We start from the raw sequence: 288,358 nt of genomic DNA, 5'->3' as shown, positions 1-288,358 counted from the left end.
CCTTTGAGACAGAACAGCCCCAACTGCTGTCTCAGAGGCATCGACCTCGAGCAAGAAAGGCAGAGTCGTATCAGGATGGACTAGAATGGGAGCCGAGGCAAAAAGTTCCTTGAGAGTCTTGAAAGCACCCAGAGCTTCCTTAGACCGAACTTAGTATCAGCCACTTGTTTGGTCATATTGGTAATAGGCGCAATGATAGAGGAGTATCCTTTAATGAAGCGCCTATAGTAGTTGGAAAAACCAATAAACCTTTGGATAGCCTTGAGTCCTTTGGGCAAGGGCCAGTCTAAAATAGATTGAAGTTTTACAGGATCCATTTTAAAACCTTCCCCAGAAATCACGTATCCAAGAAAGTCTACCTGAGACTGATCAAAACTGCACTTCTCCATTTTGCAATATAGACCATGTTGCAACAGCTTGTGTAATACCTTTCTGACCTGTCTATGGTGAGTCTCAATCTCCTTAGAGTGTATTAGTATGTCGTCCAGGTAAACAATAACACAATCATGCTGAAACTCCCTAAGTACCTCATTAATCAAATCTTGAAATACTGCAGGAGCATTGCATAGTCCAAATGGCATAACAGTGTAATCGTAATGGCCATACCGGGTATTGAATGCCGTCATCCACTCGTGACCTTGCTGGATTCTCACCAAATTGTAAGCCCCTCTGAGATCTAACTTGGTGAAGATTTTGGAGCCCTTAAGACGATCAAATAACTCGGTAATCAGTGGGATAGGATAGGCATTTCTGACAGTTATTTTATTCAAGCCTCGGTAATCGATACAAGGTCTCAGCGTGCCATCCTTCTTCTTAATGAAAAAGAACCCAGCCCCGGCCGGAGAAGAAGACCTCCTGATGAATCCCTTTTCTAAATTCTCCCGAATATACTCCTCTAGAACCGAGTTTTCCTGAACAGACAAAGGATATACATGGCCCCTCGGAGGCATAGTGCCGGGTAGAAGCTTAATCTTACAGTCAAATGACCTGTGTGGAGGCAAAGAATCGGCATTCTTCTTGTCAAACACTGCCCTTAAGTCTAGGTAAAGGTCTGGTATTTGTCTTTCTGTGGACTGAGTAGGATTCTCCGGTATGTTAATATTAGCTAATGGAGAAACCTTGCACAAACACCGATCCTGGCAGCCCTGGCCCCACGAGAGTATCTCTCCTAACTCCCAATCGATAATAGGGTTATGTTTTTTCAACCATGGGTACCCCAGAACTATGGGAACGGAAGGAGACGAAATGAGCAGAAGAGATAAATTCTCCACGTGTAGGATACCAACATTTAAATTAATGGGTATGGTCTCACGAAAGATAACAGGGTCTAGTAGTGGTCTACCATCTATGGCCTCAACGGCCAAAGGTGTCTCCCTTAGCTGGGATGGGAAATTGTTCTTACTAGCAAAGGCTTGGTCGATAAAATTCTCAGCAGCACCGGAATCTATCAATGCCATAGCCCTTACTACTTCCTTCCCCCAAGTTAAGGAAACTGGTAGCAGAAGCCTGTGATCTTTATAATCAGGGGTAGAGGACAAAATAGAAACACCCAAGGCCTGTCCTCTAGAGAGACTTAGGTGCGAGCGTTTCCCGGGCGGTTAGAACAGTTCGAGAGTAAATGACCCTTGGCTCCACAATACATACACAAACCCTCTCTTCTCCTGTGCTGTCTTTCCTCCTCAGAGAGGCGGGTATACCCTATCTGCATAGGTTCAGTAAGCAAAGATATCGTGGAGTCAGGACTTGGAACAGCGGGAGCTAACCTAAAAGAAGGTCTCTGGTTCCTCTCTCGAGTGTTCTGTCTCTCTCTTAGACGTTCATCTATACGAGAGATGAACGAAATTAAATCCTCTAAATTCTCAGGGAGTTCTCTGGTAGCAACCTCATCAAGGACTACATCAGATAGGCCATTCAAAAATACATCCATATACGCCTGCTCATTCCACTTGATTTCTGCCGCCAGAGACCTGAACTCTAGTGCATAATCCACCAGTGTTTGGTTCTCCTGTCTCAGGCGCAACAGTAATCTGGCTGCATTAACCTTTCTACCTGGAGGGTCAAATGTTCTTCTAAAAGCAGCTACAAATGCGTTATAGTTATAAACTAATGGATTATCGTTCTCCCATAGTGGGTTGGCCCATCTCAGAGCTTTCTCAATGAGTAGGGTGATAATAAATCCTACTTTTGCCCTATCTGTAGGATAAGAGCGAGGTTGCAATTCAAAGTGGATACTAATTTGGTTTAAAAAAACACGACACTTCTCAGGAGCCCCACCATAGCGTACTGGGGGGGTAATGTGAGAAGAAGCACCCACTGTGGCTACCTCTAGACCTGAACCGACAGGAGAAACAGGGGTATTACGTATCTCCTCTGGTGGGTTATTGGCACAAGCTAATAGAGCCTGTAGCGCAAGCGCCATCTGATCCATTCTGTGATCCATGGCTTCAAACCTAGGATCAGGAGCAGCCAGCTGACTGTTTGTACTTGCAGGATCCATTGGCCCTGTCGTAATGTCAGGATCGGGACAGGGATCCAACACGCAGAGTACAAACAGTAGCCAGATACGTATACCGGACCTTAGAATGGCCGGACTAACGTAAGTAGTACAGTATAGAATGGTCAAAGACAAGCCGAGGTCGAGGGTAACAGAAGACAGGTAAGCGAGAGACAAGCCGAATCAAGGGTAACAGAGATAAGCAGAGTAAGGTAAACAAGCCGGGTCAAAACCAAAAGGGGTAATAGAATACACAAGCACTGAGTGACTAGAACAAGCTAGAACCACGACAGGGCAATGAGCTAATGAAAGAAGCTCTGTTAAATACCCTGTTCAGAGCAGTAACCACGCCTCCGAGGCGTCCTGATTGGTCCTGCAGCAATTGACTGACAGGTCGTTCCGGGGGAGTGTCCTGATGACTACTTCCTGCCTAGATGCTGTAAAAGGCAGTCACTCCCTCGCGGCCGGCCTAGCATGACCGGATAGACCGCGGGGAAGGGAGCCATCAGACCGTCTGGATGGAGGAACAGCTAAGTCTCTACCTCTTTCGGAGGTAGAGACCACAGGTACCCTGACAACGAGTGGCCCAGCAACCAAACTTCCAAACCTGAAAAGAGACAAAATTAGTGGCAGAAAAAGGCAACGTCCCCATCCCAGATTCTTGCACCCAAACAATTACACCAACTTATCCGGCCTTACGTACGAGCGGAATCGCACGGACTCCCACCTCCCTATTTGTTTGATCCTCTCGTCCCCCAAACCTAAACGCGCAGCCTCCGTCGCTGCCCCAATGCGAAAAGAGTGCGTCCCAAATTGACTCGGTTCCAGGCCCATCTTCTGCAATCCCATCCGAAAGACCCGCAGAAACTGAAATCGTGACAACGCCGAGCCATCGGCGTGCAAAAAGAAACAACCCTTCCCTTCCGGCCGAACCTCACAGTACCTTGTGCCGCAAGCCACCGGGCAAGCCCCTGATCCTGGCAACTCATATAGCACCACCGCACATCCCTTGCCGTAAACGTCCGTTTTAGACCGGCGCAGCCATATCTGCACCCGATCACTACCTATGACCACGTCCTCGAACATCAAACTGCCGTTCCCCAACTTGTTGGCACTCACCAGCTCACTAATGCGAAAAGCACCAAAAAACGCCCAGACAAACGCCCCAGACAATAGTGCTACTTCGAAAGGGGAATTACACAGATCGATCAACACCCCTAACAGGTTTTGCAAGACCGAAAACGACACTGGCCGCCTCGGGTCCGCGAGCTTCTTACCCCTCTTAAAGCCCTTCAAAGCCTGGCGTATTAGAAAATTCTTCGTAATGTCCTCCCACCCGTTGAACTTGAACAAAAACGCCATGGCAGACATGCACCTATCTATCACGGCCGGTGACGCCTGTTTAGCAAACAAGCGACACAGTACCCACAACAGCACGTCCACCCTCTGCCCCTGCGAACTGTCACCCCCTACCTGCTGTACCGCCTCGTCCCATTCTTTCCAAACCTTGACGTAGCCCGACCAAGTGCTCGGCGCCAGAGAATTATTTATACACTCCCCAAGCATGCGGTCCCGAGCTGCCACATCTCGCCCGGGCAAGCCTGCCCCTGCGCCATAGCTTCCGGCGCCGCTTCCCGAAATCGTTCCCACTGAAAACGAGAAAGCGCATCAGCTACCACATTCAACATACCAGGGATGTGCCTAGCCCTAAACACCAAATTGAAAGACATGCAGAGAAGGACAAAACGCCGCAGCAAACACAAAACAGGGGGAGACGACGCCGACAAACTATTGATCGCCTGTACTACCGCCATGTTATCTGAGTGAAATACAATATGCTTGTTGGACAACACCTGTCCCCACAAACTCACCGCTACCACCACCGGGAATAGCTCCAGAAATGCTAGGTTTTTAATCAGCGAGCTCTGCCTCCAGGCCTCAGGCCATGGCTCGGCGCACCAGTGACCCCCCAGGTAAGCCCCAAAGCCTATGCTACCAGAAGCGTCGGTGTACAGACCAACAACCTCCCCTGATGCCGCCGGCTCTCGAAAAATCACCGTCCCATTAAAAGCCTGCAAGAACCGGTCCCACACCATTAAATCCGCCTTCATATCCGCCGAAACCCTGACGTAATGCGACGGCAGTCGCACCTTGCTCGTAGCTTGCGCAAGGCGCCTACAGAAAACCCTCCCCATGGGTATGACCCGGCACGCGAAGTTAAGGCTCCCTACCAGCGATTGGAGCCCACACAGTGTCAACTTCTTGGCCCTCCCTACCGTGGCCACCAGCTCACGTAGCCGTGATAATTTGTCCCCCGGTAGCCTGCATTCCCATTTACCGGAGTCAATTTCTAAACCCAAAAAACTAAGGCATGTCGTAGGCCCTACCGTCTTGTCTTCCGCCAGGGGAACCCCTACTTTGTGTGCCACCCATTGAAACACGTCCAATATCTGTTTACAACGGTCCGAGTCCCGCGGGCCCACGCAAAGAAAATCGTCGAGGTAATGCACCACCGCGCCCCCTGCCGATTCCGTCCGCACAACCCACTCCAAGAAGGTACTAAACCTCTCGAAATAGGCGCACGAGATCGAACACCCCATAGGCAGGCACAGGTCAACGAAAAATTCCCCCTCAAAACAGCAACCGAGCAGATGATGGCAGTCCGGGTGTATCGGGAGCAGTCGAAATGCTGCTTCCACATCTACCTTTGCCATCAGCGCACCATGCCCCAGCCTCCGAACCAACTCGACTGCCTTGTCGAATGACGTATAAGAGACGGAGCTAAGGGCCGTGTCGATGTCATCATTCACCGAAGCCCCTTTCGGGTACGATAAATGATGAATCAACCTGAATTTGCCTGCTTCTTTCTTGGGGACCACGCCCAGCGGGGATATTCGCAAATCGGGCAATGGCGGTGACGAGAACGGTCCCGCCATCCTCCCCAGTTGCACTTCCTTACCTAGCTTTTCCCGCACTACCTCCGGGTGTTCCCGAACTGACTTGAGATTCCCACATAACGTACCAGGTCCCCTAACTACGTAGGGAATAAAGAACCCCTCCCGAAAACCCCGCCACAAGAAAATAGCATCTTCCCTGTTAACGTATCGCCTTAGCCAAGGCAACATCACGTCTATTTTCACCGGAGACACTCCCAACGGAAGCTGCGGGAGCCACCGCCCCTGCGGGCCCTCCTCCCCCGCCAGTCTTACCCTTTTTGAAACAACGGTTGACACCGTGGGTCCCCCCGCAGCCTGAACATTCGTGCCGGAACCTGCAAGTATTTCCCCATTTGCAATGTCCCTCGTTGAACATCCAACAGAAACCTTTCTTTTGCCCAGCCGACCCGGCCCCTGAGGCCGCGCCGGCTGCCCCGGGAAAGGGCGCCGCCTTCTGGGCCATCATAAGGCGCATCCATAACAGCAGGTCCATTTGGTCCCACCGCATGCTCGCTTTCGCTGCCAGCCGTTGACGAAATTGTTCGTCGTACCTCCACCAAGCCAAACCTCCGTAGGTTCGGTACGCATCTCCTATCCCATCCAAATAACAAAATAGTTCTGAGCAACGCCCTGGAGCCTTCTCCCCGATTACACTAGCTAGAATGCAGAAGGCCCTCAACCAATTCCCAAAGGTCTTAGGTATCTTGCGATACCTCCGCCTTTTTTCTTCCTCCTCCTTTTTGGCATCCTTCTTATCCTCCTCCTTCAAGTCTAAGAACTCCTCTAGGGGAAGGAGGGAAAATATCTCCACAAACTCACCTTTCCATATCTTCTCTTTCACTTCCACTTTTAAATGACATCCGAGGGGGCCCGCGAAGGACACGTGCACATTCTGCCGCGCCGCATCCGGGACATCACCCACCTCACGCTCCTCGCCCCCTCCTTCCAACCCAGACAACTCAGCCCCCGCTCCTGACTCACCTCCGCCGGGCGCGGACAACCGTGTCCCCCCGAGCCCTGCCGCTGTGTCCCGACTACTCTCTCGCGCCCACACCTTCCCGAATTGCGCAGGCGTCCCCTCCGTCCCAGACCAAGAATCTAAAAATGTTCTTAAATCATTTAACAACTGTCCCGGGTGTCGTGTGTGTGGGAACTCACCACTCGAACCTCTGGCCGCAGCTGGCTGCAGAGGCGCCGTCCTTCCGTCCACCTTTTCAGGCACTGGAGAATCCCGTTGTCGCCGACTCCCATCCGCCTGGACTCGCCTCGAGACCGTAGGGGTATTGCTCCGAGACCTGTAGGGAGAAGGAAATCTGGGTAGTCTGTCCTGAACCGTCCTCACCCGCCTTTCCTCCCTACGTTCCTCCCAATCCTCCTTAGGAACGCTTCGTCTCGCAGGGCGACTGCCCTCACGAGGTGGTCCCCTCCACCGATCACTGAGCCTCCCTCCCGGTGAACCTGATCTTCTCCGCTGACTCCTCCTTCCGCTATCCCTGGAATCACGCCTCCTGCAACAGGAGCCTGCTACGCTGCACCCGCTCCGCGCAGGTGATCTTTCCCTGCTCCCTGAACTCCTTGTTCTGCTCCTCGAGACGCTGCGCCTGACGCCAGAGAAGCGTCGTTCTGCTCTCCACCCGCTCCCTGCGGCCTCCATGTCATGAAGCTGACCCTGAGAGCGGCCAGATGGGCCCTCTCGCCTACCGCTGACATCCTGAACTAACTTAACAGGAGGAGCACCCTGCCCCCCAACTGTCAGTGCCGAGCCTGGCCTCTCCTCGGCCGTCTGCCCCAAGCCAGATTCAGCATCACTATCCTGGCAGACTGCCGTACGCCCAGACCCACTCGCTTCCTGTGAAGTCCCCTTGTCCCTGCATCTGTCTCCCTGACCTGCCTCAGCCTGAGACGTCCCTGCCATGACTCCGCTGTCCTGGCCTCCCCCCAAGGCCTGAGGGGCCGTCATATACCCGCCATCACCATCACTCCCCTGCCCTCCAGCACTCGCACTAGTGGCTGACTCACCGGGACGTGTCTGCTTCGTGCCGCCGCTCACATGACCCCCAGCCAGCCTGGCCTCCGTCCCGGCCGTCTTCTGAGATCCGCCCGGACCGTTCCTCCTGCCAGCCGCGGAACCGCGTGGCTTGGATCCTTCCGCCACCGTGCGCTGTACGGCCGTCCTCGCCAGGCCGCTGCCGCGCCCACCGGAGCGAGCCGTGCGCCTGCCTGGCTCTGTTGACCGGGCCTCACCCGGACCGTCGGTCACACTACATCCCGCCGAAGGGCTCCTCCTCCGCCGCGCTGCGGGCCCAGCGCCCGGGCTCAAACGCTGAGGTGGTCTCGTCCTCCTCGCCGGTCGACGGGCCGGTACCGCAGGAGCAGGCCCGGCAGTCCCCAACTGCTGATGAAGCCAATCCAGCCCTCTGTCCTTCACAGCTGCCCGAACACCATCCAGGATCTCATCTAGCGACGCCATAATCCTGCAGAAACGACAAAGAAAAAGAACCTCGCCGACCTGACACAATTTACAGGTAAGAGAGGCTCTGGTTAAAATGGCCCCTATTCTAAAATGGCTGCTCTTTATACTCCCTGTCTCCGCCCCCAAGCACCATTAAACTAATCCAACCCCCAAACACTAGCACCTGCCCACTCCCTGGCTCTGTCAAGGCCCACTTCTCCTACTGCGTTGTTCCATGGGCTTCAGGAGCCTCCAGTGTGGGATTCATGTTCAATTTGCAGAACAGGAGATAGAAACTGTTAAAGTAAGTAACATCTGATTGAAAATGAAACCATTTTGTTTTCATGCAAAGTGTGTGAGTCACAGCCAGGGGAGGTGTGACTTGGCCTGCATAAACAGAAACAATAGTGATTAAACTGTAAATGGCAGACAATTGAGGCATGATCTATACACAGAAACTGCTTAATTAAGCTGAAGTTGTTTTGGTGACGATAGTATCCCTTTAAGGGTACCAAATTACAGAACTGATTAGTAGCTTTTCTTTTTGGTATCCTTATGGCCATCCCACAAGGATTGGGTATCTACTAAAAAGTTGAAAGACCAAAATTTCAAAAAGTCCTTCCTTTTATAAGTTTGGTCATTTAGACAACTTTACTAATACAAAGTAAAAAATACTTAGTATTATAAATATTGAAGTATTATTTATAAATTATAAATAAAGGAGGCTAAATCGTCCCTCCTGCCCCTCCCCGCTGTGCTGCGAGTAGGAGCTTGTCTGCTAAACAGCAATCAGTTGCTCACAGTTTTAAAACAAGACAAGTCACTGGGCAGCTATTGCTTTTTCAATAAAAGCGGACCTGGCACAGGTCCCTCATGCACCCATGGTGGGGCACTTAGTAAAATAATTACCTCTGAGGGACATAGAGACCCCTACGCCCTCACTCATGCCCTGCGAGTGGTGGGCTGTAAAAGTAAATGGAGGACCTAGTGTCCCCATCAATCCCTTAAATCAATTGAATGGGGAGGCCTAGTATCCCACCAGGTGTGGTTAAAGGACCACTATAGTGCCAGGAAAACATACTCGTTTTCCTGGCACTATAGTGCCCTGAGGGTGCCCCCACCCTCAGGGACCCCCTCCCGCCGGGCTCTGGGGAGAGTAAAGGGTTAAAACTTACCTTTATTCCAGCGCCGGGCAGGGAGCTCTCCTCCTCCTCTCCGCCTCCGATCCTCCCTTTCGGCTGAATGCGCACGCGCGGCAAGAGCTGCGCGCGCATTCAGCCGGTCTGATAGGAAAGCTTTTACAATCCTTTCCTATGGACGCGTGCGTGCTCTCACTGTGATTTTCACAGTGAGAATCACGCAAGCGCCTCTAGCGGCTGTCAGTGAGACAGCCACTAGAGGATTTGGAGGCTGGATTAACCCATTTATAAACATAGCAGTTTCTCTGAAACTGCTATGTTTATTAAAAAAGGGGTTAATCCTAGAGGGACCTGGCACCCAGACCACTTCATTAAGCTGAAGTGGTCTGGGTGCCTAGAGTGGTCCTTTAATGGGGCCCCTAAATGATATTGGAGGAACTAATGCCCCCCCCCCCAATTGGCAGCAGGTGGAGGCCCTAAATGATAATGTGAGAGGGTAATCTATTGCCCCTCAACCCCCACCTGGCTGCAGTTTTTGATTAACTCCATCTCCACTCGCTTCTGATTAAGTCATTCTCGGTACATGCAAATAACCTCCTAAAATGCGTTCAATTGTTTTCCTCTTTAATTTCAATACTCTCAATAACTTCAAAATTAAGTTGCACTCTCCTTAGTTATTTTGTATCTTGTTTCACAACTTATAAAAAGTTAAAATTCAATACATAATGGGTCCATTTCTTAAAATCCCTGTTTGAACCATTGGGTTGAAACTTGCAAAAAAAGAGGGCCACGGATATTGCAAATACTTTTTTTTTTTTTTGTAATTCTTTATTTTGCAATGACACAAGACAAGACTCGTACAGTTTGGCTCATGCAAGAGCCCCACATTTCGTTGGGTTATGGTTACATAGTTTGCTGAGACATTAATACATGAGCCCAAAGAAGGGCAGCTCTTATTTGCGTACCTGCGTCCTGTACCAAGCATCATCGTTTTAGTAACATAAAAACAAAACAAAACAAAACACGTAATATTTTGCGATGACACAAAGCATGACATGTGTGGTTTGGCTCACGCAAGAGCCCCATTTTTCGTTGGGTGATGGTTACACTGTTAGCTGAAGCATTAATACTTGAGCCCAAAGTAGGGCAGCTCTCGTTTGCGTACGTGTGTTCTGTACCAAGTGTCTTCGTTTTAGTAGCGTAAGAGACAAAACACATGATAGTTCCAGGTGTCATCGTTTTGTTAACAGAGAAACAACACAAGACAGTAATACGTGATATTCTGCAATGACACAAAGTAAGGCTTGTATGATTTGGCTCATGCAAGAGCTCCATATACCGTTGGGTTATGGTTACACAGCTTGCTGGTGTATTAATACATGAGCCCAAAGTAGGGCAGCTCTCAATTGCGTGCCTGTGTCATGTACCAAGTATCATCGCTTTGGTAACATAAAAATAAAACTAAACAAAATTTGTAAAAACAGAACACAACTTTGTAAAAGACCTGGGCCGGGGTACCGGTATCCCGGACCCGTGGAGGTCGAGTGGGATGGGGGAAGAGGGGGGGGGGGGGGGGAGGGGTGCATCCTGGTCGCCAGTCCGATCATGGCATTAGATCAGTCTGGTTATGGAGCCTATCTATTTAGGTAGTCTTCCCATAGTCCCCATGTCTTGGCAAAAGCTTTTGTGGAGCCGCGTACTCTGGCCGTAAGGTCGTCCATGAGATGGCAGTCTTTGATTTTGGATATAACTGTGGATATTGGGGGAGGGTCTGGTTTTAACCATGTTTGGGCCAGGGCCCTTCTGGCTGCCAGGGTCATTTTGTTGAGCAGGCGTTGGGCCGACATGGGCCAGTCATCTACAGGCCTGGCTAGGAGAAAGGTCCAAGGGTTTAATACAATATGTCTGTCTATGACTTGTGAGATCAATGCTTGGATTGCTGTCCAGTAAGGTTTTAGCTTGGGGCAAGTCCACCACATGTGAACATAGGTCCCTTTTTCACCGCAATTGCGCCAGCATAGGTCATTGGGTGTCTTTTTCATGTGGTAGAGTTGCACCGGGGTGGTGTACCACCGGAGCATTGTTTTATAGGACTGTTCCTGCATTGTCACACATATTGAGGTTTTAGTATTCGCCTCCCATATATCCTGCCAGTCAGTGCCTTCTAAGGTCTCCCCTAAGTCAGATTCCCATTTATCAGTGTATTGCAAATACTTTTATATTGAGCGAACTCCAGTTTATATCGGATGTTACTAAAATTAAAAAAGAAAAAGGTGGATATCTAATGTATTAATCTAGCTAAAATATATGATGAACCCAAATACCTAGATACTGATCACAATATATAACCCTACCATATACATTAATAAATGTAAAAAATATAAAAATCAACTTTTCTAAAAAGAGAAAGGAATAAAAAAGATATAAAAACAATACAAATATTAAAAATAAAAAACATACATCCATAAAAATTAGATATATTGTGCAGATTTATACTACTAGGAGTGAAGCTCCATCACATCCACAAGCAGGGATTGTACCGCTGAAGCACATATACCAGAGCTGAATTATAACTCTGAAATTTGTAAGTGCATCTATTTGTTTTATATTATCTGGATTTCTGATTATACCACACCAATGGTTTTATTCTCTCTGTTTTTGCATATTGCTATTGGATCTCTGAAATGCACCTTCCATCTCCTTCTGCTTGATGTATTTTTGCATGCTAAAATCTATATTGTTTAAGTATTTTCTTAAGCACTTAAAAATATTTTGCAGATTGTGGCATCATAAGCCTGCCTCTTTAGTCACGCCCTCTCATTCCAGAAAAATACTTCCTTATCAAATGTGTGCACACAGCGCAGCCACTGACAGTACTAACTGATCAGAACTGCAAAGCAGTAAGGTTATCATTGTCTGTTTGTAGTTTATCTGACTGTCTGTTGGGGCTGAGACTGTCTGCCTACATTTGTTTGTGGAAAAAATATAAATATTTGAACGTGCAAATTATATGCAGCATTATGTACCCTTTACAGATACGAAGGGAGGAGTAAGGAGGAGAGACTGTATATGATTCTTTAGGCTAAATAAGACAAGCGCCAACAAGTGAATCTTACTTAGAATCCCAGGGGGGGCTTGATGCTCATGATTTTATTATGGGCAAAGCAAAAAACTTTAAATTGCAGTGGTGGACATTACAAGGCTTATAAAGCCCACTAGTCTGTGAATGCCATTGCTAGCCCCTGGCAGACCCCAGTTCGTAGTTAAACCATTTGCAATGGTTTGTCTACTTGTGTTTTGGGAAAACCAATGCACTCCTGGCACCATAGTAGTAGTTTTGGTGGTTGGAGTGATCATTTAAGGCTTCTGCTCCCATATGCTGAAATATACAATGTAGCGGACTGGACCCTGCACCAGAGTCTGCCCCAGTTTCCTGGAGGGGACTGCTTGCTCGCCTCCTGCCCAGTGATTATGGCCCCTGGGAGATATTGCTCTTTAAGGGACTGAGTTGGGGCTTATGGACTGCTATTATACTGTGCTGATCCTTTAAGAACTGTATTTGGGCATAATGGATTGTATAATACTGTTCCTAGCCCTTTAACCCCTTAAGGACACATGACATGTGTGACATGTCATGATTCCCTTTTATTCCAGAAGTTTGGTCCTTAAGGGGTTAAATCCTTTGGGGAAAGATTGGTACTTTTTATATGGCACTTCGGACACACTCGAAGCAGTCGAAGCAGTCGAAGCTGCCGAAGTTGCCGAAGTGGCCGCCATTTCGGGACTTCGACACGTGTTCGTGGCCATCTTGGTTCATTCCATGCGGTCAGCGATATGTGTAGCCGAATTCATGGAACTGAAATCGGCTACACAGTTCTGCAAACACCGCTGAGCCTTACCTTCTCCCACAATGATTTTGCAGCCGCAGAGACTAAGTCCCGTTCGAAGATTCGAACGCTCATTCGAATGGGACTTAGTAATTTTTTCAGCCTGAAATAGACCGACCGCAAAGCCCAAATCTATGGAACTGTTTTGGGCATGAAAATGTGCCTGCGGTCGGTCATAAAGGACTTATACCTATCTCCCGAACGGCTGAACGGATTCGAATGATTTTTGGGTATGTTTGTATTTGGATTGTGCTGATTAATATTTATTAATATTGGATGTATGGTTTTAGAGTTATGAATGTTGGTTAAAAAGTATGTTTTAAACTGTATGTATAATTGGATTACCTAAGGCTAAGGGGAGGGAATCTGTGGGATGTAACCATTGTGGGATTGGTGTATTGTAAATCCCTCCCTTGCATGGGAGAATCCTTTATAAGACAGTGTGTGAATAAATCTTGAGTTCCTGTTTTAACCCTCAAAGTGAAGTGTCGTCTCATTTTTGGGGGAGGCTTTATTTTATGCTGTTCCAGTTTGACTGCTAGGAGTGTAAACCTATTCGTATGGTTTCCTATTCAACTGTCTACAGCATTCATATGCTTGAGAGGATTTATATGCTTCTTCGTTCGGTGATTGTGGTGTCTGCCAGAGTGCTTGGAGTCCTCAGGAAACGCTAGGAACATCCTTTAACGGAGGTACCCAGTCGGGGTGCCAGGCAATCCATTACATACAATGAACAACTAGCGATTACTTCATTGTATACAATAAGGTAATATCCATTCCAGTTCAAAGCAGGCACTTTGGTTTGTCATTTTGATAAAAGTTTTTAAATTAATAGGAACTTGGAGCTCAGTTGAGGAAAAAAAAATCTCAAGTACAAGAACAAGATAATGCATTAATAGTTTAGAATTTGTATTGGAGCATACAATAGGATATTATGAGTCATGTTTTTCACTTAGAAATGGAAACACTCTGAGAGTACCGTCAAATGTAGTGACATTTTTGTTGGCTTGACAACAAGAAACTTAGGGCATCACAATTTGACAGTGCTGAAATAATCTATTAAATATTACCAAGCATTATTCCCCTGCTTTGTGCAAAGTATATACTCTAGTAAAGAAAGCAGTAAACTTAATGCCAGGTGCATTTGCTTGCATGACTGTCCGGATTTAAAGGGACATTCAAACCCCCCAATATTTCAAAAAGGACAAGACACTTTAATTTTAGCGTTGTGAGTGTGGCCGTGGACAAGGTCAGAACTGTTTATGAGAACTTTTAACTTACTAACAACAATATAGGAAACTAAAGGGTAATTTAGAACAAGAACAATGTATCTTATTTACACAGACTGAATTCTAAACACATTCAGGGACACCGAGAATACTGGGCTCTTAAAAAGGACAATAGGGAAAAGAGACAGTCAGAGGGATTTGGACACAAATAGGAACTGTCCCTTCTAAATAGTGACACTTGGGAGGTATGATAATTTAATCTATATATATTGTGCTAGCCAAACATCTAGATGTATAGACTTACATTTATGGTTAAATTGAGAATGAGATGTCGACAAAAGCATGATAATACCCTGATCATTGGAATTTTGGAATCTTTCCTAGCATCCTTTTTGAACAGCTCCCAAAGATTTATGCTAAGCAAGGCTTCAATCAGATATATCGGGCCCTTTTAAAAAGTCATACACCCCTCATCTAGATGAACACTCTTTGTCACACACACACAGAGATACACATACATAAACTGTCTTACTCACACACATTATTCCAGAATACACACACACACACACTGTTGGACACTCACACACAGTGTCCACAATGTCAGGCACATACACACTGTAGTAGAATGAATTTGTGGCATAAAACGTCTATTCTATTTTGTTCGGCTGTCCGCACACCCTCCATTCGTTTACCAAACCAAATCTGCGTGGTCCCCTTATTCACACTTCATGATCACGACCGCCCCTGGCTGTCAACCACAAATGAGCCATTAGTTCAAGTGCTTTCCCTTTGTGGATGCTGTTCGTATAACCGAACACATGTGCTCCAAGAATTGACCGCCATATTGTCTCCCTGACTGAATTAGCAGTACATGGTCGTCGAGTGTGTGGAACTATATGTTGGATACTCGACTCCGCAAATACCCAGGAAACTCGTACCGCTGTCCGTCCAACTTCATGAACAATTAGGACAATGGCATTCGGGAGACATGAACTACCAAACAGGGGGAGCATTTGCTCCCTAAGAGCCAGGGGGAGCCTTTGTCGATGTTCGTATTAGAACCCCCAAAAGATGACTGGTTGTTGCCTTGTTTTCTGTAGAACTATTTTGGGACATCACCTCGTGCCTGACTGGTCACACTTCATTCAAATGGCGATTCCAAACCATGGAAGGGATCTGAGCACTATTTCGACAAAGTGGGCAATCAGACTCAAGTTATTCAGTGATATGACTTTGTGGGGTTCCTGCATTATAATGATGTATTTTTGGGGTGATTTGTGGTATTTTGTGTTAATCAGCATCGAGGAAGGAATAGTGGCGATACGTACTCGTGGTATTGGAGCTCCGCTACACACATACACATACAGTGATGGAAAAAACAATTTTATCCCCTGCTGATTTTGAACATTTGTCCACTGACAAAGAAATGATCAGTCTATAATTTTAATGGTAGATGTTAAATAGATGTTTAATAGTGAGAGACAGCAAAAAGAAAAGAAAAATCCAGAAAAACGCATGTCAAAAAAGTTATGAATTGATTTGCATGTCAATGAGTGAAATAAGTATTTGATTCCCTATCAATCAATTAAGATTTCTGGCTCCCAGGTGTCTTTTATACAGGTAATGAGCTTAGATTAGGATCACTTTCTCAAAGGGAGTGCTCCTAATCTCAGCTCGTTACCTGTATAAAAGACATCTGTCCAAAGAAGCAATCAATCTATCAGATTCCAAATTCTCCACCATGACCAAGGCCAAAGAGCTGTCCAAGGATGTCAGGGACAAGATTCTAGACCTACAAGGCTGGAATGGGCTTCAAGACCATCGCCAAGGAGCTTGGTGAGAAGGTGACAACAGTTGGTGTGATTATTTTGCAAATGGAAGAAACACAAAATAACTGTCAGTCTCCCTCGGTCTGGTGCTCCATGCAAGATCTCACCTCGTGGAGTTTCAGTGATCATGAGAACGGTGAGGAATGAGCCCAGAACTACACGGCAGGATCTTGTTTATGATTTCAAGGCAGCTGGGACCATAGTTGCCAAAAAAACAATTGGTAACGCACTATGCCGTGAAGGACTGAAATCCTGCAGCGCCCGCAAGGTCCCCCTGCTCAAGAAAGCACATGTACAGGCCCGTCTGAAGTTTGCCAATGAACATTGGAATGATTCAGAGGAGAACTGGGTGAAAGTGAGACCAAAATCGAGCTCTTTGGCATCAACTCAACTCGTGGTGTTTGGAGGAGGAGGAATGCTGCCTCTGACCTCAAGAACACCATCCCCACTGTCAAACATGGAGGTGCAAACATTATGCTTTCGGGGTGTTTTTCTGCAAAGGGGACAGGAAAAGTGCACCACATTAAAGGGCCGATGGCATTGAAAATGGGTATTACAGCATGACAATGACCCAAAACACACAGCCAAGGCAACAAAGGAGTGGCTCAAGAAGAAGCACATTAATGTCCTGAAGTGACCTAACTAGTCCCCAGATCTTAATCCTATAGAAAATCTGTGGAGGGAGCTGAAGGTTAGAGTTGCCAAATGTTAGCCTCGAAACCTTAAAGGACTACTATAGGCACCCAGACCACTTCAGCTTAATGAAGTGGTCTGGGTGCCTGGTCCATCTAGGGTTAACGCTTTTTTCTATAAACATAGCAGTTTCAGGGAAACTGCTATGTTTATATTTGGGTTAATCCAGCCTCTAGTGGCTGTCTCATTGACAGCCGCTAGAGGGCTTCCGCGCTTCTCACTGTGAAAATCACAATGAGAAGACGCCAGCGTCCATAGGAAAGCATTGTAGATGCTTTCCTATGAGACTGGCTGAATGCGCGCTCTTGCCGCGCATGCGCATTCAGCCGAAGAGGAGGAGAGGAGGAGGAGAGCTCCCCGCCCAGCGCTGGCGAAAGAGGTAAGTTTAACCCCTTCCTCTCCATTCAGCCTGGTGGGAGGGGGACCCTGAGGGTGGGGGCACCCTCAGGGCACTATAATGCCAGGAAAACGAGTATGTTTTCCTGGCACTATAGTGGTCCTTTAATGACTTGGAGAGGATCTGCAAAGAAATGTGGGACAAAATTCCTCCTGAGATGTGTTCAAACCTGGTGGCCAAGTCCAACTACAAGAAACGTCTGACCTCTGTGATTGCCAACAAAGGTTTTGCCACCAAGTACTAAGTCGAAGAGGTCAAATACTTATTTCACTCATTGACATGCAAATCAATTTATAACTTTTTTGACATGTGTGGATTTTTTTTTTTATTCTGTCTCTCACTGTTAAAATTCACCTACCATTAAAATTATAGACTGATCATTTCTTTGTCAGTGGGCAAACATTCAAAATCAGCAGGGGATCAAATACTTTTTCCCCTCACTGAACACAATGTTAGACATACACACTTTATTAGACATATGTTCACAGATTCCAACTGTCAGATACACAAGTGCAGATGCATAAAGTCAGACACAATTTTAGAACATTCCCAGGCACACAAACACCATGTCATTTATAAATACAGACTGTCAGACACACATACACACAGTTATGTGTGTACACTGTCAGACACGTACACACATATTTAGAGACACACACACAGTCAGAGACACACATCGCCAGACACGCACACACATAGTCAGAGACACACACCGTCAGATACGCACACACATAGTCAGAGACACACACCGTCAGACACGCACAGACTGGGCATCTTAGTGTACTTCCTGTACCCCCTTGATGGAGGCCCTGATGCTAGGTGAGCTATAGGGTCATCTATGCAACTACTTTTTGTGGCTACACTTGGAGTCATGTCAGGTTAATACTTTACTTTCATGTTTATTAAATTAATTTTGTATTATGAATTGTTTATTAAGCCACTGTGGTAGTTGCGTTAGTTCACATATATGTGAGCTTTCTCCCGCTCTCATTCAAACTATTTTGGAGTGGCCTGACAATAAGGAAGGTTCTCCCTGATACCTGTAACTAACCAGCTCACCCACATTTCAGCTGTGAGTAATATATATATATATATATATATATATACATATATATATATATATATATATATATATCATAATTTACACTTCATCATTATAAAATGCCAGGAGTTTTGAAGTGTGAATGTATAATTATTCGGAACCTTTTCTCTTTTATGAGAATTTTATGAGAATACTGGGATACAGCAATGACATGTATTTTGCATTAACATGGAATCATACTCCTTAGTAAAGATGACACAAATAAAATGCCTTGCTAAAGACATAGAGCGTTTGAGGTAGAAAAATATAATTTTTTTTTTTGGGCGCTGTTCTTACTGATACGGTTTCCTCTAACCAACATCAAATGCACAGTTAAAAGGAAAATGATAAATATTTAATAAACGAGGAATAAATATATTGCCAAGGGCAAATTGATAGTATCACAAAGTAATAGAATAGTCAACGTAATGCTAAATATCCCTTTGAGGAAACATGTTTGCTATAATCCTGACTGCCATACAAAGTCAAGAAATTCAAGAGATTTTGATGCATATTAACCTTATAACTCTAGAAGTGGTCAGCAACTTATATATACATCCAGTCTTGCTTTTACGTAAATGCCATGGTTTAACAGGTTAATAGTCTACTTCAGTTGGTTTAATGTTCAGAAAAATAGCAGGGACTAAACCCCGAAACTTTTCTTAATGACTAAGATAGTTAATGCAAAATAATCTTTTTCTCTTAGCAGTGGGCAAGCTATGACCAGGGAGAACCCCCACCAACCAGGAGTTTCTCATTCTGTCTAAGGAGTTAGATTTTATCTCACATACCCCTGTCCAGTCCCTCTACAGATCATTTTTTAAATCAATGCACGATGTCTTGGCAATTCTATGGACCAATTCCCCCCAATGTTATGCTAACCCAGCACTTACACCAGGAAAAAAAAAAGATGTGTTGTAAGAGTTATGATCTCAAGCTTGACCATGAGGTACAGATCCTACTAAGCATTCAAAGTGTTTGGCTTGTGTGTGAAACCTTCCATGTCAAATAATCACAATGCCACAATGACCATTTAGAGCATATTATGTGATATATATATATATATATATATATATATATATATATCATTTTTTGTTGGGATATAATGTTGATATTATTATTATCATTATTATAATTTATTATCTTATTACAGTAGTGAGGGGGTAGATGTATACATATATATTGGAGTGGTTAGAGCGGTTTTGGAACCCTTAACCCATCAGGATGGTTCACTTTATGTGCCCAAGAGCCAGAGGCGTAACTAGAAACCACGGAGGCCCTGGTGTAAAAATTACACTCCCCACCCCCACATATATCAAAGTTCCCCGTCCCTCCATGTGTCAATGCCCCCACTACACATATATTTATTTTTTTCAATAATTTATTTTTTTATTATTTTTTTATTTTTAATTTTTAACGTATTTATATATTTATTTATTTTACATTATATAAATATACATATATATATATATATATAATTATCATTATTAGAACTATATATATATATATATATATATATCTTTAATTAATATCATTCTACGTGTATTTTGATATTAATATATATGTAATTATATATATATATATATATATTAATATTAAAATACACTTAGACAGTTTATGTGTATTTATGTAAAAGTGTATATATATATATATATATTTAGATCATAGATATAATATATATATATATGTATGTGTATATATATATATATATATATATATATATATATATATATATATATATATATATATATTATCTAAGTATATATTATTTTATTTTAAACTGTTTTGAAACTTTTATTTAACGTTTTACCTGTCATTCCAGGCACTCCTCCTGCTGGCACTGCTATGGACGGCTATTCCGTCCATGTGATTGTGAGGTCCTCGCAAGGACCTCGCAATCACATGGCCCAGGAGGGCCGGATCAGCAGCAGGGGGACTCCTTAGGATGCCAGGTAAGTCCCCCCATCACGATCGGTGGCGGAGGATCGCCAGCAAGCAGGTAAGTTCCCTGGATGGCGTGGACGTGCTATGCTGTCCGCCGGCGTTTAGAGCCGTGTCCCCAAGGACGGCATAGCACGCCTGCCGTCCTTAAGGGGTTAAAGACCGGAGTGCAGCCAACTTCATTGTTATTTATATTATTTGGAGCCCATGCATTGTGCACCCGGCACTACAGAGCAATGTGGAGCGTGAGTGCAAGGATTTACAAATATATATATATATATATATATATTTAATAAGATTTTTGGAGATACCTGATCACTTTGAGACTGCTGCTTTGTCTGTCTTATGACATGCTCAGGGCTCGAGTCCTGCAGGAACGCGTGGGAACGGCGTTCCTGCACTTTTTTCACAGCAGGAACGCCGTTCCCCCTGCAGGCACTCAGGGGGCGGCAAAAAATGCCGCCCCCAAATGCCCTCTGTTCCCCCTGTCATGGGGGACACACCTGATTGCTTGCCTGCCCCCCCCGCCCCCCCGCGGGTTGCTCTCTCCCTGTCACACGCGGCGAGGGAGCTGTGTCCTCTCTGCTCCCTCTCGCCGCGCGCCGTTTTCTGATGCTGGGAGCCGGAATATGACGTCATATTCCGGCTCCCTGCATCAGCAGACAACCCACGCGGCGAGAGGGAGCAGAGAGGACACAGCTCCCTCGCCGCGTGTGACAGGGAGAGAGCAGCCCGCCTCACTGCAGCCCCACTGGACCCCAGGGACCCATCCATGCCAGCTTTCAGAAAAGGTAGAGAGACTGGCTGGGTGGGAAATGTTAATTTGACTAATAATTTGTATATATGTATGTCTGTTAGTGTATGTGTGTGTGTATGTCTGTTAGTGTATGTGTATGTATGTGTGTGTGTATGTCTGTTAGTCTATGTATGTGTGTGTATGTGTGTGTGTGTATGTCTGCTAGTATGTGTATGTATGTGTGTATGTCTGTTAGTGTGTGTGTATGTCTGTTAGTGTATGTGTATGTATGTCTGTTAGTGTGTATGTATGTGTGTGTATGTCTGTTAGTGTATGTGTGTGTATGTCTGTTAGTGTATGTGTATGTATGTGTGTGTGTATGTTTGCTAGTGTGTGTATGTGTATGTATGTGTGTGTATGTCTGTTAGTGTATGTGTGTATGTCTGTTAGTGTGTGTGTGTGTGTATGTCTGTTAGTGTGTGTGTGTGTGTGTGTGTATGTCTGTTAGTGTGTGTGTGTATGTCTGTTAGTCTATGTATGTGTGTGTATGTTAGTTCATGTCTGTTGGTGTATGTGTGTGTTTGTGTCAGTGTGTGTATGAGTGTATTTACGTCTGCTAGCGTATGTACGTGTGTGTGTGTGTAGGAGTGTATGTGCTTCTGTTAGTGTATGCATGTTTGCGTTTATGTGCTTCTGTTAGTGTATGCACGTGTGTGTGCGTATAAGTGTATGTGCTTCTGTTAGTGTATGCACATGTTTGCGTGTATGTGCTTCTGTTAGTGTATGTTTGTAAGTGTCTGTCAAATCAGTGAGTCTGTTTGTCATTTAGTGTGTGTGTGTGACTATTAGTGTGTGTCTCTCTGTCAATGAATGAGTGTGTGTCAGTGAATGTGTGTGTGTGTCAAATCAGTGACGTCTGTGTGTTTGTCACTGAGTGTGTGTGTTACTGTCAATGTGTATCTGCCAGTGTGGGTGTCTGTCAGAGAGTGTGCTTAGAGGGACACTATAGGCACCCAGACAACTTCAGCTCATTGAAGTGGTCTAGGTGCAGTGTCCCAGTCCCCTTAAACCTGCAAGTGTAATTATTGCGGTTTCTCAGAAACTGCAATAATTACCTTGAGGGGTAACTCCACCTCTAGTGGCTGTCTATCAGACAGCCACTAGAGGGACTTTCGGGTGGTTAGGTGACCAAAAGTCGCCTAACTGATGCTGGACGTCCTCACCCTGTGCATGAGGACATCCAGCATCTGCTAAATACCCATAGGATTTTAACCCCATCAGTGTCGAGTGGGGGAGGGGAGGACATGAGGGAGGGGGGGCCCTACAGGGAATTATAGTGCCAGGAAAACAGCTTTGTTTTCCTGGCACTATAGTATTTCTTTAAAAGGAGCAGGAAAAGGTGGAGTCTAAAGAGGAAGGGGTGGGTTCTTAATCAGGAAGCGGTGCGCCCTTGACAGGAAGGGGTGGTAAATTTAGATTAGGGGGTTCTCAGGTATAGTCATGCCTAGGGCAGCACAAAATTAAAATACACCACTGTGTGCGTCTGTGAGTGCATGTGTGTGTCTGTGAGTGTATGTGTGTGCACGTGTTTATATATTGGGTTTTTTTTGGTGGGGGGGAGTTCCCACACTTTTTTCCCCAGGACTTGACCCCTGGACATGCTAGGCTCTCACAAACCTTATTATGTCTTTTTTATTGTTGTTTTTTTACTGGAAACAGCGATGTAGTCCACAACATCTGGAGTGCCCAAGGTTGCATATCCCTGAGCTAGGAAGTGTTACTGTTTACAACTATAATTGACAAGCTTATTTGGAAGCCAGCTTGCGAGCCGTGAAAGGAAATATCACATATCTTTAAAATAACTACCGTCAAAATTGAATTTAGCAGCAGTCTGGCTATTTATGCCACCTAGTAAATAAAAGGATTTAAAGAGCACTTATCAGTCCATGAAATACAATTTACCATCATTGCAAATCTATTTCTACATGAATAATATTATATCCCTCGGCAGTGCTTGAATATCATAATTGCATTGCCCTAGGTTCCTACCTTTGTGTACATAAATACTAAATGTTAATTCAGTTCTTATGATACTGATTGAAAAAATCCCATTTTCTGAAAGAAATTGTAAAATGTATTACTGCAACCTTAATTCCAGGTGAAAACTATTTATAGATAAAATAATCAATTTCAAGATATGAAATGTTTATTTGAAAATCCACATAATCCAAGAAATAACAGACATGCAGCTGCTTTTGAATTAAGTTTATAAAGTAAATCTTGCAGACAAAATACTTCTGATCTCATAATAATATCCTCGCCTTTACTGCAACCTAGTGGTTCAAAGAGAAATCGTTCCACTACTTTTTACTGCGATAATGGATTATATGACTAGAGGACACTCCACTGTTTCGTAAATAGTGTTAAGAGCCGGCATTATTTTCACCTAAAAGGACCTGTCTTCACTTAAAATAGCTTCTCCTGGACCTTTGGAAGGGACCTTTGGCAGGAGAGAGCTATTTTGCCAGATAGGGCATTTGGGCATGAGCTATCCAATGATACCACATGTGTGGAGGTTACTCCTGTTTTTAAGATGATTGTTGAGATGTGTTCATGTGATAATTGTATTAGCGCCTGTGTGCCTGGGAGCTTATTGAATTAGGCAGTAAGTATTGCACTTTTCTCCCAGATATAAAGGAGCCTGGGCGGGCTTACTTCTGTTTTTGATTTCTGGTTTTATAGACCGGTACTTTGTTCAATAAAGTGTTCACTATTTTCACCCTTCATCAAGTCGTGGCTGATGTTTGGGGGAGGGCTATAATCTCCAACTACTTTGCCGGATCAAGGGGCTCTTAGCGGAGGTACTCAGCTGAAGTACAGGAGCTCCACTACAGATATACTCCCTGACAGAGGCGTAACTAGAAACCACTGGGCCCCGGTGCGAAAATTGCCCTGGGGCCCCACCATATGTCCCGCCCCCTAACCTAACAAACACACACATGCAGACATACAGATACAGATGCAGACACACACATAGACACACACATGACACACACATACAGGCACACATACATGTAGACACACAAATACATACAGACAGGGCCGCCATCAGGGGGTGACAACTATGACGGTTGTCACGGGCCCGGCGGTCCTGGGGGGCCCAGACTGCTTTGGCAGTCCCGGGCCCCACATTCCCTCTCTGCACATATATATATATATAGCGATGATCGCTATATATATGTGCAGCCGCGGGCCCCCGGCTCCCTATACTTGCAGAGGGGGCCCAGCAGACTGCAGCAGTACTTTACAGCATTTCCCTATCTCTTACTCCCGCGAGACCCGCGGCCGTCGGAGCGTTTCCACGGGTTACCATGTCCGGGAGTTAGAGAAAGGGAAATGCTGTAAAGTACTGCTGCAGTCTGCTGGGCCCCCTCTGCAAGTATAGGGAGCCGGGAGCCCCACAATGCTACCGGACCACCAATGTTGGAATCTCCCCCCTCCCGGACCAGGTAAGAAGCGGGGAGGGGGGAATAGCTTTTATTACATGTAATGTGGGGTGGGGGGGAATGCTCCTTTTACAGAACATTCATACACTAGTAAACACACACACACTGTGCATTCATTACACTAACACACACACTGCATTCATTACACTAACACACACTCTGCATCCACTGCACTAACACACACTCTGCATTCACTACACTAACACACACTCTGCATTCACTACACTGACACACACTCTGCATTCATTACACTAACACACACTCTGCATTCACTACACTGACACACACTCTGCATTCACTACACTAACACACTCTGCATTCACTACACTAACACACTCTGCATTCACGACACTAACACACACTCTGCATTCACTACACTGACACACACTCTGCATTCATTACACTAACACACTGCATCCACTACACTGACACATACCCTGCATTCACTACACTGACACACTGCATCCACTACACTGACACACACTCTGCATTCACTACACTGACACACTGCATCCACTACACTGACACACACTCTGCATACACTACAATAACATACACTCTGCATTAACTATACACACAGCATCCACTACACAAACATCCTGTAATCACAGTACACAAACTACATCCACTACACAGTCAAACACTCTGCATTCACTATACAGAGACACTGCGTCTAATACACACATTACATCCACTACAGACACTGCATCCACTAAACACATTGCATCTAGTACACACAAACACTACATCCACTACACAAACACACACTACATCACTGTACACACACTAGATCCACTACTCAAACACACTCTCTGTTTACTATACACACTGCATCCACTACACAAACACACATTATGCATTCACTGCACAAACAGTATCTAATATACACAAACACTATATCCATTGCACACATTCTAATTCACTTCCACTATACACACCACATTCAGTCCTGCATAATTGTCAGCGGACCAGTTGGGAGTCCTGTGGGCAGACCGAGGGGGGGAATCATGGGGGGGGGAGGGGGGACAGACCTTGTGCTTTCTGGTGGTAGCCCTGCATGCAGACACACACATACACAGAGACCCATACATACAGACACACACGCGCGCACACACACAGACACACACATGCGGTGAGGGAGCTGTGTTGTCCCTGCTCTGCTCCCTCTCGCTTCGCGGGCTGTCTACTGATGCCGGGAGCCGGAATATGATGTCATATTCCAGTTCCCGGCATCAGCAAATGGCGTGCGGGGGAGCAGAGCAGGGAGAACACAACTCCCTTGCCGCCTCTGCCGGGAACACAGCCTCTTGGGCCCCCTATGACAGGAGGAACACGGGGGGCTGCATCATGGTCTGACTTAGCAAGCACTTCCTGACAGACCGCTCGGTTACACTACACACAGGCAGGTGGGGAGCAGCACAGCTCTTCCCTCCTGTCAGACACCCGGGAGGTATTCAGGAGGCCATAGATCATATAGTTACATAGTTACATAGTTACATAGCTGAAAAGAGACTTGCGTCCATCAAGTTCAGCCTTCCTCACATATGCTTTTGCTGTTGATCCAAAAGAAGGCAAAAAACCCAGTCTAAGGCGCTTCCAATTTTGCAACAAACTAGGAAAAAATTCCTGCTTGACCCCAAAATAGCAGTCAGATGTCTCCTTGGATCAAGCAGCTATTACCCTACTAATTAGAAATGATATCCCTGTATGTTGTGTTTTTGCAAGTATTTATCCAATTGCAGTTTAACCTCGTAAGGACACATGACATGTGTGACATGTCATGATTCCCTTTTATTCCAGAAGTTTGGTCATTAAGGGGTTAAACATCTGTATAGACTCTGACAAAACAACCTCTTCAGGCAAGGAATTCCATATCCTTATTGCTCTTACTGTAAAAAAACCTTTTCTTTGCCTTAGATGAAATCTCCTTTCTTCAAGCCTAAATGTGTGACCTCGTGTCCTATGTATAGCCCTGTTTATGAATAGATTTCCAGATAATGGTTTGTACTTCACTGCTTAATTGCTTAATCTCATGCACCTTCTTCTGAATTCTGCATATTACAGTTCTACCATTTATATTATCTGCTCATCAATAAATATATGTGATATGTGTCCCAAAAAACATGGTGGATCTGGTCACCCTACGGGTGGGCCACGACAGCCCTGGGTTGAGGCCGGGAGATCAAAGAACCAATTCCTATACGCACAGAGAATAAAAAAACCAAAACACCACACCAAAATCAGCTCACTCTACACACACACAATCCCACAACCAGCCTCTAAGCACATGCTCAATACACTTTCCTGGCCCTTTTGTCCTCTGGTATCCCACTTATATAGACTCCAGAGACAAGTCACAAGGAAACATAGCGTAAGTGTGTTATTACATTTCCTTGAGCTGGGGGCAGGGCTTGACTGCCAAGCTGGATGGTCGCAGCAGGACTGATCTCATGGACAACTCCGACTTTCATGTCTCTTAAGTGCTAAAATATCCTGCTTACCGACTGTACTCGATTGGCACCTGTGTCACATACCTTCTGGGAACGCTTGGTGTGATTTCCAGGAATTTTTGATGCTGCTGTGAAGCTGCAGGCCCAGTACATTGTGGCCTGGGGCATTCCCTCAATGGGGGGAAGAGTGCGATCTCATTGAGTTCCGTATCCCCTCCCCCCCCTCCACCAAGACGGTGGGAGTTATCCTGGCTCCCACCAAGCAAGCTCTTACTTTACCATCGCTCTTGGGCAGAAATTGGCTAAGGCAACTCCTATGCATAATACAGACAATATTACACTATATTGCTTTGTATATTTTACAGATATGTCCAGAAGTGTGATCCACCTACTATATTGTATGTATTATATGTTTGCATTTCTTTGAGTGGTGTAAGGGGTTTCCACTCAGGTGGTCTGTGGCATTTAGTGCTACCACAATTATTCCCACTTGCTACTGTATATACTTTTGTTTTGTTTACCTATGCATAATATGTCTGACAGCTGCGCTGCTGCAAAGCATATTACAAAGACCCCAGCGCAAAGCTGGGAAGAGGGGTTCCGTTGAGCCTTTGATGTCATCTGTGGAATATGCAGAGGAAGCAGTCCATGCTGTCAGCTACTGGAGTAAAGCCTGCTTGCAGAGCTCATGATTGGAGACCCCCTTCCAGACCGAAACCTACTCTGCCTCACCAGGCCACATGCGGCAACTGTGGGAGCTGGAAATCGTCAGCGAGTTCTGAAATTCATGGAGGTTTCCGATTGTCCTGTACATCTACCTGTTTGCCAAGGGCATTGGATGAGTGGGATGCATTTCTTGGGTTGCATGTCCCTACTCTGCATCTAAATTAATGCCTCAAGTCTTTCATTGTCCACTGTTTTTATAATGCTCTCCCCCTCTTCCTTCCTCCTACCCTGTCACCTACTCTACCTTCTGTCACCTTGAACCCAGCTGAAACATTTTCGGTAGTTTTACTCTCTTATACATAATTCGTCTGTAGATGGATCATTTAGCCTCAGAATTTCTTAACTCATTCTGCTATACACTGACTCATCCTCACTTACTTTGTGTTTTACTTATAAAATGTGCAGTGATTAAAAGGAGGTCTTGGTTAAGCCATATATTGAAAAGTTTTTAGATTGAAAATGCAAATATAAGACCAAACCTTTGCAAACACTTATGGGAGAAAATCCCTGCTGATGTTCGGTGTCTTGAGAAGAACCACTCCATCCAAATATTGTTTCCAGTATCATCCATCATCTTTACTCAGTTAGAGCCCAGATATTGTGTTCAAATAAGGCAGTTCATCATATATCAAAGATACCGCTTTATTTATTTTTTTACATACTTTATAATAATTGTGTACCAAGGAAAACAAAAGTAATCACATTTTTAACAAATAAACAGCTGATAGTGTTATGGTACTTTTTGCAGTAAACCAAAATGTTTAAATGTCTATCTGTTCCTGTCCAAATCAATAAAATAAATTGCGTATATACGCTGAAGTAATTAAGTCTGACACACAAGGTTCAGGTTAAAATAACTTCGAGAAAATTTATTGGCAAGTGATTAAAAAGTGGACGCGCAGGTCCTTTTAAGAGACATTTTACGTCATTATTGATTATTAGAATATCAGCAAATAAACATCATTAATTGGATTAATTGTTAAGTGTCGGAATTAGTGTCCTCCTATCAATATAATTAATTGGTTCAAATAACTAAGTGGTTAGTCCCGTGTCCACCCACCAAGAGGTGGGATTGTTCTGGACACGGGTGGGGGACAAGGGGTCTTGAGCGTCATTTTACACGGTCGGTGATCTCAGGCCTCGTGGCCAGGTGCAAGGTCTCTTATGAATAGAACATTTCATTACTACTGTGTTCGCATGGCCTTCAAATTATACTATGTTGCAAATCTAAGGGAAAGTCAGCAATTCCTGTGTTAATCATGTCTTTATAGAAAATACAGTCTTTGTTCTATTGTATTAGATGTGCTGGGAAATTCTGTCATGTAAGGTAGTTTTAAAATGAACAAGTTAGGTTATGAGGACAAAATGGAGGATTGTAGAAGTCAAGTTAGGAGGACAAAATGGAGGATTGTCACAGTATAAAGTTAAAATGGAGTTAGTGCAATAATTGAATACAAATACAATAAGGTTTTTTAAATAATCCCACATCAGTCCCCCCTATGAAATGTTAGATTCTAAGAGATAAAACTTTATTAAGTTAGTACCAGGAAGACGTGTTAACCCAAAGGCACAGAAACCCCGTGGCCGCTAGCTAGGTGTTAATGCAAAGTGCAAGGCTGTCCCTAGATCTGACCCTAATAGGCTAACTCATCCGTCAGTATGGCTCTCGAACACTTCACACCCAAGGGTATCCCATGGCAGCTAACCCACCACTTCTCCACATGGGGCCTTTACCATTCACTGACAGATGCTGTCCCTGAGCTAGTCCCTTCCTAGAATTCCTGCACTTTATCAACAAAAGGGATTGTTTGCAGCGGCAGACAGGGTGAGTTGATGTCTTGGAGCTCTTGGTCATCAACTTCGAGATGGGTGAAAGTGGGTGCCGCTTGGTCAACAGTCTTCAGGAGGGATTTTCTCAGACATGGGAGGATACAACAAAAGAGAAGAGCAAAGATAAAAAGAAAAATTAGTATAGCCATACCAATATGCATTAAAGCCTTTTGCCATCCTGTCATCCAACCAAACCATCTTTCCCAGGGATCTTGTATCCCAGAATTCCTTTTTAACTCTATAGACAGGTCATTTAATTTTTCTATGGCTAATGTAACTTTACCATTAGGGCCTGTGTTTTCTGGGATATAGGTACAACATGTCAAGGTGTCGGGCAAAATTTTACAAACCCCTCCTTTTTCGGCTAAGATCATATCTAGGGCCATTCTATTCTGGAAAGCCATTTGGGATGTGGCCTGCAATTGTTCGGCCAATCCCTGGAGGGCGTCTCTGGTATAATTAACAAAACGCTGTTGATTATAATAAATGTAGTTTATCCAATTTAAATTCTTGTTTGTGGTAACTATGGCAAAAAGTGATTCAAATCCTGCAGCAACTTCATCTCTCGCTTTAAATTCATTGGGCACCCCCCTAGGCACCCCAATGGCATCAATATAAACATGAGGATCAAAACTTCCTTTTACTGGGGCGTCACGCTTAACCTTAGTGTGCCTGGACTCATGGGTGACGAGGTGTGTGTCAGAGATGATATGTATAGGCATAATAGCTTTAGCCAAAGTACACTCCCCCCACCATTCCTTGTCCATTCTGGATCTTAGCTGTAAATCCCCACACAACCAGTAGATATCCCCTAATGACCTGGTGTGAAACTGCAACAAGTTCATAGAGACACTCCTGTAGGTAGCACAATACCCCTTAGAGAAGTTACCCAAGAATTTACCAATTCCATCATAATTAGCATAACAAGTGTAATTACCTTTATACACGGTAATACCATCTGGGGGTTTGACATCCTTGGTTAGGAGAGGATACTCCTTTGTCCATGCAATACATATGGACCTGTTAACATCATAGTGATAGGCAAAAAGGCTTAAAACACATTCCTCTATATCTACTGGCAGGATTAGAGGTACAGTACCCAGGTGAGGCCGGGCACCACCACACACATAGCATGCAGTCTTATTATGCTTATTAGCATTATATTTCATCCATTCTAACCATAAATTTACATCATTAAAACCTGTTTCAGCGGCCATGGTATCTTCAAAGGTGGGGTTAGCAATGGCCATCATGTCTTGAAAGGTCTGGATGTGAGGTTTTAATGGGTTAGGGACCATATGGGTGGCCCCTTGCCACTCAGAAGAGTTGCACATATCTTTTAAGAAGAAATGCCCTAATTTACGGTAGGAACCCTTTTTCCAATACATTCCCATCACATACTGGTCTGCATCCGTTGGGCTTGGATGCTCAATGTTAAGGATTAATTTCATTGGTGTACCCCCCCCAGGCTTTCTCAAAGTCATTCTCTGGAGAAGGGATCTACCTTGATCATCTACTTTAGATAAGGCACTTTTTGGCTTGTAACCCCAGGCAGGCCCGGCATTCCATCCCGCCGCCCCCCAATGATTACAATTGTGCCCCCATTGCTTGTCAACTACACAAACATATGGATCTTTTGAATGAGGGATATCTCTGTAAATACTCTGGATTTGTGATGTGGGGAACGGGCATTCTACAATATCACAATAGTCAAAGGTGTAAGTAGCCACATGGGTGCATGATGAATTGTACCAGAAGGTATACCCACTAATATCTTTGGTGATGGCTACTTGTTGGGCCTTTATGAGGCTGATTAAGAAGAAGGTGTACCAGAGGTACATGCTTGTGCGGTATCTGCTTCCTCAGGGGCTGGAGATTTCTTGCAGTGGGAAGCGTGGATCCAATTTGGCCTACCGGCCAGTTTGACGGAGGTTGCGGTAATCAGGAGAACTTGGAATGGACCGTCAAATCTTGGTTCCAGGGTATTTTTCCGCACAAACTTCTTGACCAGAACCCAATCTCCGGGAAGCAGGTTATGGGTACCTGTATCCAATTCGGGATCTGGAATTGAAGAGAAAACTTGGGCATGTATTTTGTTCAAGGCACTTGCAAGTTCAGTTACATAATCTACTAAAACATCTGATTGGAGTTGTAACTGCTGCGGATAATAACAACCTAGTCTGGGTGCTGTCCCAAATAGAATCTCATATGGGGACAGTGAATGCTTCCCTCTAGGTGTGTGCCTAACACTAAATAAAGCTATTGACAGGCTTTCTGGCCAGGGCATCTTTGTTTCTTGTGACATTTTTAACATTCTGGCCTTTAGAGTGCCATTCATGCGCTCTACTTTACCACTACTTTGTGGGTGGTAAGGGGTGTGGAAGGCTAAGGTCACCCCTAGAGCAGTCCAAATTTCTTTAGTCACTGTTGCTGTAAAGGCTGGGCCTTGATCACTTTCAATGACTTCTGGGAGTCCGAACCTACATACTATCTCTGTAAGTAGGCGTCTTGCGGTTGTTTTCGCAGTGATATTGGCCACTGGGTAGGCCTCTGGCCATCCTGAGAACATGTCCACTATGACTAGTGCATATTCATGGGGCCCACTCTTGGGCATCTGGATGTGGTCAATTTGAATTCGCTGGAAGGGGTACATGGGCTTTGCCAGGTGTTTTGCAGGCACCTTGATTGGTCTTCCTGGATTGCATTTTGCACAAATGACACAGGCCTTACAGAAGCTGCTGATCAATGTTGTGATTCCGGGTGCTTCATAATACTTCTGTATGAGGGCGGCCATTAATTCCTTTGACAAGTGTGCAGGCCCATGTGCCCATTGGACAACTGCTGGATATAAATTTTTGGGGAGACAGAATTTGAAGTTGTTGTAATATACTCCGTCCTTTTGGACAGCTCCTTTCTTTTTCCATTTCTGGATTTCTTCAGGAGTGACTGCAGCTTGCTGTTCTCGCAAAATTCGCAAATCAGTAGGAAGAGTTTGCAGAGCAAAAATAGGGACTTCTTCTTCTTCTTGTCCGGACACGTCTTCATCCACTTCCTGCAAATCCCTGGCTGCTAGCTTAGCAGCCTGATCAGCCAAATGGTTGCCCATTGCTTCATCTGTATCCAACTTCCCATGGGCCTTTACCTTCAAGACGGCCACTTCTTTAGGGAGTAGGAGGGCATCCATTAGCTCCTTGATTGCAGTACTATGCTTGACTGGCGTACCGGCGGTGGTAAGAAATCCTCTTGTCTTCCAGATTAGGCCGAAGTCATGTGCCACGCCTAGAGCATATCTTGAATCTGTATAGATATTGGCACGTTTTCCTTCGGAAATTTTGCATGCTGAAGTCAGAGCCTGTAATTCAGCTTCTTGCGCAGACATTGCTGGTGGTAAGGATGATGATTTGATAACTTCATCTGTTGTGGTTACGGCATATCCTGTATGGTATCTTCCTTCTTCATCAGCATATCTTGAACCGTCCACAAACAGGGTAAAATCCGGATCTGGTAATGGATTCTCGTGCACGGTTGGTAGGTGCACTGTCTCCATTTTCATCTGTTCAAAACAGTCATGAGGTGTTTCGGGGTCATAATCATTCACTATGACCAGATCTTGAAATTCTTTTTCTAGGAAGTGGCGTGGCCATGCTTCCAGAAGGTCAGTTGTTGGGTATTTGACAATACCATTTTCCTGTAGCTGTTCTTCATCCATGGTGGCCCATAACTTTGCCATGGGCCCAAGATCATTCCATGACTTTGTCTTCAATTTGGTAACAGGAATATGTGGGATAGCAGTATCCCAATGGCGGTAGAGGTAGTTAAGTTGTTGAGGTAGTTGGACCAAGACCATGCTATTGCCTTCAGAGTCACAATAGAAATCTTGAGCAGTGAGCTTAACATCAGTCCAATGGTAGAGCTCATCTTCATAGCAAGGCTCGGGAGTAATGTCTGGTTTGTACCACATGGTACAGAAGGCGTGATCTGGGCCTTCACAGAGAGGCTTTTCACCTTCATAAAATGTCAAATGTGGATGCATGACTTTCTTGATACATCCACAAAGCAGGTAAATGTAGGTTTCATCTGTGATAAATCCATAATAGATACCCCCCTCAGGGAGTGGAAGAAGAGTGGATGGGTTAAGAACTTGACATCTTTGGATGGAAATGTTGTCAGGTAGAAGAAGATGGCACTGGAGGCGTAGGTGTCTGGCTGGAGACACGTGCTTGAGCTGGACTTGGTTGATGATGGCAGAAATGTCATGAGGGGCCAAAACAACCAGGGGGTGGCCAAGGACCAGGTCTGAGGTTCTTTCTATGAGCTCTCTTGCAGCAAAAACAGCCCTGAGACAGGAAGGAGTCCCTCTGGCCACAATGTCCAGTTGACATGAGAAATATCCAATAGGCCTCTGGCGGCCTCTTAAGTCATTAGTTTGGGTGAGAACACCTGTTGCGTGGCCTTGTCTTTCAGAGACAAATAATTTGAAAGGTTTGGAGTAATCAGGTAGGCCCAAGGCAGGAGCAGAAGCAATGGCACGCTTGAGAGCATTGAAATTGTCCAGAGCTTCATTAGTTAAACAGAAAGGGTCAGACTTAAGTGCGTCATAGAGGGGTTGCATGAGCAGGGAGGCTTCTGGGATCCATGCTCTGCAGTAGGAAATGAGGCCTAGGAAGGCATGGAGAGATTTTGAAGTTCTTGGAGTTGGAATATCCAGTACGGCTCTTACCCGGTCCCGGGTAAGATGTCTGGTACCTTGAGATAGGCAATGTCCAAGGAAAATTACTGAGGGTTGGCAGAACTGTAGCTTGATGAGTGAAGCTTTGCATCCTTGTTCTGCCAAATAACAAAGCAGGCTAATTGAGCACTTTTCAGTAGTGGGTATATCATCTCCACAGAGCAGCAAATCATCCACATACTGAAGCAGAACAACTTCTGGGTGCTCGGCTTGCCATGGGTCAAGGATGGTGGCCATGGCCTTTGCAAATTGACTTGGTGAATTTTGTGCCCCTTGGGGCATGACAGTCCAGGTATACTGTTGCATCTCATGGGTGAAAGCAAACAGGTATTGGCAGGATGGGTCCAGTGGAACACTGAAAAAGGCATTTGCTAGGTCAATGACTGTGAAAAATTTTGCAGATGGTGGGACTCCAGAGAGCAGAGTATGGGGATTTGGTACAAGAGGGGTGTCCAGGACGGTAGCTTCATTAACAGCACGGAGATCCTGAACCATCCTGTACTTCTCTGGCTCACCTTTTGGAGTTTTCTTTTTCACAGGGAATAATGGGGTGTTGCATTCAGATTTGCATTTCACTAGGGCACCCTTCTCCAAGAGTGCCTTGATGTGGGTAGAAATGGCAGCAGCCTGTGCTGGTTTTAATGGATATTGTGGTTTTCTTGGTAATTTAGCCCCTGGAATAAGCTTTACCACCACAGGGGGAACATTTAGGTGACCTATGTCCTCTGGGCCTGAGGACCATAACTTGGCGGGCACCTGTGTTTTTAATGCCTCTGGGAAATTGGACCTTAATTCTGCTGCTTTCTCACGGGGCTTTTCTAAATGCAGCATTAGAGGCAAGGAGCACAAGGCTGAGGTGTCTGATTCAGATAGAGGTGTGGACATTTCTACCTGCCCATCCGGGGTGAAGGTAATGGATGCTTGCAGGCGTGAGAGAACATCAGCACCTAACAGGTTAATTGGGCATGTGGAGGATACCACAAAGCGAGCTAGCAGGCTGGAGCCAACTCGGAGTGGAGTTGTTAAAGGGCTATGTCTTGGCTGGCCATCCACTCCGACACAAGAGACATCAATATTTGACAGAAAGGATGGATCTGGCAGGTCTTGTTCACGGAGAACACTACGGGCTGCACCTGTGTCAACTAGAAAGGTGGTAGGGTGGCCTTCAATGGGCAAAGTCACTGTGGCAAGTGGCCCCCCTTTATCCCCTGTAGACACTGCCATTACAGGAGTTACAGACACAGGCTTGCCAATTTCCTAATCATCGGGTTCCTCAATTATCGGAACCTCTTTTTCGGCCTTAGGGGCCGGGGCAGGCCTGGATGGCTTTCTTGGCTCTCTCTTGGGTTCTGGACAGTCACTTTTAAAATGTCCCTTGGCTTTACAATTAAAGCAGAAACCATCCTCTGGTCTGGTGCCCCTGGGGACAGGGGTACTGCGTGATACCATAAGAGGGGCAGAGCTTGGCCTTCTGGGGGTCTGGGCAGATTCTAAGCCCCTAGCAACTAAAAGTAGGGTATCCAGGGGAACAACCTTATATTCAGGGCGTGCAGCAATGATTCCCTTGCGTATAGAGTCTTTAACACCTTGGACAAACGCACCTGACAGCATTTGTGAATGAATCTTGTCAGTAAGATCAAACCCCAAATCTGTAAACATTTGATACAGTCTTGCATGAAACCTTTCCACTGATTCTCCTTTATCTTGAATAACATCAGTAAGGCCAGCAGCCTGATCTGCAAGTTTGTCCTTAGCCCATTCCTTTAATTGGGTGCAAAAAGTTACTCCAGAGGGGTAATCAACATCACTGTTGAGCTGATCTGTACTGAGGTGTCGGGCCATACTTGGCCAATATGCATCCCCTGCTTTAATAGCACAAATGCTCAATAGATCACGCCATGCGGCTGAATAAGTCTTTTGAATTTGAACTATCCCTCGGTAGAAGGGCATGGGCTGCTTTTCTGGGTCCGGGAGTGATTTCATCAGAGCACTAGCTTGAGTGGGGTTAAAAGCTACATATTTAGGAGGGGCCTGTTCTCCCCGACCCTTGTGGCCGAAGGGATCATCGATAGAACGATGAGATGGGGCTCCCGCAGCAAGTGCCGATGAGACATGGGACACCCTGTCCATCTCGTCATCATCGAATTCTATGATATTGACTCTTCTACGCGGTGCAGGTCCCGCGTGAGGTGAAAGGGTCGGTGGCTGGGGATGAGCCCCAGATGCAGGGGTGGCTAGCGAGTCATAACCTGGAGACAGGTAGTCACCGGGGATTACCGGCATCAGGGCTGAACTGGGGGCCGCCATATTGGAGGCGGGGAAAGGAGTTGCATTAGGATTAAGGGAAGAAGTGGCGGCCATGTTTGATATGGGCACTTCCGGGACGGACTGAGCCGGACTGGGCATGACCGGAACCTGGGGAGTGGCTTGGGGAAAGGGAGGGTAACCGGGGTAGGGCAGGGCCATGGGATATGGGAAGGGGTAGGGCCAGGCAGGGGTGGGCAAAAGAGTAGGGTGGGCAGGTACGGTTAAGGAGGTAGGATATTGGACTGGGGCGGAGCTGGTTATGGGAGGAGACAGGACGGGATTAGTGGGGATGGATGCAGAAAGAGGAGTAGCAGCAAGGGAGGGAGGGGTAGTTAGTTGGGCGGGTGCTGATGGAAGGGGATTAACCATAGAGAGGGATTGCAGGGAGGAGGCGGCAGATGAGATGTTAGGATTAGGCATGGAAGGAAGCGTGGGGATGGCTGAGGATGATGGGACCGTTAGAGAAGGGGAAGGGGTAAAGAAAGATCCATCAGAATTCAGGACCGGGCAGACAGGGGAGGTGGTGAGATGGGATTCGGGAGGATTGGGAGTGGGGAACATAGTCAGCTGGCTATCACCTATGGCTGACTGAACCTTGGGGATAGACATCCCCTGGGCGCCATTTTGGGGCGCTGGCTGAGGGAAGACCCCAGCAACACAATTTTTATGATACACAAACAATTTCACACCCTTGTGATTTATCTCTTCCTCAACCCAACCTTCTAACTGAATAGCCTTCGCTACTCTGTACCATGCTTCAGCAGTCTTTAATAAATCATTATCTGTAAGCTTGCCTTTCATTTCTGCTAGTAACTTGCGCCAACTTTCTGGTTGCAATCTTCCACATGTCGGTACAGCAATTTTACATACTTTTGCAATCTTTTCAACACCTTTAACCATCTCTTCACCCTCTCTGTTCTCTACTAAATCACATGCTAACCAGCCCTTGCTGGGCTTATCTAAATCCTGTCCCATAGTCCCTTTACCCCTATACCAGCGTCCTAGATATAGAGAGAGAGAAGGAAAATTGAACAGGAACGTCTACAATGCTCGACTGCCACCTGAGAATCGTGGGACTTTCTCAGGTGCGTCTTCCCAAAACGTAGACTAGTCACTGAATCCGCCTACCCGGGGTGGTAGACACGGATTGGAGCGAGGTGAGAAGTGTGTGACCAATCACTTCTCTTTTAAGAGGAATGGGAGTGGATAGTATAATAATATAGAAAGTGTAGAAAAGATGAAAGGCAAGGAAAAATCCTTAGAGACAGACACAGGAGTACATGAGACTCCTCATTAAACAACCAAGACAACAATACAGTTGAAATACAGTGCATGCATCACAGTTCAAATAAAATCAACAGTAATTCCTTTCCTTTACTCGTGTGCTTACTCCAAAGTCACCTCCCTCAATCCCGTAGTATCTTACTACCAACGGCCAAGGATAACAGCTAACACCGGTCCGAAATCCATATGCCTCCCTCGTCACAGCAGCCCACTAATGGTGTCTGCGCTACCCTCACCCTTGTAGTGCCCCTATAAAAACCCACTTTATAAGTCCCACTACTCCGTGGTGATGAAGACAGCAATGCCTGCCCGAATTCACACACCACAAAATAAAAATTGGAATAGCTCCAGCTCAGCGCTCAAAGCTGGAGGGTACCACCACTCTGCAAGCAGAGTAACGTGCACAGAGAAGCTAGCAAGGCTATCAAAGTGACACAAGAAGGATCCCCAGGAAACTATGAGTCTACACAATCTCCACAGATCCAACACACCTCTTTTTCCCTACAGCCCCAGCCACGAGGCTCCTAAAAGAGTTAAACAGGAAAAGATGACCCCCAGGAACACATCCACAGGTCAACCCCCCTTTTTCCCTACAACCACAGCACCGTGGTTCCTAAAAGGGGTAAAACAGGCAACAGAAGACCCAGGCAAATCCCCTCAGGTCCACCCCCCTTTATCCCAAAAGAGGTAAAATACAAACAGATAAACAGACAAAACAGAAGACCCAGGCAAATCCCCTCAGGTCCACCCCCCTTTATCTCAAAATGGGGAAACAGGCAAACAATTCAAACACAATTCAAACACACCCAGGCAACAGATAGACTAAAATGCAGGTAAACAAATGAGTAACGAGACACCGGGCAAGATATTACCTGTCTTTGATGTCCTCCCGGGAAGCAGTCACAGACACGTGGACGGGTCAATCAAAGGGGCCGGAACGTACCGGTGGCTCTGCAGAAGTCTCTACCGTGTATCTGGAGGTGATCAGTCTCCCTTCCTTCCCCCTGGATTCCTCCGTCCACCCTTGTCTTCCTTAGGACGGCTCACCGGCCGGACATAGCCCGATGCCCCACGTTGGGCGCCAAGTTGTTATGGTACTTTTTGCAGTAAACCAAAATGTTTAAATGTCTATCTGTTCCTGTCCAAATCAATAAAATAAATTGCGTATATACGCTGAAGTAATTAAGTCTGACACACAAGGTTCAGGTTAAAATAACTTCGAGAAAATTTATTGGCAAGTGATTAAAAAGTGGACGCGCAGGTCCTTTTAAGAGACATTTTACGTCATTATTGATTATTAGAATATCAGCAAATAAACATCATTAATTGGATTAATTGTTAAGTGTCGGAATTAGTGTCCTCCTATCAATATAATTAATTGGTTCAAATAACTAAGTGGTTAGTCCCGTGTCCACCCACCAAGAGGTGGGATTGTTCTGGACACGGGTGGGGGACAAGGGGTCTTGAGCGTCATTTTACACGGTCGGTGATCTCAGGCCTCGTGGCCAGGTGCAAGGTCTCTTATGAATAGAACATTTCATTACTACTGTGTTCGCATGGCCTTCAAATTATACTATGTTGCAAATCTAAGGGAAAGTCAGCAATTCCTGTGTTAATCATGTCTTTATAGAAAATACAGTCTTTGTTCTATTGTATTAGATGTGCTGGGAAATTCTGTCATGTAAGGTAGTTTTAAAATGAACAAGTTAGGTTATGAGGACAAAATGGAGGATTGTAGAAGTCAAGTTAGGAGGACAAAATGGAGGATTGTCACAGTATAAAGTTAAAATGGAGTTAGTGCAATAATTGAATACAAATACAATAAGGTTTTTTAAATAATCCCACATCAGTAGTGTATAGGACATCTGTGGTCATTTTTTTTAAATGTCAATAGTCTGGTATTTTGAAATACTCTTCAGAAAAAATAGGTCCCAGGAGATGTCCCACATTTTGAAATCTCAAAATGCAGGAAGGGACTAGAATTTAGGACCATGCATAGAGTGCTATCTTGAGGGAGCACCCTGGCACCATTTTTAGGGGTTCACTTGCTCTTTAACAGGTAGACCTGCTCCTAACACAGTGCCTTCTGCAGCCTGCTCTCTTTCCTTCCCACCTCCCAGATTGGCAGGTTAGTAAAATGAATATACAAATAATATTTGAAATTGAACTGAGCATAGTAAACATTTTCACTCTCTGACAATTAATTATGCCCAAAGTTGGCCAAAACCGATATTGGTAATGCAAAATAGGAACCGCTGCTCTAGTGATAATAGGGAAGAGGGTCCATACTGTCTGTGCCAATGTGACCATGTAAGTGTCAAATTGTTCAAAAACGGTAGACACCTGTCATAATAACAGTACATATACAATGTGCTTTAGTAGTTCTGGTGTTTCAATTCCCTCCTTCAATTGAAGTTATACATTGGAAATTAGTCAACACATGCTCCCACAGGAATTTCATCAAATCAAAACATTATCTCTTGCATTTACAAAACAAATATTAAATGGTAATGTGTGGGATACCCCAGACCCCTAAAACACTTTAACTTGATAAAGTGCTTTATGCGTGAAAAGTGTGTCTTTTTTTTATTTTTTTATTTTACAAAAAGTGCAGATTTTAATAGAAATTGTCAGGTTTGTAAATTAACCTTTTTACATCCCCCTGGCTGTTAATTAGACAATCGATCCTGTGAATTCCTGGTTTGTTTAGTTCAGTGAAGTTAAACTCAAGAGGCAGCAATTGCCCAGATTACCTGCCTTGTAAAGGTTTTTCATAGCGCTGCATTGTGAAGTCTGCATTGGGATGTCTGCATTGCACAGCCACGGAAAGTCAGGAGAATTCTTTAGACAAGAGATGTCCAGCTTTTGCAAGCTGTTTTTTTATATACCCAAATAAAAAAATGCACAATTAAATGTATGCATGTTTTCATTGTGGGGATATCTAGTAAATAGTGATTTTGATTGTATTTGGATTTGGGCAGTGGAGTGTCCCTTTAAGTTTCGAAACCTTTAGACCATCATTCATCTTGAGAGAGAGATGGATAGACAGGCAGACAGATATATATATATATATATATATATATATTGTCAGTTATTGTTAGTTGCCATTAATTCAGGAGTTAATCCTTGGCCTGATATAGTAAAGGGACACTTTAGTCACCAAAACAGTCTTAGCTTAATGAAGCAGTTTTGGTGTGTACATCATGCTACTACAGTCTCACTGCTCAATTCTCTGCCATTTATGGGTTAAATCAATGTGTTTATGCAGCCCTAGGCACACCTCCTGGCAGGGCTGCCATCAGGGGGTGACAACCATGATGGTTGTCACGGGCCCGGCGGCCCTGGGGGGCCTGGACTGATCTAGCAGTCCCGGGCCCCACTTTCTTTCTCTGCACACATAGATAGCGAATATCGCAATCTATGTGTGCAGGCGCGGGCCCCCGGCTCCCTGTTACCGCAGAGGGGGCCCAGGCAGCACACTGCTTCTCCTCTTCTCTTCTAATAACTCTCGCGAGACCCGGTTACCATGGCAACGCTCCGCGGGTCTCACGAGAGTTATTAGAAGAGAGGAGAAGAGAAGAGGAGCAGCTGTGTGCTGCCTGGGCCCCCTCTGTGGTAACAGGGAACCGGACCACCAGGGATGGAATCTCCCCCCTCCCTGGACACATGTAAGAAACAGGGAGGGGGGAGAAACATTTGATTCAATAAAAAAATGTATGTGGAAATGCCCCCCCCCCCCCCATCCCCCAGATTGCACATTTACACACACACTGCATACACTAACACAACACACACACTGCACACACTAACACAACACATTGCACACACTAATACAACACACACACTGCATACACTAATACAACACACACACTGCATACACTAACACAGCACACACACTGCATACACTAACACAACACACACTGCATACACTAATACAACACACACACTGCATACACTGACACAACACACACTCTGCATACACTAACACAACACACACTGCATACACTAATATAATACACACACTGCATACACTAATACAACATACACTACACACTAACACACTCACTGCATCCACTATACTGACACACTCTGCATTCGCTACACAATAACACACTCTGCATTCGCTACACTAACACACACTCTGCATCCGCTACCCACTAACACACTCTCTGCATTCACTACACATTTACACTCTGCATTCACTACACTAACACACACTCTGCATCCGCTACACACTAACACACACTCTGCATTCACTACACATTAACACACTCTGCATTCACTACACTAACTCACACACACTCTGCATCCGCTACACACTAACACACTCTCTGCATTCACTACACATTAACACACACTCTGCATTCACTACAAATGTACACACACTCTGCATTCACTGCACTAACACACATACTACATTCATTACACTGACACACTCTGCATTCATTACACACTAACACACACTCTGCATTCACTAAACTATACACACACTCTCTCAGTGGCGTACACACAACCCATGGGGCCCCGGTGCGAAAACTGATCCGTGCCCCCCCCCCCCGTGCTTACTCTGCGCGGGCTGGGGCCGCAACACATGGCGGCGGGCACCTGGTCGCAGGTCTGCGACCCGTGCGACTGCGGTATGTACGCCAGTGCATGCATAAACACATACACTTAAAGGACCACTACAGACACCCAGATCAAATCAGCTCAATGAACTGGTCTGGGTGCCAGGTCTCTCTAGTTTTACGGCTATGTTTCACTGAGGGTTAATCCAGCCTCTAGTGGCTGTCTAATTGACAGCCGCTAGAGGATTTTCTGCGATTCTCACTGTGAAACTCACAGTGAGAAGACGCTGAACGTCCATAGGAAAGCATTGAGTAATGCTTTCCTATGGGCGGTTTGAATGCGCGCGTGGCTCTTGCCACGCATGTGCATTCGGAGCTGAGAGGCGGATCGGGACGGAGAGATCCCCAGCGCCAAGGGAGTCCGGCGCTGGAGAAAGGTAAGTGCTTAAGACAAACACACACACACTCTCATGAACAGATGCACACATTTACTGACAGACACACACTCAGTGACAGACACACACACTAACACACACAAACACACACACACTCTAACACTAACACATTCACTAACACACACTCTAACACACACTCTAACTAACACTAACACACACTAACACTAACACAACTAACACACACACTCACTAACACACTAACACACACTAACACTAACACACACACTAACACACTCACTAACACTAACACACTAACACACTCACTCACACGTTTTTTTTTGTTTTAAATTTAATCCCCCAGCCTCCTTACCTGTGGGAGAGCTGAGGGGATTCCCTGGGGTCCAGTGGTGTTGCTGGCCCTGCTGTCACCTGGCTGGCGCGCGCGCGAGGTAGCACTGTCCCCTGAGTGCTCCCTCTTCAGCTCCCGCGCGCCGCGTACTGATGCCGGAGCCGGAAGATGACGTCATCTTCCGGCTCCGGTTTCAGTGCAATGCGCGAGGGAGCTGAAGAGGGAGCACTCAGGGGACAGTGCTCCCTCGCGCGCCCGCCAGCCGGGTGACAGCAGGGCCAGCCTCGGGGGGCCCTGAGGTGGCCGGCTCCAGGGCCCCCCAGCAGAAGAGGATGGCCCTGTGGGTACATACCTGGGTCTCAGGGCGGCCGGGCCCCCTGGTGGGCCGGGCCCGGTCGCGGCCGCGACCCCTGCGACCCCGGTATGTACGCCACTACACTCTCTGTATTTTAGACTCCAGTTATGAAACTGAATTTCTTAACTACCGTTTTGTTTTGTTTTGTTTTACTCATGAACCATTCTCTCTAAATTCGAACAGTGATATTTACTAAAGTGAGAATTCAAGGTGGTTTCAAAGTGTATTTGAAATTTAAAGTCAAAATATCCAAACTGGAAAAATTATTTGTCAGAAATGCTTTCAGTTCAGCTAATCTGGTCTTAAATGTGAAATTTGCTTTGGATTCTTACCTTACTAAATAGCCCTGTAAACTAGCAGGCATGGGTCCATCTATCAAATGTATCTGTGTGTCAATCAAGCTCATTTTTAATACCCATTAAAATGTGAAGCACTGTGTAAATTGCTGCAATCACATTAATCAATATTTAATAGCTCAATGTACTGAAGAAAGGATAAGTGCTAAAATAAGCAAATGCTGAACACCGATTTTATTGGTAATTAATCATATCCCTTAATTATAATTACATAAACGTGGTTCTGTATTTTCTATAGTTTGTATTGTATTACATTTTTTTTTACCAATTGTTTGTTAGCAAGGTTTATTCTTTTTTTATAATGAACACATTATACGAAAGTGCTTTATTTGATCCCAAATCAGTTTAACTAAATCAAAAGAAATGCAATTGTTGGCAAATTTTATTTGGTTTTCAGTTGACAATTCAGATATGAAATATTGCATTTCAACAGCAGGGAGCAGTGTGTAACTAGAAGATTTCTATGGTATTGCTGAAGGTAATGAAGAATATAGCAAAAAAAAAAAATACAAAAAATAAAATAATACAAATCGTAACATGCGGATGCCAATTTCGAGCTGCAGAAACCCATTATTAATTATCATTCTGTTTAGCAAGCATAGCGATTACAATTGCCCACATGCAGACAAAATTATTATTGTGCTACGTCTTATTATTGACTTATTCATATTGTACTGCTAAATACACAATTCTAATTAGGTGACAAAACATACTTCGTAATGAATATACAGGTAATAAATATTGTGCTGCTTTAGAGTTATTTGAACAATTGAAAGGTGGATATGTGTACGTACAGTAAACAAGTTATCATAACTAAAAAATAAACGTGTCACTGCTAGCCTTTCTTCCATCTCTGACTGGATGTCCTCCCGCTTTCTGAAACTCAATCTCTCTAAAACTGAGCTCCTTGTCTTTCCTCCTCCTAATACTTATCCTCCTCTTTCGCTCTCCCTTTAAGTTAGTGGTACCCACATAATTCCATCCTTGCAAGCACGCTGTCTTGGCGTCATACTTGATTCTGGCTTCACCTTTGAGCCTCACATCCAGTATGTTGCCAAATACTGTAGATTCCATCTTAAAAACATAGCCCGCATCCGACCCTTTCTTACGCAAGATGCTACCAAGGAGCTTGTCCATGCTTTAGTAAATTCCCGCGTGGATTATTGTAACCCTCTCCTGATTGGTCTTCCCAAAAGCCTTACTGCACCGCTACAGTCCATAATGAACGCTGCCGCCAGACTGATTTTCCTCTCTAGTCGGTCCTCTCACACCTCACCCCTCTGTCAGGCCTTACATTGGCTTCCTGTATGCTATAGGAGTCAATTCAAGGTACTAACTCACACCTATAAAGCACTGAACAATTCTAGCCCCTCTTATATCTCCTCACAGATCCATAGGTATGTCCTTTCTCAGTCTCTCTGCTCTGCCCGTGACCACCTCCTGTCCGTTGTTCGCACCCGTACGGCCAACTCACGCTTGCAGGACTTCTCACGGGCGGCTCCCTTCCCATGGAATAGCCTGCCTACCGCCATCAGATTCTTCCCTAGTCTTGCATCTTTTAAGAAGTGCCTTAAAACCCATCTCTTTAGGAAAGCCTATGTCCTCCCAGACTAACCTCTACCTCACATACCTGTCTCTTGCTCTCTCCTAAAGTGCAGCACTCTACTCTCTCCTCCAGCTCTGCCTCACTCCCACCTTATTTGATTGCAAATTCCTGTCCTATTGTGTTTTATACCCCACCTCCTATAGACTGTAAGCTCGTTTGAGCAGGGTCCTCGTCAACCTATTGTTCCTGTAAGTTTTCTTGTAATTGTCCTATTTATAGTTACATCCCCCCTCTCATATTATTGTAAAGCGCTACAGAATCTGTTGGTGCTATATAAATGGCAATAATAATAATAATAATAATAATAGGGACATTATTTAAAGATCATTATAGATGTGTATCCACTATATAATGTGCTGTGGTAGGTTACTAGGTGACAATGCAAAAATTAAGACAAATATGGCACAAAATCTGCAAGTCATATGTTCAGGGAACATATACAATTTTAGAAAAAAAAAACGCTTATGTAAATAAAATAGTTATATAATTAGACACTATTGCGTAGACATACACCGATTCTTGGGTCTACAAGCTATTTGGGAGTATGTACTCACTAATATATAATATAAAGAAGCAAACCTCTAAATGGCACAAACTTTTAGTTGAAGAGACACTGCAAGTGGAAACATTTTAGGGACCCAAAATACATGACTCATTTTGAATGTATTATACATATAAATCATTAAAATAAGCAAACATATTAAGAAAAAAAACTAGAAAAATAAATAGCTTAAAGGGTCACTCCAAACATCATAAGTACTACAGCTCGCCAGTGCTCCCTGGTGGTTCGGTGACACGCTAACGACTTCTGCGGCTCTGAATGGCTGTCACCAGTCATTGGCTGAGAGTGTCAGCTGACTCTTCTCAGTCCGTGGCTAAAATTCAGAGCAACAAAAGCTAGTCAATGATCCCTCAATTGTTACATTTACAGCAGCAGAGTGTTAAACTCTATATGTGCAGCATTTCAAAGCAGAAAGCTGCACATAGAGACTCCAAGCACCATGGCCTCTACAAATCGGTGAAGTGGTAATAGTGCTTGAGTAATCCATTAAAGTCCCTAAAACAAGAGCTCTTACACAGGCAAGTGTTTGCCCCTGGCAGGACCATCTTAGACCAGCGATAGGCTCCACCAGTCAGTAACCTTTCAGTTTAGTCTATGGATCTTTTTTAGTCCATTAACCCGTGCCTAGCATACGTTTATGGGATACGTAGTACAGCTCTCATTTGTAGTTCCACCTATCAAATACAGTGAGTGAAACTGCTGAATGAGCCAACAGAAATCAGTGGCTGCTCAGTTTGAAGATCATGTGTGTCTATTTACTATAATAGAATAAAATAAAAATATAACTGTTTTTGTTTAAACTTTTTATTTTATTTAGCCTATTTTAACTTGTTGTTTTATCCATGCCAATCTTAAAGCACTTTTCAAGGCTTTCTATTGTCCCTTTTCACGTCCGTTTTACTTTTCAGCTACTCTAATTACTTGTATTTATTTTCCGCTGTATACATTCATTCTTTAACTACCTCACGTCTTTTACAGATCATCAATATAACCATTTAAATTTTCCACACTTCTGATGTGTCCTTGATATGTTTATAAATCCCAACACACAGAGTAAGACCTCAGTAAATAGACACGTTTCTGCAGAGGCAGCTCTCTAATTAGGCGATTTAGGTGGCCACCTAAGGCCACGCATAGTCTGGAGTCTCGCGGCCGCCTAAATCGCCATAGGGTAGGCTGACATGTCGGGTCTTCGGTCTATAACCGAGGGCCCGAACAGGAAGGGTGGGCAGGGTGCAAGGTCAGTCTGCCCGGGAGAGAACCAGTCTTCAGTCTGCAGCTCTGTCGGGTGTCTCGCGATCACAGCCAATCAGAGCATTGCCGTGGATTACCATGGCAATGCTCTGACTGGAGATCGCAATACTTACCACGTGGTGTGCAGCTCTGTACCTGGCGGAGCTGTAGACTGGATAGGGAGCCTACAGGACCACCAGGGATACAGCCTACCCACTGGACCACCAGGGAATCAATTTAATAAAAAGGTATTTATGACTCCCTACCCTGTCACAGTCTCAGCTCCCCCACCACTCCCTTTCCTGTCACACACCCCTACCACCCCCTGCCCTGTAACAGCTCCCCCCACCACCCCTACCCTGTCACAGTCCCCCTATCACCTCCTGCCCTGTCACAGCCCCCCTACCACCCCCTGCCCTGTCACCCCGCCACCCGCCTCAATCCTGACAGACTCACCTTCTCTTGCACTGTCACACTCACCCCCCAACCCTGTCACACTCATCCTCTATCAGTCTGTCCCACTCACCCCCTTCACCCTGCCACACTCACCCTACAACATAAACCCTTACAATCCTGTCCTCAAACCGTGCCACACACACACAGGTAGACAATATACACTCAGAAATACACACACCGGCACTTATGTATACATGAATGCAAGGCTATGTAACCATACCCCGCAGCCGTGTGTAAACAATTAGCATAATTGCTAATTAAATTTGTTTATTGTAAATTAATTTAGTTAGCAGATTTTGCCATGACTACAATCAGACACTGCAAGCCTTTGAACAATGAATACAGAGACAAGCTCTCTGTATCCAGTGCTGCAAGCTTGTCCTTCAATACAACTACAGCACCTTATACATACAATGCAACCCTTTTTTTTTTTTACTTTCGGTGTTAGTGGGGGCCTCATGTTTGACTTTTGCCTAAGGCCTCACAAAGTCTAGAGCCGCTACTGTGTTTCTGGTCCTTAGAGGTGGCCGGGCTTCACTTAGAACAGAATGACAAAATAGTCAAAAGAAGCCAGAATCAAAGAATGCAAGAAATTAGATAGACGGTTAGACAAAGCCAGGACAAAGATACCAGAATACAGAATAGTTAAATAGAGTGCCGGATCAGTGACAAAGATAAGCAAAACAATATAAATGCACAATTGACTCAAGAAGAAACCACAACAGTGATTGTGCACTTCTACAAAGCACCCCCAGCCTATAGAAGTGAAAACTTTTATACACTAGGGCATTTAGTGGGCACCGGTGCTATGATTAAAGCAGAGGGAAACATTTCTGCTGGACAGGGGCCCAGTCAGGTGCCAAGACCCTTTAAGACTGCAATCAGGCCCCTGTAGTGTCAGCAGGCTGGGAGGAAGTGACAGCGTGACACTTCCTCCCAGCTTTGTGCAGGGAGAAAGCGCGGGAGGGAGAGGAAGCAGCTGCAGAGGCATCATCAGGGGAGGGGAGAGGGGGCACGATGAGCAGCTCCAGACCTTCATTCCCACTAGCCAGCAGCAGGCCAATCAAGCCAACCTCCTGGTCACACAAAGTAAGCAAGCAGGAGGGTGGCTGGAGAAATAAAAAAATATCACTTGTATGTGTTTGTCAGACTGTGTGTATATGTCAGGATGCCTCTGTGTGTATCTGTGTCAGTGTGTGTATCTGTGTTATGGTGTGTGCACATGTCAGTGTTTGTACGTGTCAGGGTGTGTGTTTTTATGTTGGTGTATGCATGTGTTAAGGTGTGTGTATGTGTCAGTGTGTGTATGTGTTGATGTATTCATATGTGTCCATGTGTTAATGTATATGTATATCTGTGTAAGTATGTATTTATGTACATACATCCAAGCTGTCAAACACCATTACAACATACAAACACACTCCTGCAATCTTACAGAACTATTACATACAAACACTGCATTCAAACTCCAAAAGGAAATACAAACGCACCCCTTCACTCAAACACAAATACTTCACACAAAGGAACATCTGCATATAAAACTGAACATTACATTCGAACACACCCCTGCACTCAAACATTACATACAAACACACCACTGTATTAAAATACAAAAACTATATATAAGCACACCTTCAAACACAAACACTGTACATTACACTATGGTGCCAATATATGCCGCAGCACTGTACAGATATACAACCTAAAAATTTTGACTTGGGGTGCCTTGGAAAAATATTGAAATATTAAGGACGCCTTGAACCTTAAAAGTTTGGGAACCACTGGGTTAGGGGTATCATTGAGGTAACTATGTCCCCAAAACATGAATGGGTGGCAAAAATGATGCAAATAGAAGTCAATGACATCACGGGAGACCAGATGAACAAACATAGACCAGGGAAATGGTGGTCCGTTGTATCAGAGCGCCATGTGACCTGTGGACCGGCAAAGTAGGGGGAATGTTCTTACATGATGCTAAGCAGATGCCTACTAATAAAGATATATATTACAAGGACACTCCAGGCTGAAGTCTACCCCATATTATGCATTATATTGAGTAAAAAGAGGGGACTTATGAAGACCTAGTCACATTTGAATTAATTTACAAAACCAACATGCTTTAGACATTTTTCTAATTTTGCATTGGTTTATTTTGTCAAGAATTATGTATAAGATATATATATATCTTGCATATATAATATGCACATATTTTATTTCTTATTCGCAAAACTGTATAGTAAATAGTCCCTTGACAATTGACTACTTCCTGTTCTACAATGTCCTTTTTCTTCCCCGCTTATGTTCTTGTTCTTTACCTTTCCTTATCCTCTTATGCACTATGTCTACCCATCTATCCTTTTCAGACCCTTGCTGCACTTTGTCTTTCCATTTACCACTTACTCCCATCTTGTCCTTTCATCACTCCTTCTTATTCCTGAACCTTATTTCTTACTTGGCAATTGTCCTGCTAACTCCTGGGTTCATCACTATAGGGCTTGCCAGAATTGCTCTCATGTCACTGCAACTTGGCTAATATTTTGCATCCGATGTGCGAGCATCACCAACCCTTATACTGAAATTTCAGCTAAGAAATATAACTATGGAACTATAAGACTAATTACAAGCTACCGTTCCACACATTTTATAGCAGGACTGCCAGTATATTGCAGCTTGGGGTCTGCACATAAAATTATCCACATGTGTTTTACTTGTATTTGATTTTATTGTGAATGATTGGTTAGCCAAGTCCATATTTCTGATAAGCATTAACATGGCCATCCTCTCTCTAACACAGATTGTGCTTGTTTCTTGTATTTGTTTAATATAAGTTTTAAATAACGTAATCATAACCTATGTCATTGCTTTGTCATTTGTAAAAGTATAAGAAATATACAGGACATGTGTAAATGTATCCATTACCCCTTTCTACTAACACAGAAAGGTGAAAAATATCTTACAGAAAATAAGAAACCAAAAGTATATATAAAACTCTTATAGCTCTTGGTGTGTTGACGGGAGAGGATATATCCCTTTCATACAATAGCTCTTCAAAAAAAAAAAAACTGCAAAAATGGTGGTTTTAGAAAGTTGACAGTGCATATCTCGGTAGTTATGCTGGTTTTAAATCTGTATGTCTTGATAACACCCAGGGCAGAAAATATTTCCATGTTGTGTAAGGAACCGTTGACCAACAAGTGACGTGGTGCACTTTGCACAGATGAAGCAATCACTATGCCACTGGCGATCTTCAAATGAGATGTATTTGGCACCTCCTTGAGCTGAACAAAAGAGAAAATACAGTTGTAAACAGTGTTTTAATGATGAAGCAAAAACTGGAGTATTGGGTAATAATGAGTCTTTGTTGAAGGACTTTTATCCTTATAAAAAGCATGAATACTATACTACAGACAATATGTGTATTCTGAAAAACTTAGCCATTCATTTTTGTGCTGATTCATTATACATGTTTTTCACCAACATGTTCTCCTAACCCTGCCTCGTTGCCGTTGATCTCCAGAGAGATAAAAAAAAACACATGCTCCCTGTTGTGTATGAGCATAATGTTTATATTCCAAGGCACTTCTTAGTTGATGCCCATATCAACAGAGGAGGGCCAGAGACCTACTCCAGGTGTATGAGCATAATATTTATATTCTAAGGCATTTAGTAGTTGCTGCTCATATAAACAAAGGAGGGTCAGAGACCTATATTTCAAGGGGCATTAGGTGAGGACATCATTAGACAATGCTGAATTCCGCTCTTATTTTTTTTAAATGCAAAAGAGATGTTATAGAATATATATTTAGGGACGCAGGGGCGGTAGGGATTTTATTTGGTTCTGACAGAGCTAAATAACCAAAATGTTTTCATACTTATTCGCAGGATGGATAGGCATGGTATTTAAGGGTACTATTTGGAACTGGCAATCATTGCGGCATATTTATTGGTGAGCCTCATCATATTAATGGACCAAGGCATAGGGGACCACCTATACTTTAATAGGATTATAACAGCATAGGTTGTTCCTGATAAATTTACTTCCCACACTTTTGCATTATATCACTCCCATGCTACACATGGTGCGTGGGATGAGAAGGTAGTCTACTGGTGCAGTGGGGGCATTTCATACCTAATGCTTGTTTCTTTTATTCTTTTTATTATTTAGTAACTATTTTGCCAGTTTTGTTTTTTTAAATGGAAGATCAGATGCATCTGATCTGAAATCCTCAATAGATGCTCCCTGGTTTGGTGTATAGACTCTAGTATTATATTTCCCCGGCTGCATTTTATTATAAATTTATACTCTTTTCAACCCAGTGACCAAAGTAAAGAATAAATACATTTAAAATGGAAAAGATCCACCCTTCATAAACAGCTAATTTATCATCTCTCTTCAATAGCGTGTGTAAGTAGAGGACAGGAGAGTCTTTATGAAACATTTTCCTATTATTGCAAGGTGTTCATTATAAGTATGTGCACATCTTTATAAGATTGCATACAATAAAAATGTTAGAATGGGCCCACATTGTTATTGCTTTCTGGGGTGCCATAATAATATAATTTTTATATATATATATATATATATATATATATATATATATATATATTTGCGATTTTAAACACGTAAGACAAATTTATTCTTTATGTCTACCCATCTATCCTTTTCAGACCCTTGCTGCACTTTGTCTTTAAATGTGATTCACAGCAATAATATGTTAATACAGTACAAAAGAATGTGTTATTCTAAAGTTAACCTAAACATACATTTACATGACATGACATTTACACAACAATACCTAAAAAAACAGCATATACGTTAGACATATTGTATCCAAAAAGTACATCCGCCACACGTACACATAAATCAAGTAGAACGTGGAGACATCTAAAGAGAACAGAGAGTGCGCATACATCCAGCTAAGCTTCTGAAGGGAAAGTATAAGACCAAGGTACCAATTTAGGAGTGACATTCATTGTTATACAACAAAAAGGGGCGTCAATGCCAGGGTACTAGCTGACCCGGAAGAACCAACCTTATTGTTTGTAGTAATCAGACCGAATAGCCCATATCTTTTTGTAGATAGCAATATTGCTATCTCTAAAGTAAACAGCTTTTTCCATTATTCTTCAGTGATTGATTTGGGCTTTGATCTCCTTTAAACAGGGGGTACTTGCTTTTTTCTCCAATTCCTAGAGATACTCAATTTAACAGCCATTCAACATGGATTGTAAGATCCAAAGATGATTTAGACATTATTGGCAAGTCCAAATGAAATAAGAATATTTCAGGTGTTAAGGTAATATTTAGTTTTAGTTCTTCAAAATGTTTGGAGACGCCAGTTTAAGACTGTCTAAATTAAGGCAGTTCTACCAAATGTGCTTTAATGAGCCAGGTAGGTTTTTTGTTGCATCTCCAGCATAAACTGTAGGAATTTGTTTGGAATTGACAAAATTTGATGGGAACCAACGAATAAGCGTAAAGGAACACTATAGGGTCAGGAACACAAATATGTATTCTTGACCCTATAGTGTTAAAACCACCATCTAGCCCCCCTTGCCTCCCTAAATATAGTAAAATCTTACTAGTATTTAAGTCTGTAGCTGCTGGCAATGCGCCTGTCTGCCTCTAACTTGCCCACTGTCTGGTGACATCATCAGAAGTGGTGGTCTGAGCCAATCACAATACCTCCCCATAGGATTGGCTGAGACTGTCAAAGAGGCAGATCGGGGCAGAGCTAGCACAAGTCAAATGTATCCCTGGACAATCAGCATCTCCTCATAGAGATTTATTTAATCAATGCATCTCTATGAGGAAAGTTTAGTGTCTGGATGCAGAGGGTGGAGACACTGAATGGCAGTACTGCCACAGAAAGCACCTCTAGCAGCCATCTGATAAGTGGCCAGTGGAGTTATCCCTAGGCTGTAATGTAAACACTGCATTTTTTTTTATTTATTTTTTTAAAGACAGTGTTTACAGCAAAAACCCTGAAGGGAATGATTCTACTCACCAGAACAAATGCAATAAGCTGTAGTTGTTCTGATGACTATAGTGTGCCTTTAAGAAAAGTTGTATGTTTATGCATTGTATCGATTTTCTAATCAGTTCAAAGAAATTCAACCAAGCTTGACAAGAAAAGGACCTACCAACATAATTCTCCCACTTAATAACAGTACTTAATGTCACATATTGGTTGAGTGTATTGGTGACCTTTCTAACTTTTGAAGTCTTTTTATTTACTTCCAAAAGGGAGATTCCTTCGTTATAAGAGTCTTACGGAAGAATTCCACTATTCTTAAATAAGCAAAATGTTCTTTATTAGATCCTAACTATGAATAAAACATATTATGATGCACTTGACTCACCTGTGATAGGCTTGGCACAAGCTGTGCATTTCTTGGCATAGAGATTGCCAAAGCAGTCCATGCAGTATGGCATATCCTCCTGGGAGGTGAACTTCTCTCCTGCCAGTTTCCTTTTACAACCAGTGCACATAAAACAGTCACTGTGCCATGGCTGATCTTGGAAGGAAATTCCTCCTGACGTGATTGCCTAATTTTAACAAAAATATTACTTTAGGAGAGAAGGTTATTGCACATCAAATTCCACGCTAACACAGTTATACACTAAAGTGTGTATTCAAAGGGAATCTAAAATGTTAAATCAAAATAGCCAAACAGAACACATTGTCTAAGTTAGCCATGCTTTCAGTTAAACTATTCTGGCCTCATATATGTAAATATTGTGATCCGTGTCAGCAGGTAGCACGGTCCTCTTGGGCAAAAACATGCACAGTCTTTTAATGCAACTTAATTCCAGGCACTTTATTTGTAAGTTTACACATGAGGCAGCAGCAAATGAAAACATAAATGCAATAATGTAACACAAATCCCTATAAACAAAAAGCCTAGCTCGTCTGAGCACTAACTCACATCAGACTCCCTATCTCTCAGGGGTTAAACTATAACAGAAATTATTGGTTTCACCAACCTAGTGTCTCTGTCAGCTCTCAGCTCTCCCAGTGCTCCAAGCCAGCCTTGACTGCTTCCCTTTCTGCACTCCCAGTGCCTAGTCTCCTTGACTTTCTCTCTGGAGAGAACAGCCTCTCTCCTACCTGCTTCCAGGGAGGAAGCCAGCAATTCCCCCTTTACCTGCCTAGCAGCGAGGGGTTTATTCCCACTGCTACAGCTCATTAACTGCAGCTGAGCAGTGGGTTAGAGACAGTTCCAAAAAACTCTGGCCTGGACCTTATTTCCCCCAGTTGTGTATAAACTGTGGAGTGGAGCATTGGCCCACCCTTCTCTCCAAATGCTCCACCCCAGGGGCCCATAACTAAACGTTGGTTTGTGTTGCCTACAACACATACTACACATACTCCCCCTGGGGTTAAATGACCTATCTGCCTTCACTTTATCACAATATATATATATATATATATATATATATATATATATATATATATCTTAAATCTATGAGAATTTGAGATAGGCAGTTATCATTAGGTGTCTTGCCCAAGAACATGTAATGTGGTCAGACTGGGATTTAAACCTGGGTTTCTAAGGCAATGACATTAATATTGCTCTAACCAGCTTATACAAAATGTCTCATCTGGTCAAAGAGAAATCTACACACAGCTAGGTCTAGCTAGTCCCGTAGTAAGAAATCACTAGAATACGGCATTACACTGCATATTTTAAATGTGCCCTGTTGCTTTACCTTTTTACAGGACTTGCACTGGCTGGCATACTGCTTCTCGTAGCATGATACACAATAGATACTGGACTGTTTGGGAATAAAATGCTTGGGTCCTATAGGCTGTTGACAAGTTTGGCAAACAAAGCAGGTTTCATGCCAGTTACTGCCTTTATATTCCATTTTACGAGACCCTAGAAAAATGGAAGAATATTTGTATAAAACCAGTCACAAAGGAAAGATATATTTTATCCACTTAACATCGAACTGTTGTGAATTGAAAAATCTAATGTCACAATTTAGGCAAAGGACAGTTATAGGGAGGGTGTTGCTATTTTTGCTTTAATTTTGTAATTTGGCTTTCACTTCACTACCATTTGATGTCTTGTGAATAAACCCAAAGAATAATGTAGTTTTGCACCAAAACCACTACAGCTTAATTAGGTGTTTAAGGTGTGAAGATCATGCCTCTGCAGTCTCACTGCTCAGTTCTGTGAATTACTTTATTCCTGCACTCCACACCACCCATCCCTTGGCTGTCAATCACACAGCCTCCCTTCCATTTCCTGAAAAGATCTATTTAGAACACATCTTACAATCAGCACACATTTACTTTAGGTCTTGTCAAGAAAACTGAAGAAAAGTCTGCAGTTGTGGAACCCTGTATAACAGAACATTATTGTGAATATTATAATTTATTTATTTATTTATTTATTTATTTATTTTAGGCAATTAGGTAGAGCATTTTTATACCAACCCTTAAATCTCAATAAAGCCACCCGTGTTCATGAGAAGCATATATTTGTTCTCAGTCTTACTCTATGAGAAACATTTGATCGTCTATGGTCAGCACTAACAAGGAGATACATGCTAGGCAAAAAGGGGGTAGTTCTCCTTTAGCTTAAGAGACCAGTTCTACGACTAATGAAAGATGAGTTTTTAAGGCTTAGGACATGTTTTTGCATATTTCAGGAGATGCATTTTATTTTGCAACAAGTAATTACCGTATATGCATTATATAAATGTACAGTTTTGGAGAAAGTTTCCCTTTAAGGACTTCCCAGGACAACAATATAAGTGGAAACTCTAACTTAGTAAACTGTTCATTGGATTGGATAAATACATGACTATGCTCTGCCAAGCCAGGTTTTGAGGTGAAGTAGATGACAATTCTTCAGGAAACTTGTAGATGGTGATTAATTATTAAATAGAGAGTTGACTATAGAATTGGAAAATCTGGACTAAAATAAAAAAAATTGGGGGAACAAAAATTAAACGTGGCTATTTTAACCTACATAGCAAATGGATTCTTAATTCCTGAAATGTAATGTATCTGCAGACTCTGCATGCCTAGCTGGGTCAAGTGCCAAGGTTGAATCTGAACAGGCGTAACTGTATCTGGAGGAGGGAAGGTGAAATCGAGGATGAAGGTTACACTGTTTTGAAACATGGAATAGTAGGGGCATGTGGTTACCAGTAAGGGACTAGACTATGATGTTTTGAGGAAGGCTTGACTGAAACGGTGTTTTTAAAAAAAACATTGAGAGAGGTAGCTGATTGGATACGGAAAAGAAACTTATTCCAGTGATAGGATGTTAGGATTAATTGCAATAATAGCATTCCTGGAAAATCCTTTAGAACCCTTTTTACCGATTGCTTGTCTGCTTGCAGAGATCTCCCTTGTTGATTAGCGAAGTCTAAGAGTCAAGGGTTCAGAGCAATTTCTCCCCATTGTCCACTTTTTACATCTAAAACCCCAAATGCATAGCACTTTATTTCTTTCTATTCAATTACCTTGTATGTCTATCAACACACCTGTTTTGTTTGTGTATTTGTACCTATCACTGATGTTAATGGGTGCATTGGTAAAATAACACTATGGGCCACTGAGGTGACAAGTTGCCACCCCTCCCATGCTTTCTGCCAACAGTTGACGTAGTGATTTTCCCAATCTTCTCAGTCTTCAACTGCCATAGAAACATAGAAACATAGAATATGATGGCAGATAAGAACCATTCGGGCCATCTAGTCTGCCTAATTTTCTAAACACTTTAATTAGTCACTGGCCTTTTCTTATAGTTAGGATAGCCTCATGCCTATCCCACGCGTGCTTAAACTCCCTCACTGTGTTAACCTCTACCACTTCAGCTGGAAGGCTATTCCATGCATCCACTACCCTCTCAGTAAAGTAATACTTCCTGATAATATTTTTAAACCTTTGCCCCTCTGATTTAAGACTATGTCCTCTTGTTGTGGTAGTTTTTCTTCTTTTAAATATAATGGTAGTGTTTCCACTCCCTTCTGCCAAAAATTGCCACGGTGATATATTCACCTGCCTACTGTTTTTGATATGTCAGTATTCTTCTACCATAACACATAGCTCATCTTTCTGAGTAAATCTTTTCTATGTGTGTTTTTTTTTCTAATGGTTATCTTCTATGTCTTTATTTCCTAAAATATTTACAATTTCTAAGTTTCCAGTTTCCTTCCATCTATTCTCTGACCAGCAATTAATTATTTTCGCTATTACAGTCCACTCTGCCTGATGTGAATTAGAGACGGCAAAGTAGCCAGCAATGCATGAAAAATTAACTTTATTTCATTATCCCACAGTATTATGCACTTTACCATGCTACCTCTATATCATCTCACTGCTAAAAGCAATGTCAAGTCATTAATGAATATTAGAAATAAGAATAAAAGGGGAGGGTGCAAAACCCCCCCTAGTGAGGGCGCTAATCACTACTGACAAGTGTGCAGATATATTGTAAAATTCCAAAATGTATTATACATTAAAAATAAGAGGCAATATTTAAACAGTGCAATTATAAGACCAGGGAAAAAAACAGGGAATTAATGAATATTAGTTGCTCACAAAAGTTACACACACGATTGCTTCTCCATATATAAAATCATTTCAACTTCTGTGCAGGTTGAAGAAACTAATAATAAAGTGTTGTAATGAAATAGTACCTGGCATTATGGTCGCTTTGCAGCTGAAACACTTAGATGAATACTCGGTAGAATAGCAATCAATACAAAATAAGAGGTCATCCTTAGCAGCGAAGGGTTTCTCCACGAGAGAATGGGTGCATTTGTCACACTTGAAACAGGCTTCATGCCAATGGCTGTCTTTATAAGAAAAGTCCTAAAAGATAGAGCAAATGGAAATATATAAATGTTTTCACTGCTTTCACATTTTGTGCAACTGGCGTTCTGCAAAACACAGCGGGGGTACTCTGTTGAAAATTTAAATTAATAACCAGCTTCAGTTTATGAACTAAATTAATAATGTTCTGAGTTCCAGAAGATACATGAAAATGCTTTATTCCTGTACTTTGCAAATTGTCACACAAAAGACAAATGTTTATTAATGAAATATATATACGTATATTCAATTTGTGTTGGCTCATCTATAGGGGAACATAGGAGAGCACCCAACCATATAAATAAATCATAAGGTATAAAAATGCAAACTACTGAAATAAAAAAATAAAAAATAAAAATATATATATCGTGTTACTATATTTTGTGAATGCCATATTTGAAAGATGGACAAACGACATTAATGCCACTTATTGAGCTTCTGTGAGGTGAATCATGGGTTCACTTTGTTGATTCGTGTAAAATAATATATTTGTGGGATGTTAATATCCCTCAAGTGAGGAGAATTGATGCCACGGGAGTAAAATAGTGCTACAGTGAAAACGTGGCCTCTATGTGAGATCTCACGAATGTTTATTATTTATTTTATTTTATTTCCCTATCAACACTTTTTAGTAGGAGTAACCGTTTAATAAATACTATCATAAAACAATATTATAGAATATTATATCAATTATTGATTTACAACCGAGTTCCAAATTTTCATGTATATCCAAAATCTCTTCAAAACCTGGGAGAAGATGGGAAAAAATAAATAATTCAAACAGCCTACAATATCAAGGGAGCTGTGCGTATCTAGCTGCCATGTGATGTTAAAATTATTCAACATTAACATGGATGGACAGGCAGACCCCTGCTCTTATCCCTGCTCTTATCCCTGCTCTTTTTGGTCCCTGAAGGTGAGCAGGGAATGTTGACAGATATGTGTTTTCCATGTAAATCTTCATATTGCTGTTGATTTGTGGATTCAGTACTCACAGATGATGAGATCACTCAGTGTGATTAGATGATTACTCAGTGTAATTCAACTAATTAAGTATTGGTGTGGCTTTAACCAAACTTCGCAGTTTGTTGATATGATCCAGTTATCCATTTATCAATAACACACATTTTCCATTAATATTAAAGAGAGTTGGTCATCAACAAGTCAGTCGGTATCTTGAAAGAGACTGGGATGTCTTCATTTGTAGGCCGAAGTTCTAAAATGGAACTGTATACGTCCAACAGGAGGAAATATTACATTATGAGCTTCCTGTAGACTAACAACGTTTCCTTGCTCATTATACTGTCCTATTCAATAACCAGCATTGACATTTATACACAAGATCAATCTCAAACGGAAATATTTCTCACTAATACATTATTAAACGTGGTATTGTCACAAAAGAGGAAAAGGAATAAAAAATCATAGCCAGCGTAGCCCTTTTGATTTACCTTAGGCTATCTATTGTCTTAATTAAAAATGTAAATATTTGTGACTGAGGCAACCAACACCTACCTTAGAATCACATTCAATTGGCTTTTTACAGCCTTCACAGATATTAGCAAAAAGCTCATCAAAGCACTTGATACAGTAGGGACTGTCATCTTTTTCTGTGTATTTTCTTCCATAAAGGGACTCATTACAATACTGACAGTCAAACGCAGACCTCTCCATCCTAAAAATCAGCTGTAAAAAATAGAGAATTTTGTTAGAAACAAACAACAAAAAGCATGTCAACAAAATTATATAAACTATACAAAAACACACATGGAAACAAAATAGAATATACCTAGACCTATAAAAATAAAAGAAAGAATGCGCTCATAGGGGATTAACGTAAATTCACAGGTAACCCCTGAGGAAGTCTGAGAATTCAGACGAAACGCGTAAAAAACACTTGATTTGTATTTTTATTTGTTATTTTTTTATCTGTTTTTCCTGCCTGACATTTCCACAAGGACGTTTGACTCCATACCGATGGGAGGAACAGAATTGTATTGATGGGCCTTTTTACAACTTTTATATTGCAAGTGCAACCATTAAAAGCTGATTTTTTATTATACAACAGTGCTATACTATGCTATTTTCTATCTTTTACATGCAAAATTCACCACTCTAACTTTGAGGAATTCGTGAAAATCTACCTAACTGATGAGCCTGAAAATCACTTAAATTTTGTGAGTGTGACATATATATAAGGGGTTACCTGTGACTTTACGTTAATCCCCTATGAGCGCATTCTTTCTTTTATTTTTATAGGTCTAGGTATATTCTATTTTGTTTCCATGTATTTTGAGGATTGAGAGGAATCATTTTGCTTTACCTGACCAAAAAGGAAGTAATTATCCTTTCTTATTTTTCACACACTGCACCTGGGTGGTCTAAATTTGTATTTTTGTATCACAAAAACACACATACCTCGGTGCCCGCCGGCTATGTAATGCTGCCCTCGCCTGTGCGCTATAACCGCTGGGGCCGCATTGAAGGGGCCCATCTGGTGGCCAATGCTGTTAGGGCCACCCGATGGCTATTAATTTCCAAGGTGCCAGGTTAGCGCTGTGGCGCTTTAACAGCACGACCGGGCACCCTGTGATGATGTCAGATGCTGGGAGGAAGTGACAGCCCTAGTCACTCTTTCCAGCAACCACAGGGATCCACGCGGGAGGAGGAAAGAGAAGAGGGAGTCAGGGTGGGAACTCTGACTCCCATCAGGATCAGCCACTGGACCCCAGGGAAAGTTACCCTCCTGCACTTAAAGGTAGGAAACAGGAGGATGACTAAAACATTTTGTATGTGTGTCTGTTTGTATGTGTCTGTATATGTGTGTGTGTTTGTGTATGTGTGTCTGTATGAATATTTCTCTGTATGTGTGTGTATCTGTATGTGTGTGTGTGTGTGTGTGTGTATGTCTGTCTGTATGTATGTGTGTGTATCTGTCTGTGTGACTATATGTATGTGTTTGTCTATATATCTGTATGTATGTCTGTGTGTGTATGTGTGTGTGTATATGTGTGTATTTGTATCTATGTATGTGTGTCTGTATGAATGTGTGTCTGTATGAATGTTTTTCTGTATGAATGTTTTTCTGTATGTATGTATGTATGCGTATGTCTGTATGAATGTTTCTCTGTATGTATGTGTATGTCTGTCTGCCTGTATGTATATGTGTGCATATGTCGGTCTGTGTGTCTGTATGTATGTGTGTGTATGTGTGTGTATGTGTGTGTGTGTATGTCTGTCTGTGTGTTTGTATGTCTTTGTATGTCTGTCTGTTTCTCTGTATGCATGTGCCTGTGTGTTTGTATGTCTGTGCATGTCTGTCTGTGTCTCTGTATGTATGTGTCTCTGTGTGTGTTTGTATGTATGTGTATCTGTTTGTCTGCATGTGTGGGGGGAACGTATGGGAGTGGGAGGGTAGACATATGGGGGAGTTGCGGGGGGTAGACATATGGGGGAAGGAGGGGCCCAGGGCAATTTGTGCACCAGGGGCCCCATGGCTTCTAGTTACACCTCTGAATGCACCATCTAATCTAATGCGCATTCAAATTTAGAAACCTGGAAGCTGAAAAATGTTTTAAATGATACTACTGCTGCGAGGTCTGAGGCACAGCTTTACTGTACACAGAAAGCAAGTATCACATCAAGTGGCATAAGTACCACCGTTGCAGGGGTCATGACCCCTGCGGCCATGGGGGGCCTGTATACCGTCAGGGCTGGTGCAGAGTCGGAAATGAAACACATGGAGGGGAGACTGGGGGGGTAAATTAGACACATGGAAGGGGGGGATGAGACTCTCGGAGGGGCTGGGGGAAAGGGAATGAGACCGTTGGAAGTGCTGGTGGGGGGGGGGGGAAATGAGACACATTGGGTGGCCCATGGTCATTTTCTTTTTAGGGATATTGTTAGGGGTAGGGTTAGTGTTAGGGGTAGGGGTAAGGAGCCCTACAGATTTGTAAGTGGTTGTGGTGGCAAGAGAGGGATGCTTACAATGTCTGAATTGCTGAAGTCCCGAATTTTGGAAGTGCCGGACCGAACCGAAGTGCCAAATTGCCGAAGTCCTGAATTTCTGAAGTGCCAAATATTTTGCCCACGCACATCCCTAGTAACTTCTATATTATAAATACTGTAGAAATATAAGGAATTATATATATATATATATATATTATATATAATATTCTGGGGATGGAATCAAAAGCTCTGAAGCTGGAGGCATTGAGTGCAACTGCATATTTGGCTTAAATGAAAAAAAAAAGATAATTTCAATTTCTTTAGATTGTCATCTGAGGATGGAAAAAAGCTTGCTACATAATTAGAGTCTGAATGATTCATCAAGGACAATTAAAATATGGGAACAGAAAGAGGAGCTGTGGGTTGTGTAATAGAATAATAAAAATATTAAAGTCCATCAAGTTTCATCGTCCATCCTTCTCTTTCACAGAGCTGTCATAATGCATGGAACACATTGTAATCACTAAGAGGCTTATTCACTAAAGTGAGAATTGTCAGGAAATTCAAATTTCAAGCCAAAATAGCCAAACTGGAAAATTTTCTGTTTGAACTTAAAATTCACTTTGAATTCAAGATATTCCTCACTTTACTTGATTAAATGATGCTGTGCATTGAGATCTATGAGGAAAAGATTTGTGAGTACACAAGCATGCGCCAAATGTTTGTTGGCAAGTCGCAGAGGCCGCTGCCATAAGTGTTTCCTACTTACATTTCTTTTTACAGTTAATGCTTTAGTAACATTCACTGGCATGCAATAAAAGGAACATTTTTTTACAGAATAGTGAGAGTTCCTCTTTCGATAACATTCATATTAGCCCCTTCACTGCTGAACACATTTTGATATCGTTGATGTGATCAAATAAATAAATAAAAATGGTAAAATACCTTGCATATAGATATTTGCAAGGACCCTGAGGGCACTACTAGTAGTACAGCTAACTAAAAACGGCAACAGAACGTAAAAAGAATGCCTGCTGCATTTGGGCATAATGACCATATATAGTAAAATTGCTAGAGTAGTCTTTATCCATCTCTGGACTGCTAATGTGATGCCTATAGCAAAATGGTTTAGTCCATTCACCGCCCCAACTGTAGAAATAATATACCCTATTGAAACTTTCAGTACTGTTTGAAAGCAAGGGATGAGCTTACATTTTCAGCAAATGAGCAAGCCTTATATCAGTGACTAGTGGCTTTCTAATAGGACTTTGTTCCTTTACAGGCTGGTAATCATAACTAGAGCATAACTTGAGGTCAGTGAGGTTTTTTGTGCTAGATTTTATACTGTAAAATACATGAAAATAAAATGTTTATACTTGGTTTAGTTATTGAAGATGGTGAAAATGGATTCTCAGTTCTAAACAATATTCCTAACAGACTTTTAACCAAGTAAATTTTAATTTAGTTTTTAATTACTGACCCTACTGTCACTTCATCAACTATTAGATACAAGTAAGCAAGATAAAGCATATGATATAATGTTAAATAACTATTAATATATTTTAATACTTTTCATGTTGGATGAAGGAGCTAATAATATAAATAAGCGATGTTCTACTAGTCAGTGTCATGTAATTTGTGTTATAATTCTTATTTGTGTATTTTCTCTTGCTAAACAGTGAGAAATATGTTTTGTATGTGTTTTTCCTGCAGATGTTCTTACTTTCTCACCTCAATGAAGTTATGGCATTTTAGTGAAATGCATGAAAACAAACTGTAAGTAACCCGTAATTATCTCCGTAGCGAAACATTTATAAAACCCGATTGTTAGGGTCAGCTCATTGACTTTTAATAAGTGACATTTATCATAGATCTCATTTCACCCAGTACAGGTCTGAAGTATGACTTTTTAATGTGTCCTTTATAAAATGTCAATGTGACTAGGTAAAAAATCCATATCTCCCAGGCTGGTAAAAAATCAGCATGTTAACAAAATGAAGGATGATTTCAGTGATTCATTTTTTTTTATATCTATAAAATATGACCTTCCAGAGGGGGCGGAGCCTGGAGTCTGAACAGAGAGGTCGCCATTTTCCAGAGCTCCGGAGAAGAAACGGCAAAAACGACTAAAATACTCGGAACCCGTCAAAAAACTCACCTCACACCGAGGGTACCGGCTTCAGCACAGCGTACTGAGCCCACAGATGCCCTTCTTTTCCACACCGGGCAGGAAAACCCGAAAACGAGGCGCCAAGGCCTACCCCGGGTGCGGACACGCGGCTGGACTTGCGTGGGGATTCAGCCCGCATTACACACCGGACTATCCCGACATAACTGAGGCAAGTGATATGGGGCGCAGGTCGCAAAAGCAGCCCCTACACGACACAAAAACACAGAGGGACATAAGCTTAATGCTGCAGACCCCACCATCCCCAGTGAACCTGGCACCGCCGGCCTGTCCGATGGAGGGAGACAACGCAGCCAACCTCCCCTCTAACACTCACCTGGTTAAGGCACTACCAAGACCAGGAGACCGCACAGACCCTCTCCCCTACACTGCTCACCCTCAGGAGGCAACGCCGAAGACAAGTGACCACACTCCTGCCTCCAGAAGCGACATCCGTGAAATGCTTACGAGCTTACAGGACAACCTTAAAAGCATGTGGGAGAAGGATCTGGCAGTACTCACCGCAGAAGTACAAACTGTAACAGCCCGCACACAGGCAACAGAAACAGGCCTGGCGGACTTGAAGCAAGACCTGCAATCCCTTGGGGAAACTGTACTCACTCTGCAAACATCACAGGCCCTGATGGCCAGACAACTTAATGTAATAGATGACAGAGGCAGGAGGAAAAACATAAAAATATGGGGCGTCCAAGAAAACCTGCAACTGGAAGAGCTGCCCCACTTCGTCAGGCGCCTGGTGGCAACGATCCTGCCATCCAAGCAAGCCAAGCAATTTCAGTTTGATGGAGTATATAGGATTGCAAAATCGCCCAAGGCCCCCACCTCAGCACCACGAGATGTTATCCTGCGCTGCTGCACTATGACCGACAAACTGGGACTAATGGCAGCATTTCGAGGACAATCCCCCTTCGAGTTTGAAAATAGCCAACTTTCCCTATTCCAGGACTTGAGCAGAGACACTCTCATATGGCGCAAGACCATGAGGCCACTCACTGCAACCCTCCAGGAAGCAGGCATTAACTACCGGTGGGCGACGCCACAGACCTTATGGGTAACCAAAGAGGGAAAACACTACAAAATCTCGGACCCTGCAGAAGGACCGGCACTGCTAAACACATTGGGTCTAAAGAACCAGCGCACTAATGTACCTTCAAGCCACCGGCGAGGGCCAGCGAAGAGCGGAGAAGCTCCTGACAACGGGGAACTACAAGAAGAGACCACCTAACTGAAAACCTACATCACTCAACCCCAGTTGAAAAACGGGACACTAAAAGTTCTACAGGACATTCTCTCACACTGCCCAAACCCCAACCAAAAGAAAGGTTCCACACAATCCGGAGCTCGAACACCCCTCCTACCTCCCCCCCCCCCCACCCCTGGGTTACAGGGAAATAGCAACCGATGGAGCCCAAATACCTCCCAAGCGGTCCCACACTCACTAATGCCTGACACTAGCAATGTCACAATCAGACGGAACAGGTAGGCTGCCACCACAGGCTTCGCAATAGACATGTAAGGACCCACTTTAGCTAAACCCTCCTTGGCTCGGACATAACATACACGACTAGACCACCCACGAATAGACCTCACCTAGCGAGTCACCACACGACAAAAGCCTACCCGACTCTCTCACAGGTACACACGCTAAGCCCTGCTCCGCCCACGGAGAAATACCCCAGTATTATCGCCTGGCAGCGGGCACCGACGGACACCAGTCTCAATAGACTCGGTGCTTGAGGCATACCAATACGACCAGGCCAAGTCAGTGGTGACAACGTCTACTGAATGTCTCACACACTACTATTAGGTAGCGACTACACACCGTTAAAACCCAATAGCCCTGCTATAACAAAAACATGTGCCAAAATGTACCTTCAATATGCATCACCTGTAACATGTTATACTGTTGATTTTTTGATATAGCCATTGCGGCAAAAAGTTGTAAAACCAATACATTTTGCACGGAAAATAAAGAATTTAAAAAAAAAAAAAAAAATATGACCTTCCAGGCGTAAAGCTGTGATGCCCCAACGCATTTTATTTCCATTATTGCATGGGAACCGAACATTACACTCACCTCTCACTAGACGTTTGTCTGGAAGTAATTGAACATTTTATCTTTGAGTTTTATTTTGAGTATATTTGAGTGGAGATAAAAATAAGATAAGATTTAAAAAAATATTTTTTACACATATGTATGTATTTATAAGTGAGTCGTGAAAGATTTGTCATATGAGATATCCTTCAACATTTTAGTTATATGGAGATTCATTTTCATATGGAGGCCATTTTTATGCTTCAGTTTAAGGTTAGTAAGGTCATCCTTGCACCATAACCACTTCTGTATTTTGAAGGGTCACAGTGCTTAGAGTCTATATGTGCACACAAGAACCTAGGTAAGAGGTAAACTATTGAAAAACGGTTTGCCCCCTTTACTGTAGAAACGTGGAAGGGTACTCCTAACATCATAACCACTGTAGCCAGGAGCACCTGTTTTATAAAGACTTCTCATAGAGCTGCATTGGGAAGTCTGTGATTGAACAGCCTGAAAGTCTTAGCTAGGTTAGTAGGGAATGGCTTTCAAAGGTGCAAACAAGATATCTTCAGCTTTTGCCAGCTGTTTTTAGATATACACTCAATGCAAAAAAATGCATAATTGTTCATAAATGCCCGCATGTTTGGGGATATACCTACTAAATAGCGATTTAACATTTTTTAAAAAAATGTATTGATTTAATTTATTTGGAAAGCCCTGTTTCTCCTGAACAAAATGATAAGTGTGGATGCACATACTATGAAAGAGGTGAATTACGCCTGAACAGACATATAGCGCAAATTCAAGGTTTTGTTTACGTTTTGTTTTGCTCACAACGTGTACAATTGGCTCAGTCTTTAAGGGGTTAATTTGCTTAAAGGAACACTATAGTGTCGGGAATACAAACATGTTGTGAAAACACTAATTTATGTATCCTGCGTTATTTCTAGCTTCAGGACGATCTCTCTGTCTCCTTGCCTAATGAGTGTCCTGCCCCCCCCCCCCCCCCCCCCCCCACCTGGGGACGCCCATGATAAGGGATGTTTTACTTATGTTGTGTTTGTCATAAGGTGTGATGTGCCTGTACTATGCTTGGAATATGGTGAAAAGCATTCCTCTGGCACATCACCATGATCACACAATTATAAATATGTGTGTGTAAATTTATATTTATGATTTGAGTCTGATATCACATATTATCATTGGCATTATTGGGAAAGCATTCACTTTCTGTATAGAGCCTTGCGATTCCATGTTTACTAGCAGATGGGGGAAGCTGGGGGGGGGGGGGGGGGGGCATGAGGGGGTGGATTGTATGAGTTCTCCTTGCACTGATTTCATATAGAGGGTAGGACTTTGGATGATTGGCAGGACTCTGTTCCTAAGAAAACTCAGGAACAGGTTTTATATTTATTTTGAATGTGATACAGCACGTTTACAAGTACCATGCTCATTAAAGAAATGCAGACAATAAAAAATGATTGAAATTGATCTAAAAAAAAACCTGAAATGTTTACTTTTACATGGAGCGGAGGGGGGCCGATACAGCTTCTCGCCAAGGGCGCTAGAGACCCTTGGAATGCCTCTGCCCCTACCCCTCCCAGGTTGTTACTTAAATGCTTCTAATGTGCATTAAAGCTTCCCCAAATGAAATCATTGAGTCTATATTTTCCTACGGGGAATGTGAAGATGCTTTGCATAAGGTTGTCCAATGTCACTTAACCGGGTAAAACTCCATTAGGGATCCTGAAGACAGCCACTAGTGGTTGAGTTAACCCTGCAATGTAATCATTGCAGTTCAGAACAGACAGGGGCACTGCACATGGACTACTTCAATGAGATGAAGTGGTCTTTGTGCCTATAGTGTCCTTTTTATGTGTTTTTAAACTGCAACAAATGTGTTAGGAAATCAGTCTGTGTAAATTAGATACATTAGCATGTTCTCAGTGTGCCCCAAATCCCCCTTTTTTCCTGTGTATATTTGGAATCCAGACCAAATTCCTGTTGGGCTGAGAACCCAACCTATCCTTTATGGGCGTCCATTTGGAGGTGACCACAGCAAAGCATAACTTGAGCAGTCTCTGGAAGCAGTTTAATCAGTAAGTATTGCAGTTAGCATATTATTATCCCATGTTAAAATTAGTTAAGAACCCACTGATATTGCGGTACTGTGACGTGGTAGTGGGCTTAACACATTATGGCCATCAATATCCCCATATTTGTTTGCTAAGATAGGTGATAGATTTTATGTAGCTTTGTAAAATTTTAAACTGTATTTTTATGTATTTATTTTTTTCACTTATTCAGGCAGACATTTGTTCCTGATATGCAGCCTGGGACTGAAAAAGAGGTGGATGTAGTGAGTGTGGAGGAAAAGAGGTATGCCACACTGCCATACAATGACAGCGGGATGTTGGGCTGTTAGAGATAAAAGCAGCAAGAGCATTGGCAAAAGTAAGCTTAAAGTTAATAATTTCGCAGACAGTCAAACCACAAACGTTGTCTTCTCTGCTTCTTTCTTAAGTCTACACTGACCATTCCCTCTGCACAATATTTTAAAAAAAGAGCATGAGTAGTGGTGATTTTTATTTTAGGAACAATGGGAACTCAATTTTCTGCTTTAACTATAAGCATAGCTGATTTGGAGAGTATTTATAGTTTTGCTATTTTGGCAATGCATTTGAAATTAATTGTGAATTTGCTTTGTACTACGAACAATTCTCACTTTAGTGAAGAACCCTGATAGACTTAAGGATAAAAATTTTAGTTTTTTATGTAGCGGACGCAAATACAGATAAGCGGAAGGGTTACTCCAACCTAAAAATAATGTTTTAATAAAACACTGTTTTGGTCAGAATAATCCTTCCTATCATGGTCTCTCCCTCACCACTGAAAAAAAGAGGAAAGCAAAAAGTTACCTCTGTTCCAATAACTATCTTCCTCCGGTAACATCACTCTCTCTCGCTTGTAATGGAGTTATGTCAGTGAGGATGGGCTAAGGAGTGGACATGAGCAGCACGGGGCCATATGCCACCATTGTTTGTCTGTTGCTAACATGCTTTGCGTACTGTTGATAGACTATGCAAAGAATTTACAATAGCCAGCATGGAACTCCTATTCTGGAGTAGTTAAGGATATGCTTGTGACCCTGTCAGAGATGAAGTTACACCTTCAGCATCAAAGAGGTTAAACTCTGCACATACAGACTCCTAGCACCATAATGACTTCACGTCAGTGAAGTGGTCTTGATGCTTAGAATTACCCTTCACTTACTTAGTAGGCCAGGGGTTCCCAATTCATTTTTCCCGTAGAACCCTTTGACATAGTGTATCAACATCGTGGAACCCCCCTCACCTCCAAGGTATGTGCCGGTGTGTGTCTCTATGTCAATGTGTATACTGACAAACAGATACACACACACACTGACACACAGATAAACACACCTTGACACACAGTGTGTATCTCTATGTGTATGTGTGTGTGTGTGTGTATCTGTGTGTCAAAGTGTGTGCATCTGTGTGTCAACGTGTGTGTATCTATGTTTGTACGTCACTGTGTGTCTGTGTATCAAGGTGTGTGTATCTGTATTTGTATGTGCCAGTGTGTGTATATGTGTGTCAGTGTGAATGAAACTAACACGCAGATACACACACACACACTGGCACATAGTAGCATACAGATACCCACTGTGTGTGTGTGTGCATGTGTGCATGTATCTGTGTGTCAAGGTGTGTGTATCTATGTGTCAAAGTGTGTGTATCTGTGTTTGTATGTGCCGGTGTGTGTCAAGGTGTGTGTATCTGTGTTTGTATATGCCGGTGTGTGTCTGTGTGTCAAGGAGTGTGTATCTGTGTTTGTATTTGTGAGTGTGTCTATCCAGGTGTCAACGTGTATTTGTGTGTGTTTGTGTGTGTATGTATCTGACACACAGATACACACACACTGGCACATAGTGGCACACAGATACACACACTGACATACAGATACACACTCCTTGACACACAGTGTGTTTTTGTGTGTCAGGGTGTGTGTCTGAATGTCAGTGTACTGACATTCAGACACACACACCCTGACACACAGAAACACACTGTGTGTCAAGGAGTGACACACAGTGTGACACATGTGTGTCAGATACACACACACACACACACACACACACACACACGTATACATGCTGACAAACAGATACACACACTGGCACACACAAACACAGATACAAACACCTTGAAACATAGATACACACACCTTGACACACAGATACATGCACACACACACACACATACACACTGTGTGTCATGTTGTGTGTATCTGTGTGTCAGTGACAAATACACACATCTTGACTCACAAATACACAGACACTCAGACACGCACAGTGACATATACACAAACTTGCACCGCCAGATACACACACTGACACATACACACACTCAGATACACACACTTACACATACAGACAGTGTCATATACATACACTGACAAACACTCAGATACACACATACAAACACATACAAACACATTGATATACACGGGCACACACACACACACACACACCAATACACACATACTGACACACACACACACAGTGACACATACACAAACCTTGACACACAGATACACACACTGACACATACTCTTTGACAGACACACATACAAACACATATACACTCTCACTGACAAGCACACATACATTCTCACTGACTAACACATACACACTCACACACTCACTGACAAGCACACATACATTCTCACTGACAAGCACATATATGCTCTCACTGACAATCACACACTCAGTGACAAACACGCATACACTCTGTGACAAAAACACATACACACACAGACACACACTCACTGACAAACACACATACAAAGTCCTTAACAGACACACACACAATGTATTTATTTATTTACATTTCACTCCACCCAGCCTCCCTACCTTTTGGAGTGCTGGCATGGAGTCTATATTTTCCTGGGGTCCAGTGGGGCTGCTGGGCTGAGCAGTTAGCGTGCGGGCGGCAAGGGAGCAGTGATCTGTATGCTCAGCTCCCCTTGCGCGCCTCTTAGTGATGCCAGAGCCGGAGTAATATCATATTCCGGCTCCGGCATCACTGCTGTGCGCGCCATGGTAATGGCTGCCATGATAATTGAGGTGGGTGGCGAAGGAGCACTCTCCCCTGCTCAGCGTTCTCGCTGTCCACCTCAATTATTGCGGCTGCCATTTTGTTTCCCAAAACTGTGGCAGACCAAATTTGTGTTCTCGCGGACCACCAATTGGGAAACGCTGTAGTAGGTAAGCAGAAATGTGGGGAATATTTGAAAATCGTTATAGTGTTATTATAACCTTTAATTTCTTTTTGTCAAATACTTTTCAGACTTTATTACTTGTTATAACTGATTGCAGATGCCCACAGATAGCTGGGGCAAAGTAAATTCTTAAAAAAATAAAAATCAAGGTATCCTAGGAGGCATCCTGTAATGCTATTCTATAAATCCTATGCTGGAAACATGATTAGTTAATATACATACATGAATTACAACACGAGGACATTACTTATTTATTTATGTCTACAATATTTTACCAGGAAGGATACGTTGAGATTTCTCTTGTTTTCAAGTATGTCCAGGGAATGTAACTTGATGAAACCAAACATATTTGAACACAAACTCAGCATTGAGTTTTCCTGTTTTATTGAAAATGAGTTTTCGGGGATGTCAGATTATTACACATCTAATAAGACATGCTAGCTTGTCTTCTTGTTCTCCTCTAAATCACCCCAATGAGTTGTGTCTGCACAATATAATTATTTTCTTGATGCTAGATGTTCCCACTGTAGAGGTCAAGACAAAGTCTCCAGAGAGGGAAAGTATTTTTGTTCTGCTGTCTCCTGTCATAATAAGAAACAGATGTCTACACAAGTCATCTCGACTCTCGGGATCTTCTTATGAACATACTGTAGTGTAATTCAATCATAAATGTCCATAAAATGGTAACAATTGTAGTAAACGTAATGTAAACAAATAGGTATATGTGGAAAGCAAATGTAATTAAACAAAAACCAAAGTGTTCAATGTGACCTATAATGTTAACCAATAATACTGACAGACAATAAAACATTTGTCAATGTCTACCGCTACACATATACGCTGCAATACTGAACCTAGCATCAGACTCAGACTAACTTTTGAAGAGGCCACTTCTTTCTGCCCTCTTTCTTTCCAGTCTGTTTCTTAATTCTTTATTTATACTGGATTTTACAAATGTAGGTTGTTGTTTTTTTAAATATGCTTGGGTTTTCTGTAACTCTCTTTCGGCTTTGTAACATTGTTTCAATTTACCCTCAATAAATGGAGAAAAAAGTTATTTGTATGGGAACAAGAAGTAAAAAAAAACCTATACATCTATGCAATTAAAAGAACACTCCAAGCTTTACAATCACTACAGTATGATGTGGTGGTTATGGTGTCAGGAGTGCCCTCGCACCCCAATATTGTAGGAAGTCAAAGCGTTATATAGTGTGACTTCTTACCTGTTGTCCACCAGGAACTGCACCCTGCTTCCACTACTAACAATGGATGCTGTGTAGGTCTGGCTCATTGACTGAGAGTGCCAGCTAGTCACTCTCAGCCAATGAGTGAAGCCCTGCTGTGAAGGGCTTAGCTCAGACAAGGACCTTCTGGCTCTCTTCGCAGAGAGCAGTAATAACTCAAATCATTCTAAAGTCACTTGACTATTTACATTGGTGTAATGGTTGTGGTATGGGGAGTGTCCCTTTTAATGCATTCATAGAGCTTTCTTTTAATTAAAGGTTGGTCCCATTTGTGTAGGGTGCTCCATTCCAGATTGCATTGTACCTAAGACATCGCAACTATGGCCCTCACCACATTTTAGAGTGAAGACATTTTCAAAGTCTACCCCTCATTAGAACTAACCTCATATTACATCATCTGTCAGAAATCCCTGTAACGGACACCTTCCGTTAATAGACGCTTCCTAGCTTGCGCCGAGGACCACAAGCACCGCACCGGACACCACAACCACCACAGACTCCGCAACCGCAGTAGCTTGACTGGAGTCTCGCCGTCTTCCTTCCACCCTGGATCAGCTTCTGTCCTCCAGGACCGTGTGGGAAAAACCTCTTCCTTCCACCCTGTATGAACCTCCAGCATCCAGGACTGTGTGGGGAAGACCTCTCCTCCAAGGAGAGCGCATCAGGAACAAGCTCTTAAAAGAGCTAAGTAATTCAAGCTCAGGGGAGTATGCAGAGAATAGCAATCCCCAGTGTGATTATAGCAGCTCCCTCCAATAACGAGACAAGGCTACGTTTTGAGGGATCAAGAAGAACTCTGATGTTTAATGGCAGGTACTCTGCTTTTATGCAGTACTCCCCTGCAAGGGAGACGCCCACAGGCAATTAGGCATTAACCAATCAGATATCGGTTACATCCCACAAATTCCCTCCCCTCTGCTTGGGAGATAATTGAGTTTCTTACTGTATCTACTCAATTATCTCCAAGCTAAAACTTATACATTTTTATAACTTTAAAACTATACATTCAATCTTCATAAAAAACACATATTAATAATCAGCATACTTTACTTACAAACATGTCCAAAATTCAGCCAATTCCATCCAGGGGTTAAAGAGTTAGCTGGAAGTCCTTTATGACCGACCACAAGATCATTTTCCTGCCCAAAACAGTTCCATGGATTTGGGCTGTGCGATCGGTCTATTTTACACCGAGAAAACGACTAAGTCCCATTCGAACGACCGTTCGAATCTTCGAACGGGACTTAGTCTCCAGCCGCCGTGTCGAAGAAGGTACGGGTCAGCGGTGTTCGTGCATTTGGGTAGCCGCAAACAGTTCCATAGATTTGGCTGCACACACCGCTGACCGCGTTCGAATAAGTTAAAATGGCCACCGTCACGTGTTTGTTTGTCGAATGGCAGCCACTTCGACGACTTCGGCACTTCGACGACTTCGGCACTTCGACTGCATTCGAAGTGCCAGTTTAAAAGTTGTAACACTGCTCCCAAGTATTTAAAGGGCCAGGAACAGCAAACAAAAATCCATTGTGCCCAAATACACTTCTTAAAGGGTTAATACAGCGGTTCCCAAAGTGTGGGTCGCGACCCACTGGTGGGTCGCAGGGCGATCCCCAGTGGGTCGCGCTGACCCACACATCCAGGGCCGCCGGCAGTCAGGCAGACTGACACCAGGAGGGAGCCCGGCGGTTTGCCCTGTATGCCGCCGGGCTCCCTCCAGTCAGTCTGCCCAGCAGCTCCGGTCTGCAGCTCCGCCGGGTGCAGAGCTGCAGACCGTGTGATAAAAGTCTCGCGAGCTCCCAGAGCGTTACCATGGCAACACTCAGGGAGCTCGCGAGACTTTTATTACACGGTCTGCAGCTCAGCACCCGGCGGAGCCGAGACAGGAGAGTTACCCCAACGGACCACCAGGGAGACACTGGACCACCAGGGATGTTTAAAGAAGGTAGGGCACAGAGCCCAAACAATGCCCCCCCCACCCTAATGTAACCCCTTCTCTGTCTACCCCCCACCCACTGTAACCCCTTCTCTGCCCCCTCCTCCCCCTGTAACCCCTTCTCTGTCTGCCCCCCTCCCCCCGTAACCCCTTTTCTGCCTGCCCCCCTCCCCCCACTGTAACCCCTTCGCTGCCTGCCCTCCCCCCAATGTAACCCCTTCTCTGTCTGCCCCCCTGTAACCCCTTCTCTGCCTGCCCCCCCTCCCCCAATGTAACCCCTTCTCTTTCTGCCCCCCTCCCCCCCAATGTAACCCCTTCTCTGTCTGCCCCCCTGTAACCCCTTCTCTGCCTGCCCTCCTCCCCCCCCACTGTAACCCCTTCTCTGTCTGACCCCCTCCCCCCCAATGTAACCCCTTCTCTTTCTGCCCCCCTCCCCCCTGTTACCCCTTCTCTGCCTGCCCCCCTCCCCCAATGTAACCCCTTCTCTTTCTGCCCCCTCCCCCTGTAACCCCTTCTCTGCCTGCCCTCCTCCCCCCCCACTGTAACCCCTTCTCTGTCTGACCCCCTCCCCCTAATGTAACCCCTTCTCTGCCTGCCCTCCTCCCCCCCACTGTAACCCCTTCTCTGCCTGCCCCCCTCCCCCCACTGTAACCCCTTCTCTGCCTGCCCTCCCCCCACTGTAACCCCTTCTCTGCCTGCCCCCTGCCCCCACTGTAACCCCTTCTCTGCCTGCCCTCCTCCCCCCCACTGTAACCCCTTCTCTGCCTGCCCTCCTCCCCCCACTGTAACCCCTTCTCTGTCTGACCCCCTCCCCCTAATGTAACCCCTTCTCTGCCTGCCCTCCTCCCCCACTGTAACCCCTTCTCTGCCTGCCCCCTCCCCCACTGTAACGCCTACTCTGCCTGCCCTCCCCCCCTGTAACCCCTTCTCTGCCTGCCCTTCCCCCACTGTAACCCCTTCTCTGCCTTCCCTCCCCCCCTGTAACCCCTTCTCTGCCTACCCCCCACTCTAACCCCTTCTCTGCCTACCCCCCACTCTAACCCCTTCTCTGCCTACCCTCCCCACTGTAACCCCTTCTCTGCCTACCCCTCCACTGTAACCCCTTCTCTGCCTACCCTACCCACTGTAACCCCTTCTCTGCCTACCCCCACTGTAACCCCTTCTCTCCCTGCCCCCTCCCCCACTGTAACCCATTCTCTGCCTACCCCCACTGTAACCCCTTCTCTCCCTGCCCCCCTCCCCCCCTGTAACCCCTTCTCTGCCTACCCCCCCACTGTAACCCCTTCTCTCCCTGCCCCTCTCCCCACACTGTAACCTTTTCTCCCCCTGCCCCCCCACTGTCGCCTTTTCTCCCCCTGCCCCCCCCCACACTGTAACCCTTTCTCCCCCTGCCCACCCACTGTAACCCATTCTCACACTGCCCCCCACACTGTTACCAGTACACACACTCCCTCCCACACTGTCACCCTCACCTCCTGTCTCTGCGTGTCCTTTTGTGTCAGTGTGTGTGTGTATTTGTGTGTCTGTGTGTATCTGTGTACATGAGTGTCTGTGTATCTGTGTGTGGGAAACTAAGTGTCATTGTGTGTATCGCTGTGTCAATGTGTGTATTTGTGTGTCTGTGTGTGTGTGTATACACTGCACACATACTCCATACAAAAACCATGCTTACATTGAAACACACATTGTGTATATGTATATTTTATAAACACAATATACACACACTGCATCCACTACACACACACACACACTGCAATCAAACGCAAACATTACATACAAATACACCCCTGCATTAAAACACTAAAATGATCTACAAACACCCCTTCATTCAAACACCAACACTACACACAAAAAGCACACCTGCATTTAAAGTCCTACACTACATATACAAACACCCCTGCATTCAGATGCAAACATTACAAACAAGTACACCACTACATTCCAATAGCAACAGTACATACAAATACACTCATACATGCACACATATACTTAATACAAAAACATGCATTCAAACACTGCTCACAAATATAACCCTGCAATGATGTGCAAATGGTAGATCTCCATCTGGCATATTATTGTTGACGTTCTCCGACAGATGGAGATCTACCTTTTGGCCACACTTTAACTAGATGGGGGCCCAGAAAACATACTTGCACCACGGTCCTCTCTACATTAGTTCCACCTCTAGGATAATCAACGTGAGGTGCCTGGATGAAAGAGCAGGACAACAAAATTTCTGATTCTGAGTTTGTGAGTAAGCAGTTGTATGTCTCTAAAACTGATTGCCATGATGTGTAAAGTTTCTGCCTCTAAAACTGCCATGATATATCAAAATTATGCCTCTAAAACTGCCATGTTATGCCAATTTTATGCATCTAAAGCTGATTGCCATGGTGTGCCAATTTTATGCATCTGACTGTTTGCAATGGTGTGCCAATTGAATGCTTCTGAAACTGATTGCCATGATGTGCCACGTTTATGCATCTAAAAGTGATTGCCATGATATGCCAGGTTTATGCATCTAAAGCTGATTGCCATGGTGTGCCAAGTTTATGTATTTAAAGCTGTCATGATGTTCCAATTGTATGCCTCTAAAACTGATTGCCATGATGTACCAATGTTATGCATCTAAAACTGATTGCAATGGTATGCCAATTGTATGCATCTTAAGCGGATTGCCATGGTGTGCCAATTGTATGCATCTAAAGCGGATTTCCACGGTGTGCCAGTTGTATGCTTCTGAAGCTGATTGCCATGATGTGCCAAGTTTATGCATCTAAAAGTGATTGCCATGATATGCCAAGTTTATGCATCTAAAGCTGATTGCCATGGTGTGCCAAGTTTATGTATTTGAAGCTGTCATGATGTTCCAATTGTATGCCTCTATAACTGATTGCCATGATGTACCACTTTTATGCATCTAAAAGTGATTGCAATGGTATGCCAATTGTATGCTTCTGAAGCTGATTGCCATGATGTGCCAAGTTTATGCATCTAAAAGTGATTGCCATGATATGCCAAGTGTATGCATCTAAAGCTGATTGCCATGGTGTGCCAATGGTATGCATCTGACTGTTTTCCATGGTGTGCCAATTGAATGCTTCTGAAGCTGATTGCCATGATGTGCCAAGTTTATGCATCTAAAAGTGATTGCCATGATATGCCAATTTTATGCATCTAAAGCTGATTGCCATGGTGTGCCAATTGAATGCTTCTGAAGCTGATTGCCATGGTGTGCCAAGTTTATGTATTTAAAGCTGTCATGATGTTCCAATTGTATGCCTCTAAAACTGATTGCAATGATGTACCAATTTTATGCATCTAAAACTGATTGCAATGGTATGCCAATTGTATGCATCTTAAGCGGATTGCCATGGTGTGCCAATTGTATGCATCTAAAGCGGATTTCCACGGTGTGCCAATTGTATGCTTCTGAAGCTGATTGCCATGATGTACCAAGTTTATGCATCTAAAAGTGATTGCCATGATATGCCAATTTTATGCATCTAAAGCTGATTGCCATGGTGTGCCAATTGAATGCTTCTGAAGCTGATTGCCATGGTGTGCCAAGTTTATGTATTTAAAGCTGTCATGATGTTCCAATTGTATGCCTCTAAAACTGATTGCAATGATGTACCAATGTTATGCATCTAAAGCTGATTGCAATGGTATGCCAATTGTATGCATCTTAAGCGGATTGCCATGGTGTGCCAATTGTATGCATCTAAAGCGGATTTCCACGGTGTGCCAATTGTATGCTTCTGAAGCTGATTGCCATGATGTACCAAGTTTATGCATCTAAAAGTGATTGCCATGATATGCCAATTTTATGCATCTAAAGCGGATTGCATTGGTGTGTCAATTGTATGCATCTAAAGCGGATTTCCACGGTGTGCCAATTGTATGCATCTAAAGCGGATTGCTATAGTTTGCCAATTGTATGCCTCTAAAGCGGATTGCTATAGTTTGCCAATTGTATGCCTCTAAAGCGGTTTGCCATGGTGTGCCAATTGTATGCCTCTGAAGCGGATTGCCATGGTGTTCACTTTTTAAAATACGCATTAAAAGCAAGTGGGTCTCGAAAAATTACCATTTTGAAAAGTGGGTCTCGGCCCATAAAAGTTTGGGAAGCCCTGGGTTAATACATTCCAGGGCCATAGTCGCAGGGCAGGAGGCTAGCTATCAGTCCTCTCCAATGCCCAGTGGCAAAGGGCAGTTTGTCACAATCCCATTATCCCAATGTTTGGGCTTTTGTGAATGCATAAGAGTAGGCCTTGCTTTGTTTAGTAATTATTAAAGTCCATAGATTACACAGAAAGAGTGATTCTGCATTCTCCATCCTGTCCCACGTCAACATTGTTTCACCCTTCTGCGTCTTATTTCTTATACCATTTCTTTTGGATTATGGGAGGCCTTCAGAAGTCTCCTGAAGTCTATTCTTATTGAAAATTTCTGATTTGGGCTCTTAACTTAACTGCTTTTATATCATGTTTATGCAGTTTTTGTGTTTCTGACCTGACTAGTTTATTAACTAATGCATCTTTTTATTCCTTTTTGTTCTTTAGTTAAAATTTCCTTGACTTCTGACCTATAATCTGCAAGTAATGGTGTTCATTTATAATATATAGAAAGAGTAAGAGATGCAGAGAAAGCTGAATCAGTGGCTTACTAGGATAATGGCGCCCAAAGACTTTTTGTTATTGCTGTACCCAGCATATGGTAAAAGGGGCACATGCCAGTGTAAATTAAAGGAACACTATAGTCACCTAAATTACTTTAGCTAAATAAAGCAGTTTTAGTGTATAGGTCATTCCCCTGCAATTTCACTGCTCAATTCACTGTCATTTAGGAGTTAAATCACTTTGTTTCTGTTTATGCAGCCCTAGCCACACCTCCCCTGGCTATGATTGACAGAGCCTGCATGAAAAAAAAAAACAGTTTTCACTTTCAAACAGATGTAATTTACCTTAAATAATTGTATCTCAATCTCTAAATTGAACTTTAATCACATACAGGAGGCTATGGAGGGTCTAGCAAGCTATTAACATAGCAGGGGATAAGAAAATCTTAATTAAACAGAACTTGCAGTAAAGAAAGCCTAAATAGGGCTCTCTTTACAGGAAGTGTTTATGGAAGGCTGCGCAAGTCACATGCAGAGAGGTGTGACTAGGGTTCATAAACAAAGGGATTTAACTCCTAAATGGCAGAGGATTGAGCAGTGAGGCTACAGGGCATGTTCTATACACCAAAACTGCTTCATTAAGCTAAAGTTGTTCAGGTGGCTATAGTGTCCCTTTAAATGTGGTTTAGGAGGGACAGCTACTATACACATTGTCTTTTCCCTCTCTTAGAAAATGTTACCACTGACCACAATGCTACAATCTGAAAAAGCTAGCTTTAAAGGTTTGTATTGCTTATAGTGGTGCAGTGATGCAACCTTGTTCAAAAGAATGCACAAGCAATTTAAACTCTAAATGGTAGTGAACTAGGGATAACCACACAAGAGAAAGATTTGGGAATTGTTATAGACAACAAATCAGGCAGCAATATGCAATGTCAATCTGCCGTTGCTAAGACCAGTAAGGTTTTGTCATGTATAAATAGGGGCATAAATTCTCGGGATGAAAATATAATTTTGCCTCTTTATAAATCGCTGGTAAGACCACACCTTGAATATGCTGTGCAATTTTGGGCACCTGTTGTAAAGAAAGATATCATGACACTAGAAAAAGTGCAGAGACGAGCTACAAAATTGATAAACAGAATGGAGCATTTTAGTTATGAAGAAAGGTTAAAAAATGTAAATCTCTTTAGTTTGGAAAAACGTCGCCTGAGAGGGGATATGATAACATTGTACAAATATATTCGGGGCCAGTACAAACCATTATCTGGAAATCTATTCATAAACAGGGCTATACATAGGACACACGGTCACACATTTAGGCTGGAAGAAAGGAGATTTCATCTAAGGCAAAGAAAAGGTTTTTTTTACAGTGAGAGAAATAAGGATATGGTATTCTTTGCCTGAAGGGGTTATTTTGTCAGAGTCTATACAGATGTTTAAACTGCAATTGGATAAATACTTACAAAAACAATTTCTAATTAGTGGGGTAATAGCTGCTTGATCCAAGGAGACACCTGACTGCTATTGTGGGGTCAATAAGGATTTTTTTCCTAGTTTGTTGCAAAATTGGAAGCGCTTCAGACTGGGTTTTTTATGTGAGGAAGGCTGAACATGATGGACGCAAGTCTCTTTTCGGCCATGTAACTATGAAACTATGTAACTATGTAAGAAGGCATTATAATGATGCAGCATTATAATGATGCAGAGCTGGGCAAACGGATCCCTAGATGTTTTAGAACTGCAACTATCATTATACATAGCATGTTGGGATCTACCCTACACTGACATTAAGAACATTGCTGGTGTTTAGAATGACTGCACTAAAGGGACTGGTTAATGTTAGGGGGAGGTGCACATAGCATAGTAGTCAGGGCCGGACTGGGGAAAAAATTCGGCCCGGGCATTTTTTATTCACAGCGGCCCACTGAAAAGGGGGCGGGGCCAGATAGGGTGTGTTTTGTCATCCCCAATGACAAGCACGCCCCATCTCAAAGTGAGCATGTTGGTTCAATGCTCTTCCAGGGCATGAGAAAAGGGCCCTGTATTTGTTCTGCACAGCGCAAGCAAATTTAATAACATGCTTGCGTTGTGTTTGCTTGAAACTTGTCTCAGGGGTTTCCATAATTGGGATACTCACGGTATCCCATTTATGGAGACACTATGTGTTTGCTTAAATGGAATCTAGTGTGTGCATAGGGTATCCAGAGTGTGTATGTCAGAAATGTAGTGTGTGTGTAGGTGGTGCAGCGTCTGTGTGTAGGGGATCTAGTGTGTGTGAAGGAGTGCGTATAGGAGATCTAGTGAGTGTGTGTGTGAGTGGTGCAGTGTGTTTGGGGGCTGCTGTGTGTGTGAGGGGTGTAGTGTGCATTTGTGAGGAGTATAGTGTGTGTGGGAAGGTGCTGTGTGTGTGGGAGGATGCAGTATGTGTGTGTGAGGGCGCTGTGTGTGGGTGCTATGTGTTAGGGTGCTGTGCGAAGGTGCTGTGTGTGTGTTAGGGTGCTGTGTGTGTTAGGGTGCTATGTGAGTGAGGGTGCTGTGTGAGCTAGGGTTCTGGGTGAGCGTTAGGATGCTGGGTGAGTACGTTAGGGTGCTGGGTGAGTGTTAGGGTGCTGGGTGAGTATGTGAGGGTGCTGGGTGAGTATGTGAGGGTGCTGTGTGAGTATGTGAGGGTGCTGTGTGAGTATGTGAGGGTGCTGTGTGAGTATGTTAGGGTGCTGGGTGAGTGTTAGGGTGCTGGGTGAGTATGTTTGGGTGCTGGGTGCTGCGTGAGTATGTTTGGGTGCTGTGTGAGTATGTTAGGGTGCTGTGTGAGTATGTTAGGGTGCTGGGTGAGTATGTTAGGGTGCTGGGTGAGTGTTAGGGTGCTGGGTGAGTGTTAGGGTGCTGTGTGAGTATGTTAGGGTGCTGGGTGCTGCGTGAGTATGTTTGGGTGCTGTGTGAGTATGTTAGGGTGCTGTGTGAGTATGTTAGGGTGCTGGGTGAGTGTTAGGGTGCTGTGTGAGTATGTTAGGGTGCTGCGTGAGTATGTTTGGGTGCTGTGTGAGTATGTTAGGGTGCTGTGTGAGTATGTTAGGGTGCTGGGTGAGTATGTTAGGGTGCTGGGTGAGTGTTAGGGTGCTGTGTGAGTATGTTAGGGTGCTGCGTGAGTATGTTTGGGTGCTGCGTGAGTATGTTTGGGTGCTGCGTGAGTATGTTTGGGTGCTGTGTGAGTATGTTAGGGTGCTGGGTGAGTATGTTAGGGTGCTGGGTGAGTATGTTAGGGTGCTGGGTGAGTGTTAGGGTGCTGTGAAAGTATGTTAGGGTGCTGGGTGCTGCGTGAGTATGTTTGGGTGCTGTGTGAGTATGTTAGGGTGCTGTGTGAGTATGTTAGGGTGCTGGGTGAGTGTTAGGGTGCTGTGTGAGTATGTTAGGGTGCTGGGTGCTGCGTGAGTATGTTTGGGTGCTGCGTGAGTATGTTTGGGTGCTGTGTGAGTATGTTAGGGTGCTGTGTGAGTATGTTAGGGTGCTGGGTGCTGCGTGAGTATGTTTGGGTGCTGTGTGAGTATGTTAGGGTGCTGCGTGAGTATGTTAGGGTGCTGGGTGCTGCGTGAGTATGTTTGGGTGCTGTGTGAGTATGTTAGGGTGCTGTGTGAGTATGTTAGGGTGCTGGGTGCTGCGTGAGTATGTTTGGGTGCTGTGTGAGTATGTTTGGGTGCTGTGTGAGTATGTTAGGGTGCTGGGTGCTGCGTGAGTATGTTTGGGTGCTGTGTGAGTATGTTTGGGTGCTGTGTGAGTATGTTAGGGTGCTGTGTGAGTATGTTAGGGTGCTGGGTGCTGCGTGAGTATGTTTGGGTGCTGTGTGAGTATGTTAGGGTGCTGTGTGAGTATGTTAGGGTGCTGGGTGAGTGTTAGGGTGCTGTGTGAGTATGTTAGGGTGCTGTGTGAGTATGTTTGGGTGCTGGGTGAGGGTGATGTGTGTGTTTGCAAGGATTGTGTATGTATTGTGTAAATGCCAATATTGAGTTATTGAGTTTTTTTATTTTTTATTATTTAAAATAAATATATTATATCCCCTCCCCCTTCCCTTCTTACCTGTAGCCTGGAAGGGGGGGGGGGGGGGGAGCGCTGACATCCATCCCTGGTGGTCCTCGTGGTAAGTGAACTCTAGCGCGAGACCGGGCCGGTTGCCATGGCAACGGCCCGGATCTCGCGAGAAAACCCGGCGGAGCTGCAAGTTAGAGCTCCGCCGGGTCCGCCTATCCAGGCTGGCTCCCTCCCTCTCTCTCTCCCAGCCGGCGGCCGCATTTGAGAGCATGTGGGCCGGTGAGGGAGATCTTCGATCTCCCCACCGGCCCTTCATGCAACACAGCGGGGCCGGCGCTCGGATAGCGCCGGCCCTGCATAGACCGGCTGGATCTCCCCGGCCTCGGCCCGTGGCCATCGCGGCCCACCGGGCATTTGCCCGGTTTGCCCGATGGCCAGTCCGGGCCTGATAGTAGTGATGCCTATCATTAAAAAGTGGTGTTATAAGGCTGCCACAGTCTCTTTTGTAAGGCGACATTTGTAAAACTAAAATCTAAATCACCAGTTGTACTCATTTTGGCATCTATACCTCAAATATTTGCCTTTTCTTAACACATTTCTTGTGATATTTTATAGTAGGCTTAGGAGTGACTGATTGACTGTTGGGAGCTGCAAAAAGTTATTTTTCTCATATGGAGAATGACTTTTGAACTTACATTTTCACTATCAGGGAAAATTCTCAGGGGACACAAACTTATTTCAAATGTTCAAAATGTTAGCAGATTTGTGCATTCTATGTTATTTCTACAACATTGCGGTAGAAGATGAAAAACTGCTCATTTTAACATGTTTTGTTGTCCTAGTTGTAAATCACATCACTAGAAAGCACTCATTTAGGTTAATCCAGAGTTTGGCTACATGAGTCTAATAGCAAAATAAGGAAATTCTATGTGATGGTGTCAGTAGCTCAATGAATACATGTCACATTAAATGAACACTATAGCGTTAGGACAACAAGTTTGTATTCCTAACGCTATATTCTTCTAGTCCCTAGATTTTTTTCAGGGTTCCCCGGTCGCTACAAATTCTTAAATATAAAAGATTTACTCACCTTTTTCAGCGTCAAGGCTCACTTGATATCCCTGGATATCTTCAGTGATGTCACTGAGGAGACATGGCCTCCTCCGCCACTGGTCCAATCCATTGTTCCTCATAGAGCGGTGGGGACATAATGCGCATGTGCAGAGAATGCTGTGCTCACATTCAAGCTTTCCCCAGAGGAAAATATTGGAAATTGGCTTTCTCACTAAAAGGGTTCAAAGCAGTGGCTCTTAAAGGCATATTGAAGTAGTTATAGTGCCCACAGTGTCCCTTTAACCTTATTTTACTGGACAAAAGGACAAAAATCACATCCATAGAGTTAGTGATCCATTCTTACATTTTAATATTAATTTATTGACCCATTCTTCGACTGTTTTGCAATATATGAAAAAACAAATTATTTTAAACATTTTATGCGTGTTGGAGGGTTCGATATTGCATTTAGGAAAGCAGTGCTGCTGCAGGAACTCAGGGCTCAAAATATCCACTCACCGCAAGCCTTGGCCAGTAGAAATTCATCCATGGTGAGTACTCATGGCTTGCAATGGTGAGTAACTTTTAAGATCTGGCTAGTAGTATAAAACCCTGAAGAACTAATTCATTGTGGCCGATTGAAAAAAATAAGGTGCTTGTTACAAAAATTGGAGACCCACTGAAGAGCTATGGGAGTCCACTTTTGAGTTGTGATCCATGAGTTACGTACCAATATCAAGGATGGAAAGGAAGGTAGATGGTGCCCAGTTTTAGTTAGGGTAAATATGTAAGCAATATACAAGGAACAAAAGGTAAAGGATATAAGCAGTACATGCTTGCAATGATGACTATAACTGGACCATACAATGTTACTGTTGGTAAAGATGAAAAGAAGGTACAAACAAGGATTAACAGGGCTAATACACAGGTTAAACAGCTACACACAATACGGCAGCCAGTGCATCAAAGTGTCAATGTGTCTACCCGGCATTAATAGATCATTAGTGCAAGGTAAAAATGACATTCATTCTTCACAAAGTGATCAGATTGCATTTTACAGCTGTTCAGCCTGTACATCATCTTGTTCCATTGAGCCACACAATCATGTGGAGAATATTGATTATAAAGATGTCCGGCCATGTGGGTCAGTGCGAGGTTTCACTGTGGGTGATAAAATACCGTAAGAATTGAAAATTAATTTACAGTAAACTTCAAATTGAGTTCTGTCACGTTTGATGGACTTTTCATATTTTGAAAGTGTAACGGATCACCTGGCACCCCGACTGGGTACCTCCGTTAATGGATGCTCCTAGTGCTTCCTGAGGACTCCAAGCACTCTGGCAGACACCACAATCACCGAATCCGAGAAACCTTTAAATTCTCCCAAGCATATGAATGCTGCAGACCATAGAATAGGAACCATACGAATAGGCTTGTACTCCTAGCAGTCAACGGGAACAGCATACAATAAATCCTTCCCCCAATAATGAGACGACACATCACTTTGAGGGTAAAACAGGAACTCTGGACTGGCTCATCCAGCCTGGCTTTTATTCACAAACAGGTACATACAGGACACTCCCAGGGGGAGGATGAAATTGACCAATCACATGGATGTACCTCCCACACCTTTCCTCCCCTTAGATTAACACTTAATCCAATTATATAGTACACATTTTTCCCCAATTCCTGGATGTACCCCAAATACATATGATACACCCCTAAAACAGGTATCCCCTGATAGCCCTGATCTGGGTGAGCAACATACTCAAAAATCACCTAGATCGGACCAGGGGTTCGGGAGTTATGAGCAGGCAAAGTTTTGACCGACCGCATGGGTAAAGTATCCGAAAACAGTTCCATGCATTTTGGCCCTGCGGTCGGTCACAAACAAGGGAATGAAAACAGGCGAATTGCCTGTGTTATAGAGCCTGGAGAGGGTTTGAATGAATTCCCTTGTTTGAGGGGTTCTTTCTACCGAACGGCGGGCCATTCGGTAGTTTCTATACGAAATCCTGGAAGTCTGGAGGTCTCAGCGGTGTTTGCCTAGTCGAGTGTCCGATTTTAGTTCCAGACGCTCGACGGCAAAACACCGCTGTTCGGTAGTTTAAGATGGCCGCCGCCACGTGTTCGGCTCCCGAATGGCGGCCACCCAGAGGACACAGACCACACTGCACTGATTGCCAATTACCTGTTTGCAACATTGTTGCAAACGGTAATTGGAGGCACACTCATTCCTGGGTGGTCTGGTTGTTCGGTAGTTTCACTCAATATACTGAATGGAGTGATTCTACCGAACAATCAGGTGAATGCTGCATACAAATCACCCAGGATAAACTTAACACATCTATAAATACATATATAATATTACAGGCAGTACACTCGAATATGCTTCACAGTCTTAAAGGGACAGTAGTCCCAAAAGTCCCAATATGTCCATAGATGCTGTTAAAAGGGCCAGTAGCAGCAATATACAGTACAATATGCCCCAAATAACCCAGGGGCCATAGTCAGTAGGTAGGAGGCTAGCAAACAGGCTTCTCCAGGGCCCAGTGGCGAGGTTGGTTTCGCCACAGAAAGTGACATCTCCAGTGACGGTCGGGGAGCTGCGGGGCTGCAGAAAGGTACTTGTACTTAACTGAAGCTCTCTCATGGCCGCCACCATCTTCAGCTCGGTCCTTCATCTGCCAGGAGTTGTGTCAGTGCTACACTCTCACACATGTGAATGGTTACATCACTCAGGTCTATAGAGCATCCTGCAATACTGCGGGAACCCAAAGATCAATGTCTGAATCCCACAAGCGTCAACTGGGGTTGGACAAAAGTTGATGGCGGGGTAATTCCTTTTGTCAGCTTTTGTCAATCTCAAATTTATGATATCTTTGGAATGTGTTGGAATTTCATTGAAAGTCCAACATAGTCAGGGTCAGTATTTTATAAAGATTGTATCTTTATGAAATACTAAAAAGTGTCAGAGTCGCTTTAAATTAGAAATGTACTTTGAATTCTCACTCACAATCCTGAATGTGTTTATGTACTAAACTGTTAAGTGGGGGGGGGGGGGGGCGGGGCCGGGCCGACCAGACGCCATTCTCATGAGCTCCTGCTCCATGCCGACAAAACAGCGAAAAATATCGCCGCAGACTACCTAACGACACAAAGCCCCATCGGAAAAGTACCGACGACGGCACCAGCTTACCCCCGATACCCGACACTCACCGCAAACCGGGCAGGCTGAGAGGGCCGAGCACGGCCTACACAGAGAGCCGGAAACCCTGCACCCACTGCGGGCAGCACAACCAAGCGGTCCCGCTGTGGACATCCAGACGAGGGGAGAACCTCGGCCTGGGGCACGGCCCTGCCCCCCCCCCCCTCTCGGCCGGTGGGGGATACCCCGGCCTCCAGGCGGAAGTACTGGCCGCCACGGGAGTCCCCAAACAGCACGGATACCGACCGCCTGCACTGGCACAGGCTGCCCGAAACTCAGCCAGCCAGCAACACTAGAAGTCGCCGCGGGGGGGCTGAAACACCAGAAGCACCGCGATCAGGCGCAATGTGACTCAGGCGTTCACGGCGATTGCCTCAACACAGGCAAACAATCCACAAAGGCACTACTGCTAGGCCGGAGGAAGGAAGGTGGAGAAGGCAAAACATGGGAGACCATCGGAGACCGCCCAAATGGACTTGGGCACAGCTGGGCACTCGATGGATCCCCTGTGAGGACGGCCAGCCCGCTGGAGGTGTGGGTGCCTTGGCCCATGGGTATGTGGGGTCCCCAGAGGGCCATGTCCCTGATGCTGTGAGCCCGGTGGGACAGGCCTGCGCGGCCCCCTTCCGGCGGACCGGTGGCCGGGGGGGTGCGCGCTGGCTCCAAACAAGTGGCCGGCACCGGGTGAGACTGAGGGCGGCGCACGCCTCTGAGTCTAGGCCACTGGGTGGCGATGGGGAGGTGCAGGGAGAGAGGGGCCCGTGGACTCTAGGTGTGGGAGTCGAATGGACCGCCCCTGCTCCCAAGTGCCCACAAAGCTACGGAGGGCCCTGGAGACGGACTGGGGTTGTTGCAGGGTGGACAGACGGAGGCCCAGCGGCCTAAGGACTGCAGGGCAGTTGTGCAATGAACAGCCCCCAGCGAACGGACATTGAGAACAGTCCAGCTCTGTTGTGGCTACGAGAGTCAAAGTTGTTAATAATACATTCTTACTATAACTGCACTGTACCGAAAACAGCAAGATATATATTATATTACAACTAGATAGCATTATTATGTATTAAGCCAGGCTATTACAATGCGTTCTACATGTTTGTAGCTTTAACTGTACTGCTCATGTACTACCAGACCATGCACTGACCTATTTAAAACTGCATGACCTGTCTGCACCAGGCCTCTGAAATCCGATAGATCAGGAAGCCTTAATATCTGAGATTGCGCTACCAGGCCGCTATACATCGCAATATATCTTTATTCTTTAGTTAGGTAATATATGCTTAATTCAAAACATGACCTTGCTATTTACACTTCAGAGCCCCCTAGGGCAACCGCTTAATACAGTTTATTATTGTTAACTTGATAACCAGACAGATATAATATATAACGTATGTTGACATGCTTACACTTTACCTTAGAGCGCATGCACCTGGCTCGAGAACAGCCAGCTTCACGCTTACAGACCTGAACATTTAGCCGCGCATTTAAGCACATCCTGCACTTATCGACCATTTCATACTTAACACCCGCATAGCAGATGCACAACTTTTAATCATAATTAAGCTTCCCTTTTGGCAGTCCTATGGCTATAGTTCTTTAAGTTTTATCTGAAGCCAAAACGGATCTCGCACAGTTAATGTATACTTAATTTCCTTACCAGCATGTTTATTCCTGTTAAATGCCCTTGTTATACCGAATCTTGCAAAGTCTATGTACATCCAATTTACTTTACTTTCTTGCGTGTCTCATCTGATTTATATGCCTCTGCGCAGGCAACCAAATGTTATTTTTAGCAATTCAAAAAAAGTCTGCCTACGCTTTTATGCGACTCTAATAAACATATTCAAAACTAAACTGTTAAGTGCAGTGAAATTCCAAAATTTGCAGATAAAAAGGCTGTATCTCGCCACTAGACCATAACCAGACATCCCTCAGCAACAGACACAAAAACATATGTTTTCTTCATCTTTTTAAATTCAGTAGCTGAAATGTAACATGTATCATCTCAGGGTGAAATTGGTACCATTATCACCTTCCTGCTAATTTTTGTTTTCAAAGAATGATGATGCTTTTAACACTTTTAGGTGCCATCTACATCTTGCATAATTCACAATTTAGCACTGTGGGGTACGTGCACTAAATAACAATTGTAATTCATTCTAAAATTATCTGCAAACGTTTGGCTAAAATAGTTGTTATATTTGACATATTGAAAGATTTTTTCTAAATCTTATGTTTTGCTTAATTCAGGTGTCAAGTCATAAAGGGACACTATAGTCACCAGCTTAATCTGGTTGTTCTGGTGTCTATAGCCTATGGCTGCAGGCTTTTTGTTGTAATCACTGTTTACATTACAGCCTAGGAACACCTCTAGTGGCCACTCCTCAGAAATGCTGATTGCCCAACACAGCATTGGCTCTGCCTCCCACCTTGCCTCCTTGGCTGAGATAATCAGAACTGCTTTTACTATATTTAAGGGGGGCAAGGGGAGCCAGGTGGGCTAAATAGTTAGTTTAACACCAGAGGATCAGGAATACACATTTGTGTTCCTGAACCCATAGTGTTCCTTTAAATGAATACATTCTTCAGCTTTAACTAATACATGGAATTTCACAATTTACAGTTTAGTTAATAAAACCCATCCAGCGTGTATTTAGTGATAGTGAATAATTTTCCTGCTTTATTGAATATATATTATATTAAATATATTCAGCAATTTAAGTCTTTTTTTAGCTATTGCCTGAGAACAAGCTTTATGGTCTGTGATTGTTCCATATTTTTGGTTTTTATTTTACTGCTCATAGTAAATCAAGGATTAAGGACTTGGCACAGCTTTAGGCTGCAGGAGAGAAGTCACATACAAAATGGTCAGTCGTACCATAGAAATGATGGCTGGATAAATTGCCAGCCTGTGGGGTAAAATCAAGACTGGCTCGATTCTGGAGTCAGCATTCACTGTGATACCTGCCACTCGAGGAAGTTGGAACTCATCACATATATAGCATTGTAATTTTAATGTCTACAATATATTTCTTTATATCACTGTCTGTAGAAATTCTGTGTGGTTTGATGCTATAATATTTGCATTCAGATTTTTTTTATTTAATATTGGCATTGTAGAAATAAGAATTATTGTAGAGTAAATTGTCACATGAATTGCCTTTCATTTCTCCCAAACAGATATTAGCGCTTGATCAAAAGAGCAGCCAATGGGGGGGGGGGGCGGGGCCTGGCCGCCGAGCTGGATGGACGTGGGGCACCTCGGCTCCTCTATGAAACCCTAATATCCAGCTCAAAATTACTCTCACCCCCTAAAAAACACCACACAGCAGCTACTAGAAGGCAAAGGGGACCCGAGCACAACTCTCGGTGTAGATACCGACCCTCGTCCTACCGGCGAAGCTGACCGCTGGGCAGCTGGGATTGCGGCCTGTCGTGAGGCTCTGGCGGGAGAAGCGGCCGGTCTCCTGTGCTTAGTCCGGCGGGACCCCCCATGCACCTACCGAGGGCCCCGTTCTCCCCCCCTGTGGGCCGGGGGTGTTATCCCGGACCCCACCGGGGATGCAGTGAACACTCAAGCCACTTGAGCGGCGGAAACACAAACCCGAGACTGCATGGCAAAAATCAAGATGGCCGCCTCGCCTACAATAAGCCAAAGAACAGAGGCGGTCACAGCCCGGAGGGAGCAATCTGGAGCAAAGTTTTAAGCGCACTTCTCGCAACCTTGCTAAGCCACCAGACCCACTACTGCAAGCAGCCGTAGCAGACCATCACCCTCCTTCGAGGTCCGAAGCCTACAGGTACTCACCCCTCTTGCCGCTCCACCAATCACATCAACTAACCCAGCGCCCCACTCTTCTTCTGGGCTGGGGGCCCGCAGGGAGGGACATCCAGACACCTGTCCATATACCCCTGGGAGAAACCGAGTCACAGAGACCCTGTAGGCTCAAGGTTCAGCCTCTTGGAGAAAGCAGGACTATGGACACAAGGCACAAGCTCTCACCAGAGCTTTAGTTGTGGAGTAACCCATAAAGAAGACATATCTCACCTAATGCAGTATGATCACAAGCAGATTCGGTACAGAAGCCTGGTGGAGAGGTCATATAGCAGCTCCGATGAGATCCTGGAAGGCAGAGTTTGCCCTGCTTAAGGCATAGGGTGATATACCACAGGGACACCTTGCACATGTGCTACATCTTTTATCGCTTAAGAGTTCTTCTTAAAAAGTGTGCCTTATGATTTGTTTATTTGCCTCATCATCTCTCTCACACTGTTGTCTACCCGCAGGGCCGGACTGGAAACTAAAAGCAGCCCTGGAAAAAAATTCTATACCAGCCCAATAATGCGTCGCGCCAGCATAGTGTGCTGATATAGAGGGTGAAAAAATAACTTGAAATTGAAAACTCTTACTCCAACGAAAGAACGCATATAGGGCTTCAAAATAAACAAAAGAGTGCCTATATTTTAAGTAGACGTACATTTGCATGTAATCAATGTTCCAGTACAACTACTTTGGCCTATTAAGGACATTTTAGTAATGGGACTGAAATGCTGAATGTCTGCAATTGCACAACTAAACAAAAATGAAGTTAGCTTGTTTATTTTGAAGTTCTATGGGTGCGCTCTTCACTTTAAATATGTTATGGTGCATGAGTATGCAACTAGCAACAAGACTGGGCCAATACGTGCTCATTACACACACACATATATGTATATATATATATATATATATATATATATATATATATATATATATATATATATATATATATTAATGACATTTATGTGTGTATTATGCATATATAAATGTATATTACTATATGTGTAAATATTATAGGCATAAATATATGTTACTAATACACACATCAATGTATATATATATATATATATATATATATATATATATATATATATATATATATAATGTGTGTGTGTGTGTGTGTGTATTACTGTCAGGATCACATCAATTTACGTCTATTACCTTTACCTCGTTTAGTGTATCTTGTCTCCAATTGTCTCCTTTTTTTCTCTTACAGCGACCCTTGTGTCTCTTTTACTTCATCCCAGTCCCTGTGTGTTTCTTTTTACCCTTCTCCAGCCTCTGTATTTCTCTTTCCCTAGCCCCTTTTGTGTTGTTCTTAGCCCCAGCCAACAAACCTTCTGTGTCTCTTTCTTCCCTCTCCTCCCTGTCTCTCTTCCCCCTCTCCTCCCTGAGTCTCTCTTCCCCATCTCCTCCCTGTGTCTCTCTATTACCCCTCTGCCTCTTTGTCCCCCTTCCCTGGTGTCTCTCTATTACCCCTCTCTTTATTTCCCCATCCCCTGTCTCTCTATTACCCCTCTGTCTCTTTGCCCCCCCCCCTTCTCCTGTGTCTCTCTATTACCCATCTCTTTGTCCCCCCAACCCCTATGTCTCTCTATTACCCCTCTGTCTCTTTGTCTCCCCCTTCCCTGGTGTCTCTCTATTACCCCTCTCTTTATTTCCCCATCCCCTGTCTCTCTATTACCCCTCTGTCTCTTTGCCCCCCCCTTCCCTGGTGTCTCTCTATTACCCCTCTCTTTGTCCCCCCCATCCCCTGTCTCTCTATTACCCCTCAGTCTCTGTGTCCCCCCTTCCCCAGTGTTTCTATTACCCCTCTATTTGTCCCCCTTCCCCTCTTTTTGTCCTCCACTTCCCCTCTATTTGTCCCCCCTTCCCCTCTATTTGTCCCCCCCTTCCCCTCTTTTTGTCCCCTTCCCCTTCCCCTATTTTTCTCTGTACCTGCTGCTGCTACAGGAGGACTGAGGGAGGGGGCGGAGCTAACTACCATGCTCCCTCCCGGTTCCCATAATTCCCAGCATCTACAGATCATAGAGTAATCCCTACTCTATGATCTGTAGATGCTGGGAATTATGGGAACCGCGAGGGAGCTTGGTAGTTAGCTCCGCCCCCTCCCTCAGTCCTCCTGTGCTGACAGCTATGCTGCTGTCAGTATCAGTGAGTGTGCTGCTGCATCGCTTAGGCGGCCGCCCGGCACACTCACTGATACTGACAGCAGCATAGCTGTCAGCACAGGAGATGGGGCTGCCGGCCGCAAGGTGAGTAATCACCTCAGAGTGTGCCGCCGGACCGGCCACCCGGCGGCACTGACATGCGGCCGGTGGCCGCGATTTTATTAGACAGCAGGGCTCCCTCTCACTCTCCAGCCCCCCCAGGTGCCGCGGCCCACCGGGAAATTTCCCGGTATCCCGGTGGGCCAGTCCGGCCCTGTCTACCCGGTGGTACTAATACACAATCACATTGTCAGCTAGAGTAGCCTGTTGATGGATCTATTCTATTCTCTCTTCCCTGACAAGTCTTTGCTTTATCATTTTGTTTTGTGCTACTATAAAATAAGTGCAGTACATGTCACTGTATGCCTGTCTGTTATACCCTGCACTTGTAAAATCTTGCGACTAAACTACTATAAATGCAGCCTAACCATAAAAAAGTGCAAGTACTAACATAATCCTGAATATTGAAAATGTTACGTAAAAGCATGTGGACTGCCTTTGGGGTACCCCATGTGTGTTGTTATCTCTTTTGCACTGCAAAAATAAAGAATATATAAAAAAAAAAAAAAAAAAAAAAAAAAGAGCAGCCAATGGCGAGATTTTACACTACAGAAGTCAAAGGAAAACAAAAATATAATCCAGTGTGCAGAAGGAGAAATGAAAATTATACAACCCCCTTCAACCCCCTTGGCTTTCATTATTCCAAAGCTTAAAGGACCACTATAGTGGCAGGAAAACAAACTTGTTTTCCTGACACTTTAGGGTCTTTAGGTCCCCCCCCCACCCTCAGGGTCCCCCTCCCGCCGGGCTCTAGGGGAGGAAGGGGTTAAATACTTACCCTTCTTCAGCGCCGGGATCCCTCGGCGCTGGGGACTCTCCTCCCTCTTCCAACGTCATTTGCTGAATGCGCATGCGAGGAAAGAGCTGCGCATGCATTCAGTCAGTCCATAGGAAAGTATTCTCAATGTTTTCCTATGGACGCTGGCATCTTCTCACTGTGAAATTCACAGTGAGAAGCGCGGAAGCGCCTCTAGCGGCTGTCAATGAGACAGCCACTAGAGGCTGGATTAACCCTAATGTAAACATAGCAGTTTCTCGGAAACTGCTATGTTTACTGCAGGCAGCGTTAACCCTAGATGGACCTGGCACCTAGACCACTTCATTGAGCTGAAGTGGTCTGGGTGCCTATTGTGGTCCATTAACTACATTTCGCATTCCAATAAAATCCAACTTTTCTAAGCCGTAAACCTTCATTGAGCATGTACAATAATTGTATTAATGAATAATAACTCACTCAATGCCGAATTGTTGTTAATTATTATCAAAATTGCTCAACTGTGGAAACAAAAAAAAAAAATATCGCAATAGCTGAATTGGAGAAATTTCTAATATATGTTTTTTTTCATACTTAGTGAATAACTCCCTTCATCTAGCTCTAGCTAAATTTTTTAGTGCTATAAATAACAGACTAGGGAGTCCTCCCTAATTGATGTGGGAGCAATATGACGTAGAGAACAGAGAGCAAGATGCAGGAGATTATAAGGACATTAAGGAAACATTAGGGATACATTTTAATACACTGCAACATTTGTTGATGCAATATTGTGTCCTCGGCATAACTGACAACATTCTGATGGTTGTCATTTTTAAGGCAAGATTTTAAATAAATACCCTATCATGGTATACAACATTTGTGGCGAAACCAACCTCGCCACTGTGAACTGGAGAAGCCTGGTTGCTAGCCTCCTACCTGCTGACTATGGCCCCTGGGTTATTTGGGGCATATTGTACTTTATATTGCTGCTGCTGGCCCTTTTAAAAGCATCAGTGGACATACTGGGATTTTTGGGACTACTGTCCCTTTAAGACTGTGGAGCATATTACAGTAATACTGCCTTTAATATCATGTATGTATTTATGTGTTGAGTTAACCTGGGATATGTATGCAGCATTCAACTGATTGTTCGGTAGAATCACTCCATTCAGTATATTGAGTGAAACTACCGAACAACCAGACCACCCAGGAATAAGTGTGCCTCCAATTACCGTTTGCAACAATGTTGCAAACGGGTAATTGGCAATCAGTGTAATGTATTCTTTGTCCTCTGGGTGGCCGCCATTCGGGAAACGAACACGTGGCGGCGGCCATCTTAAACTCCCGAACAGCGGTGTTTTGCCGTCAAGTGTCTGGAACTAAAATCGGACACTCGACTAGGCAAACACCGCTGAGACCTCCATACTTCCAGAAATTCGTATAGAAACTACCGAATGGCCCGCCGTTCGGTAGAAAGAACCCCACAAACAAGGGAATTCATTCAAACCCTCTCCAGGCTCTATAACACAGGCAATTCGTCTGTTTTCATTCCCTTGTCTGTGACCGACCGCAGGGCCAAAATGCATGGAACTGTTTTCGGATACTTTACCCATGCGGCCGGTCAAATCTTTGGAACCCTATATCTCCCGAACCGTTTATCCGAATGAACTGATTTTTGGATATGTTGTCCCCCTGAATAAGGGCTATCCAGCGATGCTGGATTTAAAGGTGTACCCCCTGTTTGGGGTACATCCAGAACCTGGCTAAAAATGTGTACCGTATAATTGGGTTTACTGTTATCTGAGGGGAGGGGATGTGTGGGTGGAACCATGTATGTGTCACGATTCTGGGAACCCAACACGCTAACAGACACACACACACAGAAAAGGTGCCGTACCGGACCTTAGAGTGGCCGGGCTAAGCACACACAGAATAGTCGGGAGACAAGCCGAGTCAGGGGAACCAGAAAACAGGATAACGATAAACAAGCCGAGGTCAAAGGGTAGGAGAAAATCACAAAGTCAGATTAACAAGCCAGAGAGTACGTAACCAGAAATCACAAGTTCAGAATCAATACTATACAGCAAAGACCACAACAGGGCAGGGGGGAACAGGAAAGGTGATTATAAATACCCTAGGTTAAATTCTGATTGGATAACTTCCAATCAGTATTAACAATCACACGTGGGAGATATCTAAGCCTCCCACTGTGATTGTGGTACTGTTGCTTTAACGCCGGGTCACTCACGTGACCCCGGCGTTTGCATAAATCAACGACCTTCCAGCGTGCAGCGTTATACATGCTGCCGCTGGGAGGCGTGACGGATGCGAGCGGCGAGCGGCGGAGAGGAGACGCCGCTCGCCGACAGGTAGGAGTAGGGGAGACCGCGGGCGGCGATGGACTGAGGGTGAGTGCTGCGAGCTGCGAGCAGCCTCCCATACTAGCCGCCCGCGGACCCCTGACAGTATGTGATTGGTTATTTTATGCCTCCCCCTGGGTGTGGCCTGTAAGTGTACAAGTGTAATAAAAGCCAGGCTGGATGAGCCAGTCCAGAGTTCCTGTTTAACCCTCAAAGTGAAGTGTCGTCTCATTATTGGGGGAGGATTTATTGCATGCTGTTCCAGTTTGACTGCTAGGAGTGCAAACCTATTCGTATGGTTCCTATTCAACTGTCTACAGCATTCATATGCTTGAGAGTATTCATATGCTTCTCCGGTTTGGTGATTGTGGTGTCTGCCAGAGTGCTTGGAGTCCTCAGGAAACGCTAGGAGCATCCATTAACGGAGGTACCCAGTCGGGGTGCCAGGCGATCCGCTACAACATTAACTTAAATTAAAGTAGAACAAACTTATAGAATGTGCTACCAGAATTGCTAGGAAATGTATAGATATTTAAATAAATCAGTAAAGTGTTGTCCCTCTCCTCAGCTGTCAATCAGTCAACAGTATAGAAGCCTATGCTGACAACTGAGTGATGGGAGAACAGGAGAACCCTCCCACCAGAAATGGTTCTTAGGCAAGTGGTATTCACTTGCTGAGGAGATGTAGGATTGAAAAGTGACTTGTTACTCTGCTTTGACACAATTGAGACATCGTGGAGAAGGATTGTCCTACTCGAGGAGGAATACCCAAGCAGAGCCAATCATATCACGGAAAGGAAGAAGCAAGGCTGGACGTGTGTGTTACAGCAGTGTGGTGGTGCTGAAACTTTGAAAAAAAGGAAAATTAGATTATAGATACTTCTAAAGCAACTCAGTATATGCCTTTTAGCTTTATGATAAATGATATAGCCACTGCTTTAGGAACTCATAACTTAACATGAAACTGTTATCAGAGGCTAACTTTAATATAGTACCAAACGGCTTTACATGGGAGAGACATATAATGCTATCAGTACAGACATAGTCTATATTATAAAGAGGGAAGATATACCTTATAGGTTTTGCACTAACATGATAACGTATAATGTGTGATTTCAAGAGAATATCAAATCTTTGGTCAAGAGTCAAACTGAAAAAATTATTCTACAGCTGTGTTTTCTATTCAGCTATTGCGGCCTGAAATTTGAAATTCACTTTGAATTACCAACAATCCACACTTTAGTTATAATCCTTGTTTGTATAAGACAAAATTAAACAAAACAAAATGCTGAAGACCAAGAATGTACCTAATTGTTTCATCCTTTTATGGGTTTGAATAATAAAGAAAGGGGTACAGGATTATCTTGGCTAATTGCTAACTTCTACAAGACATTCTGTTCCTTGCTACAGAAGGACAACTTGTTGCTGTGTACTGATTTGAAATATTTGACAAGCAAACTTATTGGATTAAAGGCATGAGTGCTCTATATAAAGATACGTCTCCATCAAAGTTCATCTATTGGTCATATCTGAGAGTTTTTCAAGAACAACTTGCTTAAGTATCAGCTCTACAGACACTGACATTTTTTCAAAATGTAGGAGACTGGGAATAAAGCAGAATATATTATAAATTCATGCTTTTAACAGATGCTGTAAAGTACATTTACTTTTTTTTGTTTTTATCTTTAAGCTGTATAAACCAACATTGTATAACTTTTGTTTTTTCTAATGACTTCATGTGGAAGTACGTTGAGACTGATGACATAAGACAATGACGGCTTTCACTGGCAGCCTAGATGTTTTACAACTGTTTTTCCTATAATTCTTCTAGCTGACTCTGAAGATCATTGGGAAATGTAACTTGGAAATATTAATACTGCCAAGGTAAGCCATAGGACATAGGATGACTGTATTGACAATAATTGTGGTCCTTAAGTGTCTAACTAATACTGAGACATAAAACAAAAACCAAGTTGCCAGAGAGTACTGAGAACGGACAACAGCTCAAATAGCCTGCCCTTCGGTGGGTCCCCATTCAGATCTCAAGCTGGTTTTAGTTCATCTTGTGCCATTACAAAAAGAACTAGGCTATTTGCATATCAGACTGATCCCATCCAAAATGGAAGAACAAATCCAAAATGCAGGCCGAGAGATACAGCAACCCCAGATGATTGTTACAACCTTGTTAGGCATCGTCAGTAAGGTATAGCGATATCCCTCTAAGCAACGTGAGCAAGAGGTCCACATCTGGATTACCTTTTAAACGTAAGGAGAGCAAGAAACAAGTTGCAAGAGACATATTGATTTATTTTCTTTTTGGATGCTTGATCAGGTAAATTATTGGGTTCTATTCATGGTCAGATATTTAGAAGAAGGAACATGCCCTTAACCCCTTAAGGACATGTCATGATTCCCTTTTATTCCAGAAGTTTGGTCCTTAAGGGGTTAAAAAGAATAAATCTGACAAATGTTCTCAGTCAATCTCCCCACGTCCAAAGTAAAACCCCAGCATTATCTCGGCATGTAAGTACCTAAGTCTGTGATTTCCAAGCAGTGTGCTGTGACACAATGGTGTGCCTCAAGCAATCTAAAAAATGCCATAAACACATTGACTTCAGACCCGTAATAGATTGAATACAGAACATAAAATGTATTTTTAATAAGTGTCAATATCGAAATTGTGTTTCCAATTTAGCAATTATTAAAACTAATAGCTACTTGCCTCCACGTTCCCTGCGCATCTGCCACTCTCTCTACCACTGACCCGAGCCTGCACATTTTCTCACCCGCCTTGGGGGGGCTTGCCGGACGGACAGACTGGGGGGGAGGCAGGGCCATGGGTTTTAGGCTTCTCTACTACTTTAACAAGCGAGCACCATGTGATGGGCACTGAGCAAGACCCTACTAGTGATGGATGCTGTACACTACAGTCACATATACGATTTCAGACAGCACAAACCACAGCCTCATACCGACAGTATACAGTATATACGAAATAACCCGAAACCAACGCATAAGTATACTGTATACTTGATACCAGCAATATGACCATATGAAATATGACTATAACACTGGTTAGTTCACTGCAAGCTAAACTTGGCGAGGAACAAAGCTACTCCTGCCAAAATGGAGTGGTGATTGCCTGGGGGGGAGAAGAGGGGCCTTAGGGGGAGAGACGGATTACTTGAAATGAGGCCACTGTGTGATGGAGTAACGTGATGCAAACATGGTCAATAACTGGTACAATCGTTTAAAGGTCTGCTTGTCATGTGCTAGCCTGCAATGCACGCTCTGAACCGACACCTATTTTTAAGGCATATGGAGTGAGACATATTGTTGGGCACTGCCCATTGCTAGTTTAATCTATGTTTCCAGAATGGTAAACCTTAGAACAGGTTTGATACATAGTTTTACATACATTTAATTCTCGATGCAAGCTATGCCACGTAGTGTTTACGTACAGTGTATTTTCGATGCAAGTTATACCCCGTTGTGTTTATGTACATTGTATACTTTGACGCAAGCTGAGACATAATGTATTCTTTGTTTAAACATATTAATGCAAAATTGAAACATGGAAAAATAAAAAAAATAAAATAAAGATTGTCAAAGAAAAACAAAAACTAATAGCTAACTAGAAATATGCATATCTCTCTGGAAACACTTCAAGTAAATGTGAAATTTAAAAGATGCCTTTGAAAGTATAAAAAGTAGGTATGTCTTTGAAATCATTCTCTCAGTGACATGCACCTTGGTCCAAAAAAGGTCCAGACCCAATATCCTGGGTAAAAAGCTCTGAATACAGAGAAAGTAAAAACCTCAGTCCATCAGACTACAAATAAAGAAAATACAAAAATAATCCATCCCCTCACTTGGTAAAATAATATTATCATCATTTTTAAACTAATGGTAGCGGATGAGTTAGCAAGTAGCTGCTTGTAACAGTAACTAACTAAATAGGAAAATTGGGCATTTTCGTCATATAAAAAATTATATTCAGTATATTTGTTTTGGCTGGCCGATATATTGCTAAATGAAAAGTAAACAATATTTTTTTTAATATGAAATTATTTGTAGTTTTTATCAGGAAAATTTAAAACACAAATGTTTTTGTTCAAACAAAGTTAAAGCAGATATTTACTTAAAAACAAAAGCTAATCATAAGAAAAAAAAACAGTAATGAATTAAGTGGACTAAACAGTTCTTCTGATCACAAATATTTAGATTATTTTAGCAAATAATTTTATAAAACTTTGGCACTTTCACCCTTTTTGTGCTTAAAGTAGGAAGCGATACGCATTTGGGTTAATGGAGATGTAAATATCTGCCCTTAAAAAAAGACTAATTCTAAAGTGGTAAGTTCCAAGAGTTATGTGGGCATATGTGATGAAAAGCACTGCAGCATCAATTGCTTTCAATCAATTTACTTGCTCTTTTCACGCCATATCACTAATTAGAAATAGGAAAATTAGGAGTCAACGTGGCCAGCTTAAGGTGTCAAACTACCCTTTAGGTATTTAGAAAGCTTGTTTAGAATTGCTAGATGAGGTTAAGTTTCCATACTAAGATACAAACACATTACTAATGCAGATTGTATTAACAAAACCTTGGAGTGTTTTGACCTGGTTTGAGCAGAGCACATTAGAGATTCACACGCAAAACTTCATTGCTCACTTAAGCCTGTGGCATTTGAGGCTGTATTCGTCAGTATATGGAAATAACGCCTTTACTGAAGAACTGTTTAGTCCGCTAATTAACTACTGTTTTTTTTCTTGTGGTTTGCTTTAGTTTTTAAGAAAACATCTGCTTTAACTTAGTTTGAGAAAAACAAAAATATTTATGCCTTATATTTTCCTGGGGGAAAAAATTTAATTTAGCAATATAGTGACCAGCGAAAATAAACACACTGAATATAAATTTTTACATGAAAAAAAGGCTTTTAATTTTCCTATTTTCTAAAGTTAGTCACTTTAGTTAGTTAGGAGCAACTTGTTAGCTCATCCACTATCATAAGTTAAAAAAACAAAACAAAATAGCATACGTTTTCCATATCGACAGATATTAATAAAACGTGTATAAAAATAAAATGAAAATTTACACAAATTTATATTTATTATTTATGCTTTTAATCTATTAATGTTTTTCCGAATTATTGGGAGGATATCATTTTTAGAGAATGCCAGGTATCAGAGACAAAGTATGAATTTTTTTCACAAAGTACACTTACATTGGGCAGAGGCCAGGAGCTGCTGCTGTGCTCTCTGTGTTACTTGCAAGATGGCTTCTTGCTTCTCTCTCCTGTAGGCTATGTAACCACTGGAGCCCAGAAGGTGGTCGGCTGGCCACCTTGGGGCACCCCAAAGCAGGAGAAAGAGAAGAAACAGCCGGTGGGGGCAGCAAGGGAGCTTTGATGACGTGTTTCCAGTTCCTCTCTGCTCTCTAGCATACCTTTTGCAGTGATGCTGGGAGCCAAAATATGAAGTCACTCCGGCCCCCAGCATCACTACAGAGGTCTAAAGGAGAAGATCCATTCATGACTGGACCCCAGAGAGAAAATCCCCATTGGACCCCTGGGAGAAAATCTCCACTGGACGCAAGGGAGAAAATCCCCACTGGACCCCAGGGAGAAAATCTCCACTGAACCCTGGGAAGAAGATCATTCCCCACTGGAAACCAAAGAGAAGATCCTTACTGGACCCCAGGGAGAAGATCCACACTGAACCCCAGGGAGATGTTTCCAACTAGACCCTAGGGAGAAAATGCCCACTGAACAGTAGAAATATAGATCAGCTTTTTGCAGTGGATATGATATAGTTTGATTTTGCCAAGGTGTTTGATATAGTTCCACACAATAGATTAGTGTTCAAACTCTAGAAAAACGGTCTAGATGAAAATTCTTGTTCTTGGGTAGAACATTGTCTGCAAAATAGAGTACAGAGAGTCGTCATTAATGGTAAATTTTCAAGCTGGACAGAGGTGGCAAATGGTGTCACTCAGGATTCTGTTTTGAGACCCATTCTAATTAACATGTTTATAAATGATCTTGAAAAAAGCATTGAAAGTCATGTTTCAGTGTTTGCAGATGACAGAAAACTCTAAAGTAATACAATGTGAGCAATATATTACTTTGCTGCAGAGGGATGTAGATAGACTGGGGTTCTGGGCAATCAAATGGCAGATGATATTTAATGTAGAAAAATGCAAAGTTATGCACTTCGGCGTAAAGAATGCACAAGCAACTTATACGCTTAATAGGAGCGAATTAGGGATAACAACACACCCGAAGGACTTGGGAATTATTATCGACAACAAACTATTCAACAATGTGCAATGTCAATGTAGTTGCTAAGGCCAGTAAGTTATTGTCATGTATAAATAGGGGCATAAGAATATAATTATGCCTCTTTATAAATCATTGGTAAGATCACATCTTGAATGTGCTGTGCAATTTTGGGCATCTATTCTAAAGAAGGATATTATGGCCCTAGAAAAAGTGCAGAGGCGGGCTGAAAATTGACCAAAGGAATGGAGCATTTTAGTTATGAAGAAAGGTTAAAAAATGTAAATCTCTTTAGTTTTGAAAAAATGGCACCTCAGAGGGAATATCATAGCAAACCATTGTCTGCCAGGAGTGTACATAGGACACAAGGTCACACATTTAGACTGGAAGAAAAGAGATTAAGCCTAAGGCAAAGGGATGTTTTTTTTTTTTTTAAAGTAAGAACAAGCAGGATGTGGAATTCTCTGCCTGTAGATGTGTGGGGTTTTTTCAGCGTCTTTACAGATGTTTAAACAGGAATTTGACAAATACTTGCAAAAACAGAATATACAGGGATATAATTTTTAATTTGTGGGGTATTAGCTTGATCCAAGGAAATATCAGACTGCCATTCTGGGGTCAAGAAGGATTTTTTATCTAGTTTCTTGCAAATTTGGATGCACTTCAGACTGTTTTTTTTTTTTGTTTTTTTGCCTTCTTTTGGATCAACAGCAAAAACAAATGTAAGAAAGGCTGAATTTGATGGACGCAAGTCTCTTTTCAGCTATGTAAATATGTAACTATGTAAAGCCAGGAAACCAAGGGATAACAAGGGGACATTTCTGACAAATTGTTGCTGCCTGTCATTAATAGTTTCAATAAGAAACTGCAAAAAATGGCAAAAGGCAGAGCTTTAAACAGCTTCCACTATCTGAAATCCCTTCAGCCTTCACTTGCAGTTGTTTAAGAGGACAGTTATCTGATTGTACGATGTGCAATAGATGTGCTGTGGCATTTTATTGTGCATGCTCGAAAAGAACTATGTAAGATCCGGTACACAGCTCTAGGTGGTTTCATTGCCAGCAATTAAAGATGTCACAGTTCTGGGAAAAGAAAGTGTCAAGAAGGACGCCCCCACAACATTCTAAAAAATTAGTATTTTATAAAAAGAGAATCTTTAAGATATACGCTTATTGACTGTGTTGGAATTACACAGAATTTTCAACCCAATCAAGAGATATACTGAGACAAAGTAGAGACTACTTTGTTTCTGTATATTTCCTTCGCCTGACAGTTCTAGACATTGGAAGCAGCTAAGGCCATTTAGAAGTTTGAATCCTCCCACCAGTGATGGCTTCAGGGAATTGGCATTTTCTATGGAGGGTCTTGTGGGATCCTCCATAGCCCTTTTGCATATGCGCTGAAGCCCCAGTAGCTGAAGAGGACAAACCAGGAGAAGATGGTGGCGCCCACAGGTTCAGGAAAGTAAATCTCACCTTTTCCTGCTCCCCCCACCACCATGCCTCCAACTGTGATGTCACCATTGGGGTTCTTTGCAAATTCTGCAAAGTACCCAGAAAGTGACAGTGCCGCTTTAAACAGAACAAATTGTTACTTTCATTTCCAGATGAGGTCACTGGCCTCACAGAGGTCATAGAATAAAAAATAGAAATGAGTTGAAGAGTTTTCTAAAGTCATGTGAATGTCAATTTAGATTTTGTTTTCCAGCTTGTGAGCGTGGAAATAAACTGTGTATTTGCTGGCAAATAAAAATAATTTAATCAAAGCATTTTTTAAGAAACTAGCCTGTATATGTCAGGGTGACTTTCAATCCTGAAACCTCTAGAAAGTGTATTTAAAATACAGGCATGATGTAGCGCAAACAAAATTTTATTGTGGGAGTATTTATATCTCATTCTAAAAATGAGTCAAAGATTATTATTAGCATTCATATAGCACCTTCATATTCTACGGTGGTTTACAATTATAGAAAGGTGAAGAATTGAATGTTATCGGCATAAGTCCAAAGAGGATTGTATGTAGTGATGCAAAATTAGGGGAAGTTAAGAGTTAATAAACTTCAGTTTAAGGCGGTTTGTGTCAGATCCTGTAAGGTTCTGCTATGGGGTTCTGATTTGTTCAGGTAATATCGCTTTAGAATGTTCGTATAGATGTTAGTTGATTGGTGCAGTGTAGATCGAGGCATCTAAATGGCACAAAATATAAGTTTATAAACCACAGCAGAAGAAACCATGCACCATACGCAGCTGCAACACAAAAAAATAAAAATGAATGAACAATATAAAAGGATTAGACAAAATAGAACTGCAATAGGTCTGTCAAAACATGTGCATGGTTCCCCAGGATTAGCCAGTAATTGGGAAGGTTTAACCTTCCCTATTTATTGTCACCAAAATCACAATTAAATGGATGCAACGGGTGAAAATAATTAGATATGGACAATAAAAGGCCATTACCTCCTTCCTACACCCTTTGAGGTTTGGGTAGATGGTAACACATATACATGTTGAGTTGGCTAGACAGACTACAAATATTCGAGTCCACAAAATGTATGTACTATGTATGGAATGACCAGAAGATACTCAAAACCACTGGCCCTAAATTCTGTCAACCTTTTCCAAAAAGAAAAACGAATGGATACATGTCCATTGCTCTAGAACAAAGTGAATAGACTACCACCAGCTACCCTATAATAGTGTAACCAAGGGCTGCCAAGCCCCTGCCTGCATAATGCATTAATAAACCACCTCCTCCATCATCTGTCCAGAGAAATAATGTCATAATTGATACATCTACCTATTCCATTACCTTTAATTACATCTCTCTTTTTGTCATTTAACACAGAACTACATCAAGCAATGATTCATGTGTTAGTCTTCTTTTACAAAACAGAAAACATCATAACATATTAGGAGAAGTATTGCTTGAACTATTATGGGAAAAAAACAAGTAAACATGGGCCAAGGGGAAAGTACTATTCCCCAGAGATTAAATTCTATGTCCTGTTTTGTTTTCTAGCATCTATTTTTTTTGGAAACTGTATTTCAAGCCTGATTCTCTGTTCTTAAAAATGAAATGTTGGTAAATGTAAAAAAGTTGAAAAAGGAACTCACACTTAACAGAGATGTTGAATGTACTTCAATCAGATAATAAACCCAGAGATTATTACTAGTATTAATCACTTTGCTTTGTTGCACAGCCAAGTTTTATCCTGAAATCTAAAGATGGAATTTGGATTCATAAGCTGCTTGTTTCATCGATGTGACATTCCGAAAAAATACTTTAAATAAATAAATAAAAACATATATATATATATATATATATATATATATATATATGTATATATTTATATTTTACTAAAATATCTCAGACACATCATGTCATACTTTTTTTTAAAAGAAGAGGCTGTTCCTGCTTTGATTTGAATTTTCTTATCTTAATTGTCAAACTATATCCCTGTATAATAAGTCAGATTAAAAACTGGATGAGTGAAAATACCATAAAGGAATGAGAGATCAAAAGGAAATCTCCCAATTTATATAAAAGTGTTCTACAAACTTCAAAAAGCAAATGATTGAGGGTTTCAACTGAGACGGTGGTTTATAAGTGTTTGATAAGAACCCAAAACTGTGTCTCTCTGCTATTATAGTGGCCCACTTTGGTCAGAACATGCAATTCATATGGGACTTGCACCCGGTATGTACCCTACATGATTAATTTACTACTGAAGCACTGCACTCCTCAAAATAAATTAACCCTTGCGCATTTGAAATATTCTAGCAGTGTTAGACCTAGGATTTTGAAGTGCTTAAGGAAGGAATTCAACCCTCGAGTGAAAATTTGAAAGGACTCCCTATTTTGACTTGGATAAATTCATGTCACCACGGAGACGTTGTATATTCATTTTTGAAACTGCACTCCAATTCTTCAGTAAAAACTTTTTTTATTCAGCCAAACATAAAATTGGACCTGGCAAAGTTTCGGCACTTCAGAGCCTTTGTCAAGCCTTTGTTTATAGTGGTGTACATTTTATCACCAATAATGTGATCATTTGACAAATGAAAACAATGACTCATTTGTCTCTCCCCATTATTCCCCAAACCTGTCTCTATAAATAATCCTCCCACCTGTCTTGTATCTTTTATTTTCCCATCTGTTTCTCCATATTATTGCCCCATCTCTCCTTTTTCCTCTCCCCCACCTATCTCTACATGTTATTTCTCCCATCTGTGTGTCCATTTATTTCCCACACTTGTCTCTGCACATTTCTCTATTCCCACTATCTCCCCAATATTTCTCTATTCCCACCTGTCTCTCCATATTTTATAACCTCAGCCTGTTTTGTTCTATTTCTTTCCTCCACATGCATCAGTGTGTGCTCACATCATATTGCAGCTGGTGAGCTGGCTCTAAGACGACACCACTACACCACTACTTGCTACACATGACAGCAGGGAGACCAATAGTCCTAGACGAGTAGGAATAGTGATAGTGATCTGTCCCTATGTGAGATATAGATCACAAGCTTTTCCCACCACACCGATAGGAACATACTCCAATGGGGGTTGGGGAGCAGCATATTTTTACTTTTTTAAAACATTTATTGTGATTTGTGGTGAGCTGGAACAATAACAGCCTCCCCTACCACACAGTCACTAACATTTCTCACTGATATATATATATACGCACACACACACACCTGACAGCTATTTACATACATCTCTCACTGTACCTACACAGCAACACACATCCCTCACAGCTACCAACACATAGCAACACATGTCAGTCAAAGCTACCCACACACAGCAATACACATCACACACTGCTGCAATCAGTACTCACAGTTAACCACACAACACACACTGCTGCAATCAGTACTCACAGTTAACCACACAACACACACTGCTGCAATCAGTACTCACAGTTAACCACACATCACACACAGCCACAGTACACACAGTTTAACCCAATAAAATAACATAGGGAAAGAATTGGGTCCCAAATCCCCCTGTCTCTATTTTATGTTTTAATGTCCCTCTTTTCTTGGTGATCAATAATGTTTGATAAACGGACGGGGCACATAAGGATGGTTTCATAAAGGTTTACTGGAAATGAACAATATGAACAATACAATGTTTCAGCTCCAAAAGGAACCTTATTCAAGCCTTTTGTGAGAAAGGCTACTTTTGGAGCCAAACCATTGTATGGTTAATTTCCAATAAACCTGCCTGACACCATCCTTATGTACCCAGTCTGTGCTTTTCTAATTAATATTATTGAATTGATGGGCTTTTGTTTGCCCTGGTCTGGAGGCACTCTAAATATTAAGTTGGAGCATGTACCACGCTTTCCTAACCATAATCCCTCATCTAGGTATACCAGATTCTGCTTGTATTATACCTTTTTTGTATTGTGTCTCTCCACATTGTTTTGGACTGTTTAACCACGCTGGAGATCTGGGAAGGCATCTGTGTATAAATACTGCCCTGAATACTCCCTTGTGATCTAAAAAATCTGAAGGTCTGGGAGGACACATGCCATTCTTAATTCTTTTTTTTAACTTATAAACTGTGAGCGGTTAATTTGTAAAAAATATTTTGCTTGAGTGTATATACAATCCTGCATTATATTGCACCGTTTTTATCTCCCCCAGCAGGATAGCCTCTATGTAGTTTATATTTATATGTAGTGATGTCCCGAACAGTTCGCTGGTGAATAGTTCCTGGCGAACATAGCTTGTTCGCGTTCGCCACGGATGGCGAACATATGCGATGTTCGGTCCGCCCCCTATTTGTCATCATTGAGTAAATGAGGCAGCATGATGTCTTAGGCCGGCCCAGAGAGTGAGTGAGTGAGTGAATAATATAATATATATGTTCAGAAACATATTAGTAATATATGTAAATCGGGTTCATGCAAAGAGGGTGAAAAGGTATTAAAGAAACACTTATTGCATCAAATTTACAAAGCCAAACTTTTAAAAGCTTTCCTCATTTCTTTCTCGGGATGAGGAATATATCGGTTGTAGACTGAGGATTTCCATCTGCCCAATCTTTTAATAATATGCACTGGAGTGTCAGTGTTGAAGGCCGAAGCTGCCCCTATTCTAAATGAAAGACCCGAGACATGGATACAATCCAATCTTAGGAGTAGTGTTGTGATGTAGAAGATGAATTTAGCCATATTCAGAGGGATTCAGTGAGAGTAGTGGTGAAATGTGTGTGGCATGACTGAGTGTGGGTAAGTAAGAGTCAAGTATTTTAACTGGGCACTAGTTCTAGGTGGGATAAAGTGGTATAGCGGATGGATAAGTAGTTTGGTTCGTTTTAGAGGTTTGTAGAGAAAGTATATAATGATCATGATTTTTAGCGATATCCAATATTTTTAAGGTGGTCTCAAACAAACATAAAATGCTATATAAAATTTGTGGGAATATCAAATAGTCGTGTACAGTAAATCAGAGAGGGCTCAGAATATCGAACCATCGATCGGTAACCTGGATGAAGTAGGGGGTCTATCTGTTTTATTAAATACGCGGTAATATGCTTTTAATGGGATAGGACGTTAGGAAAGGTGTGTGATTGGGATAAGTGGTTGTGGCTGTATTTACCTTATCCTGGGACCGACCTGGCTCCTAAGCTTGAGCCACGCGTGGCTGGATCACTCCTGCCTCCACACGAACCGAATGCGGCTTGATCTCTTCTTCTGACTTAGCCGCGTGCACTGACCGCAGTGATCGGTCATGTGGCCCGCCTGGCACTAGGAGCACGGCTCGAGTCACGAGCTCGCTCTTAAAGGGGCAGTGGGAGCCAAAAGTTGATTCAGGCTCCCATTGGCCCACTTCATTCCAGCACCCCCACACACAAACGTTTTGGGGGTGTAGGCATAACGTGGGCCAATCAAATGTTAAAGGATATTTAAACTTCCCTAGCCCTATCCACTTTGTCCTATCGTGGTTTTTGTGTCAGTACCCTTTAGTTCCTTTCTTGATCCATTTTGTTTATTTTGGTATTGACCATGGCTTTGTTCTTGACTCTGAATTTATCTTTAACCCTTTCCTGTCTTGTTTGCCCATGTGACTGATTACCATCTACCTGACTCTGGCTTGTTCTCGTTTTCGTAGTCTCTCTGTTACCATGACCTCGTCTCGTTTCTGATTATGCTTTATCTCTGTCTGACATTTAGTCTGGCCATTCTAAGTCCAGGTAATAAGTTATATCCTAGTCTTGTCCCTTGCTATCCTAAACTCTGCGTGTTGGGGTATTACATCACGGCATTATGATAGGACCATGGGCCCTGCAGGTTTAGGACAGCAAATTGCCTCCTATGAGGCAAGATTGTAAGAACAGGATCACCGTATGGACCAGATTGCCCAGGCCCATCAGACACTTTTGTCCACAAATGCTTATTTGGCCCCTGAGACACTGGTATGCGTACCATCTCAACCCGTACCTCCCATTCTAGAGGCATCTATCCTGACTAGAGATGTCCCAAATAGTTCACCAGCGAATAGTTCCTGGCGAACATAACTTGTTCGCGTTCGCCACGGATGGCGAACATATCCCATGTTCGGTCCACCCCCTATTCGTCATCATTTAGTAAACTTTGACCCTGTACCTCACAGTCAGCAGACACATTCCAGCCAATCAGCAGCAGACCCTCCCTCCCAGACCCTCCCACCTCCTGGACAGCATCCATTTTAGATTCATTCGGAAGCTGCATTCTTTTTTTTTTTTTTTTTAGACAGACGTGTGTTATATTTGAGCATGCTAGGCTGAACGTGCGTATATCATGGCTAGTTGCACTGAGGGTATGAGTATATAGCAGTACATTGTTGTGAAAGATGGCTGTCATGTTTAGCTTGCACATTATCAAATGTGTATTTATATCAGCAGCTCCACCACTAGTTATGAATCAAGTGTGAGTCGCCCCATGAGATGAGACTAGTTAATAACATAATACATGAGCGGTTAAGGTAAAGGCATGTAAGGAACTACGACAATAAACTCTTTAGGAGGTGAAATAATGACATGTTTAAACGCTTGCTACTTTACGATTAGTTAATGTGCAGAGAGCAGTTCATGTGATCAAAGGCATGGTGTGGAGGATCGGCTATAGTGGGACATGCTTGGCAGGCTGCTGTTTACTGCTTGTGCTCATCCGATACACTTCTGGGCGCCAGGTGCAGACCCTGGGAGTCCCTGATACCTGGAACAACAAAGGCAAGTCTCTGGCTGAGTGCCAGGTTCGCGGCTTGAGGTGGTGGAAGCTTGTTTTGTCAGGTGGTCGGATCTGTCCCGGTGGTGCTTCACGTCCGGTGCAGGATTGTGGTGGCTTAAGGTGGAGGCGAGTGCTTGACGTGGGGCAGGCTCTGCATTTCTGTTTGTGCCTCCGGTCCCGTCTTCGACGCCTTTTGCGTTGGTGGATTTTAATGGGGACTGCTTCGCTTAGCTGTGGTGGAGCTTGTTGGGGGCTGTGGTGGAGCTTGTTGGGGCTTCCTGCTTGTTATTTGCTTCCAAAATTGATTAAAAAGTCTGTCCAGCTTAGACTCAATATCCTGCCATGCTTTGCTGGTACCAGGAGGACACGCGGCTGCCGCCATATTGGGAGAGTCGCAGATGAGTATGTCAGCCTGGGCGGCTGTGCTCTGTGCGTCCATTAGCTCCAGACAGCCTCTCAGGGGTGGACCGGGATAACCCCTACTGGTCCGAGGGGGGGGGGTAACGGAGCTCCTGCCGGGAAGTAGCTGCTCCTGGGCATCCCAGGATCGGGAGATCGGCCGCTTCTCCCACCCGGTGAGCACCAGGCCACACTTGCCACGCGGAGGTAAGTAAGACTCTGTCGAGTTGCTGACCGCTATTAAGCATGTCGGGTCGGTCAGATAGGAGCAACATTGCTGGGTCATCCCCTTCTGGGGTGAAATTCGCTTGTTGATAGCTGCTTAAAGTGAGATATTGAGCTCACACAAAGTGCGTCTTTCCTCCATGACAGCTAGGCCCCGCCCCCGGAAGCTGCATTTTTAGTGAGAGAAGGGACAGTGTAGCTGCTGCTGATTTAATAGGGAAATTGATAGCTAGGCTAGTGTATTCAGTGTCCACTACAGTCCTGAAAGACTCATCTGATCTCTGCTGTAAGGACAGCACCCCAAAAAGCCCTTTTTAGGGCTAGAGCATCAGTCTGCTTTTTTTTTTTTTTTTTTCCTGTGTAATCTAATTGCAGTTGCCTGCCTGCCAGCATGTGTGTCAGGCTCACAGCGTATACTGTGCCCACTTGCTCAGTGCCACCACTCATATCTGGTGTCACAATAGCTTGCATTTAAAAAAAACAAAAACTTTTTTGACTGTAATATAATAGCAGTCAGTTTCCTTCACACGTGTGCATTTCAAGGCCTGCCAGGGCACAGTGTCACACCAGTGCAACTCATATCTGGTGTAACAGTAGTGTACATAAAAAAAAAAAGTAGAAATTTGACTGTGAAATAATAGCAGTCAGTTTCCTTCACACATGTGCGTTTCAGGGCCTGCCAGGGCACAGTGTCACACCAGTGCAACTCATATCTGGTGTAACAGTAGTGTACATTTAAAAAAAAAAATACAGGGGGCTTGTTGTCACCTTTCGGGGACCCTTGGTGTTGTACGTGGCTGAGTGGAGGAAGAGACCTTCAATGACATCAGTGAGGACAAGGAACGGGACATGGCTAGCTTGGTATCCAACCTTGTGCAAATGGGGAGTTTGCGGTTGTGCAACTGGACTGTTTGCAGTTGTTTGCGGTGCGTTAAACGGGGAGTTTGGTCTGTCACTGTGAAGCGGGCGTAACCCTTACACTACCTGATCGATACAACATCATACCTAATGTTTTAAAGCACGTTATTCCAAACAATTTAGGAATGTTGGGTGATTTATGCCCTTTATGGATTAAAAAGAGACTCTACATCAACTATGTAATTTTCCATGGGAGTTGTGCCATGGATCCCCCTCCGGCATGCCACAGTCCAGGTGTTAGTCCCCTTGAAACAACTTTTCCATCACTATTGTGGCCAGAAAGAGTCCCTGTGGGTTTTAAAATTCACCTGCCTATTGAAGTCTATGGCGGTTCGCCCGTTCGCGAACATTTGCGGAAGTTCGCGTTCGCCGTTCGCGAATGGAAAATGTTATGTTCGCGACATCACTATTTATATGTTGAAGTTCGGAGAATATCTTCAGGGTAGAGTCTCTGCTTAAAAGGGAAGTTATTATTTTCTAGTTTTTATTGTCACTGAACACATTTGTGAATTGTGAAATTCATTATTGTTTGTATATTTGTTCCACACCGGTAAGATTGACAGGTCAGTCTTGCGTAAATGCATGCCATGTTGCCTGACAATCAAGTAGGTCTGCTTTCTGCAGGGTTCTAATGCTATGAGAAAAACACGAGTGGCTTTATTGATTAATTCGCACTATGCTTGTTGGCATCAGTTCACCCAAACAAATGGAACACCAAGAAACAAAGTCAGGACAGTGGGACTGGACCTGAAAAACGGGACTGTTCCACCAAAAACAGGACAGTTGGGATACCTGCACCGGGTCATCTTTTACAGCGCTACATTCTTTTTTTTTGTCAATCTTTATTTTATTTGTGCATAAGAAGAACGCATAGGTTTGCACTGCCACGACAGCTGGTGCAGACAAATTCGTAAACATATTATAACATTGGTATGGCATCGATAACATAGCACATTTTTTGTTTGTAAGAGTCAAATTATGTAACAAGTCGAGTGTTGAACCTGCTTCCATTGGATGGGGTATGCACAGTTTTTTGGTTATAAACAGGATAGTACAATTCCCAGGTAGGTCTATCCAGCCAAAAATCTTGGTACAGGCTAGGTGCGGGCGTATATTGGAGAGTTTGGCTATGAGACCTGCCAGGTTAGGTAACTTACACTAAAATCGCAATATAATACAAGGCGGTGTTGGTATTAAACACGCTTGACGCACATGAAAGGCATTCGTCCCGTGTAAATTGCTAAGAGGGCATCTATTGGTAAGTTGGGTAGTTAGGAGACCTGCCCATTAGGAGTTACAGGAGGTGCATGTACAACAATAGTTAGCACAATCCTATATGATCGTCTATCTTTTATATTCTCTATTTTAGGTGTGCAGAGAAGCATATTCAATTAGACAGTGACATTTGGTGTGAAACAAAATAAGCTATTACAAAGCATTGGTTAGATCTCTGAGTGTCTAATTAATATACACACTTTAAAAGATAAAATAATTAATCAAGAAACACAAACTAGCCATTTGTGATAGGACTCTATGATGAGAACCAAAACTGCTGAATTCTGGCTAGCATGAAGATTTTTACAACCTGAGTTAAAGCAGTAAGTATGAAATTACCTGCTGACCATAAACATGCTAAATAAAACAGTCGAGTGACTAACAGTTGTAACTGCTCAGCAGGCCACCCCATGGTAACTGTGCTTCGAGTAGGAAAAGACAAAGGGAAAATCAGTGAAAACATATATTAAAATAAACATATTTAAAATAACAGGCTAATAATGAAGGCGTCTACACTGGCAGAGCATAGACGTCTATGGTAGCATAGTGTGATTCAGACTAGGGCTAGGCTAAACAAGAGTGCAATAAATTGTGACTAGGAGAGTCTGCAGTTGGTATGAGAGGGTACCAAAGAAGCATGTGTATGGCCTCCCGGCATTTAGCCCACTCCTGTCATATGGGTGCTGTCCCGTGCTGGGGAGTCATCAGTCCATAACGGGCCACTTTGGTGGCCCCCAGCCTCCAAAAGAGCCCCCTTGCAGTTCCCACTGGCATAGTGCAGCTTGTTATTTATGCAGTAATAAGAGACTAGAAAGTAAAATATGTACAGTCCCGGATTGAAGAGGGTAAAACTGCGGCGAGCTGTGGTTCAGGGAGGCAAAGTTAGTAGTCCTTGGTGTTGTAGATATTAGTCGGCTGGTTGGTCGGGCATATGTATGGTACTGCGGGAGGTCCCGGCCATCATATGTGCAGTACTGTTGCCGAACCCTGCGGGCGTGTGTGCAGGCCTTAGTCGATCGATGCTGTTGCCAGGATTGGAGCGTGGGCGTCTCAACTCTTGTTAGGTGGTGACCGAGGCATACGTGACTGGTGTGGTGTTTTGTGGTACAAAAGGGGTGCAAGTCGCTGGGTCCCAGCTGTGAGCCAGGGTGGTGGGGGCTTGGTGATCCGCTTTGGAGAGAGAGTACCGTGGTAGGCCTAAGGCCTTTTGAAGATCCTCTGCATCCTGTGGGCCGTGGATTTGGTGAGTTGTTTCTCCCTGCCGTACGAGGAGTGTGTGAGCTGACCGTCAGCGGTATAATATTTTGTGCTGCTGGAGTGTGGCCGTGAGGGGTCTGAGCGATCTACGCCACACCAGAGTTCCGTTGGAGAGGTCATTGTAGAATGTTAGCTGTGCATTTTCGAATTGTAGAGGGGTTTTCCCCCGGAGGGCGGTGAGGATCAATGCTTTATCTGAACTATTTTTGAAGATAAGGATAGTGTCCCTTGTGGCCGTGGCTGGGGCCCTGGTGGGTTTCGGGATCCGGAATAGATCAGTTGGAGTGATGGGTTTAGCGTGACCTGAGGGAAGTATAGTGGTCAGCAGACGCTTGATCGTGTGCGGTAATTCTGACTCCGGTAGCCCCTCCGGGATCCCCCTGACCTTTATGTTGTGTCGCCGTCTCTCATCCTCCTGGGCATCTAGGCGCCATTCAAGCATCATGTTTTTGCGGCTCAGTTCCTGCACATCAGTCTGCAGTGTGGTGATAGTGTGCTGGCGGTCTTGAGAGGAGTCCTCCAGCACGGCAATTCGGCCTGTGAGGCCTTTCAGCTCTCCCCTTAATGCGGTGACATCCGCGAGGATGTTTGTTTGTAAGTCCGCTAGTAGGGCTTTTAGCACCCCGGTGGTGACCAGGTCGGCATCAAGATCATTCCTCGCCTTGCCTGGTTTTGCCCTCGGCGTTGGGTCTGGGGCTCGGAAGTATTCCTCTTCAGCTCCCTCTGAGCAGTCGTCCGAGAAGTCCGTGCAACCTCCGTGGAGCGCCGCCATATTGGCTTCGCTTGGACCGCTTGCTTGCCGCCACATTTCCCCTATTGTCCGTCCTGGGGTTGGTTTGTCCGACATCTGTTTTTTTATGTTTACGTCCCATCGGCCTTGAGGGGTGTCTGCGTGTGGTCGGTGGTTAGTGGGGGTAGTTTAGGCAGTTTTTCAGCTTAATTTCTCCGGTTTTAACTCGGAGCTCAAGAGTAGTGCGTACGTTCGCCTCGGCTGTCAGGTTCCGCCCCCCCAGGGCTCTGCATATTACAGCGCTACATTCTTTCCAAGTTAGCTGGCCCAAAAATTGCTGCCTCTCCACTTCAAATGGCAGGCATGTGAAATCACACACATGCACAGTAGACTGAGAGTCCACACAGGCAGTCAACGAAGCAACTCTGCCAAAAATTACACCATGCTGAAAGGAGGTGAGTAAGAAAATGGCGACAAATGGCAAAAGCTGACAAAGAAAGTGGAGTGTGACTAAAGCTCCACCCTTTGTCAACTTTTGCCAATTTCCAGGATATACATAGTTCTTATTTTTTTTCTTATGTATAACTTTAAAATATCCATAAAAAAAGAATTTGGTCATGCCGCTTCAATAGACGCAAATGTCAGAGCTACTTTAATAGGATAGTGTCTACCAGGGACAATCCTAGGGTCACAGACGCCTGGGTGCAGAAATTTGTTGGGGGGCTCCCCCACGTGGGCATAGTCATGTAACCCCTCCCCTTTGTGAATGTCAAGTCTAGGCATTCATGTTTCTATGGCAATAAGGCCACCTCGCCATCTATAAGCCACACCCCTTTTTGTAGTAAGACCCACACTCACTGACAATAACACACTCTCCCTGAGAGACACACACACACACACACACTCGTTAATTTGACCCACCCTGACAGACACACACTGTCACTGAGAGTTTGTGTCAGTGTGTGTCAAATCAGTGAGTGTCAAATGAGTAGGAGTGTGTGACTGTCTTTGAAAGTGTGTGTCTGCCAATGTGTTTCAAATCAGTGGGAGTTTGTCAGACACAAATGCTCATTGATATGAATCACACTCACTGACAGTCACACACTTTCACTGACACACACTGGCAAACACAATCTCACTGATCTGAAGCAGTCACTTGGAAACAAACTCACTGACAGACATGCACACACACACACACACACAATGACAGACACACACATTCTTGCACACACACTCACACATTAATATTTCTTGTGGTTCTATTTTTTTTTTTAGGCCCCCTCAGGCCAATACCTACCTTTAGGAGTCCTCTGGGTTGTCTTCCTGGGGTTCATGGGTGACCCCAATTTGACTCTAAAATGGGAAGTGATGGGGAAATCTTAATGAAACTTTGACTCAGACACTATTTTACTTTATAATTTTTTTGTGTGAAGGAATACCATATATACCTTAACCCCAAATTGAGCCTGACCAACATAGTCCCAGCTAAACATCTTGTTTGGTAAATGCTAATTTAATTGTTTGTATTTATGTGAGTTATCATTTCCTGCTGTATGCAATATATGGCGATTTACTTTTCTTACAGAATCATAGAAAACACAAGAGCGGTGCTATTTGGATGCAAACGTGCATAAAATAGCACTCAAATCGATTTAATGAAGGACATAATTCAACAAATGTTCTGGGTTCTCCCCTTTCTCAGTGCACATTGCCCTTAATGCAGATACACAACAGTGTTAATTTTACTTAAAAATAAAAAACATTTTTGTTTTAGTCATATTTTAGTAATCTGAATTGTTTTAGTTTTAGTCTAGTTTTAGTCGACTAAATCTCCAGTAGATTTTAGTCAACACGACTAAAATCTAATGGGTTTAGTAAAAGCCTCTGTCTCTTTTACCCCTTTCCCAAGCTCCTCTAGGTGTCTATCTCCCAAGCCCTGCTCTGTATATTTTTGCCCTTCCACAGCCGCCTCTGTGCAATGTTAATTTTGGCGGCAAATTTAATAATTTTTGACTAAAGAGCCATTTTAGTTTTAGTCGTATTTTAGTTATCTAAATTGTTTTAGTTTTTGTCGACTAAATCTAAAAATTTTTAGTCGACTAATATTGTTAATCGACAAAATTAACACTAATGCACAAATTCACAAAATATAAATACAGCATAAGCATATACAACCTATGCATACATCAAGTTAAATAAAACTTACCCCCCCCCCCCTCACATACCGAAGTAAAAAATATTCTTAACATGGAAATGTCTACTTGGGGCATTGATTTATGTAACCCCAACACCCATAATGCTTTCTTTTTTATTCTCAAATTTATTTATTTATGATTTCATATATTATTTTAACACATAATACAATACAATACATATCATACAAAGTGGCATTATGACAATCAATGTATGTATAAATCACATATAGTCGTGAGCATGGTTCCCATACATAATAAATAACCGTACAGCTACGTCACTTAAACACACAATCACTAAGACGAATTATTATTATTATTATTATTCTCAGTGTATTAGATAAAAACATGCTCTTTTGAGGGCTCAATATAAAGGGCGGTAACCTTTTCTATGAGTTCTCATTATAAATGGATGAAAATCCATATCCCGAGTGATAATGCTTTATTTACACTGCTTAAACTCTGATAAAATGTTTGTAGAAAAAAAAAATGATTTCAGAAAGTATTGATAAATGCAGTTATCGATTAAAAGTGAATGCACCTCATTTCAAAATAGCTTTTAAATGCCTACACTACTTTCTATCAATCGCTTCTAATACACGAGTTATTACTCACTAAGATTAATATTTCTGAGTTTCTCTCAGCCTTGCCAAAATCATTTCTTCAAGTGATGAATTATTCCTGATGCGCTGGGATAACGGCAATTAGTGCATTAATTCTATATATGGCGTTAAATAATTACAAGGTTATCCTTTGAAAAGACCTCGTTCTGGCTGGTCTACCAACCCATAGTCATAATAGATCTTAGAGATATCTTTCTATGGCCAACAAAACTGCGTAACATATATCTGAAAAAATACAACTTAGATGTTGCCATGAATCATTGAGTTTTGTTCAACAATAAATATAATGAATCAAAGAAATACAAATGTACATGCATGTATAGTTCTATTTCGTACAAAGATAGCCGGACTATACTGTAATGTATATCACATTTATACGTTCTATTTTTCGTGTAAAGTTCAAAAAGAGATGCAACTAGTAAGCACATTTTCTTGTTTCCATGGAAATCACTCCATTTTTAGAACGTTGCCTCTGAATCAGCAGTGAATATTATAACAACCGTTATGTACTATTAATCTAAAATAAGGAATTTTCATTACACACAGCTGGATGGGGTTTCTATTTCTTTTGGAACTAAATACAAACATTCCATCGAAGGTAAGAAATATTTATTATTATTATTACATTCATCTTTTAAAGACGGTGAAAAAAGCTCTTAAATTTCAACGCAACTTAAACGCAACAAATATAATTAAACTCATGACTCATCTTGTGCTTTAAACTGCTTACAGGGTTATTCATTAAACACTGAGTTTTACCAAATTAAATTAGCTTTGTCTTTTGGATTTAAGATGAAATTGAATGTTTAGTGAATAATTCTGCTAATTTCTTTTTTTTTTTTTTTTAAATGGTAAAATAAGTACTTGGAAACAAAGCAGCTATTAAAGAGCATATATCACAATGTACATTTCACTAAAGATTCAAACACTCAAGTGGAACATTCCGTACTTGCATGGTACATCATTGGACCTCGGGGGGTTAAATAATAAAACTACTGCAAATATGTACTTACAGCCTCTTCTCTTTCTCTCTACTGATTCCGCGAGAGAAAAGCATAAAGATGCTTCACCCACAAATACAGCCGTGTAGAAGTAATGGGATGGTTTGGAGAAGGTCTATATTTGAAGGCTTGACAAATTTTGGCACTTGCAATGAATTAGTTCGTTTTTCTTCAAACTCTTGACATCCAAATGGCTGGCTCTCATTACTTTTCAGGACAGGATGTTTATATTCAAGATTTACATTTTGTAAATTTAAAATAAGCAGCATAGATTTAATAAAGAAAGCAAAGTTCAGGCTGCTTCCTTTTATCCATGGCCAGAACCCAAAGGACTAATGTGCTGGAATGTCAGTGGCTGAAGAAATGCTTGGAATGTGTATCGGACGTTACTCGGTGGTGACCAGTACATGAAGCCAGAAATCGTGAATTCACTGACACGTCACATTAAAATCAACACGAACTTAATGTGGGAATTAGAAGACAAATACTAAACGCAAACGTATTTAATGTATATCAGTTGTGCTTAAAAAGACGTTTTAAAAGTAGGTGACGTTAACTCCTTCACAACCAAATCTTTTTTTGTGTAGTTAAAAAAAGATGGTTATTTGAGACCTGGAATAAATACTAGGACGAAACAGCAATTTTATATACAGATTGCAGTTCTGGGATATTCTTGGCAGAATAATGAGTAGATCCTACTTTGTCTGATGGTAACTTTGGATTGCATTGGAAGTTTAATGAATTTACAACGCAGTTTTAAACAGATCTAAAGATTATATCTTTATGAAATACTAAAGTGGCAGAGTCACTTTATAATGTGGTACGGGCATATGCCACAAGTCAGCATGTGAAATCTCTGCTATTATTGTGAAGCAGACAGACCTAGAAACAACAGTGTCTCAGCCTCAAAGAGACAGACCATGTATACAGGGCGTGTACACAAGAGTGTTGACATGTGTATCACATAAAAATCAGCCTCTACAGAACACGTTTCCATGTCACACCAGCTGATATGTCATTGTCACGAAGTATTGGGTGGGCGGATTTAAAATCTGCACTATTGATTAACAACACACACACTCTAATAGTCTGTATAAAAAAATATATATAAAAAATAATATATAAAAACAAACTTAGCTTAATGACAGCTTCCCATGGCAACTTTCCACATAGGTGCCTAGTAGAACAAATGGATACAAAGATAGGGGAAGACGCTGTCTATACCTATAAAAGATTAACCAAACATAGTGAAGACCGTTACAAGTATGTTATAAAAGACACGCTATCAGGTACACTCACAAAATGTAGATAGAAAATTAGCATAGAAATTACCACCATCTACTCCTGTAGGGGGGTCATACACTGGATCCACTGGGTGCAATGGGTTTGAAGATCCGGAAACCAAAAGGAGAGCAGGAACAATAAGTATGGTAGAAAAATAGATGTTTTATTTTGTTAAATAAAATAAAAGGCACTGGTCCAATGCGTTTCGTTCAATCAGAACTTCATCAGGGACCTCTTAGGTTAAAATAATCATACAAAATAAACAATCTCCATACAAGAAAAAAAATCCGCTGTACCCTCCCTCATCCCACAGTCTCAATATATAAGGCAACTCTTGATCCTATTGGTGGTGTGGTGGGTGTGTTCGAACTCAGTTCCGGATTGATCATCAACTTGCCGCACAACAGCTGATCGTAGTATTTTTTCCCGCTTTTCGAATCTTTCAACATCACCGGAAGTGACGTTTGCATTCCAACTCGCACTTCCGTGCGTTCCAGCGGTATCTTCGCGTCAAAAGTATATTGACCTCCGTGAGTCCCCATAGTCATGTGTGCACATGCGCAGTTGGCAGATTACTCTACTTAAAAAAATATCAGCATATTGCAACTAATAGTCGACACTAAAAAAAGGAAACATAATATCAATACGAAAATTCATAAACCATGTATCTAAATGACACCAGATCTTTCGTGTCTCCACATACAAATTATTAATTATTACACTATTGATTAACCCATGGAGTGATGGGTAGGCAGACAGCCTCAGCACTGTCCATGAGCATTGACCCCTTCAGCAGTTTTAAATGCCTACTGCTTAAAAGGTGACAATCATACATCACAAGGATTAAAGCGGCACTGTCCCTTTGCAGGTTTTCTTTTTGAATTATACATTTTGTGTCTCTCATTACCCCTTTTTAGTTTGAAACTCAATTTAGTTTGTGTTTTTAGTTACACAGTTGTTCTCAAAAGTTTGCATTCCCTTTGGATAATTGGTAATATATGTACCATTTTTAAAGAAAGCATGAGTGAGCAGGCAAAACAAATATAATTTATTTCTTATGGGATTCAAACTCAACTGTAGGTTATAACAGAATGGCACAATCATAAAACAAAACATGACAACAAAGAACAAGATGAAATTACCCATGTTTCCAAGTCTGCATACCCTTAGTTCGTAATACTGTGTATTGCCTACTTTAGCATCATTGACAGTGTGCCGTCTTTTGTAATAGTTGTCTATGAGGCTCGGCTCGGCTCCTAATTCTTGTAGGTAGTATAGCTGCTCATTTGTCTTGGCAAAATGCCTCCAGGTCATGCAAAGTCTTTGGTCATCTTGCATGAACCACATGTTTGAGATCTCCTTGACTTGATGATATTACGTTCAGGAGACTGTGATGGCCACTCCAGAACCTTCACCTTTTTCGGTTGTAACTACTGGAGGGTCAACTTGGCTTTGTGCTTAGGGTCATTGTCATGCTGGAAAGTCCAAGAGCATCCCATGCGCAGCCTTCGTGCAGAAGAATGCAAATTATCTGCTAGTATTTTTTGATTACATGCTGCATTCATCTTGCCATCAATTTTAACAAGATTCCCCATGCCTTTAGAGCTCACACAGCCCCATGCTTAACAGTGAGGATGGTATTCTTTTCACTGTAGGCTTTGTTGACCCCTCTCCAAACATAGCACTTATGGTTGAAACCATAAAGCTCTCGTCACTCCAAATGAGTGTGCCAGAAGCTGTGAGGTGTGTAAAGGTGCTGTCGGGCATTTTTTAAATGGACTTAAAAAGAAAAAAAATTCAATTCTTAAATAATTAAGTCATGCATATCAAATGACCGTGACAAAAAACAGGGTAGTGAATTAGCAGTTTGTACAATAAAGCACAGGGAAATAAAAAAAAAACATAGAAAGTAACATTGTGGGGGGCGGGGCCTGACTGTCATGGAGGGTAGACGTGCCTTGCTGGAGCTCCTCGCTAATCTTGGCTGTTAAGGCATTTACTGACCACAAACAGCTCCAAAATAAGACAACAAAGAAATTTACTGGCCCTCAGTCCTCACGGGAAACCGGTGAAGCGGCCCATGAGCGGGCAACAGAACGACAGTCAGGCCCGTGAGAGCATGCGGCCTAGCACACGCCGGGCGGGAGAGGCGGCCGATCTCCCAGCCTGGAGATGCCTGGTACCCATCTGCTGCAAGCGGCACCCCGCAACCCCCCCCCCTCCTTGGACCGGCGGGGGTGATCCCGGTCCACCTATGGGGAGCCTCCCTGGCATGACGGCAACAACTGGGAAGTTAGCCGGAGAACCGAGAGGCCCACCTAAAATGGCGGAGACCACGCAGACCTCAAACAGCCATGAGGTGAAACACGACTACGTGTCCAACCTGGACCGAATATTCCGTAACTTCTGGCTACAACTCGAGCAAAAACTGCTACAGAGTGCCCCAACACTCCTAGACAGCCACTCACCTCGACAGCTGCCACCCGATCCACAGCACCAGCTTGCAGCCCCTGCGGGGAACAGAGCCGTGAAATGGCGGCGGAGGGACAAGCACCTCTCACCCCCACACATGGCGGCAAAGCGGAGGAAACCACTGCAACCAAGCACGGCACACAGACGGCTCCAAGCACGCAAGCGATGAGAGGCAAAGCACAGCGTGAAAAAACCCATCTCACCAACTCATCCCCGCTTCCCTGGGCGACATTCTGGAGGAAGGCGAGTCAATGCTCATAAGCCGCTCTCTGGGATGGCACACTCCTGGCAACCACAGCCACAAGCACAAAGAACACCCAGAGGCAGTGGACGGATTAAGGGACTCAGCTACTTGTCTAACGGCGGGAGGCAGAAGCATGCAGGCATCCGTGGCAGGCGACGACCTCACACACTGAAAAGAGGACTCATGTTTCCTACTGATAGCAGCCTGCCAATAACGGGCATCGGCTAAGCAGACCTAGGCACAGGTCCATCCATGGCAAAGTCTATCTTAGCTGTGAAAGGCAAGAATTATAATCGCTCACTCCTACTCCTACTTTGTACGAACTAAGGTGGTAGCCATCTGCTGGACACCACTTACTTATTCTTAGCAGCCCACGTTATTTTTATAGTTTTGGTTTCCACCCATTTAATTGCTGTAATTGTTTATCCTAGGGCTTAGCTTGCATGTCTTTCCATATTAACTAAAGTACATAACCATCTAACATCATGTCAAGTATGCCTCTTATGCCAAAGCCATGATCATTGCGCTCAATTTAATATTGCTCTCCAAAACTGCGATGCCATGCTCTAACAGATCACTAAGTGCGAAGTTAGGTAGTCTGTTACCTTATGACAACTGTTTAAAATACAACTGTATATGATATATGCCTGCTGTGGCAATGTAACCAGATTGGATCGTGCAGGCCCCTTCCTCGGGTGGAACACCACTGAGGTCATACTAGCCTCTCTTACTGGCACCCTCCCCATTGCTGTAGAGCTATCCCGGCGGTGATAGTCGAGATAGTGCAACCATTAATTAACACTCTGCTAGCCTCCCGAGCGCCTACACCGACCATTGCGCCCAGCGGCTCCCATGCCAGGGAATTACCTACTGTTTAGCCTGTTACCTTATTTTGAATTATTATATTTGTATACACCAATGTCAATCCAAACAAGATGTTTCACACAATCTAACTGTTCTCTTGTTAAGTGACATTACATGTCTCAGCCTGTTTCTCGTTAAAAAAAATGTGCAGTACTATCATATGCCTCAAAAGTCTTACGCTTCTTGAAATGCCTGTGTTTATTGTCGTGGCATAGCAAGCCTGTCTGTTAAACTTTTGCACAATAAAAATAAAGAATTGAAAAAAAAAAAAGAAAGTAACATTGTACATATTGCGCTGTTATGGTAAACACTGGTACCTCAGAGCGTCATACATATTTTTACGATTCGTGCATACACTGAGCGAACTGGTCTATTGGATATGCATCATTTGTACTCAATGGTGCGGTAGTTGCGCCAAGTGGAGGGTGATTTAGCGCTTATTCCTCGACTGTGGGTGCTGTTTGTGAGTTTGCTCTGGGTCTGTTTGTAGTGCTCCTGTGCATTTAAATCACTCATGTGTGAACATGAACAATTTTTAAAAATTTGTAACTAGGCTTTTTTGTGCCATTGGCGCAGTAAAGACTTCTTTCTGGCAACTCGACCATGCAGCTCATTTTTGTTCAAGTATCGTTGTATTGTGCTCCTTGAAACAACCACGTCGTCTTTTTCCAGAGCAGCTTGTATTTCTCCTAAGGCTACTTGTGGGTTTTTCTTTGTATCTCGAACAATTCTTCTGGCAGTTGTGGCTGAAATCTTTCTTGGTTTTACCTGACCATGACTTGGTATCAAGAGATCCTCGAATTTTCCACTTCTTAATAAGTGATTGAACAGTACTGTCAGGCATTTTCAATGCTTTAGCTATCTTTTTAGATCCTTTTACATCTTTATAAAGATCTATTATCTTGTTATGCAGGTCTTTTGATAGTTATTTTCTGCTGCCCATGGCTCAGTTATCTAGCCTGCTCAGTGCATCCCCATCAGAGCTAACAAACTCATTGACTATTCATACAAAGACACAAATTGCAATTTAAAAAACCACAGGTGAGGGAAATTAACCTTTAATTACCATTTTAACCTGTGTGTCTCACCTTGTGTGTCTGTAACATGGCCAAACATTCAAGGGTATGTAAACTTTTGATCAGGGCCATTTGGATGTTTTCTGTTATCAATATGATTTAAAAGAGAGTGCCTTGCAAAAGTATTCACCCCCTTGGCATTTTTGGTGTTTTGTTGCATCACAACCTGGAATTAACATGGATTGAGGATTTGCATCATGTAATTTACAGAACATGCCCACAACTTTGAAGATGTTTTTTTCTTTTTTATTGTGAAGCAAACAACAAATAGGACAAAATAACAAAAAAAGCCAATGTGCATAACTATTCACCCTCCTAAAGTCAATACTTTGTAGAGCCACCTTTTGCGGCAATCACAGCTCCAAGTCGCTTTGGATAAGTCTCTATGAGCTTGCTACATCATTCCACTGGGATTTTTGCTCATTCCTCCTTGCAAAACTGCTCCAGCTTGTTCAAGTTGGATGGTTTGCGCTTGTGAACAGCAATCTTTAAGTCTGACCACAGATTTTCTATTGGATTGAGGTCTGGGCTTTAACTAGGCCATTCCAACACATTTACATGTTTCCCCTTAAAAACCACTCAAGTGTTGCTTTAGCAATGTGTTTGGGGTCATTGTCCTGCTGGAAGGTGAACCTCCGTCCTAGCCTCAAATTACGCAAAGAGTGGTACAGGTTTTGCTTAAGAATATCCCTGTATTTAGCACCATCTATCTTTCCCTCAACTCAGACCCAGTTTCGCAGTCCCAGCTGCTGAAAAACATCCCCACAGCATGATGCTGCTACCACCATGTTTCACTGTGGGGGATGGTGTTCTTTGGGTGATGTGATGTGTTGGGTTTGCGCCAGACATAGCATTTTCTTTGATGGCCGAAAAGTTCAATGTTAGTCTCATCAGACCAGAGCACCTTCCTTCATACATTTTGGGAGTCTCCCACATGCCTTTTCGCAAACTCAAAACGTGCCATTTTGTTTTTTGCTGAAAGTAATGGCTTTCTTCTGGCCATTCTGCCATAAAGCCCAACTCTATGAAACGTACTTATTGTTGTCCTATGTACAGATACTACAGTCTCTGTTGTGCAGCTCCTCCAGGGTTACCTTAGGTCTCTGTGCTGCTTCTCTGATTAATGCCCTCCTTGCCCGGTCCGTGCTCGGTGGACGGCCGTCTCTTGGCAGGTTTGCTGTTGTACCATGTTCTTTCCATTTGGTTATGATAGATTTGATGGTACTCCTGGGGATCATCAAAGATTTTGATATTTTTTTATAACCTAACCCTGGTTTACTTCTCAACAACACTGTCCCTTACATGTTTGGAGAGTTCCTTGGTCTTCATGGCAGTGTTTGGGTAGTGGTGCCCTTTGCTTAGGTGTTGCAGCCTCTGGGGCCTTTCAAAAAAAGGTGTGTATATGTAATGACAGATCATGTGACACTTAGATTGCACACAGGTGGACATCATTTCACTAATTATGTGACTTCTGAAAGTAATTGGTTGCACCAGAGCTTTTTATGGGCTTCATAACAAAGGGGGTGAATACATACACACATGCCAATTTTCTGTTTTCTATTTCTAAAAAAATAGTTTTATATATATATATTTTTTTCTCATTTCACTTCACCAACTTAGACTATTGTGTTCTGATTCATAACATAAAATTCAGATTAATAAAACATTGAAAGTAAGGCTGTAATGTAACAAAATAGGTATAAAGTCAAGGGGGTGAATACTTTTGCAAGGCACTATGTGTATATATATTTATACACACATACATATATATATATATATAGGCAAGTGAGCGAGTATCATTAAGATGCAATGTACATGAAAAAGGAAAACTGAAAGAAAAAGAAAAACATGACAATGTCACTTCTGTTAACACTCATAACTCAAGGTTAAACCTTTGTTGACGGTGTAAGCCAGTGTCAATTTCAGCCTAAGATAATGTTTAAGCAGTGAAGCAGCTTGCCTTATTTCCCAAAGCTCCAGAGCAGTAGAGACACACAAGGCAGGTGCAGTGGAGAAATAAAATTCTCTACACAAGGTTCCATTTCTAGGTCGCCATGGTGACTTGGATTTTTGTCAAGTCCTGACCTAGATAACCAACATTCTGAAAACAATGGAGAGAGCCTGGGAAGAAGTCCACGCATAAGCATATGTGATTTCCTTCAGTTTATAAGATAAAGCTTATTTAAATAAAAAAATACAAAAAAATTTACTGCAAAGCTGTAAATCGATTTTAGTACCTTGACCACTTTTATTGTATTCATGTAAAATATGAAATGACACACATGTAATAATTTAGCCTGCCATGGACTGTTTATTGTAGATTGCATGTTACAATGCTTATATGCTGCGCTACACAACTAAAGCACGATTGTGCTGTTCTGTTATAGGTAGAACTTGCCAGTTAGCCTTTGGTGTTTTAACAGCTAGCATTGTGTGTGAAGCCCAGCCTACCATTTCCAACAGCTTTATTGCATACTTAATTACGTAATACCAGCAAAAACATTGATAGAAATTGGCTTTTTAACAATAGCTTGATTTAATAAATGCATTGAATTGGTTGGTCTTTTTAATGTAAGCAGAAATTAAACAAATTATATAAGTCCATAGCTATACAATATCCGATGATTATTCTTCTGTATTAGAGATTTTTCTTGGTCGAAGGACTATATCTTTGATGGCAGTTGTTAGCTCCTGAAGCTCTTTTCTAATACTTTCTGGTCCTTTTTCGGTCTCTGTTGCTGTATCTCCCAATGTGTCGTGATCCTCATTGTCATTATGTTTTGTCTGTCCGATTAGCTGTTTTACCACAAGGCCCTGGTAGTTAGCCAACAACTCGTGCTGATCCTGAGGAAAAGAGGAAATAAATAAATAAAGTACAGAGGAGAAACGTATGAACAAAATTAAGTGGCTCAGTTGAGGTTATTTTACTTTTAAAGGTACACTCAAGACCCCTAAAGCACTTCAGTTTTCTGGAATGCTTTAAGCGTGAACCTACTTTTTCCAGTTCCTAGTTTCAGTTGCCAGTTTCAAAAGAAACTGGCACTTTTATGAATTAACTTTTTAAGCAGATAGATCCTGCTACTTCCAGGTTTGTTTAGCTCAGTGAAGCTAAACTTTAGATGGAGCAATTGCTCAGAGCACATGTCTTGCAAAGACTTCTCATTGAGTTGAATTGAGAAGTCTATGATTGGACAGCCCCAAAAAGTCTGGGTTGGAGGCTGTTTTAAGATATATCCCCAATGCAAGAATGCTAGATTACACACGTGTATGTTTTTATTTGGGATATATCTACTAAACAGTAATTTTGTAAACATTTTATTTTGAAAGTGGAGAATCCCTTTAAAATCAAACAGTTTGTTCATAAAGCACATTTGCCCTAAGACCAAAAAGAAATGCATTTTACTTCAGTACAGCTTGGGAACATCAAGAATGTCCTGATTTTTAAAACAGGAGTTGGCTGTGGCTAGCCTGCCAGACTTTACTAACACCATAATGAAATAATAAATGAAATATTAAACACAAATATGGGCACCTACATTGATAATATATACAAGATAATACTAAATGTCAAGAACCAGTGTAGCCAATATATAAATTAGCCCATTCCCTCCAAATCTTGGGGATACATAAGCTAGTTTTTATGCTGTACTGCAAAACTGTATCTAGATATGAAACAAACACCTAGCAGTTTATTCTATAAACAGCAACTTGTAGTGAACAGAAAACTAAACTGCAATGCAAATTGGTCTTTAATTCACCACACTATGCTGTATATTAAAATTTCTGAATGTACTGCACAGCTATGTCTTTTTTATGTCAAACATAGTGTTATGGATAGAAAAACAATACTAAATAAAGTAACTAAAAGTAAAAATTAGTATGCCGCAGTCACTGTGAATTCACTTTTAGGGTTATTCATTAAGGACCGAAATTGGTTAACATAACAAAATATCAACTTTGCAATTCTCACATTTACTAAAGGTATATCTGGATGAAATGTGGTTATTTCAATCAAACAAGTGCATCTCATTCAGTACAATCTAGGGTCTGGTTTGAAACCATTAAATCTCATGAGAATCCGATACCAAACATTGGAATTATACCAGATCACAAAACAGATTATTTATGTAGGTGACTGCATTTAAATCTTGACTATTTGCCTGTAAGCAGCACTAGTTCTATTATTGCTGATGCATGGGGTCACCCTTCAATATTAGCAATGCCCCCAACTGATGTACACGTGTGAAAACAAAGGTGGACTCATTGCCACTGCAGGGGAAACGAAGGAAAAGCATAGAAGGAAACCTGCCTTATTTTTATTTATGTAAAAGCCCATTCCAGTAAAATATTAATGGATGATCAGCAACCACCATCGCAAGCTTGGTTGGGGGTTATGGGAGGACTTCGTTGCTCAAGTAACTATACGAGATTTGTACACTGGCAACTAGGACTGCCAGAGTATAGATTAGGGATCGACTGATATATATTTATTATTTAGAACCGATACAAATACCGATAATCTGTGAACTTTTAGGCCGATAGCCGATAACTGACCAATATTCTGTAAATTTTCCGTTTTGAAAAAATAAACAATTTCTACACAAATCTACTGTTTACTGAACATGTTTATTTAATATATAACAAATCTTGTTTTTAAGTGGTGAATACACAAAATATACATGCCAGTCAGACTTTATGTTTTCAAGAATATTTAGTGTTCCTCTCCCTTCCCTGTCCCTTAGTGTACCTCTCCCCTCCCTTCCCTGTCCATTAGTATTCCTTTATCCTCACCTACCCTCCCTTCCCTGTTCTTTAGTGGTCCTCTCTCCCCCTTACATCCCTCAATATTTTTCTCCCTTCCTGTCCTTTAGTGTCTCTCCCCCACACCCCCTTAGTGGACCTCTCACCTCCCTGCTGTGCCTCATTACTTCTCTTGTAGCGTGGCTGAGCACAGCAGACTGCGATACAGGATCTTCAGTTTCCTGTAACCAGCCGGACTGACAGGAAGTGCTCTCTCAGTGAGCACTTCCTGTCAGACTGGCCGGGTACAGGAAACTGAAGCTCTAGTCCTATGGTCTGCTCTGCTCCGCTCAACCACGCAACACTGAGTGACCGGTAGAGGGGAGCGCTGTGCGCTTCCTTCCTGCCTGTCACTCGATCCTTGCGCCTCCAGAGCCGGAGCACCCTAAGATGGCCGTCTGTGCTGCCTTATGGACGTGTCAGCCCAGCGTGCGCTGGACCACCGCCGCCTCTCACATTATCGGTATCAATAGTGGCCGATACCAATATTTCCCAAACTCCGGAATTTTGGCCAAACTGATAATCGGTTGATCCCTAGTACAGATAGTCTGGAATTAACAAGCAGATAACAAGCAGATATCAATTGTCTAGTAATATGTGGGCATTCGCGTCTATTCAAATGCTGAACGCCCAACTCCAAACAATGATAAACAGTATCCAGATTTAAAATCTAAAGCTCTTCTCCTGTATGTACTAGATTACTTTTAGTAATCCACAAACAGAGGCATTATTAACACTATTTCATAATATCAATATAGCACAATTATCCAAGCGATTTTTTTTTTTATTTTTTTAAGCAGAATACCTGTGGGATTTTTGTGTGCAGGAAAGCAATAATCTGTGGGACACATCTCCCTGGGGCATGAAGCATGCAGTGTGTAGTCAGCTGGAACAGCAGAACGGAAGTGAGATGTAGGACTAGAGCTGGATCTTCTGTCACCTTCACTTGTTCTAAAAGAGCCTGCCTGTGCTGGAACAAAACTTGCCTGTAAAAATAAAATAATCGACTGTTTTACTCATTTACTTACAAAATGTTAAAGTATAAAGTATGTTCTGGAGAATTACATATTTAATGCAGAACACAAATATAGCACAAATACATTGTAATAGTAAATGTAGCTGCTTTAATACAAAACAAAACAAAACAAAAAAATGAACAAATCATTTTAAAAAAAATGGTTATTTACCAAACTCCAGATTGTAGTGAATTGCAATCCAAATGGCAAACTTTAGCTTAGAAAAGCTAAGCTCCATACAGTGGAGTAGAATTTTTTTCCAAATCAGGTAATGATATCTACATTTTCCAACTAAGATTAGAATCTACTATATTTGGAGTTCAGAGAATAACCCTGCTAGACATACTGTATATGTTTTATGGAAAAAAATAAAATTCTTCTGCTGCCATCTGACAAATAAACCAACATTTAGAAACTGTCTTACTAAAATTATCTGGGAGCATTTACAAAAACTATACAGAGCTATGATACCTTTCTTTCTTCTTATCGCCTTTTTTTATTAATATGCCACACGCTTCTACTGATGTGTCCAGAAATGAAAGAAATTCTTCTATACTCTAGTAAAAAGAAAAAAAAAAGGATCATTAATGTATGATTTCTTTAATAATTCCATAATATTCTTTTACAAAATGATCAAACTAACATTAGAACCAGCTACAACGCTAGGTGGGAAAAAGAAAACCGGCTATGGCACCTCCCATATATGTTGACTGAAGCCAGCTATATACCATAAACATTAACATCTTCTATAATCACATTGTAACACCAAATCTTTAGATTATTTGTATTATAAAAGCCTAATTTATAAACTCAACACCTTCTGTATTAACCACAAATGTACTTCTTCTCATGTCACAATATTTATTTATTTTTGGGGGAGGGGGGGTGAGGGTGATAACAATATTTTTTATACTTTTTGTTGATATCAATTTTTTTTCCTCACTTTTTTCAATCAGAAAAGTATTCTGGTTTTTTTTTTTGCCTAAGTGGATAGGACTATGAAAAATGACAGACTTTAGGTAGAGGGAAGTTAACAGGTTTTGGATTATTTCTAGAACAATTTAATAAATACAGATTAGAGAACAAAAATAAGGCTATTTTCCGAATGCTTTTCTAAATTAGCCCTCAATTCTGACATCATGTTAGGAGGTAAACAGACTCTACCATAATTTTACTTATACATGTGTTTTTCGTACTTTTGAATCAAACCCAAACTGAAATGCAAACTGGAAAGTATATTGGCTGAGGACAGAAACATTAAATGATGCGAGGAATCCCTGTGTGTATTTTTATTCACATCATAAACTTTTATTCATATCCATATTAAAATATACTCAACTGCATAGAGTTACAGTTTAGACATTTTCAAATTGTTTATTAACTTCCCATAGTGTACATCTCAAAATATTTTTTGTTCCTGTTTTTCTTTACATAATCAGCGATGACCTTTATGTAAAGCTATCTGTTGATCAGTGCTCCTTGTAAGATGTGACTCAAGCAGTATATAAATATTTTCTGCTTAATTTATTTATCTAAACAGCAATTTAAAATATATATAAGAGAAGAAGAGACTTGTGTCACGGCTTGTTTAACACCTTAGTAGGAAAAACTGATGGACAGATAAAGTTACCTACGGGTACACCCTGTCAAAAACAAAAGTGTTAAAAATGCAGCAACAATTCTGCTGTATGTACAAATATGGAAAATACATTGCTTGGTAAAAATTAAAACCAAATAATACACGTGCATATATCTGGATAGAAAAGACAAAACACTGGATTTACTGTTTAGTTATTTCAGATACATCCAGGATTTTAATAGTGGTTCAAGGATTTCTCTTATCACCTATATTATGTCCAATAGTGTCCCTCCTAAATGCCTTGCAAGTTAGATTAAATAAACCAAGAAACCTGTGGAAGACCCTCAGAGAATGAATATTAGGCTAATAGATCACTAAGGGCAATGTCCAATTAGCTTTGGCTCACTTGTACCAATAAAGATGGCACAAGTGAACATATATTAGAGATGTAAACTTTCCATGAGCATCAAGCGTTAGCTCAACTAGACTTGAAAAGCCATGCATGGTTTTCTCTTTTTTTCATACTAAAGTGAAGGTAAAAAAAAAAAATATAGGGAAGAAAAAGAAATACAACTAAGTGACTTTAGATTTTTTGAAAATTCATTTATTTGTCCCAAAATGTTGTACTGCATTAAACCATTATGTGTTCTAAAATAAACCTGTAGTTTTCACACTTACCTTTCCAGATAATGAACCTTGAAGTTTTGATAAGGGGCCTTTAGTCTCCTCTTGAAGTTTGTTTAACATCTTTTTTCTAACCTGAAAAGCAAAAATTAGTCGGATTTTTGTCAGCGCGTAACTACTGAATAAACTGATAGCAACCATACAGAAAGAGCACACGCATAGCACTAATGTTTAAGTAATTAATCTAACATTAAAAAAGTATGCTAGGCAAAATATTTCAAACTAACTTCAGACTTCTGTAAAACTAAACACACTAAACAAAATGTGGGATTACATTAATCTAAACCACAAACTAAATTCTGTCACCAAACATACAATGAGAACACTCATTTTAAGGACAAATAATAAAAATTCTCACACACGGCTAAAAACTTCCACTCATCACTAGACATTGGTAAGTAGAGATTCACCTCTGGTGAGCAGCAGCTAACAAGGTCTGACTAGTAGCATAGGACTGCTAGAGATTTTATATTATATTATATATATATATATATATTTTTTTTTTTTACTGCTTTTATAGAAACAAAAGCATCCTAAAATGAAATGGAAAGAACGTATAAAATATTTTATTTATTTATATACCTGTCACAGGTGCCTCATCCCAGGGCCCTATTTAGCCTTGTACTGCAGAGAACCCCAGGTGGAATTTTTTCCCCCAAGTAAGTGGGTTAATTTCATAAGAGCAGACATTAGGCTGTTAGTGTAGGACCTGCCAAAGATGGGGTACATTGACGTTGTGGCAGGCTTATGCAATGTATGATCATATAATGTAACTATTTCGGTGACACGCAAAAGCAAGCAGCTTACATTCAGTGCTGGAACCCCTGCTGACAAAATTTCTGGTCCTCTGATTCCAACAGTGGACAACAAAGCAGAAAAGGCTGGTGCTCATCAATGCATGGAAGAAAGGCTCAAGAGATTTACAGCAGTCACAGTGGGAAGATCTAAGTTGTATATCTGTCATGTGACTACTGACTTATTTTGTACTGTTTTTTTTGCTTAATCATGTGTCTGAATAAATTATTGGATAAAGAAGGCAGTATGATGCTTTGATTTTACTTAGCAGATTATTAATTTATTTGTTGAACCTTTGGACTAAATAGATCTTTATCAATTTTGTATCAGTATTTTAATTTTATTTTCATTGACTCCTTTTGATTTACATCTACTATTTGATTTCCTTTTATGATCTGAGCCATTTTTTTAATTCTTTATTTTGTTTGTGCATTGTTGGTACATACAATCTTGCTTAGCCACAACAGCTAGTGCAGGTATTTTCTGTCAAACAAAGGTATGCAGTTGTTGGCATCAGTAAGGTAACACATTTTTTTTATATAGGAAATTGTTAAGGTTATTATTGTTACATGTTGAAAACAGTGAGATGTCTAATGTGCAGCATCTGCTTAAGTCATGCAGGGTGAGTATGCTCAGAGTACCTATGGGTCAGGGTGCAGCAGTTGCTGCTCTGGTCGCTAGGTGGAGTCTAGGTTGTTGAACCAGGAGCGTGTTGGAGAGGCTTACCCTTGCATATACACCTGGGTCGGTTATACCGGCCGATTTCTCTAGGGATTATAAAGGGGGGCCGGGGAGGGGAGAACAAGTAAAAACTAGTGCGTTACACGCACGCATCAATGGAGAGGGCATGCAAATATGCCTAAAGTAGTGGGCAACATTCAAACTCAAAAACGCAAAAGTATAACATAACGTAGAAAGACTTAAGTCCTTAATGTTGATGATGTCAGAGAGTTCATGGCACCGATGCAGATGCCTTTTCTCCCCTCTGGGCTGCCGGTACAAAGGGTTGCGCTGTGGCAGGATTCCAGGTTGTAGTAGTCTTCGGCTTGTTAGGTTCCACTGGGCCTGGTGTCTGCCTTCCCAATGTGAACTGCTGCAGGATATCAGGTATTTCGGTAGCTTCATGTAGTTTCAGATGACCAATGTCTCTGGGTATAATTAGAGCTTTGGGTGCGCTCCAGCGATAGGGTATGTTGTGTGCCAAGAGTCAGGGGTCGCAGAGACCGTCTCCAGTCCATGGTGGCCTTAGACAGGTCTGGGTAAAAGGTTAGAGAGTGGCCCTCAAAGTGGAAAGGTGACTTATTGCGTACGGCCGCCATGAATGTCTGGCGATCTCGGCCGTGTTGAAATCTTAGAATGACATCGTTCCCTTTTTCTGGTGTGCCGGTCTGCGGTCTGGAGATGCGAAAGCAACTGTCCAGTGGCATCCCTTTGGCCTGTTTGGCCGTAGAGCGTGGTGAGCAATCTGCGAAATAAGTGCGGCAGCTCTGTGGTCTCTACCGCTTCAGGTAGGCCGCAGATTTTAAGATTCTTCCAGCGCCTCCTGTCCTCCAGCGCCGCCAAATTATCTTGATGCTGTCTTTGTGTCTTTTGCAGGGCAGAGATTTGTTGCTCCACTGTATTCAGTCGGGATTCTTGTGCGGCGGTATTAAGCTCCGCGTTTTGCAGGCGGGCTACCACTCCACTGATCTCGTCCCGGAACACTCCTATGTCGGCTGCTGTATTGCAGCATAGTTCACCCAGCATGTCTTTGAGTTACCACCTCTGTTAAGCTAGACTTCTTGGGTGGGTAAGTCGCTCTGCTCATTGCCCCAGCGCCGTAGTCATCTTCTTCAGACTCAGTGGCCTCGCTGAATGAGTGCTATAGGCCTTCCAGCTGTGGCGCCATATCGGCCCTCTGGTAGTTTTGAGGCCTCCGCAGGAGTTCTCTGATGTCCGCGGTAGATGGAGGTCTGTCCGGCTTCGTTTTTTTTGTTTCGCCGTCCCATGACCATCCACGAGCAGGCAGCTGCCCAGGTAGCCGTGAAAAGTAGGTTTTTCCCTCCGTTATTATGGTTATTGTGCAAGTGTCTCTCTGAGCTCGAGACATGTGCGTCCTCTCAGTATGGCTGCTAGCTCCGCCCCCCCTGATCTGAGCCATTCTTATTGATTTACAGCTACTGTGTGTTTTCCCTACGATCTGAGACAGTTTTAACATACTCTACCTAATTTATTTTGGGACGCTTTTGTTTCTATATTAAACAAAATCTGTAAAAAAAAAAAAAAAAAAAAATGAAAAGGGTAACTTAATGGACAACAAGGATCATACAGTTCCACATTTCCTTTAGTTTACCGACCTCACTTGTAATGGTAGAGTAGTCTTCTACAGCCATCATGAAATCAGCAGCAAGAAAATTGAAAATCATATTGGTAATATCTGTGCAAATGGTCTTCAGGAGATGCTTAGCAAGACTGCTTTGTGTTTCATCTGCAAAACAGGCAAACGTCATCTACAAAATAGGACCGTCTAATAGTGGTGTACACAGAAGAAAAATGTACCATGAAAGGTCCATGTTATGTAAAAGGGGAAACAATGTTTACCTGAAGAAGAAAATGACTGAAGAAATAATCATTTTTATAGAGCACTTGTCATGGGGAATCAGCATGCTCCTTGGAGTATGCTTTTAATTTGTAAAGAAACATATAGTTATATAACCCAACTGTAAAAGATAAATCGATGGAAGGACAAAACAACAAGTTGACCCTGCTGGGAATTACTGCTGCAACCACTGATCAAGTGCTGCGTTTGGTACAATCACCAACTGAAGGGTCTCAATACTATATCTAAATAGATCCCTAATTCAGGCCAGGTTACAATTATATATTATTATTGTTACTAATTTTTATAAAGCGCCAACAACTTCCGTAGCGCTGTACAATGGGTAGACTAACAGCCAAGTATTTGTAACCAGACGAGTTGGACACACAGGAACAGAGGGATTGAGGGCCCTGCTCAATGAGCTTACATGCCAGAGGGAGTGGGGTAATGTGACACAAAAGGTAAGGGTAGAAAAGTAGGTTGCTAGGATAGAGTTCATTGCGGGCTTAGTGTTTTGTTTTGATGACAGTTGCAGGAGCGGAATCAGGGTGCGGGGAGGAAAGCTGTTCACAGTTTAATTGATATGCTTTCTTAACCCCTTAAGGACCAAACTTCTGGAATAAAAGGGAATCATCACATGTCACACACGTCATGTGTCCTTAAGGGGTTAAAGAAGTTTTCAAAAGATTTTTTTGAAGAAGTGGAGACTGGGCGAAAGTCTAACAGAGAGAGGAAGGGCATTCCATAGGAACGGTGCAGCCCTAGAGAAGTCTTTAAGGCGAGCATCAGAGGTAGGGGTATGAACAGAGGGTAGACATAGGTCTCCGGCAGAGCGCAGGGGCATAAACAGGACATATTTGTGAATTATTGAGGATAAGTAGGTCGGAGCAGCATTGCGTAGAGATTTGTAAGCAAGTATCAGTATCTTAATCTTTAGTCCTATATCTTATGGGAAGCCAATGTAGGGATGACAAAGGGGGGGAGGCGTGGGACGTGCGGGCAGACAGGAAGATGAGCCTCGCTGCCGCATTCATTATGAATCTCATTTGTAAAGACTGGGCATGGTTTCCTAAATTCCACCATATATGTATACCTACCTGAAAAATGCTTGATTCCCCTTTCAAACAACCTGATATTATTGTAGAGGTTGGAAAGCTCTTCTTGGAAGTCTTTCATGGTTTGTTTTCTAGTGGTCCCTGATGCCAATGTTGAAGAGGACAAGAAAACCGATCTCAAAACTTCCTGGTAACTTTTTGTTAAAGGCCTGCAATGAGTAAACAAAAATGTTCTAAAAACACGCTTCTAGTGTATTTGTACATTTAAGATTTAAAAAAAAACAGAATTCCAGTGGTAATAATGGAAAATTTTAAGTGCCAAACACAACAGAAATAAGAGGTTTGAGAATTAATTTTAAAGCAGATGTTCTCACGAAATGAAGCAGTGAAACACACATAATTAGAAAGGCTGTGTTTCAGTTCATCAATACATTCTCAAGTCTAGTAACAGAAAAAAAATAGTGCAACTTTATAATGTACAGTGTGTTTAATAGGAGAATATATAAATTGCCATAGTAATGAGAAACATTTAGAGAACCTTAATTAGGCATATAGGTATGATAACAGTGGATATCATACAAGACTATATACCGTAATAATGTAAACAGAACCTGTTTGGTTATGAATGCACATTGTCTATTTACAATAACAACAAAATCATTATACAGCTGTCAAACAAACTCTTTAGTGATTGTACTATGCTGTAGAATTTGCCAGTGTAATATACATAATGACATTTTACTTCATTTCTATACATCGGCCATACTGGTTATAGACAAGTATTGCACAACACATCTTATGTAAGACTGGAACATAGCCCTATCTGTGGTGACATTAATAAAGGTCAGCGGCGATCCACAACACGAGTCACCCAAGTTCTCAGAGTATCTAATGCTCACTTAATTCCACTGCTTTACTGAATGAGCACATAACTGCATGGTTTAGCAAAATCATTTTAACTATGACATATTCAATCAATATATGTGAAAGGCAAGTAACAAAATAATTATCAAGGTTGATGAACATCCTAGTAATTGGCAGCAATCCCATTTCCCAAAACTAAAACTTAGAAATGCTACACTTTCCCGTCACTAATTAGTTGTTAACTTCCATTTTACAGTTCTCGACAATAAAATGTAGAATATAATAGGCCTTGGCATTTTACCATAGTCATCATTTTATTGTAACACGTAAATCATGAGCGTTTTATGGACTTGTCCATTATTTCCATGGAAACATTGTTGCAATGGGCTAAGTTATTTGACAGCATTGAAAGTGTTAATGGAAAGCTGTCGATAAAGCTAAAGAGGAGCCATCAAATCTTGCACAAGGATAAAATGATATAACCTTATTAAATTTTCAGAAAGCTCAAGGATCAGCTCATCTGGGCAGTCAGAGGCATGTTTTCGTAAAACGTTCTGAATTTCGTCCAGAGACATAAATGGGATCTCGCGTTCCTTTGGTTTATCTGATGTAGAGGGAAAACCGTAATTAAATCGCGATTGAAAATACGACCTCATTAAACTGTCCAACAGTACAGGCTCAGAGTGCTCACTATATATCAGTTTTATTATTACTGGAGCAAGACATGCAGAATGTGTTTAATTATTTCAAATAAATCATCTGATTTTAAGTGTGCACCAAGAAGCAGCGAAGTTTAACAAAAAAAAAAAAAAAAATGTTCTGGGAGACAGAACTTGAACCAATTTAATTTTGCATACTCTTCTCAAAACATTCTACACTTAAACTAAAAAGGAAATGTCATCTACAAAAACAAATGATGTCTATTTCAATATTACAACTTGATCTATACTTTATAATATCGTTAACCAGGGGCTTTTGTCAGTTATGTAACTTGCTGTGGTATTGACATTATTACTCATCTGAAACTTTAATCATTTCAGAAGGATGGCTGGATGAATATAGCTTGCCAGGGACGGAACCTGCAATTTTCACATGTGCTACAGATACTGCAGCTACTGTATATTGTTAAGGGATTGATTAATCTATGGCAACACAGAAATGGAACCTGGTGCTGGGAATGTCACTCTAGTGCTCAGGGGAGATCACAAAGATTTCCTCTCTTCAGCCCCACGGCCTGCAAGCAAGCGATCTCTTGGCTTGTGGCTTCAGAGATTCCTTGCTATTATGTGACACATCCAGATTCACATCACCAGCAGGATGTGCTGTGATGTTAAATCCTACCTGCATTGTAAATAGGAATGCAGCTCTGGTGAGCAAAGGGAGCCCTAAAGGCAAGTTCATTTTGAATGTGGAATTGTCATTTGCCTGGAAATCACACTATTACAACATTGAAATTCAAATAGAACTTGTGGTATCTTGCTATTTTCATGTGATTTTTCACTTTATTTTCCTTGTATATTAAAGATTTTCAAAGTGATGTCACAATCCAGCTCAGACTAGGCACATGCAGGGCACACTATGTAAATGAGGAGAACAGAAACATTGTTTTAGTTTCTCCTCTTTCGCGGACTATATTCAGTGGCAGATATAGGCAACAGTTAGGACAATGATGCACGAGAGGCCATAATAGAGAAAAAACAATATATATATTGAGAAATGATTATAACTGCTGAAGCATATTTCAAACATGCAAGCACTTGGATTTCTCAGACTACTAAGGTCTCTTCTCGGCTCCTCTTCAACGGGGCAGGTTTTAAAATAAGCCCAAAGATCACCAATCTGTAGAAAGATGGGGAGTCCTGAAATACGTATATTTCTAATTCAAATGGCAAATATATTGTATTACAGTAACTTTTTTTTTTTTTACTATAGGACCAAGACAAATTTTACATTTAACATTTTTTTAAAATCTATTCAAATTACTTGTGCTAACTGTCTGTGATTCATCATCACTGTCTTCGTCCTTTCTTGTCTTTTTCTTTGATTTTTTTATTTTTATTTCTCTTGCATTACTACCGCCGCCTCCTCGAGTGCTTCCACTGCCCTCTGGTGGGAAAAAAGTTGTATTAGCAAGCATTTAAAGAAAGATAGAGCTATGTTAGAATAACCAGAATTTAATATACACACACCTCTTCCTTGTCTTAGCACTACTTACTACTAAACAAATAATTACATTATACAAACATTAAGGGTTTGAACCAGTCATCAAAATGTGTTCACATTTTATAAAACAATATATACCGATCGGCCACAACATTAAATTCACCTGCCTAATATATCATGTAGGTCCCCTTTTGTGTTGCTTGTGTTACTAAAGCAGCTCTAATGCATTGAGGTATGGACTCCACAAGGGCTCTGAAGGTGTCCTGTGGCTTCTGGCACCAAGACATTAGCAGCAGATCCTTTTATTACTGCAAGTTGCTAGGTGGTGCTTCCATGGATTGGATTTGTTGTTCTGTCTGGGGAATTTGGAGGCCAAGGCAACAGCTTGATCTTTTTGTCATGTTCCTCAAGCCATTCCTGAGCAATGTTTGCAGTGTGTCGGGGTGCATTATCCTGCTGAAAGATGATAATGCACCCTGCAATAAAGGAGTGTACGTATTCTACAACAATCTCTAGGTAGGTGGTATGTTTCAAAGTAAAATCCACATGAATTGCAAGACCAAAGGTTTCCCAGCAGAACCTTGCAAAAAGCATAACACTGAATCCACGTATTTGCCCATAGTGCGTCCTGCTGCCATTTCTTCCCCATGTAGTTGACGCACATGCACCTGTTTATTTTACTTATACCTTGAATACATAAAATCCAGCTCACAAAAAAACTAAATATAATGGGATTGTAAACCGAATATTCATATTGGGTATAGTCAAAGAAAAACCAATAGATTATAAAAATATTTATTTTTTAGATTATTATTATTATTTGGCAGGCTGGTCTTTCCATGATGATTTCTGTTCCAATATAATGCTTCTCATGGAGAAGTACTGGCAAACTCTGGTGTATGAATGACAATAGCAGCAATACACCAATCAGAAACATTTCATAATTATCAAAGGTCTTAAGAAGGAAGTGCATCCAGTACAAAGGAAGGCAGCATTCGATACTACAAATGTTGTGGACTACATATCCCAGATGCATTATCAGCACTATGGCTGTAAGACATTATAGATGTGGCCCACAACATCTGGAGTGCTGAAGGTTGACTAGCCCTGCTCTAGTGGTTGTCTCTGATGTTCTCTGACAAATTTAAATGAAATGGCTGATTAATAATGGTTTGATGGCAGCAAGAGAGACACAATCTAGATATTAACTGCACACTGAAAAGGACGGGAAAAAGAGCACTGCAGGTATTTGAGAAACAAGCATCTTGTTTAAGAATGCCAATTTTAGTTTTAACATGTACTGGTATTGTGGCGACCCTTTAAAACATTAGAAAAATAAGCAAAATTATATTAACCTGATGCCCTTTTCCGTCTTTCTTCCCTTTTATCTTTTTTGTTTACAGTTGCATTTTCGAACACCGCTGCTTGCTTAAGGTCTTCTTCAGTAACCAGGAAAACAGGGCTGTTTTTCATTTCCTAGAAAAGTAAAGTTATTTTGTAGACCAAGAATTCTGTCAGTAAGGAGTGTTGAATTGCAACAACTTTAGCATTCAAATCAAATGTAATCAGTAAAATACATGAGCCATGTACCTTTTCAGCCTTATGGTGCATGAGACCATTAAAGACATTTGAGCATTCAGTGATAAATTTTTCACTAACGACAATCGTATCTCCAAAGACTCGAGCAGACGATGACTTGTTCAATGTTCTCATCACTTGTTGGAGTAACATTCCTGCATCTTCATCTGACAAACAACTTGGCAGAAGGGGCTAAAATGTAAAACACAGCAAAGTTGGAAAATAAATCTTAGATCAGCAAAACCTTCCCGAAATCCAGGCTTAAATGACAAGAATGAAACTATGCTTTTAAAATAAAATGTTCTACAAATCCTGCATGTCACATATCACCTGAAGGGGATACTTAAATTTCTGAGTGAAAATAATCACAAATGTTTTTATACTGGATTAGGGGGTCCCAAAGAAACCTTAGACCCTATAAGTTGAGCAGGGGAAAATTAACCCCCCAATACTATATATACTAGTGCCTGGGAATTCTAAAGTCCCCATGGTTTCAAATCTGTGAGGTCATCTCACCACCAGGATTAAAGTATTAAAAAAAAAAAAAAAAAAACACACCTCATACCCATTTGACAAAGGATCACGGGAACCTAAAAACACCTCCCCAGGCCCCAAAATGAAATAAAGTGCTTTTCCTACCTAGCACCATGGGAAATGAAATGGTTCTATTGGTGCAATTAGAAAATACCGCATTTGATAGGACATTGGACAATCCTTGAAATAAGCAACTGTTTAATTTATTTACAAAAACATGATCTAAACAAAGAACGTTATATAATAATATACAGAAAATATACAGAATGTTGCACAGAAAAACCTAGAATTTGTGGCTTACAATAAGACATACCAATATATCCAGCCATGATCCCGAGCTTATTGCCTCCTCCACAGAGGCCTCCACGTGGTCCACAATGCCCTGGCCAACACACACAGACTTTAAATATAGTAAGTGGGCAGACTTGTACCTCTTCCTGACATAACTCACAGGGTCTGGGATACCCAATCTAGACAGTGAATCAAATTCTGCAGAGACAGAGGAAATGGCTTTTTTACAATTATCATCAAGAGAACACAAGGCTCTATTTTTTTTTTGTTTAAAGTTGGAAACACTGTTTTATTACCACAGTATACTGTGTAGCATCTAGTACAACAGAGTTGGATGTAAAAAGTAAGATGGCGGGTTGATAAAAAACGGTTTGATGGCACATAGAAAGAGAGAGAGACACACTAGAGATGGATTGTACACTGGAAAGGATGTGGGGGGAGAAGAAAATAATCAAAGAACACTGCTGGTAATTGTGAGACAAGTATCTAGTTTGAGAATGCCACTTTAAAATGAACGGTGTCATCTAGAGATGCCAGAAAGACAGGCGATGTGAAAATCAGAAGATAGAAAACAAATACATATTAGATCTTGAATTCTTGTCTAACTACATCAAATGCGACATTCAGTAAAGAAGTGTAAGATAATTAAATAAGCCTAAGTCAAATCAAAATAGCATTAAACGCCATAAGTAGGGATCTATTTAAATGGTGTTTGGTTAGCCAAAGTGAAAGCATAGCAGGCTTAGATAATTTTCCAGTTTAGCGATTTTTACCTTAAATTTGAAATTCACTTTGAATTTTCAACTTAGTGAATAAGAATGAGAAAGCAAAGCAGTATTTCTCAAAAAGTACACACAACAAAAAAGAATATGCACATATTTCAGATCAATCATCGGATTTAGGGGTATGACAGAGACATAGACCACCAGAAATTTCCAAGAGAGTAGGCTGTCTTTTGCGGACACTTTCTATAACTGATTGACTTGAGAGCTCATAGATTAATATTAAAGACTTAATTAATAAGCCACTGATCACACAGCTTGCTTGTGAACTACATTTCCTAAATAAACAGAAACTATTTACTCTTCATCTGCATTCTAATTTGACTTTAGAGTAAAAGCAAACTATTGTTATGGCTTTGTAGCTGTGTGTAGTCTAGAATACAACACTCAGGAATGAGCAGACTGACCAAACTATAACTGTAAAAAAAATATGTACGTAGACAATTATACAGACAATTGATAAATATCCTGTCTTTAAAGTGCTTGGAAAGCGTGTATAAGCTAAAAATTATATTGTAGGGGGGCGGGGCCTGACCGCAGAGCCGAGCGGACGCTAATCTCCACGGCTCCCAAGACAAGCGCCAGAAAAAACACCACAAAGCCACTGAAACTGCTTTTAAAAGCCAAACAGAAGCCACCAAGAGATGGGGGATACCGGGGCGGACTCACCGATACCCAACAAGCGACTATCTACCCGGTACGCACCCGACACTCTGGCGAGGCCTACCAGAATGGCAGGCGCAGGAGAGACGGACGCTCTCCCGCCGCCAAGAATGCCTGGAAACAGGACCCAGAGCCCACTTTCCCCCCCCCCCCTTTGGACCGGCGGGGGTTATCCCGGTCTTCCCCCACACGTACAATCGTACAAGAAACATGACCGCGAAACACAGAGGCCACATGTGGAGAATACAAGATGGCGACCAGCCCACAACCCTCAGCTCTGCGCATAGCCGAGAGGGAAACTAAGCGCCGATACGACCGCATCTTCGGTGCCCTCTGGGAGAAGCTGGAGGCTTTAATGCGATCTCCCTAAAAGGAATCCCCACCCGGAGACACGCTGCAGGGCCCAATGCATAGAAGCACAGAGAGGGACAGGGCAAACCCCCCACACTCCACTCGCAAGATGGGTAAACGCTTGCACAGGTTGGCCCCACTAACACCAATATGGAGCAATGCGGTGCCCACACACGGCCCGCACAAAGCTACTAAAATCCAAGCGACACTTAAGGTACAGCTCCAAACGCGGCCTCAACGATACACAGCGACCCGGCTCAAACTCATGAGGGGCACAGTCCACCCAGACATGCAGAGAGGACAGCGGAAAGGAAAGCTTACAAAAGGTGTATGCCAGCAAACAACCGCACCAGACAGGCAGAGACCGGCGACCACACCAACAATCCGGCATCACAACCAGGACTCTACGCCACTTACCAGGCGCACTGGCCCTCTACACGAGCGCCCTCCTTCCCTGCACACCCGGAATACAGAGCACGAGGCACAACTCACCACACCAAGAGGCATCAGCGATTCCACAAGGCATCGGCTGAAGACCCCGACACTGGGTCAGCTGTGTGGACATTGGGACTGTAACCCCTTTGCACGGCAAAGCACAACACAGAGCTTAGCAGTCCCACCACACACACCTCCGTGAATCCCCGGTTGTAACGAGACTCACCCCACACACCTACACCCACTAGACCTCAACATCCAGACAAACTATCCAGGGACCTAGTGGGGGAAACAAACTTGAACACAATGCACACTCATGCACGAATACACATACTCACATACTCAATTGCAGTGCCAGCGGGGCCAAAATGACTACCACTCCTACCACTGTTTTAGCGCAGCTGTCTCATAGACTAACGCCAATGTCACTTTGTCTCCCTTAGCAAAATGCACGATTACTACTATATCAGTGGTTAGCTAGTATAGCATGTTTAATCTTACACTCACTGCTGAAGAACCACAAGCGTAGTGAATTATACTTGTCTCTACTAACTATATCTCAAAAGGTGCCAGTACCTCAATGCCATATCTGTGACTTAACGTGTTGTCAATGTACTTACATATGCTGTTGTGGCATCGTAAGAAGTTTTTGTTACCCCATGCACAATAAAGATAAAGAATTTAAAAATGATATTGTAACATGAGCAAATTTTTAACGTTGGTAAATGGAGAAGTCCCTTCTTTTCTCCCAACGGATGTATTACTTAAATTTTAATTCCGTTTCTGTGAACCAAATCATAATGATGAACACAAAGAACGCATGAGTTTCACTTATTAACCAAATTGTATACAATCACAAAAGAAGACATATATACAAAGTGCATTTTAGTTTAACCCCCTTAAGGACCGAGGACGTACTAGGTAGGTCCGACAAAAAATGGTCCTTAAGGCCTGCAGACGTACCTAGTACGTCAGCTTCAAATATGAGCGCTGTAAGCGATCGTGATCGCTTCCAGCTGCTCGAAGGGTATTGCCGCGATGCCTCGATATTGAGGCATGCTGCAATACCTCTCCTGACTGCCTGGCCACCGAGTGATCGCTCCCCAGGAGGGGTCGAGGCACTCAGTGAAGACTTAAATAAAATCAATTAAAAATAAATAAAAATAAAATAAATGAATTAATCCTGGTATAAAAAGGTTTCAATTTACTTAATGCAGATTGCAACCCTAAACACTTTTTTGTTAAAAAAAAGAAAACTCCAGAATGAAATTGACTTTTTTTTACAGTTTCAGCTCCAGATCATTTTGTGGATTTTGTACCAAGATGAACCTGCTTCCCGGAAAGGACACCGTCTTTTACTGTCCTGATTGCCCTGGACAGCCTGGACTCTGCATTGGGGACTGCTTCAAGCGATACCACACACTGGACCATTTTTAATTATTTTTTTTAATATTTGGCGTTCATTTTTTTTGGGTTACATATACAGTTCTGGAGTTAAATGTGAAAATTCCAAGTTGGAAAACTGGAATGCGCACCCTCCAAATAAGGTATTTTAGCCCCCAGAGAACCCGACACACCTATACATTAGTGGTATCACTGTACTCAGGAGATGTTGCTGAACACATATTGGGGTGTTCTTTGGCAGTAACCGTTAAAGTTCTCAGTACATGTATTCACCAATTTTAATTTTTTGGCATAAATTGGTGGTAAAATGTTTGCATGAAAAGAGTCAAAATACCCCAAGTTTAATACCTTAGGTTGTCTTCTTTTAAAAAACATATACATGTGAAGGGTTATTTATGGATTCCTGACAGATATCAGTGTTACAATGTAATCTGCGATAATTTTGAAAAGAAGTGTTTGGAAATAGCAAATTGCTACTTATACTTATTGCCCTATAACGTGAAAAAAAAAAAAAAAAAAAGCTAAGAACATGCTAACATTGGGCATTTCTAAACTCAGGACATAATGTAGAAACTATTGAGCATGGGTGTTTTTTTGGCGGTTGTAGATGCGCAACAAATTTTGGGGGTCAAAGTTAGAAAAGGTGTGTTTATTAAAAAATGTTCATCATATTTTATAATTTTTTTTATAGTAAATTATATGATATGATGAAAATAATGGTATCTTTAGAAAGACTATTTAATGGCGAGAAAAACGGTATATGTGTGGGTACAGTAAATGAGTAAGAGGAAAATTACGGCTAAACACAAACACCTTAAATATCATCCAAAACATATGCAGAATATTTTTATTTCTAAACAAAAATCCAGACCCCTCAAAAAAAAAAGCCATTATAAAATGTGTGTTACTCTTGACTTAGAGTTGCAAACAGTTAACTTTTTGATTCCCTGCTAATACAACTTCCACTTCTTTGAATAAAAAAAATACAAAAATAGATACTCAAAAATATCCCAAAAATGGTAAATTAGATACAAAATGAAGAAAGAGCAAAATTCAATGTCTTGAAGCAATACATTTTAAAAAAAATGCTGCCTTTTCATGCCAGAAACTGCATTCTCTAAATCACCTTAATGTGGCTGAAAACAAGATTCACAAAGACCTCCTTGTTTCCTAAATGCAGAGAAAAATGTGTTACCTAGGTAACCGTTTTGCTTGAAGAAAGCGTCTATCCAATTGCTCTGTGTTCTGGCATAGATGTCAGGAATAAACACAGCCTTATCCTGCCTCCCGCCGACCACAGTGCCCTTTAAACGTCCACAGTTAACAAGCTCCTCCAACAGGGCTGCAAGAAAGGATGAAAGCAGTAAGCATTTTAAAAGATGTCTAAATGTAACCTTTTCATTTCTGAAGCAGGTTGCATTAAAGAGCCCAGCAATACATTGTGGAACGTTCGTGAAAGCTCGTGAATTAAAGGCACGCAACAAGCACCAGAACAACCCAAGCTCACTGCACAGGTTATAGCACTAGAAAGTCAACCGACTTGTGGTTCTTGTACAATTGCCACTAATTAAAAAGATCTCTGCAGCTATAAGTATGTCCCTTTTCTTTCTGATTGACGATTGTCTAAATATTTGTGTTTTATGGGTGTATATTGGGGCTCGGGGAACATTGTGTGCAATCCAATTCACAAAACTGCATATGGGGCTGTGAATAGGATGGTAGCAGGGGCTCAAACACTGACAGGTTAGTATTGTGAATGTAAAGAAAAATAATAAATAAATAAAAACGCTTATAAAATTTCTTTGAGGGCTGTGTATTAATTCTGTATCATTGGAATGGATGCTGCAAGCACCTTAATATCACATAAACCCTTGATAACAGGGAGCTTATGGGAGAGGCTAAAACATCATAAACCAGTATGTGAGGCTGACGGTGAAGCACTCTTTAGATCAGCGGGGAGCTTTCTGCCAATGCTTAATTTCATTGGATTTTCTTCAGCAGCATGAAACTTAGCAGTCATTATCTTTTGTGATAATTTTATACAACGATCTTCGCCCATCATTGTCACTCTATATCGCAAGGCTTGGGACTGTTAAGCAGAAGTGAATTATGTGAGCAGCTACAGGTGGGCTGGACTCTGGGTGCTGTGAGAGTCCCTACTTATGTCAAATTGATCTGAATCAATCCGACAGATAACTGGGAGACAGTACTCAAAGATTAACAGTACCATAACAACAACAATGATATGCTGAGGTTATGGTGCTTGGCGATCCCCTTTGCATATCATGATAGAATTTATAGCTGGCCACCTTCACCATAACACATCAAACAACAGGATCTTCAAAAAGTAATTACAGTTAAATTTACTATGGCTTACTTAGATGAAAATAATATTGCACTGTTGGGAATAACGTTTTGAATGGATTTACGCAGAGAAAACTAAGAGTTACAGAGGTGCTTTAAAAACATGCTGTGTTAACATTGTTAAGTCTTACAATAAAGCAGATGTTCCTGAAAGCCGTACTGGGAAATCAAATTGATGACTGGTGTTGGTCTACAATAACAAGGGAAGACAACATTCCTTCATTACTGGTATGCAAATATTCAGTTAATAATGCTTTTTAAGAAATCTGAACACCTTATATTAAACATTTGAAACATTACTAAACAAGAAGATAAAACTAAAGGTTTAACATGAGTAAGTAGAATGCACATTTCATATGGTAATCTTAATTAAAAAAATACAATTAAGATAAATTAAATACGGATAAGTTAATACATATTTTAAAATCAAGCAGGTGTCGCCCCCCCCCCCCCCCCCCAATATTTCCTATTTTTGCAAAGATTTTATGAAATAATTTTACAAATTTGAACTGCATATGTTGAAAACACAACAGAAAAATCTACAACAGTATTCAACTTGTTGTGTCTTCAAATTAGGTTTGTGAGCATGTAGATTTGAGACTTTATTAAACATTACAAATGTCATTAATCGCAAATAATCGGCATTTGTCTACATAGCTATTTATTGCAAAATGAATGCGAAAAAAAAAACAACAACTCGGCTGAGCTGAGATCAGTTCTGGCTTAAATAGTGCAACAATCCATGGTTTTGAATAAAAATTCTAACAGTGAAAACAAAGCATCATGTATCTGATTAACGTGTACCATTTTTAAGAAGTATATATATAAAAATCAATACATCTTACTTTGTAATTGCAGTGAAAAGACCACGGATACGTGCGCGGTGACGAGCCACGAAGGTCTCTGTATAAATCACACTCCTATTGTTGCTTTGATCAATCTTCCCTTGAATAATCTTTCCAAGACGTGCGGTCAAGGACTGTGGGTGAATATTCATTACATGAAGCATAAGTAGTATAGGTTTTGAAATACAGTTTATGGCATTTTAACTTATGGTAACAAAAAAATAACAAAGAAAAAAAATAAAAGGAGACCACAAAACAAGTTATGATTAACCTTCATTATCTTCCTTTTCATTGTAAAGTAATGTAAAAAAAATAAAAAGTTTCTCCATTTGCTTTCCCTGAAACTGACAAGTTAAAGTGTAGAATAAGAATTTCAATGACGGCATAAACAGCGAATACTGCACAATGTATATCCCTTTTGCAAATATCTTCAATTTAAAGCAGTCAGTACTTTAAACTCTCGGGGATGTTTGATTTTAAATCTAATGTGCTGAGATAGAATACTAAAGTGATAAAAACTGGAAGCACAGTTTTAATACATATAGGATCATTTGTAAACAACATAACTATATTGATTTTATGTATTATACATAATGTATGATGTTCTACGCAATATAAATACTGTATGTTCCAGATGACCTTCCAGTATCCACGTGTGGTATTTTGGGAAATGCTAGAGTAGTGCAGCTTAGATGTAGCAAGATAACGAGCCTTGTCTGTAACTACACTCTGAAATAAATTTAGGCTGGGAAGCTGCTCTTGGACAGTGAGTTCTGATATGCAGCTGTAACTCCTTGTGATTGCTGGGAGCCGTGTTTGCCCGTCTGTGTCTTTCTGAACTGCATCCATATATAAGTCTCAAAGCATTTACAGAAATGCGGCAAATGAGTAGTCATTGCTAGGTGTGGTCTACCCAATACTGCAGTACAAAGAGTTCATTGTGTATTTATTAGTTTACGTAACATGCATTCTAAGCTGAGAAGTTCTGCCAATTGTTCAGGAAAGCTTCAAAAAACAAAGTTCTGAATGATAAATAGAAACCTACAAGGTGATGAACCGTCCATGACAGGTTCGCTTTAAAAGGACACTCTAGGCACCCAGATCACTCCATCTCTTTGAAGTGGTCTTGGTGCAGTGTCCCTGTACCTTTTAACCCTGCAATGTAAAACACTGCAGTTTTAGAAATGATAAGTAAAATCACCGCTGAGGACCCGTCATCTAAACTGTGACTATGACACTATAGATTTAGGAATACACATGTGTGTTCCTTTGATTATCACATTACATATTTAAGGTTTCCTCCCTAACGTAGGTTAATGAGCACACCTAGCTGAGAGTGGTACCATTTGTAATGCATAATGATGTTTAACTTAGCACTGCATGAGTTTGATCAGGTACTAGCTGTTTAGGTTTCTTTGCAATGATTATAATGTGACAGTTACTAGATAACTATACATCTATCTATCACTCCAAACGGTGTGGTGTTATTCAATAAAGTGCATATTGTTGGGAATTCAAATTTGAAATTCCCTTTGAATTCCTAACAATTCTCACTTTCGTGAATATCCCTGTAGGTATCTGCACAGCGTGTAGGGGAAGGAGCGAACAGATTTAAAAACACTTTTTGCACATGTTGAGTTCCACTCAGAACTGGAATTTTAGATGCCTGTAGATCAGTTATCAACTTAAAGGGACACTCCAGGCACCCAGACCACTTCTGCCCATTGGAGTGGTATAGGTGCCAACTCCCACTACCCTTAACCCTGCAGCTGTAAATATTGCAGTTTTCATAAAACTGCAATATCTCCCCCGCCGGCGGCCGCACTTGCGCGATCGGTCTCCCCAGCCGATGACGTCAGCGGGGGAGGAGCGTGGGCGGACCCGAAACCACCGCCGAGGGACATCGGCGGGGGTCTCAGGTAAGTCACTGAAGGGGTTTTCACCCCTTCAGCAACATGGGATGGAGGGTGGGAGGGAGAGGGGACCTGCAGTGCCAGGAAAACGGATTGTTTTCCTGGCACTGGAGTGTCCCTTTAAGAACAAAGCGGTTAGTTCAGCTGCAACACTGCGAAATCTTTACCATCACCTTTCCGGTGACAAGTCTATTACTAGAGAAATACAGTACAGCAAGTTAGGAAAGAGTGACAAAAAGAGTGGGTTTTATGCAACGGTCATGCGGGTACAATAACCGGTAAGCAGGATGTATTTCAGAATAGGGAAGGTGGGGCAGAGAAGGCAGATTAATGAAAACCAGATAAAACACGTATATTTTTGTTGCTGTTAAAGGGTTAGTCCAAACACCTTGATCACTTCACTTCTACCTCCAGCAGTGTAATAGGGGCGTCATTAGCTAGCCCAGTTTCAGGGTAGGTGTCAGTTCTGTATCAATTAAATGTCTGTCGTTAACACGCACAGCATGCTGGCGACAGAACCAATTGCGGCACTGCCCCCCGCATGCCACCCACATCCTCCCCCTTTGCCCTTCCTCCTTGACATTGCTCCTTCTCCAGGGGAGGACATCAGTAGAGAAGGTTTGGGCTGCTGGAACAGAGGAGAGTTTTAGCTATTTTACTTTATTTTGCATGTTTTGGGGTTACTCCGACCAAAAACAGCATTGTATTAAAGTTCTACTTTTTTAGTTGGAGTAACCCTCTAAACTTATGTTGTGTAATAAATAAATCCAATCAAAAACAGCAGCTGATAGAAATGTATGTAGTGTGACGCATCTGTAAATTGTATGACAGCTAATATTTACTATAATACAGGGAATAAAACCATAAGAAAAAGAAAAACAAGAATATTTTTTTAATTGAAATACAGTCTTAGAAGAATGATCACCTCTGTCAGGAAGTCCCCTGGTAGGTCGTATGCTTTGCACAGTTCTGATATGGTCACTTGGCCAGCTTCCTGTAGTTTGTCATTGACTTCTTCTGCTATTTGATCCAGGTAGTTGCTAATAAATAAAAAAAAAAAAAAACAAGCATGACATATTTGTCATATAAATAATGCAGCTAAAGCAGACTTCAGCATGCACAAAAATGTCCTGAGGCGAAAAGGTAAGGGTAAGCAAGGCTGTCAAAAGTTGCAAGGAGACGCACAGCAGCGGAAGAGTACTTCCACAGCTATGGTGAAGTCAGTACGAACTTTATTTTGTAGCTTTCTAGGTTTTAATGTATTTTGTAGGTTTCTGCTTCATTGTGTTAAATTGTTTAGAATCCACGTAGCAAAATGGGAGACTCAAAGTCATTTCCTAGTGAGGGCAGAAATAAAGACTGACAATGTGATGTGTGAAAATGTGCATCAAAAGCAGGAACTTTTTTTTATTTTAAGTTGTGTTTATAGCATTCATTTATTCTATAAATATATGAGCTAACAAAGATTCTGATTACCATTTTTTTTGGTTTAGCATTAGGAGAAACAAAAAAAGGAAAAAAAATCCCCACTAAAATTAAATATTCGTTTATTCGTTTACAAAAAGGAAGCAACCACATATGAAAACAGTAAGTAAGAAGACACAAAAAAAAACATATGGGGCTCACATCTCTGTTAATTCAAACGACATAAGGTGCGTTATTGGGGCACATATTATCCCTGAGAAGAGTCATCCCATGCTCAGCTGTAAGTTGTAACAAAACCTTATTATCGTAAAATAGAATATACAGATTGATGGCATTACAAGAAAATGATCACACTATAAATAGGATACCAACAGGTTTTATCCCATAGGCTAAATCAACCACAACAAAACAAGATACGTGCAGCCTGAGTAATATTTTATGGAGTTAAAGTTAACATATTGTTATAACAAACAATGTATTCGTCCAGGATTTCCTGAGGTTTTGACAAATCTTATCTAACTTGTTTATCATTCGTACCAATACAGGGGACCACAAAACTACAGTTCGTTTAGCTAAAAAAAAAATGAAAATGCAAATGCAACAACAATGTAGTTCAGAGACAAGATATCTGGCTACATTTTTAAAAATTCTAAATCATAGTCTTACAAACTGGGGGAGATCTAATCAACACAAAGATAAAACACAAGAAAGAAAAAAAAAAACAAAAAAAAACAGTTTTGAGCATTTGTTCGCCTAAATCTCATAAGAATGTCAGCAGCTTTTGGGTGGATACAGATGGTTATGGGTTGTTGAAGATATTATAGAACAACGAGAGGGTAATCCACTGATTATCCTTATACATGTATCTCACTCTGTATATGCAACTTACTTGAGTTTAATGTTGTCTGATTACACTGCAGAACCAGTAGGTGGATATATATTTCTTTACTTGTCTTCATGGTCAGTTGAGACAACATATTTATTTATATTGACAGTAAGGACATGAATATATTATCATGGATCTCTAGGTCAAGCACATGATGATATTTATTTTTATAAAGTAATCTTGCAATACATAAAAATTAAGTTAATTGAAAATACATAACAAGGATCAGTAGATCTAATACTCTGTGATCAAGCGCTTCCAATTACAATATTCTTTTTAAAGGCTCCTCTTTGGGGGGTGAATTGAGGTTAGGGATTGAAATCCTATGAGCTGCGGCATTTAGTTGAGACTGAAAACTGTTGTCTGACAGCTGTTTACCAAAACACCACTAAATAATGTTTAGTGCCTGTCTGACAGCACTTCTGCAAAAATCACATTCTATCAGCAGTGGTACAGGCCAAAACGAAGGAGGAAGAAGCACTGCAGCCTGCTCATTATAACTTCTACAGTACAAATCAATCCTGCGGAGATATATTATATTGCAGCAATTCAGATGGGAAACCAATCTACAAAAATCCAATCTATCATTTTTAAATACAAAACAGTCATAGAAATATATATAACGTGAGCAAACAGTCTGTCTTTTTACAGGAACTGCATTAGAATTCTTTCAGCATTCTTAAAGAGGAATTGCCACTCGTGAGATGTTTGCTAACTTGAACAGTCAAGTCAATGTCGACACAACTAGCAGAGCTATTATTTCTTTTTAAATATGTACACGTCCTGATGGGCACACCATGTATATTTGTCTAACCACCAGCGATGCTATAACCACAGCGCATGCACACACAGCATTACTGCAGAAATGCCTGAGCACGCATGTGCTCATAGGATATTTTAGTGTAGATGTCGGAGTGCTCCCCAAGATTCACAGAGAGTCAAAGTCACCAACAATGAGGAACTGCAGTGGGGTAAGTGTATGTTTCTTTGCATTTGCTTTTTCATCCAGGTAAATGGTGCAATAGAGCTACTGGGGTGACGAAACAATGAATGGTCACTTCCAAGAAAAAGTCAGTTCTGACTTTAATATTCCAGAGAAGTCACACCTGGTGAATCTTAGTAGGTTGCAGAAGTAACTTGAACTTGGTGTTCAATGGCCACTATAAGCACAGATAGAAGGACCAGGATTTGTATAGGTTATTGTTCACTTTGCTAGCTATATTATTGTTTTCAATTAAATAGTTTTTTTTTTGTTCAATTGGGCTGTTTTCGTGTTAAAAGGTCCCAGGCGCCATCACATCTTAGAGGTTAAACCTTAAATAAATGGTTTAACTTAACACTTTGAAAGATGGCATCGGATGTGTTTGCCTGGTGCAGTGTTAATGTTGATGGCAAATTTCAATTTGTTTTTGTCATAGTCTTTTGACTAATAAGCCATTTTAGTTTTAGTTGTATTTTAGACATCCGAATTGCTTTAGTTTTAGTCGCGTTATAGTCAACGAAAACTAAACAACAAACATCTAATGGGTTTAGTTAAAGTCTCTGTCTTTTGGCTCTCTCTCTGTGTCTCTTCCCCCCAGAACCTGGTCTCCTTCTCCCAGAGCCCCTCAATGCATCTCATCTTCCTCTCATTCACCCATTGCCATGCCATTATAGTTTTAGTTTTATTTTAGTAATCTGAATTGTTTTACTCTAGTTTTAGTCGCCAAAATCTGATGAAAATTGTTAGCCGACGAAATGAACACTGGCCTGGTGCTTTCTTTCTTGGTCAGAGGCCTCAATCAAAAAGTCTCAGAGTAGATGCAACTGAGACCTCAGTCTGCCAGCAGCACCTGGCTGAAGTCTTGGACCAAGAAAGGAACGGATTAAATTGTTATGGTACCCGGAGTGTCCCATTAAATAAAATGAATACCCTTGTCCTTTCCTATCTGCAGTATTGGTTTTCTCGCTAACATTACAGCAGTGTATTTTTTTTGTGCCTTTCACTACACAAGTATATCATGTGACTTACATGACACAAGAAGTACTATACCAGTTTTTAAAAAAAATCATTAATTTCCAACTGCTGAATTTTTTTAAAGTATTTATTTAATTAGTGCTGAATTATTATTGCACTCTGATGAAAGATTATCTGTGCTGTCAACTTCAGAAGAAGTATGGACACTGGGGGTGGGGAGGTGGGGCAGGTGGAGGTTTAAGTGATGGATGCAATTAGTTTAGTAGGTTATGTCCCAAATGCCAGTGAACTCTGCGTGATGTAAAATATATCTCCTTGTAGTAAGTGCATTGGTTGAAAACAAATTTGCCAGACAGGCAGTTTTGATAAATAAATTTAAGTTTACTGTGAAGTCTTATTTGATCTGAATTAAAGGAGCACTCCAAACACCATCACCATTAAAGCCCACCGTAACAATTATGGGGCCAGGAGTGCCCTGGTGTCACCCCACAGTGTTAAACTATTTTAGCACAGTTTGACAACTTTTTGGGATTACGCCGGATTAACGCACCGCATCTATTCATTTCCATCAAGAGAAGCAAGATGGCACTATAGAGCGAAGCAATACCAATGCTGGGACACAATCATTGCATTCATCTGATGCTCTCAAATGCAAATTAGGCTCTGCTTTACTGTAAACATACTGCTTTTTTTGCTGGAGAAAACAGGATGAAGCAGATGCAGCACCAGCTTAGGTAAGTTTTCAAACTGTGCTAAAAAATGTTTTGCCATCTTACCATGGTACAGTACTATGGCACTATACCCACTACAAAAGGCTCTAGTCATTGAGGTGCTTGGAGTGTCTGTTTAAGTTATTGTTCACGGAGTGAATTAAAGACCAATATTTACTAGAAACGTTTACTAGACATCAAAAATGTATAACTAAAGTGTAGGTTTTATGGTACACACAACTAGCAGGGCCAATCAGGGCAAAAAGGTTTGTGGGGATTGAATTAGTGGAACACCAACCGACCTCTGATCGTGGCAGTCCTGGCATGCAACTGAACGTATCTGCTCAAAAGCTCCTAACGCAAACTGTCATTAGAGCTTCACTTTAAACATTGTATATGTTAATGCTTTTCCAAAGTTTTCCAGCAGAACATTGCCCAGAGCATAACACTGCCTCCACCGGCCTGTCTTCTTCACATAGTGCATCCTGCCGCCATCTCTACCCCAGGTAAACAACTATTAGCCTTTATCAAAGTTACTCAGATCTTTTTGCTTGCCCATTTTTCCTGCTTCCAACACATGATATTCAAGAACTGACTCTTCACTTGAAACCCAATATATCCCACTTCTTTACCGGTGCCATTGTAACGATATACTCAGTTATTCACTACACCTGCCAGTGGTTTTAATGTTGTGGCTGATCAATCTATATATTTTTAAATATGGTTTGACCTTTGTACAAGAAGCATGGTTATAAAAACATGTGCATTTTGTGTTTACTTACTCATCCACAAGCTGTCCCAGCACCAGCTGGATACTTTTGTCTAGCTTGACAAGTTCATTCGCTCTGCTTTCAATATGAGTTAGATCAACATTGACCACCTAGATGTAAGGAAATGGGGAACATAGCAATATAAACGGTCATATACATACTGAAAAACATCTGCACATAAATCTTAAAAATATTATTTTAGAAAATAAACTAATCTTTTGTTGAAAAAAAAAATATATATTTGTTGACATACTTAGACACTTTTGACAGTGAGGGCTTGTTTCACGTGTGCTTTTTTCATAGATTCCTTCACACATCCAGATCCAAGCAATATTGAATCTCTCACATTTTTCTAAGCACTTCCCATCCACCTACTAAATGTATAGTATGCTCATCCAGCTGTTTGAGATCTAACAATATTACCTCTGCTCTGTTAACTTCTTCTAATCATCACTTCCATGGATTATTTAACTAAGCACTTTGGATAAATGAGCTTAAATGGCTAGATCTCATCTCTTCACCTTTTGGATCGGTCTGTGTACGTTCTCCCCTAATTGTACAGCGCGGCACAATATGTTGGTGCTTTATAAATGCCACTAATATTAATAAAATGGGTAATGTACTTTAAAATAAGGAGAAAGTGAGCCTAGTATCCAAGATGCTCATTCGAATGAGAGGAATACAAATAGAAATACTGGCTCCAAATCTATTTGTTACACATGCTAAAATGTGGCCAAAATGTATTTCTTGCTTAGAGCTGTGGAATGTCTGTGCAACTGTGTGCACCCACAGCAACATATGGTATACTACATTCCACAAGTTATTGCTGGAACCACATTTGAAAATGTATGTTTCGCTGCCAAAAATACTTTGATTGTCATCAGAAAACCCAATCAACATTAGTAATCTAAAAAGGAAGCAAACACCTGGGTCTACTAAAGACATACAAATGTATGTGTGTATGTATGAATATAAACACACACACACACACACACACACACACACACATATATATATATATATTATATATATTTTTTTTTTATCACACACGCTAAAATGTTTGCATACCCTTGAAGAATTGGTAATATATGTACCACTCTTTAAAAAAAAAACGAGCAGGCAAAATATATTTATTTTATTTCTTATGGGATTCATATTCAACGGTAAGTTATAACAGAATGGCACAATCATAAAACAAAACATGGCAACAAAGAAAAAAATGAAATGACCCATGTACATACCCTTAGTTCTTAATACTGTGTAGTGCCCCCTTTAGCATCAATGACAGTGTGCAGTTTTTTGTAACAGTGGTCTAATTCTTGCAGGTGTTATAGCTGCCCGCTCGACTTGGCAAAATGCTTCCAAGCAAAGTCTTTGGTTGTCTTGCATGAACCGCATGTTTGAGATCTCCCCAGAGTGTCTTGATAATATTAAGGTCAGGAGACTGTGATGGCCACTCGAAAACCTTCACCTTTTTCTGCTGTAACCACTAGAGGGCTAACTTGGCCATGTGCTTAGGGTCACGGTCATGCTGAAAAGTCCAAGAGCGTCTCACGTGCAGCCTTCGTGCAGAAGAATGCAAATTGTTTGCCAGTATTTTCTAATTTCTAATTCTAAGTATTTTCTAATAAAATGCTGCATTTATCTTGCCATCAATTTTCACAAGAGCTCACACAACCAAAATATCATAGAGCCACCATCATGCTTCATAGTGGGGATGGCATTCTTTTCACTATAGGCCTTGTTGACACCTCTCCAAACATAGCGATTATTGCTGTGACCATAAAGCTCTATTTTGGTTTCGACACTCCATATTACAGTGTGCCAGAAGTTCTGAGGTGTTTCAAGGTGTTGTCGGGCATATTGTAACTGGGCTTTTTTGTGGCATTGGCACAGTAAAGGCTTCTTTCTGGCAACTCAGGCATGCAGCTCAATTTTGTTCAAGTATCATCGTATTGTGCTTCTTGAAACAACCACACCATATTTTTCCACAGCAGCCTGTATTTCTCCGCGGGGCCAGTGTTTTTCTTTTTTTTTGGTATCCTGAACAATATTTCTGGCAGTTGTAGCTGAAGTCTTTCTTGGTTTACCTGACTTTAGCTTGGTACCAAGAGATCCCTGAATTTTCCACTTCTTAATAAGTGATTAAACTGTACTGACTGGCATTTTCATGACTTTGGATATCTTTTTCTATCCTTTTCCATCTTTATAAAGTTCCTTTACCTTGTTACGCAGGTATTTTGACAGTTTTTTTTCTGCTCCCCAGGGCTCAGTATCTAGCCTGCTCAGTGCATCCACATGACAGCTAACAAACTCATTGACTATTTATACACAGGCACTAATTGCAATTTAAAAAGCCACAGAAACAGGACATTTGCAAATGGTGCGGTATAAATAGGGGTAAGAATTATCCCATTGGTCCATTCACATTTCAAATGGGCCAATGAAAAGCATTGTTGATATAAATGGGTTATTGTGTTGAAGTTGGATAGGATTAACCCTTTCATGGTGAAGCGTATTTTATCTTTGGGACTATATTTATCATGTCCACAACACTTCATAATTTAAGGATCACAAGATGTTTATGACTCCTAATTATTCTAGAAATATTTTGTTAGCAATTAATTTTGCCAAGTGTTACTCAAAGTATTGTTTCTGATATTAACAGTTGATTAAACTGTGTGGCGAAACCAACCTCGCCACTGGGCCCTGGAGAAGCCTGTTTGCTAGCCTCCTACCTGCTGACTATGGCCCCTGGGTTATTTGGGGCATATTGTACTGTATATTGCTGCTACTGGCCCTTTTAACAGCATCTATGGACATATTGGGACTTTTGGGACTACTGTCCCTTTAAGACTGTGATACATATGCTAGTGTACTGCCTGTAATATTATATGTGTGTTAAGTTTAACCTGGGTGATATGTATGCAGCATTCATCTGATTGTTCGGTAGAATCACTCCATTTATTATATTGAGTGAAACTACCGAACAACCAGACCACCCAGGAATAAGTGTGCCTCCAATTACAGTTTGCAACAATGTTGCAAACGGGTAATTGGCAATCAGTGTAATGTATTCTTTGTCCTCTGGGTGGCCGCCATTCGGGAAACAAACACGTGGCGGCGGCCATCTTAAACTACCGAACAGCGGTGTTTTGCCGTCGAGTGTCTGGAACTAAAATCGGACACTTGACTAGGCAAACACCGCTGAGACCTCCATACTTCCAGAAATTCGTATGGAAACTACCGAATGACCCGCCGTTCGGTAGAAAGAACCCCACAAACAAGGGAATTCATTCAAACCCTCTCCAGGCTCTATAACACAGGCAATTCGCCTGTTTTCATTCCCTTGTTTGTGACCGACCGCAGGGCCAAAATGCATGGAACTGTTTTCGGATACTTTACCCATGCGGTCGGTCAAATCTTTGGAACCCCATATCTCACGAACCATTCATCCGAATTACTTGAATTTTGGATATGTTGTCCCCCTGAATAAGGGCTATCCAGCGATGCTGGATTTAAAGGTGTACCCCCGGGTTTTGGGGTACATCCAGAACTTGGCTGAAAAAGTGTACCGGATAATTGAGTTTAATGTTATCTGAGGGGAGGGGATGTGTGGGCTGAACCATGTATGTGATTGGTTATTTTATGCCTCCCCCTGGGTGTGGCCTGTATGTGTATTATTGTAATAAAAGCCAGGCTGGATGAGACAGTCCAGAGTTCCTGTTTTACCCTCAAAGTGATGTGTCGTCTCATTATTGGGGGAAGGATTTATTGTATGCTGTTCCAGTTGACTGCTAGGAGTACAAGCCTATTCGTATGGTTCCTATTCAATGGTCTACAGCATTCATACGCTTGGGAGAATTTAAAAGGTTTCTCGGATTCGGTGATTGTGGTGTCTGCCAGAGTGCTTGGAGTCCTCAGGAAGCACTAGGAGCATCCATTAACGGAGGTACCAAGTCGGGGTGCCAGGTGATCCGTTACAAACTGTATATTATGTTAATTAAATTATATCATTATTGATTCGTTGTTCGCTAGTAAATACTTTCTAGAAATTATGAGAACTCAAACTTTTTGAAGGATTCTGTGAATAATTTTGCTTTGATTTAATAGAAGTAAATATTTGGAATAGATTCAATTCGGTGATTGTTGACTACCTGAGCAGATTCATATATGAAAGTTGTTTAAAACTGATAATGTAAATCTAATCTACAGGATTGAAACAATGAGGAGTTACAGACTACTGTTTGTGCCTCATTGTGTCGGAACATATAGTTTAACTGGAAACAGTTTTTTTTTTTTGAAGAAATTTTAAATGTATGAATTTGATTGCCTAATTGGGTAGATCATATTGTTCGTGTTGATCTATGTGCCCAATTGTAGTTTTTGGTTCATTAAATGTTAGTTCTGACATATTCTTTTCTTCAACATCTAATGTTTTAATGTCGGTCCTTTGCAGTTAAGGAGACTGACTGAGGAAAAAGGACTGGCTTGTATGTTGTTTGAGGATGATTTGGTGTCCTTCTTTACCAATGACTTGAAGTGACCTTTTATTTATGACATTATGTATTCTGTGGCAAGTAATTGAGGGAACTGCAAACTACTCTAGCTACTTTTTTGATATTATGTTGAGTTTGATTTAAGTTTTGTTTTAATGTATTAACCTAATTGATTTAAAGTATTTCCACTCATTTATGGGGGATTACTACCAACCTAGGATAATTGACTATAGTTGTAATTTAAAAGGTCCTTCAAAGAGTTCGAATTCTCCAAATTTCAAGAAAGTATTTACTAACGAACAACAAATCAATTATATAATTATATATATAATCCAATGAACATAATATACAGTTTGATCAACTTTGAGTAACACTCGAGTCATAAACATCTTGTGATCCTTAAATAATGTAATCCTTAAAAAATAGTCACAAAGATAAAATACGCTTCACCACGATAGGGTTAATTCTATTCAACTTCAACACACTAACCCATTTATATCAACAATGCTTTTCATTGGCCTGAATGAAATTTGAATGAACAACCCCTATTTATTCCGGACCATTTGCAAATGTCCAGTTCCTCTTTGATGAGCCACGAGGCGAAACGCGCATCAAAGGCTCTGTGAAATGTACCTCAATAGTAATCAGACATAGGTAGGATGCACTAAATCCACGTTATTCTCAGACATAGAAACATATATTGTGACGGCAGATAAGAACCATTCAGCCCATCCAGTCTGCCCAATTTTTTTTTTTTAAATACTTTCATTAGTCCCTGGCCTCATCTTATAGTTAGGAAGGCCTTATGCATATTCCACGCATGCTCAAACTCCTTTACTGTGTTAATCTCTACCACTTCAGTTGGAAGCCTATTCCATGCATCCTCTACCCTCTCCGTAAAGTAATACTTCCAGATATTAATTTTAAACCTTTGCCCCTCTAATTTAAGACTATGTCCTCTTGTTGTGGTAGTTTTTCTTCTTTTAAATATAGCCTCCTCCTATATTCCCTTTATGTATTTAAATGTTTCTATCATATCTCCCCTGTCTCGTCTTTCCTCCAAGCTATAAATGTTAAGATCATTTAACCTTTTATTGTAAGTTTTATCTTGCAATCCATGAACCAGTTTAGTAGCCCTTCTATGAACTCTCTCTAAAGTATCAATATCCTTCTGGAGATACGGTCTCCAGTACTCCGTACAATACTCCAAGTAAAGGTCTCACCAGTGTTCTGTACAATGGCATGAGCACTTCCCTCTTTCTACTGCTAATACCTCTCCCAATACAACCAAGCATTCTGCTAGCATTTCCTGATGCTCTATTACATTGTCTGCCTACCTTTAAGTCATCAGAAATAATCACCCCTAAATCCCTTTCCTCGGATGTTGAGGTTAGGACTCTATCAAATATTCTGTACTCTACCCTTGGGTTTTTACGTCCAAGATGCATTATCTTGAGTTTATCCACATTAAATGTCAGTTGCCACAACTCTGACCATTTTTCTAGTTTACCTAAATCATTTGCCATTTGGCTTATCCCACCTGGAACATGAATCATGTTACATATCTTAGTATGATCAGCAAAAAGACATAGCTTACCATCAAGACCTTCTGCAATATCACTAATAAAAACATTAAAGAGAATGGGTCCAAGTACAGATCCCTGAGGTACCCCACTGGTGACAAGCCCATGCTTCGAATATACTCCATTGACTACAACCCTCTGTTGCCTGTCACTCAACCACTGCCTAACACATTCAACAATATTGGAATCAAAACTTAAAGATTGACAGTTTATTGATAAGCCTTCTATGTGCAACAGTGTCAAAAGCCGTACTGAAATCTAGGTAAGCAATGTCTACTGCACCACCCTGATCTATTATTTTAGTTACCCAATCAAAAAAATCAATAAGATTAGTTTGGCATGATCTCCCTGAAGTAAATCCATGTTGTCTCTGATCTTGAAATCCACGTGTTTTTAGATGTTCAACAATCCTATCCTTTAACATGGTTTCCATTACTTTCCCCACTACTGAAGTTGCCCGACTCCTCCCTACTACCTTTCTTGTGAATGGGCACAACATTCGCTAACTTCCAATCTTCTGGGACTACTCCTGTTATCAATGATTGGTTAAATAAATCTGTTAATGGTTTTGCTAGTACACCACTAAGCTCTTTTAATAACTTTGGGTGTATTCCATCAGGTCCCATTGACTTATTTGTCTTTACTTTTGACAGCTGAAATAGAACCTCTTCCTCTGTAAACTCACATGTAACAAATTACTAATTTGTCCTTTTTCCCTAACTGATGCCCCTTTCCTTCATTTTCATCTGTAAATACTGAACAGAAATATTAATTGAGGCAGTCAGCTATACCTTTATCCGATTCTACATACCTTCCTTATTTTGTTTTTAATCTAACTAATCCTTGTTTTACTTTCCTTTTCTCATTTATGCATCTAAAAATGTTTTATCCCTTTGTTTTACTGACTGTGCTATTTTCTCTTCTGTGTGTGTTTTGGAAGCTCTTTTAACTTGCTTAGCCTCTGTCTAATCTTATAGATCATTCTGTCTTCCTCACTCTGTTTTTTTTTTTTTTTTTTAAATTGCTAAATGCTAACTTTTAGTTTGTTTTTTTTTTTTTGGCCACATCTGCCGAGTACCACAGTGGTTTCTTGAATTTTTTGCTTTTACTGACAAGCCTATTGCAATTTTCTGTTGCCTTCAGCAGTGCAACTTTTAAATAATCCCATTTCAATTGCTCCAGTCTGATAATGACTCCTTTACACATATTCTAATTTTAGAAAAGTCTATTTTTCTAAAGTCTAAAACTTTTGTTTTTGTGTGGTGTGACTCAGTCACTGTTCTTATATTAAACCACACTGACTGTTGATCATTGGATCCTAAACTTTTACCTACAGTAATATCTGATACCAAATTTCCATTTGTTAACACTAAATCTAGTATGGCCTCCTTACGAGTTGGCTCCTCAACGACTTGTTTTAGAGACAATCCCAGTAGGGAGTTTAGAATATGTGTGCTCCTGGCACAAGCAGCTATTTTGGTTTTCCAATTCACATGAGGAAGATTAAAGTCACCCATGATGATAACTTCCCCCTTCATTGTCATTTTAGCTATTTCCTCAACTAGTAGATTATCTAACTCTTCTATTTGTCCTGGGGGCCTATAAATCACACCTACACGAGTCACTGTGTGATTACCAAATTCTAACGTAACCCAAACAGACTATGTTCGCTTCACTAACTTTTATTAGTCTAGATTTTATGCTATCCTTCACATACAGGGCCACCCCTCCCCTTTCTTACCGTCCCTGTCTTTTCTATATAAAGAGTAGCCTGGTATTGCTATGTCCCAGGCATTTTTCTCATTATACCATGTCTCAGTAACTAAATCTACATTATCAGTTGACATTATTGCCACAAGTTCATGGATCTTATCCCCTAAACTGCGAGCATTTGTAGACATGACTCTAAGCTTATCATTTTTTAACACACTTGCTACAGGCACCTTCTGTCCTTGTTTTGGGGGACAATTGGAGTAATGCTTTATCACCCTTTTGCCCCCCCCCCCCCCCAGTTTAAATACATCCTAGCAAAACCTCTGAATTGCTCACTGAGAACATTTGTTCCCTTTTGAGAAAGATGCAAACCATCTTTTTTTGTACAGTTTATTTCCATTCCAAACAGAGCTACCATGAGAAATAAAGCCGAATCCTTGCTCCCGACACCATTCACCAAGCCACAAGTTAAAGTCCCTAATACGCATCCGCCTGTCGTTCTGAGTGTTATGCACAGGCAGAACTTCAGAGAATGACAGTGTGGAAGCAACCTGCCGTATATCATTGGCAAAAACACTAAAAACTTCCTTTACCTCTGAAACCTTATTGCAAGCCAAGTCATTTGCGAAATCTTTTATTTAGTTCAGTTAAGAGGCTCGACAGCTACACAACGAACCTCTTAGAACAGTACAGCAGCTCCAGTTACCGGTACTGGTGCTCTATTGGCTTTCAAAATTAGTAGCCAAAAAGTTATTTTCTAAATTATGATCGTGCTTGCCACTTACAATTTAAGAGACAGCTAATTAAGGGTTAACTTTTCCTCTATCAAAACCCTTTCTACCACACTTTATTCTCTAAGTAGCAACAATAGGGTTAAAAAAAATTCAATTACCAATAGTGATTCTGGTTGCTACCCTATACTGCATGAACTCTATCAGAAGTGCTAAAAATTGAAGAGCTAACACTATAATTTACTATGCTAAGAATCTTAGTTGCTACTCTATATCTAAACAACCATAGTTGTAGATTTTATTATGGTGAAGGTATTGATACACATCTAAGTTAATATATTAAAATTAAAGGTTAAGTTTTAAAATACAACTGATTCTAACACTATTTTTTCTTAACTGGGTACATTTTGCATGTATTCAATAGCTCACACTCCTGTTCTATCTCGTATATAAAATGTTCACATACAAAAACAAAATCAAAAATATAAAAAAATGAATAAAACCTGATGATTTTGTCAAAATGTTGCACTGCATGAATCAGTTCAGTTTAAACAAAAATATTTTCCCATGACTGATTCTATTTAAAATGTATTCCCTGTTGAATAGCAAAATAAAAGCTACCAAATAAACTTCTATTTAACAAGCTTTTCAAATATATTTCACAGAGGCTTACCTGCTGTAATTCAACAATGTTCACTCGACCTGTTTATAACAAGATAGAAATTTTATCAGGGGAAAAAAAAACATAATAATGTCAATGATCTATAGAAATAATTTGCAACAAAAAAATGTCAATTTACCTTAAATGCTTATTACTTATAAATTAAACTCACCCCCTCGAACCTGAAGTTCATCTCTTATTTCCTTGGTAATCTGTGTTGGCGTGACATATTCTTTTCCATCAAGAGTATGAACAACATCCAGCTGTTTCTCAGCGATTAACTTGGAAACAATCTCGATACAGTTACGCTCAGATAACCTATATACAGAAAACATACACAAGACTTAAAGGGGTCACTCCAGGCACGAAGCAGAACTTAAAGCAGAATTATATATTATAATATATTTGCATTCCCGAACTTCCTGCCCCCCCTTTTCCCTTGATTTTCATATTTTTTTTTTATTCTTTTTTGTCATTACATTATTATTGTAATATTTCAAAATTGCAATTAGGTGGAATGAAATTAAAACTGAAAATTATTTGAAGAAATATTCATATATCTTCATCTTAAATATATATTGCTTAAAATTTATGAAGAATTACAAAACTCCTCTAGACATCCTATTGTATTAAAATTTGTTATTTTTTGTCAAGCTTATATAAATATAAAAGAAGTAGAACTAGAAGTAGTTCAGATAGGCACTGGAGGCAACTTACCCTGAAAGTAAGAGTGCGCCCAGAAGCCTCCTGGTACCAAAACAACTTCATTTAGATTAAGTGGTTATGGTGCATAATATGCCTACACTGTCACTTTAAAAGGGACACTATATTCACCAGAACAACTACAGCTTTTTAATGTAAATGCTGCATTTTCAGAGAAAATGTGCAGCACAGGCATTCAGAGAAGCTGAACGTTTCTCATAGAGATGAACTGATTCAATGCATCTTTACGAGGATGCTGATTTAAACAGAGGGGGGCATTTTGCCATGAATGTGCAAAAGCAGCCCAATGCTTTCCTATGGGATAATATCGTCAAACTTTATAATATCAGCAAAGGAGGCAGAGGCGGGGCCAACTGCAAAGAGACCCGTGCAGTGCTGTAAATAAGGCAAGTTTACAAGGGGTCGGGGGCTTAAACAACACATTTAGAACTATAGAAGGTTTAACTATGAAGGAGGGTTTTTGGGCACCTTTTGGCCCAGCCCTTCTGTCCTACTCAGGTAAATGCATCTGCATTAGCGCGAACAGTATTAGATGTTAATAACCGGCTGAAAGTCAGGTCTCTGCTTATCATAATGGCCCACAGCTGGTATAAATTAGTATAGCTAAGGTAGAGCATAATGTCCACCTTAGCTATACCTTCAATGTGACAAAGACAGGGTGAGGTACAGCGCTCACTCAAATGGTAGCAGATTCTGTTAATTGGATACCCTAACAATCCAAGGGGAAACAATAGGTAGAAAACAAGAAGAAAAGAAAAACTAATTTGCGCCAAGTATAAATTGAAATATATATATATATACACACACACACACACACACAAAATAGTGATAGAAACAACTTAAGATATGCTTAAAAGGTCTGGTAGAGGTAGATGCTGTGATGGTAACTGGAGAGACTCTAAAACTGTCTCTCCAAGGACCATCACAACATCTATCTCTACTCATAAATCTCCTCGGTGGGGATCAATCCACCTAAACAGATATCATTGAGCATAAGGTGCTCTTAAAATTGTGAGTAATTTTCATACTTTTTCACACACGTTTGTTGGTTTGAAACAATAAGCACTATATCCTGTTTTTATTCTTTCATATGCCACTTCCACTTGGCGCAAATCAGTTTTTTCTCGTTTTATACCTTCAATAGGAGCCAGGCTACAGCAGACCTTCCTCCAGTGTTAAACTGTTTAACATTGGTTTTATACTGAAAACACGGACTGCACCAAGGGATTCTAGACAATGATTCTAGACAAACACGGCACGGAGGTGGCGCCGATATTCCGCGCCCGCAGGGCAGAGAGCTCCACACGCGGGGAAGATGGCCGCGATGAGGACTCTGACTCCGCAGCAAGCGACACAAGCCGCACGGCAGCCACAAAACCCCTCACAAGGGACGACCTCCGGCACCTGCTACAGGAGATCAAGTCTAATATGGCTGCTGAGTTCACCAGGCACCTAGCACCTATCACTGCGAGCCTCAATGAATTGACACACAGAACCACCGCCATTGAAGATCAAATGGACCGCACATCCTCGCGGACCCAGGCGAACGAGACCGCCATTGCTGCACTACAAGAGCAGGTACATCAATTAGAAGAGGCCCAAGAAGACCTTAATAACCGCTCCCGCCGTAATAACATACGGATTAGAGGGGTGCCAGAATCAGTGGGAATTGACACGCTAGCATCCACGCTGCGAGAACTATTCTGCGGCCTACTACCCAAAGCCTCACCAGCCGAACTCCTACTAGACAGGGCGCACAGGGCCCTCAAAGCCCCCCTCCCCAATGCAACCCAACCCAGGGACATTATTATCCGCATGCATTACTTCCACATCAAGGAAGCACTAATGAGAGCGGCCAGAGACAACCCACTGCAGATAGAGGGGCATCAGGTATCCTTCTACCAAGATCTAGCCCCGAGCACTTTACGCAAAAGGCGGGAACTACGGCCCCTCACCCTGGAACTGGCCAGAAGACATATTAGGTATACCTGGGGACACCCCTTCAAGCTGCAGGTCAGGCGGAACGACAGAACCCACACCTTGCACAATATTTCGGAGGCCGCTGAATTCGTAGAACGTCTGGGCCTACCTGCCATCGACTTCTCTGCGGAATTGACAGACAGGCGACCCATTGGAAGGCCAGCAGCCAGAGGCCCACACCCAAATCTAGCAGGAAATCCAGCGCCAGGAGGACCTCGTCCCCCAACCACCAACTAACCACGATTACGCGCGAGAGGCATCAGGGAAAAGACTACCACTTCCTCCACAAACCTCACCATTAATAAGCCACCAGGACTAAAAGGACTATATCCGAGAGATTGCCGAACCCACGGACACACTCACCAGAAGACGACATTTTCCCGGCCGATTGTCGACAAGAACCAGATAAGATATGACTTTGTCCTGAACATGTATACTTAGCCCTTGCCCCTATGACAGGCTAGAGGGACACGATAAAACACCAGCCTCGACCTTAGCCTAATCACCATGTATCAACAGGACAGCCGCTATGGCCCCGTTAGGCCTACCCCAGATTTCCCACGCGCAATGCTAGCTCCTACAAATGGGTCACCCTACTCCGCTGGCCCTGGTCGCAACCCGCTACACTCCCCCCCACCCCTCCCCATACACAAAAAAAAAAAAAAAAAAGGAAACAAAAAAATACAAAAATACTAATAATATAAAAAAAAAAAAAAGAACTCATGATTACCTAACCCTATAGCTTAGATCCTCACCTATAACCGCTCATGCTGAATTTATACCCCTCTAACTGCATCACAGGGAATAGGTGATGTAGGGGATGCTCAAGAAAGGATAGGCAAGCAACTCTCCATCGCCCCTGGGGGGGGACGTCCGAGTAATCCAAGACCCATGGCCACCCTGCTATATCCCACGCTCGCTGGATGCCACCTCGCCTGACATCGGAGGCGCGAAAATCAGGGAACCCGTCACCAAATGATTAGGCACCCCCTTCTCCCCATGCCTGCAACCCCGCGCAGGGTCTCTTAGAGATCAGGGCTTAGTGTATATGAAGCTAAACCGCATTAGGGAACATTCAAGCTGTTTATTTTATGCATGCCATGTTTTCAATGTTTTAAATGTTTTGATTGTTATATGTCTTATTCTCTGTGACGCTACCTCCCCTCTAGACTTAGCGTAAACTACATGGAAGACGGGACCCACCGACACACAAAGGACAACACGGACAGCTACCCGATCGACAACTCCAAGATACTGTACCAACTTCCCTACGACCTGACGGCACTGACCTATGACACTTACGCCTTCGTATAAGGTAAGACACTACAGGCCTTACGGAACCACCAGTGACACGGACCGACCACCACACACTAAGGTATACGCACCACCAGCTTACATGCCTGCCGGCGACTCTGTTAGAGAGACCGCCAACCCCAGACAACACAACACCACCAGGGTAAGAATACCCACGGAGCGGCTAGACGCTCACCCCCATTCCCTACTGGCCACACTATAAGCCCAGTAGCTCACCCCCCCCCCCCGACTTTTCGTTTACCCTTCACCGTCCCTTCCTCCCCGGCCTCCCCCCCCCTCCCTTCCCCCCTTTCGGGATCAGAGGGCTAGAGCCCCCCCCCCCCTTCTCTTCCTCTCTCCCCTCCCCTCAGCCCCACAGCCTTGGACCGCCCGGGCGCGGACCCCACGCCCGCTCACACTCCACACCCGGCTACCATTCACGAGCACCACTAGCACAATGCCCACACACCTACGCTGCGTATCCATTAACGCAAAAGGCCTAAACTCACCCACCAAACGCCACAGCATACTCAGATGGGCACATAAACTAAACATAGACATCCTGCTTATTCAAGAAACTCACTTCACAACCCAACGAGCCTTTCCCTTAACAAATAGATACTATACGAAAAGCTATATGGCTACGTCCCCAGACTCCAAAACAAAAGGAGTTGCCATTCTACTAAAAGCCAATTGCCCCCTCTCTGATATAGTATGCAACAGGGACCCACAGGGACGCTACGTCACGATACAAGGGAGGGTGGGCACCACGGCCTATGCCTTCTCCTCAGTTTATGCACCTACAATACCAGATACATCATTTTGGCAACAATTAACGACACACTTCAACACCTATTCCACTGCACGCCTCATCATAGGAGGAGACTGCAATGCAGTCCATACCCCGGCCATCGACAGGACGCATCCCCATAACACGCGCACCCGCCCATCGCAGAATGACACTTTATTCTACCAATTCCTAGCATCACAAAACTTGATCGACATATGGAGAGCGCAACACCCAACAACCAGAGACTATACATTTCACTCCCACCCACACGGCACGTATTCCCGTATAGACCACTTCTTAGTGACCCCTAACCTAGTACCCCAGGTCACCAGATCAGAAATAGGCTCCATATCATGGTCAGACCATGCTGAGATCGCTATTACTTTGACCCTGCCGACCATCCACAAACATTGGACATGGAGGCTAAACCCTCTCCTCTTACACGACGTCCTAATCAAAGACAAAATCACCAAGGAATTGAAGGACTACTTCGACCTCAATACACGGGCAGACACCGCACCCGCGACAATATGGGCCGCACACAAAACGGTCATTAGAGGCACCCTTATCAGCTTAGCTTCACATAAGAAAAAACGATCGCAACAGCAAATCACAGACGCAATGACGGAGCTCCGTCACCTAGAAACCCTACACAAAAAGAACCCACACCCCAACACGCTAACTAAATTGACAGCGCTTCGGGACTTACTCAAAAGCCTTACCCAAAAAGACACCGCCAAAGCCTTGATGTGGCTAAAACGCACTTTCTATGAAAAAGGGAACAAGGCGGACACAATGCTGGCCCGCCGCCTCAAGCAACGAATCGAAGCTAAACGGATCTCCGCTATACGCACCGCAGAAGGTGATACAAGCAATTGCCCGACACACATAGGTCGTATCTTCCAAGAATACTACACTGACCTCTATAACCACTCCCGACATTCCCAGAACAACCTAGACTCCTTACACGCCCGTATAGATAAATTCCTGAACAACGCGTCCCTGCCCGCGATGACCCAGGAGGCAAAGACCTCAATGGGGCAAGACGTGACGGTGGAAGAGATGGCGTCAGCCCTTGGCTCCTTCAAACCCAACAAGAGCCCGGGCCCAGATGGCTACTCTGCCTTATATTATAAAGAATTTAGCCCACTACTGCTACCCCACCTGTGCAGGGTATTTAACGCTACACTTAGGGGAGAAACCCTCCCACCGGACATGACTAGCGCGAACATCTGCCTCCTGCCCAAACCCGGTAAGGACCACCTAGAGCCCTCTCACTATAGGCCGATATCTCTACTTAACGTAGACCTTAAACTCATGACTAAGGTCATGGCAAATAGACTGAACCCGCACCTAGGATCCCTAATCCACCCAGATCAGGTGGGATTTATCCCCCACAGACAGGCCGCGGACAACACCCGACGAGCAGTGGACCTTATATGGCTCGCTAACCATAGACAGATCCCGACCGCAGTAATATCACTCGACGCCGAAAAGGCCTTTGACCGCCTAACATGGGCTTTTTTACACCACACCCTAACGCACATAGGACTACCACCGGAATTCACCTCATTCTTGCAGGCGGTATACCACGACCCTCAAGGGGCACTCCTACTACCCCACATACCGCCCCCGCGCTTTCCCATCACCAACGGCACGCGCCAGGGATGCCCTTTGTCACCCCTGCTGTTTGCCCTCTCCCTGGAACCCTTACTCCAGGCGGTGCGAGCCAGCGGGGAGGTGGAGGGGATCACTGTAAGGGGGGAGACATTCAAGATCTCGGCGTATGCCGACGACATTCTCCTGACTCTGACCAACCCGGAACACTCCCTAGGGCCCTTTCTAGGCATCGTACAGGAATACTCCGACATCTCGGGCTACAAGCTCAATCTAAACAAATCTGAACTCCTTCCCGTGCAGTTAGACTCTGCGAGCCTAGAAAGGATACGCCAAACATTCCCACTTAGGATCTGCCGCCTGGCTATTTCCTACCTCGGAATCCAATTGCCAGCTGACGTCTCCTCCCTATATGCCAAGAACTACACCCCCATACTCCTTAAAGCACATGAGGACCTCATCAAATGGAGACCCCTGGGGATATCGTGGTTAGGGCGCGTGACCTCCATTAAAATGAATCTCCTCCCTAGGTTCCTCTACCTCTTCCAAACCCTACCCATCCTGCTACATAGACCGGACTTCAAAGCCCTCCAATCAGCTATTGACACGTTCATATGGAACGGACGTAGACCAAGGGTGCGAAGGAGCACACTATACGTGCCAAAGAAAACGGGAGGCCTGGGCCTACCGAACTTCTTACACTACCATACGGCAGCACACTTAGCCCGGATCCAGCAATGGCATCTCCCGCCTGGAAAGAAAAGATGGGTGGACCTGGAACACCTGATCTTTGGACGCGACCACCCGTCCCTATACATGTGGACACCCAGACCTCATAGACCCCTACCACCGCCGACGGCTCCCGCGATTAACCATGCACTAGACCTGTGGGACAAGACGAGGGACAAATATGTCCTCTCCTCTTTCCTATCCCCGATGACCCCCATCTGGAGGAACAAACTGTTTCCCCCAGGTCTCACCCCCAAACACTTTGCCAACTTTGAGCAAAGAGATATATCCAGAATAGGACATCTCTATCAGGGCACCGAAACCATCCAATTCGCGGACATCCCAGAATCCTCTTCCCTAACAACATTTGACCATTTCAGGTATATCCAACTGCGAAGCTTCGCGGCTACACCGAGTATCAAGCAAGCGGGGACGGCCCCGCTCACCAAATTCGAACGTGAATGCACAACCCGCCCAAACAGAAAAGGCCAAATATCAGACCTATACATGACCATCGCCAACCACCCCACACAACGCTCCCTCCCATATATTTTAGCATGGGAGAGAGACCTAGGCCCACCAACTGAATCGACGGACTGGCCCGACATCTGGGAGGCAATAGCCTCAGTGTCCATATGCGTAACCCACTCAGAACAAGCATATAAAATGCTGTTTCGGTGGTACCTCACACCAAAACGCCTAGCCTCCATGCACCAGACGCCAACTAACACATGCTGGAAACAATGCGGGGAGACGGGGACATTCCTACACTGCTGGTGGACGTGCCCGAAACTCCGCCCGCTGTGGCAAAGCGCCACCCAATTAATCACCAAACTGTTACACAAACCGTGCCCTGTGGACCCTTGGGCCCTGTTGCTATCCAAACCCATTGAACCATTCACAAGATCAGAAAACAAACTAATAGCCCGAATCGCACTGGCCATCCGCAGATCCATTACGGAACTCTAGTCCACGCCCCGTATCCCACCACAAGACATGATCACACGAAAAATAGTAGAGTGCTCGCAAATGGACAAATTGACGGCACAAATCCAAGACACCCCTAAACAGTTCCACAAAATATGGGACCCATGGCTGGAGGGGGACACGACCATCCCCTGGTGACTCGCACACACAGACAGGGACACGATCAACATCATAATTAAAGACTGAACCGCCAACACTTCATCACAACATTGGCTCACCACAAAACTCATACTCCACACTACACACTCTCGGCCCTCCCAGGGCTCGGGCGGGGAAGCCCGGCGCCCCGGGCGGTCCACAGGCTGTAACCCCTTCCTATACCCCAACTCACCCATATAAGACCACCTGCAGGGATATCTACCCACCTACCTAATCCCACCATCATGACAACCCCTAACACAACACAAACAGACACACAGCACACCCACGAATCAGAAAGACGCACGGACGACCACCCCACCAACACACACATTACCGAACCCGACGAGAGCAGACCATTACTGTGACCCTACAGATAGGGCACTATAGAGACCACGCACAGCCTTTCACAAACGACAAGAGATGGACAGACACGACACCAGGATCTACAGCAGGACTACCCTCAGCACGAGTCCCCAACGCCCTCACCACTCACTACCAACTGAGTGATCAACCATGCAAGCTCAATGACGCAACCTTAAACGAATCACCCCCGACGGATACGACAGATAGGAACCAAACAACGTCCCCGACGGGACTAGGCACTCTAACCCCGGCTGGACTCACGACCCGACCAGACCCCCACCCCCCCCTTAACCTAAAGGTAACCCCCCACCACGACGATACAGGTATACACAATTACTGGCTCCCAAACGAGCGAGAAAGAACGCATGGATTCCTGACTACCAATCAATGCCGATACACCACTGTATACCATTGCTAGCTTTATAATATTTTTATGCGTACCCTGCGATGGTACAAATCTGAACAGATGCAAATGTTATACCCCCACCCCAACCCTTCCCCCCTTTTCTTTTCTGTACCCCCTCCCCCGAATATTGATATGTTTATTTAAATACACAAAAATCCGATAAATAAAGAATGATTATTAAAAAAAAAAAAAAACAGACTGGCGAAGGCACCAAAGTGTAGCATTGATGTCTGATTTTAATATGCATATTAAAACTGCACAGTCAAGACCTGGGCACTTTGCAGAACTTGCAAAGACCGCCGACGGTGACGTTGCTGTTGGGCGTCCGGGGGAAATGTAACAGAGTTCTACTTACCTGGACCTTTCCTTTGCGTGAAATTGCAACACTGTCAAAATTATTATTATTATAAGATTCGATCTTTATGAAATGCTAATTTTTCAAGAGGGAGGGAAGTGTCGCTTTAGGTAAATTAAAGAGATAGTTCATAAACGTTAGGATTTGTTACATAACGATTTTCAATTGGCAGTACTATTTCCAGTAAAAAAAAACAGATTCATTTCAGAGGCGATCCAAGCCCAAAGACTGCTTTAGCTAAAAAGAACAGATATTCCGTAACATTTCTTTTCAACGAAGAGAAATATATTTATAGTTGTAATCAATGGCAAGGTTATACTTGTGGCAAGGTTGTAGTAACATGAATAAATACATCAGCGAGGGAGAATAGAACATATATATGTATAAAAACGGATATAAGCAAGTCCTATAATTAACCCTGTAACTTTCCAAAACACCATGAAACCTGTACATGGGGAGCATTGCTGTATTACATTAATGGGACACAACAATATAATGTATTATATATATATATATATTTGCAGTAAAAGCCAACAGTATTATGACATTCAAAGTTAATTTCTTACACCTTTTTAGATTTTATTTATATTAAATAAGGTTTAATATATAATGTTTAATGTGAAATGAAAGCCCTATTTCACCTAAGCGAAATATATAATAGGTGTGGGTACACTTAATATGGAAGAGGTAAATTATGGTTGACAGATATATAGCTCAGATTTTGTTTTGGTTCAGAACTTGTACAATTGCATATGTCTGTAAAGGGACACACTATAGGCACCCAGATGACGTTATCTCATTGAAGTGGTCTGGGTACAGTGTCCCTATTGCCCTTAGTCCTGCAATGCAATAAAAAATTGCAGTTTTAACCCCTTAAGGACCGGACTGTTTTTGCGATGTTGTACATTTGCGACCAGGCATCTTTTTACACTTTTGTGGTGTTTGTGTTTAGCTGTAATTTTCCGCTCTCTCATTTACTGTTCCTATACAAATTATATATTGTTTTTTTCAGGACAAAAGGGGCTTTCTTTACATACCATTATTTATATAATCTCATGTAATTTAATTTTTTAAAAATGAATAAATATGATGAAAAATTGAAAAAAATACATGTTTTTTGACTTTTATGTGAAAAATCTTTTACTCATCTACAAAAGCGAATGAAAAAAACTGCTAAATAGATTCAAAATTTTGTCCTGAGTTTAAAAATACCCAGTGTTTACATGCTTTTTGCTATTTTTTTGCATGTTATAGGGCTATAAGTACAAGTAGGATATTGCAGTTTCAAAACATACATTTTTAAAATGTATCAATAGTGACATTGTAACACTATTATCTGTCATAAATCGCTGAATAACACCCCACAGGTACATATTTTTTTTAAATTAGACAACCCAGGGTATTCAATATGGGGTATGTCCAGACTTTTTTAGTAGCCACTTAGTCGCAAACACTGGCCAAAGTTAGCGTTCATATTTGTTTGTGTGTGAAAAAAGTAAAAACTAAATTGAACGCTAATTTTGGCCAGTGTTTGTGACTAAGTGGTTACTAAAAAAAAGACTGGACATACCCCATTTGCAATACCTTGGGTTGTCTTCTTTTGCAAATGGTATGCCATCATGGGGGTAATTCTCATTCCTGGGCTACCTTACGCTCTCAAAGGCAACGTAACCAACCTGGCCATTTTCAATGTAAAAATATTTGACCCATATATTTGACCCTGTAACTTTCAAAAACGCTATAAAACCTGTACATGGGGGGTACTGTTATACTCAGGAGACTTTGCTGAACACAAATATTAGTGTTTCAAAACTGGAAAATGTATCACAACAATTATATCATCAGTAAAAGTGCTGTTTGTGTGTGAAAAATGCAAAAATAGTCACTTTCACTGACAATATCATCGCTGTGATATGTTTTACTGTTTTGAATCACTAATATTTGTGTTCAGCAAAGTCTCCCGAGTAAAACAGTACCCCCCATGTACAGGTTTTAGGGTGTCGTAGAACGTTACAGGGTAAAATACAGTGATAGCAAATTAAATTCTCTGGACTTTCGACCTGGGTTGGCAGGCAGGTCCCTTAAATTGCAATCAATAAAATAACTTGATTATGTAAAAATATTACATAAATATGCACGTAGAATTTAAATATATATGCATATTTATATATTTGAAGTCTACGTGTATATTTATATAATTATTTATGTAATTTTGTATATGGACATATGAATAGTTCGTATTCTTTTTATTTATTTATATATACATAGATATATATACAATTTCATTCTAAGTGTATTTTGATATAAATATATTAATATCAAAATACAGTTAGAATACAATTTCGTATAGATATATAATTTTTTTAACATTTTTATTATTATTTTTACATGTTTAATTTAATTTACTTATTATTTGTATTTTATAATAATATATATATATACACAATATATATAGTTATATATATTATATATATGTGTGTAATTTAATTATAAGTGTATTTTTATATTAATATATGTACATATTAATATAAAAATACACTTAGCATGACATTATATATATGATATATAGACATATATTATATAGGTATAATATATGTCTATATATCATATATATATACACATATTTAATAATAATTTTTTTTAATTCACTTTAACTTTATTTATTTTTCTGATTTTACAGTTGCAGTCCCCCTGCAGGCAGACACATGGACACCTATTGTGACCATGTGGTCGCCCTGTTGGGCGATCACATGGCCACAGGGGTCCTAATCCGCCATGGGGAGACTGTCTGGGCTGCAGGCAGTCTCCCCACAACGGGAGCACCGCCGATCGCCGCCGGGGGAACGACGGCGATCGGGTAAGTACATATTAAATTTAAGACGGTTCAGGACCGTCGTCGGTCGGCAATGGAAAAATGCCGATGACGGTCCTGAACCGTCCAGCGTCCTTAAGGGGTTAAAGAAACTGCAATGTTTACATTTCAGCACAAAGACAGCCTCTAGTGGCTGTCTACCAGACAACCACTAGAGGCAATTTTGGGATTTGATTCAATGCTTTCCTATGGGGAGGGAGTCAGAGGAAGTGGGGTAAGGAAAAAAGGTTTGTATTTCTAACGCTATAGTGTTCCTTTAACCCCTTAAGGACCAAACTTCTGGAATAAAAGGGAATCATGACGTGTCACACACGTCATGTGTCCTTAAGGGGTTAAGCAGGCATAAAACATGCATTTGTCTAGGGTTTGTGTACATTCATGCTACAAACATAATGAAAGTTAATAAAGGATACTGGTAAATCCTCTTACATATTTTACATCTATTTTTAGGTCTGCCTTGTGTCAGTGATTGTGTGCCAAGTTTATTAAATGTGTGATTGTAGGCATCTCACATCTGTTGACAAATTTAATATAACAGATTTATTTAATTTACCGGCCACCAGTGAGAAAGACTTGTTTCTTAGAAGGCGGGGGTGAGTACTAGGTCTTGGAGGGAAGCTCTGCAGCAAGATCGGAATGCTGTTACTGAACCCAATGACGTCTCCTCCCCCACATATAAGCTGATAGGAGGACAGCCATGGCAAAAGGTAAAGCAGCCTTGTCTGGGAGCCTGTGGTTTGCAGCTCCATTGGCTTTGCAGCTCCACACCAATCACTTTCCAGTGCTCATTAGTAAGTGGGGGATTGTGAGGGAACGATTACTGTGATAAGTGACATACTCATTTTTAACTCTTCCAGTGCAAGGGAGGGGGGCATTATAGGTTAATATAGTGCTAGGAAAAAAACAACTTTGTTTTCCTAGCACTATTGTTGCCCTTTAAAGCGGCTCCGTCATCTTCTGGTCTTTGCTTATTCTGCAAGACACACAATGGTGATATCAACACTTGCTGTTTACCTGAAGCTGTCCCTAGTGGTCGCCATCATCTTTTTCCATGGGATCCCCTGAGAGCACAACACTTATGTCTATGAAGTATCCTGCAAGAGCGTCCATAAACAATGCTTTTTCCTCCAAGACATCAGTAGTGACAAAGTTTTCCTGGCACTATAGGCTCTTGGAGTGCCCCCCTCCCTCAGCGCTTAAGGGGGTTAAAACCCCTTCAGCCACTTACCTTAGTCCAGCTCTCGGCTACCTTGGCGCTGGTGACCTCTCCTCCCCTGGCCAACGTCAGCTCCCGAGTGGAGCCGAATGCGCATGTGCGGCCAGAGGTGGACGCGCATTCAAACCTGCCTATAGGAAAGCATTACTCAATGCTTTCCTATGGGGGATCTTATTTGACACTGGACTCCACGAGGACGTCCAGCGTGAAATAAGTGTGATTTATTCCGTGTAAATCGCGGAAGCAGCCTCTAGTGGCTGTCAGGGAGACAGCCACTAGAGGCTGGATTAACCCTGCAGTGTAAACATAGCATCTCAGCTGCAGGGTTAAAACTAGGGGGACATGGCACCCAGACCACTTCATTGAGCTGAAGTGGTCTGGGTGCCTATAGTGGTCCTTTAACGTTAAAAGTTACCTGCAATCCAATGCCAGGCGAGGTTCCCGACGCTCCTATCCATGCCCTGTCCCGACATCACAGGCTCCCTTGTGCGGCCAATCAAATGCTTTTCAAACAGAAGCATTGATTGGACCATTCTCACCGTCCTGGAGCACATGCGCACGATCTGCGACAGTGAGGTGAAAGAGAGGTGTGGACAGGCATGGCTGGACACAATTTAAAAATATATATTCATTCAAACAAAAACTCTCTTTATAACAGAGTTAGGTGGAGAGAGCAGGAAGGAACTACAAGGAGGGAGCAAGAGTAGGCAGATCAAACTACCCCTTCCAGACCCTCTGCCTGCAAGGGAAGAATCTGACTACATCTGTCGACAGCATGATGCACATACTGGCTCCAACCACCATGACCACTTCAAAAAGCAGAAGTGGTCATTATGGCTGGAGTAACCTTTTAAACAGAAGAAAAATTTATACAAACAAAGTAATCCCTACTTTGTTTTATAATATATTCTGGCTGCTTTTAAATTTCAGTGATATTCCAGCACAGGTAAAGGATTTCATAAAGATTGTATCTTTATGAAATACTATTTTTCAAAGGGGGAGGCACAGAGGGACAGAGTAGCTATAAGGAGAAATTATTTATAGAGGCAGGGAAAGACTGGTGATAACTGCAATCCCTATGCCTGGCAGCAGGTGTATAGATAGGAGATGCAGGAGAAACTGGTTTTACATTTTTTTTTTATTATTATTTTCAATGTAAATCAAGGCAGCATTGTCTGGCTGTTGAGTGAGTGCATGTTTGTAGGTGCCATCTGTCAAGGCCCAGCTTATAATGCTGCCAGTCCAGACACCCACTCATTACTGCCAGCTGGTATCCGGCAATATGGCCGGGCAACCTACCTCTGCACAGTGTCACTGAGCTGGGCTCGCTGGAAGTCAGCTGCCAGCCGTCTGATTTCTTCCCAGTCTGCAGACATAGCTGGTGTTAGAGGAACTTCAGCTTTCTCCACTCACACACACGTCAGCAAAGCGACTACGGAAAGCGAGGTGACCCAAGAGTCCTCTGAGAGCGAAGCAGACAGGAATCAGCTAGTGGCTCCCAGCCAGCAGAGAATAAAATCCTGTTGGATGCTGTTAAAATGAATGATGATGCAATATGCTCTTTCATTTGTTCTCGTTATTTGTATAATAACATGCAGGCCAATAGACAGATTTATTTATAACGAGCTATAAAAACACTCAGACGACGCTGTTTCCAAAATAGCATTTGTGCTTAATTAAATCAGACTAACATTATATTGAAAATAATGTCAGACAATGTTAAATGTCACCTTGAGTGCAAGAGATACGGTGATTATATTGCACTTTCATTTTCGAACGTTAATTCATTAGACATTCCAAAACATCGCAGACGTCATGCACAACAAACCATTTCTTATCACAACAGGGAAGAATGTAGAGTGTTAGAGGAAGTCAGAGTTCATCTGATTCCTGACTAAATAAAGGTGGCTGCAGTTTCTAGTTCTTTAAACATAGCATATGGGATGTATGTAAGAGACTCGTATCTATATATCGCCCACTACCTATCCAATTCTCCAATTCTAGACTGTACTCTACCCCTAAAATTTGACTCCTCTAATTATGGCTGGACTAGGACTAAAGTCCAGCCCAGGCATTGAAAGGGGAAGCATTGTAATAGTTAGGTGGAAAAGCAGACATGAGGAGCTGTTATTTCATCACAAATTACAGGGACATACTAAAAGGAATGACAGATTGGAATGCCCATAGACTTTAACAAGGCAGTGGAATGCCCATAGAGAATAATGGAAGTAAAAGGAAGGCCCATAGAGAATAATGGAAACAAAATATTTCAATTAGAGACAAAACTATTAGACATATGAAATAAATCTTTTGCCACAATACTCTCCAGATTCAGTGTCAATTTTTGAAATTGAGATTAAGTGGGATTATCATTGTTTTCTATAGAATGACAATGGTGAATGAATAAAGAGAATGCCCATATAGTATAATGGGAAGTAGAATATAAACACATTTGCAGGGAAATCTGTGTTACATAGCAAATTAACCTTTGCCACAGGGGTTCGACAAGTACAGCAGCAGATTGTAACATTAAAAGTAACCGGGATTATAGCTCTTTTCTATGGAATCACAGGTGAATGATGCAATGGAATGCCCATAGAGTATAGTGTATATCAACTCTTTTGTAAGGAAATCTGAAAGACATAGCAAGTTAAACATAGCATCCCTCCTTAGACAACTTAGACTACAGCATTTAGCCTACTAAAGCCCCTAACCCTTAATTGCAGCCCACACACCCTACTACAGCCCCTGACCCCCTACTACAGACCCTACACCCTACTACAGTCCTTTAGTCCCCACTACAGCCCCCATACTCTACTTTAACCCATAACCCCCTGTAACGAACTACCCTTTTTCATTGGCTTTTGGAGAGGCCTTCTTGACAGCCTCTTGCCCTGTGACTATGGCCCCTGGGGTGTATTGCCCTTTAAAAACTCTATTTGTCCCTTATGTATTTTGGAGCACGGTTTCTGCCCCTTTAAATGGTACTGGTACAGTTCTGCACTTTTGAAGTGGCACTTTGGATGCAGCTGAAGTCCCGAAGTAGTCCAAATAGCCGCCATTCGACATACGAACACGTTGCGGCGGCCATTTTAATTCAGTCAAATGCGTTCAGCGGTGTTTGGTTGTCGAGTTCATGGAACTCAAATCGGATATGCGACGGCACGAACACCGCTGAACTTTACCTTCTCCAGACTTAGACGCTTCGACTGGAGTCGAACACCATTCGAGAAATCGAACAGCACTTTAACATTGACGGTTTGCACAAATGGTTGCCGTTCGTCTATTTAAACTAAATCTGACTGCCAGAGTTTGTGTGTGTGATTGTCTGCCTGTGTGTGTGTGTGTCTGTCTGCCTGTGTGTGTGTGTGGCTGTCTGCCTCTGTGTGTTTGTGTAGCTGTCTGCCTGTGTGTATGGCCGCCTGCCTCTGTGTGTGTATTGCCTCCTGCGTGTGTGTGTGTGTGTGTGTTTGTGTCTGTCTGCCAGTGTGTGTGTGTGACTGTCTGCCTGTGTGTGTGTGACTGTCTGCCTGTGTGTGACTGTCTGCCTGTGTGCGTAACTGCTCTCCTGTGTGTGTGGATGTCTTCCTGTGTGTGTATGGCCATCTGCCTGTGTGTGTGTGTGTGTGTGAGACTGTCTGCCTGTGTGTGTGTGGCTGTCTGTGTGTGACTGTGTGTGTGTGTGGCTGTCTGCCTGTATGTGTGTGTGTGTGTGTGGCTGTCTGCCTGTATGTGTGTGTGTGGCTGTCTGCCTGTGTATGTGTGTGACTGTCTGTGTGTGACTGTCTGTGTGTGTGTGTCTGTCTGCCTGTGTGTGTTTGTGTGTGTGTGGCTGTCTGCCTGTGTGTGTGTGGCTGTCTGCCTGTGTATGCGTGGCTGTCTGCCTGTGTGTGTTTGTGTGTGTGACTGTCTGCCTGTGTGTGTGTGTGACTGTCTGCCTGTGTATGTGTGTGGCTGTCTGCCTGTGTGTGTGTGGCTGCATGTGTGTGTGTGGCTGCATGTGTGTGTGACTGTCTGCATGTAAGTATGTGTGTGTAAAACTGTTTCCCCAAGGCACCCCAAGTAAAAATTTCTAGGTTGTATACAGGGCCGCCATCAGAAATTTTAAGGCACCTAACTTAGCTCCGTGTCTGGGCCCCTGGGAGCCCGCATCCAAGCCCACAGGAATACACACACACACAGACACAAACACACGGACACAAAAACACTGATACTGAAAGAGACATACACGCATATAGGCATACATACTGACACACACATACTGAGACATACACACATATACAGACAAACAGGCATACATATTGACAGACAGACACATACTAACATACATACAGACACACACACACATAAGGACATACAGACATACATTCATACTGGCATACATTGACACTGGCATACATACATACTGACAGACATATATACAGACACTGATATCCATACATACACACAGACATACATTCATAATGACATACAGACATACATTGGTACTGGTATACATACATATATACATACTGACATGCATGCATACAGACACTGACATCCATACATACACACAGACATACATTCATACAGATATACATTGAAACTCATACATACATATATACATACTGACAGACCTACATATATACACATACTGACAGACATACACACTGACACAGACAGCTCATTTGTCAGCCACCCTCCTGTTTCTTACAGTTTCTTTGCAGGAGGGTGACTGGGGCTCATGGGAGTCGGCGTGGCTCTCCTTCTTCAAGGCCTCCATGCTGGCTCTCCTGCTGCGCAGAGTGAGCTGGGAGGAAGTGACCGGCCGTCACTTCCTCCGAGCAGCACTTGCGTTGCGGCTGCATTATTTTTTTTCAAGGGTGCCTGTCGCGCTATTACACGGTCACAGTGCTGACAGTGCCCCTGAAGATATAGGGCCCATCGGGCATGCGGGCCCCGGTGCAACTGCACCGGCGGCAGTTCCATCGCTATACGTGGGGCTCGGGCAATTTCAAAAATTTACACTGAACCTGGAGAGTATGCCTGCAAAAGATTTACTTGATATGTTTCACGGTTCAGATTCCAAGTCTCATATTACTTCCCATTATACTATGGGCATTCCATTGTATCATTTACCTGTCATTCCATAGAAAAGAGCTATAATCCCAGTTACTTTTAATTTTACAATCTACTGCTGTACTTGGGGAACACCTGTGGTATAGATGAATTTCCTTCATAACACAGATTTACCTACAAATTAGTTTATGTGTTGCCTCCCATTAAACTCTATGGGCATTCTCTTTAGTCATTCACCATTGTCATTCTATAGAAAACAATGATAATCCCACTTAATCTCAATTTCAAAAATTGCCACTGAACTCGTAGAGTATGCCCGCAAAGCAGGGCCGGACTGGGAAAAAAATTAGGCCCGGGCATTTTTCAATCAGAGCGGCCCCCTAAGAAGGGGGCGGGGCCAGAGAGGGTGTGTTTTGTCATCACTAATGACAAGCACGCCCCCTCTCAAAGTGAGCAAGTTGGTTCAATGCGCAGAGCCCCGCTGAAGAGCTCTGGCATTAGAAAAAGGCCCTGTATTTGCTCTGCGCAGCGCAAGCAAATTTAATAACATGCTTGCGCTGTGTTTGCTTTTAAATTGTCTCTGGTGTCTCCACAAGTGGGATACCAGAGGACAAAAGGGCCAGGAAAGTGTATGGTGCATGCGTTTGGAGCCTGCTTGTGGGATTGCGTGTGTGTAGAGCGTGGTGTGGTATTGTGTAAATAGGTCAATTTAATTTGTGTTTGTGGTGTAATATGTGTGACTAGGGGCTGTAGAGAGTGTGTGTATAGGGGGCATAGTGTTATAGGGGATGTAGCGAGTGTGTGCATACAGGCTGTAGTGTGTGTGTATAGGTGACGTAGTGTGTGTAGGGGTTGTAGAGAGGGTGTGTTTAGAGAATGTTGTATGTGTTTGCTGACAAGAAATATAGTGCGTGTGTAGGTGGTGCAGTGTGTGTGTGTGTGTGTAGGAGATCTAGTGTGTCAAGGACCGAGAGTGTGTGTGTGTATAGAGGATTAAGAGTGCATATAGGGTAAGGGATCTAGCGTGTATCTGGAGCGTAATGTGTGTAGTGGTGCAGTGTGTGGGGTGCTGTAGTGTGTGTATATATATAAATATATATATATTTGGACGTATTGTATGTGTGAGGGGCGCAGTGTGTGTGTATGTAAGAGGGGTGCTGTGTGTGAGGGTGTTTTTATCTGCCGTCATATTCTAGGTTTCTAATTTTCTTTGTCTGTTATCTCACTGAGGGTTATTTTATATATATATATATATATATATATATATATATATATATATATAAAAAATAACCCTCAGTGAGTTAACAGACAAAGAAAATATATGTGTGTGTGTGTGTGTGTGTGAGCGATTGTGCTGTCTGTCTGGGGGTGCTGTGTGTGTGTCTGGGGGTGCTGTGTGTGTGTCTGGGTGCTGTCTGTCTGAGGGTGCTGTGTGTGTCTGGGAGTGCTGTGTGTGTCTGGGTGCTGTGTGTGTCTGGGTGCTGTGTGTGTGTGTCTGGGTGCTGTGTGTGTGTCTGGGGGTGCTGTGTGTGTCTGGGGGTGCTGTGTGTGTGTGTGGGGGTGCTGTGTGTGTGTCTGGGGGTGCTGTGTGTGTGTCTGGGGGTGATGTGTGTGTGTCTGGGGGTGCTGTGTGTGTGTCTGGGGGTGCTGTGTGTGTGTGTGTGTCTGGGGGTGCTGTGTGTGTGTGTGTGTCTGGGTGCTGTGTGTGTGTGTGTCTGGGTGCTGTGTGTGTGTGTGTCTGGGTGCTGTGTGTGTGTGTGTGTCTGGGTGCTGTGTGTGTGTGTGTCTGGGTGCTGTGTGTGTGTGTGTCTGGGTGCTGTGTGTGTGTGTCTGGGTGCGTGTCTGTGTGTGTGTGTCTGGGTGCCGTGTGTGCTGTGTGTGTCTGGGGGTGCTGTGTGTGTCTGGGGGTGCTGTGTGTGTCTGGGGTGCTGTGTGTGTCTGGGGGTGCTGTGTGTGTCTGGGGGTGCAGTGTGTGTCTGGGGGTGCAGTGTGTGTCTGGGGGTGCAGTGTGTGTCTGGGGGTGCTGTGTGTGTCTGGGGGTGCTGTGTGTGTCTGGGGTGCTGTGTGTGTCTGGGGGTTCTGTGTGTGTCTGGGGGTGATGTGTGTTTGTGTGAGGGGGCTGTTAGTGTGATTTTTTTATTTACATTTAAATATGTTTTTTTATTAATAAGTAAAAAAAAAAAAAGTTATATCCCCCTCCCTCCTACCTTACCTTTAGCCTGGGGCGGTCTGCCTGGGTGTGGGGAGCCGTTCTGCCTGGGAGGGGGACCATGCTGCCTTCCCTGGTGGTCCAGTGGTGAGAGTGAACTCTAGCCCCTGCAGGCTAGAGTTCACTCTTGCGAGATCTGAGCGTTGCCGCGGTAACCGCGGCAACGCTCAGACCTCGCGAGAGGATCCGGCGGAGCTGCTGGCTAGAGCTCCGCCGGTCCTCTCCTCCCTCCCTCACACCCCAGCCGGCAGCCGCATGTAACAGGGTCTCTGGGCCGGTGAGGGAGATCTTTGATCTCCCCACCGGCCCATGGAGACACAGAGCAGGGCCGGCGCTCGGGTAGTGCTGGCCCTGCACAGGATGGCAGGGGAGATCCTGTGATCTCCCCTGCCGGCCTCGGCCCCACGGCCATCGCGGCCCACCGGGCATTTGCCCGGTGTGCCCGATGGCCAGTCCGGGCCTGCCGCAAAGGATTTACTTGATATGTTTCATGGTTCAGATTCCAAGTCACATATTACTTCCCATTATACTCTATGGGCATTCCATTGTATCATTTACCTGTCATTCCATAGAAAAGAGCTATAATCCCAGTTACTTTTCATTTTACAATCTACTGCTGTACTTGGGGAACACATGTGGTAAAGATACATTTGCTACATAACACAGATTTACCTGCAAATGAGTTTGTGTATGTGTTGCCTCATATTAAACTCTATGGGCATTCTCTTTAGTCATTCACCATTGTCATTCTATAGAAAACAATGATAATCCCACTTAATCTCAATTTCAAAAATTGACACTGAATCTGGAGAGTATTGTGGCAAAAGATTTATTTCATATGTCTAATAGTTTTGTCTCTAATTGAAATAGTTTGTTTCCATTATTCTCTATGGGCATTCCTTTTACTTCCATTATTCTCTATGGGCATTCCACTGCCTTGTTAAAGTCTATGGGCATTCCAATCTGTCATTCCTTTCAGTATTTCCCCAAATTACATTCATGTATCCCAAAGTGTCCGTTTGATGCCCTTACAGGCTAGCCCATGCCAGAAGCTCTGCTGAAGAAATCTTGCACAGGGAAAATGCCTTGTGTTTAACACAGTGCAAGTGGATTTAAAGGAACACTCCAATCACCATTACCACTACAGTGCATAGAGTGGCTTTAGTACCAGGAGTGTTCTGGCGCCCTTAATGTGAGTAATCAAACCATTTGTAACAGGTACCAGTCACTTCCAACAGTGATCTGGAAACTCCTGCTAGGAACCTTTGTTAGCTCACCTAAGCAAAACCCGGACATTCAGGTCAGCTGATTGCTTTCAGCCACAGAGGTATGCCCTTCACCGTCAAACTTTGCTTAATTCAGAGAGCTTTGATCTTTTATTGAGGAGGTGACTTGTGCCCAGCAGATGTCAGTTGTCAAAACGTTAGCAAATGTTTTGACTATTTACATTGGGTGGGGAACCAGGGCACTCCACGCACCATAACCACTACAGTGCGCTGTCGGTTTTTATGGTAAAGTCTAACTGCGACTTTTGCTGTTACACATGGCTATGTGTAACACACCTCAATCTTGGCAATCAATTCAATCTTGGCATGAATGCTCAGCCTCCACAGCATCCCCAGCCATCAAAAAAGAGGTGAGAGTACTCTGCGAATCAAATCATGGCGAACAATATATTTCTCATTGCAACTTTGGGGGGTCACTGCCCAACCCCGTCCTTATCGACCAACCTCCACTATTTATACTCAATGGCATGTGCACTAAGTATTCTAGGTGTGCAGCTGGATCACTAGCTAGACTTCGAGTGTGACTCAGCTGCTGCAAGAGCCAGCAGGGAGATCAAAATATCTTGACCTGTGCTTTCTCATTCCTATGAGGGATCTGTGGCTTTTGCAGCTGCTGATTCTGGTTGCTGTTTATTTCACCTGCTTTCATTAATGAACAAGCAACTTATACATTAAATGGTAGTGAATTAGGGATAACAACACACGAGATGGACTTGGGAATTGTCATAGACAACAAACTAGGCAACAATGTGCAATGTCAATCAGCAGTGGCCAAGGCCAGTATGGTATTGTCTTGTATAAATAGGGGAATTAATTTTCGGGATGAGAATATCATTTTGCCTCTTTATACATCATTGGTAAGACCACATCTTGAATATGCTGTGCAATTTTGGGCACCTGTTCTAAAGAAGGATATTATGGCACTAGAAAAAGTGCAGAGACAGGCTACAAAATGAATAAAAGGAATAGAACATTTTAGCTATGAAGAAAGGTTAACAAATTTAAACCTCTTTAATTTAGAAAACGTCGCCTCTGACATAGATAAAAGGTACATAACGGGTTAAAGCCTTTGCCTTAGTTAAGTCCTTCCACGTCTGCAGGGGTTAAAAGCTAAATTCTTCACTGTGTCAGCATTTTCTGCACATGTTTCTTCTTTCTCCTGAAACATGACGCTTGCTTTAACCTTGTTGATAAGACTTTCAAATAAGTCATTGTTGCTTGTTTTTTGACACATGCTCTCCCATTAAAGTTTGAGAAGATGATTTTGAACTACAATGAAGTGTCTGTGGTTTTAGTATCAATTCTCCCGAGCGCTCGCAGGGCCGGCCTTAGGGGTGTGCGAGCTGTGCGGCTGGACACGGCGCCATGGAGCAGGGGGCGCCCTGACAGCCAACACAGCTCACACTTGGCCGGCCAGAAATTGCGGCGGGGGCGGAGCTTCCCTGTGATGGGGGAGGAGCTAAAAGCACCAGACAACTGCTGCAGGTGTAGCAGGAAGGTGTCCCTGCTCCCCCACCAAACAGTCTCCAGGATCTGCACTGTGTGATTGTCAGTGTGAGTGTGACTGTCTGCCTGTGTGTGTCTGTGTGTATGACTGTCTGCCTGTGTGTGTCTGTGTGTATGACTGTCTGCCTGTGTGTGTCTGTGTGTATGACTGTCTGCGTGTGTGACTGTCTGCCTGTGTGTGTGACTGTCTGCCTGTGTGTGTGTGTGTATGACTGCCTGTGTGTCTGTGTGTGTGTGACCGCCTGTGTGTGTGTCTGTGTGTATGACTGTCTGCCTGTGTGTGTGTGTGTGTCTGTGTGTGTGACTGTCTGACTGTATGTGTGACTGTCTGCCTGTGTGTGTGTGTGTGTGTGTGTGTGTGTGACTGCCTGTCTGTGTGTGTGTATGACTGCCTGTGTGTGTCTGTGTGTATGACTGTCTGCCTGTGTGTGTGTGTGTGTGTGTGTGTGGGTGTGTGTGTGACTGTCTGCCTGTGTGTGCATGACTGCCTGTGTGTGTCTGTGTGTATGACTGTCTGCCTGTGTGTGTATGACTGTCTGTGTGTATGACTGCCTGTGTGTGTGTGTATGACTGCCTGTGTGTGTCTGTGTGTATGACTGCCTGTGTGTGTGTGACTGTCTGCCTGTGTGTGCCTGTGTGTATGACTGTTTGCCTGTGTGTGTGTATGACTGCCTGTGTGTGTCTGTGTGTATGACTGTCTGCCTGTGTGTGTGTGTGTGTGTGTGTGTGTGTGTGTGTGTGTGTGTGTGACTGTCTGCCTGTGTGTGCATGACTGCCTGTGTGTGTCTGTGTGTATGACTGTCTGCCTGTGTGTGTATGACTGTCTGTGTGTATGACTGCCTGTGTGTGTGTGTATGACTGCCTGTGTGTGTCTGTGTGTATGACTGCCTGTGTGTGTGTGTGTGTGTGTATGTGTCTGTGTGTATGAATGTCTGCCTGTGTGTGTGTGTGTGTGTATGACTGCCTGTTTATGTGTGTGTATGACTGCCTGTGTGTGTGTGTGTGTGTGTGTGTGTGTGTCTGTCTGTCTGTGTGTATGACTGTCTGCCTGTGTGTCTGTGTGTGTGTATGACTACCTGTGTGTGTGTGTGTCTGTGTGTGTGACTGTCTGCCTGTGTGTGCATGACTGTCTGCCTGTGTGTGCATGACTGTCTGCCTGTGTGTGTGTGTGTGTGTGACTGTCTGCCTGTGTGTGTGTGTGTGTGTATGTGTGTGTGTGTGACTGTCTGCCTGTGTGTGTTTGTTTGGCTGTCTGCCTGTGTGTGTGAATGCCTGCCTGTGTGTGTGTGGATGTCTTCCTGTGTGTGTATGGCTGTCTGACTCTGTGTGTGTGTGTGCCTGTGTGTGTGTGTGTGTGTATGACTTCCTGTGTGTGTATGACTGCCTGTGTGACCATCTGCCTGTGTGTGCGTGACTGTCTTCCTGTGTGTGTGTCTGTGTGTGTGCGTGACTGCCTGCGTGTCTCTGTGTGTGTGACTGTCTGCCTGTGTGTGCGTGACTGTCTGCCTGTGTGTGTGTGTGTGTGACTGTCTGCCTGTGTGTGTTTGTTTGGCTGTCTGCTTGTGTGTGTGACTGCCTGCCTCTGTGTGTGTGGATGTCTTCCTGTGTGTGTATGTCTGTCTGACTCTGGGTGTGTGTGTGTGTGTGTGTGTGGCTGTCTGCCTGTAAGTGTGTGTGTGTGTGTATAAAACTGTATGTGTGGCTGCCTGTGTGTGTGTGTGTGTGTGTGTGTGTGTGGCTGTCTGCATATAAGTGTGTGTGTGTAAAACTGTATGTGTGGCTGCCTGTGTGTGTGTGTGTGTGGCTGTCTGCCTGTAATTGTGTGTGAGTGTGTTTATCTACCTTTAACTGTGTATGTGTCTGCCTGTACCTGTGTGATTCTGCCTGTACCTGTGTATGTGACTATCTGCCTGCGACTGTGTGCATGTGGTGGATTTGACAGTGTATATGTATAACCGTGTGCATCTGACTGTGTGCACATAACTCTGCAAAAATATACACCTGCATTCACACACAGCCAATAAACCCAGCACAGATATCACATACAACCAATACACGCATATCACACACTGTTAATACACCCACTTAATAACACACTGCATACATACCACACACAGTCATCACACCTACTATCACATTCTCAGACAACACAAACATTACATCATACATGGATGACAGGGGGGCGCTGTGAAGATTTTTCACACAGGGCACCTAAAGGCCTAAGGCCGGCCCTGAGCGCTCGTATATCTAATTAGGAGCCTCTGGTTATCTCTCTTAGATGATTTATCCATCATAAATTTTCTATATCACCTCAAAGGGGATATGATAACATTATACAAATATATCCAGGGTCAATACAACCATTGTGTGGAAATCTATCCACAAACAGGACTACACAAGGTAGACATTTAGACTGGAAGAAAGAAGATTTAGTCTAATGCAAAGTAAAGTTTTTTTTTACTGTAAGAACAATAAGGATGTGGAAATCTCTGCCTGAACAAGTGGTTATATCATATAGTGGTTATATATATATATAAGCAACTAGATGAGATGTATATTTGCAAAAACATAATATTCAATGAAATAATTTTTCAACTGTAGGGTAATAGCCTCTTAATCCAAGGAGATATCTGACTGCCATTCTGGGGTGAAGAATGATTCTTTTCCCCCTAGTTTGTTGCAAAATTGGAAGTGCTTCAAACTGGGGTTTTTACCTTCTTTTGGATCAACAGCAAAAAAAGATGTGAGGAAAGCTGAACTTGATGGACATCTGTCTTTTTTAGCATACAGGTATTATGTGTAAGCAGGAGTGGCAGCTCTTATACTGTGTTCCCACTCTCTCCCTGAACCAAGCCCAGCATCCACGTGTTGGTACTTGTTAATGAGAGCATGGGAGCAGACAGAGCTAGTAGCTGAAGGGTAATGAGAGGCGGTGAAACTTAAATACACAATCAGATATGTGGATTTACGAGAGAGACACATACAAATGGGGTAGCAAAGTAAACATCTACAAATAAATAGAGATGATATGGGGACAAAGGTATGCATATTATTTGCATTTTTCACCTGATGCACTCAGCTAATGAAATGGCCCTGTATGGCAAGGCTTAGCTCGAAGGAGATAACAGAAACTCCATGCAGGAGCTCCTGGCACCAGGTGAGGCGACTGCGAGCACCCCATGGCACCCACGTAAGTTGTCAAATCAATCTTAAACTATTTGACTACTTTCTCTGGGAGGATGCCAGGGCACACCTGCTGTAGTGGTTATGGTGCTTGGAGTGTTCCTTTAATAAATAATGACCTTGTATGAAATTAAAAAAATAACACACCATTTCAGAGAAGGCACCCTAATGTGATATGCATGCCTATTCTAAGGTTAACAAAAGTTGAAAAAAGGCAGAGCTGTGTCATTTCATTTGCAGGCAGGGCCGGCCTTAGGGGTGTGCAGCGGGGCGGAGCTTACGTGCGGCGGGGGCGGAGCTAAAAGCGCCGGAAAACTGCTGCAGGGGAAGCAGCAAGGAGTCCCTGCTTCCCCACCAAACAGTCACCAGGAGCTGCACTGCCTCCACAATGAACTCCACAGGTAACTGTGTGATTGTCATGTGAGTGTGACTCTCTGCCTGTTACATAGTTACATAGTTAGATAGCTGAAAAGAGACTTGCGTCCATCAAGTTCAGCCTTCCTCACACCTGTTTTTTGCTGTTGATCCAAAGGCCAAAAAAAAAAAAAAACAGTTTGAAGCACAATTTTGCAACAAGCTAGGACAAAAAATTCCTTCTTGACCCCAGAATGGCAGTCAGATTTATCCTTGAATCAAGCAGTTATTACCCTACATTGAAAGATTATATCCTTGAATATTCTGTCTTTGCAAGTATGCATCTAGTAGCTGTTTGAACATCTGTATGGACTCTGATAAAACCACTTCTTCAGGCAGAGAATTGCACATCCTGATTGTTCTTACAGTAAAAAACCCTTTCCTTTGCCTTAGACGAAATCTTCTTTCTTCCAGTCTAAACGCATGGCCTCGTGTCCTATGTAAAGTCCGGTTTGTGAATAGATTTCCACACAATGGTTTGTATTGGCCCCGAATATATTTGTATAATGTTATCATATCCCCTCTCAGGCGACGTTTTTCTAAACTAAATAGGTTTAAATGTGTTAACCTTTCTTCATAGCTGATATGTTCCATTCCTTTTATTAATTTTGTAGCCCGCCTCTGCACTTTTTCTAGTGCCATGATATCCTTCTTTAGAACAGGTGCCCAAAATTGCACAGCATATTCAATATGTGGTCTTACCAGTGATTTATAGAGAGGCAAAATGATATCCTCGTCCCGAGAATGAATGCCCTTTTTCATGCATGACAATACCTTACTGGCCTTGGCCACTGCTGATTGACATTGCACATTGTTGCATAGTTTGTTGTCTATAACAATTCCCAAGACCTTTTCGTGTGTTGTTATCCCTAATTCACTTCCATTAAGGGTATACGTTGCTTGTGTATTCTTTACGCCGAAGTGCATAACTTTGCATTTTTCAACATTAAATTTCATCTGCCATTTGAGTGCCCAGTCCTCCAGTCTATCTAAATCCTTCTGCAGCAAAGTAATATCTTGCTCACATTGTATTATTTTACAAAGTTTTGTGTCATCTGCAAACACTGAAACATGACTTTCAATGCTGTCTTCAAGATCATTTATAAAAATGTTAAATAGAAGGGGTCCCAGAACAGACCCCTGAGGGACACCACTTGCCACCTCTGTCCAGCTTGAAAATTTACCATTAACGACAACTCTTTGTATTCTGTTTTTAAGCCAATGTTCTACCCAAGAACAAGCATTTTCATCGAGACCGATTTCCTTGAGTTTGAACACTAATCTTTTGTGTGGAACTGTATCAAATGCCTTGGCAAAATCCAAATAGATCACATCCACTGCAACACCCTGATCTATACTTCTACTTACTTCTTCGTAGAACGCAATCAAGTTAGTTTGACATGACCTGTGCTTCATTCGCCTGTGTGTATTACTGTCTGTGTGTGTGTATATGACTGTCTGCCTCTGTGTGTCTGTGTGTATTACTGTCTGTGTGTGTGTATGACTCTCTGCCTGTGTGTATTACTGTCTGTGTGTATCACTGTCTGCCTATGTGTGTCTGTGTGTATGACTGTCTGCCTGTGTGTGTGTGTATTACTGTCTGTGTGTGTGTGTGTGTGTGTGACTGTCTGCCTCTGTGTGTCTGTGTATATGACTGTCTGCCTCTGTGTGTCTGTGTGTATGACTGTCTGCCTGTGTGTGTGTATTACTGTCTGCCTCTGTGTGTCTGTGTGTATGACTGTCTGCCTGTGTGTGTGTATTACTGTCTGTGTCTGTGTGTATGACTGTCTGCCTGTGTGTGTGTATTACTGTCTGCCTGTGTGTGTATTACTGTCCGTGGCTGTGTGTATGACTGTCTGCCTCTGTGTGTGTGTGTGTATGACTGTCTGCCTCTGTGTGTCTGTGTGTATGACTGTCTGCCTCTGTGTGTCTGTGTGTATGACTGTCTGCCTCTGTAAGTGTATTACTGCCTCTGTGTGTGTGTGTGTGTATTACTGTCTGTGTGTGTATTACTGTCTGCCTCTGTGTGTCTGTGTGTATGACTGTCTGCCTGTGTGTGTGTGTTTGTGTGTATTACTGTCTGTGTGTGTCTGTGTGTATGACTGTCTGCGCATGTCTGTGTGTATGACTGTCTGTGTGTGTGTGTGTGTGTATGACTGTCTGCCTCTGTGTGTGTCTGTGTGTATGACTGTGTGTCTGTGTGTATGACTGTCTGCCTCTGTGTGTGTGTGTGTGTGTATGACTGTCTGCCTCTGTGTGTCTGTGTGTATGACTGTCTGCCTCTGTGTGTCTGTGTGTATGACTGTCTGCCTCTGTGTGTCTGTGTGTATGACTGTCTGCCTCTGTGTGTGTATTACTGCCTCTGTGTGTGTGTGTGTATTACTGTCTGTGTGTGTATTACTGTCTGCCTCTGTGTGTCTGTGTGTATGACTGTCTGCCTGTGTGTGTGTGTGTTTGTGTGTATTACTGTCTGTGTGTGTGTATGACTGTCTGCCTGTGTGTGTCTGTGTGTATGACTGTCTGCGTGTGTGTGTGTATGACTGTCTGCCTCTGTGTGTGTCTGTGTGTATGACTGTGTGTCTGTGTGTATTACTGTCTGCCTCTTTGTGTGTCTGTGTGTATTACTGTCTGTGTCTGTGTGTATGACTGACTGTCTGCCTGTGTGTGTGAGACTGTCTGCCTTTGTGTGTGTGTGTGTGTGTGTGTATGACTGTCTGCCTGTGTGTGTGTGTGGATGTCTTCCTGTGTGTGTGTATGGCCGTCTGACTCTGTGTGTGTGTGTGTGTCACATACAACCAATACACGCATATCACACACTGTTAATACACCCATTACAAATATCACACATAGCATACATATCACACACTGTCATCACACCTACTATCACAGACAACATTACAGCATACATGGATGACGGGGGGGGGGGGGGCGCTGTGAAGATTTTTCGCACAGGGCGTCTAAATGCCTAAGGCCGGCCCTGTTTGCAGGGGTTGCTAGACAAAAAAGCATCTTCTTCATTATTGTGAAATAAGTTATTTTGGGGGCCCTGTGATCTTGAAGTATGTGCAAGAATACAACAGCGATGTAGGCTCATTCATCAGGAACTGCAGATGAAGGACCGGAATACAGTTGATGGCACCCACGAGAGAGAAGTTTAAGTACGTACGTAGCTCCCAACTGTCCCTATTTAGGAGGGACAATCCCTATTTTATGCCCAAATCCCTCTGTCTCTCTCTTCTGTACTGGTGTCCCTATTTTCTGGAAGCTCCATATTGTTGGTTTGTAACAGTGTGTAACACAGCTCTACAGCAATACTAGAAATGTGTGTTTAACCCCTTAAGGACTGAGGAAATTGTACAAGTTGTGATCAAAACAAAATGCAAACAAAAACTGGAATTTGCGCTTATGTCTGTTCAACCGTAATTCACCTATTTCATATTAAGTGCACCCACTCTTATTATATATAAAAAAAGTTTCAGGAGAAACATGACTTTCATTTTACATCAACTATTCATAAAAATAACATAATTTATTATAAATAAAATCTAAAAAAGTGTGAGAAATTGAGATTTTTAAACTTTTTTTAGTTCTGCGTGGCATTTTAACAGTGAATGTCATAATACGGTTAGCTTTTACTGCAATAAAATATACATATTTGTATTCAGTAATGCCTCACGAGTACCATAGTACCGCCCCATGAACAGGTTTTATGGTGTTTTGAAACATTACAGGGCCAAACATAGCATGTTCAGTTTTTCAGTTTATACACATTGAAATTTGCCAGATTGGTAATGTTGCCTTTGAGACCGTATGGTAGCCCAGGAATCAGATATTATATGTATATGTGTGTAATTTAATTCTAAGTGTATTTTTATATTAATATATGTATATATTTATAAAAAAGATACACTTAGTATGACATGATATATATACATATATTATATATATCCACGTGGGCCCAGCACTCGCTCTCATGGTCTTATGTTTGCCTGGGTGCTTACTTCAGCCAAAATATATAATCCAAGGAAAGTTCACAGGACTCAATAGATAAAACTTCAATCTTTTATTGTGCAATTTAATACACCAAAATAGTGTCAACATTTTAGTCCACTGGTGGACATTTTTCAAGACAAGTGTAAGTGTGAAAAGGTGAATCTCACAGAGGTTTATTCACTAAACTCTGAATTGCAGGGAGTTGAAAACCAAAATGCAATGTTTAAGCAAAAACAGCTAAACTGCGACTGTAGCCAAATTGGAGAATTCTTCTACATCAGCTATTTTGGCCTACATTTTGCCATATGGTTTCCAGTAAGGTCTGCCTAATACACACATACTGCTTAATGCGCACATCCATACACCCACACTGCTTAATACCTACATCCATAAACACACACTGCCAGTGCCTAATACATGCATCCATATACACATACTGCTTAATACCTACACCCATACACACATATTGCCCACGACAGTGGTGTATCATGGTTTTGTGCTGCCCTAGGCAGGACAAAACTCAGGCGCACCCCTCCCGACCGCGCCACCCCCACCCAACCCTTCCCCCACCCCGCCTTTTAAATACACACACACTCACTAACAGATACGCATACACTAGCTAACAGAAACACACACACACTAACAGACACACTCACTAACAGACACTCACTAGCAGATACACACACACTCACACTAACAGACACACACACAGTCAGACAAACACACACACTAACAGACACACATACACACACACTAACAGACATACAGACACACACACACACACACACACACTAACAGACACACACACACACACACACTAACAGACACACACACACACACACACACACTAACAGACACACACTAACAGACATACACACACACTAACAGACATACGCAGACACACTAACAGACATACACACTAACAGACACACACTAACAGACATACACTAACATACACACACACACTAACAGACATACACACACACAAACAGACACACACTAACAGACACACACTAACATACATACACACACACTAACAGACATACACACACTAACAGACACACACTAACAGACATACACACACACACTAACAGACATACACACACACACACACACACTAACAGACACACACTAACAGACATACACACACTAACAGACATACACACACACACACTAACAGACACACAATAACAGACATACACTAACAGACACTAACAGACACACACACACACACACTAACAGACACACACTAACACACACACACACACTCACTTTTTTTAATTTAACCCCCCCAGCCTCCTTACCTTTGGGAATGCTCGGGGGGGAGGGGGTTCTCCCTCTCCCTGGGGTCTAGTGGGGCTGCTATGCGGTCGGTCGGGCGGCTGGCGAGGGAGCACTTTCCCCTGAGCTGTCTGCTCAGCCACCTCGCGCGCCGCAGAGTGAGGCTGGGAGCCGGAATATGATGTCATATTCCGCCTCCCAGCCTCACTCTGTGGCGCACGAGGGAGCTGAGCAGAGAGCTCGAGAAAGTGCTCCCTAGCCAGCCGCCCTCCAGCGCCCGCCCAGCAGATCGCCCACCCAGACGGCTTGTCAGTTAGCCGCAAGGCTAACAACTCATTTGCCCTGGGCATCTGGGGGCGGCTTTTTTTGCCGCCCCCTGGAAAATGCCACCCAAGGCAAATGCCTTGTTAGCCTCGCGGCTAAAACTTCCCTGGCCCAAGATATTCATCCATACACACACACTGCCTAATACATGCATCCATATACATATACTGCCTAATACCTACATCCATACACACATACTGCCTAATACATACATTGTACATTGAAAACATAATTTATAGCTGTGATAAATGAATGCATTTGAAAAATGTAATTTATAATAAGACTAGCACAGACGAGCGCACACACTAACAGACACACTCACTGACAGACACAGACACACACAGACACTCTCTGACATACACTCACTCACTGGCAGACAGACTCACTGTCAAACACCCACACACTCACTGACAGACACACACACACAGACACTCACTGACATACATACACTCACTGACATACATACACTCACTGACAGACACACACAGGTAGACACTCACTGACAGACATACACTCACTTACTGACACACACACACAGGCAGACACTCACATACACACATACTCAGACACACACTCACTGACAGTCAAACACACACAGACACTCACTGACATACACTCACTCACTGACTCACTGTCAAACACACACACTCACTGACAGACACACACACACTGTCAGGGACCAGGAACCAGACAGAGACAGAAGTAGATGCAAACACACCTTTATTAATAAATAACAAATAATAAACAAAAGCAAAGTCCAGGAATCAAGCAGGGGTCAGTCACCAGAGCGGGTAGTCAGACAAGCCAGGATCAGGAGCACGGAGAGCAGCGGAGTCAGGAACAAGGCCGGAGTCAGGAACCAGGATCAAACAGGAAACACAGGAACAAGGAGACTTCTGGGAAACAGGAAACCACGCAAGGGCAAGGAGGTTCTGGGCTTAGCTGCTTAAATAGGCAGAACTGATTAGCAGCAGGGTGATTACTACTCACAGGTGAGTAACCGTGGCAACAAGCAGAAGCAGCTCATAGTAATTGCAGCTGCAAACTCAATCACTGAAACAGAAAGGTTTGCTGTTAGAAACAGCAAAGAAACCCTGACAGTACCTCCCCCTCAGCGATTCCCCCCATCTCTGTTGGTGGGTCCGGGCTTCATGGGGAAGCGTGCGTGATAGGAACGAAGGAGGGATGGTGCATGGACATCGGAGGCTGGAACCCAGGAGCGTTCCTCTGGACCGTATCCTTTCCAGTGCACCAAGTATTGGATCTGTCCTCTGAAGACCCGTGAGTCAATGATGCTGCGTATTTCATATTCCTCATGATTGTCAATCAGAACAGGACGTGGACGTGGCACTGAGGTGGTGTAGCGATTACAAACCAACGGTTTCAAGAGGGAAACATGGAAAACATTTGAGATGCGCATGTTAGCAGGAAGGTCAAGTGCGTAAGCTACAGGGTTAACCCTTCGAAGTATACGAAATGGCCCAACGTATCGGGGTGCCAGTTTTTGTGAGGGAACACGGAGGCGTAGGTTGCGGGAAGACAGCCAGACCCTCTCTCCGACCTGATAGGTAGGTGCAGGAAGGCGTCTGCGGTCGGCCTGGAGTTTGTAGTTCTGCATTGCGCGTTGCAAAGAACTCTGAACCTGCACCCAAGTGGAACGGAGTTCCCTGAGATGTCCCTCCAATGCCGGTATCTCCTGTTGCAAGAACGTATCAGGCAACATGGACGGTTGAAACCCATAGTTTGCCAGGAACGGGGATAGCCGGGAGGAGGCATTAATCGCACTATTGTGGGCAAACTCCGCCCAGGGTAGCAGATCAGACCAGTTGTTCTGGTGGTCAGAAATGTAGCAACGCAGAAACTGTTCCAGTGTTTGGTTAGCTCGTTCCGCTGCACCATTGGATTGCGGGTGGTAGGCCGAGGAGAAGGAAAGCTGAATTCCCATTTGCGTACAAAAAGCTCTCCAAAATCTTGACACGAACTGGCTACCCCTATCTGAGACTATCACTTTGGGTAACCCATGCAAACGAAAGATCTCCCGACCAAAAATTGTTGCAAGTTCCTGGGAAGTTGGTAGTTTTTTCAAGGGAATGCAATGCGACATCTTCGAGAATCGGTCAACAACCATGAGAACGACTGTATTGCCACGAGAGACCGGAAGATCTACGATAAAATCCATGGACAAGTGGGTCCAGGGTCGTTCACCATTAGGTATGGTTTGCAGGAGACCCACTGGAGAGCGTCGTGGGGTTTTGTTTTGAGCGCACACAGGACAGGCAGCTACAAAAGCGGTGACATCCGAACGGAGACTAGGCCACCAAAATTGCCGGGATACGGACCAGATTAACTGGTTTTTGCCTGGATGTCCAGCTGCTTTGGAGTCGTGGTATGTACTCAATAGTTTAGTACGGAGGTTAATAGGTACAAAACAACGGCCATTAGGTTTCTCTGGAGGAGCATTACTTTGTGCAGCCAGAATCTCCTCGCCTAGGGGTGAGGTGAGGTTAGTACGGATGGTTGCCAGTATATGGTCCGGAGGAATCACAGGAGTAGGGGTTATCTCCTCTCTAGATGGAGGGGAGAACTGTCGAGACAAGGCATCAGCCTGGATGTTTTTTGTACCGGGCAAGTAAGAAACCACATAATTGAATCTTGATAGGAAGAGAGCCCATCTAGCTTGCCGGGGGGAAAGTCGCTTAGCTTCAGAAAGATATGTTAGATTCTTGTGGTCTGTGAGTATGAGGATTGGCACTGAAGTACCCTCAAGAAGGTGCCTCCATTCTTTGAGAGCTAAAATTATGGCTAGAAGTTCTCTATCACCAATCTGGTAGTTGCATTCCGCCGGGTTCAATTTCCTCGAGAAATACCCGCACGGATGCCTGGAACTCTCTGGGTTAGGACGTTGAGACAGGAGGGCGCCCACTCCTGTCTCAGACGCATCGACCTCAAGAATGAATGGTAAGGCAGGGTTAGGGTGTGCCAGTATTCGTAATGGCCGCTCCTGGTGTTAAATGCGGTTTTCCATTCGTGGTCCTCTTTTATCCGGACGAGATTATATGCCCCTCTCAGATCAAGTTTGGTGAAGACCGTTGCTCCCTTGAGGCGGTCAAATAATTCCGTGATTAATGGAATGGGGTAGGCATTCTTAATAGTAATGCGATTGAGACCCCTATAGTCGATACAGGGTCTCAACTCGCCATCTTTTTTCTTTACAAAGAAAAAGCCGGCCCCGGCAGGAGAAGATGACTTCCGAATAAAACCCTTAGACAGTGCATCGGTAACATACTCCTCCATGGCTCGATTTTCTGCTACAGACAGTGGGTAAATCCGGCCCCGGGGAGGATTGGTACCCGGTTGGAGTTCGATACCACAGTCATACGGACGGTGTGGTGGCAGAACGCTGGCTTGACCCTTGTCAAATACATCTTGGAATTCTTGGTACTCAGCGGGTAAGGAAGAGGCAGAACATGCGCCCAAAACTTTGACCGGTCTCTGGAGACAGGACAATGTGCATTGCTGGGACCATGATAATATCTCAGCTTTGCGCCAATCAATTGTGGGGTTATGCTTCTGTAACCAAGGGTATCCCAAAACAACCTGGTAATATGGAGAGGAAATGACCTGGAATTGGGTCGTCTCATGATGTAGAGCCCCTACAGCCAGAGATATGGGCACGGTTTCTTGGGTCACGTGGGTTGGCTGTATTGGTCTGCCATCGATGGCTTCGAAGGCTAGTGGGGAGTTGCGAGACTGTAAGGGTATAGAGTGCTTTGCTGCAAATGCACAATCTATAAACAAGCCTGCGGCCCCAGAATCAAGTAACGCCCGGGTTTCAATGGATGAATCAGACCAGGAGAGGATAACAGGCACCAAGGGTTTGTGCACACATATCTCTGGGTCTGCAGAAAGACCACCCAAGATCTGCCCCTGACAGTATCTTGGGTACGGACCCTTTGCCGGACGGATCGGGCAAAACTTTAACATGTGACCGTGGTGTCCGCAGTATAGGCACAGGCCCTCCCTCCTCCTAAAGGCTCTCTCCTCGGCCGAGAGGCGTGAGAAGCCTAACCGCCTTGGCTCCACACAGACAGAGGACTCAGGACCAGGAGGCAAGGGAGGTGAGGGAGGTTCGGGTGGGCAAGAAAAGCTCGGTGTCAAATTTACAAGAGGCCTCCGCAGGCGCTCCTTGGATGAGGATCTCTCTCGGAGTCTGATGTCAATGAGGGTGACAAATGATATCAGTTCCTCGAGATCTTTAGGTAGTTCTCTGGCTGCAATCTCATTTTTAAACACATCGGAGAGACCTTGTGCAAAGGCAGCCACAAGAGTCTCGTTGTTCCAGCCACCCTCTGCTGCCATGGTACGGAATTCACTGGCATACTCGACAATAGTTTTTGTGCCCTGAGAATTAGACATGAGTAGTTTGGCAGTAGGGGTGGAGCGAGCTGGAATCTCAAAAACCCTATTGAAGGATGCAACAAATTCAGGGTAATTGTAAATAATAGACCTCTCCGCCTCCCAGAGAGGTTTTGCCCAAGCTAGGGCCTTTTCAGACAGCAAAGAAATCATGAAGTGAACTTTGTCACTGTCTGTAGGAAATGCCTGGGGCAGGGTTTCAAGGTATCCTTTAACCTGATGTATAAATTCTCTGCACTGTGCTGGGTCGCCCCCAAAATGCTGAGGGAGCGGGACAGACCCAGTCATTTCTCTAGCCGCTACAGGTTTGGAGGTTACAACCGGTGCTAGAACAGGAAGTGAGGCAGAGGCGGCCGCAATCGCAGGCTGGCCGGGTACTGGATCCAGATGGGCATACTGGTCCAAATGGTGGTTCTGCTGGTCCCACTGGGTAAGCAGGTTAGGTATAGGTGTCTTGCCTGTACCATCTGTATTCATGGCCCTTGCGTAATGTCAGGGACCAGGAACCAGACAGAGACAGAAGTAGATGCAAACACACCTTTATTAATAAATAACAAATAATAAACAAAAGCAAAGTCCAGGAATCAAGCAGGGGTCAGTCACCAGAGCGGGTAGTCAGACAAGCCAGGATCAGGAGCACGGAGAGCAGCGGAGTCAGGAACAAGGCCGGAGTCAGGAACCAGGATCAAACAGGAAACACAGGAACAAGGAGACTTCTGGGAAACAGGAAACCACGCAAGGGCAAGGAGGTTCTGGGCTTAGCTGCTTAAATAGGCAGAACTGATTAGCAGCAGGGTGATTACTACTCACAGGTGAGTAACCGTGGCAACAAGCAGAAGCAGCTCATAGTAATTGCAGCTGCAAACTCAATCACTGAAACAGAAAGGTTTGCTGTTAGAAACAGCAAAGAAACCCTGACACACACAGACACTCACTGACATACATACACTAACCTACTGACAGACACACACACAGACACTCACTGACATACATACACTCACTCACTGACAGACACACACACACACACAGAAATATATACACACTCACTGACAGTCAAACACTCACACACTCACTGACACACAGATTCACACAATTGTATTTTTTTGAGGCCCATCCAGCCTCCCTACCTTCCTGGGGTCCAGTGTGGGGCAGTTCTTCACTCCTCCCGCCCACTGTTTAGTATGCCAGACCAGAATTACGTCATATTCTGGCTCCCAGCATCACAGAGGGCGCGCAAGGGAGCCTCCCCCGCCGCCTGCCTTCTCCTTCCCCTCTCCTACAGTCATCGGCATTTATCGGCAGAGCAGGCACCTGCCATCAAGGTAAGCAGGAGCCTGCTCTGCCTTTACCTAGGACAGCTTCTGGGGCACCCTTAGGTGGCCAGAGGGACACCGCCTGCTCCCCCTGTGACAGGGCTCCTCTTGGTGCCTCCATTTTCGAGAGCCTGGAGGAACGGCCCAGCGCTGGGCGGGGGGACGGCTCAAGAGCCTCTCACCCAGTGTTGCGGCCCAGACAGGTGCAGCCCACCAGGAAACATCAAGGTGGGCGCCCTCAGCAGGCTTAAAATTTTCATAGAATACTATATCCCAGTCCCCCCTCTATAATAAATCCCAGCACCCCCATCTACTAAACCCATCTAAGAAATTAGCCAACAAGCAGACTCCACTCACATTGCCGCTGCCAGTATGCGACTCCGGAATCCAGCCTCTGGTATACCCCTAATGGCGCCGTCCGCATCCTGTGCCAAAGCGGATCCTCCCGCTACTCCTTGAAACCCTGTGAAGGTGGAGCACGTTGACGTCACGTCGGAATGTGACGTGGCGTTGCGTGCCTCCATGCATTTCCAGGTCTTTCACTGTCCATCGGCGGCCATTGCAAAACACTGACCAACACACATTCACTGACAGACACACACACTGACAGACACACAGACAGACAGACACACACTCTCTGACAGACAGACACACACTGACAGACACACAGACACACACATTGACATGCTCGCTACACGCCATCACTATTTTCTATTAAATTCCCATAGGAAAGCATTTAATTAACGCTTTCCTACGGGGAAGGCATAATGTGCTCAAGCTGCGAATACGCATTGTGTTTCCTCTCTTGATGATGTTGGAGGAGGCGGAGAGAAAGACATTTCCAGTGGATCTCTGTGCTGGAATAAGGAACGTGAAAATTTTTTTTTTTAAACCTTTGACTGCTGTTGGCTGTTGGAGTGGGGGAGCGCAGGGGCAGAAGTATACTATAGTGTTAGGAATACAGCTTTGTATTCCTAACACTATAGTGTTCCTTAAATGCATCCCTCTTTGTCCATTTCAAATGTTGGGAGGTCGCTCTAATAAATGACCTAGAAAATTAAAGTGCAACAGTAAGATGTAGAGCCTTGCATATTAAAGTTTTCTTAGTTGGCAACCTGGTTATGTTACAGGATTGTTAGTCCTGATACTATGCAATAGGCCAATAGATTTTCTCACGAACCATTATTTCATTATCAATTAGAAAAACTAATGGTGTTTATACATATGTGTTCATTCAATAGAGTGTTTTTGATTTATGATATATGTTTCTCTCAGTTTATCAATGCAAATTAAAGAAGATATGGAAGAAAAACTACTATATACCTTCAGCAATGACCACTGATACTTACACAAACTAACATTTAAAGATGGAATATTTTCAGTCTCCATCAAAGACATAGCCAGATCATCTGCACAACTTTATTTATTGTTAAAATACCATCACACATTTATGATAATAGATACAAATCTACTATGTACAGATAATGAGGCAGTCACTGTCACACTGTGTCACTTCCTGGTTTAGCTTGCACGCAAAATCTAAATTTAAAGACAAAGTGGGCCAAAGTGAAGGCAGCAACTCCTGGGGCACGTTCTTGAAAGTTCCTGGTGGCTCCTCATGGAAGCTGCATTAATGCCTTTGTATTGTCCAGTCCACTCCCTTACTGTAATTTCTAGTTATGATTTCTCACCTAATATGACTGTGGAGATGATATGGAGTTCCATGGTACAGTTTGAGAGATCAAAGGATCTTTCCAGGCCATTGTAGTAACCACTGGGAAGGAACAAATGGTCTATACTCTTACTGCAGTCCAATCCAGCACTTTTGTCAAGTTATGAATGTATGCAAGATATCCCAGAGCTGAATTGAGGGCATAATATTACAATCTGTCAACAATATGATATACACAACCATGTTCTGATGGAAAAAGCAGTTTGAAAGGTGTGCTCCTGCTGGAGGGAAACATCTATGATGAAGGATTTTGGGCACAATTCAGTGGGTCACACCAGCTCTCATACGTCAAAGGATACTTTTCCAATACTGTAAGAAATGGATGGAGTGACTACATGTTAAACAAATAAGTCTACATTGAAAAGAAGTGCACAGAGTGGACCTGTGTTAGGGAAATGTGACAGATAATGGAGAAATAGACATAAAAAAATAGAGGGCTTGAGATGAAGCAATGGGAATTGGTGAAGATGGGAGGGAAAGTATATCTAACATGGCAATGAGTTTGGATGTTAGTAACAACTGCTAGTGTTTAATCTGAATGTGTTGGAGGACTAACTGCTGGTAATACGTAACTGTCTGTCCTCTATTTTACTGAAGAGGAAATATGTTACATTTTTTACTTGCCTCACTTCCTGTCTATTGCTATGTGTGACAAACTGCCATTTGCCACTGGCTTTCTATGTGCCAAACTGCTCTGCTCCCCTGGCTTATGGAGAAGCCTGCTTGCCAGCCTCTTGCCACATGACTATGGCCCTGGGGTGTATGGCCCTTTAAAACCATTACCTGGTCCAATGGACTTTTATTTGGACTAGTGCTTGCCCTTTAAAAACAGTGTATGGACATAGTGAAACTTTTGGGACACTTTTTCTGCCCCTTTAAATCCATGGGAAGGTGTGCCTCTTCCCCTCCCCCTGTCCCATTGTTCTACAGCAGGGCGTTGTCGCAGGGACACTGCCAAACCAGTTGGAACTGGCTGTTTTGTCCCTCCTCTGTCAAAATATGACTTCCACCTATGTCCTGAACCACTTAACCGATTCAAGTGAATTTTGAATATATTTGTCCCCAAATTATGCTGGTAAACTCACAAAGTTACAAAAATGGCATAAAACTATATTTTTTCTGCCTTTGATAATTAAGTTAGTCTATTGTGTTGAGATAATTGTATCACGGGCAGAGGGGAGGATTTCTGATGTCATGAATGGGAGTGTTTAGCTGTGTTGTAATGTATTGATTGGTTGTTCTGCAAAACCCTGTGGGCGGTACTATGTTTGTAGAATGGGCATAAAAGCAGAGTGTTGGATTAAAAGCTGCAGTTCTTCTTCACCCTTCAAAACGTAACTGTGTCTCGTTGTTGAAAGGGAATTTGCAGCTTAACCCCTTAAGGACCAAACTTCTGGAATAAAAGGGAATCATGACATATCACACATGTCATGTGTCCTTAAGGGGTTAATCACTAGCTCTTTTCAGAGCTCTGCCTCTCTATTCAGGGATCCAGCAGATGGGACTTCACCTCTCCCCTACAGCCCAGCATCTTGCCTGGAGGAAGGACGTCGCCAACGGCAGATACCCCTCTCAACCCTGGGTAGCTGTTACACTATGCAGCCATTTTTGTTTGCCTTTCAGATGTAATGTAGTTTTGTGACATGTTTTAATAGATTATTTTCCTGTTTAAACTGTGTCTTTTCCTGTTTAAACTGTGAATGCACATTAGATTCCAATTACTGAGGACACTTAATTATTTAAAGCGGCACTGTCAATGTTTGGGGGCAGCATTCACAAAGATCCCTGATGGTGACATCCCCAAAGGGGTCAAGTGGCTGGGAGGAGGGAGGGGGGCAGGGGGGTTATGGTGAGATTTACTTACCTTAACCTGTCTCTCGTGGGTGCTGCCATGTTCCTCCTTCTGCTTCTTTTCAGCACCTGGTTCTTCACTGCCAGGAGCTGAGTAACTGCTGTAATCTAGTGCGTGCTTGAGTGTACAGCATTGAGGTCTATAGAAGAGACTACTGAATCCTCCATAGACAGAGACAATTCCATGCAGCCATCTCTGGTGATGGCTGTTGAGATTGACACTGTAGTTCTGCCCAGAGTCTAAGAAAGTCAGGCAGAGAAAATACACAGACAAATTTGTCCCTACATTGTCTCTGTATATCTCTTCACTGCGTTGGAATTTCAGTGAAATTCCAACACATTTAAAATTACTATTTCATAAAGATTCTAGTTCCGCTTTAAATGACAACTGTCATCAAATTTTCACTTCTCAATTTTTTAAATGTTTTAACATTTAATGAAACTTAATGATCGTTTTCTTAGATGATGTATATTGTTTGGGTTTGTTTTTTTCAGAAAATGTTACTTCATATCTGTCTGAGAAGCCCTGCTGGGTCAGATTCTATTTTTATCTGACCAACTTCTGCTCAACCTAACTTGCCTCCTGCTGTGATTGTTCTATGCGAAACCGCAGCAGCAGGCAAGGTAAGATGAACAACTGTTGGTCAGATAACAGTAAAGTTTGACCCAACATGGCTGCTCAGCCAGATAAGAAAGTGAACATTTCTAAATAAAAATATCAATATTCATAATTTTAAAAATATATAATTAAGTTTCGTTAAATGCAATAAACTTTTAAACAATCATGTCCTCATGTCCAGTTGATCGCCAAATCCTGCCACTTCCATCTTAAAAACATAGCGTGTATCTGTCCCTATTTAATGCCGGACACGGCTAAGGTGCTGGCACATGCCGCTATCCTCTCTTGCCTTGACTACTGCAATCTGCTTCTCAGTGGTCTTATGTGTTTCCAACTTGCCCTGTGAGAGTATATAATGAATGCGGCAGCGAGGCTCATCTTCCTGTTCACCCGCCCTCCCACGCATCCCCCCTCTGTCAGTCCCTACATTGGCTTACCATGAGATATAGGGTTCAATTTAAAATTCTGGTACTTGTTTACAATTCTCTACACAATGCTGCTCAAACCAACCTATCCTCCCTAATACACAAGGATGTCCCATCTAGGCCATTACGCTCTGCCGAATACCTACCTCTATCCTCTGTTTTTACTCACCTTTAAGGCTTCTCTAGGGCAGCACCGTTCCTGTGGAACTCTGTTCCCTTCTCCATTAGACTTTCACCCAGTCTTCAGTTCTTCAAAAAAAATCATTAAAAGCTCACTTTTTCAGGAAAGCAGATCAATTAAACTGTTAACAGTTTTCCCTCCCCGCACCCTGATTCCTTTCTAGCAGCTGTCATAAAAAATAAAAATAAAATAACATTTAAGCTTTCAGTGAATACTATTCTAGCAACCTAATTTTCTTTCCTTACCTTTTGTATCACTATACTCCACTACCTCTAGCATGTTTCACTATACCTCACCATCTCATTAAGGAAAGCATTGGGAAGCTATTAAAGATGCTCTGCAAAATATTGAGCTGCGCCAATCAGCATCTCTCATTGAATCAATGCATCTCTGTGGATAGTGTTCAGCCTCTCCATACAGAGTGTTGAGATGCCGAACGTCAGTGCCGTCTGAATGACTGCCATTAAACGTGTTCATAGGTAGTAATGTAAACACTGCCTTTTATTTGAAAAGGCAGTGTTTAAATTCAAATACCTGCAGGGACAGGCAATAGACACCAGAGCTACTACATTAAGCTGAAGTTGTTCTGGCGACTTGAGTGTCCCTTTAAACAGTTTAACCCCCAAAAGTATTGAGTCCCCTCTCCTGGTTATTTTAACACAATTTATGATTTGTAACTACAAATGAGACACATTGTATCCCTTTCCCAAAAGGTATCCTGTAATTGTGAGGTCTTTTTTTTTACATTTCATTTTAAAGGTAGACCTATGCAACTTTTGTGTGTTCTCCCCAGATGTAAGCAAGACCGCTTGGACATTTCAATAAATCTTTAACATGTAAAATATTCTCTGATGTTATAGGTTGTCCCTGTTCTTGGGTGGGAGAAAGTATTACAATATAAACATGCAAGGCATTAAAATGTTCCATGTCTTAGTGGTTGAGACATGGGGGAGATAGGCATATGCTTTTAACCCCTTAAGGACCAAACTTCTGGAATAAAAGGGAATCATGACATGTCACACATGTCATGTGTCCTTAAGGGGTTAAAGAAGGTATTCTGGATTAAAAGCCTAGACTGTTTGTGGTCAATATAGGTACCTTAAATGACCAATATACCTTAAAATCTGAAGTTGCCTAGGTGAGCTCCTATCGTTTTAACCATTCAAAGATAAACATAATTTCACTGACAGCCAATGGAGATGATTCTGCTGCAACAACCGAGTAAAACTTGGCCATGTGGCATTGCAGGCCCCTGAGGAAAGCATTGATTTAATGCCTTTCTATTAGGGAGCTTGGATGCACGCATGGCGCTTAAAGCACATGGGCATCAGGTCCACACCAACTAAGGATTTGAAGAAATTGAGAAATACTGACTCAATGGGAACCTCGGTTTTGTAAAAGGTGAGCTATTATCAGTTTCCTCCTGTTTAAACCCTCAGAAGAGGAAAGGAAGCTCACGGGCAGAACTTATAGGCACCGGACTAAAGACTTTAGGGTTAAACCATCCATTAATGGTTTTACTCCTTGTATAACAACAAATTAATTCCAATGACTTTGTTATGGTGCCCGGAGTGTTCCTTTAAGTTGTTATGAGTTGGGAGCGTGTGTTTAAGTAAAATGCTCAATGATATCTATGCAACTCACCTTTTTCAAAATGCTGATGTTATGAGCAGCCATGTCCAGGACTCAGTACCAGGAGTGCTTAGATGTGTCCGTTAATTTTCAATAAAGTTTTGTCATAATTATTTTATATAAGTCATCAAAGAGACATTTCTCAAAATTATTTTACACTTAACATGCTTGTTCATTGCTTAATGTTATCTTTACTGCTATAACTGATATTTTATATTATCTTGAACCTACTTAATTTGACCGGTGTGATATATCACCACTTAATAAGTGCATCACTCCATCAAGTGGTCTTGACCTGATAAGTACTTATTTGATGCTGAAACTCTATTTAAAAAAAAAAAAAAAATAAATCTTCCCTTTACTTTAATATGCTTGTCCTCTGACACAGATATGCACTGTTTTAGTTATACCATCACTTATGGATATTGCAAATCTCCAGCAGAGCAAAATGCTTTATGTGAAGTACAACTTAAGATGGATGATTTTCTGGTCCTAAAAGTATAATTAACTCAGATACTAAAATGTATTGTTGAATTACCTGGGGCTCAATTGGTGCTTAGAGTGAGCATTGAGAAAGCGTTGTGTGGAATTCCTGACTAAATGTATCTTAAAAGCAGTCCTTGACTTGCATTCTACACCAATTTCTGATGAAGTGGATTCTTGGAATTGTCTGTGCAATAAGAAGCGGATTGTATTTGTCCTGAAACTGCTCCAAAAGGGCTGGAAGTGGACATTGTGAAAGAACGTTTCAAAATTGCATTAAGTGCAATTCCTGAAAAGGTCCAAAAACTAGGTAACCGTCCTGTTTCTTGAAATATTCTAAACTATATTTTCAAATATGTTAATTTTCCCAAAGGTATTTAAGAACCTAGAAAGGCTATGGGTGTGTGGAATAAAACATAAATTATAGATCAAATGCTGCTTCATGCTAGTGTCATGTTTACAAATGGCATCTGCACACCACTAGCAGTTAAATAACCCTGCAGTGCATGCTTTACCATAGAAGGGCAGCCAAAGGTTGTTGGGAGGTGGGAGACACTTGGCCCGGGGCCACTAACATAGGAGGGTTGGTAAGGTGGTTGTGGGATGCGGCCTCAAACTAAGCTTATAAAAATTGCAAAAGGAGGAGGTGTTATCAGGATGAACTAATACCCAACACAAAGAAGAAGTTAAAAAATATAAAATAAATCAGAAACCCTAAAACATATTGCCGGACCTTAGATTGGCCAGATTCAAAGTTAATATAGAAAAGTACAGGACAAGCTGAGGCCAGGCAAATAGAATGTACGTAAATGGTAGACAAGCCAAAAGTCAAGGGATACAGAAGTTAGAATAGTCAAAGAACAAGCCAAGGTCAAAATAAGGCGTTTCAATAGGAAGGACGCGCACTCGGATAACTATTCTGGAAACCACAACAGGGCACTGAAAATAAATCAAAATGAGTTTAAATTCTCTAATAATTACTCTGAGAGGCTATTGGTGGTCAAATGACGTCGCGCGTACATCCTCTGGAGAATATTGGGCAAAAACTTTAGGAGCCATGAAATGCTTCTAGACACGGCTGCTGCTCAGGCAAGATATACCCGGCAGCATTCCCATGGACCTTGTGTTAACACTCCGCAACGAATTGCGCCTACTGATCCGAGACCACGCTTGCATAGGAGTGCTACGGCAGGTGTATTGGGATGTCTGCTTCCACAGTTCTGCATGAAGTTGCCAGCCCTTTCCTGTTCTTTAACCCCTTCACGACGGGTGACGGATGAGGTCCGTCATCCAGGGGATACCCTTAACGACGGATGACGGACCTCGTCCATCACGCGGTAAAATTAACCCCAGATCGCCGCAATCGCGGCGATCGTGGGGTTAATGGTGCTCCGGTCTGCCTCTGCATTAGAGGCAGACCGGGAGCACCGGATCGGGCTGCCCCTGTACATGTGCCCGCTCTGACAGCATGTCTGAGCGGGCACATGTGCTCTGCATACTCACCTCCGCCTCCCTGCACTTCCGGGTTCAGTGTGAAGTGCAGGGAGACGGATCTTCAGTGATCCTGCCCCCTGGTGTTAAAAAAATAAAGTACAATTAAAATCCCACCCCCCTTTACCCACCCTTTACCCATATTAATAAAAAATTAACCCCTTCCCTGCCAATTGATCACTGGCTACAGTGATCAATTGGCAGGGATTACATTTTAATATGATCTGATTTTTTTTTTTTAACCCCTGAGGGTTAATTTTTTTTTTTTTTTTTAACCCTCAGAGGTTAAATTTATTTTATTAATTAATTTAAATATTTTTAAATTATAAATTTAGCTAGCTGGGGAGGGTGGAAGTTAGCGGGGAATTGGGGGAATTAGTGTTAGGCTAATTAGGGGTTAACGTTAAAAAAGTTTTAAAATAAGCTTTAAAAAGTTAAAAAATTAAGTAAAAAAAAAGCTTTAATAACGTTTAAGTAAAAAATTTAAAAAAATAAACCCTTTACCCAGTCCAAATACAAATTAACCCCTTCCCTGCCAGTCTATCACTGCCTTCAGTGATCAAAATACAGATCACAGTATTATACTGTGATCTAATTTTTTTTTAACCCCTGACAATTAACTTTTATTTATTTGTTAACCCTCAGGGGTTAAATTTATTTAATTAACTAATTTAAATATTGTATAATTAAATATTTTGCTAGCTGGGGTGGGTGGGAGTTATGGGAAAATGGGGAATTTACTGTTAGTGCTGCTTACTGCAAGTTAGGGGTTAACGGTAAAAGAAAAAGCTTAGAAAAATGTTAAATCTGTAAAAAAAAGTTTTACGAAAGTTTAGGAAACTTTAAAAAAATTAATAAGCAAAACAAAAGTTTAAAAAATAGTTTTAAAAAGTAAAAAAAGTTTTAAAAAGTTAAAACATTTTTGTACTCAGCCGACATAGCTGAGCAACATATAAAGTATTATAGAGTGGTGGTACACATAAGGTTTGCAAAATATACTGTGCAAACTCACTTTGTGTGTCAAAAAGGCAGAAAAAACGCTTATGACCACTACACCTGGTACAAGCTAGCGGAAAAATGATCCCACGCTAAGGTTCAAAATATGCCTTTTGAAATACCCTGGGATGTCTTCTTTAAGAAATGGTATGGCTTTATTGGGGTATTTGGATTATATAGCCTGGTAAAATACTCTAAAATGGGACATGGGCACAGCGTAAAAATGTAAAGTTTGAAAAAAAATGGAATGGCTGTGTCCCAAATGTGCCCCTCCGATGTCCACATATACCTGGCAAAGGTACATACGGGGGTATTTTTGTACTCAGCCGACATAGCTGAGCAACATATAAAGTATTATAGAGTGGTGGTACACATAAGGTTTGCAAAATATACTGTGCAAACTCACTTTGTGTGTCAAAAAGGCAGAAAAAACGCTTATGACCACTACACCTGGTACAAGCTAGCGGAAAAATGATCCCACGCTAAGGTTCAAAATATGACTTTTGAAATACCCTGGGGTGTCTACTTTAAGAAATGGTAGGCCTTTGTGGGGTAGTTTGAATTTAAAACCTGCGAAGATGCTTGGAAATTGCACATAGGCCCAGCGTCAAAATTCAAAGTTCTGTAAAAACTGATATGGCTTGGTCTCCAATATGCCACTGTAGCTTCACAAAATAGTGCCAAAGACATTCATTGGGGATGTCTTTTTACTCAGAAGACTTAGCTGAGCATAATTTGGAGGTTTTGAACTTAGTGGCACATGTGAAATATACAAAATGCCCAGCAAAAATGCAATCCGTATGTCAAAAAATGCACAAAATTATTTTTTACCACATACTTTGGCATATATTGGTGAAAAAATGGGGGCATGCTAAGGCACAATATGCACCTTATGATATACCCTGGAGTGTCTACTTTTACAAATGGTAGGCCTTTGTGGTTTTTTTTTGAACCGTCAAACTGTTATAATACCCCAAATGGAAGCATAGGCTCATTAAATCCGTCTCTCAAAATTCTACTGTGAATACTGAAAAGGACAGGTCTCCTGTATGGCACTGTAGCTTCACGAAATAGTGCCATAGACATACAATGGGGGTGTCCTTTTACTCAGAAGACTTAGCTGAGCATAATTTGGGGGGTTTGAACTTAGTGGCACATATGAAATATACAAAATGCCCAGCAAAAATGCAATCCGTATGTAAAAAATGCACAAAATTATTTTTTACCACATACTTTGGCATGTAATGGTAAAAAAATGGGGGCATGTTAAGGCACAATATGCACCTTATGAGATACCCTGGAGTGTCTACTTTTACAAATGGTAGGCCTTTGTGGGGGTTTTTGAACAGTCAAACTGTTATAATACCCCAAATGGAAGCATAGGCTCATTAAATTCCTCTCTCAAAATTCTACTGTGAATACTGAAAAGTACAGGTCTCCTATATGGCACTGTAGCTTCACAAAATAGTGCCAAAGACATACAATGGGGGTACCGTTGTACTCAGCAGAAGTAACTGAACACATAATAAAACTTTGTACAGGAATAGCACACACCAACTTTACAAAATACACATGAGAAGTTCTTTGTTATACGTTTGTTTGCGAAAACCCCCAAAAAACACAATTTTACTCCAATATTTAGCAGAGGTTGGCGGTAAAATGGCTACGTAGAAAGTGTCAAAACAACCTTAGGTAAATAGCCTGTGATGTCTACTTTATATAAATATATACTTTTGTGTGGCAATTTTGTTTTCTTTTATGGCCATTAGGCTTACAAGACAAACATACCAAATTCTAAAATCGCTCCACATTAAAATTTTATTTTACTCCTTGTGCTTTGTGACCTGTAACTACCAAAAAAACCTGAAAATCCCAGACACATTATATATTCTGTAAACCAGAACAAATAAATGAATTTATTTTTAATTACTTTCCTTAACCTGCACTAATTAGGCACACATTATGATTGCAAAAACTGTAAAAAAAAAAATTTTTCATTTTTTTTGCATTTTTCTGTATTTTTTTTATAATAAGTAAGCATTTATATATATATATGTTATATCAAATTAAAGCCCTTTCTGTCCTTTAAAAAACAGTATATAATATGTGCCGGTGATACCGGAGAAACTGACGGAAGCCAAGCACAGAGAGATGGACACAGGTTTCTTCAGGAAGGAAGAGATTCTTTATTGGATCACCGATCGGGACTCAGAGGGACTAGCGTCACCAAAATACAGCAAAGTCTGAGTACTGAATACATAGAGTACATTCCTTATATAGCACTGTAGCTCCTCCCACAATTAACTACACCCACACATACCCTTAACCTATTTAATGAATAGAGTCTAAACTCATCCATCCGGTCTAACCACGTGGCTCATCTGATACAAAGGAGAGGGACGCGTAATTCCAGTTCTTACATTCCTGCACCTGGTCAGTACAGTGATGACAGTATCTTAGCTACGTGTAATTAACCAACTGATACTACAAACACATATACATACATATGCCTTGTGGCAATCTTAGCCTGCTAAACTTGTATTTTACTGGAATTACATCACATTCCCCCCTTTGATGCCTCTGATATTTCACAATTACTTGAGGCATCACTTAACCTTGGTTTGCTTACACCGCAAGTTACCTTGAACCAAACCAGACTTATCTTATGATGTGAATCTTTTCAACACTCATCTTCCTGCATAGTTTCTCCCTGATCTAAAGCCTTATACTTATATATGGCCATTATCTGTGCAGCAGCCTTCCTCTCTGCTATAGTTCCTATCAGGCTTTGCACAGACCTAACTACTAAGGGTATAAGACACGGCAGGAGTAGACACAACAGTAAAATCAGTAGGACTCCACCTACCACTGCCTTAAGCCCTCCAAACCACTCATACCAGCTACCAAACCAACTACTTGGATTGTACCCTTTCCATACCTGAGTAGGCACATGCGCTAGTTTAACCATATGGCTAGTAAGCTCAGCTATTGCTTGCCCTTCGTCATCTATTTGAAGACAGCAATTGCTCAGGTTAAACTTCCCACATACACCTCCCTCTACTGCCAAAAGGTAATCCAAGGCTAATCTATTCTGGTAGACTGCGGTCCTCATCCTGGTGTTATGCTTCGCTAGAAGATTGAGCGCTTGTGATGTTTCATTAGTGATAATCTCAACCACCGCCTGTAACCTTATAATACGGTTGAGCATATAAATAGGGGTTCTATAACCAAAGGTACCATCCTCAGCCCACGTGGCTGGCCCATAGTAATCTATAATACGCTGGGGAGGCCATTCATCATCTTCCCAGGTACCTATCTCTATGGGTCCCCTTTTCTTCCTATGATTCACATCATACACTTTAACACCTAAAGTCTCACCTGTTTCAATCGGTAACAAGAAGAAGGATGGTTTGAGCATACCCAACACACATGCCCCTTCCCAGTCCTGTGGCAGCTCCGAATAGGCTTTCTTACCACAGATCCAGTACAAATTTGCTGGGGCTCTCCAAGTAGATGTGATGGATAGATCAAACCACACATCCTTTAAATTGGCATATCTAGCAAACGGGTTAGATGGTTCTGAGACATTTGAAGCCGACCACCAAGTTGTATTCTTTGTATCATCATCATAAGCTTTTTGCCCTAGACAAGTTAATTCTCCTACAGAAGTATTATACATTATTCCTTTCCTTGCTATGCAAACATAACCTATGATGGAGGTCTTTAATCTCCACTCAGATTTACCTCTAACACTCATCTGATAATCGGCTTGTGAAGATATTAATTGGTCAACTGCCTCAGAACCGGACATTACCTCCTTTGCTTCCCAAGGCCATTGGTCTCCCATGTTAGTACCTCCACACACATAGCAGTTGGTAACATTAAGACTACCGGCAATACTTTCAGCTAGATCAATGAACAGGTTTTTAGCATTATGGGGGATCTTATTATCTATACTCATCTCTTCGTAAAAGGAATGGTATACTTGATGAGTCTGGGAGGATACCGTATCAGTCTCTATCCCTATAAATAATATTGTCCCAGGGTCTAAACCCGTCCCGTATATTTGAAACACAAATAAATTTCCATACTTATCTAAGAACTTGTCGGGGTTATTAATGAGTATATGAACTGGGTTGCATTCCATAGACTTACAATAAGGGCTAGTCGGCAACTTAGTCACTATCATGTCTTTGTCTACTGTCTGTCCCCAAGTCGCCCACCCCACACAAGACCAATATGGACAAAAGTTATAGTCTTTATTTGGGCATCTAGGACTCACATATTTATTTTTACTACTGGGACAAATATATTTATCATTAGACCCATACGTCCTCTCCCATCTAAGATCCCCACATACATTCCACGGCTTTCTACCACTCGATATCGCTTTACACGCATCAAATAGCAGAACACCCGAAGAATGTACGGATTCTAACACCGTTTTATTAATTAGGGTCCCCTGAGGATCTCCATTCCTGAGAGTCAACCAAATTGTACGAGGTTGATACTCCGGACTGAAGCACTTAGGTTCTCCTACTCCTAAATGGCACACACTATAATCTATATTTAAGTATCTACATCTCGATACATCTCCTTTACACTCGTATTGTGAATGCCAAATTAGGGTTTGGGAAATATGGTTACCTGTTCTCGTAGTCTTAATGCATACCTCACAGCTAGGAGTGTCGGTACCTCTACCTTCCTGAATATAAAAACACATATAAATAAACACAATCAAAAGCACATCTTTCGCCGTCATCCTCAGTCTTCGTCCGTGCGATGGCGCCTCAGCTTCCAGGATGTGAGGGGCTGCAGGGAATGGAGTTCTGCTCGTCTTCACAGGTGTCCCTTCGAGACTTTCCTGGCTTATACACTATGTGATGGTAAGCGGACAGGCTTTATTATGGCCTTCTCACTCACACCTGTAACAATAAAATTTGTAATCCACAATAATTCCTCGTTACTCCGACTGAGTAGTGCGTTTTAACCGGATCTTGCAGGGATTCTCTGGATCTGCTGTAACTTGCCAAGAATCGACTGCTGCTGGTTTAACCCTGGAGTGATGTATCCACGGAGTCACTTCTGCTACTTTTATTGCTGTAGGGGTAGACAAGAGAACAACATAAGGACCTCTCCACTTGGGCCCTAACGGTACATTATTCCACTCTTTAATCCACACTTGATCTCCTGGATGATAACTATGAACAGGGGGATAAATATTCACAGGTAATCTATCTTGTACCCATTTCTGTACCTCCTCCATAGTCTTACCCAACTCTACAACCTGCTGCCGAGTAATTCCTTCTCCCAACTGACTCAAGTCCCCCCTTAAGTTACCAAGTACGGGAGGTGGTCGCCCATACATGATTTCAAAAGGAGAGAGGCCCATCCTTCTGGTAGGGGTACTGCGGATTCGCAATAAAGCTATGGGTAAGAGAACGTTCCACTTAAGTTGGGTTTCCTGACACATTTTAGCCAACTGGTTCTTTATAGTTCTATTCATTCTCTCTACCTTACCAGAACTCTGGGGTCTATATGCAGTATGAAGCCTCCACTTTATACCAAGCATATGAGTCAGTTGTTGTAGGCACTGATGAACAAAAGCTGGACCATTGTCCGATCCTATAGAACAGGGTAGTCCATATCGGGGTATTATTTCTCGTAGCAGGAATCTCACAACTTCTCCTGCTTTCTCTGTACGAGTAGGACATGCTTCTACCCAGCCTGAATAGGTGCACACAATTACCAGCAGGTAACGATGTCCACCCGATTTAGGCATCACTGTAAAGTCTATTTGTAGATCGGACATGGGGAGTCCCCCCATAAACTGAACTCCTGGTGGCTTTACTGGTCCTTGTCTTGCATTATTCTTAGCACACGTTACACATCTGCGTACAATGGCCTGAGTCAAGTTGGACAATCTTGGTATGTAGAAATGTTTTCTAAGAGATTCTTCAGTACTGTCTCTCCCAGAATGTGTCCCGTTGTGATAATTTTGGACAATTTCTACCGCTAGCGATGCTGGTATAACTATTCTTCCATCTTCTAGCTGATACCACTTGTTCTCCAGATACTTTCCCGGTTCAGTCTTTAACCACTCCTCTTCTTGAGCTGTATAAACTGGAGTCCATTGGGACAGTGGAGTTGGTATAAGAGCAGCTATATGCCCTACATACTCCTGTCTTCCTGATTCAGCAGCACGCTTAGCTGCACTATCTGCCATCCGATTTCCCTTGGTTACATCACCATCACCTCTCAGATGTGCTCGACAATGTATGATACCGACTTCTTTCGGCTCCCACACTGCTTCCAATAGTTGTAGGATTTCAGCTGCGTACTTGATTTCTTTGCCTTCTGAATTCAGTAGTCCTCTTTCTTTATACAAAGCTCCGTGGGCATGAGTGGTTAAAAACGCATACTTAGAGTCCGTATAGATATTTACTCTTAAACCTTCAGCCAATTGTAACGCTCGTGTTAGTGCTATTAATTCTGCCTTTTGTGCTGATGTTCCTTTCGCCAGTGGCCGAGCTTCTATCACCTTGTCTATTGTTGTCACTGCATATCCTGCATAGCGGATCCCTTCTTTCACATAACTACTGCCGTCGGTGTAATATTGAACATCGGGGTTCTGGATGGGAAAATCACGAAGATCTGGTCTACTTGAGAATACTTCATCCATTACTTCCAAACAATCATGTTGACTTTCAGTAGGTTGTGGCAAAAGGGTAGCTGGATTTAAGGTGTTTACAGTCTCTAAATGCACTCTTGGGTTTTCACACAACATTGCTTGATACTTGGTCATACGGCTGTTACTAAACCAATGATTTCCTTTGTAATCCAACAACGTCTGTACTGCATGTGGGACTCGTACATAAAGTTCTTGACCCAGAGTGAGTTTATCGGCTTCAGCTACTAGCAGGGCGGCTGCAGCTACGGCTCTTAGACAAGGTGGAAGTCCGCTGGCCACTGCATCCAATTGTTTAGACATGTAGGCAACAGGTCTTTGCCATGATCCCAAGTACTGTGTCAATACTCCCACAGCCATTCTTCTTTGCTCGTGTACATACAGGTAGAATGGTCGTGTGTGATCAGGTAGACCTAATGCTGGGGCACTCATCAAAGCCTTCTTCACATCTTCAAATGCCGTTTGCTGTTCTTGGGTCCATAGGAAGGGGTCGTGCTCTGTACCTTTGATAGCTGCGTACAGAGGTTTTGCCAGTATCGCATAGCTGGGAATCCATATCCTACAGAAGCCTGCTGCCCCCAAGAATTCTCGCACTTGTCTTCTATTCTTGGGTATTGGTATTTGGCAGACAGCCTCTTTTCTCTCTGGCCCCATAATTCTTTGACCTTCAGAGATATGGAACCCCAGATACTTGACAGTTGGCAAACACAACTGAGCCTTCTTTCTAGACACCTTGTATCCTGCCTTCCAGAGAATGTGTAGTAGATCGTGCGTTGCTTGCTGACAGATTTCTTTTGTAACTGCTGCTATCAACAAGTCATCTACATATTGTAACAATACACACTCTCCTGGGATGGACTCGAAATCCAATAGATCTTGACTTAGGGCTGAACCAAATAGGGTAGGTGAATTTTTAAACCCTTGGGGCAGTCTTGTCCAAGTCATTTGGCGTTTTGAGCCCGTTACAGCGTTCTCCCACTGGAAAGCGAAAATACATTGACTTTCTGCGGCAATTCGGAGGCAAAAGAAGGCATCTTTGAGATCTAAGACTGTGAAGTAAGTAGCCCCGCCCGGAATTAAAGCAAGCAGGTTATATGGATTGGGTACAACTGGATGTATACTAACAACCGCATCATTGACTGCTCTTAAGTCCTGCACAGGTCGATACTCATCTGTGCCGGGCTTTTGAACAGGCAGCAATGGGGTGTTCCAGGGGGAAGTACAGAATTTTAGGATACCATACCGTATGAACTTATCCAGATAGGATTGGATGTTCTTCTTAGCCTTCTGCGGAATGTGATATTGTCTTAGGCTCACTGGATAAACCCCATGTTTCAGTTCAATTTTTATTGGTGGAATATTGCGGGCCAGTCCTGGTGGGTTGTTCTCTGCCCAAACTCCTGGTATGTTAAACAATGTCTCATCACTCCTAGGGTTTTGGCTAGTCAACACTGTATAAAGTCGCCACTCTTCTTCCTTTGGTACGGATAAAGTCATAATACCTGAAGGTCCATTAAACTTTAAGGATGTTGTTCCATTTGGTAGGAACGTAATCTGCGCTTGTAATTTTGATAGCATATCACGTCCCAGCAATTGGACTGGACATTCAGGCATATAAAGGAATTGGTGTTTTACTACGTGGCCTCCCAATGTACAGAGTCGACTTTTAAGAACCGGTCTTTCAGCACTTCTTCCAGTTGCTCCTATCACAGTAATAGTCCTTCCAGATGGAGGAGCAACTAGATTAGTCACCACTGAATGTTCAGCACCAGTGTCGATCATGAACGCACTCCTCTTTCCCCCTATTGATACATCGACCATAGGCTCCGCTCGACCAAGGGGGATGGAGCCCGGTCGGTATCAATAGTCCTCCATGACCGTGTCAGCCAATCCTACGAAGTCCCTACCTTCTCTATCGCGGGACCTTTGCGCTGCTGGAATATATCTGTCTTCCCTAACACTTCCTCTGTTCCCATTACTCCCTCTATACCCATTACTCCCTCCGGGGCCTCCTCTACCTCTCGCTCTGCCTCTAAAGTTTCCGTAGCCTGCCCTGGGTTGGTCTCTCTCGTACTGCTCTCTTTGCGGACATTCGTTCCTCCAATGCCCTTCTTCCTTGCAATACGCACACTGATCCCTACTCAAAGGCTCCCTACTCCATCTATTATTGCCTCTATCTGGGCCCCGTTTATCTACGCCTGCGATCGCTACCGCTAGCATATCAGCCTTTTTACGCATCTTGCGCTCCTCCTCTTTCTTGCTTTCTGTTTCCCTATTCATATAGACCTTATTAGCTACCTCCATTAGTTGGGAGATTGACATACCTGCAAACCCTTCTAACTTTTGTAGCTTGCGCTTAATATCTCCGTAAGCTTGGCTGACAAAGGCGGAGTTCACCATTCGGGAATTGTCTGCGTCTTCCGGATTAAAGGGGGTGTACAAGCGGTACGCCTCCAATAATCGGTCATAAAAGACACTGGGCGCTTCATCGCTTTTCTGAATCACCTCAACTGTCTTTGATATATTAATAGCCTTCTTTCCTCCGGCTTTCATGCCAGCAATTATAGCGTCTCTATAGGCTCTGAGTTGAACCATATCAGCACCATTTACGTTCCAATCGGGATCAGTGTTGGGATAATGTGTTGCGGCCCATGCTGCTGGATTAGCTTGGTTCAAAGCACGGGCTCTATCCTCTAATGCTTTAATGGCTGCTTGATTTATTCTTGTCCTTTCCTCATTGTTAAATAAAGTCATTAATAACTGCTGGCAATCAGCCCATGTCGGATTATGTGTCTGTACTATTGAGGTGAACAGATCAGTCATGGCTTGTGGTTTCTCAGTATACGAGGAATTGTGGGTCTTCCAGTTTAAAAGATCGGTTGTAGTGAAGGGAACATATACGAAGACAGGGTCAGCTTGTGCCATTTGACCTGCGGCATTAATATAGGCTGACCCGGGATTCAGACGAAGAGGCATCTGATAGTGTCTCAATTGTTGGGCACCGGTCAACTGTCGGGTCTGTATGGGGCTACGTGGAGGGGCGTCAGTCATGGGTTCCGGTCGGGGAGAGATAGGGTATGGGGATGTGGGAGGTTGGTTTTGGGAAAAGGTGGTAAATAGAACACTTCGGGCCGAGCTAGATGAAGCTTGACCGGAAGTCTGAAGTGGCGCCAAATCAGGATATTCGTTTCTAATGGGGGTGGATTCTGGTTCCGGAAGGGGAGATTTAGTACGAGGGGGGGTGGATCCTGTACTGGATGAGGAAGCGGAAGTGGATGAGGGTAATGAGGGGAGGGGTGCAGGGCTTCCTGCGTTTGCGTCACTTCTTCTTAACGGAAAGTAAGGGGGCGGCAAAGGAATCTCGGACTCAGGGGGCGTGTCCAAAATGGGCCTAACACCAGTCCTAGTGGACGAACAAGTCCTAGCTACCATGAGGCGACACTGTTCCTCGTGGCATGTCCGGAGCCATTTTGGCGAGTCATTTACGGCCTGTCTCCAACAATCAATATAAGGAAACTGGCCGTAAAGTTCAGGCCTACCTGATACAGCCACGTGTAAGCGCTGTACCAGAGTTGGATCCAAACTGCCACGTGGCGGCCATGCCGCAACCAAAGTAGGCCACTCCCTAGTGCACAAAGTGACCAAACGTACAGGAGACATCTTTACCCCAAAATCACAAATTTTAAATCCCTTTTTAAAATTCTTAACCATACATCCTAAGGGATCCGGAATCGTTGACTGCGACGCGCCCATATTTAACAGTGGAACGTCGTCGACAACGAATACTATACACGCGTACTATTCAACAGTCACACCCGTTTCCTCTGGCAACAGCACCACGTGGTACGGTTACCAAGTGAAACGTACACAATAACAATAAACACTCAGGGAATTCCCGTACACACACAGCTGCTACACCAGTCACTATATAATCAATATTATGCCCTTTGGCGTAACTACACAGTCACCCACGCTATAATTCTCTATATACGAATTACCCGTCTATAACACACCCCAGTAACATCGTCTTTTACAAATAGCGGTTACAGTACGGTTAGCATAGGTCAAAGCACAAGTTAAGGTCACAATACAATTATTAGTGGTTATGGTGTTAAACATGCAATGGACGACAATGATTAGTACTTATTATATAATGTCAGTAAATATACAGGGTTATGGTACCGTGCACTATAATACAGCAACACACTATTAACACTCTCGCTAGACGGCTGAGCTCGCGCTATCTAACAAGATATACACTTTACTAAACAATCTTTATCACATTTACAATTCCCAACTAAACTATTGGCCAGTACCTTGAATGGACTACCTAAAACTATATACACCCGTTTTGGTTAGCCACACTGCCCAATCACCACATATACATAGCGAGCTAGAGAACCGAATTTACACAGGCGCCTCTTAGTCGCACTATACAACGAGCTAGAGATCCGAATTTACACAGGCGCCTCTTAGTCGTACTATCAAAAGTCTAGTGGGTTCCAAATTTACACGCCTTCCCACTTAGCCCAGATAGGATGAGAACTAGCGAACCGAATTTACACAGGCGCCGCTTAGTCTCCCGGTCCCTCCGACCTAGCGAACGTAATATACACCCTAGAACGCTAGTCTAGACAAGACACCGGTGTCCGGCTAGGGCTATCTTACACCAGGACCCCGCCTGACTAACCAAATCAAACGGTCTGACTAAAGAGCGTTCGATCGAGCGGTGCGCCTTCGCTCCTTCCCTCCGACAGAGGGGGCAGATACAGATTCAAAAACCCCTTTGGGCCTACCGCACAATCGGTATACCCCTAGCGGGTCCTGCCGTCTAAAACAGCAGTTATCTTACCTCCTCGTTCCTGAACCTGAGTTCACACTCATCGACGGGGACACCCCAGCACTTCTCACGTAGAGGCCGATGATCTCCTGGACAACAGACCAGTGGCGCCGAGACGAAGGGAGGTCCACGCAGAAGTTCAGGGGTGCAGCCGTAGAGAACGTGGGCAAAGATAGACCGTCTCACGCCTCTGCCTCTCAGCTACCGTTGAACGATGAGCTTCCCGGCCAACGCACCAAATGATACCGGAGAAACTGACGGAAGCCAAGCACAGAGAGATGGACACAGGTTTCTTCAGGAAGGAAGAGATTCTTTATTGGATCACCGATCGGGACTCAGAGGGACTAGCGTCACCAAAATACAGCAAAGTCTGAGTACTGAATACATAGAGTACATTCCTTATATAGCACTGTAGCTCCTCCCACAATTAACTACACCCACACATACCCTTAACCTATTTAATGAATAGAGTCTAAACTCATCCATCCGGTCTAACCACGTGGCTCATCTGATACAAAGGAGAGGGACGCGTAATTCCAGTTCTTACATTCCTGCACCTGGTCAGTACAGTGATGACAGTATCTTAGCTACGTGTAATTAACCAACTGATACTACAAACACATATACATACATATGCCTTGTGGCAATCTTAGCCTGCTAAACTTGTATTTTACTGGAATTACATCACACCGGTGCAATAAATGAGAGAGATGCAAATTGCAGTTGAACGCAAACAGCAAGAAAATGCAAAAATAGCTTGTGTCATTAAGCGTAAGTCAAGCTTCTGAAGCTGTGTCCTTAAGGGGTTAAAGAGAGACCTGTACTGCCAGTTGATGTAAATATTTTTTACAATTAGTCTTCTTAAAACTATCATATACCTTATGCATTTGCAGGTCACTGCATTGCATCTGATCAAAGAGAGCAACATATCTCAAAAGTAATTGCCATAGCTACATTCTTATAAAAACATTTTACATAGAAAGTAAGGTCTGAACCCAATTTAAATGTACTGAGTAAATACATTTTAGAAGGGATTCAAAGCTATATTTATTTGTGAGATAGGCCAACTAGCAATCATATTATGGTGTGTATTCTGAAAATATATACCTTCATGATGATATTATTTTGCAGGATGATTGATTGACAGAGGGTACACTATTTCTATTACACCATAAAATGTTCTGACATGCACAATTTCTCATACTCTGACTAGCTCAATAACCTCATGAGCAGCTGTAAACAAGAATAAAAATGCATGATGTAGCTATAAAAAAACTATTCGCAAGATAGTATATCGTATGTGATTTACGTGACTATTTTTGTTATTATAACGTTCAATGTATGTTTTTTACATTACTATGTTTCATACAATCTAAGCAAATTTAATGTTCAGTCCCCTGCTGTTTTTATATATTTAATTGATTGATAATAATTGGATGTAGAGGCATATATAAAGCCATAAATAGATATGAATAACTTACCTAGTGTATCCCCACTACACCACAGCAAACAAATAAATAAAGTAAAATAGTACAATGGTGAAAGTGTCAAACACAACTTGCTACTGCTAATAAAATATTATGGTGCCACACATCAAAATATAATTGACATATACAAAAATAGTTCTTTAACATGCACATGCTCCTCCACAGTTTAAAAAATAAATATCAACATTGTTTTTATCACATATAAAATCCATTACTACTAATTCAGTGAATAATACTTCAATCTGTGTAGCCACCTACGGTATTTACAATAAATAATCAATACCCTTGAGTTCCAGCAAAACAAAATGCAGAACTTGTCTCAGGGTCCTCTTCTTAAAGGACCACTATAGTGCCAGGAAAACAAACTAGTTTTCCTGGCACTATAGCGTTAATAGGTCCACCCCCACCCTCATGGCCACCCTCCAGCCGGGCTCTAGTCAGAGGAAGGGGTTAAAATCTTACCTTTCTCCAGCGCCAGGCTCCCTCGGTGCTGGGGACTCTCCTCCTCCTTCTGACGTCATCGACGGAATGCGCATGCGCGGCAAGAGCCGCGCGCGCATTCAGCCAGTCCATAGGAAAGCATTCTCAATGCTTTCCTATGGACGCTGGCGTCTTCTCACTGTGAAAATCGAAGTGAGAAGTGCGGAAGCGCCTCTAGCGGCTGTCAATGAGACAGCCACTAGAGGCTGCATTAACCCTAAAGTAAACAGCAATTTCTCTGAAACTGCTATGTTTACAGCAGAAAGGGTTAATCCTAGGTGGACCTGGCACCCAGACCACTTCATTAAGCTGAAGTGGTCTGGGTGCCTATAGTGGTCCTTTAAATATCCATATGCTCCGGTATCATTCTCTACTAAAAAAGAGCAATAATGCAATATGTATGCAGTTAATTGACACAAGATTAAACATGCTTACTAGCCAATATAGAGGGATCTGTGTGTTTCACTGAATGTGCTTGAAGGGTCAATCTGGATCCCCAAACAACGTTAGCTTTCTGAAAAGCTTTATGTGTGAAGAGTGTGTTCTCTTTTTTCATCTTGCAAAAAGTGCAGATTTCAATAGAAAATTACACTTTTATAAATTAACTTGGTTACACCCCCTTGGCTTTGAAGCAGAAAACAGGTAATGTTACTTCATGGTTAGGTTAGCTCAATGCAGCTGACCTCAAGAGGCAGCAATTGCCCAGAGCACCTGATTTACAAAGACTTCTCATTGAGCTGTATTGAGTAGTCTGTGATTGGATAGCCACAGAAAGTCTGGGCGGAGTTAGAAAGGAAGCGCTTGCAAAAGCAACAGACAAGAGAACTGCAAGTTTTGCAAGCTGATTTTAGATATTTTCCCAATGAAAAAATACATAATTAAATGCATGCAATTTTTCATTTGGGGTATATATACTAAACGGTGATTTTTATATATTTTGTATTTGGGCAATGGAGTGTCCCTGTAAATATAGCCATGGTTACACTCAACGTTTCCCTGTCCGGCCTTGTACTCCCCGGTGTATAGGGTGCCCAACCATCTCATTCCAGGTTCCAGGCGTGTAATAGATTTTCTGACGTATTATGCCCCATGTATGGGGTTTCCTAGTTATGCCTGTTCGTTAACTCTTAAATAATGTAAATATCATCATATAATTTTCTTATTGTATGTCATGGTAATATTTTATTATTGGCCACAACAAGTTTTGACACTTTCACCATTATGCTATTTTACTTCATACACTTAGTTCAGGAAATATTTGGACACTGACACTATTTTCATAATTTTGGCTCTGTACGCCACCAGAATGGATTAGAAATGAAATAGAGATGTACCTGAAGTGCAGACTTTCAGCTTCAATTCAAGGGTTGAACAAAAATATGTCATGAATCGCAACTATTTTCATGCTGTGAGAGAAAATATGGAATGATGATTGAGGAAAGATATATCAGGCCTGCTCTGCTAAACAGTAGTCTGAGGTTTTTCAGTTAAATGTCCCAGGGAGAGATGTTAAGTTTGCAAGATACATTGCTGGTAATTTGCAAACCATGGAAGGGTCCACAGATGTGAATGTGACAAACGCTCCTTCTGACGGACGTTTTCCACAGACTCCTAGAGGAGTGTAGAAGCCAACCTCCAGCCCACCGACTATGTTCCAGGTCCAGGACACCGTTTGGGTTATTCTGCCCAGCCCCATTAACAGCTTTCCCTGCGTGCGCCTGGTTCGACACTTTCTCTTAATGCGAATGCAACCGAATGCTGGCTCTCTGGCGGCTGTTCGCATGAACCAAACCCACGAATAGTCCCAGCGGTACTTAGCCACAACCGCTATGGAACTAAATTCAGCATGAGGACTCCATGGGTTCCCAGTCACCTCAGTGGGACTTAGCCCCGAATGTTATGGAACTGTTTTCGGGATGAGGTGACCGTGCAGTTCCCGGAAAACTTGGTTCGCGGTTTTGAACCACTTTGAAATCCGACAGGAGAGTGTGGTTTGGAGGGGAGGTGCCTGAGACTAAAGGGAACAAATGCTACCTAAGAGCAAGGCAGAGCACCCTGTATTGCTCCAGAACGTTGACCAGCTGAAGCACCAAACGCCCTGGAATTATTTTGGGCATAGGACCACGTGTGCGGCCAGTCAGAACTTCCCATACACTGCATGGATCTGAGCACTATTTGGAGAACTTGGGCGCTCAGATCAGGGCTATTTAACAATTTAATATTTGTGGGGTTATTTTATGTTTTTATTATGTTTTGGGGTATTTTTATGTTTTACATTTTTATGTTTGCCTCTCTGTTCCTGGGAGCTAATTAGCTTACCGGTCTTTACTGCAATTATCACCCAGGCCCAGAGATTCCTGGGAGGGGCTTGTGGTGAAGACAATGGAGACTTCCTGCTTGGGTCTGTGTATAAAAAGGCGGTGTTTGGATGCATTAAACCAGTTGTACTCCCAGAACTATGTGCTGTCTAGTTACAGGGAGGGGAAGGGCTATAATCACTACTTAGCACCTTGTTCCAGCTCGTGGAGGATTCGGCAGGGAAAGTTCTTGTAAACAAAAAAGTGTGCAGCGCTCGTGATAGATACACACAATAATATATTGGTGGTGTATCCCAAAGTTATATGCCAAAGTTATATTCAGCCTTGTGGACTTCAGTGGAAATTCTTCCCTAAAGCGCTTTTAACTGAGCCAGTTTATTTACTAACAGGCTCCAACCCATGTGAGTGGGACCATTAAGACTGCTATATTTGATCCATTTCACATTGCAGTATTATACTATGTTCTTTTTTGTTTATTATGTATAGGAGCTTAATTGACAGAGACCTTTTATAATAAGGTATTTACCCGTACTCTGCACATTTAACTTTGGGATACACCACCAATATATTATTGTGTGTATCTATCACGAGCGCTGCACATATTTTTGTATTCTTGTGTTATGTTTATTGTGGGACTGTGGTGATTAAATCCCACTAGTGTGTTCCAGCAGCTGTTCTTTAGCGCCACAAACTATACCTTTTTGTCTGAAAGTTCTTGTAAAGACTAGAGCTCCCAGGACTGTGTGTAATCCCCTCCCAGGCAGGGAATAGAGCTGGTCCGCTATCCTGCTCCAGGAGGACTCCAGTCAAGCCACGGTGACTGGGCCAGAAGCGCTGAGGTTTTTTCCTGTTCCAACTAGGAAGCGGTCTGTCAAGATCTTATCCTGATAAACAAGAATTTTTGTTCTGTTTATTCTGTTTCTTTAAAAAACAAATTGGTACACTGATTTTATTTGCCACTAGTGGCCTCGATTAACCACTAGCACAGAGATCTCCATCTCATTCGCATCTGCCGGGACTAATTCGGATCCTATAAAAGGTTACACCCAACTCACCTCATGGCCGTTACTTTGACTACCTATGTTATTCCTACATTGAATTTCCAAATGTTCCAGATAATATTGGCATCTATCATAAAAAATCCTGAAGTTAACCCCAGTTTATGTCTCATCCCCAACCTGCACCAGATCATGACATGGTCCTTGGTGGAGGTACCCAGCCAGGGTACAGGGAGCTCCACTACAGGAAACTAATTGAAACTCACCTGTAGCTGGTCAATTGGCAAGCAGGCTTTTAAAATAAGTAATTAGCCTGCTGCAGAATGAGGGAGAAAAAGCCAGAGGAATGGTGTGTGTATTTTGTTATTGAAAATTGGTAAGTGGGAAAGCCATCCAATTACAGGTAGTGATTTCAATGTTTAGTAAGTGCTCAAGTAAGAGCAACGAATTTTGTTTTGTTTATTTTTATTTAAAATCCCTGTTTATTTTCATTAAATAACTATGGAAAACTGAGCTGGATGTGTCTTGGACTATGATTACCTGGGCCTAGAAGGCTGTGATTACCATAAGATTCATGACAAAATCCTACCTGGAAAAGAGGTGGTTTGTCACAATACACAGTCCCCTTATTTCAGGGGTTCAAATGTAATTGGACAAATGAAATCAATGATAAATAAAATATTATTTAATAGTTTGTTGGGAATTTTACAGCATGACAGGAGGCTTATTATTTTGCATTAACTTTCTTTACTAACTCCATAGCAGCAAAGAAAAAAAAAACCAGGATAAATAAAGAACCAGAATCAGAACACAGCCAGAGTGTATATAAGGGAAAGCATATCCAAAGCACTTCCTCTTTCTTTGCTGCTCCATCACAAGTCAGGTCAGAGTACTCATTCACTGTCTCTGTTTTAAACTGAATTATTGTATGTGACTAATTTTATCTCCTTTCCTGTGGGAGTGACGTGGGGCTTTCACTTTTTCCTTTTTCTATTGTGACTCTGCATCCTCTCTCCCCAGGCCCTCTCTGTTCTGAGAGTCGCCTATCCCCCCACACATCCCCATGGGCAATGGTCGCCACTTTTCCCTTACATTCCCGCGCCGTTTGCATTGATTTCAATGCGTTTGGACGATGGATACTGTCAATTTGTATTGAACGAATGGGCCGTTATCAGCTTTTTTGCCGTATGTGTGCCTATTCACTTGCCTAACCATTCGTTAGTTTGTGAACGAACAGGTTGTTTGTGGCTTTCCTGCTCGGTAGTTTTACGCTAACATACTGTTTGCGGCTTCTTGCGTTCGCGACTATTAGCAATAGTCTTATTGAATACGTGCCCGCGCCAGATTCCCTACAGGTAAGAGATCATCACGTACATATACCTACTCTAATTGTTACTGCATGCCGTATTTCTCTTTTTTTCCACAATTGGGAAAAAACTGTCCACAGATGCATGGGTGTTAGAGACTGTAACAGGTTATCACATCGAATGTCAGTCGTTCCCTATACAGGAATATTCCCTTCGCCCCCTGTACCTCTCGGCCATGGACAAACGGCTCATAGAATTGGAGCTCTGCGAATTTCGCATGAAAAGCGCGACCCAACCCGTGCTCGGACGAGGGAGCTTCTTCAGCAACATGTTTCTTGTCCGAAAGAAAGACGTCCATTTCAGACCGGTGATCAACTTAAGGGACTTAAATTACACGTTATATACGTCACTTCAATATGGAGGGAATTTTCTCTTTTCACTCTTCGAGGAAGGTAAGTCTTACCGCACCATCAACGTCATCAGGTCTGCTATATCTGCAGCCGACGTACCTCTTCAAGGGAAGGTGGTTGGTCAAGACCCCCTTATCTGCAGACTACTATGAGGCATCAAACTCAGGCGCCCCCCAGCTCCCAAATATCATCATCTATGGGATGTGGATGTAGTGCTTCGTTTCTTGGGAGAATGGCCACCTAATGAACTTCTATCCTTACGACAATTGACGGCCAAATTTACCTTTCTACTGTGCTTCATCTTGTTCCGACAAGTCTTGGATGTACACACTTTCGACGTGAATGGTTTCTCGGTCACTTCGGAGGGAGTCACGTTCCATACTTCCTGACGGACCAAATCGGATTCGTCGGTGGTCTTTTACCGTTTGTTGCAGATCCTTAACTTTGTGTGGTAGCGGCATTACGGGTGTATGGAATGGGTATGGCGATGTTGCGATTAACATCATCGCAACAACTGTTGGTTTCATGGACTGGTTTCGGTTACCACTCTTTCCAGATGGATTAAATGGTTCCTTACGTTGGCTGGTATAGACCCGTTGTTCAGTGCGTACTCCGTTCGGGGAGTGTCGGCATCGTCTGATTTTTTGGCGGGCCCATCCCTTTCAACCATCTTGCAGGCGGCAGACTGGTCATGCGAGTCCACGTTTCAGACATTTTACATCCGTCCTTCATCTAACGCCGCGTTCGCTCTTCTTACTAAGCATTAAAATTGCAAATTATGAAGCCTCCTCTCATGTTGTAAAATTAAAGATTATACTAGCATAGTGTACTAATAGTCTTCATTTTAATAATGACAGTAGGCAAATATCCCCCCCCCTTTTGTTCTTCCCATCCCTGGTATATGGTAAGTTATGGGGTCACAGGACACTTTGGGTTTGTAGTAGCTTATGTGTATATATTACATATATTAGATTGATTATCTGATGTAGAATTTAAGTTCTTGCATGTTTCGAATGTTTATGTTTAGATTAGCATTTAACAACATAAGCTCACTGTTATATATTCATACATTCAGTTCCGTATCACTGAAACTAATCTCTTTTCTTTCAGCTTAACTCAGTGTCATGGTCTATGGGAGGAATTTGTTTCCCTTATCGCTTTTAAGGCTGAAGTTGAACTTTTCGTTTAATGTTACCTGTTTTGTTATGGACTTGTGATGTCGCATTTGTCAAGAGGAAGTGCTTTGGATATGCATTCCCTTATACTGTATACACTCTGACTGTGTTCTGATTGGTTCTTTATTTCTCCTGTTTTGTTTCTTTGCTGCTATGGAGTTAGTAAAGCAAGTTAATGCAAAATATTCGCCTCCTGTCATTATTAAAATTAAGATTATTAAAACATTACGCTAGTATAATCTTCAATTCTTTGCAGACAATGACTGCTTGAAGTGTGGAACACATGGACATCATCAAACGCTGTGTTTCCTCTTTTATGATGCTTTGCCAGGCCTTTACTGCAGCTGTCTTCAGTTGATGGATGTCTGCGTGTGTCTTTGTCTTACGTTTTCTCTTCAGCAAGTGAACTGCATGCTCGATCTGGTTGAGATCAGGTGATTGACTTGGCCATTACTGAATATTCCACTTCTTTGCCAAAAAAAACAACTCCTAGGTTGGGTCATTTTCTATCTGTAAAATTCCATCCAATCAACTTTGCTGAATTTGGATGAATTTGAGCAAACAAAATATCCCTATTCACTTCAGAATTAATCCGGCTGCTTTTGTGTATTGTCACATCATCAATAAACACTAGTGTAGTGGACTAGCCCCTGTACAAGAGTCTGCCCCGGTTTCCTGGAGGGGGCTGCTTGCTCGCCGCCTGCCCAGTGATTATGGTCCTGGGAAGATGGGACCCTTTAAACATAATGGAGGTTGGCAGGGGACTGCTGGCCCTTTTGAGAGCCAGCCAGGGACATATGGAATAGCAGAGACATTGGACTGTACAGCGGATTCATTATTACTTTGCTATTTAACTACTAAGACTTCCGTATGGATTTGTCATAAGGCTTTCGTGTGGATAGTAACCCAGTGCCATTGGAAGCCATGCATGCCCATGCCATCACAATGCCTCCACCGTGTTTTACAGATGGTGTGGTATGCTTTAGTTCATAAGTTGTTCCAAGTCTTCTACATACTTTTTTTCTTCCTATCATTCTTGTAAAGGTTGATCTTAGTTTCATCTGTTAAAAGAATGCCGTTCTAGTACTGGGCTGGCTTTTTTTAGACTTTTCTGTAATTTGGCCTTTATGAATGGTTTACACTTTGTGTTTACTTTCATGAAGTCTTCTGTATGGTAGTCTCTTATATTGATATGCCTACCTCCTGGAGAGTGTTCTTCACTTGGCTGGATGTCGTGAAGGTGTTTTTCTTTACCATGGAAAGGATCCAACGATCATCTACCAGTATTGTTTCTCCTGGATGTCAAGGACTTTTTGTGTTGCCGGCTTATCAGTGTGTCCTTTTTTGCCATAATGTACCAAACTGCTGATTTGGTCATTCCTAATGTTCCTGCTAGATCCTCATACATGCACACAAAGACCCTCAAAGAATGACACACTTACACAGATCCACACATCACTCACAGATTGACACAAATGCACAGATCCACACTCTGACACACACTCACCCCCTCTCTGAGTCCAGCTCTACCTCCTGCAGTGTGCACTTGTCTCACTCTGGCCATGGTGAGACATTAGTTCTGCACATGAAGATCACTGTCCTATTCACAAACTCACGTCATAGCTGTAAAAATGGTGATCACAGCTGTAACATGGCTTCAGTCAGCTTATTGAGCAGTTCCACTCATGATAGATGCTCCTGATTGGTGAAGATATTTCCTGGTCTAGCAAAGGTCTGCATACTGCTTCCACCGGCAGAATGTTAGCAGAAGGAGCAGGAACCTTGAGGATATATTTTCTAGTAATTCATTAATTCATATTTGAATGCAGTATCTATATAAATTAAAAAGGGTGGATGTGTCCCTTTAAAAAAATACAAGTAGCAGCAACATATCCAACCTCAGCAGAATTGAAGAATGCAAAGTGCAAATCAGGAACCACGGGTAAAAATAGCTATTTGCAAGTTGTGCTTTCTTTCAGGAGAGTTTATTGAATGAGCATTTGTGGTCTGACAATCAAAAGCTTGCATGAGCGGATTTACAGGATTTTAAAAGATTATATTTATAAAACAAAATCAACTTTTTTTTTAACGTATCATGATTTCCTAAGTATTAAACAAAATGGTTTTATCTGTATTTTTAGCAAGGTCAAACTTTTTTTCATACTCTATCAAAATGGAAGCTGGCACCATAAATATGATATGAAAATATTATAGATTAGCTACATGATACAATATTTTTGTACTGGACTTTGAATGTAAACACATTTTGTGCATAAAGATCTGATGGTAGAATAGGGCACCCCCCTCACTCAGCATCACCCCCCTCACTATCACCTCCCCTCACCACCCTCAGCATCACCCCCTCACTATTACCCCCTCACCATCCTCAGCATCCCCCCTCCCTCAGCATCACACCCCTCACCCAGTGGTGTATCCTGGTTTTGTGCTGCCCTAGGCAGGACAAAACTCAGGCGCCCCCCCTCCCCCCGCGCCCCCCCTCCTCCCGCGCCACCCCCACCCAACCTTTCCCCCCGCCCCGCATACTAAATACACACACACACATTCACTGACAGATACGCATACACTAGCTAACAGAAACACACACACACTAACAGACACACTCACACTCAGTAACAGACAAACACACTCACTAACAGACACACACTAACAGACACACACTCACTCACTAGCAGACACACACACTCACTAACATACACACTCACTAACATACACACACTCTCAGACACACACAGTCAGACACAGACACACACACTAACAGACACAGACACAAACACTAACAGACACAAACACTAACAGACACAGACACTAACAGACACAGACAGAAACACTAACAGACACACACACTAACAGACACACACACTCACTAACATACACACTCACTAACATACACACACACTAACAGACACACACACTAACAGACACACACACTGACACACACACACACACACACTAACAACTGTTGGCTACTGCCGGCAGGCTGTGGGCTTGCTGGCTGCGGCTGGCAGGCTGTTGGCTTGCTGGCTGCGGCTGGCAGGCTGTGGCTTGCTGGTTGGCAGGCTGTGGCTTGCTGGCTGTGGTTGGCAGGCTGTGGGCTTGCTGGCTGTAAGCCTAACTGGTGGCCTGTGGGCTGGCTGGCCGGCCTATGGGCTGGCTGGCTGGCCGGCCTGTGGGCTGGCTTGCTGGCTACTGGGGCACTTGTAGATTATTTAAAGAAATAATCCATGCACAATAACCACTACTGCTCTGTGTAGTCGTTATGGTGCCAGGAGGGCCGGGCCCCCCTTTCAGAGTAAGTAGTCAAACTGTTTAAGAACAGTTTGACAACTTACCTGGGGTCTGCTGGGATATGAGGCTGTAGTAGGGTATAGGAGCAGTGGTGCAAGGTGTAAGGGGTGCAGTGTGTGTGAAAGGTTTAGTGTGTGTGAGGGGGTGTAGTGTGTGAATGTGTAGGGTGTGTGGGGCAATGTGTGTATGAGGGGGCTGTGTATGTGTGTGGCAATGTTAGTATGGGGGGCTGTGTGTGTATGGGTGGGCAGTGTATGTGTGTGTGTGTGAGGCAATGTGTGTAAATGTGTATGGTGTGTGTATGGGAGGCAGTGTGTGAATGTGTATGGTGTGTGGGGGCAGTGTGTTTATGGGGCTAGAGTTTACTCTCACCACTGCGACCACCAGGAATCCCGCGGCAATGATCGTGGTAACGTGGTAACCGCGGCGACGATCTGTGCTCGCGCAAGAAGGACCCAGAGGAGCTGAAGACTGAGCTCCCGGGTCCTCTCTTCCTCCCTCCCCTGCAGGCTGCCCACATGGTGCCTGGGAACAGGGGAGAGGGCAATTGCCCTCCTCTTACTCCCCCCTCACTCTCTTCTTACCCCCTTCTTACTCTCCCCCTCTTCTTACTCCCCCCCTCTTCTTACTCCCCTCCCCCCTCTTCTTACCCCCTCCCCCCTCTTCTTACCCCCCTCCCCTCTCTTCTTACTCCCCCCTCCCCCCTCTTCTTACTCCCCTCCCCCTCTTCTTACTCCCCCCTTCCTCCTCTTCTTACTCCCCCTTCCTCTTTTTACTCCCCCTTCCTCTTTTTACTCCCCCTCCCCCTCTTCTTACCCCCTCCCCCCACTTCTTACTCCCCCCTTCCTCTTTTTACTCCCCCCTCCCTCTCTTCTTCCCCCTCACCTCCCTCTTCTTACCCCTCCCCCTTTTCTTACCCCCTCCTCCCTCTTCTTACCCCCCTCCCCTCTCTTCTTACTCTTCCCTCCCCCCTCTTCTTACTCCCCCCTCCCCCTCTTCTCACCCCCCCTCCCTCTTTCTTCTCACCCCCCTCCTCCCTCCCTCTTTCTTCTCACCCCCCCTCCCTCTTTCTTCTCACCCCCTCCCTCTTTCTTCTCATCCCCCCTCCCTCTTTCTTCTCATCCCCCCTCCTCTTTCTTCTCATCCCCCCTCCCTCTTTCTTCTCATCCCCCCCTCTTTCTTCTCACCCCCCTCCTTCTTCTCACCTCCCCTCCCCGTAGCGTGGCCGAGCTGCTGTGCGGTCCACGGTGCCCGGCCGGAGTGATAGGAAGGTGCACACTCAGTGTGCACCTTCCTGTCAGTCCGGCCGGGTACAGGAAACAGAAACTCCTGTTCCGCGCGGAACAGGAGTTTCTGTTTCCTGTACCCGGCCGGACTGACAGGAAGGTGCACACTCAGTGTGCACCTTCCTATCACTCCGGCAGCACCGCGGACCGCACAGCAGCTCGGCCACGCTACAGGGGAGGGGAGGTGAGAAGCTGCAGCCGCCTGAGGCTCTTAAGAGAGCGCTCAGGCGGCTGCAGCATTTAAAGGGGCGGCGGGCCGCCTGATGGCGGGCCCCCCTCCCGGCCGGGCCCTCGGACCATGTCCGAAGTGCCCGACCGGTCAGTCCGCCCCTGCCTCTCCCCATCACTCGCCTCTCCCTCTCACCATCACCCGCCTCTCCCTCTCAGCATCATCCCTCTCACCATCACCCCCTCTCCCTCTCACCATCACCCCCCTCTCCCTCTCACATCACCTCCCTCTCCCTCTCACCATCACCCCTCTCTAACCATCACCCCCTCTCACCATCACACCCCTCTCACCATCACCCCTCTCACCATCATCCCTCTCTCCCTCTCACCATCACACAACACACTTCAAGCAGCTACCCCATACACATAGGGTACCAGACAAAAACGCAAATATGCTCACAGAGACATACATTCACACACACACACACACACACACACACACACACGGATACTCTCTGTCAGACACACTCTCAGGCACATACACAGGTAAACTGTGCATCAATGTGTATATGTGACAGTGTGCATGTATTGCAACTCTATTTTTTTCACTTTTTTGTTAGTGGGAACTCATGTTTGAGTTTTGCCTAAGGCCTCATAAAGTCTAGAGCCGCCTCTGCAGAAGGAGCCTCAGAAGAAAAAGAAGACTGTGTCAAATGAAGGAGAAGAAAATGAGATTGGAGCACTTCATTCTGGACACCACATCATAAGGCTTTGGTACCTGGGCCTGGCAGGGAAACTTTGGACCTTCTCATCTCCCCAGGTAAAAAAAAATATCAGTGATAATGTGTTCACTTTAATTTACTGAGTGTCAGGAAACACAGAGGGCCGCTGGGTAGGGGTGCCGCTGATTGGCTAGAGGGTCAGCTGGCACTCTAAGCCAATCAGTAGCTCCCCATTCATGAAAACGTAAAAATGTTTATGAATCGGGAACTAGCGATTGGCTTAGAGCGTCAGCTGACCATTCTAGACAATCAGCTACACCCATGCCTGACGTCAATCTGCACTTCCTGGCACTCAGTTTAAGAAGCTGAATACCCCTGTGCGACCTGGAGATCTGGAGCTGGAGGAAGCCTTTGGGGGTAAACCATTTGAGAGTGGGCCCAGGGGCCTCCTTACATCATAGCATTTTCATTTAGTTGAAGTTGTTATGGTGACCAGAATGTTCCTTTAATTTGATTAAAGGAACACTATAGTGTCAGGAATACAAACATATATTCCTGACATCATAGTTGTAAAAAAGCAATTCACCCTGGCTTTATGTGAAAATGACTATGCTCCTTCCCTTTCATGACACTGTCAAAAAGGGGCCAAGCATGGATGTCATTACAATTATGCCCCCCCCCCCCCCTGGAAAAATTCCTGCGGACGCCCATGCACACAGATACATATAAACAAACACATAAATACAGAGATCCACACACATAATCACAAACTTACACACACATTCACAGACATATTCACAGCTCCCCCCCCACACACAATCACTGACAAAACAACATACACAAAAATCATATACACACACATTTAGTACCCAGCCTCCCTACCTTGCCCTAGAAGGGCTGGAATGGATCCTTTGTTCCTGTTGGCAGACTCACTGCAGGGAGCACGAGCTGCAAAGGGCTACACCACAGCTGGCCAGCCAGCAACAGTAAGTAAGGTGAGAAGAACTAATTAAGGTGAGAAAACAACATTGTTTTCCGGGCACTATAGTTTCCCTTTAACAAAAAGAGATATTAAGCTGTAGTGGTTCTGGTGGCTTTAGTGTCCCTTTAAGAATTGCATTTTTGTCATCAAAAATAAAGCTTAGTTAAAAAAACTTTTTTTAGCTGGCTGCTAGATTCCAAGCAAATATTTCAAGCCTTGCCTTATCTGGACTGCAAAGGAGCAAAACAGGTAAGGTAAAGAGGGCTCAGAGAGGCCTAGACAACAGTAGAGTATGCTGTAGATAGAGTTACGGTAGCCCCATAGCAGCGTATTCCATGTATACTGTGATCTCTTGTCTGTAAATGCATACATTTACATTAAGCATGAATTTTAAAGTTCTGACCGGCCGCACATGTGTTCCTATGCCCAAAACAGTTCCAGGGTGTTTGGTGCTGTGGCCGGTCAACTTCAGGGAGCTTGTGCGGCCGCAATATGGTGTGCTCCGCTTGGGTCTCTGGTAGTGTTTGTTCCCCCTTAGTTTCAGGCACCTTCTCTCTAAAAAGCGCTCTCGTGGCGGATTTCAAAGTGGTTCAAAATCACATGGTCACCTCATGCCGAAAACAGTTCCATAACATTCGCGGCTAAATACCGCTGAGGACTATTCGTGGGTTTGGTTTATGCGAACAACCGCCAGAGAGCCAGTGTTCAGTTCCATTCACATGAAGGGATAGTGCTGAACCAGGGGCACCCAGGGCAAGCTACTAATGGCGGCTGGAGAGGTTTAACTCCCGAACAGGGTCTTTGTATATGGCCCATAGTTTTTTGGCAGGAGGCTAGCTAACGTTTGCCACACCTAGTTTTTAAAATATATATTTTTTACCATAATAGTAAAAAGGCAGAAAAGTAAGTGAACAAAATCCCTCACTCACAAAAACATGTAGCCATGCACTCCAAAATTAAATAAGCAGGAATATACTGATTTTCATCATACTTATAGCAGTTCACTAGGTGCAATAACAGGGTTACCTTCTTGGTGCTGAAATCCTCACATTAATCAAATGATACTTAACACAGGACAAGTTTGTTGCTCCACACTCATAGGGAATCCCCAAAAATACATTAAAAATTCGATTTTTTTCTATGATTTCTTCCTTATGTATTTTTGGGGATTCCCTACAAGTGCAGAACCCCAAACTTGTCCTGTGTGACCTTTACTACCATATTGTGCTTTCCTAGCTTGTTATAGAGATTTGGCTTCGGTGAAACAATATGATTCAACATTAAAAGTTTGCACTATTAAAGGTTTTCCCAACATAATAATATAATATTGCCTGATTTTATCAGCGTTCAGTATAGTGTATACTGTGGTTATAGTGGAGGAGTACCGTGATGCCCCACAATGTTGAGGAGTCAAGCTGCTTAAAAGCTCTTGTTAGGTCACCTGAGATGGGTCCTGCAGTGAATGGTTAGGTCACTGACTGCGAGTTTCAGGTGACCAGCCAATCAGCTAATCTCTGCACCACTGGTTTAGCACAATGAAGAGAGCTTCTAGCACAGAGGTGTACAGTGGGGCCCAGTGGACCCCTGTTAAAAAAAAAAAAAAAAAAAAAAAAAAAACCACACCATATAGATGTGTTGGCACTCTACTATTTAACCAGTGCTGGTATTGAGGTGATCCACGAACTGATTTACCACCAAAGTAATACCACACTCAGAAATTAATACAAAAAAGTATTTTTAATTTATATGTATTGAGTAAAAGCACAAAATTATGAAGACTTTTACACAATAAAAAATGAGTATGAAGCCCATCACATGGAACCCATCTAAAGTTATGTGCTGGAGAGCACGGTGGCACCATGGATGAAGACCATTAAGCGCGAATAACCGCACCAACTACCCTCTGCGGCTTTCAAAGGCCATGTTACCATGGGGGTCTTTATCGGTGACACTGCTGCTTTAATTAGTGTTATCACTTAGCAATGTATTTTTCACTTGTTATGCTCCCAGTGAAGTCTCAAAAACACAAATGAAACAAATGGGGTCCTTTTCCTTTCCTTGGTGGCATTGCTTGTTTAATTCCCTCTGATAGGGTGGAAGAGTACTGTGGGGGGAGGGAGGGAGGCATGTTTTTACAATCCTCATTTATCAATGCTGCTTCTACAGAATTCATATCTGAAATATAACCTGCCACTGAATCCTAAACCACGTTTAGAACTGTTTTGACATGTTCTGTAACCAGGGATGCCCTCATAAAGAAATGTCATTGCCCATAAGCAATGTGGCGTCCTTAGCTTCTCTGATGTCATTTTGCGCCCCGCCTCCTCCGAAGCTTATCTCCGTGCCCCGCAGTGTTTTCCGTCAGTAGTCATGGCTAAGCTGATCGCAGTGTTCGGGATTCTCGCTCTGGTGTCCGCTGCTGCGGCGGCCACCGGTCAGAGCAGGCTGGTGGGCGCTCCGATAGAGGCTTCCGAGAATGATGAGGACGTCCAGCGGGCTCTGGTGTTTGCGGTGAATGAGTATAACAAGGGAACCAATGATATGTTCGTCAGCAGGGTGGCCAAGATCAATCACGTCGAGAAGCAGGTGGGTACTGAAGGGGGTGTATTGATGGGGTGATCCGGGGGAGAAAACTTAAAATTCCCTTTTATTTTTATTGTTCGAATAATCTGGGTCATGGGATTCTACTTTGGAACTCACATGATCAGAATAACATTACAGAGATGACTGGGTGCAAACCACTCCTAGCAGACACTGGGATGGACAAGGAAATGGTCTGGAATTTAGAGTGATTTTATAATTTAAGGACAAAACAGACACACTAAAACCATAGTTCACTTACATTTTTTTTTTAAGTTTTATTATAAGAAGAATAAAATGTGAAATTCCTCTTAACTCCTTTGCAATTGTTGTTTATCATAACACTTTTTTTTTTTTTTTAGGGTTGTTGGCCCTCAATTTGCATCTGAACCCATGTTTCATTATTTGTAATGCTTAGTTTTACTTTTATAAACTGATAACGCATCTAAACTATACGAATTTTGTGTGACGCTGTCCGATGTTGGATTTAAGCTTATTCATAAAGGTCTCTGCCAGTTCAATAGTTTAGAATACAGTTCTACATTTAAAAACAACAAACCTGTATTTTGTAATTTGTTTTCTGCAGTAAGGAAGTGGGATACAGGTATATCTTAAAGGACCACTATAGTGCCAGGAAAACATACTTGTTTTCCTGGCACTATAGTGCCCTCAGGGTCCCCCTCCCGCTGGGCTGGTTGGAGTGGAAGGGGTTAAACTTACCTCTTTTTCAAGCGCTGGGCGGAGAGCTCTCCTCCTGCTCTCCGCCTCCTAGAGGCTGGATTAACCCTAATATAAACATAGCAGTTTCTCTGAAACTGCTGTGTGTGTGTGTGTGTGTATATGTGTGTATGTGTATTTATGTAGGTTAAACCTAGCTGGATCAGGCACCCAGTCCACTTCATTAAAGGACCACTCTAGTGCCAGGAAAACATACTCCCGCCCGACTCTGGAAAGGGGAAAAGGGTTAAAACGTACCTTTTTCCAGCACTGGGCAGGGAGCTCTTCTCCTCCGCCTCCGTTGCGCCCCATCGGCTGAATGCGCACGCGCGGCAAGAGCTGCGCGCGCATTCAGCCGGTCGCATAGGAAAGCATTTACAATGCTTTCCTATGGACACTTGCGTGCTCTCACTGTGATTTTCACAGTGAGAATCACGCAAGCGCCTCTAGCGGCTGTCAATGAGACAGCCACTAGAGGATGAGGGGGAAGGCTTAACCAATTTATAAACATAGCAGTTTCTCTGAAACTGCTATGTTTATAAAAAAAAATGGGTTAACCCTAGCTGGACCTGGCACCCAGACCACTTCATTAAGCTGAAGTGGTCTGGGTGCCTATAGTGGTCCTTTAATTCGAGGCCCATTTGATGCCAGTCATAGCAGACATAACAGAGACTTGAACTTTTTAAGTATTTCAGGTTCTGGCCTGTAGGCCTCTTTGCAGAAACTCCAGAGATATTGTCAGACACCCCTACTGTCTCTGCCCATTCACAGAAAACACTCCAGATTCTTTAATATGCTGCCGAAATTGAAAATTTCGTAGTTTTTATGCAAGGTAGATACCAGGAAAAGAGAACCCTTTAACTTTTTCCATGCCATTAAATGTAAGGGTTGTTGATCCGGCACTCCTTCCCTGTGAATCAGTTTCAACAAAGGGAAGATCAAGGGAAATAGAGGGAATATTCAGAATTAAGTCTCAACCTCTGTTGAGTGGCTACAATGTATTTTTTATTTTTTATTTAGTTAATTTAAAATCTTTGGGATCAAGGATTACCCTTTTTTTTTATCCACCTGTTTTCTGCTGAGTCTGCCACTTGGTTCTACATACCCAGCTGGCAAACTGCTAATGGTGCCTCTGAGCCCTTTTCATTACAGGAGATGAAATATAAGCAGCCTTGAAGAAATTAGCTCCCCAGATGAGAACCCCAGTCCCTGCAATTGCTTTTGTTGGGGAAACCCTCAAGTTGTATTGATTCCTTTAACCACTTCTGTAATGCAATTTTATTTTTGGAAGAAAGACAGTTGAGCTGATTCAGAGGCTCATGCTAGAACTGGTCCATGAACTTGTGGAACCCTCTCGTCACTGAGACCATCTCACTATGCCAGTAGTAAATGAAAGATGCTGGAATTGATTGGATGTAGAAAGAGTGTGATTCTCTGATGCATTTTCTATTTTTTTGCCTCTGAAAGGGTAACCATACTCTGCCTTGTGTTTAACAAAGCTCCCAAATATATTGGCTCTTGAGATTGAATCAAGATTGGTTGGGTGTTTTTTTTTTTTTTCCCTTTCCTTTTAGCTTTATCAGCAACCTATGAGCTCTCGGGATTAAAAGCAGAATATTCTGAAAAATGAATATCTCTGGTCCTGATTACCACTATCAAAGTAATAATGTTTGAAAATGTGTGAGGAGCTAGGCTGAGGGTTCTAGAATTCTTATCTTTGGATATAATGTAGATATTGCACACCTCTTCAGTTTTGCTCCATTCTTACTGGAGAAGCTGGTTAATATTGTGAAGTGGGAAGGTGTGTTATTTTTTTTTTTTTTTTTTGTGAGGATCATGAGCAATGTCAGCTGAAAGATGGTTCTTTTGATTTTGCTCAGTGCCCTAATCAGATGGTTCGCTTTCTGTGGTTCATGTATTCTTTTAGAGAGGAAATAATCTACTTCAGAGTGAGCCTAACCATTTGTCCTAAATCCCGATCCTGTTCAGAGTGGAAAAAATTGATGTCCATCAGGGTCTTCGGACTAACTGTCTGATATAGTGCAAGACAATAGGGCAGGGCTAGACAAATCCCAGGTCGCCACAGCGACTAGAAATTTCGCCCTTGCGCCTGGGATATGCCAGCTCTAGTTGGTGTGGGGGAGCTTTGACGGTGGCCGTCACGGGGAATATTGAAGGCAGCCGTCCGCAGGAGCATGGAGGCGAGCAGCCGCCCGCACGAGCATTGTGGGCGGCGCGCAAGTGAGCAGTTCTCTGCCTGCAGTTGCTCTCCTGCGCTGTCTAATGATGCCGGGAGCCGGAATATGACATCCTTCTGGCCTGGCATCATTTCAGAGAGGAGCTACAGGCAGAGTACTGCTCCTTCGGAAGCAGGAAGAGAGCAGCCCCACTAGACCCCAGGGAAAGACCCACTCAGCTCTCCCAAAGGTAGGGAGGCTGAGTGGGTTTCAATTAAAGCAAAAGTGTGTGTGTGTGTGTGTGTGTGTGTGCAGGGCTGGCCTTAGGCTATTAGGTGCCCTGTGTGAAAAGTTTTCACGGCGCCCCCCTCCATCCTCCCTTTTATATATGTATAGGTGATTTATTAAATTAATAACGATTTAAAAACCAATCTTAATTTCCCCCTTCCCTGTTAACTTGCAGTGAGGAGGGAATGAAGATCTCTGGTGTTCCAGTGTGCTGGGAATCTGGTCTGCCACTGCACCGGGTGCAGACTATAAGTAACTCTCGTTAGCTCAGGCATTTACAATGTCAAAGCTTTCCTCTGGTAATCTGCAGCAATGCACTGATTGGCCGGAGTTCAGAAGACCGCTACTTATGGTTTGCAGCCAGCAGAGAAGTGCAGGCCAGAGGTGCCAGCCTGCCTCTGCTGCATTACAGAGGGGTAAACTAAGTATGTCACATAATACTGTGACGCTCGGTTACAGGCAGACAGACACCCACATTCGGTTACAGGCACAGCTGCAGCGACACACAAAGTTAGTCACACAGGCAGGCAGTCACGCACACACAGGCAGGTAGGGGAAGTGGATGCAGTTGGTTGTTGGGGAAGCAGGGACTCCTTCCTGCTTCCCCCTTCCTGTGCAGCAGTTACCAGGGGCTCCTGGTAAGTATTAGCCCCGCCTCTGGCTCGTAAGCACCGCCCACGCCACCTCGCTATTTTTTTTTTTTTTTTTTTTATATAGACCCGGGTGAAGAATAATAAAATCCTCCACCCAGGTATCTGCTCTAGCTCACTCCTGCCACCTGGCCATGTGCTCACAAGTCGCACACTTTCTAAGGCCGGCCCTGTCAGTGTGCGTGTGTGTTTAGGTAAGGTGTTTTTACTCACATTTTTTTCTATTTTTCACACACCGTGCCAGTTTCGCCATGGCTGAGATTATCAATATTTGTGATCTCAGCTAAGCCAATGCTTTCCCTGAGGAAAGCATTGGGAGGATTTTAAGCATGTACAGCAAATGTGCCAATCCGCATCTCCTCATAGAGACGCATTAAATTAATGAATCTCTATAAGGAACATTCAGCGCCTCCATGCAGAGCTTGGAAACACTGAACCTGGGTGCTGCACGTGGTGCAGCAGTGACCCAGGACACTCTTGTGGCCGTCTGAATGACTGTCACTAGAGGTGTTACTAAGCAGCAATGTAAACACTGTCTTTTCGCAGAAAAGTTGGTGTTTACACTGTAAAGCCTGCAGGGACAAGCTATAGATACCAGAACAACTACATCAAGCTGTCGTTGAAAATGACTAGCTCCTAGATTCCCAAAAAAATGTCACGCCCTGCATTAGGGGATTTGCCGCATGGCTACAGGGGAGGTATAATTTTCTTCCTTCCAGACCTTTTGATTGCATGCTTTGCATAGATTGTTAATTTAAAAAAAATAAAATAAATTAATTCTGCTCCCTCTGAGTGACAAACCACAATCGTGCAGGTTTAAAAAAACAACTGCATTTTAGGACCAAAATACTCCCCTTTTTAATTGTATTTTTTTTGAATGAAAAAAAAAAGTGGCTTACCTTAGTGTGTGTCTGTTAGTGAGTGTGTGTCTGTTAGTGAGTGTGTGTCTGTTAGTGAGTGTGTGTGTGTTAGCTAATGTATGCATATCTGTCAATTTGTGTGTGTGTGTGTATTTAGAAGGCGGGGAAGGGTTGGGTGGGGGGCGCCTGAGTTTTGTCCTGCCTAGGGCAGCACAAAACCAGGATACACCACTGGCATGGATAAAGGGTCTTGGAATGTCCAGTCTCCTTATGAATATAAATGTTGATCCAAGACTGAAGGAGAGGATGAAACAAGATCTTGCCATGCCATCCATGGTGCAATCCCAAGTGTCATTGCAGCAAACGGGGCATGGGCACGTAAGGGGGCTTTTCTGTGTTGTCACGCTTGAATGAGGACCATGTACTGGACCTTTCAAATGGGAAGTCTAAACTTCCCTGGGCCAAGGAGACCTGCAACCCTTAAGGTGAGTCAAAAGAAAACCTTTCCTATCCAACAGGGGGAAACGGAAAGACTGAAGGAGTCCAAGGGGGAAGAGAAATATTTTATGCTTTAAATTCCTTTCTAGTTGATAAGGTCAGATCTAACTCTAACATTGCTGGAAAAACACATTTTATTATTTTTTCAATTTGTGCATGAGTGATACATTCTCACTAGTGAGAACTAGCTGTCTACGGTTATGTTACTGTTCTCTTTATTTCAAATTGGCTGCTCGGTAACCTCCTTTTTTTTTGTCTTGCTCTTTCTTTTTAATAGATTGTATCTGGAATAAACTTCATATTTGACGTTGACTTTTCGCGTACTCTGTGCAGAAAGCCAAAAGCTGATGTTGAACAGTGTGAATTTCATGTGGAACCTGATTTGGCCAAGGTACTCTACTACCCCACCCCCGCCCAATTTCATGACTGCATTTGTGCCACACACAAAATTGTAACCTCTGACTGTCTTTGGAAAACATGCAACTAAAACTGATAAAATCCTGAAATATATCAAGAACCTTAATATTAGAGATTTTTAAAGTTAGAACTGCTTAGTCTCCTTGAGGCTCATGTTCTCTCCCTTTGCAGGATTACTGTTTGACGGTTCTTGGCACTTGAATAGTGGGGGGAAAAATCCATTATTGCAGGGCACCATTGGACTTTTATAGCCAAAACAATGCTTACTTTAATTGGGGGTGGGGGTTGTTTGTGCTGTGATCTCTTGATGCACCTAAATCTGTCTTGTAATGCAAATGGAGCAGTGGCAGAAAATAAACATGGATGCCTCACCCTTAAATATTTTATCCTGCTTAGATTCTGGTCACCATGGAGTGATACAGAAGGCATGGGGATATATTCTTTATTCAACTCCTGCTTTCAAGCACGAACCATGGGGAGCTGGCCAAACATCTGTTATGTTCAAGTCTGGTTACTAGAGTTGTATAAGACAGGATTGTAAGGAACACAAAGTATTTGAGGCTGATGTTTAGGAAAGTTAATCTGAATAAGCTTAACTGTCATTCTAGTTTACTGCTGAAAGGAACTTTTGTTTTATCCTCTTAAGCATTCCTCAGTATTTCTATTCTACTACAGTTAACTTGAAACCCTTCTGGCTATAGTCTCCTTAACATGCTACACTTTTGTCAGTTTTCGTAATGCAAGCTCTCTATTGGATTCCTATTTTACAATGCTTAAAGGGAAACTATAAAAACCCCCTTCTTTACCTGATCCTTGCACCGATGTCCCTCAGTGCTGATTCAGGCGCCGCCTCCGCTCCACTATGTGACATAATGCCTTCAAATGGGGTTTCGGGTGACTGGGTGTCCTCATGCATAGGGTGAGGACGTCCAGCGGCCAAAAGTCGCCTAACCTTGCAGTGGTATCTCTAGAGGTGGAGTTAATCTTCCAAGGCAAATTTTGCAGTTTATCAAAAACTGCAATAATTACCATTGCAAGGCTAAGGGAACTGGGACACTGCACCTAGACCACTTGAATGAGCTGAGGTGGCCTGGGTGCCTATTGTGTTCCTTAACCCCTTAAGGACCCACGACATGTGTGACATGTCATGATTCCCTTTTATTCCAGAAGCTTGGTCCTTAAGGGGTTAATTATCAGATTTCTTTCTAACATTTACACTTTTTTTTAATTTATTTATTGTTATTTATTTTTGTTATGCACTCCCTTAGCAGACACAAACTCAATGTGTCAACACACAGTTGTTGAGATACAACAAAGCTTTCACCTTGTTAATCTCCAATATGACTGCTCCTATCTTGGCTGAATTCTAAAGCTTACTTACTAATGGTGGCTCTTGTTCTGCACTGCCCCTCTGTGCAAGTACAAAGTTTTGTTGTGCTCCAGTAATGATAGCGATGTGTTGCTCTCTATTGACATAACTTTATATATTTTTTTCTTCCCATTTGTAGACTGTCAAATGCTCCTTTGTGGTTTACCATGTCCCTTGGACAGGGCACACTGAAGTGACATGGAAACAATGCAGTTAAGTCTTCCACTGGCCCAGCATCGCCCCGCGCATGAGGTTTAACTACACTTGACTGATACAGCAATATATTCTGATTAGTACATACATTTTAAATTGTTTTAACCTTAGCAGGGAGTGTTTTACTCTAGTATACTTTTCCTTTTTACTTCTAATAAAAAGCAATTTAACAAGTGTTTTGTCTCATTCTTGTAAAACCTAATTTTTTTTAAATTTTTTTATACAATGGGCTTATTGGGGTTTAGTGTCCATTGAATAAACACAGCATGGCTGATTTCCAGTTGTCATGTAATAAACATTGTGCCATTGGGCTAACTGCTTCTGCACCCATCCACTGAAGGATATATGTGAAAATGTAATTGAAATCTGAAAAATAAATGGTACAGAATAGCAGGGCCGCCACCAGACTGAGCTCAGGGTCTGGGCCCCTGGGGGCCCGCCTCCAAAACCGCCCACAGAGACCGCCTCCAAATCCCGCCCACAGGAATACAGACACAGACACAAACACATTCTCTGATACAAAAGGACACTGATACATACTAAGAGACACACATATAGGCAAACATACTGAGACATACACATATATATATATATATATATATATACACAGACACACAGGCGTACATAGTGACAGACACTTACTAACATAGATACTGACATGCAGACATGCATACAGATAGACATGCATACATACATTCATACAGACACTGACATCCATACATACACACATTCATGATGACATACATTCATACTGGCATACATACATTCATACTGGCATACATACATTCAGACAGACAGACATACATACACTGACATTCATACACACATAATGACATGCATACAGATAGACATACATGTATACAGACATACAGACATAAATACAGATACATTCATAGTGGCATACATACACACATTCATAATGACATACAGACCTACATACACTGACATTCATGCATACACACATTCATAATGACATACAGACATACATACACTGACATTCATACATACACACATTCATAATGACATACAGACATACATACACTGACCTTCATACACACATAATGACATAGACGCACGCACGCAGACAGAGACGCACGCACGCAGACAGAGACGCACGCACGCAGACAGAGACGCACGCACGCAGACAGAGACGCACGCACGCAGACAGAGACGCACGCACGCAGACAGAGACGCACGCACGCAGACAGAGACGCACGCACGCAGACAGAGACGCACGCACGCAGACAGAGACGCACGCACGCAGACAGAGACGCACGCACGCAGACAGAGACGCACGCACGCAGACAGAGACGCACGCACGCAGACAGAGACGCACGCAGGCACGCACGCACGCACGCAGACAGGCACGCACGCACGCAGGCACGCACGCACGCAGGCACGCACGCACGCAGACACGCACGCACGCAGACAGAGACGCACACCTACGCAGACAGAGGCGCAGACCTACACACCTACACAGACAGAGACACAGGCGTGCGCACGGGGTGTGCCTGGGCACACCCTAATCCCCGTGGCACGCCTATGTATTGAGTCCTGCAGGAACGCTGTTCCTGCAGGCACTCAGTGCCCCCCCCTCCAAATGCCCCCTTCCGGCCCCCATGTTCCCCCTATCACGGGGGGGGGGGGGCAAGAGGTGATGGACCCCAAACCCCCTCCCCCCCCCCAACCCCTCCAGTCGGGTGCCTGTCTTCTTCTCAGCCGCGGCGAGGGAGCTGTGTGCTGTCTGCTCCCTCTCACCGCGCGCTGTTTGCTGATGCTGGGAGCCGGAATATGACGTCATATTCCGGCTCCCAGCTACTGTAGACAGCCCGCGCGGTGAGAGGGAGCAGACAGCACACAGCTCCCTCGCCGCGGCTGAGAAGAAGAAAGGCACCCGACCCACTGGACCCCAGGGACAAGTCCACGCCAGCACTCCAGGTAGGGAGGCTGGGTGGACATGTTTTTTAATTAAAAATAAATTGTATGTGTGTGTCTGTAAGTCTGAATGTATGTATGTGTGTGTATCTGTGAATGTATGTGTCCGAGTGTGTGTCTGTGAATGTATGAGTGTGTGTGTGTATGAGTGTGTGTGTGTATGTGTGTGTGAATGTATGTGTGTATGTGTGTGGGAGTATGCGTGTGCACGCATATATATGTATATATGTATGTGTGTGTGTCAGTATATAAATACACACACATGTATATTATTTTTTTGGGGGGGGTGGGAAAAGAGTTCCCACACTTTATTCCCCAGGACTTCTCCAGAGATCTCCGGATCTCCCCTGTCGGCTCACGCAGAGGCGGCACCATCTGAGTGCCGGCTCTGCTCTTAGCTTTCATGGGCTGGCGGGGAGATCAAAGATCTACCTCACCAACCCACAGCAACATGGAGGGAGGCAGGAGAGGACCCGGGGAGCTCTAGACAGCAGCTCTGCCAGGTTCCTCTCACAAGATCTGAGCATTGCCAAGGCAACACTCAGATCTCGTGAGAGGTAACTCTAGCTCCGCAGGCTAGAGTTCACTCTCCACTGGACCACAAGGGATGGCACATGGCAGCAAGGATCCCACCTCTCTACATAAGGTAGGGAGGGGGGATATTTACTAATCTGCCCTCACCTTCACAATCCCTCCAAACATACAGCCCACACACACACAGCACCTAGACACATATAGCACGCTCACACACACCATACACTAACCGCACCCTCACAAAAAAACAGCACCTTTACAAACACACAACACCCTAACACACAGCACACTAACAGCACCCTCACAAACACACACACACAGCATCCTCACACAGCACAGTAACAGGACCCTAACAAACAGACAAACACCCTCACACACAGCACACTACCAGCACCCTCACACACAAACAGCACCCACACAAACACCCTCACCCACACATCACACTGCCAGCACCATCACACACACATCACACTGCCAGCACCCTCACACACACATCACACTGCCAGCACCCTCACACACACATCACACTACCAGCACCCTCACACACACATCACACTAGCGGAGAGCTGATTTCTCACAGCTATTCTCCACTTTGGATCCCAGGGAGGCTCAGGAACAAGTCAATAGTAAATCCACAGCAGAGTTTCCAGCAGGTAAAAAGGTACAGCAATATCCCCACAGCACTCCCAATAACTGGACGACACACAGTTTCAGGAGTAGAACTGACAATCGTTTATTCCAAGGTTTCTTATAAAGCCTGCTCCCATGCAAGGGAGGGAACTACAGTAATTAGGACAGTAACCAATACAGTGCTTGTTACCTCCCACACCTCTCCTCCCCTCAGAGTGAGTCATAATCCCCTTAACTTGTACAGTATTTTACCCCAAACCTGGATGTACCCCTAAACCATCACATAACCTTAATATTAGGGTACCGCTAGGTAGCCCTGATCTGGGTGAATATAATATCCAAAATTCACCCAGATCGGACCAGTGGTTCGGTAGTTACGGGAAGGTGAAGTTTGACCGGCCGCACACGAGTTGGTATCCGAAAAGGGTTCCATGAGATTGGGCCCTGCGGTCGGTCTCCGTACGGCAGTTAAAACAGACCTTTATAATTGCCATCTATACTTTAATTCACATAGATAGTGATTCCCTCGTTCGGTACTTTGTTACTACCGAATGGGGATTCGTTATGTCTCTCCGTTCGGCAGTTACGGAGCTCTGGAGGTCTCAGCGGTGTTCGGTTGTTTGAGTGTCCGATTTGAGTTCCAGACACTCGACGACCAAACACCGCTGAGATTTTCATGCGTAAGATGGCCGCCGCCACGTGTACGCATGCCGAATGGCGGCCACCCAGATACAATGTTAATGAGCCGGTTAACTTGCGGTTTGGAAAGAATGTGAACCTTAATTGCTGGCACACTTCTCTCCGGGGTGGTCCCTCCGTTCGGTAGTTTCCATAAGCATATAGTACGGATGGAAACTACCGAATAACATACAATTCACATATTAAATAGACGAATAGCAATTTCAACATAGGAAAAAATAGAACGAATACAGTCACATAGACATTTTGCAGGACAGGCTTACTGCATTCCGCTACACATATATACACATGCGGCGTGTGTTTGTGCTTTAGGGTGCACACCCTAATGCAATAGGCTGCGCACGCCTATGGACATAGACATAGACACAGACAGACATAGACATAGACACAGACAGACATAGACATAGACACAGACAGACAGACACAGAGCTCATTTTCCAGCCACCCTCCTGTTTCTTACCTTGTCTTTGCAGGAGGGTGGCTGGGGATGATGGGACTGGCAGTCGGCTGGCTCTCCCTCTTCATTCTCGGGCGGGCGCTCCTCCCGCGCGGAGTAAGCTGGGAGGAAGTGACCACTTCCTCCCAGCATCACTTGCGCTGCGGCGGCTTTTTTTTTAAAGGGGCCCGGTCGCGCTATACCATGGCCGCAGCACTGACCAGGCCCCTGAAGATATGGGGCCCATCGGGTGGCCCTAAGTGCATGGGCCACCCGATGGGCCCCATCAGCGTGCAGGCGCCGGTGCAACTGCACTGGCGGCAGTTCCGCCGCTACACGTGGGGCCCGGCCGGCCGGGCCCCCCGGCCCGTGACAACCGTTATGGTTGTCACCCCCTGATGGCGGCCCTGAAAAATAGTGTGCACCAGCTAGATGGGTAAGGAGCTTAGAACCCAATGGCCATTTAAAGAATAGGTGAAAATGGCATCTCTAACCAAACCTCTGTCCACCTCCAATCACTGGTGCCATCATACCCTTTCGTAAACTAGAACACATTTAACCCCTTAAGGACACATGACATGTCTGACACGTCATGATTCCCTTTTATTCCAGAAGTTTGGTCCTTAAGGGGTTAAAGTGGCTCTTGTTCTTATCCTTGCTGCAGGCCTACACTATTCTTTGCATTTTTATGTACTTCACATTTGCTATATTACATCTTTTTACAAGACTTTATAGGAACACTTTAGTCACCAGAAGAACTACAGCTCAGGGGCGGACTGACCAGTCGGGCACTTCGGACATGGTCCGAGGGCCCGGCTGGGAGGGGGGCCCGCCGCCAGAGCCGCCATCAGGGGGCCCGGCGGCAGGGCCGGATTGCCCCACCGCGGCATCTGTGCATGTAAGTGCCACCGGGTGGCCGGTCCGGTGGCACACTGAAGGGGCCGGCCGCGGTACATGCTGGAGCCGCCGGGCCGGGTGGCAGCCTCGCCGGGCCGGCGGCACTCCTGTCAGGCTGTCAGTAACGCTGAGGACGGAAGGAGGGGAGGAGCATGTCTCTCTCACATGCTCCTTTGCGGTTCCCACAATTCCCAGCACAGGATGTGGGAACCGCAAAGGAGCATGTGAGAGAGACATGCTCCTCCCCTCCTTCCGTCCTCAGCGTTACTGACAGCCTGACAGGAGTGCCGCCGGACCGGCGAGGCTGCCACCCGGCCCGGCGGCTCCAGCATGTACCCGGCCCCTTCAGTCTTCTCTTGGTAAATGGGAGGGGGAAAAATAAAACAGAGAGGGGGAAAAGATAGAGGCAGGGGAAGAAACAGACAGTGGGAAAATAGAGAGACAGGGGGAGGGGGAAGGAAAGAGACAGAGGGGGGGGGGAGAGAGTGACACAGGGAAAGGAGGGAGAAATAGACAGGGGGGGAGAGTGAGACACAGGGGGAGAAAGAAGGGGAATAGAGGGAGGGGGGAGAAAGAGACAGAGGGGAAGAGAGATGTGGGGTAGGGAGAGACACAGGGAAAGGGGGGAGAAAGAGACAGAGGGGACAAGAGATGTGGGGTAGAGAGAGAGACACAGGGAAAGGGGGGAGAAAGAGACAGGGGACGAGAGATGTGGGGTAGGGAGAGACACAGGGAAAGGGGGGAGAAAGAGACAGAGGGGACGAGAGATGTGGGGTAGAGAGAGAGACACAGGGAAAGGGGGGAGAAAGAGACAGGGGACGAGAGATGTTGGGTAGAGAGAGACACAGGGAAAGGGGGGAGAAAAAGACAGGGGATGAGAGATGTGGGGTAGAGAGAGACACAGGGAAAGGGGGGGAGAAAGAGACAGAGGGGAAGAGATATGTGGGGTAGAGAGAGACACAGGGAAAGGGGGAGAAAGAGACAGGGGACGAGAGATGTGGGGTAGAGAGAGACACAGGGAAAGGGGGGAGAAAGAGACAGGGAACGAGAGATGTGGGGTAGAGAGAAACACAGGGAAAGGGGGGAGAAAGAGACGGGGGACGAGAGATGTGGGGTAGAGAGAGACACAGGGAAAGGGGGGAGAAAGAGACAGGGGACGAGAGATGTGGGGTAGAGAGAGACACAGGGAAAGGGGGGAGAAAGAGACAGGGGACGAGAGATGTGGGGTAGAGAGAGACACAGGGAAAGGGGGAGAAAGAGACAGAGGGGACGAGAGATGTGGGGTAGAGAGAGACACAGGGAAAGGGGGAGAAAGAGAGAGGGGATGAGAGATGTGGGGTAGAGAGAGACACAGGGAAAGGGGGGAGAAAGAGACAGAGGGGACGAGAGATGTGGGGTAGAGAGAGACACAGGGAAAGGAGGGAGAGAGACAGGGGGGAAGAGTGAGACACAGGGGGAGAAAGAAGGGGAATAGAGAGATGGTGGAGGGGGGAGAAAGAGACAGAGGGGACGAGAGATGTGGGGTAGAGAGACACAGGGAAAGGGGGGGAGAAAGAGACAGAGGGGACGAGAGATGTGGGGTAGAGAGAGACACAGGGAAAGGGAGGAGAAAGAGACAGAGGGGACTAGAGATGTGGGGTAGAGAGAGACAGGGAAAGGGGGGAGAAAGAGACAGAGGGGACGAGAGACACAGGGAGAAAGGAGAGAGACCCACAAGGGGAGGGGGAGAAAGAGGCAGAGGGGGAAGAGAGACTGGGAAGGAGAGGGGAGACATGGACACAGAGGAGCAGTGAGGGGGAGAAAGAAACATACAGAGGGACTGGGGGAGACAAAAAGGCACACAGTAGGGCTGTATATATAATTGGTGGATCGCCCCAGCCGATCTCTCTCCCCGGTCTGCAGGCACCGTGCGGGCAGCTGGCAGGGAGGGAAGAAGAGAGGACCCAGGAGCTTAGCCTGCAGCTTCTCTGGGTCCTTCTCACGCAAGCACAGAGCGTTGCCGCAGTTACCACGGCAACGCTCCGGCTATCGCAAGAGTGAACTCTAGCCCTGGAGCTACGGGCTAGAGTTCACTCTCAACACTGCGACCACCAGGGATTCCTGGTGGTCGCAGTAGTGAGAGTGAACTCTAGCCCCATACACACACTGCCCCCCCACACACACACCATACACATTCACTCACTGCCCCCCATACACACACACTGTCCCCACACACACCCTACACATTTACACACATTGCCTCACACACACACACACACATACACAGACCCCCATACACAGCCCCCCATACTAACATTGCCACACACACCCTATATGTTCACACACACACACACTGAACCTTTCACACACACTGCACCCCTCACACATTGCACCACTGCTCCTATACCCTACTACAGCCCCATATCCCAGCAGACCCCAGGTAAGTTTTCAAACTGTTCTTAAACGGTTTGACTACTTACTCTGGGAGGGGGTCCTGGCCCTCCTGGCACCATAACCACTACACAGAGCAGCAGTGGTTATTGTGCATGGATTATTTCTTTAAATAATCTACAAGTGCCCCCGTAGCCAGCCCACAGGCCAGCCAGCCAGCCCACAAGCCAACCAAGCCACCAGTTAGCCAGCCCACAGGCCAGCCAGGCCAGCAGCCAGCCACAGGCCAGTAGCCAGCCCACAGACTTACAACAAGCCACAGGCTTACAGCCAGCAAGCCCACAGCCTGCCGGCAGTAGCCAGCAAGCCCACAGCCTGCCGGCAGTAGCCAGCAAGCCCACAGCCTGCCGGGAAGCCACAGCCTGCCAGCCGCAGCCAGCAAGCCCACAGCCTTCCAGCAACAGTAATTAAGGTAGGAGGAGCCAACTTGGCCTAGGTATCAGCAAGCTATGTTGTGTTGCTATATTGTAAATAGGAACCAGAGTGTTGGAGAGACCCCCCCTCCAGGCCCCCATTAGACTCCATTGTAGTCTCTAATGGGGCTCGAGTAGATTCTTTCTAACACTCTCTAAATAACACTGAGATAGCCTCTGCTAGAAAGACCCCCCCTCCATGGCCCATTAGCCCTCAATTGTAGTCTCTACCGGGGCCTTGAGGGGATTATTGCACTTTTGTTCCTTGTGTCTAAAGATTGTGTAGGGTGTGGCTGGAGGCGGGACAAGGGTGGGGCTTGCTACGGAGCATGGGTGGGGCCTGTAAGGGGGCCCTTGATTTATTTTGCCCGTGGGCCCTGAGGGTTCTCAGTCCGCCCCTGCTACAGCTTAATGTAGTTGCTCTAGTGAGTATATTCAGACTCTGCAGGATATTTGTTGTAAATACTGTCTTTTCCGAGGAAAAGAAAACTGTTTACATTAAAGCCTAGGGACACCTCTAGTGGCCACTCCTCAGATGGCCACTGAAAATGCTTCCTGGCTCCGTGCTGCAGATTTGCCAGGGTGACTTTTTGGCACTGTCCCTGACCCACCTCCTTGCCTGAGATCATAAGAATTGGTGATCTCAGCCAATCCAATGCTTTCCTATGTCAAAAGCATTGTGACTGGCTGATATAATCACTTTTTAGGCAGATTGGAATGAAGGTAAGAGTTTACTGTATTTAGGGGGGTAAGTTGGGCTAGGGGAGCTAGATAGTAAATTTAACATTATAGGGTCATAAATACATTTGTGTTCCTGATCCTATAGTGTTCCTTTAACCCCTTAAGGACCAAACTTCTGGAATAAAAGGGAATCATGACATGTCACACATGTCATGTGTCCTTAAGGGGTTAATGTAGTGGTTCTGGTGTCTAGGACATGTCCCTGCAGGCTGTGCACTGTAAACGCTGTCTTTTCAGAGAAAAAAAACCAAAAACATTGTTTACATTGTTGGCTACTGAAATGGTCATAGAGGTGCAGCATCTACCTTCTGCGCTCTGCATGGACATACCGAATGCTTTCCATAGATATGTACTGATTGTATGAATCTCGGAGGAGTTTCTGACTGAAACACTGAAAGTTTTGTTGCGCATGCATTGTAGCCTCCCAATGCAATATGAGAAATCATTGGATTAGCTGGTATCAAGTTTGATGATCACCATGGAGACTGGGCCAGGCGTGCCAAGGGAGAAAAGTTAAGTAAACTCACATTTACATACAAAACTAAGTCCTGTACTCAAACCCACATTACTCATGGATGGCAGCAATTACTATAGTACACATCAGCCCCAATACATAGAATAAAAACCGAAGAAAAAGTTACTTGCGCACTATCCCACATGCCTATGCTTAAATAGCTGAAGGTGATTTAGTTTCACTCCAATGGCCATTCAAGTGTAAACTCCACTGCCAAGTTATTAAGGGTTAAAGGGACACTATAGTCACCTGAACTACAGCTTGTTTTAGTTGCTCTGGCGACTATAGTCAGTCCCTGTAGGCTTTTTTTGCAGTAAACTTTTATTTATTTTGGTAATGCAAAAAGGCTTTTAAAAAAAAAATTTCCCCTCCGTTTTGGTAATAATAATATGTGCATAATATGTCCAGCTTGGGAAAATTAATTCAATATCAATTCATTTATGTGTCTTGATTTACAGAGTACATAATAAATGTAGGATTTCAGTTTATTTTGAAAGTTACAGGTCACAAACTACAAGGTCTAACATAAAATGTCAATGTGAAACAATTTTAGAAGTTGGTATGTTTGTCTTGGAAGTTTACAACCCATCACAGCAAACAAAATTTCCACACAAACATATATTTTATATAAAGTTGAAATCACAGGCTATTTACCTAAGGTTATTTTGACAATTTTTACAAAGACATTTCACTGCCAATCTCTGTTAAATATTGGAGTAAAAATATATATTTTTTTCTATTTTTGCATGTACACCTATAAGAAGGTTTTTGTAATGTGTATTTTGTAGAGCTGGTGTGTGCTATCCCTGTACAGAACCCCATATTGTGTTCAGCTACATCTGCTGAGTACAACGATACCACCATTGTATGACTTTGCCGCTATTGTGTGAAGCTACAATGCCATATAGGAGACCATGCTATTTCAGTTTCTATAGTTTGAATTTTCATAGATGGTCATATGTCTGATTTTGTGGCATTATAGCCATTTGACTGTTCAAATAACCCCACAAAGGCCTTCCATTTGAGAAAGCAGACACTTCAGGGTATCTTATTAGGCATGTATTATACCTTTAACTTGCCACCATTATTGCACCAATTTATTTTTTTTATTTTTTTGGAGGGGGAGCCAACTGAGCTTTTATTGCACCACACCGTTTATATACAAACCCTCATGCAAGGGGTTTCATTACTGACATTCCAGGGGCTTTTCCCTGGTGGGGAATGTGGAAAACTTAACATACAATAATATCTCCCATCATGCTTTTTTTTTTTTTTTAATGCTTTATTTTTCTTGTGCATTTGATTATATAACAGAGTAACCTGTAGCACCACAACGGCGTTTACAGGTGTTTCAATGGCTTACATAGTCATGGCATTAATTAACCGCACATTTCTTTAAGAGATAAAACAGGTTAGTAACATATTAAGGTTCACAAACATGCTAAATAAAAGCTCAAGCTAGTTGACTGGCTAGGCAGGATTAATTGCAAGCCTTTGGCATCCAATCTGGCTGTTAAGTGAGATGCAATCTCACAAAAACCTGTAAAACACCGTTGGAGACAGAAAATAACAGTCTTAGCATTATAGTCAGGTTATAAAACAAAAGCATGCCATACTTGGCTGGCTAGATATGGTTAAGTTAACTAGATGCATTTGCTGGTACGGAAATTAGGCTAGCTAGGGTTTCAGATGTTATCTCGCTAAGACGTGCATTAAAGCGATGTAAACAGAAGGATCTTTTACACAGATTAACATGCCTAGCTAGCTGGTTTAAGTACTGGTCGCTTTAAATCATGAGGATATTAACATTTTATGTTATACTCAGCTGCGCAATACATAGGCATGCAATGGGTAGACAGTGGTCTAAACATTAAGTGATGGAAGAGCAAATAGACACAGGTGCAAATAAAAGGCATTACAATAGGTATGAGTTATGCCGCGGTCTCGTGCTTTATCACTGCGTTTGGGCTTTCAGGAGCATAGTCCGCCTCTGGGTCAGTTCGTTCCGATCAGCCAACAGCTGCTCTGCCAGGCGGGCCAAGGATAATGGCAGCTGGGCCGTTGGTGCTTCATGTGGGCTTCTTGGATCAGCGTTCTCCCGTTCATGCGCCCTGGAGGAGCTCCCTGCCTTTGTCTCCCGCCGGTATCAAGCCTCACTGCCTCCCGGTCATCATTACGGCCGACACCGTAAGTTTTCAAGTGCGCGCCTTGCTGGGTGAGGGTTGTTGGGGCCGCGGAGGTGTTGGTGAGTTGTGCTTGTTGGCGTGTCTCTCCCTGAGGCGTGGGTCAGCGCTTGCTGGAGCTCTAGGTACCTGATGTTGTTCCTCTCCGGCATCGGCGCCGTCCGGGAGCCGCTTTGGAGGCGCGAGGGGCATTTCTGCCTAGACATCGCCGGGTTGCTGGGCGGATCCAGGCCTCCACCTCCCTCATCGCCCTCCTGAATGTCCATTTCTGGGTATGAAGCTTGGCCCAGAGGGTGGTGCGGATCTGTTCGTAGAACTCCCATGTGTGTTTGGGAGGCTTTATTTGCAAGTGTGGTAAGTTTGGCTGTGTGTGAGCCGCCATCTTGTCTGGGCCCGGACAGGCCCGTCTTGCTTGGGGAGCCGTCGCTTGGCCATGCTTTGTTGCGGGGGTATTCACCCCCATCGAGGACCGGGATATTCCCCGCCGGTCCAGGTGGGGGTGCAGCAGGGCTATGCTGTGTCTAGGTTTGTGTGCAGAACCCGTGCCGAAAGATCGTCTGCTTCCCTCAGGCCTTTGGCTCTTCTCCACCGCAGGCCGCATGTTCGGCCCGGGCCGTTCCGCATTACTTCGGTGCTGGACCGGTATCATTCTGCTTCTTTTGTTTTTCCTTGTTTTCACCTTGTTCTGCCAGCGTTAACGGGACGGTCGGTGTTTGTGTGTGGTATTGCTGAAGCTCTTATATTGTGCGCCCGGCCATCTTGGCTGTCAGGCCCCGCCCCCCTAATTTATTTAAATTTTGTGGTGAGAATAAAAAATTAAATTATTTTACTGTTGCCTTTTTGCTGGGTATTTTGTACATTTGATAAGTGCCACTGTCATAAATTCCCCATAAGTATGCTCAGTTACCTCTTCTGAATAAAACAATAAGCCCAATGTATGACCTAGACACTATTTTGTAAAGTTACAGTGCTGTAAAAGAGACGTGACAAGTTCAGGTTTTTAAGTGTGAATTTTCATGGAGGGTTTTAATGGGTCTGTATTCTATTTTGAAATATGTTGGCAGGCTGCTTTTTCTTTAAAGAAGACACCCTGGGGTTATTTCAAAATACATATTTTGAACGTTAGCGTGAAATAATTTTTCCGCTACCTTGTAATAAACAATCATGTTTTCATGATTTGCGCAATATGTGTGCTATGAAGTAGGTATACAAATAGTAAAAATAACTTGCAAACATTTAAGCATTAGGAGTATATTTGTTTTTTAAGCTGCTGTGCAGTAATAGATAATGGAGCTATCAGGTTGCCATGTACACGGTAGTGAGCGACTATGCTACCGTTTTCATTCCATAGCGCTTCAATCAGGAGCAGAACGTAGCTACTTAAACAACGCAGGTATAAGAATTTATAGATATGCTATTGCATGTTTAGGAGTTTCAAAATGTACTAAAAAATAAATAAAATAATAAAATAAAAAATAAAAAAATAAAAAAGGGAAAAAAGAAGGTAAAAAAGGAAAAATTTGAGTCGCTTCACTGGAGCGGGTGATTTGACACCCCGTGGGAGAGGACTGTCCAGTGCTAGGCCCCCAACTGCCTAATTAGCGTGTCCGTGGGCTTCCCTCCAGCATGGCTGCGCCGTATGTTATCACGGGGTTTGTGTGCGCTCAGTGGGTCAGTTGGCCCCACCTGAGTCCCCCCAGCTTCTCCTGTCACGGCAGGTCCCCCTCCTTCCCCCCCAAGGCTTGCGTCCGTGCCTGCGGTAAGCTCCACCGCTCTGTGGGCACTCAGAGGCCACAGTTGTCCAGCTTCTCCCCCCCCCGTAGGATCAGCCAGGGCTCCGGCCTCCTGAACCTCCCCAGTTGCAGCAGAGCCCCCCTGGAGCTCCAGCCCCGACTTGCCTCTCCCGCCTCCGGTCTCATACTTGGCGACGGTGTGCGTCCCCCCGGCCACCGGTCCGCCGTGGGGCCCGCGCCCTCTAGCGCCACAGGGCTCACAGAAGTGGGGGCTTATTCTCCGGACCACCCCCGAATCCAGAGGTCAGAGCCGGCTCCATGCCAACTGGTCCGCCGCCTTTGGAGTTCAGTCGTGGGATCCTCCGCTCTAGGGGCCGGGACTTCTCAGCCTGGGCCTCCGCCACGTGTGTGCAGGTTGCCCCTCGCTGTATTGACGGGGAGGGGCAACGTCAGCCATTTTAGCTCAACGTGGGCATACCTTGTGTGTCTGGCATGTCCCCATCTCCAGTATCTGAAGCTTTGACTCTTGGGCCGGGATCACCCCCCCCGGCCGGGTGTGTGGGGGGGAGGGGTAACGGGACCGGGCCGTTTCACTTTCTCCTACTTCTCCTCCTGTTGCCTGCTTGTGTAGCGTGCCTTAGGCTTCTAGGGCTTGCCGTGCGCCAATGGCGTTGCCTGTCGGGTCGGTATCACGGCTCTGTGCTCCCGGGTGTCTCACCTCTTGATTGCTCGTTGTTCTGTGAGTTTGGTGGTAGGTTTTGTGCCCTTTTTCGGGCGTTTTGAGTCGCTTGGTGCCGGAGCCGGCAAGGATGGCTGCCGCTCGGCTCGGCGGCCCAGCCCCGCCCCCCATATGTACCTTTGCCAGGTATATGTGGACATTGTAGGAGCACATTTAAGAGACAGACATTTTTTATTTTTTTTAAAAACTTTCAATTATTACGCTGTGTCCAGACCCCACTTTGGAGGTTTTTTAGTAGGTGATTATTCTAACTTCCCTACAAAGGCATACCATTTCTTAAAGAAGAAACCCTAGGGTATTTCAAAAGGCATATTTTGAACCTTAGCGTGAAATAATTTTTCTGCTAGCTTGTACCAAGTGAAGTGTTAATAAGCATGTTACTGTCTTTTTGACACACACAATGAGTTTGTAATACATATTTTGTAAACCTTATGTGTGCTACAGCAGTATAATGCACCATATGTTGCTCAGCTGTGTCATCTGAGTACAGCAATACCCCCGTATGTACCTTTACCAAGTATATGACAATGTTGAAGGGGCACATTTGTGACACATCCATTTAAGTTATAATTTTTACGCTAGGTCCATGCCCCACTTTGGAATTTTTTTAGTAGGTTGTGTTTTCCAATTACTTCACAAAGGCATACCATTTCCTAGGGTGTTTCACCCCAGGGTGTTTCAAAAGGCATATTTTAAACCTTAGCATGATACCATTTTTTCGCTAGCCTGTACCAGGTAATACGCATTTTTTCCCTTTTTAAAAATAGTTTTTTTACTTTTTAAAAGTTTTTTTTAACTTTACATTTTTTTATCTTTTAACTACTTTTTACTATTTTGAAACTTTGTTTAAACTTAAATGTTTTTTTTTACTGTTAACCCCTAACTAGCCTAACCGTAAACCTACCAATTTCCCTGTTAACTTCTACCCACCCTAGCTAAATAAATATGAAACTCATTTTATTTGTTCACTCTGAGGGACGCCAGGGACTCTAATGGGTAGTGTAATGAATGCATGTTTGTATACTTAACATTATAGTGTTCCATACCCTTAACGACGGGTGACGGACCTCGTCCGTCACAAGGTAAAATTAACCCCAGATCGCCGCGATCACGGGGTTAATGGTGCTCCGGTCTGCCTCTGTATTAGAGGCAGACCGGGAGCACCTGATCGTGCTGTCCCAGCACATGTGCCCGCTCTGACAGCATGTCAGAGCGAGCACATGTGCTCAGTATACTTACCTTCCGCCTCCCTGCACTTCCGGGTTCACTGTGAAGTGCAGGGAGACGGATCAGTGCTGATCCTGCCCCCTGTGTAAAAAAAAAATTAAGTTTATTTAAAATCCCACCCCCCTTTACCATTTTAATAAAAAATTAACCCCTTCCCTGCCAATTGATCACTGACTACAGTGATCAATTGGCAGGGATTAAATTTTACTGTCATCTGATTTTATTTTTTAACCCCTGAGGGTTAATTATTATTTTTTTTAACCCTCAGGGGTTAAATTTATTTTATTAATTAATTGAAATATTTTAAAATTATATATTTAGCTAACTGGGGTGGGTGGAAGTTAGTGGGGAATTTGGGGATTTTGAGTTAGGCTAACTAGGGGTAAACGTTAAAAAAAAGTTTTAAAATAAGCTTTAAAAAGTTAAAAATTACTTTTTAAAAAAAAAGTTTTAATAACGTTTAAGTAAAAAATAAAAAAGACACCCGCCTTTACCCAGTCCAAATAAAAATTAACCCCTTCCCTGCCAGTCGATCACTGCCTACAGTGATCAAAATACAGATCACAGTATTATACTGTGATCTAATTTGTTTTAACCCCTAACGATTAACTTGTATTTATTTATTTGCTAGCTGGGGTGGGTGGGAGTTATGGGCAAATGGGGAATTTACGGTTAGTGCTGCTTACTGCTAGGTAGGGGTTAACGATAAAAAAAGCTTCGAAAAATGTTAAATCTGTAAAAAAAAGTTTTAAGAAAGTTTAGAAAGTTTAAAAAAAATAATAAGCAAAACAAAAGTTTAAAAACTAGTTTTAAAAAGTTAAAAAAGTTTAAAAAAGTAAAAAAAAATACATTACAAAATACTCATTACCACTACACCTGGAACAAACTAGAGAAAAAATGATCCCACGCTAAGGTTCAAAATATGCCTTTTGAATTACCCCAGGGTGTATTCTTTAATAAATAGTATGGGGGGGCGGAGCCAAGCAGCCGAGCAGCCCAGACGTGTCCAGCGCGAGTGTGGCGAAACCGACCTCGCCACGTGTCCTTGGAGGGGGCTGATTGCCCGCCTCTTGCCTTTGGACTATGGACCAGACTTTATGGGAATGTGATACCCCAGATAGCCATACCATGGAGCCTATTCATATAAAGAAAGACTATGGGAAAGACTTTAGCTCCATGGCAATTGTACTGTGTGAGTAGGATCTGCGCGCTATTCGGTAGTTTTGTGCGTGCAGATCCCAGCTATCTGGGGATAGGTGAAATGTCTGTGTGTTATGTGTAAATGTGACTTTATGTATTTTAAAGTGTTTTATGTTGTTTTGCAACCATGTGGTTAATGGAGTCTGCCTTTAGTCCTGGGTAATTGGATTACTTCTCCAATTAACTCCAGGGCAGAAGGGAGGAAACCAGGGTGCATTGTGGGGATGTTTTTCTGCCAGCCAGAAAGGAACAAAAGATACTTTTAGTAACTTTTGAACGCCTGGTTGGATTCATGCCATTTTTTAATATGTTGTTCCCCTGAATGGATTGATTGTGGATATGTATTTTTATGTGAATGTGATGTATGGTTTTAAAGTTATGAAAGTTGTGTAAAAGTATATTTTACACTGTATGCATAATGGGATTATGTGTCACACTAAGGGGAGGGGATGTGTGGGAGGTAACATCTATGTCATAGGTTCTTTTATGCCTCCCCCTGGGTGTGGCCTGTATGTGTGAGTGGAAATAAAAGCCAGGCTGGATGAGCCAGTCCAGAGTTCCTGTTTTACCCTCAAAGTGATGTGTCGTCTCATTATTGGGGGAAGGATTTATTGTATGCTGTTCCAGTTGACTGCTAGGAGTACAAGCCTATTCGTATTGTTCCTATTCAATGGTCTACAGCATTCATACGCTTGGGAGAATTTAAAGGTTTCTCGGATTCGGTGATTGTGGTGTCTGCCAGAGTGCTTGGAGTCCTCAGGTAGCACTAGGAGCATCCTTTAACGGAGGTACCCAGTCGGGGTGCCAGGCGATCCGTTACATTGGTGGCAAGCGGTGGGATGGCGTCCTAGTGTGAGGTAAAGCAGCTCAGAGACACTGTTTGGATTTACAAATTGAGGGCAACGCTAGCAGTCGTGCAGCGCCCCTGGGAGCAGACAAGTATGGAAGGTTCTGGCTCTGGAGATGATTGGCTGGCCGAGGTGAGGCAGCGAGTGGCCGAGTATGGGGATGATATACCCATGGAGACACGCCGGGTGATCTGGAACCAGGTCATGGCTGAGCGAAACACAAGGCTGGACCGAGAATTCCGGTTGGCAAAAGAGAGGAAGTATGCTCAGCAGCAGGAGCGGTACAGCAGCCGAGTAGAGGCTGCATCCGAGGAGGTTAGCCGTCTTTCCCTGAGGCGGCGGGAGGAACCCGAAGTGGGGGTCCTCATAGACTGGTCCTGTGAGGAACCACAACAGGCAGGTAGAGATGGGACCAAGGTCTCTCCACCGGGCCCTTACTCACAAATGTTGCGGGGCCTCACGGATTGGTCCTGGGAAGACCCACAGATGGCAGGTGGAGATAGGACTGCGGTCTCTCTACCGGCCCTACAGGGATGCTGGGCAGTCGGCCCAGATCCCCAGCGGCAGTGTGCGTTACAGGGAGCTGAAGGTGCCGTTCTTGCTCCCCAGCGGCAGTCTACGGTGCAGGGAGAGGAGCCTGTTATCCCCTCTCCCCAGCGGCTGAAAGTGTGTAAGGGAGAGGAGTTTGTTACCCCCTCTCCCCAGCGGCAGCTTAGCACACCAAGGGGAGACAGTAAGCCCCACACCAGCGCAGATGGGACCGTGGTCTCTGCGCCCAAGTTACAGGGAGCTGAAGGAGCCGTCCTCCCTCCCCAGCGGCAGTGTGATTTGTTGGGAATTGGGAGCCCGGTCTCCATTCCCCAGTGGCAGAGTATCCAGCAGGGAATAGAGAGCCCAGCCCCCTTTCCCCCACAGCAGGACTCTGTGCTGGGAGGAGAGACAGTCGGTCTCCCTCCGCAGAGACGGGAAGTATGCATGGGAGAGGAGATTGTTACCACCTCTCCCCAGCGGCGGATCATTAATGTACAGGGAATAGAGAGCCCAGTCTCCATTCCTCAGCGGCAGAGTGTTCTAATGGGAGAGGAGCTGGTTACCACCTCTCCCCAGCGGCAGCTTAATGTACCAGGGGGAGACTGTAAGCCCCACACCTGTGCAGATGGGACCGTGGTCTCTGCACTTCCAGCACAGGGGGTAGGGACGGTCGGTCCTGCCCCCCCACAACAGGGCTGTTTAGCCAAAGGGGAGACAGTCTGTCTCCAGCAGCAGAGCGGTGTAACTCAAGGGGAGACAGTCGGTCTCCAGCAGCAGAGCGGTGTATTTAAAGGGGAGACAGTCTGTCTCCAGCAGCAGAGCTGTGTAACTAAAGGGGAGACAGTCGGTCTCCAGCAGCAGAGCTGTGTAACTCAAGGGGAGACAGTCGGTCTCCAGCAGCAGAGCGGTGTAACTCAAGGGGAGACAGTCGGTCTCCAGCAGCAGAGCGGTGTATTTAAAGGGGAGACAGTCGGTCTCCAGCAACCAGGCTCCAACCAGACTACTCCCGTGGTAGTGCTGGCAACAGGACAGAGTACCGCTGGTCTCTGCCCCCTCAGCAACCTACCAAGGCAGCCTACCAGTCCCCCACACAGCCGTGGTGAGGCACCTGAACCTGGACAAGATTCTCCCTCACCCAGGTGTAGTAACTGTTTATTGTGGGTGGGCTGCTCTGCTGTTTCTGTCTTGTGGGTTTGCTGCTGGACTAACAAGGGCACTGACCGGCAGGAGGTCAAGTACCCTGTTAGTCTGGGGGGTAAAGGGGAGAAGTGTGGCGAAACCGACCTCGCCACGTGTCCTTGGAGGGGGCTGATTGCCCGCCTCTTGCCTTTGGACTATGGACCAGACTTTATGGGAATGTGATACCCCAGATAGCCATACCATGGAGCCTATTCATATAATGAAAGACTATGGGAAAGACTTTAGCTCCATGGCAATTGTACTGTGTGAGTAGGATCTGCGCGCTATTCGGTAGTTTTGTGCGTGCAGATCCCAGCTATCTGGGGATAGGTGAAATGTCTGTGTGTTATGTGTAAATGTGACTTTATGTATTTTAAAGTGTTTTATGTTGTTTTGCAACCATGTGGTTAATGGAGTCTGCCTTTAGTCCTGGGTAATTGGATTACTTCTCCAATTAACTCCAGGGCAGAAGGGAGGAAACCAGGGTGCATTGTGGGGATGTTTTTCTGCCAGCCAGAAAGGAACAAAAGATACTTTTAGTAACTTTTGAACGCCTGGTCGGATTCATGCCATTTTTTAATATGTTGTTCCCCTGAATGGATTGATTGTGGATATGTATTTTTATGTGAATGTGATGTATGGTTTTAAAGTTATGAAAGTTGTGTAAAAGTATATTTTACACTGTATGCATAATGGGATTATGTGTCACACTAAGGGGAGGGGATGTGTGGGAGGTAACATCTATGTCATAGGTTCTTTTATGCCTCCCCCTGGGTGTGGCCTGTATGTGTGAGTGGAAATAAAAGCCAGGCTGGATGAGCCAGTCCAGAGTTCCTGTTTTACCCTCAAAGTGATGTGTCGTCTCATTATTGGGGGAAGGATTTATTGTATGCTGTTCCAGTTGACTGCTAGGAGTACAAGCCTATTCGTATTGTTCCTATTCAATGGTCTACAGCATTCATACGCTTGGGAGAATTTAAAGGTTTCTCGGATTCGGTGATTGTGGTGTCTGCCAGAGTGCTTGGAGTCCTCAGGAAGCACTAGGAGCATCCTTTAACGGAGGTACCCAGTCGGGGTGCCAGGCGATCCGTTACAGCGAGCTCACACGTCTGGGCACTAAAAACGGGATATTACACCCAGCCATAGACACCCACAAGCTGCAGACCACAATACCGGTAACCGGGAGAAGCTGCTGCGTCGTCCGGTGCCTCTCTCGAGCCTCTACGCAACTGCCCGGACCCCCCGAGGCTTGCGGCCTACCTTAGATTCAGCCACGGAGAGACGGCCGCTCTCCAGGCACATCAGCAAAGACTGGGACCCCGGTGACACCTCCCCCCCCCCAGGACCGGCGGGGATCATCCCGGTCCACATATAGCTGCCTGACTCACCCTGCTGACAACGGGCTGCTGATACCGCACAAGGCAGAGGAGTAACTCCATCCCTCAAAATGGCGGACGCACTCTCCCCATGCGGCGAACGAGACGGGTGCGCAACGGTAGACCTCATGCTACAGCACCTGGACGAGTTCTTTGCCAAGCTATGGCAGAAGCTGGAGGTACGTGCTAATGGAAAGGAAAGGAGTCAGAGGGGCAATCGGAGGCACACACGAGTTGGGGTGCAAGAGGCCCAACCGGGCGTGATCACTCACCGAGCACTTAAGCTGTACAAGCTTAGCCCACCCAGGCAGCGTGCCGGCAGGGTCTTTCCCCCCAGGAAGTTCTGGCTGAAACTGCAGCACAGACTCTCCACCACCACCGTTACCAACAAGCAAGGGGAAAGGGAAGCCTGGCAACGACAAGTGAGGGTGCCTGCTGCCAGAATCACACAGAGGGGTACACCCACTCGCCCCCCGACACATACAGCTATGAGACCTAGTGCACGCCGCCTGCCCAAGCCGAGAGCGGCGGAAGCTAAATATCGAAGGCTTCCCGACACTAAAGGTCTGATTGAGCGAGGAACACGATCACCTGCCCAGATCCCAGACAGCCACAGTTCGCCTCACCGTCAGGAGATATTACATCGGACCAAGCCTGAACCTTGCGAGGACCGGAACCTGACGCAGCCCAGCAAGAGGGTACAAAGGGACACCATACCTGGCCAAAGAATGGACTATCTGTTCCAGCATGTCAGTGGCATCGGGTGAAGGTTTGCAGCAGCGAGGACTATGATAACTGCAGCTGAGCTCAGTTTGCATTCATTACATTAATTTTCATTTATTGATCTGTTTCTCCCTATCGATGTGCTTTTCCCCATTTCTGCCTCAATACTGCAGTTTTCCAGTATATGCCTTGCCAGTCTGTAATCAGTACACTGATTATTTGTTTTGTTGTTGCATCACTCATTATTTGTTATTGGTATTTATTTAATTTCATCCTGCAGTGAACTCAAAAGCATACTGTATCACACTATAATGTCCCACTCTTACTTTCTTATTAGATAAGCCTGTCAAAGCACTAAAAGCTCATTTACTCTAATGTACATCAACAAGTAACCCACATACATTATTATAAGCTTATGCATACCCAACTATGTTATTCAATTGCCTAACCAAGCATGTTCCTTATAACTTCACGAGTTTGTTTTTTCATGTCATTTAAAAAAAGAAAATTTGCCGTTTACACTGCCACGGATTTGTAACACTATGAAAATGCCTGTAGTAGCCATCGTGGCTCTGCATGATTATTGTTATTTGACGCACAAATAAAATAAAGAATAAAAAATAAAAATAAAAAAAATAGTATGTGTTTGGGGGGAAGTTTCAATAACCAACCATCTAAACTACTCCAAAATGGAACATGGACACAGCGTAAAACTTCAAAGTTAGAAAAAAACTGAATGGCTGCGTATCAAATGTGCCCCTTCAACATTCACATATACCTGGCAAAGGTACATACGGGGGTATTGCTGTACTCAGACGACATAGCTGAGCAACATATGAAGTATTATACAGTCATAGCACACATAAGGTTTGCAAAATATACTGCGCAAACTCACTTTGTGTGTCAAAAAGGCAGAAAAAATGCTTACTACCACTACACTTGGTACAAGCTAGCGGAAAAACTATCCCACGCTAAGGTTCAAAATATACCTTTTGAAATACCCTGGGATGTCTTCTTTAAGAAATGGTATGGCTTTATGGTGTATTTGGATTATATAGCCTGGTAAAATACTCTAAAATGGGACATGGGCAGAGCGCAAAAATTTAAAGTTTGAAAAAAAACTGGAATGGCTATGTCCCAAATGTGCCCCTCCAATGTCCACATATACCTGGCAAATGTACATACGGGGGTATTTCTGTACTCAGCCAACATAGCTGAGCAACATACAAAGTATTTTACAGTCGTAGCACACATAAGGTTTGCAAAATATACTGTGCAAACTCATTTTGTGTGTCAAAAAGGCAGAAAAAATGCTTATTACGACTACACTTGGTACAAGCTAGCGGAAAAATTATCCCACGCTAAGGTTCAAAATATGCCTTTTGAAATACCCTGGGATGTGTTCTTTAACCCCTTAAGGACAGACGACGGATATATTCCGTCATGATTCCCTTTTATTCCAGAAGTTGTGTCATTAAGGGGTTAAGAAATGGTATGCCTTTATGGTGTAGTTGTGATATGTAGCCTGCTCAAGTGCTCCAAAGTGGAACACGGACACATCAAAACCCTCCATGAAAATTCACACTTAAAAACGTAAACTTGTCACGTCTCTTTTACAGCACTGTAACTTCACAAAATATTGCCAAAGACATACAATGGGGGTGTCATTTTACTCAGAAGACTTAGCTGAGCATAATTTGGGAGGTTTGAACTTAGTGGCACATATGAAATATACAAAAGGCCCAGCAAAAATGTAATCCGTATGTAAAAAATGCCCAAAATAACATTTTACCACATACTTTGGCATATATTGGTGAAAAAATGGGGGCATGTTAAGGCACAATATGCACCATAAGAGATACCCTGGAGTGTCTACTTTTACAAATGGTAGGTCTTTGTGTTTTTTTTTTGAACAGTCAAACTGTTATAATACCCCAAATGGAAGCATTGGCTCATTAAATCCGTCTCTTAAAGTTCTACTGTGAATACTGAAAAGGACAGGTCTCATATATGGCACTGTAGCTTCACGAAATAGTGCCAAAGACATACACAGGGGGTGTCATTTTACTCAGCAGGTGTAACTGACTAACTCTTTGTTATAAGTTTGTGTGCCAAAAACAAAAAAAACCCACAATTTTTCTCCAATATTTAGCAGAGGTTGGCGGTGAAATGACTACGTAGAAAGTGTCAAAACAACCTTAGGTAAATAGCCTGTGGTGTCTACTTTATATAAATATATACTTTTGTGTGGCAATTTTGTTTTCTTTTATGGCTATTAAGCTTACAAGACAAACATACCAAATTCTAAAATTGCTCCACATTAAAAGTTTATTTTACTCCTTGTGCTTTATGACCTGTAACTACCAAAAAAAACCTTAAAATAAATAAACTAAATGAATTTATTTGTAATTACTTTCTTTAACCTGCACTAATTATGCACACATTATTATTGCAAAAACTGTAAAAAAAAACAAATTTTTTTGCATTTTTCTGTATTTTGTTTGATAATAAATAAGCATTATATATATATATATATATATATATATATGTATATATATATATATATATATTACATCAAATTAAAGCCCTTTCTGTCCTTTAAAAAACAGTATATAATATGTGTTGATGCAATAAACGAGAGAGATGCAAATTGCAGTTGAACGCAAACAGCAAGCAAATGCAAAAATTGCTTGTGTCATTAAGCGTAAGACAAGCTTTTGAAGCTGTGTCCTTAAGGGGTTAAGCATACTACGCTGTAAAAAGACCTAAACAACTAGTTCTTCATCTGCATTCAAACAGTTCACCTTCCATAGACATGGATATTGATTGTCAAAGCTATTTACAGGAGTGTGCAAAGAGCAAAAGTTAAAGTTATAATGCTTGGAAATCTTCACAAAAAGCAGAAACATTGAAAATACCTTGTGTTCAGGTGTGTTAAGATGTATTTTTTTCTCTCTTTCTCTCTCCCCTCCCCACTTCCCGATTAGAAGTCAGGTTTATTGTCAAACTTTAAAGACTTTCAGCTGATTAGAATTGAAAAAAAATCAAACAAAAGCAATTGAAATATCTCAAGTCAATGAATGATTCGAGTGGTTTCCCCAAATTCAACTGAAAATACAACTTATAATGATTTCTCCAGGCTCAAAATTATCCAACTTTTTCAAGGCAAGCATCTTTAGCACTTAGTAGAACACCCTTTTGCTGTTATAACCTGCTGCAAGATGTGCACAGATAGACACCAGCAATTGCTTCCAGTTCAGTAATACAGGTGATACTCGAAAAATTTGAATATCGTGCAAAAGTTCATTTATTTCACTAATGCAACGTAAAAGGGGAAAACTAAAATATGAGATAGACGCGTTACATGCAAAGCAAGATAGTTCAAGCCATGATTTGTTAAAAGTGCGATGATTATGGCTTACAGCTCATGAAAACCCCAAATCCACAATCTCAGTAAATTAGAATATTACATGCAATCAATAAAACAAGGAGTGTACATAGAACAATATCCGACCTCTGAAAAGTATAAGCATGCATATAGACTCAGTACTTGGTTTGGGCCCCTTTCGCAGCAATTACTGCCTCAATGCGGCGTGGCATGGAAGCTATCAGCCTGTGGCACTGCTGAGGTGTTATGGAAGACCAGGATGCTTCAATAGCGGCCTTCAGCTCTTCTGCATTATTCGGTCTCATGTCTCTCATCTTTCTTTTGGCAATACCCCATAGATTCTCCATGGGGTTCAGGTCAGGCGAGTTTGCTGGCCAATCAAACACAGTAATCCCACGGTCATTGAACCAGGCTTTGGTGCTTTTGGCAGTGTGGGCAGGTGCCAAGTCCTGCTGGAAAATGAAGTCAGCATCCCCATAAAGCTCGTCTGCAGAAAGAAGCATGAAGTGCTCCAAAATCTCCTGGTAGACGGCTGACTTAATGAAGCACAGTGGACCAACACCAGCAGATGACATGGCTCCCCAAATCAACACAGACTGTAGAAACTTCACACTGGACTTCAAGCATCTTGCAGTGTGTGCCTCTCCATTCTTCCTCCAGACTCTGGGTCCAAATGAGATGCAAAAGTTGCTCTCATCAGAAAAGAGGACTTTGGACCACTGAGCAACAGACCAGGTCTGGTTTTCTTTAGCTCAGGTAAGACGCTTCTGACGTTGTTTGTTGTTCAGGAGCGGCTTGACAAGAGGAATACGACATCTGAAGCCCATGTCCAGGATCCGTCTGTGTGTGGTGGCTCTTGATGCACTGACTCCAGCCTCAGTCCACTCCTTGTGAATGTCCCCAACACTTTTGAATGGCCTTTTCCTGACAATCCTCTCCAGGCTGTGGTCATCCCTGCTGCTTGTGCACCTTTTTCTTCCACACTTTTCCCTTCCACATAACTTTCTATTAATGTGCTTTGATACAGCACTTTGGGAACATCCAACTTCCTTCGCAATTACCTTTTGAGGCTTTCCCTCCTTATGGAGGGTGTCAGTGATGGTTTTCTGCATAACTGTCAGGTCAGCAGTCTTCCCCATGATTGTGATTCCTACTGAACCAGACTGAGAGACCATTTAAAGGCTCAGGAACCCTTTGCAGGTGTTATGGCTTACTTAGCTGATTAGAGTGGGATACTGTGAGCCTAGAATATTGCCCCTTTTCACAATATTCTAATTTCCTGAGATTGTGGATTTGGGGTTTTCATGAACTGTAAGCCATAATCATTGCATTTATGACAAATCACGACTTGAACTATCTTGCTTTGCATGTAATGCGTCCATCTCATATATTAGTTTCCCCTTTTACGTTGCATTACTGAAATAAATGAACTTTTGCACGATATTCTAATTTTTCGAGTATCACCTGTATTCTTGGGCAGCAAAAAAGACAGGCTTGGTCTGTGGGGGGTGACACAGAGGTGCTAGGGAAGGGGCAAAAGGAACAGATGGTCTGAGAGGGGAGACAAAGATACACAGAGGGGCTGGGGAAGTCAGATGGGGGCTAAGGAAGGGGCAAATGAGACAGACGGGCTGGGGTGAGGCACCCAGAGTGGTGCACAAAGAGACACAGAGAGGCTGTGGGTAGAAAGAGACATGGTGCTAAGGGGAAAAGACACACAGAGTTGTTGGGAAGAGGACAAAGGGGCTAAGGGTAGAAATAGACATATGGAGGGGATGGGGAGACACAGTGGGGAAGTGGCAAAATAGAGAGATGGGCTGGTAAGGAGACAAAGAAAAGCAGAGGGGCTGGTGGAGAAATAGACAAGGTGCTGTGGAGAAAAGACACTCAGAAGAGGGACAAAAAAACACACAAAAGTGGCTGGGAAAGAAACTAGGTGCTGGGGGAATGAGATGCAAAGTGGTTGGGAAGGGGAGAAAGAAATACACAGAGGGGTTGGTGGGGCAAAGAGACACAGAGGGGCTGGGGAAGAGGTACATGAGACAAACATGGGCTGGGGAAAGGGAAAAAGAGACAGACATGGGCTGGGGGAGAGACAAAGATGCTGGGGGAGAAGGAGACAAGGTGCTGGGGGGCAGAGACACTGGTTGAGAAGTGGCCAAAAAGACACAAAAGGTACTAGTGTAGAAAGAGACATATAGAGGGGATAGGGAAGGTGAAAAAAAGACAGACAAGGACTGGGATGAGACACCCAGAGTGTCGGGGGAGGAAAGAGAACACAAAGAGAAACAAAATGGCTGGGGGGAGAACTAGACTAGGTGCTGGGGGAAGAGACACGCAAAAGGGTCTGGGGCTTGTGAACGAGCAAAAGAGGCAGAGATGCTGGAGGGACAATAAAGAGACACAGAGAATTAAACAGAACAGTAAGTGGAGCGCATAAAAAGTAATCTTGGTGCAAAATTTACCAATAGTGTCAAGCAATAATATGGTATACTTAAATTGGTTTCTCCAGATGAAATTCCAAACAGGGCAAATGCATGCAAAATAAAAAGAGTAAAAATATATAATAGTATAGCCTGTATAGCAAAGTTGTGTAGCAATATAAAGAATCTAGTCTGATTACTAGTACATCCAATTTATTAATACATAAATAAAATCTCAGGATATGAGGCAGCTTACAAGATGTAAGAAGGTGAGTGTCTGCGGGCTGCAAGCACTGCTGCTCACAAAAGCCTGGTATGTATCAGCGGCCGACCAAGTTGGAGATAAGAGTGCTACATGGTTGTGAGCAGAGACTTTGGACTTAGTGATCCTGGGCTCCACTACTAATCCTCCTCCACTTGGTGATACATACCAGGCTTTTGTGAGTAGCGGGGCTTGCATCCCGCAGACACTCACCTTCCTACATCTTGTAAGCTGCCTCATATCCTGAGATTTTAATTTATGTATTATTAAATTGGATGTACTAGTAATCAGGCTATATTATTATTATGTTATTATTTACATAGCTCCAACAAATTACGCAGCGCTTTACAGTGGGTACTATTATATATTTTTACTCTTTGTATTTTACATACATTTGCACTGTTTTATGTTGCATACTTTTATAACGCTCTGATTTTATTTTCTTGAGGAGATAGTTTTTACCCATTTTTTCTCCTTCTTAATGTCTATTAGCGCTTTTACAATTATCTTGTCTTTATTTTAAAAGAGACATAGAGGGCTGAGAAAGAGAGAATGTGCTTGGGGGAAGAGGGGCAGGTAGGGGAAAAACATACACAAGGGTCTGGGGGAGAAAGAGACATTCAGAGGGGCTGAGGGAAGAAAGAGACAGAGTGGGTGAGGAAGGTGAGAAAGAGATACACAAAAGGGTCTGGGAAGCACACAGAAAGGATGGGGTAGAAAGAGACACACAAAGTGGCTGAGGGGAGTAAGAGACATACAATGGGATTGTAAGTCACATACAAAGGGAAAACATGGGGGATAAGATATACTAAAGGGGGTAACACAATTAAAAAAAGAGGATAAGAAACACAAAAGGGCGTGAGAAATTCAAGAGGGGGATGAAGGTGAAGATGCATTTTTTTTTTAGACATGTTGGGGGTCTTGTGCAAAATGCATCTTTGCCTGTGTATCCAAAATACTTGCACCGGCCCTGCACGTGCCTGTTAAACTTGAAGCAGCATTGGGAACACAGCGCCACAAATAGTGTAGTGAGCATAATCCCTCTACCCTGTGCACATAAGCAAGGATCAGATGGGAAAGCAAGACAGAAGTGCACCAAGATTATTAAATAATAACATGCATTACACAACTAAAAAGCCATATTTTCTCTTCTCAAAAAATGAGTGCGGCCCACGCACACAAACATTTCTGATGAACTTGCCCACTGCAGAAAAAAACTTGATCAACCCTGGTCCATGAGATGAGATCCCAGACTGGATCACCCCTTTAAGTGATAATGTCTGAGGAAGCCACTTTCTTCATACAGACAATGTGACTCATATGAGAGATATCAAATATCTTTTACAATCTTTGTGTCCATCACAGAATTGTCTACATAACTCTTCTCTCAGAATACCTTCAACACCTGTAAACCAGCATTTTGAAAATCTGTCCTATTAAAGGGAGAGTCTTCTCAGCATCAAAATTAAAGCAGGCTTTACAAGGAGGCAAAAGAACATATAGTAATTTGTCTTAATAGTAATGTTGTCATCAAATAAAAATTAGGGCTTTCTCAGGTCAGGAACTAGAATGAAGTGATGTAGTTCAGGTCCGGTAATTGTAATATAATGAAAGATCGGCATGCTGCTCAAGCTACTTAAATGAAAATACTGGAACATTAACATAAATGAAACAAAGCAAGTCAACAGTTCCGGAGTACATATGGTGTAGCTCAGTGATGCCAGACTGAGTTTCAAAACCGGGTCTGGGGTATTGAAGATGTAGAAGGTCTAATAGGATGTTAAGGACCTGGTGTCTACTTAGAAGGGTTAGGGAGAGACCAGAAAGTATTTTGAAATTCTTTATTTTGGGTGTGCACATAATAAACAGATAGCCGGTATGCGCCACAACAGCGACATCCAGTAAAATAGGTAAACATTGATAGTACAAGTCATGGCATACGTTATACAGGCACATTTTTATAGTTTTTATAGTATTGCAATAGTTTAGATTTACGTTTAGCTTTCAGTATGTTAGCATAACGCACATGCCATGTAGAAATAGGTAGAGGAGGGACAAAAGAGAAGAAACATGGCTCGTGCAGAGAACGTACAAACAATAGTATTCTAAAAGTTGACTTATTAGTGATAAATCTCGCTTGTTCGCCTATGCAGTGAGAGAATGGGAATTCGCACATTTCTTATAAATTTAACTAGCTTAGGCAGCTATATTATAAGAGTAAAAGCAGACAAAACAAGTGAGAACTCCCAATGGACAACAGCTGTAGACTAAGCACCACGTGACATATAAGGCTGCACTCTTTTACAGTAAACTAGGCAAGGCTTATGATCGATCAAGATCCCATTAATAGGGGTGGTTGCCATCTGATTAGGTCTGACCGCTATTCAAGACATTAGCTGAGTATTTAAACAATGTAACTCTATAAGATGTAAAATACTAAATACTTTAAAATTATTTTAGATCATTATAAACCTACAGACTTTTCAGTAGTATAGTGTAGTGGGTTGGAGTCAATGTAATCACCAACCCTCTAGTTTTACTCAATTTAGATGTAAGTTGTTTATAAGGTTAGTGACAATAGCATTACATTTTACAAGCAGTTAACGTTTTATGTCTACCCAGAACTAAACAAGAAGAGGAGGGCAGTGTGTAACTTCCATTATTTCAAACGATCTCCTGCACTAAAATAAAGTGAGACACAACGTTGAGTCTGATTGGCTAAAAGAGTAAGTATAGCTCGTGGATCCTAATTGCTAAGTAGCATGTTATTAGGAATGCATCAAAGTAAGGAAAATTAAGATGAATAAAAATAAGAGCTACGAGACTTCAGTAATTTACATTAAGCATGCTATGACATGTAGTTGTCAGGCTATGGAGCTTCAGCGGTTAATCTTTAGAATAGTAGACACCACATGTTTATATATCAGGTTAGAGAATGACAAGCTATAAAACATACGCAGTAAGTAATAGGCACGCAGAGAAATAAGTCTAAAGAGCTATGAGACTTCAGTAAATTACAATAAGCATGCTATGACATGTAGTTGACAGGTTATGGAACTTCAGTGGTAATCTTTAGGTATTAGTATGCTAGGCTAGATATACACGCTAATATTGTACGCTTAAACGTTTTGAGAATTAAGCTAAGGCTAGGGCACATTATAGGGTATACAAAGAAAGATTATAAGGTTAAATGAAACTTGCACAACGTTATACCCCACATGTATCCAGGCTGTTTTATGCGCTTCAACCTCTTCCCATGTGGGTCCCACAGACAAAAAGTCCCAGTTATTATGTGAGTAACGCAAAATGTAACAGGAGGACAACAAGTCTTCAACGGAGAGATATGTGTACATATATATAGGCTAGTAGTGGCCTGAGAGGAGTGATCCGATCAGCCGACTCCCTCCAATGGTATATTGCTGTCCCGTCTGGAGGCCCTCAGGGTTCCCCTTTCTGTGCTAGGCTGCAGTGGGGTACAACGGCCACAGTTTCTGTGTCTTGCGGCGTCTTCTATTCTCTTTTCCGTCTGCTTGGGGGTCCGTCGCTGGATACTGTGAGTTTGAGTCTCCGATGGGGTCGGGGTCTTCTTCCTCCACGGTCCGCAGGAGTCTCGGGTTGCTTTGTGCTGGATGCGAGTAATTGGTTTTCGTCGCCTTATCTTAGGCAGCGCGGCAGTTTGTTTCGTCTGCTTTCTCTTCGGACACCTCGTGGGTTGCTTGACTTTAGGCCAGCTTGGGTCTGCGACTGGCTGTGTGTTGTTTTGAGTTATTTTTGCTGTGGTATACTGCGTTGCACCCCGCTGGGTCAGTTCCCAGTATTTTTCCCAGAACGTGTCGAAGGCTTGTGCGATGCGGTCTTGCGTGGCTCCCTTCCTGGGGATTTGGGTGAAGCTGGGTCTCGGTTCGGCGGCCATCTTGACCAGAAAGTATTTTAACTTGTGATAGATCATCAGTAGAGCTATGTAAACCTTGTGGAATTCTGTATAAATTAAATAGTGAAAATTCATTATTTGCATCCTTCATAGTGAGGTTATGTATCCCAGTCCAGAGATTTATAATATGAATTGTGCATGGTATATTTTTGGTCTTAAATTCTGGAACACAAGCCTCAAAGGGACACTCTAACCACCAATACAACTTTAGCTTACTGAAGTGGTTTTGATTTGTAGATCATGCTCCTACAGTCTTACTGCTTAATTATCTGCCATTTAAGAGTTGAATCACTTTTTTATGGAACCCTAACCACACTCCCTGGCTGTGGCTCACACATTATTCTTACACAATTCCTGAAAAAGAGGTCTAATTTTTCAAGTTCTCTTATTACACAGAGTGTTTCATCTAGACGTTTATATCTCCTGTTTTGCCTGCTAGAGGCTGCCGCAGACTCCTGTGTGTTATTAAAGTTCAATTAATAGAACAGGAGATAAAACTTCTAAAGTAAACCCACAATTTTATAAAATCAGTTTGAATTTTGTTTCTCATGGAGGCTGTGTGAGTAAACAAAGTAATTTAACTCCCGACTGGCATAGGATAGATTTGTGAGAATGCAGAGGTATGATCTACATAAAATTGTTTTATCAAGCTACATTTGGTTTGGTGCTTAGAGTATGCCTTTAACCCCTTAAGGACACATGACATGTGTGACATGTCATGATTCCCTTTTATTTCAGAAGTTTGGTCCTTAAGGGGTAAAAGGAACACTGCCATTCCCATAACCACTTAACCTCACTTAAGTTTTTATTGGGGCAGCAGTGAATTTCAGTGTACATTATATTAAATAGTTAACAAATACATAGTACATTGTTCACAATCACTTTCCTGAAAAGTACACTATCAGAGTGACCAGAAATCTCTGGTTTTGTGTCAAAAATCCAAAAAGCAGTGTTCATACTAAATTCAGGTGTTTTCATATAACATGATTATTTATTAAAGTTAGAGTTCAAAGGGAATTCAAAATATAAGGCCAAAGTAGGTGATCCATTAGCAAAGCGGGTTTGGAGAATATTCCCAGTTCAGCTACTTTGGTCTTGCATTTTGGATCTGCTTTCCATTCCCAACGATTCTTACTTTAGTGAATGTCCCAATGAGCTCACTTGAAATAGACTAATTTTATCTTATCAATATATTAGCTGAAACTTAGGTCGTACAAAGAAAGGCACAAGATGGGAGGGAGCTAGAGAGGGCACAGGAGAGGACAAATAATGTCTCAGGATGGGAGGAGGACACATGAGGGGGACAAAGAAGGGCTAAATAGGGCACAGGAGGGGAGAGGCAAAAGAAGGCACAGGAGGGGGCAAAAGAAGGGCACATGAGGAGGAGGCACAAAAAGGGACTTGGGGAAAAAGACACACAGAGGGGCTGATAGCACAAAGAGACACACATAGGCTATAATAGGGGACAAAGAGACACAGAGAGGGTCTGGGGAAAAGGAAAAAGAGGCATGCCAAGGGGTCAAGGAAGAAACAGACGCTGGGGGACGAAAGAGATACATAGAGGGGCTGGGGGACAAAGACACGCACAGAAGGGCTTGGGGGAAAAGCAGACACACAGAAGGGCTGCTGTGGAAGAGACACACAAAGAGAAAGGGGAAAAAGAGACACACAAAAACAAACCACAGCATCCAGCCAGCAACAGTATTTAAGGTGAGAAGAGCCAGCTTGGCCTGGGTACCAGAGAGTAAGAGTGTTAGAGAGACCCCATTAGATTAAATTGTAGTTAGTAATGGGACCTTGAGGGGAGTATTTCTAACATACAGTTTACAAATTTAGACAATAAATATTATTGAAAATATTAAACAACATTTTAAAATTGTGGGGAGGGTGGGGTGAGTAAATACAGGATCCACCCCAGGTGCCTAATGCTCTAGGTATGTCCCTGGGTGCGGGGGTTGATCATGTGGCGGCCGGTCACAGCTTATCAGTCAATATGGCCCCCATATTAGCATAATGGAGGTTTAAAACATCCCTTATTCCGCCACATGCCATGCCACTGGTGAGGTCATATCTACAAAACAGTGAGCATAACTACTGATTGGGCAGCCATGTCTGAAATGCCCTTTCCCCCCCATGCATCCATCTGTGGCCTTCAATTTATATACTGGAGTATGGACAGACCTAGACCTAGTGGCTCCTGCAGCTCCCACCTGAGAGCAACCTAATGCCCCCCCCCCCCCCATAGTAAAATAAACAAGGGCTGGACATACCATGTAATACATTTGGGCCCTTGTCACCCCCCCTGGAGATTAGGGGTCTCCAAGCCCATAGCCAACCCCCATCCAAATAAAAATACCTTACTTTACCTAACAGTACAAAAATGTAAAGTTATACGATGACCACTGCAAAAAACTGTTTACTGGTAACAGTTTACCTCAATTTACTCCAATTTATAAATACAACAGGCAGAAATAAACAAAAATATACAAAATATAGTGCATTTTTTTTGTTCCTACCTTACCTAGTACCTACCACTTCTACATTCTAATAAATGTAAAAAAGAGCCCAATATATCTGAGAACCTGTAAAAAACATGATATAGAGGCGGGGTCTGATTGCTGAGCCATACAGATGAACAGTATTTTTGCGCCTCTGCCACAGTGCTGTAATTGACTAATTGCCAGAGAACCGTGGTTGAGTGATAAAGTATCCGACTAACAGCAGGAGACACCATGGCTAAATTCGACCACCTTGGTATGAAATATCTAATTGTATGAAACAATTTTTAAAGAGGGCATGGAGTAACTGGTGGCTAAACTGAATTTTTACAGTGTTCCTGTCAATCTAATTTTCTTTAGCTCCACAAAAGGCAAAAAAGCTAAAATAAATTCCCAACATTACTAAATAAAAACACATTACTGTTAAAAATAAAGACACAATTTGCAGGAACTCCACAAAAAAAGTGTGCATCGAAAATTAATTCAAGCAATCCTTTTGAGCGATCTGTGCCGGATGAGTTTCAACGCGGACATGAACAGAGGGTTATATGGGCCCTGTTCAAACAATAATATATTGTCTTTATAAATAAAATGTCAATTTTGAGAAATAACCAGCTGACAAAAACAAGGTAATGTTTTTTAGTATGCATTACACAATTTTTTTTTATCTATTGTTTTTTAAATGTTACAGAGCTGGGCTTTAATCACTTTTTTGGTATAATGCAACATCTAACAACAACATTTCAAAAGCAACAATTGCTAGTGCTTGTGCAGTTCTTTTGTTTCAGCAGTTTGGGATTTAACCCTGCTCACACTAAATTTTAACATTGGGGAATTTAAATTCTCATTTAAAGGACTTTATGTAACGCTCATTTTGACTACTGAATACAGCTCATTTGTCAACACAGAGCCACTGATTCTGTCCCCAGCTGACGGGGGAGTCCTAGGTATCTAATGATACCTGGGGTTCCTCTGTTATGAACAGAGAAACAACCCCTGCTGGTAAAATACTGCATTACATAATTATTTCGTCATGTGTTCTTAAGGGAAGGACAACCGAGAAATAATAAATCTGTTAAAAGTTTTAAAAAAATCTTTTAAACGTTAAAAAACATTTTTTAAATAGAAAAAAAGTTTATTAAAGGGTGAAAAAATGCTTATTATCTCTACACTTGGTACAGCTTATTAAAAAACAGGGGTGTCTTCTTTAAGAAATGGTATGCATTTGTGCTGTAGTTGGAAGAAGCAACCTGACAAAAAAAATCCAAAGGACCCAGCGTAAAAATTAAAAAAATAAAAAAATAAAATTGGAATGGCTGTGTCTTAAATGTGTCCCATCAATGTCCGCATATACAAAATATGCCTTTTGAAATACCCTGGGGTGTCTTCTTTAAGAAATGGTATGGCTTTATGGGGTAGTTGGAATAAGTAGCCTGCTAAAATATCTCAAAATAAAACACAGACCTATGAAAACCATCTATGAAAATTTACACTTAAAAATCTGAAATTGTTATAGGCTTTATGCTGGGCAGACAGTCATACAACAATATTAGGAGGATAATTAATATTATAGATCATGCCGATAAGACTTAGCAACCTCTAGTAGTCATTGCAATCGACGCAGAGAAGGCTTTTGATCGTGTTGGATGGGGGTTTCTGTTTTAGTCTCTGAGCAGCTGTGGCATCACTGGGTTTTTATATGATTCCATTTAATCTCTTTACTCCTGCCCCACAGCTAGAACAGTGGGCCAGGATATTAGAGCAGAATGGTTACCACTGAAAAATGGAACACGCCAAGGCTGCCCACTATCCATTTGCTGTACATACTGACAATAGAATTTCTAGCTAATGAGATACAAAGCAACAATAAAATAAAAGGATATCAAATAGTACAACGACAATATAAGCTTAGTCTTTATGATGATGATATCATGATTACATTAACAGATCCAGTAAAATCTATTCCAGAACTCATGCGGTCATTCCAAGACTATGTGTTGGTTTTAAATGATAAACTAAATATAGACAAAACTTTGATTCTCTATAAAAATCTTAATGAAGAAACAAAACTTTGTTGTCAAAATGATTTTAAATGTAAATGGGATTTACAAGAACTTAATTACTTGGGAATAATTATAACACAGGATTTAGATATGTTAGAATGAAATTATATGAAGATTTTGAGGGAAATCAATTAGTTATTTAAACAATGGAAAAGCTACCATTATCATGGACAGGCAGAATTAATGTATTTAAGTCATATATTCTTCCTAAATGGGCATATGTTTTCAGAAATATTCCTTTAATAGTTCCAGAACCCTGGCTTAACCAGACACAATCTTATATTTCTAAATTTATATGGGTAGGAAAAAAGCCAAATATGAGTTCGAAGGTCTTGTCTCTAAAATGTAAGAACGGGGGACTGGGATTGCCCATAACTAAACATTATTATGAAGCCAACAGCTTATTCCATATACACATGATGCACGTAAAACAAAATTATCAAGAACCATGGCATAAAATTTAAACTAATGCATGTGAAAAAAATTATTTAATTGGAACACTGTTGTATTGTGGATCTTGCCTATCTTTGATAGATAAGATATCTTCAAATTTGGTTATAAAAAATGTAATCAAAATATGGTATATTTTAAAATCTAGTCTCGACCTAAAGGACAAAATGATAAGATCGCTAGATGTAGAGATCATAACGGAGAATATGGTAGATATCAACCTAAAAAGATAGAGAGAAGCAGGTATTACTAAGATCAAAGACATACTAGTAGTAAATACAATTAAACCTTTCTATGATTTAAAGCAGGAATTCTCCTTAAATGATAAAGAAACCTTTACTTACCTTCGTGTACATATTTTTATTAACACATCTGTATTAGTAAATTAACAAAGAAACTTGACTTCATTAGAGTTACTCTTTAGTGGACAAGAAGTTAATAAGTCTTTAACTAAATGTAGTAAAATATTACATCAACCAGAGAATCAAACGAATATACCAGCAATTAAAAAATGGTCTCAAGAACTACATTTGAATATATCGATTGAGAATTGGCAACAAGCAATAGCCAAGACAAACAAATATATACACTTTATTAACCTTCAAGAAAACCAGTACAAAATTATAAATAGGTGGTACTGGGTACCTACAAAAATAAAAAGCATATATCCATCTGTGTTTCCGCTGCAAGATAGAAAAAGGGAGTTATACACATATATGGTGGCATTGTAGTCTAATAAGTGAATTTTGGAATGAAACATTTGCAT

The 288,358-nt window shown here is 43.0% G+C and overlaps 3 protein-coding genes across 4 annotated transcripts; 1 reads left to right on the top strand and 2 right to left on the bottom strand.

The window, feature by feature from the left end:
• Positions 1-50,478: 50,478 nt before the first annotated feature.
• On the bottom strand, positions 50,479-223,000 carry FHL5 (four and a half LIM domains 5). Of its 2 annotated transcripts, none has more exons than XM_063443584.1 (6): positions 222,992-223,000; positions 59,877-60,047; positions 58,187-58,361; positions 55,238-55,407; positions 53,887-54,073; positions 50,479-50,801 (listed from the first exon to the last, which is right to left on the bottom strand). In XM_063443584.1, the coding sequence occupies exons 2-6, from the start codon at positions 60,033-60,035 to the stop codon at positions 50,644-50,646; spliced, it is 849 nt and encodes a 282-aa protein (XP_063299654.1). In that variant the 5' UTR covers positions 60,036-60,047; positions 222,992-223,000; the 3' UTR covers positions 50,479-50,643. The 2 variants fall into 2 exon arrangements, with proteins under 2 accessions (XP_063299654.1, XP_063299653.1); XM_063443583.1 differs by lacking the exon at positions 222,992-223,000 and adding an exon at positions 120,252-120,552.
• Positions 128,465-182,720, bottom strand: UFL1 (UFM1 specific ligase 1). The gene is made up of 19 exons (XM_063443582.1): positions 182,580-182,720; positions 167,981-168,126; positions 167,821-167,849; positions 158,634-158,731; positions 153,799-153,913; positions 150,961-151,094; positions 150,247-150,305; positions 148,947-149,093; positions 144,139-144,314; positions 143,304-143,483; positions 143,069-143,189; positions 141,534-141,656; positions 140,034-140,154; positions 138,729-138,895; positions 137,390-137,520; positions 134,253-134,333; positions 132,467-132,552; positions 131,785-131,965; positions 128,465-129,023 (listed from the first exon to the last, which is right to left on the bottom strand). Exons 1-19 carry the CDS (start codon positions 182,654-182,656, stop codon positions 128,805-128,807), a joined length of 2,391 nt encoding a protein of 796 aa, XP_063299652.1. The 5' UTR covers positions 182,657-182,720; the 3' UTR covers positions 128,465-128,804.
• Positions 223,001-244,155: 21,155 nt separating the features above from the next.
• On the top strand, positions 244,156-251,785 carry LOC134585848 (cystatin-like). Its single transcript, XM_063441320.1, has 3 exons — positions 244,156-244,426; positions 249,888-250,001; positions 251,536-251,785. Exons 1-3 carry the CDS (start codon positions 244,211-244,213, stop codon positions 251,611-251,613), a joined length of 408 nt encoding a protein of 135 aa, XP_063297390.1. The 5' UTR covers positions 244,156-244,210; the 3' UTR covers positions 251,614-251,785.
• Positions 251,786-288,358: the final 36,573 nt, after the last annotated feature.

This window comes from Pelobates fuscus, chromosome 2 (assembly GCF_036172605.1).
Source record: "Pelobates fuscus isolate aPelFus1 chromosome 2, aPelFus1.pri, whole genome shotgun sequence".
Classification (NCBI taxonomy): Eukaryota; Metazoa; Chordata; class Amphibia; order Anura; family Pelobatidae; genus Pelobates; species Pelobates fuscus.
This window is presented reverse-complemented; position numbering and strand designations above follow the sequence as displayed.

What these genes read in the sequence shown, in the direction of transcription:
- UFL1 (XM_063443582.1), bottom strand. Translation starts at nt 182,656, where the DNA reads ATGTCTGCAGACTGGGAAGAAATCAGACGGCTGGCAGCTGACTTCCAG. An exon ending in CTTTTCACTGCAATTACAAA is followed by an intron (nt 150,306 to 150,960) that starts GTAAGATGTATT and finishes TTGTTATTGTAG; the next exon opens with ACCAACACCAGTCATCAATT. An exon ending in GGGAATCAAGCATTTTTCAG is followed by an intron (nt 137,521 to 138,728) that starts GTAGGTATACAT and finishes CCTGTTTTGCAG; the next exon opens with ATGAAACACAAAGCAGTCTT.
- FHL5 (XM_063443584.1), bottom strand. Translation starts at nt 60,035, where the DNA reads ATGGAGAGGTCTGCGTTTGACTGTCAGTATTGTAATGAGTCCCTTTAT. An exon ending in CAATTGAATGTGATTCTAAG is followed by an intron (nt 58,362 to 59,876) that starts GTAGGTGTTGGT and finishes TCTATCTTTTAG; the next exon opens with GACTTTTCTTATAAAGACAG. An exon ending in TTGTGCCAAGCCTATCACAG is followed by an intron (nt 50,802 to 53,886) that starts GTGAGTCAAGTG and finishes TCTTTTGTTCAG; the next exon opens with CTCAAGGAGGTGCCAAATAC.
- LOC134585848 (XM_063441320.1), top strand. Translation starts at nt 244,211, where the DNA reads ATGGCTAAGCTGATCGCAGTGTTCGGGATTCTCGCTCTGGTGTCCGCT. An exon ending in TCAATCACGTCGAGAAGCAG is followed by an intron (nt 244,427 to 249,887) that starts GTGGGTACTGAA and finishes TCTTTTTAATAG; the next exon opens with ATTGTATCTGGAATAAACTT. An exon ending in TGGAACCTGATTTGGCCAAG is followed by an intron (nt 250,002 to 251,535) that starts GTACTCTACTAC and finishes TCCCATTTGTAG; the next exon opens with ACTGTCAAATGCTCCTTTGT.